At 46.1% G+C, this 288,358-nt stretch overlaps 3 protein-coding genes and 1 long non-coding RNA gene across 13 annotated transcripts; 2 read left to right on the forward strand and 2 right to left on the reverse strand.

Moving 5' to 3' along the window:
- Positions 1 to 63,423: 63,423 nt before the first annotated feature.
- On the forward strand, positions 63,424 to 141,902 carry LOC129404880 (uncharacterized). Of its 3 annotated transcripts, none has more exons than XR_008630216.1 (3): positions 63,424 to 63,621; positions 139,591 to 139,720; positions 141,809 to 141,902. It is a non-coding gene; the product is annotated as an uncharacterized LOC129404880 (long non-coding RNA). The 3 variants fall into 3 exon arrangements; XR_008630215.1 differs by lacking the exon at positions 63,424 to 63,621 and adding an exon at positions 135,900 to 136,038; XR_008630217.1 differs by lacking the exon at positions 63,424 to 63,621 and adding an exon at positions 136,432 to 137,331.
- Positions 141,903 to 148,108: 6,206 nt separating this feature from the next.
- Positions 148,109 to 161,482, forward strand: BCL9 (BCL9 transcription coactivator). 5 transcript variants are annotated; one of them, XM_004619230.2, is made up of 7 exons: positions 148,109 to 148,300; positions 148,893 to 149,209; positions 150,550 to 150,739; positions 151,659 to 151,758; positions 154,538 to 156,773; positions 158,107 to 158,367; positions 159,755 to 161,482. In XM_004619230.2, the coding sequence occupies exons 1-7, from the start codon at positions 148,248 to 148,250 to the stop codon at positions 160,870 to 160,872; spliced, it is 4,275 nt and encodes a 1,424-aa protein (XP_004619287.2). In that variant the 5' UTR covers positions 148,109 to 148,247; the 3' UTR covers positions 160,873 to 161,482. The 5 variants fall into 5 exon arrangements, with proteins under 5 accessions (XP_004619287.2, XP_054994646.1, XP_054994647.1 ...); XM_055138671.1 differs by having other exon boundaries at positions 159,791 to 161,482; XM_055138672.1 differs by having other exon boundaries at positions 148,893 to 148,987.
- Positions 161,483 to 179,542: 18,060 nt separating this feature from the next.
- ACP6 (acid phosphatase 6, lysophosphatidic) lies at positions 179,543 to 196,161 on the reverse strand. Of its 4 annotated transcripts, none has more exons than XM_055140421.1 (10): positions 195,693 to 196,161; positions 190,294 to 190,431; positions 190,056 to 190,186; positions 189,613 to 189,689; positions 186,675 to 186,762; positions 185,851 to 185,983; positions 184,593 to 184,693; positions 182,738 to 182,833; positions 180,217 to 180,354; positions 179,543 to 179,756 (listed from the first exon to the last, which is right to left on the reverse strand). In XM_055140421.1, exons 1-10 carry the CDS (start codon positions 195,888 to 195,890, stop codon positions 179,678 to 179,680), a joined length of 1,179 nt encoding a protein of 392 aa, XP_054996396.1. In that variant the 5' UTR covers positions 195,891 to 196,161; the 3' UTR covers positions 179,543 to 179,677. The 4 variants fall into 4 exon arrangements, with proteins under 4 accessions (XP_054996396.1, XP_054996394.1, XP_054996395.1 ...); XM_055140419.1 differs by having other exon boundaries at positions 180,189 to 180,354; XM_055140418.1 differs by lacking the exon at positions 179,543 to 179,756 and having other exon boundaries at positions 179,766 to 180,354.
- Positions 196,162 to 276,462: 80,301 nt separating this feature from the next.
- GJA5 (gap junction protein alpha 5) lies at positions 276,463 to 279,356 on the reverse strand. Its single transcript, XM_004619229.2, has one exon. The coding sequence runs from the start codon at positions 279,342 to 279,344 to the stop codon at positions 278,292 to 278,294; it is 1,053 nt and encodes a 350-aa protein (XP_004619286.1). The 5' UTR covers positions 279,345 to 279,356; the 3' UTR covers positions 276,463 to 278,291.
- Positions 279,357 to 288,358: the final 9,002 nt, after the last annotated feature.

The following is a 288,358-nucleotide window of genomic DNA, read 5'->3' on the forward strand; positions in this document are numbered from 1 at the left end:
GGTTTCTGAAATGACTTAGATATCATTATCACACATGACATTATTTAATGGAATGGGACCTTAATAGCGAAATAAGTGCAGCCAAAGGGCTCTTACCATGTATGTTATCACCTATAGGCAAATAGCCTTATGGAATACTGAGATAACTATTTAAAGATTCAAATAAACTACCAAATGACAAATGAGCTTTTAGAAATTTTAGAGAGTCACATATGATTTAAGTCAGTGAACAATATATAGCATAGCTTTTTTTTGTAGTGAGAAAACTTGAGTTTGGAGCCAAACAGTGAAAGGAGGGATTGCTTTGTTTGTTTTTATCACTATTTTTTACCGTTCTTTATTTATTTTTATTTTATGTAAACACCATGGTTTACAAAGTTGTTCATAATACAGTTGTTTTGGGCATTCAGTGTTCCATCACCAGTGTGATCTTCCTTCCACCATTGTCTCATTGTCCCAACCACCCTCCAAGTTTTCCCCCTTAGCAGACACAAAATAATTTATTTTTTATATTGTTGTTGCAACAAATTGGCTAATGGAATTATCAAAAAATACTTCAGTAAAAGAAAATTTGTGAAAATTGTTATATCTCACCATAGGGTCATTAAGGCCTTGTTTGAAGGTTTACTAAGCAGTTTGTTGCTAGTTGAGCCTTCTGTGTTACTGTTGTTTATTGAGTTTAGTAGGTTTCTATGTTACTTTTCCATCTAATTTGGTGTGTTTCTACTGGGAGTCAGTACTGTAGAATTTGGAGGTGTCATGCAGTTGGAAGACCAGTGTACATGTGAATTTTAGTGGCGTGGCTTGCATCTCTTCCAAGATTACCTGTGAATCTGTAGAGCTGATCCAATGAGTTTCCGTGGGCATAGCTGTGGGACGTGGGTGTGCTGTGGGATATAGGGGTGGCTTCCAGAAGTTCAGGAGAGTGGGTGGAGGCTGTCCACCCCCACCCTGAAAAAACCCCATAGTTTTCAGCCAGAAAACCAGTGTACCTGGAATTTTTTGTTGGTTTAGTGTCTCTGCAGAGATTAGTCACGAAGCAGCGGATTTGGGCCATTGGTCTGGTGGCAGTTGTGGGGTGTGAATATGGCTGCCAGGCCTTGGGCAGGGTGGGGACACAGTTCATCTTCATTCCCAAGTTGTCCCAGAATTTTCAGCTGGGAAAGACCAGCGTACCGGGGATTGTGGTGGCTTGGCTTACATCTATTCCAAGATTTAGTCGTGTATCTGTAAAGCTGGGTAGATGAATGAATTTACATGGCCGTGGCTGTGGGGTGTGGGCATATCCTTTTTGCACAATTTTAAATGAGATGTTTTTTTAAAAGAATTGTTTTATTGACTCACCATGTGAAAAGTTACAAAGCTTTCAGGCTTAAGTCTCAGTCATACAATGATCAAACACCCATTCCTTCACCAGTGCACATGTTCCACCACCAAGAACCCCAGTATACCTCCCACCCCACCCCCACCCCCCGCCTGTGTGTCTGATGATTTTCACTTTACTTTCTCTTTACTTTAATTACATTTGGTGTGTTTCTACTGGGAGTCAGTACTGTAGAATTTGGAGGTGTCATGCAGTTGGAAGACCAGTGTACATGTGAATTTTAGTGGCGTGGCTTGCATCTCTTCCAAGATTACCTGTGAATCTGTAGAGCTGATCCAATGAGTTTCCGTGGGCATAGCTGTGGGACGTGGGTGTGCTGTGGGATATAGGGGTGGCTTCCAGAAGTTCAATATTTCAACAGAAAACTCAGACCTGCCAAAAAGGCGTCATTTGATAATTTGTTTTCCATTGCTAAGAATGAAGAGCATATGAGGTTTTGGATTTCCGGTATTTTAGTAATTAAGTCCAGAGAAATTTCTGCCAGAAATCGCATCATTGCAAGTTTGTACCTCTGTTCAGTGGGCCTTATAAGATGGCGGTTGCCACGCCGCCGCCGCTGGGGAAAGGAAAGACCAAGAAAGAAAAACCTTTCCCCTCCCGGGGCAGCATGGGGCCCGTAGCTTAGTTCACAATCTAGAGGCATTTCTGCAAGAAGCCGCCGGGTGCTGAAAGTAGTTATTTTGCCTCTGGGATCATGGTCGTTCAGGAATGGAAGAAAATGAGATATTTTTTTATCTTGATCTCTTCCACAACAAATTTTGTGTATTTAATTTTTATTCTGCTACTTTACTATATTGATTTATCTTTTCTAAATTTTTAATTTTGGTTTTGGGCACACTCAGCTGTGCTCAGCTCAGGGTTTATTCATGGTTCTGCACTCAGGGATCACTCCTAGTGGGCAAGGGGGACCATATGAGGTATGAGGGATCAAACCCCAGTTGGCCGCATGCAAGGCAAGAGTACAACCTACCGTACTATTGCTTCAGCCCCCTCTTCCTTCCTTTCTTCTTTCCCTTTTTTCCCTCCTTCCTTCCCTTCCTTCCTTCCTTCCTTCCTTCCTTCCTTCCTTCCTTCCTTCCTTCCTTCCTTCCTTCCTTCCTTCCTTCCTCTTTCTTTCCTTCTTTCTTCCTTCCTTCCTTTCTTTCCTTCTTTCTTTCCTTCTTCCTTTCTTCCTTCCTTCCTTCCTTCCTTCCTTCCTTCCTTCCTTCCTTCCTTCCTTCCTTCCTTCCTTTCTTTCTTTTTCTTTCTTTCTTTCTTTCTTTCTTTCTTCTTTCTTTCTTTCTTTCTTTCTTTCTTTCTTTCTTTCTTTCTTTTCTTTCTTTCTTTCTTTCTTTCTTTCTTTCTTTCTTTCTTCTTTCTTCTTTCTTTCTTTCTTTCTTTCTTTCTTTCTTTCTTCCCTTTCTCCTCTTTCTTTCTCTCTTTCTTTCTCTCTTTCTCTCTTTCTCTCTTCCTTTCTCTCTTTCTTTCTTTCTTTCCTTTCTTTCTTTCTTTCTTTCTTTCTTTCTTTCTTTCTTTCTTTCTTTCTCTCTCTCTCTCTCTCTCTTTCTTTCTTTCTTTCTTTCTTTCTTTCTTTCTTTCTTTCTTTCTTTCTTTCTTTCTCTCTCTCTCTCTTTCTTTCTTTCTTTCTTTCTTTCTTTCTTTCTTTCTTTCTTTCTTTCTTTCTTTCTTTCTTTCTTTCTTTCTTTCTTTCTCTCTCTCTACTTCTCTTTCTTTCTTTCTTTCTTTCTTTCTTTCTTTCTTTCTCTCTCTCTACTTCTCTTTCTTTCTTTCTTTCTTTCTTTCTTTCTTTCTTTCTTTCTTTCTTTCTTTCTTTCTCTCTCTCTACTTCTCTTTCTTTCTTTCTTTCTTTCTTTCTTTCTTTCTTTCTTTCCTTTCTGTGATGAATTTCTACATGATTTAGTACAATATTGTATACTTCCTATGATCATTTACATAGCTAAATTTTCCACTCTGACATCTAAAATATATAAGATTCAATTTTATTTTGTACTTGGATCTTAATGTGCTAATCATCATATATATTTTCCTGTCATAAATGAGGTTTTTTATTTTTCAGTTTTTCATCATTTAGTATAATGTTAGCTATGGAATTGTTATGTATGGCCTTACTATTATAAAGTAGATTTTGTCCATTCATCTATGTGTCTCTCCTTATGCCAGTACTACTGTTTGATTATTCTAATTAAGCAGGCCTTTTAATTAGACAATTTGATTTGTTCTTATTTTCAAGATTGAGTTGCCTACTCTGAGTCCCTTTCATTTCCATACTAGTTTTAGGATTTGTTTATCAGCATGGTGCCAAAAAAAGAGAAAAAGCCAGAGTTATTTTAATAGAAATTGTGTTGAATATGTAGATCAACATAGAAAGTACTACCATTTTTTTAAATGTTAGAAAGTATTTATTTGTAATTTCTTCTGAAAAAAATTTATTGATTGAGATTCTGTGGCTACAATACTATTAATATTGTTTTCAATACCATTGTCAAAGCACCCCACCTCCCTCTCCTCAGGCCCCCAAGCTTCTCCCTCTCTATCCTGTCCCCTCAGGTCAGTTCTCCCATACATTGCCTTGGGCCTTGGTTGCCCCCTTGCTATGTCTCTTTAAGTCCCACCTAGGAGAGAGATCATTCTGTGTCTGTCCCTTTCCTTCTGACTGACTTCACGAGGCATGATATCCTCCAGTTTTGTCCATGTCCTTGCAATTGCATGATTTAATTTTTTTCTTAGGAAATTCTGCTATCCTAACCAAATTTTTTGACCTTTGAATATGGACTATCTTCTTATTGATTTAGGACTCTTAATTTCTTTCAGTTCTGCTGTTTTCCAAGTATTATGTGTTGTACTTATTTTTAAAATGTATTCCCACATACTTTATTCTTTGAGATGCTATTAAAATGGAATTGTTTTTATTTTATATTCTGATTATTTACTGCCAGTATATAGAAATACAATACTTTTTAAAAAGTTAATCTTATGCTCTACAGCTGCCTTGGATGTGTTTATTAGTCCTAAAAGCTTTTAGCAAATTTCTTAGGATTTTATACACACAAGATTAATGACATATGAAAATAAGATAGTTTTGCACTTTGGTTTTTGTTATGTATGCCTCCTATTTCATTTTCTTGCCTAATTGTCCTGGCTAGAACTTTTAATGTAATGTTAAAAATAAGAGGTGAGAGCAGACATCCTTGTCCTGTTTCTTATCTTAAGTGGAAACATTCAGTCTTCCGTCATTAAGTCTGATGTTAGTTATAGGTTTTTCATTGATGCTCTTTATCAAGTTGAGAAAATTCCATCCTATTTCTACTTCACTGAGTGTTTTCATCATTAAGAGTCATTGGATTTTGTCAAGCTTTACTGTATATGATGATCATGTCATTTTCCCCCCTTATTTTATTCACATAATTTATTATATTAATTGATTTTTAGATGTTCAACAAACCATGCATTCCTGGAATAAATCCCACCTAGTAACTGCAGAAAAGAATGAGAATAGAAAAAATACAATAAAACTGAGCATCAATCTTGCAAAAATTAGGCATCTTTTTTTATATTGCTTTTATCTATAACAATTTTATTCACAATAATAAAAATGCACGTACATAGATAATTTAAATAATGTGACGAAAGCAATGCTAGGTGGGAAATGTTTGCAGAGTTAGTGGAAACAGGTGAAATCTAACATAGACTTACACAAGTTTGGACTAAGTTAGCACCCATCTACACTTTGTCTAAAACTCCACAGACATAAAATTTGATAGTTGTAGACATAAGTGTTTTAAAGTTATGGAGTCAGATAAAGTCAATCTATGGGGGTGAGGGAAAATATGCTGGAACTTCATATACTCTTAGTTACAGCATTTGTCAAATTACTTAGTTTTGTTTTTCAATATCCAATTAGGGAAGACGAGAGAAAGTCAGACAAGCATAGGTATGGGATTGGTGTTGGAACATTATATGTCTGAAACTCAACTATGAATATGAAAATCACAGTGTCTTCATATTTAATAAATAATTTTAAGGGGCTGAAGAAAAACTCTAACTCTAATCCTTATTCTAACCCTAAAGCATACTAAGTCTGGCCTTATCTGATGCCAAAAATGACCAAATATATTCTAAATTTAAAGAACTTCCTATATTAAACTTTGGTACATCTATACAATGGAATACTATGCAGCTGTTAGAAAAAAGGAGGTCAAGAATTTTGTAGTTAAGTGGATGGGCATGAAAAGTTTCATGCTGAGTGAAATGAGTCAGAAAGAGAGAGACAGACATAGAAAGATTGCACTCATCTATGGTATATAGAATAACAGAGTGGGAGACTAACACCCAAGAACTGTAGAAATAAGTACCAGGAGGTTGACTCCATGGCTTCGAGGCTGGCCTCACGTTCCGGGGAAAGGTCAACTCAGAGAAGCGATCACCAACTACATTGTAGTCGAAGGCCATGTGGGGGAAGGGAGTTTCGGGCTGAATGAGGGCTAGAGACTGAGCACAGTGGCCACTCAACACCTTTATTGCAAACCACAACAGCTAATTAGAGAGAGAAAACAGAAGGGAATGCCTTGCCACAGTGGCAGGGTGGGGTGGGGGGGAGATGGGATTGGGGAGGGTGGGAGGGACACTGGGTTTACGGGTGGTGGAGAATGGGCACTGGTGAAGGGATGGGTTCCCAAACTTTGTATGAGGGAAGTATAAGCACAAATTAGAAAAAAATAAAAATCTAAAAAAAAAAAAAAAAAAAAAGAACTTCCTATATTTAACTTTTATTTTCAAGAATCAACAGAGAAAAAGCTAACATTTAAAGCTGCCACAAACCTAACCATATCCTAGTCCTAGGTGAATCCAAATGCTAATTCTATCATTATATTTACCCTGACCCAAGCATAGGCATAAATTAGCTCCAACTGAATAGTTGTCCACTACTTTGCTTGCCACTCTCTTTCTGAATGCAGTGACAGTTACCGTCTAAACTCCCACAAATTCCCTAACCCTAGTCTTAATCATATCCTAACTGTAACCCATCCCTAACCCTAACCATAGCACTATCTGAATCGTTACCTGCACCCATACCAAGCCTGACCTGCACCCAAAGCTATCATTTCCCTAAATGGAAATACTTCTAAACTTAACATTGACTTTAAGTCTAAACACATAAAAAGATACCATGTAAAACCACCAATGACCTAACCGTAATTCTTGCCCTAGACTAATCCTTTTGCCAATCCCCTAATTGTACCACTCCTGACACAAGCAGAGGCATAAATGTACTAACTAGCCAAAATTTAACAATCATTCAATTGTTCACTTGCCTTTTAAACTTTTGACACTGCAAAACTTAATACTAAACCATACAATCTTTGACCCTAGTCTTTGTCCTAATTTTAATCCTAACCCTAAACCTACTAAGCCTGATTTTAATTAAGGCCCCAAACAACCAATAATCTTACCACTAAAGATCTCTCTATACTTAATATTCATTTTCAAGAATGAACACAGAAAAAGTAAACAATTACATCCTCCACAAACCTAACTTTCACCCCCGCAATAGAAAAATCCTATTGCTAATCCTATCATCACACTAATGCTGACCCAAGTAGAGGCATAAACCTGCGGAGTAGCCCACATTTAATAATCTCTCAATACTTCACTTGTCTTTTTAACTTTCAACACAGCAATACCTAAACCGTATAAAATCTTAACCATAACCATAGCCCTAATCTTAATCCTAACCCTAACCCAAACTAAACCTGACTTTAACTGATACCAAAAATGACCAATTACTCTACATTTAAAGATCTCCCTATACTTGTGTGCTGAAAGTAGATAAAGGACCAAACATGATAAACTCTCAGTATCTGCACTGCAAACCATACTGCCCAAAAGTAGAGAGAGAGTATGGGGAAATTGTCTGCCACGGAGGCAGTCGGAGGGTAGGAAAGGTGGGGGTATACTGGGGATATTGACAGTGGGGAATATGCACTGGTGGAGGGTTGGGCGTTTGATTATTGTGTGATTGTAACTCAGGCATGAAAGCTTATAACTATATCTCACATTGTATCACTGTATCACTGTCATCCTGTTGCTCATGGATTTGCTCGAGCGGGCACCAATAACGTCTCCATTGTCAGACTTGTTGCTACTGTTTTTGGCATATCAAATATGCCACGGGTAGCTTGCCAGGCTCTGCTGTGCGGACAAGATACTCTCGATAGCTTGCAGGGCTATCCAAGAGGGACGGAGGAATGGAACCTGGGTCGGCCGCATGCAAGGCAAATGCCCTACCCGCTGTGCTATCGCTCTAGCCCATCTCACGGCAAAACAATAATATTTTAAATAAATAAATAAATAAAGAGCTCCCTATACTTAGATTACTTTTCAGTATCACTTTCACTTTCATCCTGTTGTTCATTGATTTGCTTGAGTGGGAGCCAGTAATTTCTCCATTCCTCCCTGTGGTGTGCTAGTGTAGCCTGTTGGCGTATTAAGGGCTCTTTCAGGATCAGGGGAATGAGGACCATTGTTGTTACTGTTTTTGGCATATTGGGTATGCCACGGGTAGCTTGCCAGGCTCTGCCATATGGGCAGAATACTCTCAGTAGCTTGCCGGGCTCTCCGAGAGGGACGGAGGCTTTTGGGGCAGCCTCTAATCGCCTTTACAGGTGTTCCCAGTCTACCAAATGTAAGCTTTTAGTTGACTGGCATGTTGTAACGATCTGCACACTGACAAACAGCACCTGCCTATGTCTCTGGGCAGCATCTGGGACATCTGTGGCCTCAGGTTGATCTTGCGGTTGATGGAGTGTGCCTGGAGGTTGAGCTGGCAGAACAGAACCCTATCACGGAGGGTCTGTGCCAGGTCGAACACCTGCTCCAAGTCCTAGTTCACCCAGTGGTTGACTGACAGCACCCCACAGTGGATGAGCCACTGCACGCACTGCTACCACGGCTCTATGTCCGATGGCACTGCGACTCAGCTCGGCCAGGGCAGATGGCGACACTGTGGGCGCTACCGCGGTTTCTCCATGCCCCGCCATGCCATTCTGTCCGAATCTTGCAAAACAGCCGGTAATGTCCATCAGGAATCACGTGTAGAGTTCCAGCAGGGATCACGCATAGAGTTCCATGCCAGGCATGCTGAGTCGCGCGTTGTCTAAGGTGAGATGGTGAGCCGGGTTTGGGAGAGCGCAAGGGGTTTAGGCAGTATTGTTGTCATCCTGCCTCCAAACAAATATGGTGTAATTATGGACTCACGGCTGCTTCTCCTGGAAGGGAGCATAAAATGAGGCCCCCAGAACCATGCCACTGGACTCCATGCCAGGCTGTTTTCACTCGGGATGCCCCAGAGGGGGGCAGGTGAGAGCCCTCCTTGCCCCAAGGGACTCAACCCCGGCAGCTGACCTCCAGTACCCAACTGCCTCCACACTCCAGGCCGCTTTCCACACGCTCAGGCAGAACATCACATAGATGTGAACATATTCCTAAACATCATAAGGCACTCCCTTCTCATTTTCCATAATGACCATACTTTTCAGTATAAATAGAGAAAAAGATAACGCCTAAATCCTACCCAAAATTAGCCTTACCCCTAGTCCTGGGTTTATCTTAATGCTAATCTTATCATTACACTAACTCTGACCCAAGCATAAGCATAAATCCACCCATTAGCCCAAATTTAATAATCACCCAATATGTCTCTTGCCTTTTTAACTTGAACACAGCAATACTTACCACATAAACCCTCCACAATCCCTAACCCTAACTGTATCCTGATCCTAATCCTAACCCTAACCCAAACTGAACCTGACTTTTACTGATGCCCCAAACTACCAATGCCTAAAGCCACCACAAACCCAACCCTAAACATAACCATAGGTTAATCCTATTGCTAATCCTATCATTATACTATGCCTAACCCAAACAGAGGCATAGACCTTCTAATTAGCCCAAATTGAACAATCTCTGAATTTTTCCCTCCTTTAAAACATTCATGATCACGATCATGATAGCCCGTTAAACACCGATTTCTCGGGCGGGCCCAGTAACATCTCATTTCGTCCTTTCCCTGAGATCTTAGAAGTCCATCTGGACTTGGCCCTCCCACGATGTTGCACTGGGGGCTCTTCAGGGTCATGGGAATGAGATCCAGCTTGTTACTGGATTTTGCATATAAATACACCATGGGAAGCTTGCAAGGCTGTCCCATGTGGGCAGGAAACTCTCAGAAGACTGCCAGTTTCTCCCAAGGGAGAAGCAAGTGGCTGCATGCTTCTGAGAGCTTGCTTTTAAGTCTCTGGATGTTGACCGTTGATGGGATTACACACACCTGGGTTCCTCTGCCGGTACCTTCATGCATGAGGCCTGTCCGAACGTGTAGAGAGGAGCCTCCAGCATGACTGCAGCTAGGTTCCGGTGGTCTTCGGCTGCCGGGAGCTCTGCTTGGGGTGGGGAGGGAAGCTGGAGCCCATCCCCTCCGAGGGGCCTGGACCAGCCCACACGGACGGTGGTGATGCACTGCGCCGAGCCCACTGCTCAGCAGAACCTGGCTCTGCAGCTGGCCGAGAAGCTGGGCATCCTGGTGGAGAATAACGAGCGGGTGTTTGTCCTTTAAAACATTGAATACAACAAATCTTAACACATAAACATAACACATAAACATCACATAGTCACTAATCCCATACCATCTGCTAATTCTAATACTACTCCTAAACCACACTAAACATGACTTATATTGTTGCCAAAACAAGAAATTTCCCCAAATTTAAAGATCTGCTGAACTGAACTTTCATTTTTAATTATGAACACAGGAAAAGCTAATACCTACACCCTCCACAACCCTTACTCTTAACCTAGACCAAAGGCTAATCTTAATGTTATCCCTAGCCTTTCAGTTACTGTACCCAAGTTAGGTAGACACCAATTAGCCCAAATTTAACAATCACTATTCTTTTTAACTTTGAAAACAACAGTACTTAACACCGGAACACTACATAATTCCTAACTCTAACACTTGCCCAAAACTTAACTTAACCCTAACAGATACTAAGCCTGACTTTATGCATGCCAAACACTTTTCATTTTCCTAAATTTAAATTTCTCCCAAGACTTTCACTTTTATATATGAACACAGAAGAAGCTAACACCTAAGCACTCCAAATCAAATTTTAGCCCTAAGATTCACTAAGATTCATCATCATGCTAATTCTATCATTATTGCAACTCTGACCCAAGCAGAGACATAAACCTACCAGTTAGCCCAAAGTTAGAAGTCACCCAATACTACACTTGTCTTTAACTTTGAACATAGCAATACATATCGCCTACAACCTATATAATCTCTAACCCAAACTATATATGTTTGCTGATGACAAAAATGACCAATTATCATAAATGTAAGGCTCTCTCCTTAGAGCCAGGTTCCTGGCCTACTGTGCTTAGGAGGACCATGAAGGCCGCTTCCTCCCAGTGCCCAGCAAGTCCAGATTCCTGGACTAGTGAGGGATACTGCACGGAGAGATGGAGAGGAAATACAGGAGTTCCTCCGGAGAGTTTCAGCTAACTTGAGGGTAAAATCTAAAACAAGACAAACCAAAGAGCTGACCAGCATCTGCAGTATAAGCAACGTGACCTGAACAAAGCCCATCCCTGCAGGAGTCTGCCTCAAGACACCCCCAATTCTCTTCTGTACAGCCCCCTCCTCTGACCTGGGACTTCCTGCCTTTCCTCAGTCTTCTCTCCCACCCACCCATCTCCACTAAGGATGCTGAAGTCTCGCCTGCAGCAGGGAAGCACAGGTTGGCACTGGCAAGGAGTGAAGGGTGCCAGCGGTGGAGAGGGCTAAAGGACAAACTGCAGGCAGGCTTTGCACACTCATAACCCAGGCTTCATCCCTGGCACGGTGTGGCCTTCAGGCACCACTGGAAGCTACCCTGAGTGAACCTGGAGCAACCCTGAGCACTGCAGGACACACACACACACACACACACACACACACACACACACACATAAAAAAAGAAAGAAAAGGAATCTATCTTAAGAAAAGCTCAAGTGCTGAGAAGTAAGACCATGACTTCTTTCTGTGTCTGGACAATACTGAGGATAGAAGATGTGAAAGGACATCAAACTCAGACCCACAGTGAACTATATTTGCTAATAAAATGGTGAGAAACTTTTACCAAATTGCTAAAAAGCACAGTAGAAATGACATCTGCAACTGTATGTTCATTGCAGCACTGTTCACAATAGCCAGAATCTGGAAACAACCTGAGTGCCCAAGAACAGATGACTGGTTAAAGAAACTTTGGTACATCTACACAGTGGAATACTGTGCAGCAGTTAGAAAAGATGAAGTCATAAAATTTGCTTATAAATGGATGGTCATGGAGAGTACCATGCTAAGTGAAATGAGTTAGAAAGAAAGGGAAAGACATAGAATATATGTGGAATATAAAATAACATAATATGAGACTGACACCCAAGGACAGTAGACACAAGGACCAGGAATATTGCTCCATAGTTGGAAACCTGCCAAATGAGATAGGGAGAAGGCAGCTGGAATAGAGAAGGGATCCCTAAGACAATGCTCTATCCTAAAATGAAATGAATTAGAATGACAAAAACAAACACTGATGATCTCATATGTGGCATTTAAAGAAGGAAGGCAAGAAAATAAACACTGTCCAAATTCTTAGTCTCTAACAACAGAACTAAGGTTATCAATGGAAGCGAAGAGCTGGGAGGAAGAGGGTGGAGGAGAAGGTCAGTGGTTGAGGGACAATCTCACTATGGTGGTGGGTATGGTACAGTAATAGTATATACATCAAGTATTAGCACTGTTGCAAAGCATGCTCCCTCAGAATTTTTAAAGAAATTACCCTTCAGCAGCTGAAATAAAGAAGGGATCACTAAATTGGTGGTGGTTGGAAGGATTGCTCGGGATGGGAGATGTGTGCTGAAAGTAGATAAAGGACCAAACGTGAAAGCCTCTCAGTATCTATACTGTAAACCATAATGCCCAAAAGTAGAGAGAGAGTATGGGGGAAATTGTCTGCCATAGAGGCAGAAAGAGGGTTGCAAAGGGGATGATATATTGAGGATGGTGGTGGAGAATGTGCACTGGTGGAGGGATGGGTGTTCGATCATCCTATGACAAACTCAAACATGAAATTTTTGTAACTCTATCTCACAGTGATTCAACCAAAAAAAAAAAAGAGAGAGAAAGAAAAGAAAAGAAAAAGAAAGTTCTACCAATTAATTGGGAATTTGGTTTTTTTGGGGGAGGGGCCACATGGCATGGTGCCTAGGGCTCACTTCTGGTTCTGCCATCAGAGATTCCTCCTGGCAGGGCTCAGGGGACTCTACGTAGTACCCAGGATGGAACTGGGATCATCCACCTAAGGTGAGTGTCTTTCCGTAGCACTATATCTCTCCCCCCACAAATATGGGATTGTCTTAAGGGTCTTTTCTAGGTATTACTCATTCAGTCGGATTTCCTGTCTGAAGAGCTCTAAATGGCCTGTGGCTTTTATCCTACTAACAGCAGGCAGGGAAGGAATCTTGACTTTTTGTGAAGAGAAAAAGGACAGAAAGGTGAGCCAGATGAGAAACTGGAATTAAAGACATGCAAATGAGACCTTTCACACATGGGAGCTCCTTGGCGCTTTCTGAATAGTAAAGTACATTGTTTTCCTTTTTCCTCTCCTCCTTTATATTTCAATATTTCTCCTAATTCTTTCAACAAACATTTGCGAATCCCCTTGTACATGATGGGACATCTGCTAATTGTTTTAGAGTTCAAAGATGAGCATTTGTTCCCTCCTCTTAGCCTACACAGGAGGAAACAGAGGCAGACAGAGCCCATGAAGAACAGTCACAAATCACTAGAATACAGGATCCTTCCTGGAAGGGGCAAACACAGCAAACACTCTGCAATCCTGACCTAATGTCTTGCAAAGAATGACGCCCCACCCTCTTATTTGGTGGTGGGAAGTGTTTGGCCACACCCAGCAGTGTCCAGGGGCTACCTGGTTATGGCAGGAGTGACCCCTGGTGGCTCTGGGATCATATGTGGTGCCAGGTCTTCAAACCAAGGTCTGTGTGTGGAAAACAAGGCAAATGCCTTAACCCCCTACTGTCTCTCCAGCTCTAGCATTTATATTTTTGAAAATGAAGATCCAGACATTTATTGCCAAACTGTGGGTTGTAGATCTTTGCATGGGGTGTGCCTCCTTACCCATTGCAGTTGGGAAGGCCACTTCAGGGTAGCTAAGAAAGGGAGGCCTGACTTTCTGCTGCTATCTGGTGCTTTACAGACAACACAAGGTGATCCTCAGAAGTAGATGATGTAACTGGAGCATTTGCCACTAGAACATGACCCCCCACAACACACATGAAGGTGTGCATAAACACACTACATCCATATGTCTACACCCTTCCTTCTTATTTTCATTTATTAGCCCAAGTAGATGCCAATTGTGCTTTGTTTCTTTATGCTCCACCCACTACCGTGATAGCCCTAAAGGGGTCAGACCTGCATACTGCATATTTTCTTGAGAAACATGTTCAGTTAAGACCAATGAATAAGGCCAAAGCACTCTGACCAGAAACTTTTCTTCAGTAGCCATCATGTGTCTCAACTCTGCCATGAACCCAAATGGGCAGACTCGACCTAACAAAGCAGAACAGAGTCATTAACTTGTTGGTTAATTCTTCATCCATTTCTGGGCCCCCCAATAACCCAATCCACAGTGTGTCAGGTATAGCTCAAGGCTCTGGGAAATTACTGGTGAACAAGAGAAATTCTTCCTGGGTCTAAAGAAGGCTCTCTTCTGAAGTGGAGAGTCCTGCTAACTTACAGCATAAAATTGGCCTGAATAAGGGCAAGGATATGTAATACATAACTACATATAACACATGGAGGATATATAATATATAACAATATATAACACGTGGGAGTGTGGCTAAGGGACTCTTTCTGTGAGGTGTAGCCAGGGAGCCTCTCCTCCTGTTGGAGACATGAGACAATATTATTAAAGATGAAGAGATGAGGCCAAGGAAATAGCACTGCAGGTAGGACATTTGCTTTGCATGCAGAGGACTGAGGCTAGATACCATCACTACATACAGTTTCCCAAGCCCTGCCAAAAGTGATCCCTGAACGAAGAGCCAAGAGTAAGCTCAGAGCACTGCTAGGTGTGGTCTCAAAACAATAACGACAATAACAATCCAAAAAATATGATCAAAAAACAGAGAGGCCGCCATGCTAAGATTTAAGGGAAGAACATTCTAAGCAGAAAAGCCTGGACAGGCTCTCAGAGGAGACTTCGCTGTGTCCAGAGACAGAGAGAAAGCGAGAGTGGTCAGAGAAACATGAAGCAAGTGAGGAAGAAGGGTAGGCATAGAGCTGCTGAGGGCGTTGGGGAGAAGCAGGAGCCTGAACTGGACCCTGCAGTAGGGCTGGGAGTGGATTCCATGTGCAAGGACTGTGGAAGGGGCTAGGGCAGGGGGTGAAAGTCTTCTCTGCTCTGATTACTAGAGAAAGGGGTAATCTAGGACCAGGTAAGAGGCGGTGCTATGGTGAAGAGAGTGTGCCACTGCTCAGAGCAGAGATGAAAGAAGAGCCAGCTTAGAGGTACATTCTTTACACTGAAGCAAAGAATGTATTGAAGACTTGGGACTGGAAATAGGAAAGTGAGATTCAGGGAAATCGACATTCCAGGTACCTGGGCAGATGTTGATACCATTTGCTGAGACAAGGGAGGTAGGCTAGGGGATAGGCTTGGAAGGTGTGGGGAATCAGCAGCATTATTTGGCCACTCAAAGTATGAGGTATGTGTTAGATTTCCCAAGAGAACAGACAGGGGGATTCTTAGTCTGGATCTCAGGCAAGAAATGGGTTGGCAATGTGAGTTGTCAGCATATAGATGGTGCACGTGGCTATGTTAATTCACTTGCTGTCACATCTCTGTAGCTTCAGATAACATACTTCAGATAACTTCAGATAACCATCTACCCCAGGTTTCATGGAAGCCTGTTTGCTTTAGCAAGGATAGCAAGTAAAAAGGATGGGAATCAATGAGAGGATATGGTCATTCTAAAGAAAAGCAAATTCTGGGCATGTTTTATGGTGTCAGGCTTTGCAAGGGTTCTCTCTAAACCCTTCATCATAGTGCTGAGTAGCTTGTTGAAGAACAGAAGTGCCCAGTAGATATCACATAGCCCATACACACAGAGCAGAACCAACCCTTGGATCCACATGTCTGCTTCCAGTGCGTGCCCCTGAGCTCTGCCTCCAGCAGGTAGGAAGGCCCATTGGCTGGTCACTCAGAGTCAGGGGAGAGGTGGGCAGGGGGCATGAAGAATACAAACCAGGTCAGCTTCGCATGCTCACATACTACAGATAATCTCAACTCTGTTTATGACCTTCATTCATTGTTGTTCAAGAATGAGCAGAAGTCTAGGTACAGCTTAGAATAAAAAATGTTTTGTATCTTTACACCCCACTTAGTTTCCTAGAACAAACAGCATCAAACTTTTAAAAAATTGAATAGCTGCTGAGAGGTCATGGGTATATTCCACGGATGCTCAAGGACTACAGTCAGATCCCAGCCCCCAGAGCCCAAGCACCTTTCTAGGCTGAACACTTGACTGTTCATCCCGGATTGCCAAAGGCTGTCAACTACCCCAGAGCAAAACATTAATGCTTTCAGGAAACTTGTTCAAGCTTCTCTAAGCTCCGTGGGGAAGGCCTGGTGCGATGCGTCTCTCGGCCCTTTGTCAACACGGTTGAGGAAAGGGAAGGTCCCGCGCCGGTCCTCAAACAACCACTAGAGGGCAGCAGAGACTAGGCGTGACGGGCGCTGCGGGCCGCGGAGCGAGGACCAGGGGAAGCCCTAGGTCCAGGCCTCCAGGTGGACCCGCGGATCCAGGCCTCTAGGGGAACCCGCGGGTTTAGGTCTCGGCTTGTGAAAAAGAAACGGGAATCAGGAAGTGTCGGGATTCGCAAAGCTACCAGTGGATAGGTGGCAATGTCCCAGTTCCGTCACAGGGGCTCAGATCCAAAATTCAGTGACGCGGGTCGGGATGCTTTTTCCTGCACGTGGTTGACCGGGATTGCATTCCCGGCACTGCCTATGCCCACCTGAGCCGCCAGGAGAGATCCCTGAGCACGGAGGCGCAAGCAGGTCCTGAGTACCGCCCGGGGTGGACCCCTCCAAACCGAAAACAAAACCCCCAATTCCACTGCACAATGGCAGGCGCAGACGTTCTGAAGCTCAGAATCTGTTTTATTTATTTATTTTTTTCTGTCTTATTTTCCGAGGTTTTTTTTCCTGCCTAGTCTGAATCCCAGCGTTCCCCTCTGTCTGGGGCTGGGATGCGATGCGGGTACACAAGCTCACAACAGCCAAAGCACTTCCTCTCCCCTGTCTCTGTGAGGTCCCAGTTGCTCCCAGGGCTCCGGTCCCACAGCCTAGTCTCAACGCAAGAGTCAGTTGCAAAGAGGGGAGTTTTGTCACTCTCCAAAGATCAGAGAACATGTGCCTCTTCAGTACAACTGGGACATGGGGTCGGGTGCTCCTTCGTGGAACTTGCGGCCCCTGTATCGCAGGACACCACACACACACACACACACATACACATATGCGTGTACATGTACACGCCTATGTACACACAGGCATGCACAAATGAATAGATATACACATAATGCACATGCATACACATGAGCATGCTCATACATGGACACACATGTGCACACACATATACACATATTTAAGCTATAAAAAATTCTTGGCAGGAAACAGAGCTAAGAGCTAACATGGAAAATGCAAACCTGGAATCAGAATACCAGTGTACCTCATCACCAGATCACCCAGAAAATTAATATCATGTTGAATTCTTTTGCTAAAAAGCTGAGTGAAGGGTACCTATGCGGAAAGTGGGTGGGAGAGGGAGGGAAGCTCCAAGGGACTTCTGAAGCATTTTGCATAGTCAGAGACTGCCCGGACCTCACTGGCACCGGGACACATTCCCAGACCTGACCTGAGCACACCTGGTCGTGGCTTATCCGGGTCTGCCTTCCACCCAGCAGCACATGAATGCACACAGATGTCCAGGCGCTGTTGCAAAGTGATTCTAGAAACAGCAGCACCTGCACCTGCGTGTAACCTGACCCAGGAAACATCCTTCCATCCCCAGCAGTTCTGAGGGCAGCAGCAAGAGGAAGTCATGATTAGACTCATCCTGCGTCTAGCAACGCAGAGGCCCCAGCTATGAGCCACACGAAGCTCTCGGCCCTGGCTGTGCATCAACCATCACCAGGGAACTTTTAAAAACACCAACTCCGGCTCCACCCAAGCCCAATTACCTCAGAATTTGTAGGAGTGGAGCCCAGACCTTAGTATTCTTTTAAAGCTCTCTTGGTGATTCTTCTGTGGTTGAGGAAGCATTGCATTAGAAATTCATTCAACAAATAAAGCAAAATCACCTGCTGGGCCTCAAGGAATGGCTGGTGCCATAGAATTTTTTAGTTTGCAATCCTGTTTCCCTACTGACAACCTTGGCTGCTCTTCACCCCTGCCTGGGAGGGCGAGGCTGGTGCCCACTTTGCAGATAAAGCAGATTAGTTCAGTGCTACCCTAGGTCGTGGTTGCACAGCAGGCGAAACAGCAGCTGGCCAGGGATCCAGGCTTTCTGATTTTAGAAAATCACCTTCCTGAGCAGCATGCAGAGAAGTCAGACTGGAGAAGAGGCTCCAAGCGCTTTCTATCTACTCGCTGGCAAGGATCAAGAGCTGAAGGCACCAATCGGAGGTGAAGGGGACATTGTTAAGAGTCCTCAGTCCTATTGCCATCATATGTGTCCACCAACCACCTGGTGCCTACATGGATCAACTGCTTGTTTGTTTAACGGTTTTCATTAAGGACTTTTCTAGGCAACAGTGCCTTGTGGCCAGAATAGTAAGTAGATACTTAAAAGATCACCTTGCCAGACACAACAATTGGCTTTGGGATATGCTAACAACCCTTAAGAAAAAGACAATTTATTGCAGATTCTTAGGGTGTAAATAGCAGGGCCAGCCTGATTTGCTGGCCATTAATTAACAGTCAATAGATGTCCGAGGGGCAGCCTGCATTAATGGAAAGAGAGAGACAGGTGCAGTGTGTGCTCAGCGTTGGACCCAAACCCTGGGCTTTGGAATCCGATTCTCACTCCGGGTGGCCGCTTGGCCTTGTGAAGCTCTTGCCTCTCCACAGCATGGGCAGTGCGGCCTGTGCAGGAGTGGGCGGGACCGTTCCTCAAGAGACTAGAGACACTGAGTGTTCTCTCTAGTGCGGGGCCTTCTGGAAGGAGGAACTATCCTACGTATCCAGATGTGCTAGCCATGCATTTCTCCCCGTCAGTTGCTGCAATTCGGGACTCAGCCTTGCTCCCCTTCTACACACCTGTGTCTGTCACCAGCTCCATGTGACCCTCAGGCTCAGGGACGCCTGCCTGGCAAGTGCTAGGCTGGATTCCAGCCCCACCACAGGGAGGCTCCAGAGCATCACTGCGCTCCACACCCAGCTCACCCTGGCTTTGCTCCACCAAGCATTGTCACCCCCAACGTGGATTTTTCCCTGAGCTCATGAATTCTTGAGAATTGTCTGAGAGATTTGCAGACAAAACTCAGATGCTTAAGAAGTTATACTTTACTACACAGTTCAAAGAGATGGGTCTGGGTTCCCGGGGTAGGACATCTCTCATTTGGTCTCATTGTCTCTCTCTGGCCCAGATCCTGGCTACCTCCAGGTCTGACGGTGTGGCCTGGCTCCTGCCCCATTCTACCGTCCTCCACTGCAGGGTGGGCTGCTCTTGGTCCTAAGATATTCTCTATTCAGTATAAGTATTTCTGGTCTGGAATCTTGTGACTGGGTGTCTTTAAGACTGTACTAGTAACATGTACTAGTGACATGTTCATGTACCAAATGTTCCCTGTACTAGTAACATGACCCAGCATGTTACTTGGGTCTCCTGGGTCGTCTGGGATGGAACCTGGACCTCCCACAGGCAAAGCATATGTGCCCTGTCTTGCCCATTAAACCATCTCTCTGGCTCTTACATTACTATTTTTGTATATGAGTTACATTTATCCTACTACATTGTGTCCTATTAGCATGATGATGAGGACAATGACAATGACAGTGACCACTGAGATGATGAAAAAGACTTCTGTTCTTCCCCAGAAACAGAGAGCTGCCTGGCTGATCCTGAGAGGTTTGCTTCTTCAGGTGACTGTGTCTCTTCTGTCTGGTTGGAGGGACTAGAGAGAAAGTCACCACAAGTCTCTGTGATCACAGATGTGGGGAAAGGGACACTGGTGTTCTCAGGACAGATCCTGCAGCCTACGGAGCCAGACTGTTACCGCTGAAATTATTCGGGCCTCTCAATGCCCGTCACTGGACATAAATAACCCCGGTTTTTGCAGGAGCCCTGGGAGAAAGGCACCAGTTATCACCCCTTTTCCTGGAGTTTAGAGACCTCAGGGAATTTATTCAGTTCAGTTGGGCTCATTCCAAAGCTAAGCTCTGCTCTCAACCACCCTCCCTGGATGGTCCTTGGTTTTAGGGCTCCAGCAAGAACTGGCACTTGTCAGCACATGCTCAGACCCCTTCTCCTTCCACCATGTTGAAAACTTCACATCCTTTTGGTTTTCATGTTCCTTTTCCCATTCTCTCTGGGAGTCACCTGACTGGCTACCTTTAAGAGCTTATTTATGTATATTATACTTAATTACTCTCAAAGGTTGGGGATGGTGGAAGAAGGAAGGAAAGGAAAGGAAGAACTGAAATCTTCAGGTGCTACAGTCATTCATTCATTCATTCAATATCAGGTCTGAGCTGAATACCTGCTACCTTCCAGCTACTGGGTGCTTCGGGCTGGCAACCAAGTGATGGGCAGGATGTGGGATGCCTCTGAGCTTCCTACAGTAGAGTAGGGGTGGTTGGAGAGTGCCTCACCTGATGCTTGGGCATTTTGGAACCAAAGAAAAATACCTGATCTGACCTTGCTGAATTTTCTGGGCAGGGAAGTGAAGCTGGAAGTCTTCATGGTGCTCTTACATTTATTTGCATAATTTCTTCTTTCATGGCTAGCAGCTTGAGAGAAAGTGAAGAAATGCATTTATAAGTCCAGGCTTGTTTAAAAGCATCTTAATATGACAAGCGACTAGAAATATTGCCATGTAGATGAGCAATAACATATATTGAAGTAAAATAGTTTTTAATAATGTAATAGAATATTAATAAATTAATACTTTAACTCAAGTACATATGTAAACTCTTTGAACATATTAACTTATAAGCTCTCATCAGAACTTGACTACGTAAATACTAATGCTTTTCTCATATTACAGTCTGAAAAATTGAATCACAGATTGTACAGATGGCCAAAGAATATTCATTATCTATGAAGTGCCAGGTATTGTGATGGGAGCAGGAACAGTGGAAAGAAAACACACTTTAACTGGAATACACATTCAGTGAGCTCTATCAATGTGGGTTATCATAAGCAAAGTGAGTGAACTGTTAGATGATATCTGAGATCTTTTCAATGACAATCCCCCAAATATTCCTTAGCTTTGTTATTATTGCTGTTATGATGATGATGATGATGATGACGATGATGACAATGATGATGATAATGATGATGATGAGGGAAGAATGAGAGAGAATAAAGGAAGGGAAGCAGATCAAGGCTGTTGAAGATGCCCCGAGAATGCCCATTATTAGTACCAGAAAATGTAGGAGAGAACCAAGAAGTACTTGTTGAGCAAAATGAATGCATGAAGGCAGTAACTGGTGGAGGAACATCAGCTGCTGGATGGGAGACAGACAAGACTGATGCCCTAGAATCTAGCAGCAAGGGAGAGAAGTTGTAGTTCTGAAAGAGGTCAGGAGACCCTGCCGAAGGGAGGCAGGTCACAGAGGCATAGAACCAGGCTTCATGGTGGGGTATCTGGGAGGCAACGCTGACCCTGGACAGCTTCAGCTTCAAATCCAGGCTCTGTTTCTCTGTTATGTGACCGCAGGCGTGTCCTGCCAGCTCTGCCTCCTTTTCCCTAGCTGCAATTTGGTGGTGTATCCATTGTGAATGGCTAACTTAGCCATTGTTGGCAATCCTAGTTGTGCCAGGAGTGAAATGGGCAGTAATCCAGTCGTCCCATTGTACCCAGCCTGGTTACTTCCAGGCAGAAAGAGTGCCAGAAGATGTAAACAGTACACAAAGGCTGCCTGACACACTCAAAGGGATGGGAGGCCAACCTTGAAGGAGGACGCAGGTCACAGGGCAAGGAGCACAGGCATCCAGCAGTGGCCCCTTTTAAAAGAGCCAGCAAGGGCTGGAGAGATGTACAGCAGGAAAGGTACTTGCCTTGCACATGGTCTACCTGAGTTCTATCCCTGAGGTATTAAAATTTTTAAAAAGTTAACAAGGGGATACCTCTGTCTCATTTGAGAGCAGAACCTGAGGAAATGAGCTTGCTTGTAACATTTGTATCACTTGTATCACTTGTCAGCCAGTTGCTCATGGATTTGCTTGAGCAGGCTCCAGTAACATCTCCATTCGTCCTTGTTGCGTGGTAGTGTAGCCCAATGGTGTCTTCTTGCTCCAGGAACATGAAGAGCCTCAAACCCATTCATTCAGGATTTTGACGAAGAAGTCTGACCATATCATAGGTGGGTGGCCATGCTTTGTTTTGACATCCCATGGAATCCATTCGGTAACAGCTCTAGTTCAACAGTCATTTCCAAATCACATTATGTGTCTGGCCCATGTGATTTTCGATGCTCTGACAAATGAGGCAGCGTCCCTGATCCTCGATCGTCGACAGAGGTCAGAGCTGTGGAGTCCTTCTCTCACTTGAGTGAAACGTGATATTCCAAGCAGAGCTCTTTTGATTCCTCTTTGGGAGACCTGAATAATGTTTTTATCCTGTTTTCATAGGGCCCAGGTTTCAGAGGCGTATGCTAGTGCAGGAATAATGGTGGAGTCAAAAATATGTGCCCAAAGTGGAGGTTCTTCGTCCTCTCAACAACTTCTTTGACGCTCTTGAAGGCATTCCACGCCTCTCTTTTCCTCCTGTGCTGCAGGTGCCAGGTCGTTCATCATGCTGAGTTCTCGACCCAGGTACACATAACTGCTGCCTTTGGAGATGTTCGTTCCATTGAGAGCAAATGGAATGTCGGGAACTAGTCTGTTTCTCATGAATATTGTCTTTGTGAGATTCAGTTGAAGTCCGACCTTTCCACACTCATGGTCTAAGTTGGCCAACATTTGTGCCACTTGGCTGATGTTTGGTGTTATTAGAATGATGTCATCAGAGAAGCGGGTGGTGTAGTTGCCGATAGTCTATCTTCACTCCCACTCCTTCCCATTCCAGTTGTCATATGATGTTCTTGAGTCTGGCACTGAAGAGTTTTGGTGAAATGGTGTTGCCCTGCCAAACCCCTTGCTTTACATCGATGATCACTGCCTTGTAGAATGGTGAGATTCTGGTGGTGAATCCGTAATACAGCTCACAGAGGATCTTGATGTACTGAGTTTGAATGCCCTGTTTGGCTAGGGCTTCAATGACCACTTCAATATCAACAGAATCAAAGGCCTTCTTCAAATTGATGAACGTTAGACAGACAGGCATCTTGAACTCTGGCAAAACCTCAATGAGCTTGGTCACCATGTGAATATGGTTGATTGTGCTGAATCCTTTTCAGAACCCAGCTTGCTTGCATGATTATCTTTCATCTAGTGTTCTGCCAATCCTATTTAGGATGTCTCGAGTGAACAACTTGCAGACGATGGACAAAAGGCAGATCGGGCGATAGTTGCCGATGTTGTGGATGTTACCCTTCTTGTACAACAGAATGGTCTTGCTGGTTTTCCATTAGGACAGAACCTTGCATTCAGACAGGTAGCATGTGAAGCTGAGCCAGTGTATTGATGAGTACTGACGGCAAATCCTTCAGGTCTGACCTTGTCTGGAGCGGGTGCTATATGCTTCTTTACCGACAAAATGGCATGTCAGATTTCGGAAGGGAGAACACTGGGAATAACATAGCCATCCTGCAGAATTTGGTATGTGGGCAGGTAGACATTTCTATCAAAGAGATCCGAGTAGAACTCATGGATAACCTTTTCCATTGCCCTTCTGGAAGATGTGGTAGATCCACTAGGATGTTGGAGGGCAGTCATATTGGTCTTGTAGTTGGCAAAGAATAGGTGGGCTTTGCAAATATTTTTCCTGGCTTCTGCCGCATCAGCCAGCACTGCTGCTCTTCTCTCTTTGAGGTCTTCCTTTGCTTGTAACAAAAGAGTAAATTTCCCTAATAAGAGATTAAGCACTGACTTCCAAGGGGACTGGAAGTAGGAGAGATGGGAAGTAGGAGTTGCCTATTCCTCATTGCTTGGATCAGTCCTTAACTCTGTGCTAGTGGGGATTAACCCAAACCCCCAAATGACTGGATGAGCCTCATCCTAGTCTCCACCTCACAAGCATATGCTCTCGGTGCCCAGGTTCTCTTTGGTTCACATTTTCACTCACTGCTGAGCCCCTGTGGTGGCACCAGGCAGCCTTGGTCTCACGTCAGCCTGATGCAGAAGGTGCTGTGATCCTCATCTCTCTGGCAAGGAAACAGAAGTCCCCATGTTAACCAAATCTGGTCACTTATCCAGATAGAAAGGGTCAGAACGGAGTCTGCCTCTGAAGTTTCCCTCATGTATGGATACACCTTTCCCATTTACATTGGATTGGGTCTCTCCTTGGATTTTCTTTAAATTTACCCCAATGGGTACATAGCTTACATATAATATCCAGATATTCTGAATTCTTTCCCTGCTAGCGTACTCTTCTTTAAATCCTTGCTCTTGTGTCTGTCTTTCTGTCTTTGTCTGTTCTCTGTCTCTGTTCTTAGTCTCATTCTGATACACACACACACACACAGACACACACATGGAAACTGAGTCTGATGAGAATACACCCATCCTGCAGCTAGTTCTGAGGTAGCCTATAGTTCTGAACTCTGCTCTCTTGCCCACCCCTACCCCTGCCACCCCCAGTACTTGTTCCCCAGCCTGGTTCTTGTCAGAGCTCCCATGCCGCTCAGTCCCTGTCCTCCTCACTGGCCCAGTCCAGCCCCCTGGCACATGTAGTGTGGGGTTCTGCCTTTCTCAGGGGGAGACTCCCTTGGCAGGGGCTGAAGAAGCTTGCCCCTTCATTGCACGCTACAATTCCTTTGTCAATAAATCATCTATTGCTTTGTGACCATTGTTGCCTTTCATGAAGGTGTAGCCTTGGATTGTGGGCATGTTTGTCTTGTTCCTGGAGGTGGGAGTTGTAGCTTACCTTTGTTTTACCAATGACCTGTGTTTGACTCTGGACTTTTATGTCCATTTTCTTCCCTTCCTGGGAATGGGGCAGCCTAGTTAGCCCTCTCAACACGTTCTGAAAGAAACAATCAGCACACCACATTCTGTCCCACCCTCTCCCCACATCCCCTTCAATTTTCTCCTTCCTTCCCCTCCTCAGTCAACTCAACACCAGTTGAGCAGTTGCTTCCTTGACCTACCCTTCTCAGGACCTGCAGATGAAGAGTGAATGGGCGTGAGAGGGCATCCGTTTGGGTCTCCACATGGTGGCATGCTTTGCTGACTGAATGACCCTGGGTCAAGCCTCAGGGTTCTTCTGATCATCTATTTCTCCCACACTATTATCTCCGGGGTTTCGCCTCTGGGGCCATGCAATTAAACACAGCATACAAGTTGTCCATGTCTTCTTGAATGTTTTTCCCTAAACATGCATCCCTCAACTTTTTTGTCCTCACCTCCATCTGATCCTCGTCTGACTTCTCTGAGTGCCGAGTCCTTGCCTTATTATCACGTACTCATCTTATTACACTGATTGGCAGTTGCTCATATTCACTGACACTGACAGTGTGCTAGGGTCATGCTCCTGTTTGCTAGTGTGACAGGTTCTATCATTGCCCCTATTTGAAAAGAGAGAGAGATTCAAAGAGTGACGTGACTTGCCCAGAGACACAGTGCTGTTGGATTCCAACCTATGTCCTTTCTCCTCTTCCATGAATGTTCCTCACTATCCTTTGACATTCCCACACTCTGCTTTACTTGTTACTTTTAGCTCCTTGGAATTCTTTCCTGGGCGTTTCTCCTCTTTCAGTCTAAATCCTCTCACTGAGCAATCTCACCAATTCTTTCCCTCCACATAGAAATGTTTGTTCTCAAAGATTCCAGAAACCTCAACAGGGGCTACTCACATCTACAACCTCTCAGATAAACAATTCAGAGAGGAAATCTGGAGGAGAGTCGACCTACTACAAGCAACCATGGAACAGACATCCAATAAGTTAAGGGAGGAGATGAATGAAGCACTGCAACGGTCTACCAAGAAAATGCAGGAAGAAATGAGAGCAGAAATTTCAAACCTACGAACGGAAGTTACACAAATAAAGGAATCGGTAGATGAACTAAAAATCTCAGTAGATGCCCTCAACAGTAGAATGACTACAGCCGAAGACAGAATCAGCGACCTAGAAGATGAGCTACAGAAAGCTTAAAGAATCATTGGAGTACCAGAACCAAAGGGAAGTAACCCCAATGAAAAAAACACAGTCAAAGACATCATTGCTAAGAAATTCCCAGAACTGGAGAAGGCAGGCATCCAGATCCAAGGAGTCCGAAGAGTACCAGCAAAAAAGAGACCCAAATAAAAAGACTCCAAGGCATATCATCGTCAGAATGACGGATGCTGTTGATAGAGACACAATCCTGCAAGCAGCAAGGTCAAAGAAGGAAATCACACAAAAAGGAGCACCCCTCAGATTTACAGCAGACCTGTCAGAAGAAACCCTCCGAGCCCGAAGACAATGGTGGGACATAGTGAAAAAAACTCAACGAAATGAACGCCTCACCAAGAATACTTTATCTGGCTAAACTCTCACTCAAACTCAAAGGAACCATATACTATTTCTTGGATAAACAACATCTCAGGAACTTCATAGACTCAAAACCAAACTTAAAAGAAGGTCTAAAGGGGCTACTGTAGACAAGGAGGAACCCCATAAGAACAACAAACCCCACAGAAAGATGACGCAAAATCCCATCACAGTAATCTCTCTCAATGTCAAAGGCCTACATGCACCTATCATGAGACACAGAGTGGCAAAATGGATCCGGAAACTAGACCCAACATTCTGCTGCCTGCAAGAAACACACCTGAACAATCAGAGTAAACAGAGACTCAAAGTCAAAGTTGGAAAACAATCCTGCAAGCAAACAACTCCCTTAAAAAAGCTGGAGTGGCCATCCTAGTATCCGACAACATATATTTCAGGTTGAAAAAGATTAGAAGGGACAGTGAAGGTCATTTTCTATTTATCAAGGGATATGTACAACAGGAGGAAATCACACTCCTAAACGTATACGTACCTAATGAACGACCGGCTACATATTTAAAACAACTCCTAACAGACTTTATAGAGGACATCACTAACAGCACAATAGTAGTTGGAGACTTCAATACCACCTTATCACCTCTGGATAGATCGACAAGAACAAAACTCAGCAAGGAAACACTGACTCTGAAAGAAGAAATTGAAGAGAGAGGCCTAATAGACCTATACAGGGCTTTACACCCCCAAAAGAAAGAATCCACATTCTTTTCCAGTGCACATGGAACTTTATCTAAAATAGACGATGTACTGGGCCCCAGAACATACCTCAATAGAATCGGAAAAATAGAAATTGTATCAACCATCTTTTCAGACCATGATGCGCTGAAGATAGACACACAGACACGGAGAACCAAATCAAACACCTGGAAATTAAACAACTCAATGTTGAACAATGAGTGGGTCAGGAAGGAAATCAAGGAAGAAATCAAAAGATACTTAGAAACAAATGAGAATGAAGACACGAGCTACCAAAACATATGGGACGCAGCTAAAGCTGTGTTAAGGGGAAAATTTATAGCTCTCCAAGCATTCCTCAGGAAAGAAAAAAGGGCCCACATAGATAGCTTAACTTCACGGCTCAAGACCTTAGAAAAGGACCAGAAAAAGGAACCCAAACCAGACCGAAGGAAAGAAATAATAAAAATTAGAGCAGAAATTAATGACGTGGAAACCAAAAAAACAATCCAAAAGATCAATGAAACAAAGAGCTGGTTCTTCGAGAAAATAAATAAGATTGATAAACTGCTAGCAAGACTCACAAAGAAAGAGAGAGAGAGAACCCTAATAAATCGAATCAGAAATGAAAAGGGGGACATCATAACAGAAACCAGTGATATTCAAAAGATCATCAGAGACTACTTTGAAGATCTATATGCCACAAAACAAGAGAACCTAAAAGAAATGGATGAATTCGTTGATTCCTACAATCTCCCAAGACTGAACAAAGAAGACCTGGAATACCTGAATAGACCCATTGATACTAAGGAAATTGAAACTGTAATCAAAAATCTCCCCAAAAACAAAAGCCCAGGTCCAGATGGATTCACTGGCGAATTCTTCCAAACATTTAAAGAAGACCTGCTGCCAGTTCTCCTCAAGCTCTTCCAGGAAATTGAAAAAACAGGAACTCTCCCAAACAGTTTCTAAGAAGCACACATCTCCCTAATACCAAAAGCAAATAAAGACACCACTAAGAAAGAAAATTATAGACCAATATCCCTGATGAACACCGATGCGAAGATCCTCAACAAAATATTAGCAAATAGGATCCAACAACTCATCAAAAAGATCATACACCATGACCAAGTGGGATTCAACCCAGGGATGCAAGGATGGTTTAACATTCAGAAATCAATCAACATAATCCATCATATCAACAAAAGTAAAGATAAAAACCATATGATCATATCAATAGATGCATAGAAAGCATTTGACAAGATCCAACATCCCTTCATGATGAAAACCCTCACCAAAATGGGTTTTGGAGGAACTTTCCTCAAGATAGTCAAAGCCATCTACCACAAGCCTATGGAAAGCATTATCCTCAATGGGGAAAAACTAAGGGCTTTTCCTCTGAGATAGGGCACAAGACAAGGATGCCCACTCTCACCACTTCTCTTCAATATAGTACTGGAAGTACTTGTGATAGCTGTTAGACAAGAAAAAGAGATTAAGGGCATCCTGATAGGAAAGGAAGAAATCAAACTCTCACTATTTGCAGACGATATGATACTATATCAGAGAAGCCTAAAGCCTCTACCAAGAAACTCTTAGAAACAATAGACTTATACAGTCAAGTTGCAGGCTACAAAATCAATACCCAAAAATCCATGGCCTTCCTATATACAAACAATGAGGCAGAGGAAAGGGACATGAAAAAAGCAATCCCATTCACAATTGTGCCCCAGAAAATCAAGTACCTCAAAATCAGCTTAACCAAGGAAGTAAAAGACCTCTACAAAGAAAACTATTAAACGCTACTCCATGAAATAAAAGAGGACATGAGGAAATGGAAACATATACCCTGTTCATGGATAGGGAGAATCAATATTGTCAAAATGGCAATACTCCCCAAAGCATTATACAGATTCAACGCGATCCCTATAAGGATACCCATGACATCCTTCAAAGAAACGGATCAAGCAATCCTAAAATTCATATGGAACAACAAACGCCCACGGATAGCTAAAACAATTCTTGGAAAAAAGACGATGGGAGGCATCACCCTCCCCAAGCTCAAACTTTACTACAAAGCGGTAACAATTAAAACAGCATGGTATTGGAACAAAGGCAGAGCCGCAGACCCATGGAACAGGGTGAAATATCCCAACATACAACCCAAAATGTATGATCATCTAATCTTTGATAGGGGAGCAAGAGATGTGAAGTGGAGCAGGAAAGCCTCTTTAACAAATGGTGCTGGCACAACTAGACAACCACATGCAAAAGAATGGGCTTAGACCTTGACCTGACACCATGCACAAAAGTCAGATCAAAATGGATTAAAGACCTCAACATCAGACCACAAACCATAAGGTACATAGAAGACAAGGTCGGCAAAACCCTTCACAATATTGAAGATAAAGGTATCTTCAAAGATGACATGCAACTGGCCAACCAAGTAGAAATAGAGATAAACAAATGGGACTACATTAAACTAAAAAGCTTCTGCACCACAAAAGATACAGTGACTAGAATACAAAGACAATCTACAGAATGGGAAAGGATATTTACCCAATACCCATCAGATAAGGGGTTGATATCAAGGGTATATAAAGCACTGGTTGAACACTGCAAGAAGAAAACATCCAACCCCATCAGAAAATGGGGCGAAGAAATGAACATAAACTTTCCCAAGGAAGAGATACGAATGGCCAAAAGGCACACGAAAAAGTGCTCTACATCACTAATCATCAGGGAGATGCAGATCAAAACAACCATGAGATACCACCTCACACCACAGACTAGCACACATCCAAAAGAACAAAAGCAACCACTGTTGGAGAGGATGTGGGGAGAAAGGGACCCTTCTACACTGCTGGTGGGAATGCCGATTGGTTCAGCCCTTTTGGAAAACAATATGGACGATCTCAAAAAATTAGAAATTGAGCTCCCATTTGACCCAGCAATACCACTGCTGGGAATATATCTTGGAGAAACAAAAATGTATAGTCGAATGAGATCTGCACTTATAGGTTCATGGCAGCACTATTTACAATAGCCAGAATCTGGAAAAAACCCGAGTGCCCTAGAACAGATGACTGGTTGAAGAAACTTTGGTACATCTATACAATGGAATACTATGCAGCTATTAGAAAAAATGAGGTCATGAAGTTTGCATATAAGTGGATCAGCATGGAAAGTATTATGCTAAGTGAAATGAGTCAGAGAGAGACTGGGGGCTGGAGTGATAGCATAGAGGGTAGGGCGTTTGCCTTGCACGCGGCCGACCCGGGTTCAAATCCCAGCATCCCATATGGTCCCCTGAGCACTGCCAGGAGTAATTCCTGAGTGCAGAGCCAGGAGTAACCCCTGTGCATCGCCATGTGTGACCCAAAAACCAAATAAAAAAACCACAGAAAGAGAGAGACAGACATAGAAAGATTGCACTCATCTGTGGAATATAGAATAACAGAATAGGAAACTAACACCCTAGAATAGTAGAAATAAGTACCAGGAGGTTGACTCCATGGCTTGGAAGCTGGCCTCACATGCTGGGGAGAGGGCAACTCAGATAGAGAAGGGAACACCAAGTAAAATGTGGTTGGAGGCCATGCGGGGGAAGGGTGATACGTGCTGAATGTAGACTAGAGACTGAACACAATGGCCACTCAACACCTTTATTGCAAACCACAACACCTAATTAGAGAGAGAGAACAAAAGGGAATACCCGGCCACAGTGGCAGGGTGGGGTGGGGGGAGATGGGATGGGGGGGTGGGAGGGGTGCTGGGTTTATTTGTGGTGGAGAATGGGCACTGGTGAAGGGATGGGTTCTCGAACTTTGTATGAGGGAAACATGAATGCAAAAATGTATAAATCTGTAACTGTACCCTCACGGTGATTCACTAATTAAAAAATAAATAAATTAAAAAAAAAAGAAATGTTTGTTCTCCTGAGCTCATGTTCTCCTGAATTCCATCTACTATATTGGGGACAGATACAGGGTGTCTCAAACATGACAGGTCTATTTTTTCTGCAAAACTTTCTCTTCCTTCCAAGTTCCCCATCTCAGTAGAATGGCATGATTATCTAACTAATTGCCAAGACAGAAAATTTGGTTCAGCTCTCTCATCTCCCATCCATTCCCCTCACCCAGCTCCCAGGACCCTTGAAGACTTGACTCTGCCTCTTTCTCTTTCCAATCTCATTTCCTTGTTTTTCAATTCCCTGCCTTGACCCTCCCCTTCCTTGATGCTCATATTGTGGTGATCAGGGGTGGCACATTGGCCTGGCTAGGGGGTTAGCACATGTTGAGCTGTGATGCTCACTGGCATCACACATCAGGCAGTGGTGCCCTCATGCATGCACACAGCCACCAGCTCACTGAGGCTCTCTCTAATTGTGGTCCTCACTCGCATGCCTGCCAGAGTTCATACTTCCTGGCTATTCTGCTCACACATCTTTTTAGTTGAGTTGCACACCAGGGTTGATACCTTTTTGTGATTGACACAAACCAGATATCCCTTGCGGCACTGGGGAGTGCAGATAGCAGAGCTGCTGGCTCACAGCAGCAGAGCACTCAGTACGTGTGGGACAGCAGGGATTGGAACTCATGACCATATGTTTGCAAAACAGGCACTTAAAGCCACTGTACCATTCCTCTGGACTCAGCCGCACTTCTTTTGATTCCTCTTCTGACATTCATTCAGCAGGAGTAGAATGCTAAAGTGATCCCCCACTATCCCTGGATCTTCTATAAATGTTCCTCTAACTCTACATTCTTCTGCTTCTTACCCTTCACCTAACTCAACCTTATCAGCCATTTGATTCTCATCTTAATCTTCACTTCTTTGAGACTGCTTCCCTAGAATAAATGGAATCTCCCTATTGGCACTCTTGCTCTGTTTCCTCCCAGTTTAGCTTATTTCATTGCAATTGCTTTTCAACGATTGATATGGCTCCTGCTATAGTACCTTGAACATCTAAGTAGCACCAAATACATAAGCAGCCTCAAAATATATTGAATAAATGAATGAGCTGCCAAGTAGAGTTAATTATGATTACTGCTCTAGGAAGTAATTGTGAAAATGATGTGAGATGGTATATATGATTGTTTTTTCTAAACTGCAAGCTTATAGAACCCCAAAACCAATTTTTTTTTTGCTTTTTGGGTCACACCCAGCAATGCACAGGAGTTACTCCTGGCTCTGAACTCAGGAATTACTCCTGGCAGTGCTCAGGGGACCATATGGGATGCTGGGAATCGAACCCCGATCGGCCGCATGAAAAGCCCTACCCGCTGTGCTATTGCTATTGCTATTGCTGCAGTCCCCCCCCCCTCCCCAAGACAAATTTTTAAAATTACATGATTGATCTCCCCTTCTCTTTCCAGAGTCTTGTCTGGACCTACTATATCCTCAACCACCGAGACATCATCATGAGTCAAAGTTCCCTTGGGTGACTCTAGCTGAGCCTAGCTCCATGCTCTTTCCTTTGAAGGCTACTTTCTGGTCCAGGAACTGTGCAGGATGTGCTCCATATTATCTCTCAGTTCCAGTCATGGCCTGGCTTCATTAATAAGCAAAGCCTTTTATTTGCCCTCCCTATTACAGCATGAATCTTGTTCAATGCAATTCAGTTATTCAAACTAACTTTTCCTATGCTAGAAGCTCTTAGGGACTACTTGTGCACTAGAAATTAACACCTCAATTTCCAACTGTCCTAACAGGCCATCTTCACTCACTCCAGAAAATTTGGGAGACAGTAACCAGACCTAAGTTTCTCTTAACAGAAGCTGGTTAATGATGGAATCAAATATGGAAAGAATAGGTCATGGGGAAGAAATATTGAAATGGACAGAAAAGAGAAATAAGGAACATATGTGGGATAGAGGTTGCTGGGTGGACCAGAAAGTGAGTGAATCCTTCCTGAACAACCTCTGTTTTCCTGACAATGGTCCATTCATTGAAGCCGGAAAGTGTCTCTCCCTAGTTCTGGAGGTGACTGTTACATTCTTATCTAGGTTTACCCCACTAGGGACACACATTCGATGGTTTTTAATGATTCTGTTTGGAAATAGAGTCATAAGAACCATGCCTGAGCTCAGATGCTTAGGGTTAATCTAGAGATTTTTTTTCTTTTTTAGCACCACCAGGGATGTGTTGCAGGAAAGCCAATCATTTTATCAACTGGCAGTTTCAAATGAAAAATGAAAAAATAAAAAAAAACAGTAGCAACAATTAAAGTCCATTGGCTCATTCAGACAAGGAAAGGGTGCAGGCATGCCTCCCTCTCCATTTCAATTCCCCTTCCTTTGATTAACATGCTTTGTGACTTCTTGAAAACTGCCCTGGATGATTATTAACCTATTAGCAACTTTCACTCCCTTAAGCCCCTGTGCTGGAGGTGTGTGGGGGGGTCTCCTCCTCAATGCCCCAACTCCTCTGATCCTGGTCCCTGGAGTGCAATGGACCCACCTGACACTCAGGGTGTGAAGCTTACCTGCACCTTTCTCTGTTTCCACTGTACAGTTTGGGGAAATGACAGAACTGTCATAATGTGTATGTTTAAGTCTCTGAGTTTTTGATTCAACAGAGAATAAAAGGAGGGGCTCGTGAAGAGCAGGGGGAGCAGATGCATTTTAGAATTTTTGTAGATATTAGTCTGAGAGCCTCTGTTTTGCACTCCCCCGCCCCTCCCCAAATCCCTGCATAATAACTAGATCGAGTGATGAGCAAGACAGCCAGCACCACAGCATTTGTGGGATAATATCATTTTTAGAGCAGACCCCCCAGACCCAATTCAGTCCACTGCACTCCTGTGGTGATAAGGAATCATGGGCAGGGCTCAAGGTCATGTAGGGAGTTTGATCTAGAACTGATTTGGGGCACCCTAGCCCAAACCACCCAGACTGGGGCTGCTACTGAGGCGGCAGCAGCAGAGTCTGTGAGAGGGCTGTGGGGGAGGTGATGGCCAAGGAAGGCAGGGTGTGGGGCGCTGGGAGAAAAGGAGCCAGTCAGGGCTGCGGAGGAAGATGCTTAGAAGCACAATTGCACAGCGACTGGTCAAACTGGAGACATCTGGGGCCCACGAGGACCAGATGGGCATGGAATTGGGCAGCAATCAAGCCCTGGCAGATTCACTGGGAGTCAAGGCAACCGGAAGAAGCTGAGTCAAAGACGCTGATTTGCAAACAGTGCAGGGCTCTGCATACAGAAGCTGCAGCTGCAGACTCAAGGACAGCATTTAGATTTATGGGATAAGGAGAGGACTTTTGGTCAGCATCAGTCACCTTAGCCTGGCGTGGGAACCACAGCCAAGTCTAGATGAGCTACATTATTCACCCTGATGATGCCAGGACGAACGTGGTTGCGATCGTGCTGACTGAAATCCATTGGGTATTTTTTCATTTTTTAGAAATTTGCTGGTGGTGGAGGGGAAATTGGAACACACCTAGCAGTAATGAGGGGTCACTCCTGGTGATACTGGGGAATCCAACCAGAGCTGGCCACTTGCAGGAGAAGAGCCTTACAGCCTGGACTATTTCTCCAGCCTTACGTGGTCTAGGAGTTTTGATCTGCTTCTTGGTCCGAATAACATTGTGCAGGCATAACTCAGTCAATGTGAGCAGAGGCAGCTTCAGAGACAGGGACTGTGGTGCCCAGCCCTGTGAAGAAGCCCAGGTAGACATGGTTTCTGGGGGGTGAGGGGAATGTAGGAAGTGAGAACAGTAAGGAACTGGAGAAGGTTGGGAACTGCAGACAGTCTTCGACTCCTGCTCTCAGTGAGGCAGTGACAGAATGTGGGTTGTTGGCACAAAAATGGCCAACCTTGGGGCTGGAGTGATAGCACAGCGGGTAGGGCGTTTGCCTTGCACGCGGCCGACCCGGGTTCGAATCCCAGCATCCCATATGGTCCCCTGAGCACCGCCAGGGGTGATTCCTGAGTGCATGAGCCAGGAGTGACCCCTGTGCATCGCCGGGTGTGACCCAAAAAAAAAAAAAGCAAAAAAAAAAAAATGGCCAACCTTGAAGCAGTCTCATTGCCAGTGAACTCGGAAGATGTGTTCACTACTCCTGAGCAAGTCTCTTAATTTACCATGTGTCAGGCTCGATCCACACACTGTAAAAACATCTGGTTGAACGGGAGCTGCCTCTGTCCGTCATCAGCATGTTCTACCTGACATCCAGCAGCTGGATTCCAGCAAACATTTCGATGACGCATGGGACTTTTCATTTTTCATTCTGATCACAGAATCGTAGTCTCTCCAACTTGGCAGGAACTTAAAGGTCATCTAATCTCTGATATTTGGCATTCCCTCAAATGACCTATTTAGTATTATCGTGCAAATCAAACATGCAGATATGGCTACGTGTTCTGTCTAATTATACATATTTTTTCTATTTAAACACATGTTTATTTTAACATTTTGTTCTCCTTGCTGTTTAATTGAATTGTAAATGAATCGTTTACAGGGTAAACTAGATTATTATATGTATGAAAATACAATGAAATCCTGTAATTAGCCCAGGCTTGATTTGAAACACACACACACACACACACACACACGTGCACACACACACACACAGAAATTGCAGGTGCATGAGGATGTTTGAACCTTAGAGCTGTGTACAGAAAGCAGCCAGGAGGCAGTGTCCCCTTTGCTTCTGTAGCCACCTGCTTAGGTGGGTTGGAAAAGAGCTTTGCAGAAAAGCTCGATTTCTAGTCTGTCCCCTTCCTTAGACCTGCCATTTCACAGCTCAAGCCAGGTATCTGTTCTGAAGCTGAGACCAAAACAAGGCAAGGACAAAGGACTGGAATTCATTCCCTCTGGAGGTCCCTCTCAGCATCTGAGTCCTTCCCACCCAGATGGCCAAGGCTTCCTCTCCCCCACCCCCTTCCTATGCAGAGAATTCCTTTAAAGACACCCAGCCTGATCCAACTTCACTGAAGAGATGAGCTAAGGAAGCTTTCTGGCCCATAGATTCAGCTTCTGGTCTAATGCATGTGTTTGATCTCCCTGACAGTCTGCATGGAGCTCTTCATTTTTAACCAGTTGCTCTTTGAGCCATTGTCTCATTTATACTGGTTGGCGCCTTAGAAATGGGTATGGCCAAATTAAGATATAGGAGCAAATGGGTAACATTTTCCAATGCTGAATAATAAGCGCACTGAGTTAAAATGATGGTTTGGGGAGAAAAACGAAGTTAGAAGGTCCAGGAAAAGGGCCGGGGAGGGGGGTGCTGCGGGGAGGGCGAAATGAGATGGTGAATCAATGAGGCAGAGAGATCAAGGAAGACTGTTCTGGATGGCGGGAGATGCAGATAAGAAGGTTCTTAGGTTTGCAGTGATGAAAGCTTATAATGGGATGGAGGAGAGGTGCTAGTCAATCAATCAGTCAGCCAGCCAGAAGCATTTGCTTGGTGCCTACAGTGCACAAAGAATTCTTGGCACTAAGAAGCGCGGGAGTTAGCCAGGCTGTAAAAGACCTTCTTGCGAACGAGTGCAGGGGACCTCCATGGAAAAAACAGCCTCTCAGTGAGCTGGAGAGGAAACAGAATCAGACTGAATCAGGAGAGAAGGAGCCCCCAAACAGGTAGCAAGGCAACCACATGCACCACAGCGAACTCAAGCAGTCTAGAGAGCTCGAGTCCAGTTAACACATTGAGTTCTCACACAACCACCGGCATTATGCTGAGCACTTTATACATACTCTATGTTTCATATGGGAAACATGGGCGAACCCAGGGAGATGGAACGTTTGGGGATATGTCCTTTGATTTTGACATGAACTGAAGTCAGTCAACAGGCATGGAGAAGAGCTGTCTGGACAGACTTTAGTATTGAAGAATTTGGCATAACTAACTGTGACTGCCTGAACAGACCTCAAAGTATAGGATGTGGATTAATTGGCCATATGCTCTGATAAAGAAAAGACTTTCGATGGACGATGATGGTTGTGTGCTGGGTCTGTATCTCAATACAGCATCATAGAGTTGGATGAGTCATTGAATTTGTCACCGTTCAGTTGAAATTAGGCTTTCCTAAATCTTACAGTGGAGAATTTAAGATGTTGTTCAGATTTTGAGCGTGTGCGAAAACCATAAGAGGAAACATGCTTCCTTCACAAAGGCTGGGTTTTAGATCAGCTTGCTCCCAACTTGTGAAGTTCTTCTAATATCAGAGTTTCCAAGTACCTTGCTGGGTATAAGTAAATTTTCAAATATCTCTGTTCTGTTTTCAGACAATATCTGGCAGTACTTAGGGTTTACTCCTGACTCTGTGCTCAAGGAATCACTCCTAGCAGAACTAGAGGGACCCTATGTGATGCTGGGGATTGAACCCAGAGTCAGCTGCATGCAAGGTGAGTGCTTTACATCTCTGCGATGTCTTCAACCCCAAATGTCTCTCTTTTACAGGGTAGGCGAGTGTGGCATCAGAGGGTCTATATCTACATTTTCACTAAAGTTAGAGCTTTAAAGTTAAAGTTAAAGGTGTCCCCTTATATCTCCTGGGGACAAACACTCAGGGTTTTAGTGTGGAGAGAGGGGAAATGTATTTTGGACAGGCCAATCTTTTCTTCAGAGGACAAATAGCCTCCCTACTCCTGACTGAGGAAAGAGACACGGGGCTGTTCCTCTTTAGGGGGTGGGGGGTGGGGAGACACACCTGGCAGTGCTCAGGGCTTATTCATGACTCTGTGCTCAGGGATCATTTCTGACAGTGCTCGGGGGACCATATGTGGTGCTGGGTATTGAACCTGAGTTGGCTGCATACAAGGCCAGACCCCTCCCTACTGTCCTATTACTCCAGCCCTGAATTGTTCCTTCAATGAGCGAAGCCACATCTATGCAACCAGAGTCTGTTCTGTTGCTGAGCAGATGTTTTGCTCATCCTGATGTCAGCGGGGTTTGAATGTTGACTGGTAACCCCGGTCATGCACATAGTTCCTTAGAAGTAATGTTTAAATAAGATAATAAGGTAATTTGAGGAATCAAAATTTGGGAATGGGGGTCCCAAGCAGTATTCAAGGGGCTTGAGGATGACTTGTGATGATTCTTGGTCAAGTGGGCTCGACATTTAAATGTGAGATACTTCTCTGCTCTCAGTGCCAAGGAAGCCCTTCCAGGCCACACCTGGTGGGTGTTCAGGGGCCACTCAATGCCAGGAACCTGAATAAGGCACAGCTGCCCTAACCTGTCCTAGATTCCTGGTCCCTGGAAAGATTTCATTTTTAACTGCAAAGAAGACCCAACTGACACAATGCGGAGCACTGGGAAGCTGGGTATCGAAGAACAGCTTAGAGGACAGTCCTGTCTTGTGGATAGTCACTGGACGAGATAGGGTCAGCTCTGTATTCAGGACACTTGCTCCCCACAGAGACAGTCTGTACACCCAGTGACTGAGGGAACCCCCGGGGGCGTAGCGTACCTGGGAAGCACCAACTCCCAGGACTCTCGGGCCTGGCTAGGGGTCATCTGGTTAGTGCCACTGATCTAGCTATAGATTGTCTAGTTAGTGTCACTCAAAGTGTGGTGCACACACCACAGAACCTGCCACTGCTCCACTGTTCCAGAATCAATCACTGTTCCTGTGTCTGGAAGGCCAGACAGAAGCTCAGGAGAAGCATCCAGAAAATCTAATAGGGACTCAACTTTTCCCCCACTTTATGTTTGTTGAACCTAATAATAAAAGATTGATGTTTGTATCTTGTAAATCTAAGACTGAGGGTGGTGCTGGGGGTAGGTGCGGTATCCACTTCCTTTTTTTGGGTAATTAACTTGTGTTCTCAAAAGAATCAGTATGTGGCACAGTATTAAAGGTAGTGCACAGACCTCACAAGTGTGAGAACCCGAGTTTGATCCCTGACACCGGCACAGCCACAAACGCGCACCTGAACACACACACACACACACACACACACACACACACACACACACACACACACGCATGCATGCACAGACACCAGTAAAAGATTCAAAATTGTATAAAATTTAAAGCTAGTCTTTTACAACAGATAGTTTGAGGAGCACTGATTTAGTCCCCGCTTTTCATATGTGAATTCTTGATCCTTTTTGTGGGTGGCAACACATTAGTGATTTGAGAAATTAATTTGTGTGGGTATGAGCACTCAAAAAAAATCGAATACCAAATATCAGTGTGCATGGGTGGTAGTAGCATAAAAGCGGTTTTGTGAAATGTTTACTTCTTTTCTTTTAAAAATACTTATTTATTTGAAGGATCTGTGATCTACAAAGTTATTCATACAAGAGCTTTGGGTAGGGGCTGGAGCAATAGTACAGCAGGTAGGGCATTTGCCTTGCACGCAGCTGACCCGGGTTCAATTTCCAGCATCCCATATGGTCCCCTGAGCACTGCCAGGAGTAATTACTGAATGCAAAACCAGGAGTGACCCCTGTGCATCGCCGGGTATGACCCAAAAAGCAAAAAAAAAAAAAAAAGAGAGAGAGAGAGAGAGAGTTTTGGGTAAAAGTGCCTGGCATAGAGGCAGGCTGGGGGTGGGGGTGAGGGATGATGGGAGGGAAACTGGGGACATTGATGCTGGGGAATGTACACTAGTGGAGGCATGGGGTATTGGAACACTGACTAAAATCTAACCATAAGCAGCTTTGTAAGGATCTATCTCACAGTGATTCAACAAAATTTTTTAATTAATTAATTAATTTAAAAAGTTTTAGGAGCACATTTTTTCCAACCTCAGTCCAACACCAGTATGACCTTTCCTCCATCAATGTCCCCAGGTTCCCTCCCTCTCCCCAGCCTGCCTTGATGACCAACTAATTTTCATCAAAGGAACTGGGTCCATGAAGTGGAATAGACTGTCTCTCCAACAAATGGTGCTGGGAAGATTGGATAACTCCATTTTACAGCGGAGAGCGTTGAGGCTTGCTGAGAATAAGCCTTAGCTAAGGAAATTGGGAAGCACTGCGGTTGGAACTTGAGCCCTAATCCTGTGGCCATGAACTATTGGTGCCATGTCCCTGTCACCCGCCTGGCCCCATTGTCCTTCCTCATTCTACAGCTGAGGACTTTAAAAAAAAAGCAAAAACCAGAAACTTTTATCGTTACTCCTTCCCACAAAACCCTGCTTGGCTTTTCCTTTACCCTCGGTACAGTCCAGACTTGTTACTAGCTCCTAGTTCTTTCCTGAGCTGAACCTCTTTGGGCTCTTTGCTGGCCACATTGCCCTTGGCTTCCATCAGACTAAATTGTGGGCAAGTCTGAGGGCAACTTTGTAGCATTGCCCACAAGAACTTCCATCCCTCCTGTTTCTCCTCTGTCCCACACCTCCTCTGCACATTCAGCTTCTCAGCTCAGAGCTGTTCCTCTGAGAGCTGTCTGTGGGCACAGCCAAGGCCAGAGCAGACGCCAGCCTGCTCTTCTGCATTAGCCGGGTCTGTGCACTCATGCCAAGCCGCTGCACTGACACAAGCCTGCGAGGAATCTATTTCTGACTTTCTAGGGTGCACTTTGCCTTCAGGTCGGGTCGTTAGAGCAGAGCTTGGGATGAAAACTCTTAAACCGGTGACTTATTGAGGACACACTTTCAGGGCTGACACACAGGCTTGAGGGAAACAGGTCAGATGAGGGAGATGAGCTGTGGGCTCCGGGGAAGCCCAGTTGCTCCCTAACTGACCCCAAAGGAGTGCTGGGTCTTGGCGATAGTCCCACTAAAGGCAGGGCACTAAGCTTCTCCCACCAGTTGGTCAGAGGCTGCCCTGAGTGTGGAGTGGGGAAGGCACAAGTTCCTGGCATCCTTGGGGGAGCTCCTGGCTTCCTCCTACAAGTGTCCAGGGAGGGTCACAGGTGCCTTAGGAGCTGACAGAGGGTGACACCCCCAGGTGGCAGGAATTCCCTATACACCTGGCACCTGCTAGGCATCCCACTATCATATGCTCAGCGTCAATGACTCGATTTTTTCCATCATTGCTTGACTTCTCACTTATTTCTGGCTTTGTGAGTTTTCTAGGGAATGAAATCTACCCAATCTTCCTGATCTTGATATTTTAAAAGCTCTCCAATGTTTTTTCCCCAACTCTGTCTGTCTGTCTGTCTGTCTGTCTGACTCTCTCACCACTTTCCAAGGCCAGATACTCAGGGGATGTTTTGTTAAGTACTCCATGCACACCCTCCTGACCATCAGACTCTCTACAACTTAATTCATTCCAAAGGTCTGCCTAGTCCCCTGAGTGCACACATCTTTTCAAGCCAAGTAGGATTCTCAAGAAGGTGTCAGTCATACCAGCAATCATGGGCAAGATGCTAAACCATTTGTCAAGGACAATTTGCTCCAGAATTCTTACCTATATTTGTCCTGTTCTGGAGGGCATGGGGATTCAAATATATACCTGTAACTTCTCCATACCCCGCATGCATAACATTTATGCTGAGGCTCCTGCCTACCAGTAGCTGTTGGGCATTTAGATGGCCAGGACTCTGCTTTGCCAAAAGCTGCCTTGCCTGCAGAGGAAAGGAGAGTAATTCCTAAAAGATTTCCTTGCACTCAAATGGTCTGCTGCAAAGTCCCCTCTTTCTCTCGGGGAGAGATTCAGCCTAGTCAGACTCAGTCTTGAAGCTGGAGACTGGGTCTTACTTATTTTTATGTAAAACTCATCATCATTTTTACTTAAAACTCAATAATACTTCAGACTCAGATGTGTAAACGTGCTTTCACACATTTTTTTTGGCAGCCTGCTTTATACCTACCACCCCACATGGCCCTCGAGTGGGATGTGTGTTACCCACCTTTAGTTATCATCTAAGGAATGAAACCATTGCAGGAGCTATCACAAGTCAGGAAAACCAAGTGTTTATTAGTGAAGGCTTTCTGGAAAATGAAGGGGGAATGCAAACTTTGACCTGATTCTTTTGGGAAAAATACTTCATAGGAGGGGATGGAACTGGACATAGGAGGGTCAATGGGATCCGGATCTGAAAGGAGTGGAAAGGGATTCCTGTACTGACTCTATTGACAGCTGGACTGTGTTCTCAGCCTGGCGGCCTTTCTGTTTCAGACTTTGCAGCTGTGACCAGCTGTGAGTCTCTGAACTTCCGGTCACTGGTGTCTCTGCTCTCTGGTTCCAGGAAAGCCTGGAAGTGATTGGAAGCTCACACTGAACACAGCACAAGAAGCAGAAGCTGGAGGACGATGCTCTCTCTGGCTCCGCATGCTGCCCTGGGGATCTTCCCCCAAAGATGCTTCAGAGGCCTGCAGAGGCCTGCTGAGCTCCTCTCGCCTGAAGCAGTGTTCAGAGAGACTCTCCATGGTGTAGTGCCTTCGTGCCCCACTTTAAGTTTCACAAGTCCTGAACTCAATCCTCACCCTTTCCTCACTTTCCCACCTCACATCCCTGCTTGGGCTGGGGCTGGGGGGCTCTAGACTCATGTTGAGGAGTGAGGCCCATGGGGTTCACCATGCACGTGTGAAGAATCCAGTCCTGGCACCCACTCACATCCCCAACACCATCCTGGCATGTGGGCATAATCACAGGGATCACAACAAGTGCAAATCCTGGCACCCTAATACAACAATGCACATCAACACACAGACACATGTACATATGCACATACATGCACAGATACACATTAGACATACATATATACATACACACAGAGGCACATGGGCTGCAGTGGCAAGAAGAAAACAGACAAAACACTTGGGGAGGGTGCAGAGGGATGGGGCAGCACTTTCCTTGCACTTTTCTTGCATACAGCCAATCTGGGTTTGCTGGTTCTCCTGAGCCCTGCCAGGAGTGATCGCTGAGCACAAAGCCAGGAATAAGCAGAGTCAATTGTGGCCCCCAAACAACCCACAAACCAAAAACAAACACTTGGAAACTTGAGTACTGCTCATCCTCATGGGGACGCACAAGCCTTGCCTGGGCCCTGGGTTTGATCCCAGCAACCAAAAACAAACAAAGAAGAATGAGCTTGTAGCTTTTTCCTTACCTGCTGCTCTGGGGACAGGAGAAAGTCCAGCAGCCTGACACAATGGGTCATGGGGATTCTCCCTCTCCTGCCACCCAGACTGACCCCCTCCAGGGCTGTAGTCTAATGGGTCAGTGCCACAGGTCTTTGCAGAGTTTCTTTGCAAGGAGGGAGGAAGTGAGGGAGGGAGGAGAGAAGGAGGAGTGGAGGGAGGAAGGGAAGGAGGAGGGAGAGAAAAAGAAGAAAGAAAGCGAAAAAGGGAGAAAGGAAAGAAAGGAGGAAAGAAGGAAAAAGAGAGGGAGAGAGGGAGGGAGAGAGAGAGAGAGAGAGAGAGAGAGAGAGAGAGAGAGAGAGAGAGAGAGATAGCCACCAGGACCCCCAGCTCACCCCTAGACCTGTGCTGGCCGTGGCTGCAGCCAGCAACCAGACCCTGCTGCCGGCAGGCGAGTGCGCCAGGCAGAGAGCAGGCTGGGAGTGGCTCCAGGCGGGTTTGCTTTGATCTTGGCACTAGGCCCGACCCTGGCTGAATGTGGACCGTGTTCAGTTTTGTGCCTCGCAAGTGAAGCGTGATAACGAGAGCTGGGAGAGGATCTAAAGCCGGCGCAGCGATCCTGTGGGCTGGAGAAACAGATCGAGGCTTTGTTTAGAGAAGCAGGGGAGGGGGTTAAACTTGGTGAAAAGGAAAAGAGGTGCTGGGCGTCAACAACCCTGTGACTGTGACTTGGGTGACTGACTCAGACCAGGAGCGGCACGTGGTAGGAGACCGGGGCCCAGAACGCCCCTGGTGGGGACTGTGTCCGCCTTGAATTCAGGGGGAGGTCAATGGCGCTCATGAGGCCTGCCCAGAGATTCACATGCAAGTGGTACTTTTTTTTTCTTTTGGTGTTTGGGCCACACCCTGTGGTTCTCAGGGCTTACTCCTGGCGGTGAGCTCAGGGATCATTCCTGGAGGGGTCAGGGAACCATATGGGGGGTCGGGCTGCGTGCAAGGCCAACAGCCTACCCACTGTATTATTGTCCCTGCATGCGAGTGGTTCTGACAAAGCAATGCCTGGAGCCAGTGGACACGATGGGCCTGTCCTCCTTGACTTCCTGGACCCTGAGTGCCCCCAGCACAGCAAAATTCTACCCTGGTGCCCTTAAAGATGCAGTCACAGCCTGAGAAAAATGAGGAAGTGTGCCCACAGAAGAAGGAAGGGGGGCAAATGCCGTTCTCTTGTGAGGTCGAGTGGATCCCTTCATTGTCACTTTGGGGGTGTGCTTTTCCCCTAGAGTCTTTCCTACAAGGGATCCTGGGCCCTGAAAAGTGGGATTCAGAGCACTGGCCTGGAGCTGGGGCTAAGAGCCTGGGCCTGAATTCAGACCTGTGCCAGTGTGCTTCTGACAGGTGAGTGCCACAGCTCCTCTGGAATGGAGCCTCCGAGAACAGGATGTGGCCTGGCTCTACGTGACTGCCCTGGAGCCTCGGAGACACCTGCCAGCACCTCCCAGCTGGATGAACAAACTCACCTGTACAATGGGGAGAACGTCAGCTGCGCTCCCTAGCAGAGAAATTCAGTCATGAACTGGGGAACGGTGGAGCCAGACTCCTGCACTAAAGCAGATCCCTGCCTCCTCCACCCCACCACTGCCACGACATAGGTCACAGACTCTGCTGCTCCTGTGCCTCATCTGTAACACTGGGGACAGTAAAAGCCCCCTCATGCCCGCCCGCCCCTCTACCTCAACAGACTATGGAGCAGCTTGAGAAATATAGGCGAAGCAAACAATATAGTGTCTGGCTATGCAGACTTCTTCACTATCATGGTCAGAGGGACTCACTGGCAAAATTCGGGAAAATACTCAGCACTTCAGATTTGATTTCACCTATCTCTTACCATTCAGCTCTCAGCTGAGGGAATGTACCAGATATTGTCATTGGACATTTTTTTTTCTTTTTGGGTCACACCTGGCAATGCACAGGGGTTACTCCTGGCTCTGCACTCAGGAATTACCCCTGGCCGTGCTCAGGGGACCATATGGGATGCTGGGATTTGAACCCGGGTCGGCCGCGTGCAAGGCAAACGCCCTACCCGCTGTGCTATTGCTCCAGCCCCAGTCATTGGACATTTTTAAAAGACAAAAACTGTGGGCAGGGAAGTCACTCAGCGGCCAGCAGAGCACAACCTTGCCTAGGCAAGACCCTGGATTCAATCTCTTGGCACTGCCAAACACAATTAATCAATTGATATAATCAATGAATTGATTAAACTGGATAAACAGTTTGGAAGCAGTCCCTGGCCTGCTGCACTGCAGGCTCTCCTTGCAGCTTGGCCGCCATAATTTTGCTGATGCTCTGAGAAATCATTCTGATCTCACGAACTCTTCAGCTGGAGGAAAACGCCTACGGTTTGTCTTCAGGATCAGCTTAGAAAAGGTGCCCACGGTGCAGGCCTTAGGGAAAGACGGAGCCTCAGGAGAACTGCCTTTGGTGTTGACTGGGAAAGTTGCGAAGCTGTCATCTGTAGCTGTGGGCTAGAGAGACGGGTTCAAACAAGAACGCAATAAGAGCGAAACAGCCCCGAAGAAGCGCACGCGGAGAACCTTTCCCGCACCACACCGGTTCCTTCCTCTCATTTGTTACTCCCATTCCTACTCAAAGATCCTGATATAATTCTTCAAGAAATACTGGGAAATCTCAATGATTTTTTTCTTTCAGCGATTGGGCTTCTAGGTACAGAAAAGCACTATAAGGCACCCTTTGCCCCAGGGTTTATAACTTCTTGCAGAGAGAAAACATTGCGGAAAAAAATTACAGAGGAGGAAATCCCAAAGTAAACAAGCTGGGGGATGACACCAGACAGTTAGAATGGGGGTAGGTGGGTGGGGATGGGGAATGGGGGTGGGAATCAATTTGTCTGTCCTTCCTTGCATATGTCCATTTGCTGACTCATTGAACAGACAAGACCGCATGAAGGAGATTGCAGGCCTGCCCCCGTGGATGCTGGGCTTTGGGAGAGAAGTGGCGGCGACCACCTGAGACCAGCTCCCATGCAGAGCAGAGGAGGGAGGAACCCAAAGGCTTGCTTGATGCTGCTTCCTCTGTTCGAGGTGCAGGGTACAGTGCCAGGTGAGCGCGTTAATTTAATCATTCCCTTTAAAATCTCTCCACCCAATGAGGTCTTCAATGAAAATAGTAAGAGAACGGCTGAGGGGGATATAGCAGGAGGTGAAAGGAAGCCTCCAGCCAGGCAGCCCCTCTTTGCCCCTCACCTCTGCCCAGCCAGACAGGAGGCCAGTGTTGATCTCTCCCATGCACACGTGGCTGTGGTTAGACACTAAGGAAAGCCGCTGAGGTACAGTTCTGGAGAGGCCCATCACAGGGTGACCGGGTACAGAGCAGCTGGGGACACAGGTGACAGGATACGGCTGCAGATCTCAGATCAGGAACAATTACCCTGGATAAAGAATGGAGCAGCGACAGGACCGGGCCATGGTACACTGGAGTTGAGCAGATGGAAAGAGATGGGACCAGGACTTTGTAATGTGGACCAGGCATTGAGGGGACAGGGGGAGCACTGTGGTCCATAGGTAAAAGGAGAGGCCTGGACATTGGGGAGGTACTCAGACTCTGGCCACTGATAACTGTGTCACAGACTCTAACTTTTTAAGCAGCTGAGTTTGTATGCAAATCTTCCAAACAGTTTTAAAGAATCCACAAGCTCAAGAGTAAATCCACTTTTCTCGCTCACAGTAGCACTTAACTCAATCTGACATTTGGGTGGAATGGAAAGATACAGGGTAGAGGATGGCAAGTCCGGCAGTAAGGTTCTGGGAAGCAGCTCACAGAAATGTGATGAACGGGACTTTTAAAAATTTTTTATTTTATTTTTATAAAGTGCAGAGAGTCTCTTGCCTGCGCACCTGGCTGTCTTCCCCAGGGCCCCTCGGAGGGGATGGGCTCCAACTTCCCTCCCCACCCTGAGCAGAGCTCCTGGCGGCCGAATGCCTCCTGAACCTAGCCACAGCCATGCTCAAGGCCCCTCTCCACACGTTCGGATGACCCTTATGCATGAAGGTACTGACAGAGGAACCCAGGTGTGTGGGACCCGGGGCTGAGACCTCCAAGGCTGCTCAGATTGGGACTGGGTCTGCTCCACCCAGATTTCCCATTTCCCAGTAGCTAGATAGTCACACCCAGGGACTGCCCCCAGTGCTGTGTAATCCTATCCACGGCCAGCATCCAGAGACTTAATAGCAAGCTCCCGGAACCTTATAGCCTACTTCTCCTCTGGAAGAACCTGGCAAACTACCGGGAGTTTCCTGCCCACATGGGAGAGCCTCAAAAGATCCCCACGGCGTATTAATATGCTAAAACCAATAACAAGCTGGGTCTCATTCTCCTGACCCTGAAAGAGCCTCCAATGCAGCATTGTTGGGAAGGACGAGTAAAAAGAGGCTTCTAAAATCTCAGGGCTAGGACAAATGGAGATGTTACTGAGCCCATTCGAGAAATTCGATGATCAATGGGATGATGATGATGATGATGATGATGATGATGATGATTTTTATAAAGTAGTTCACAGTATTTGATTACATTTAATATTCAAACACCAATCCCACCACCATTACACCTATCTACCACCATATTTCAGATGTTTCCATCTCGAACCCCAACACTTGCCCCAAAGCAGAACCGAAATATATCATTTGTATTGTTTGTTATGAATAAACCACTGAAAATGTTCCAAAAGAGTTTCCTTAAGGAAAGGATGTGAAGATTGTTGTATTTCATCCCGGGGTCATTAAGCCCTTCTATAAGAGATCACTACCATGTTGTTAAAGGTTGAGACTTGTGTGGTCATATGTGTGTGTGTATCTATATCTATTAAAATATATTTTCCTCTAATATTGGTTGCCTTCCACTTTAAACCCCATCAAATGTGGTCCACTACTCTTGGAATATGAGTGGTGTGAGCTGCAGCCACGCAGTCCAGGAATAGGTTCACTAATGGGTGAGGCTCCGCCCGAGCATGTGGAGAGCGGCCGTGAGCATGGTGGTGTGAACATGACTTTTATTTCATTAATTCTTGCGAGCATTGGAGCTAACATTTTAGGTGAAGTACCTGTTATGTGCTTGAAAGATGAAGAAGGTGTCACACCTTCCCTCGGTCCGTTTGTAGTATAAGAGGGGAAGCAGACACTGTATTTCCTGTGTGATCGGTGTCTGTGTGAAGTGGCTTGCAGAAGGTTGTCATTCTCCCCAGTAGGAAGTTGGGTTTTAGTGGGTGACAAAGGAGCCATGAGCCTGCAGGAATAAGGGACCATAACATACAGGAAATACTCTGAAGGTTGTGTGCCTAGGCAGAGGGTCAGTGATTGTTAGGAATCAGATCTGAGAGGCAGTTAGAGGTTCTTCTCTTCCAGTTGGAATCCACTCAGCACTGGAAACCAGTGCAGAGTTTCAGGGGAAACTACACACCACTCATATCTGGAAAGAGCGATAGCAAAATCTGACATTTTTTAGAGCCAACTGTGCTTGGTAATCTCAGCCTCACAGTAACCTTTCTCATCTCCAAAGAGGTAACTAAACTTGCCACTCAAGAACCAGGCTCAGAAAAAGAATTTCTGTCTCTAAGGTCAAACTATTAACCATAGACACTGCTGCTTCCTAGGCTGTGGTATGGGAGAGACACAGCATTCTTTGAACAAGGGACAGTGAGAGGACAACACAATGGGAGCCCAAAGAGAGAGTCTCAAAGCTGTACAGGAATTAGAACATCTGCTGGTGTTGGGATGGAACACCCAGGCTTTCATTCCTATAATGTACTTTTTTTTTCTAAATTGAAATGAATTATTTTTATAATAATTTTTATGATTTGTTAATTTTATTTTATTGTTTTTCAGGCCACATCCAGCAGTGCTCAAGGCTTACTCTTGGCTTTGTGCTCAGGGATCACTCCTTGCAGACTTTGGAATGCTGGGGATCAAACCCAGGTTGGCTGCTTGCAAGGCAAATGCTCTGCCCACTCTACTATCACTTCAGCCAAGATTGCTGAATTTTTAAAAAATTAAAAAAAATTTTTTTTTGCTTTTTGATTCACACCTGGCAATGCTCAGGGGTTACTCCTGGCTCTGCACTCAGGAATTACTCCTGACAGTGCCCAGGGGACCATATGGGATGCTGGGAATGGAACCCAGGTCGGCCGGGAGTAAGGCAAATGCCCTACCCGCTGTGCTATCGCTCCAGCCCCAACACTGTGTGTTCTTGAGATAGATGCCAAGCACTGGATTCTGGATCCTATGGTAGTTTCATTTACAATTTCTTGAGCTGTTTCCACACTGTTTACCACTGAAATTGAAACAATTTACAAACCTGTCCACCCTGAATGAGGACTTCCTTGATCTCACACCCTTGCAAAAACTTGAAACTGGACTTCTTTTTGAGAGGTGCCAGTCTCACTGGTCTGAGGTGATAACTCATTATTTCCTTGATTTGTACTTCTCCAATAATCAGTGATGGTTAACACTTTGTTATAGGCCCGTTGACCATCTGTCTGTCTTCTTTGGGGGAAGTGTCTGTTCAGCTCCTCTCCCCAGTCTTTGATTTTCATGTAGATCTCCATCTCTCTTGGAGACGGGGCAGCAGGAGGAAGGACCAAAGTAATGGAGTGTGGTACAGAGAAAAGGTTGAGGTAGTTTTGGGCTTTGTGATAGGGAGCTTAGAGGTGGAGGGATGAACCCAGTTGGAACTCAGGAGCCACATCTGAGCCAGAGAAGCCTAGAAAACCTGACTCTCGGGCTGGGATCAGGTGGCAGTGAAGGGGCTGCAGCGGATGGCAGTCTGGGTAGAGACAGAGGAGCACTGAGTTCCTCAGATGGAGAAAGCAGCGGGACCCGTGCATCTTTTTCAGTGTCAAGACTCTAACATGCCTAAGCACTAAGAAATTCCTTTCAAGGGGCTGGAGAGATAGTACAGTGGGTAGGACACTTGCTTTGCAAATGTGGCCAAGCCAGGTTTGATCCCCAGCATCCCCGATGGTTTCCCGAGCACCACCAGGAAAAATTCCTGAGTGCAGAGCCAGGAGTAACCCCTGAACATTGCTGGGTGTGGTCACCCCCTAACAAAAAGAAGTTCCTTTCAAGCCCTCTCTACATTCTGTGGTGATAGGGACACTTCCAGGAGACTGGGTCTGCTCCCCTGTGTGCTCTGAGAGCCTGGATTATTCTGTGAAGCTTTGCAAGCATCAGGAAAGGGAGCTGGCCCTAAACTATTGTCACTCTCTTTGCTCCTGGGATATCATCATTCCTGGGACCTGAAAGTCTGCTTCTCTAGGCTCTGGGGTCTCCGCCCATGTCAGGACCCCTAGGCCTTTGCTGGCCTCAAGTGGTGGAAGGCTGACACTCTGTCTCATCGCTTGGGCCACCTGGGAATGCCAGATGGGCAAAGGATGAAGAAATATGGAGACATGAAGTGGGTTGGGAGATGCTTATAACCGTTTGACATTGTATCCTGACACCTGATAAAAATAATAACTTGGAAACTCCAGTTCACACAACATGAGCCAGGGGCTAATGCAATGAGGAGGGTCAGAGGAACAGGAAGCTCAAGGAAGCACATTGTGGTCACGAGTGGGGTAGGGGGAGGCAATATCATTCAAATGCACATTTCCTGCTCATTGGACCCTCACTGTGGGTCTGACATTTGGCCTTCTTGTCCCTGTTTTACAAAAAGAAGCCAAGAGAAATGACACAAATCCAACCACATCCTTTGGTTAGCAAAGAGAAGAGCAAGGGTCTAAAACCTTGATTTTCAGATACAAACTTTTAAGAAACAGAAAGATTTCCCCTGGTGTATTCTTCACCCATGGCACATCTTTCCCCCCACTCTCACCGCCCCCTCCCCCCCATATCACATGTTCCCTCTGGGAATAAGGTGCTTTAAGCATCAGAGCCCAAAGGTGCTTTTGGAAGAGCTAGCTTGAGAAGATCCCGCTGGGAAAAAAGGTTTCTCTGTCTTAAAGCCTCCCTCTGGATCTGGGAAAGGACTTCCAACAGCAGCGCGCGTCAGCCTTCTCGGGTCCCTGTGCGCCGTCGCTGTCAAGGCTCCGTGGAAAGCGCCTCCGCCAACAGGCACGCGGCCTGTGATTCATGCTGAATGAATCCCTCTCCGCACTGTCAGCACCGCAGAGGCAGGTGTAGCTCCCCGCGCTTTAAATAGGCACTTGTTCACATCCTGTAGGCTCTCTGGGAACTGGGTTTCAAAGGAGCGGTTTATCATTTCGTCTCAGTAGCATGAGCGAGGGGGTGGGTTTGCAGGAGGGAGGAGGCAGCAGTGATGGGGGAGGCAGGGAAAGAGACTCCTCCTGGAGCTGAGCAGTGATGATCAAAGGAGAAGGGTGATGCTCGCCGTGGAGCTGAGATTTCCCTGAGAGGGACATCTCAGGAAGGGAAAGGATGCGAAGGAGCAGTGGTGGGTGAGCACTCTCTGGGGAGCACAAGAGGCGTCTATGGCCACTAGAGAGCTTCTCTTTAGGCTCCTGGTCCTGCCCTCCTCTGCAGAGGCCCCTCACCACCTCCCTACTCTGATTCCTCATTTTCTCCTTCCCTCCTTTTCCATCATACCTAAGCCGTGCAGCAAGATCCACCAGCCACTATGATCCCCTTTCCCAGAAATGTAAAATTAGGATCCACAAAAGTTTGTTGATCTGTATTTTCAACCAAACTGAGAACATTACTGAGGAAAAACTCATTCACGAAAAGAGGTAGTAGGAGAGGGGCAGGGAGAGGGAGAGAGAGAGGGCAAGAGAAAAAGAGAGGGGGAGGGGGGAGAGACAGGGAAAGAGGGAGGAGAGAGAGGGAAGGAAGAGAGATGGAGAGAGAAAGAGAGAGGAAGAGAGAGAAAAATAGAGGGAGAGAGGGGGAGGGAGAGAAAGGGAGAGAGGGAGGAGAGTGGGAGAGAGGGATAAATAGAGAAGGAGAGAGGAGGAGGAGGGAGAGAGAAAGGGAGAGAGAGGAAGAGAGGGAGAGAGAAAGGGAGAAAGAGAAGGAGGGGAGAGAGGGAGGGAGGGATGGAGATAGGGAGAGAGAGACGGGGGAGAGAGGGAGAGAGAAAGGGAAAGAGAAGGAGAAAGAGGGAAGAGAGGGGAGGAGGAGAGAGAGAAGAGAGAAGAGAGGAGAGAGGGAGAGAGGAAGAGAGAGGGTGAGACAGAGAGAGAGGGAGAGAAGAAGAGAGAGGGAAAGAGAGGGAGAGAGGGAGGGGAGAGAAAGGGAGAGAGAGGAAGAGAGGGAGAGAGAAAGGGAGAGGGAGAAGGAGGGGAGAGAGGGAGGGAGGGAGACAGGGAGAGAGAAAGGGAGAGAGAGGGAGACAGGGGGAGAGAGGGAGAGAGAAAGGGAAAGAGAAGGAGAAAGAGGGGAGAGAGGGGAGGAGGAGAGAGAGAAGAGAGAAGAGAGGAGAGAGAGGGAGAGAGAGGGTGAGAGGGAGAGAGAAAGAGAGAGGGAGAGAAGAAGAGAGAGGGAAAGAGAGGGAGAGAGGGAGGGGGAGAGAAAGGGAGAGAGGAAGATAGGCAGACAGAGGGGGGGAAGAGAGGGAGAGGGAGAGAACGCTTGCTGCTGGCTTTCCTAATCATAGTTCTAGCTCAGGTGGAGGCTTCCAGGACTATTTCCATCTCTGTTCTAGGGATGGCCCCTGGCATGGTTTGTGGTGCCAGAGATTTGCACTTGGGCAGGTGGGCAGCTAGGCAGGCACCCTGACCCCTGGAGAGCAGTATGCAGCTCAGGAGGTCTTCTGTTTCATTTGAGTATAGAGAGAGACTTGATCTTCTTGAAACCCTGAAGGAAAGAAGCCAGCAGAGGAGGGGCCATGATGTATGGCTGGTGGGTGCAGGTGGGGCGTCAGATTTAGTGAGAAGGTTTAGCTTAGAGGGGAGCAGGAGCACTTCCCCTGGGTATGGGAGAGGGAAAGAATGAGTTTGAATGCAAGAACAATGGGGTTTTTGACTCTAGGTGATTTATCTTCCAACATCTTAGGATTCCATAAAATCACCCTGGTGTCAGTAACATCACATGTCACCTGTTTTGTTTTGTTTTGATTTGTGCCATACTCGGTGATGCTCAAAGGTTACCCCTGGCTCCACACTTGGGAATTACTTCTGGTGGTGTTTTGGGGACCATATGGGATACTGGGGATCAAACCCAGGTCGACCACTTGTGAGGCATAATACCTGCTGTATTATCACTCCAGCCCTCCTTGACAAAGCTTTAACCCGAAGACGTGAGTCTTCATGAGTTTCTGAGGCTGCAGGAGGCCAGTAGCCTTGAACATCTATGGTCCTGCTACAAAAGTGGAATTGGGAAAATAGTAGCCTCTCATCCCAATCCTGGCAATGCAAGCTCTGTGGCAAGGCCATGGAGCTCATGTTTAAGTAGAGGAACCAGATGTAGAGTCTTTCTCCTTTCTATATAAGTAGCTATCCAGTCATTTCATCTACTTGTCCATACTTCATTCTCTTACCACCCACGAGGGCAAGAAATAGAAGTCACAGGTAGCACAATTACTTCCTCACCTTAGGATAGTGACTAGGAATGCCACGCTCCACCACCTGTATACACAGCCCCAACCCATTTCTGGAATTCTAGAAACACCGACAATGATGAGAATAATAACAGCAATAATAACACATTAGCAAATGCCTCCCCAATTAAGTCAGTATGTACAGTTCCTAGGACACTGAAAGCCTGGATTATAGATGGACTTCAATAAACATGGTTATCACCATTGTCTTCCTCCTTTCTCTTTTTCAACACCATTGTCATTGCTATGTGGTGAGGAATCATGCTATGTATTTTTATATTGATCTGTTATTAAATATATTTTATGATAATAAAAGTGATAATGTTGGTTATTTTTTAAGTTTATAGCAAGAAATGCATAAACTAAGAAAGATAAGTGTTATGTGGGGAAAGCACTGGATTCAAACTTCCTTGGTTCTAAGACCAGAGAGATAGTACAAGGGGTAGGGCATCAGCCTTGCATGCAGCTTACCTAGATTAGATCCCCAACACCACACACAACCCCTTGAGCTTGTCAGGAGTGACCTCTGAGAGTAGAGCCAGAAGTAAGCTCTGAGCACCACCGGGTGTGGCCCCCCAAACAAACAAAAAATATTTCTGGGTTTACATTATGGCTCTCCTAACTGTGAGCTGATAGTATTGGTAAATAATTAATAGTAACTGTGACTTCAGACAAGCTAGCAAACTCCTCTGTGCCTTTGCTTCAGCATTTTGTTAAATGGGGCCCCAAACTGTCCCCTTCCCTAAGGGTTCTTGGCAAATTTTTAATCAGATGATATGTGCATAAAGTATTAAACACAATGCTAAACACAAAATAAGTCATTGATAGAAGATGTGGTCATTGTTGAAATTATTACTGCCTCTTTAGAAAATTCCCTGTGATTTATATCTCAGAGATGTAATGCTGATAGCTCTTGACATACTTTTGTGTACATGTAAGACATGGGATCTCAAATGTTTATTTCACATCTTCTTGTTCACTTGACAAATATTGAACAAGTAAACTGAAGCAACCCTACAAATCACACAAAGGTGCTACATTTGCAGCCTCCCCAAAGGCCACATTTCCACACTTAGTGTTCAAAGACACCCTCCCAAGGCTGGAGCAAAAACCATGGGTCAGCAACGTTTTTTTTGCAGGACTCAATAGCAAAGAGTTTTAGAGAACCACACAGATGCTGTTGCAAACACCCAACTCCACCAGAGTAGTACAAAAGCAACTGTTGACAGCATGAGAAGGGATGGAATGACTGTGTTCCAATAAAACTTTATGCATGAAGACCAAACCTTGAATTTCAAATCACTTTTACATATCATGAATGAATTTTATTTTGCATTTTTCAAGCATGATTTTTAAAATGTGAAAACCATTCTTAACTTACAGACTGTATTGCTCAAAAAATGCAACAGGCGGGATCTGGTCTGCAGGCCGATGAGTGCCAGCTAGCTTGTCTTTCTGGAGCCTGGCTAAAAATTAGAGGGGCAATGAAGTGTAGAAGCAATATCTTAATCTAACCTTCCTGCCTTCTCAGTGGGAAGTACCTTCTCCTCTGTTTGAAGTGCATTATCCCACTAAATCTGTTGAAATTCTACCTAAGGTTTAGATCACATGCCATAGTCTCTGTGAAGCCAAATTCCCTTGAAGAAATAAATGCGCCTCCCTCCTTGAATTCTCTTCGAGCTTCCTTTATAGTACCACCTACTGTCCTTTTTCTCTCTACCACAATCCCTACTGGGCCCCAAACTCCGTGTGAGTTCCACTTATTTGTTATACATCTGGCACTAGTATAGCACTTGGCAACAGAGAAGCACTGAGCTGAGTAACTGAGTGCCTCTCTCACTCCATTGGGTACAAGGAAAGGAACCTACTAAAGCTAGTCAGGAGGATGGAGGAAGGGTTTATTCAGAAGCTGAAATATCTTGAGATGCCTAAATCAGGGGCCAGAGAGATAGGAACCAGGGTGCCTGCCTTACAGCCCACCAACCTGAGCTTAAATTTTTGACACTGTGTATGATTCCCCCAATCCCTCTCAGGGGTCATCCCTGAGCACAGAGTTGGAAATAGTTCTGGAATTTTCCACCTGAGCCATAATTATGTTTAGGAAAGCCAACAGCAGTGTTCTCTCTCTCTCTCTCTCCTTTCTCTCACTTACTACTTTTTTGTGGGTCAGTTTTATGATCTTTTCCCCCCTCAGTTTGGGAGAAAACACAGATCAACAAATGTTGTTGTGGATCTTAGTTTTACATTTCTGCGAGAGAGGTCTTAGTGGCTGGAGAATCTGGCTGCATGGCTTGACCTTAAGTGCCAAAGTTTATGATGGGCAGTCTTTGGAAATGGCGAGAATGTATCAGGCAGTCACTTTAAAGTGCTTCTGGTACCCTGAGCTTCATTTCTCTTCTAAGGGTTGGAGCAGGGCCACTTGGTTTAGCACTATCTCCCCCACTCTCTAGATGGTTGTTTCTTTAGAGCAGGAACAGAATCTTGCTTCTTTGGTTTCTCAGCCTTAACATTGAGTCTTGCACACAACAGGTGATAGCAAATGCTTATTGAACCCAGTTAGACCCCATCCCCCAATTTCAGTGAAAATTTCATTTTCACAAAAGGCACACATCCCATGGCTGGGCACCAAGATGTGGGGCATAGAAGATGATTTTCTTTTACCTGCTTTCATTTTTTTTCCCTGACAAAATTGTCTTTCATTCAGATAATTGCATTATTTCTATTTCAGGTGTACAGAGGCCAAGCAACCTTAGGTCCAGATGTACTTGAATGCAACAGTCATCATTTCGGTACAATTATCTTCTTCCAGCTCTGCAGGGCAAAACAACTCAAACTGTGGAGCAAGGCTAGCAAGGAAAATCTTATATATGTGTGTTTCTCTCTGAATTAGCCTGATGGGAACTTAAGGCCAGTCTGTGCCGAGATGACTTAGCTGTGGTTAGTGGCCTTGGTACCTGCTGCCTAGCTGGTTTTTATGCAGACCCTTTGCCCATGAGCCAGCTCCAAGGAAGTCCAGCCAAGAGCAGTTAGGAAAAAGTGCTTCCCTGGTTTCTCCTCTAAAGCTGGGGCCTTCCTCACATCGCTTATTACACCTTCTCTGACCTGTTCCCTTGGGGAAAAGGTTGGCTCATTGTTTACAAGAACCCTGGTCCCTCTGGTAGCTCTGCTGCTCTGCTGAGCTCCAAGCTTCTCTTGTAAGCAGCTCTCGGGGAAGGGCTGTTCCAAGCATGCCCCAAGCAAATGCAAAGCATTCTAGTTTGTGCCTTCTCTGTCTTGGCTGACACCAATGCTTTAGACCTTAGGTCAGTCAGCTCCATTCCCGCATTCCAATTCCAGGGCAGGGAAGCAAGCAAAGTGACTTTTCTGTCCCTGTAAAATGCCACTTGATTTTTTCATACCTATACTTAGTTCACTCCAAGACTTTCATAGTTGGGGAACTTACTAATGTAGATCAAGGCTGTGTGTGAGTGTGTATATACATGTCTCTTCATGAAATGCATAGAATTTCAATTTATCATTAGGTAACATAAATAACAATTATAAGGGTGAATCAAATATACCTGAACTCAGGCAAATTTCTTATTCTCCTTTGCCATTCAATCAGGATACTTTCAGAGCATTCATCTATTGGCTTTTTGCAACCATTACAGCTTTTTTAGATTACTTGGAGAAAGAAAAATAATAACTGGGCTTAGAGAGATGCCGCAAAAGACTGGGGTGCTTGCTTTGCATGTGGGGCCCTGATTCAATCCCCTATACTGTACAGTTGATCCTGATGTGGTCCAAACCTTCGTCCCCCCAAATAGAATAACTGGAATAAAAATTGTTAATACTTTGGGATCATTCAGCATAGTTATCCCTAAGTCTACCTGCATGAGTCTATTTTTTTGATTTATTGTAGTTGAAAAAAATGAAGAGATTCTATTTTGAAGGAAAAGGAGCTCCAATTCTTACTACATTAATGGTCTATTTTTATCTGCCACCTCTCACTTGAGTCCAACAATGTAAGTCTCTTGTTACTATATATTTTTAAGTTAGTTAAGGTGGTTTTAGTTTTTGCCATCAATGTCGAGTCCTCAATTGTCTGCCCATATCTCCCCATCCAGGGAGGAGCACAATTTGAGTTATAGTCACTGTGTACTCACCGCTTATAAACCTCATTCTTCTGAATAAACTCAATCTTTGGGGCTCCTTCATGTTCTGAAATGACCCTAAAAGAGAAAAAAAGAGAAACTTTCAAAGAGGAGTGTTTGGATCCTAAAACATGAGCTTAGCCCAATGCTTTTCTGAGAAGGTGGAATTCCAGCCTGGATTTTGGGGGAGGTCATTTCAAAGAGGATGTTGATAAAATCATATCAGTTCTCTGAGAAGTCAGGTATGGCAAACTGTGTATTGGAGGGCTGTGTTTACAATAGACCCATTCAAATTAGGAGTCAATAAACATAAGACAAATAATGATACAATTAGTATGCCCTTTCAATGACCGGAAAAACTGATACCAAGAGAGATAATATAAAACAGCAAGAAAGAGCAGGGTTTGGGGCCAAACTGAAGTAAGTTTGGGTCTCTTAAATCTGTGAATTGTGTAGCTATTTGTTGAATACTTGGTCTTATCAAGATGGTATGATGAGGGGGCTGGAGCAATAGCACAGCGGGTAGGGCATTTGCCTTGCACGCGGCCAACCCAGGTTCGATTCCCAGCATCCCATATGGTCTCCCGAGCACAGCCGGGAGTAATTCCTGAGTGCATGAACCAGGAGTGACCCCTGTGCATCGCCGGGTGTGACCCAAAAAGAAAAAAAAAAGATGGTATGATGAGAGAAAACACACCATCTGACATCAGTTGATCATTTTCTCGTTTCTTTCGGTGTCACTGATACCAACATATGTGAGCACACGGTACTGTTGAGTACAACTCCATCATGTCACCCACCCTCTGTGTGCTCTGAGCTGTGCCAATGGCATCATATTAGCATTTGCTATTTCTGTCCATCTTCAAGGGTATCCTCAGAAGAGGGGACTAGTAATGGCCTTGTTTTACAAATGAAGAAAGGGAATCTTGAGGGGGCTGGAGAGATAGTACAGTGGATAGTGTGCTTGCTTTGCACATGGTCGACCCGGATTCGATTCCCAGCATCTCACAGAGTTCTCTGATCCTCCACCAGGAATGATATTTCAGTGCAGAGCCAGGATTAAGCCCTGAGCACCACTGGGTGCAGCCCTCTCCCTTTCCTGAAGAAAGGGAAACTCAGAAAGCTTGAGAGTCTGAACTAGATCAGAGTGACAGAGCCAGTAAGTAGATGAGGCTGTGTCTGCCTGACTCATAGCATGAGTGCAAATCCACACCTAACACTGTCTCTGGATTGAGACAATCCAATGAGACTGTGAATGGAAAGAACATGCCTGACACCCAGTTAATGCTGTTACTCTTTTTAGTTTGTTTGTTTTGGTGCTGGGACCACATCGGTGGTGCTCAGAGCTTACTTCTGGCTCTGTGCTCAGGGATCACTCCTGGTGAGGCTCAGAGGACCATCTTTGGTGCTGAAGATGGAACCAGGTTTGCTGTGTGCAAAGCAAGTGCCCTAACTGCTGTACTATCTCTGACTTCAGCATTGTTAATTTTCCTACTTGTTTGTCCTATTGCATATCACCAGTTAAAATGTATATAGCACTTTACTCTTGATAAACTCTTGATAAACTTAGTAATAATTTCATAACAACTTGTGAAGTATTACAGAACTGTGGTTCTGAAAGATTTAAAAAGTGGGTTAAGGATGTTTGGCTTATAAACATGCCAGAGAGGAACTCAGATCTTCTTCACTCTAGAACCCAACAACTTACCTTTGCCTTATAATCACGAAGTGGAGGTGGTAATATTGTGATACGATTCATGATTCATTTAATTTATAATAGAAGAGGTGGCTTTAGATAAGGTGAGTTCTAATCTTGCCTGCCTCTAAATTGCTGCTTTTATTTGGGTAAATTTGGAAATGTGTTTCTTGCTGCTCGATTCTCTTCCTTGTCTCAGACAATTCATCTTCCAAAATGTGGAAGAGAGAGAAGCCCCTTTTGTCCGATTGCCCTAGCCCACCCTGTCAATTAAATATATATATATCGGAATAAAGATGTCACACTAGGAATGGGCTAGATTTTCTAGGGTCCACCTGTAACTTGGGTCTTTGGAAAGCTGAATGTTTTCCCTTCACTGAAACCATACTTTAAATGAAACACAAGCCTGTACACCCCATAGGTACCTGTTGCTAGTAGATGCCATATGAGGGCAAGGGAAGGGTATGCAAGAAGAAATAGGGCCCTTTTCCTGCCTTTAGTCCCAGACTGCCCTGAATGAGACACGAAGTAGCCTGTGTTCCTTCAGTATCTTCCTATCTTTAATGGCCATTACTGTGTGTTCCCTTAGCTTTCTCTTACCCCAAATTAGGCCTCACATGCCCAAGAATCTTCTAAATTCTAGAACCATCTCCATATCCCACCCCATATTTCCTTTCCAATTCAATCTGAATTCAGTGCTCTCAAGATATAAGTTTAATGAAATGATTCACGTAAAAGCAAGAAAGACTGAATTTCTCTTCCCCTTTAGCCCTGTTTGCGTTTTTTGAGTTCTTGGTAACATAAGTGAATTTGCAATCTGTGGGAATTCCAGCAGCCAAATAACAAAAAGTGGAAAATAGTTATGACAGAGAAGGTGTTCTGGAAGTACTCGGCCATAACAGGAGTGGACCAGCCCAGGAAGGGGCTTCCTGGCACCCTCCCTTGATACCAACTCTTTCATGAGAAGATACCACCTATATGTACCCAAACATACATCTAGTTAGTGACCTTGGCTTTCAAGCTCCTTGTTAATGGAGCTCTCTTAGAATGAGAGTATTTCAGGGATGTGGAGGATTCTAGAACAAATTCCATCAGCTCCCTTTAAAGTTGAGAAACAGGGCTTGGCTGGCAGGTATATTCCCACACTGGAAACACACTATAAATTCAGGTCTTCACTCTACCAAAGGCAGTAGTTCCCTCTAACTCTGTGCTGATTATTCAGAACCCTTGTCAAATAAGTGTAGACATAGCACCAGGACTTTCCCTTACTATCTTTTCCACTTGAATCTTATTATTTTTCTTTGGAGTTGAATCCAGCAGTACTGGAAGTAAGAGCATTTGGGACTGGAGACTTCTGTGTCCGGTCCCAGAGACAGAGGCTTCTCTGCTATACCAAGGAAGGCTGTGAAACCCTAGAAAATGAGGCAACCAGGGGTGAGGGGACCCTCAGACATGTTTTCCTCTTCATTAGCTTTTTATTGGCAAATCGGGATTGGAGACTGTGTGTGGAAATATGAGAATTATTACTGCCGTTCTCTTCTTTCTCTCCTGAACTGGAGCCTTTAACTTGGAAATTGGAGCCACTATTCTTGAAACAATCCAGTGGTGAGAGTTCGACTCAGGGAGATGAATGGCTGGGACCCTGTTTAACCAGAACTTGCAGCCAAGTGTGCCCAGCACAGACCTGAGACTCTGTGCCTCAGCTTCTTCATCTGGAAAATGGGACTGTCAGGGTTGAAACCTTCTGGGGTTGTCTGATATTGGCAATGTGTAATAAGCACCATTACTGCCATCACAGTGTGAGTACTCTGCGGGTGTTTTAGAGACTTTTGTATAGACGCAAAGTGCAGGCCTGGTCCTGGGCCTCCTCCCCTACCTGGTGCCTCCAGGTTAAGCTGACCCAGGAAATAAAATAGTTCTGGCCCGGGAGACCTCATTGTGCAGGTGAGTGGCCACCTTCAGATGAGGATGCTGAGTCAGCGCCCTGTCCAGGGAGGTCAGATAGTCCCCCTGCTCAGAGTGGGAAGGTCGCGCTTAGTCCTGGGGTTACAGAAACAGTGCACTTGTACTGCTGATGGCTTGGGGCATCATGGGGGAATTTGGGTGAGGACAAACATGGGATGATGAGTCACACAGATCAGAGTTCTTACTGGGTGACCTCACACAAGTACTTCAGCCTCTCTATCCCCTCACCTCAGCCAGCAGTGATTGGAGAGGATCTTTATAAAAAAATGTCTGAAGCACAAAGGCTTAAGGAAAGGCTGAAAATCCAGTAAATACTGCTTCCAAAGTAATTTTTACTGTCGTTTTTCACCATGACCATCATCATGAAGACAGAACTGTCCTAAGGGAGATCCTGGAGAGAGACTCTGACCTGGAAGCGGTTGAGCTGGAACCCAGATGGACCTTGATGTGGTGAGTCTCAGGGCCTGACAAGCCACTGGCTAGTACTGGAAGGAAAAAGCCAGCATCTATTTTTTACCTCAGCCCTACGAAGGAATGAGTGGCATGTGTCTACCTCATTTCTGATTTGTCGGGGATGATTCTGAGGAATTGAGTGGAAGCAGCATTATGGGGAAAAAAGCCACACAGGTGAGACCTCTACTTCCATTCGTTCTAGTGCTGTCCAGAGAGCCTCACTGTAGCCTCTGGAGTCTGTGTCCCCACAGCTTGCTAAAAGGATGACTGTCACATAAACCTTCTGTCCTTCCCCCATTGCCACTGGCCCTGCTGATTTCATGCTCCCTGCACCTTTGCATACCCTAGTGCTCCTTCTGGCTAATATTTTATGCCTTTCTTTGCCATCTCATTTACTTCACATGTTTCAGTCTCTGAGCTTCCATCTTTCTTCTGCCCTTTTAATGCAGAGGCTTTTTCCCCTCCCTCCTCCCTCCCTCCTCGGAGCCCCCACCTTCCTCCTCCTTCCACACCAATCAAATTCCTGCTTGTTTCTTGCCATATTCATGATCCTACCTCATTCCTAGAAAACAGCTCACAGTCACCCCCCAGCCCCAAAGACGCCCACCCTCCCTCCATAAATTCCAGCTGCCTGGCAATCAGTAACTTTAGCATCACACTTCACAGCTCTCAGAGTTTACACTACTTGTTACTACTCTCTGTGCTACTGCTCTCTAGGGTTTCTATTTAAAAACAAAACCGAAAAAGCAAAAGCTCCACTTTAAAAATAGCTTGGGTACAAGTTGAACCCACAGTTAAGTTTACTTGCACATTTGCACATCTCGAGGGTTTATTTGAACAAGTAGCCCAGGTCTGTGCGCCATTATGCAGTCAAGAAAGACTGGATCCTTCGGGAAATAAATTTCTCTCTACCCAAACCTTGAACATAAGCCTACGCTAGGTCTACCCACTCGCTCACCTCCCGCTCATGAGACTTGGCTTTCCCCTTTGTGAAGTCATTGCTTTTTCTCTCCCTAGAGCTCCATCTCCCTGAATGTATGTGAGCACGTGTGTGTGTGTGTGTGTGTGTGTGTGTGTGTGGCACCCCTGTTTTTCAAAAAGGCTCAGCTCTCTTCTTCCATTTTACTAGGACATAGAAGGCATCTCTCTCTCCCTCTCCCTCTCTCTCTCTCTCTCTCTCTCTCTCTCTCTCTCTCTCTCTCTCTCTCTCTCTCTCTGTCTCTCTCTCTCCCTGCCCCCCACTCAGCCTAGGATTTTTCCTGTCTCTTAACTCTCCCAGTGCAGCAGCAGCAACTAGCTGAGCTGCTTGTGTGCCTGTGTGTGCGTGCGCACGTGTGTGTTTGTATGTGTGTGTGTGTGTGTGTGTGTGTGTGTGTGTGTCTGCGTGCGCAGCTAGGCCAAGCCTGCAAGCCTGCCTGTCACTGGAGAGTTTGAGTTTGCATTCAGAAGAAAGGAGGAGGGGAGATGTGGGGGGGAGGAGGGAAAGGTGGAGGGGGAGGAGTGGGGGGGCAAGGAGAAGGGAGGGAGAATGTCTTGTTTGTGGCTTGTCAGCAATTGCTTGAGACAAGCTTCCATGTGTGAAAGCTACTTGGCATGAATGCCTGGGCCGTACCAAGTGTCACAGCAGCGAGAGGGGGAGTCAGAAGGAAAACAGATCAGACCAGAGCAGACAATAGGCCCCTAAAGTGTTCCCCCTAAGTTGCTTTGATGTTGTCCTGGTGTCTTGATACCGGGAGGCCAGGGATTGCAGGAAAAGGGTCTTTTTTGTCTTCAGTCACTTTCCCCCCTTCGTGTCTGAAATGATTTTCCAGAATTTCTGCTCATAAAAAAGGTAAGAGCCCCAACAATTGCTTCTTCGGTGGCAGGCTTGCTCGCCGAGCCTGGAAGCGGGGGTCTCATTCCTGCGCTGCCCTGGACGGGCGCAGGGCTCCTGCGCCGGGCGCTGTGCCGTGGCCCCTGGAAGTCTTTCGAGGAGCTCCGGGCTGGGCATGGCCCCTCTTTCGAGGGAACCCCAGTAACACGATCTGTGCTTCTGGGTGGGTGGGGGAGAAGGGGTGGATGGCGAGGGGCGGGCGGAGGGTGTGAGGGGGGAGGGCGCGAGGGGGAGGCCCGGGGAGCCGAGCGGGGCCAGCCAGGCCGGGGGTGGGCGCGGGGCCGGCCCCCGCCGAGCCCGGCGGGCTGCAGAGTGCGGGCAGCTTTGTGCGTGGCCGCGTGTGCCGGTGCGTGTGCGCCCCACGCTCCCCGGCGCGCCCCGCGTCCCCATCACCCGCTCCCCGAGCAGGCGCGAAGGGAGCACAACTCCGCCGCGAGACCCTCCAGAAACTTTTCCCGTCGCGGGGATTTCTCTGGGAGATCCTGGGAGGGAGCCGCGGGCCGGCGGTGCCTCGGTCTCCCCCCGGTCTTAACGTGCAGAGAGCCGTTCGGGGGATGCTGCGTGCCTCCTCGGGGTCTGGCCAAACCCTGCAGATCACTGTGTGTAACGGGTGCGGAGAACCTTCCAGTTCTCCGAGGCTGTGAAAGCACCAAGTGCAAGTGTTATCATTCTTCTAGCTCCTTCCCATCGTGATAATAAAACCGTCATTAAAGACACCCCGAGACAAATAGACGAGGATACAGACCAAGTGCCTCTGCATTTCTAAGGAAACAAAAAGCCTTTTTCCACCTGTTGGCTTCTGTCCTTTCCCCTTGTGTCTTTGCATGAGATTTATTGGCCGATTTGTACAGAGAATGGGGTGGGAGGGGTAGGGTTTTCCCCTTTCCTCCTCCCTATACATATTTTTTAAAAAGAAGGTCAGTGGAAGATGCTTGAGAGAGAAAATGTGCCTCCTGCTAGAGTTTATTCAAGACCTTGTGTTTTCCGGCCCTGGCTGAGCAAGCAGACACTACTGTAAGCCCTACGTTGCAGGTGAAAGATTTTTATTGTGGCTTTTAGAGATTAAATGAGATTTATTTACAATTGGTGTTTATCAGAGAGTAGAGAGCTGACTGTGTTGGAGGGTGTGGGGCACAAAATGGGGTACTGGTGGGTTTGTGGCTCAAGCCCTGGGCTTTTTCAAGTAACATCTTGAGAGATGGGAAGAGAGCGAACACCCGCGCCGAATATTTCTCTTTTCTAAAGCAGATGAAGGCAACCATGTCTGCTCATGCTCTTGAATTGTGGAGTTCGCTGCTTCTCATCTAACGCAGCAACTCCAAGGCTGGGCCGAGGAGTGTCTGTGGCCGTGCTCTTTGAATTCTCAGGGGGAAATTTGGCTTTCTGACCTAATTCAAGGTTTTCTGTGACTCTGCCACTGGTCCAACAAAATCTGTACAAGTCTGGGCGGCGGCGCCTCCTTCCACTGAGCTGCAAATGCTGTGATAAGCTGGATGTGGGAGCCAGGTGGGTCCGGGCTGGGAAGAGTTTTCTCTTTGCCATGGGGGCTGGAGACCCTGACTTCTGCATGTGGGGGAGGATGGCAGAAAGATACTGATCAGTCTGGACCAGGTTCTGACAAGAACCTCCCCCTCCCCCTTATAATGTTTCACTGGAATAGGACCATCTTGATATTTTAAAACTTAATTGTGTTCTACTTTCCAAGCAGAGTTTGTCTCTGGCAAAATTTCTGGACCCACCATAGTGCCTAAATGTTAGAATTTCAGGACACCAAGGGAACGGTCACGCATCAAGTTTTGAAGGAGGCTGAAGTCCAGGAAAGATCAACCCCGTCCTGAGTGGGGTGGGGGTGGGGGCCTAGAACCCCATCCATTCAAACCCTGGGGTTCAGAGACACAACCCCATCCCCAGACTTTGGCTTTGCACAACCCAGCATTGGGTGGGACACACACAGGCGCCTCTGAAGTTGCCCTGCTGAATTCCAGCAGTATCTCAGGCCTGTGCAAAGGCGCATGCGCAGAGCTGGCAAACACATGTCGCACCTGGATTTGCGTGACTTCTTTTGGTTATTTGATTCCTACTTCAGGGGCATTTCTCTGTGCCAGGCACCTGACCCGTCACTGCGGATGGAGGAAAGAAGAGTAGGCGTGCCCCTGCTCTCAGGCCCTGGCAATCAACATGAACCACGTAGTCAGGCAGACTCGCAATTATTGTATCCATAGTCTGGATGGAACAACCTGCAGATGTTAGAGGACCCAGCATAAAGCTGTATGTGTGAATGACCTAAAGTTTGTAACTAGGCATAAGTTCACTGTCCTTTCATTTTTCTGGAAGAGTTCTTGCCCCAGCCAATTTCAAGGCTACCAGTGGCTTTCCCATTCACACAGAATCCACCATTTCTAGAGACAGTAGGAAATCCCCCTCTTGTTTTTTCCTTTCTTTCTGTTTGTTTGTCGTTTTAGGGCTCTACCCAGCAGTGCTCAGGGGCACACCAGGCTCTGTGCTCAGGGGACCATGTGATGCTACCACTAGGACATGTGCGTGCTTTGTATCTCCCTGGTCCCAGAATTCTCTCTTTCTCTCCACACAGTGCAACAGAGACACAAATAATAAGTGCTGAATATACTGTTGACTAACTTCATAATCCTTGTGAACTGGCCTTTGTAAGTCTTCCTCTGAGTGACTCACGTTGGCTGCAGTCCCTGTTTAACCCTGTTGGGCATGGGAGGAGACCCGTTGAGATTCTAGTCTCACTTGATCCATTCTGCAGTTCTTCCAATTGATATTGAACACTTGGCTGCAGAGAACACCACTAATACCACTGTCATTTGAGATCCCAAAGACAATAGCATAATGAAATAGTTTTTCCCATCCCTCCTAGGACACATAAAAGGAAAAATAAATGTTAAACCTCTTCCCTGGTCCGGTTTTAGTTGGTTGTTAAAATCTTAGTGATTTGACGAGACCAAAGATAGGAGTATTTCTGCCCCTTGCACCCTTAGTGGTCTTCCTTGGAGAGAATATTTGGGTCCAATGCCAATCATTTTCACAGGCCTTTCATTGGCATTAATTCTCAGATCCCCATTTTTCACAGTATTTTTCTTGCTAGTATGCAGAGGAGTACTGTCTTCAGTGTTGTCAATCCAACTTTTTTCTTTTCTAGATTAATTTAGTAGTTGAAAATGAAGACAGACATGCCCACCCACATAGAAATCATAGGTTTGATGCTAATACTTTGTGAACCCACACAGGTTGTGTAGTTAAGTCGTGTGATGAGCAAAACAAGAGTCATTTCAATCCACCCAGTTCTGTTCCCAGGCACGCAGTAAGCAGCACAGCCCACAGCGTAGTGACAACTCTCTCCTGAGCTCCCTGCATTTGGCACCTGTGGCCCCTGCTTTCCCCTGGGAGCTGTACCACTTTATTTGCATGTCTTTGATCACTTCCTACACATCTCCACCATGTGTTACTCACTGGGGTGCTGCCTCTGGGGGAGGTGCTCTGAGTGGGCCTTGGAAGAGGAATCCAAAGAGAAGAGTAATCTTGCGGGGCGGGGGGGGGGGGGGGGGCAGGCGGGATATGTTAAGAACTAAACAAAACCAGAATCTGGTTGGAGGGACATTCAACGTTCAACAGACTGGGAGCAGTGACTCCTTTTATGCCTGTCTTGCCGGGAATACGTATAAAGACTTTAGTTTCTGTTCACGAAGAAAATGATGTCATTTAGAAAGATGTGATGACATTTGAAAAGATGCAGCTTGTGGATACTATATATGGATTAAAAGTCTAGTACCTTTAGGATCTGAGAGATAGCTCAAGGGAATGAGTGCATGCTTTTCAGGCAGGAGTCCTGGGTTCGATCTCTGGCACCCCTTGCTCTCCTGAGCACTGAGCTGGGAGTAGCCCAGAGCATGACTGGATGTGGCCCCAAAATTTACAAGTGCAAAAGAGGCTATCAGCTTTAATCCTACAAAAGGTAAAATCAACACAATATTCAAGCACACCCTAACTCATTGGTTATAAATTCTGCCTTTGTAGAAAGTTTTATGGAAAGGAATTTTGGGAGAACCCCCCTATAAAAGACAAATGTAAAATGTAAAATCAAAATTTTCTCCATTTATCCTTGACATTTCAGTGAACTTCAAAGTGATACCCGCTCAATCCTCTCTTACAACAGCCATGTGAATTAAGTGTCTCTGTTGTCCTTCTGTTATATTTGAGTGACGTTACGTGGTTCACAAGAAAATCCAAGGTAAGACAGTGAATTTTCTGGAGAAACAAAGGAAGGCAAGATTGTGTTCAGGGCAAAGACATTGTGTTAACATGTTATTAAAATAATGGCTTTAGTTTTGACCCCTTTTTTTAAAGACTCAGATTTAATGTTGGAAAAAGTGGGAGTCCCAGTTCTCATTTTAAGATGGCAGTGTGTGTGTTGTGTGTGTTGTGTGTGTGTGTGTGTTGCCCAAGATTAAGCCCAGGACTTTACACATGCAAGGAAGTATTCTACCACAGAGCTACACCCCCAGCCCAAACTAATATTAATCTTATCAAAGTGCCATAGAGCAGGTTGTGGTTTGGGTTTTGCCTGTCCATGACCCGGGACTCCCCGTCTGGCCCTCTTTGAACATGGAGAGGGAATGGCTCCTCCATCTGTCTAAGGCTCCTTCTGGCTCTGTTATTCAATATTTCCCTGATGCCATAAATCTGATCTTTAGGTTAGCTTAGACCAGGCCCAACACAAGAACATCAGTAAACACAGGGGGATTGTTAGAAGTTTTGTGGCTATTTAGGATCCATACCTTCATCTGTACAAACTATGTTGATATTTTGAAGTGAAAAGGCACAATAGGAAAATGTGGGATTTTAATTTATGGATTTGAAGAGAATTTGCCAGTCAGCATGCAGGCACATGTGCAAGGAGACTAAAGAACCATTCTCAAAAGAATAGCCTGTTTTGAATGCATGTCTTTACTAGATAATAAGTATAAATTTAAAATGGACAGGCATTGGGTACATCTCTTAGCTTCAATGTTCTTGTGTGTTTTTTCATAAAAATCGTGATGTTGTGATGTTCCTTTTTGTATTAATGTTGTAATAAATGTTGTTATGAGATTGCAAGAGACCAGTTTAAGCAACTCTAGGACCAGTGATATGATACAGCCTATATGTTTAAAACGATTCCTCTGGGAATGATGGAACGATTGATATGAACTTCTAAAAGATATTGCTGAAGACTTGCTGATACGGTGCTGCATGTATATAATATGTAAATGTACGTGGAACATTTTAGTCCGTTTGTTTGTGAGCCATAAAAAGTGGTACACAGGGCTTACTTCTGACTCTCTAACCAAGGATCACTCCTGGTGGTGCTCCAGAGACCCTATGAGGTGCCAGGGTTGAACTCGGGTCAGCTGTATGCAAGGGAAACGCCCTACTCACTGTACTCTCTCCAGACCATGTGATACACTTTTAAAGCATGAGTAATAAACTGCTTCTGGAATATGGCCAATGTGGGATAGAGTATAGAGAGTGAATGATATCTTCATTAATCGTGTCCTCTATGAATAATCCCAAACACCATTCATTTTGAAATTGGTTAAACCTTTGAAAATATATAATTTTAAAACTTTATATGAGTTTCTTTTTTTCTTTCTGTCTTCCTTCCTTCCTTCCTTCCTTCCTTCCTTCCTTCCTTCCTTCCTTCCTTCCTTCCTTCCTTCCTTCCTCCCTCCCTCCCTCCCTTCCTCTCTCCCTTTCTTTCTTTCTTTCTTTCTTTCTTTCTTTCTTTCTTTCTTTCTTTCTTTCTTTCTTTAGTTCTTTCTTTCTTTCTTTCTTTCTTTCTTTCTTTCTTTCTTTCTTTCTTTCTTTCTTTCTTTCTTTCTTTCTTTCTTTCTTTCTTTCTCTTCTCTTCTCTCTCCTTCCTTCCTTCCTTCCTTCCTTCCTTCCTTCCTTCCTTCCTTCCTTCCTTCCTTCCTTCCTTCCTTCCTTCCTTCCTTCCTTTCTCTCTCTCTTTCTTTCTCTCTCTCTCTCTCTTTCTTTCTTTCTTTCTTTCTTTCTTTCTTTCTTTCTTTCTTTCTTTCTTTCTTTCTTTCTTTCTTTCTTTCTTTCTTTCTTTCTTTCTTTCTTTCTTTCTTTCTTTCTTTCTTTCTTTCTTTCTCTCTTCTTTCTCTCTTTCTCCGTACCTGATGGTGTTCAGGGCTTACACCTGGCTCTGCTCTCAGGGATCACAAATGGTAGGCTCTGTGCACTTTATGGAGTATTGGGGATCTAAATTAGGTCAGATGCATACCAGGAAAGTGCCCTACCCATTGTACTGTCTCTCCAGCTCCTGTATGGCAGTCTTCTTTTTTTTTTTTACAACCTAACAATTGCCTTTTGACTTTTTTATTGAATCACTATGAGATAGTCCCTTACAAAGCTGTTCATGATTAAGTTTCAGCCACGCAGTCTTCCAACACCCATCCTTCCACCAGTGTACATTACCCAGCACCAGTGTCCCCAGTTTCTCCCCCCATCACCCCTTTCCTCTTCCTGCAGTCTGCCTCTATGTCAGGCACTTTTCTCTTCTCCTTTTGGGCATTGTGATTTGTAATACAGATACTGAAAGGTTATGATGTATATCCCTTTACCTACTTTTAACCTACTCAGTTCTTGTCTACTGTGATCATTTCCAAATATTATTGTCATATTGGTCATATTGTCTTATTCCTTATCTTACCTACCCTCTGCCCTGAACATACATGTGACAGATTCCAACCATGACCAGTTCTCCTGGTCCCTGTTTTTTCCTGGTATATGGAGTTCTTAAGGAGGTTTTTAGAACCCCAAAGTAAGTTCTTCCATCAAATTTTAGAGACATCCTCTTGCTTGTAGCAAGGAATACCAGTTAAAGACTGTTTTGAAGATCAGTAAACCACTAACTTTCTTTGAATTGGTTGTAGTTCTATCTGAAGAAAAGTATGATGAAAAGCATTTTCTAACTTTTTAACTGAGTGAGAGAATTTTGAAAAAGTATAAGTTTTAAAAATTGTTTCTTTATTCTTAAATTTGTAGCATTGATAACTGGTTTAATTTCACAATAGTCCCTAAGAAATAGACACAGAAGAGAAATGTATTATTGACTTTAAAGATGGGAAACTGGGAATAGGTTACTGAAATGGTGTTATCAGCAAGCTTTTTGGAATGCAAAATATATACTCTGCAGAAAACATCAACTGTCTAGTCAATGATAAATTACAAAGAAATAAACCATATATTTTTCTTTCTAATTTGTAATGAACTATTAATTATCAAAGATCTTTTTATGTTATCCACTTAAAACCTCAAAATGTCTCTAATCTACACTTTTGGGAGCTTGAGTAACTTCCACACACTCTTTTCATTAAAAGAAAACTTCCATAATTACTCTTTTTTCTTAAAAAATGCCCGGGGGCCAGAGTGATATTACAGCAGGTAGGATGCTTACCTTACTCACAGCCAATTTGAGTATTCTGTCCCCAGAACCCCCATATGGTCCACTGAGCCCACAGTAATGATTCCTGAGAGCAGATCTAGGAGTAAGCCCTGAGCACAGATAGGTGTGTCCCCAAAACCAAAACAAATAAATACATGAAGCCCAATCTCAGAAATTAACAAAACTAAGCAAAGATAGCCACACTCACTTGCTCAGGAGAGAAACTTATGGATATTGAGGTAGTTTTATCTTGGCTAATTCTGGATATATTGAACTTTCTACTACCCTTGTAGCTTGTGCAGTTAGCATATTTTTGAGAAGAAAAATATTGCGTGGATTTGTAGCTAACAGACATTTTGGATATGGGTCAAGGGTACATTTGTGAGTACACTTGCTTTTCAAATACCTAGATTGGCAGTTTACTGTAGAAGTCCATGGTTTTTGGGGTGGTTGGGATGACCATAACCTAGAGAATGCAGGATCTGGTGCCTATATAATACTGTCATGTGTGGAATATCCTCTGTCCCAACTTTTTTGTTTGTTTTTCTGTCTTTGGTTTGAGGTCACACCTGGCAGTGCTCATGTTTTACTCATGGCTGTGCACCAGGAAGGTTTACTCCTGGCTGGCTCAGGGGACCATATGGATGCCAGGGATTCGACCCGGGCTGGCCATGAACATGGCAAGCACCTTACCCACTATACTATTACTTTGGCTCCCATCTTCTGTCCCATCTTTTCCAAGTTCACTCCCCTATTCCTTTAAATCTCATCATGAGCATTTCTCTTGAGATGCTTCTTAGATATAAATAAGACTATGCTCCCACCTCCTGGGCAAGTGGCCCACTATGCTGGAATTGGCTGCCTCCTGCTATAGGCTGTGACTCCTGCATACCTCCCAACAGCCTTGCACGTGGAGGCATGTATGCATGGATTCGCATATGTATTTTGGCTTTGGGACCATATTTAGCAGTGCTCAGAGATTACTTCTGGCTCTGATCAGGGATCACTTCTGGTGGTGCTCAGGGACCATATGCCATGCTGAGTTGACTACATCTAAGCCAGGAGTCTTGTTTCCTGTACTTTCTCTGGCCCTACAGAGGAAACAAGACTTTCCTTATATTTGGGTAGGGTGTTTGCCTTGCACGTGGCCGACCCAGGTTCTATTCCTCCGCCCCTCTCGGAGAGCCTGGCAAGCTACCAAGAGTATCTCGCCTTCATGACAGAGCCTGGCAAGCTACCCCTGGTGTATTCGACATGCCAAAAACAGTAACAACAAGTCTCACAATGGAAACATTACTGGTGTCCGCTTGAGCAAATCGATGAGCAACAGGATGAGAGTGATACAGTGATACTCTTTACACCCAAGGACAGGGTAAAACAGTCAGTGGTTAATAAATGTTATTGGATGATGTTCACAATGAAATATAGCTTATTAATAAACTAACCTAAATATTAAAAAGAATGAGTTATAAATATTAACTAATACATTTATTTCCCACACATAAAAGGCCATTTCTGAGTCTATTCACTCTTTTCTTCATTTGCAAAGATTACTCATCATAATGGGCTGGAGCGGTAGCACAGTGATTGGGCGTTCACCTTTCACTGGGCCGACTGGAGTTTGATTCCTCCACCCCTCTCGGAGAGCCCGTGCGGCAGAGCCTGGCAAGCTACCCGTGGCGTATTAGATATGCCAAAAACAGTAACAATAAGTCTCTCAATGAGAGATGTTACTGGTGCCCGCTCGAACAAATCGATGAGCAATGGGATGACAGTGGTGACCCATTATAATGAAGTATGTTGTATTTCCCCACATCCTCCCCTTTTCTTTCTTATCTCCAGATTTTCTCTTCTATAACTTATTTGTTATGTTTATCATTTGGAGAACTTGTGGTTCTTTTATCCAAGAATTGTTGTTTCTGTTGTCTTGGGTATAAAACCCAGGTTCTTCCATGTGTGAGACCTGCATTCTATCACTGAGCTACAACCTCAACCCCTTAAGAATTTATTTTCTATATCAAGAATCACAGATAAAAAATGAATTCGTGAACTTCATCTTGATATTGAAGTAGTTGCTGAAAAGAACTTTTCTCTGTCTCAAACAAAAAGGTGGAAATAAAGGGATTCTTGGAGAAGTCTAGACAAAGGGTAGAGATATTTGTCTTCTAAGAACCTGGAATTGTGACCCATGTGGTCACTCGACCTCATACCTCTTCATCCTCAGCATTGGAAAACAAATTATCTAATGCTTCCTTTTCAGCAGGTCTGACTTTAGGGGAGAGACTCTCCAAACAATAATAGTGAGTTTTGTTGAAATATTGTATGCAATCAAAGTGAAAGTAAAGTGAAATTTATTAGTTACACAGGCGGGGGGGGGCTAAGGGTGGGGGGGCTAGGGGCGTGGGGGGGTTAGGGGTGTGGGGGGGGCGGGGTGGAGCTATACTGGGATTCTTGGTGGTGGAATATGAGCACTGGTGAAGGGATGGGTATTCGAGCATTGTATAACTGAGATTTAAACCTGAAAACTTTGTAACTTTCCACATGGTGGTGACTCAATAAAAAATTTTTTAAAAAATGGAAAAAAAAAGAATTAAAAATAAAATAAAATAAAATAAAACAAAATGAGGGGTCATAGAGATAGTACAGCCAATAGGGCATTTTCCTTGCACGAGGCCGACCAGGGTTCAATCGCTGGCATCCCAAATGATCCCCCAAGCACTGCCAAGAGTAATTCCTGAGTTAAGAGTCAGGAATAACCCCTGAGCATCGCTGGGTGTGACCCCCCCAAAAAAGCAAAAAAATGAGAATGGTATCATTTAATTTTCACTTTTAAAAAAGACTTAGGTATTTAATACTCTAGAAACAGACTTTTGGTTGCAAAAACAAACATGCAGACTCACTGAAGTTTCCTCAAGAAAAACATTCACTTGAGAATGTTCAAAGATAGAACCTGAAATCAGAATTGGAAATCTTGCAGGCGCTAAGGCAACTGTAGGAACAATCTCCTCTGTTGGAGTAATTGCGTTATCTCACAGGGTCTTTGCTTTATTTGGGTTACTTTTACTACGGGTTAGTTTAGTCTCTTCCCTGTATTCTCAGTCACCTCCCACGGTCTTGTAGCAATTGCTTATATTTAGATTTTGCTTCTTTCACTTTCTACCACCCTCATGATCTCTCTCCATCCTTCCTCCTTGTGTTATGATAGCTTCTTTCTCATGACCTTTTCCTTATATTTTTTACTTTAAAATTTCCTCCATAATTTCTTCTTTTCCTCAAAATTCCATAATTAATATTCCCAAGAAAGAAACTGATTAATCAAACATATCTTTCCGCAATCATGTTTTATAGATTTTTGATTAGCCTCTGGTTGGAGTCGTCCAAGGTTGGAAATAGACCTATATTTTGTGATGCTGGGACAAAAAGATATGGGGGTGAGGCAGGGGGCAGGCTGTTGCCACTTGGCATGGAACTGGGTTACCTTTTAGTGGGAAGTATGAGAAAGATTTTCTTTGTTTTGGTTTGGTTTGTTAGTGATGGTTGGAATGGAACCCAGGGATATACTCTTTGGAATACATGCCAGGCATGGGCTCTTTAGTGGGGATTTTGGAAGGGCTGTCTTTCCTTCTGTATAGCTGACAACAAAGATATTTGACATCTAATGTAAATCCATAATGGAAACCTAGGAAGGTTATGAAAAATTAAAATGTTTCATGGGTTACACTTAGTGTAACCATGATAAGAAGATCAAGAGAGAATAAATAGCAAGTTTATAATCAGAAAAGAAATTAGGAGAAGGAAACATCTTAGAGTTAGTTCTTAGATGAGTAATATCATTTCATACATTTTTTAAAGAGCAAGAGTTGGTGTGTAGTGAAAGTGAGAATATGTTGACAGGAATCACAAAAGCTAGTTTAAAAGCAAGCATAATCCCAGGATTGGGGACAGGAGTGCATAATCAGGAAGGCTAAGCTCCTGGGGACTTTCCTGGGGTGCTTTCTTTATTTCCTTCCTCTACTTCCCTCTTTTAGACTTGATTCCTTTTATATTTATTTTCTAAAAAAATATTAGTCACCGTGTATTGATAAGGCCTCGGACTGGTTATTTATTTTCTGTGAACTCAGTGTATTCATCTGTAAAATATGAATAATGATTATTACTTCAATAACTTATTGTAAGAATTAAATTAGATGGCATCATATTTTTAAGTGACTGGTACACATTACCAATAGAGCATTACTGATATAGATGCTCTGTTGATTATGGGAATTATTCTAGCATATAGGAAGAAAAGAAACACTACAAAGTGTTGAGTAAAATTTTGCTTTTGTATCATTTATTCATTATAACAATCCTGAAGTATCTGCATTTTATTTCTACTTCATAAATGAGTAAAATGCTACAATAATTTCTACAATTACTATAGATTTCTATAATAATAATAATAATAATAGTAATTCCGTGTTTGTAAAATACTGTATTTAAACCCTTTCAGGTGTTTCAAAGGACACTATTAAGACCAAATAGATATAATTTATGTCTTCATCTCAGACTGGGAGAAACTGAGGTATAGAGATTTTCAGTTGCCCAAAGTTGTACAACTCAAAGTTGTACAACTAACCAGAGCTTACATGTGAATGTATTTGAGCATGGATCATTCTGACTCCAGAGTTTTCTAAAATCATGTAATTGATGAACATGAGTGAACAAGAATCAGATTGTTTTTAGGTCAGTATTTCTGTAGTTCACTATCTGAGATTTGTATGGATTAAGGATAATGGCATGTTCCTGCACATGTGTGTTCAGCTACATATGAATCTTGGTACCATTATTCACATATACACACATACACATTTCAGTTACATATGAATCTTGGTGCTATTATTCAATAGATATGGGTATAGAATAGAATATACAATAGATTTAGGAAAGGGTATAAAAGAAAAGCATTACTAATTAAAATAGTTCCAGTAAGGTGTCTTTGTCAAGACAAAATGATTTGACAAACATGTACTGAACATCTGCTGTGTATTGAGCAATGAAAATTGAGCTTAACATTATAGTGAATACAAGATGCATGAGACCAAATCTTTGCCTTTAAAGTAAAGGTAAAGATGCATAAGACCAAATCTTTACCTTTAAAGAGTAAAGATTCTGGTGGAGGGAGATAGATGCACTCAAGGATTATAAAGCAAACAGAAATGGATCAAAGAACTGTGGGAGTTGAGAGAGAGAGAGAGAGAGTGAACAATTAATTTGGTGCTAAAGGGAATGGTAGTGGAAGAAAATGGGGGAGACTTCTCGAAGGAAAGGACACCTGCAGTGGTCTCTCAGGGAACAGATATAAAAGCACTCCAAATCTTCTACCACACTTACTTTTTCTTCGCACCAATAGTTTTATGAAATTCTACTGTGTAACCTATTGACAGTGCTTTCAAAGATCAGGTTCTTTTTTTGTGGGGAAGAGACATCCAGCAGTACTCAGGGCATGCTGGCTCTGTGCTCAAGAATCCCCCCTGGCAGGGGTGAGGGGACCATATGTGGTGCAAGGGATCAAACCTGAGTAAGTAACATGAAAAGTAAGCACCTTACTCACTGTACTATCTCTCTGACCAAAGATTAGATTCTTATAATCGTAAAAAAAAGTTGGGGTTTTCCTGCTCCATATTTCTTTTGAAGGAGTCAGAAAATGGAATTCTCTATTCTCTGCAGCGAAGGTTGGGGATCCAGCAGTACAACATATGACTAAATAGTTCAGTGCCAGTTTGGGATTTTGTGTGGCTATATAGTCCAGTTTAGATATACAAGCTAAGTTACTATCTCCATCAAAATTACAATGATAGAATGGCAATAGTAGGGAAACAGTAAACTTTCTTGTACAGGCCTGTCACTCCTTGCATTTGTATGTATAATATTTTGTACCTCAGATATGAAAAAAAACAATGTGGAATTCTTTTGTGTAAATTAAGAGTTTGGTTTTTTTCCCCAAATGAACTATACCCATAATAATGCAGGCAGAGATTGAGAAATTGAACTGTGATCTTAAATATCTTTATTCAAGGGGGCTGGAGTGATAGTACAGTGGGTAGGGTGTTTGCCTTGCACGCGGCTGACCTGGGTTCGATTCCCAGCATCCCATATGGTCCCCCAGCACCGCCAGGAGTAATCCCTGAGTGCAGAGCCAGGAGTAACCCCTGTGCAACTCTGGGTGTGACTGAAAAAGCAAAAAATAAAAATAAATTAAAAAAATTTTAAAAAATCTTTATTCAAGTATTGGGAGAATCACACCATTTGTCCTTAGCCAATATCCTCATTTATCCACTGGTTGGAGATTTTAGTCTATAGTTGGAAATGCCCACTTGTTCTTAACATATAGTATTAAGTTTTCTGAAAAAGTTTTAAGACAGTCCTAATTTAGAGCATCTTGTCCTGACCTCCTAAGTATATTCTGATGAATCTAGTCTATGTGATATGACTGCTGTTTCAGTTTGTGCATTGAATTGAGTTTCTACATCCTACTCCTGTTTAAAGAGCCCAAGTAGATGTCTTCTGTATATAGACATTATTTCCTTGCAGCAAGAATACTCATACTCATCATTACAAGGCAGAAACCCGAGGAAGACAATATTGCATTTTTCAGTTTGCTTTTTTTGCACAAGTCCTCTTTCCCCAGATCTGTCGATAAACACTGATGTCACCCCTACTTCGAAACTTAGCTTAAATGTCACTTTTGAAACAAAGTCTCCTTCAATTCCTAGAGCCTGGGGAAATCCTTCAAGCCCCCACAGTGTTCATGTTACCATGCAATTTTCTTAAAGTGATCATAATTGCTATGTGTTCACTATCACAAATCCCCTAATAGGTGATAAACAAGAGGGTAGAGCTTTAGGGTCTATTTATCTTCACATACCCAGAACACCCAACAGGTCCACTGTTCATAGTGATCTGTACTCAGAGATGTTTATTAAATGAAACTGAGCTAAATTATTGGCTTCAGGGAATGAAGTGATAGTACAGTGGGCAGGCTGCTTGCCATACCCATGACTGACCCAGGTTCAATCCCTAGCACTCCATATGGTCCCCCAAACACTTCCTGCAGTGATCCCAGAGTGCAGAGCCCCAGGAGTAAATCCTGAGCACCACCAGGTGTGGCCCAAACACCAAAAAACAAATTAAAATAAAATGTTGACTTAATTGACTTGTCTTTGTAAATAATAATGTTGATATCTGATTCCCTTTCCCTTCTAGATAAGGATTATTGCTTTTTTTAAAAAAAATAACATGGCATCTTAACTGATTTTAGGATAAAAGAAACCATATAATATAAACAGTAATTGTAATTATTATTAATAAGTATCATTAAAATAGCATGAACTGATAGAATTATTTCCTTTGCTTGGCTTTTGCTGGCAGAGCCGACAGGCTTGATAAACTAACTGGTCTTTTCCATCCCTAATATCTATGATTCTTTGAAATTTTATGTAGACAAGTGCAAGCTAATGTACACTGGGAGGAACAATTGAAATAGCTCATACTCACTGATGGGCTCTGAATTACTCTACTTGTAAGTGCTCAGGAAAAAGATCTTGGATTCATTGTGGATTGCTCAATGGAGACATCTGCTCACTGCGCAGCGGCAGTCAGAATGAATGAGATATAATAGGCTGCATTAACTTTGAGAATGGGATAAAGAATAATGCAGAAAATAACATAGCACACATAATTTGGCATTGACTATTTCTGTAATTACAATAAAACATTTTAATGATATACATTGATGTTATGACTTCACCTTAAAATCAGAATTCGGCATAGGGTTCTTTCATTTCAAAGAAAACAAAGCAGAAATACAAAAGATCCAGAGAAAAACAACAGACTGTCTCTGAGACATTCAAGGGATTTGCCTGTAATGAGAAACTGAGAAGACAAGGACATTTTAATTGGGGGTGGGGGTGGGGATGACATCTTATAAGTTTATTTGAAATTAATGAAAGTTTTAGAAAATTGCTAGAGCTAGCTTCTGATTGTCCTTGGTAATGGAGGTCAGTGATAGGCAGCATAATTGAAATTCCTAATAATCTTCAAGCCTCATTTTAGCTATTAGTTGCAGTATCCTGTCCTGAAAAAAGTTGTGTTTTATTTTTTAAATTTTGTTTTTGGGTCACCCCCAGCAATGATCAGGATTACTGCTGGTTCTGTACTCAGGAATCACCCCTGGCGGTACTCAGTGGTTGGGGTGGTGGTTGGTTGGGGGCTTGGGGGATCTTATCTGTTGTACAATCTCTCTGCCTCCTTGTGAAAAGTTTTAAGAGATGAACAAATACAAGGCACCTCCGTCTGGGATTTGGAGACTAAATGGCCTGTGGAAATGACAACCTGTATGTAAGAGAGCACAGAGGACTTGGAATCAAGACTAGGTTCTAACTCCTACTCTCTAAACTTCTGTGAGATCTAGTTCCCCCCTCTGGAAAGAATGATACTAAGGATGTGTATTTAATGCATTTATTGGGAGAATTCAGTGAGCTCATTGGAAGCAGTCAACAGGTTGTAGTGTCTGATGTTGATGGCTTGTCCTTAAGAGCACCCACTCTCCCATTTGGCTTCTCCATCTCAAGAGCAGAGGCCTTTAGTACCCAGTGCTTTTGGCCAAACTTTGCCTTCTCTGGAATCTTTTACTGCTTATGTTCATGGCAGGAGATTTTAGAAGAGGTCGAAAATATCTTCTTTCTTCCAGAATTATGTGCTGCCTGCCTACTTCTTTGCTTCCAGAAAAACCTTAAGATTACTTTCCATGTTTTTATTAAAGTACGGTTATTTAAAAGTCATCTTCCACGATTTTCACACTGAAATGAAACACATACACGCATTTATCTTCATTTTGCAGTTATAAGCACCGAAACCCATCCAGCTTGCATCAGGATGAAATGTGAGGGCGGGATAGTCAAACCTCAGGTGTCTGCTCCTGGGTGGACACTGACTTATGTCATTATATTGACCATCTCCGGGGAAGTAACTGGCCTTTCCTTATTTCCCTAGGAACTCCTGCTCCATTCTTTGGCACGTAGTTTAGGACTCACCCCTCCATGGAGCCTGTGCTGAGCCCTCCAGGAAGAAGTATTTTGTCTGCCTGTGTTATAGCTCATAATGTATTATTATGTTAACAGTGGTAGACACCCTTAGCTCCCAGTCAACTAATAGTTGGTGTATTAGTTGAACAAGTCAGTTAAAGTAGAAGCTATACAAAATGAAGTCATTCCTTAAGTCTTTATTTCAACTTAAAATTTTTTTTTGATGTGAGGCCAAGGCCCCTCTTTTGAGTTTAAAGCCCCCCTTTACCACCCTACAGTTTGGTCCTTTTGTGGGCCACACCCCCTAAGGCTTTCACAATCTTTTTTTCTTTTCCAATTTTTTTTGGGGGTCACACCTGGCAATGCATAGGGGTTACTTCTGACTCTGCACTCAGGAATTACTCTTGGAGATGCTTGGGGATCATATGGGATGCTGGGAACCGAACCCGGGCTGGCTGCGTGCAAGGCAAACGCCCTACTCACTGTGTATCACTCCAGCCCCCTGCACAATCATTTTGTCTTCTTTTTTAAAAAAAGTGGAATAAGATCTCAGAAACATTTGTGGAGCAATTCAATTTTCCAGATTTCCTGATACTACATAGCTGACAATCCCACATCTAAGCCGACAGCATGCCTTTTTGTTATTGTTTAGGGTTTTGGTTTTAGGGTCATACCCAGAAGCGTACAGGGGACCATGTGGCACCAGGATCCAATGGGTCCTTTTAACTGAATCCCCAGCCTGATAGCATATGTTCCTAGCAAGTGTCTTCTTAATGTGCCTTTCCCAAATATTCAACTTACTCCTATAGGAAAATACTTGTCTCTTTTGCACTCCTGTCTCATTCCTTTAAGTCTGTATGATGATGCTAGAAGAACCAACCAGCGTAAATAGGTTTGAAAGGTTCATGTGGGCCTGAGGTGAGCAGATAAACAATGTGGGCCTCCCACATCCTCCTAACTGGGACTGTGAGGCATGCTGAGGACCTTCTGCCTTCCCGAGAGGAACAAGACTGTGGATTAACCAGTTAAGGGGAGGTCACGCATGCGAGTCTCAGCTCAGTTTGACTTCCGATCCACATCTGTGGCCTAGCAGACGACCAGGTGAAGGCCCTACTCTCTCTTTCTAGTAAGCCCATAACTGACTGCAGGGATAGGAATGCAGCAAGCCTTCAGTACAAGTTCACAACTACCTAACTGACCACACCAGTGAAAACTCAGCTGGGCCACTATACACCTTTCAGTAGAGACGCAGAGCGGATATCCACTATTCAGACATCAGATTAAAAAGTGAGAGAAAAGCTAGCAAATTAATTTTGAATATTTCTGTATGATAATAAGGAATATCAAATAGCAAAGTGGAATTCAGTTATAAAGATGTGGCTTCTGTGCATTACAAAATTCACCTAGACCATTCACTCATGCAAAATAATGAGACAAGACAACATGATTGATAATATTTTCTACAGAATCAGATATGTTCTTATGTGATGAAAAAAACCTGCACTTATAACCATGGTATCTGACTACAAAAAGCCACTCAGATAATTATGTTCAGAGCTAGCCAGGTCAAGAAAAAATTTCCCTTACTAATATATCCTTGCAGTTCTGAGACTATTATATTCATTTTTGTGACAAAGTAAAGCATCTTGACTTGAGCTCCAGAAAAGGAAAAAAGTCATCTCTGAAGGATATTAGACTTGTCAAAGACATTCTGTGGTAGGAAGCTGGTTTGGGAGATGTAAGTGGGTGATGGCTGGGATAGTCTCTTCCCTAAAGTAAAGCCAGAAAACCCATTTAGCCTTGTGCTTGATAAACATATGAAGCAAAAATATAACAAGAAAGCAGAGTAGGAGGATTTCAGAAAATTTTCATGACCACAGGAAATGGGATGAAACTCTGTGTGTGTGAGGGGGATATATAGTCTAGAAATAATTCTCCAAAGTTCTAATATGATCCAAAGTTTCTATTTATATAGAAAATCTATAGGCCAGTTCCAATTATTAAGTCTTGTTCCTGTTCTTCGGTTTGTAAATTAAAGCTCTAGCCTAGAAAAGAAAGAATGGAATTGCATTGTATTGAACACTCATTGTATGCCAGTCAGTATGCTAAGTGTTTAATATATATTAACATTTGCTTTTGATTATAAGTTGCCATTGATTTTTGTAAGGCCCACATTACTTTAGGTGCCACTAAGAAAGAAAGAAAATAAACCACTCCCAATTAAACTATAGTATACCATCAATGTGAAACTACATCTTGATTTCAGAGCTATTAAAATGTGAAAAAAAAAAGAAAAGAAAACTGCATCATAGAATCAATGAGATATGGGATTTTATTTAATCCTCCACACAGCCTTCACCTGAGTATTAGCATTGCCACAAGAAGGAAGCATGATCAGAGAGATCAAGTGAGTTGTCTTAATTCGAATAGTACGCAAATGTCAACATTGGGGTTTGGCCCAAGTCTATCTGTCTCTCAACTCAGTGCCGTTGCTATAGCACAAGGCTGCTGACTGAAATCAGCCCTTTCTCTGAATGCAGAGATTTTGCAAACTATATAATTTTTGTATTCTACTAAAAGCATTTGCCTTAGACCTGTCTCCCAGAGATCTTTCCTAGAACTAAGTGATCAGAGCTGGAACCAGTGACTGTCATGGATTGTAGAAGGAAATGTCAGTAGTGTCTCGGGGCCTGTATTCTACGTGGGACTTGAGCCCTGATGATAGCACTCTCCAGAGGAGTTTGCGTCTCTAGAGACCAACAGGGTAAGCCCACTTTGTAGTTCAGGACATCTTCTGTGAGTTCTGTTTGGATTCAGAAGCCCTTGGGTCTGTGCAAACTGAGAAAATTGGCTTCCCTGTCTTAACACTATATGCTCCTCCCCATATTTGAGAACAGCTATGAGAGTCCTCTAAGTCTTCTTTCCTCCAAGTTGAGAATTCTGGGTTTCCTACTAACATGGCATGGAAATCTCTCTCTCTTTCTTTCTGTCTTTCTCTCTCTCACACACTCTCTCTCTGCAAATAAAATTCTAATCTGTGCCCCCTTTTAGAGAGAAGCATTTAGAAGTCATTATTCGGCTCCATATGGAATAAAAAACATCCTCTTTCTTGTTTTAGATATTGTACTTCTTGTGGTACCACTGTGAGTACATCTGATCTCCCAGCACCCATCACCGAAGTATAAACTCCTTACTGCTATGAAGGCAACCTGGACTTTAGTCATGTACACTTTAATCACTTAAAAAATTGATTTTGCTAGATAGGATTGACATTTTGAGGATGTTTCAAGTTTGGAGGTTATTATTGTTATTTGTTTTTGGTTTTATTAGGCATCTCTCCCAATATTATAATCTACAAATGGGATTTTAAAAGTGTGCTCTGTTGCTTTAACTAAATAATTGCTATTGAAATTAAGTAAGACAAGGCCTAAGACTGAGCCCTCTGGGTATAGGAAATCTCTTGGTTGCTAAACTCCCAATACACCAGACTTCTCCATTGTGCTCCACTCTTCCTCTATCTTACTTATAAAAATATCAGGTGCTTCAAAATTAGAGAGAGACAAAGAAGAAAGGTGCCTGCCATAGAGGTAGGCTGGGGAGTAGCGGGGTGGCAGGAAGGATACAGGGGATATTGGTGGTGGGAAATGCATATTGGTGAAGGGATGGGTGTTGGAACATTGCATAACCCGATCACAAAAACTTTGTAACTATATCTCACGGTTATTCAATTAAAAAAATTTAAAAATATCAGGTGCTTATTCCATTTCATTTAACCCATGCAAAACTTCTCTATGTAGCATCATTTTTTCCCGTTTGACAGAGAGACTGAGCCTTAGACAGGTGAAGTAGGTAGCCCAGAATTGCCTGTTAAGGTCAGAACAAGATTTGTATCTGCTTTGTTTCCTACTACCCTGCCATGGCTGGACCTTAGGGAGTGATAACGAAAATATACCCTCTTTCTCCTTACCCTGGAGAAGCCCAGTCTAGAGAGAAGATGGGATTCACACCCTTATCATCCTAACGACATTTCTTAGAAACAGGAACAAAAATAATGTGAAAAAGTAGATTCTTTCCTTCACTCTCGTCTATTGAATGGTGGTTGACTCTCGAAGTTAGACTTAGAGACTGTAGAGATCTTGAGAAGCTGGTTATCTAACCTTTTGCTAATAGAGTCTCTCTGTTTCTCTATCTTTGCTCTCTCTCTCTGTGTTCTCTCTCTGCCTCTGTCCATCTCTCTGTATCTCTGTGTCTTTCTCTCCTCCTTTTCTCCCCTAACCCTTCACCACATATGCATGTGCCCACACTTAAAACCAGAGTTAGAAAGCCTTGCCTTTATTTCCTTTCATAGAACATGCTGTGAGGATTTCCTATCTCAGAATAAGGCCCTGTTGAAAATTGGAAAATTTAAAAAAAAAAAAAAAGGTGATGCAGGGAATTACCCCTGATGCTCCAGTCACAATTGGCATCCATCTTGCTGGCAGGCAAGAGAATATGATGGCATTGATGGGACTTGTGAGGGACACAGTCCTGGGTGAAATAAACATCACTTAGGAAGTGATGACATTCATGTTTCTTTAGACTTTAGTGGATCAGTTAATCTTCCGAGAGCAATCTTTTTTTTTTTCTTTTTGGGTCACACCCAGCGATGCTCAGGGGTTACTCCTGGCTTTGCACTCAAGAATTACTCCTGGCAGTGCTTGGGGGACCATATGGGATGCCGGGGATCGAACCCGGGTCGGCTGCGTGCAAGGCAAACGCCCTACCCGCTGTGCTATCGCTCCGGCCCCTCGAGAGGAATCTTTTTGACCAACTTTTTAACTTCTAAGAAGTAATAAAAACAAGGCATCATGACTTCCTAGTGACTTCATGATTCTCAGACATAGTTAATAACAGAGGACTTGCAACTCAGTAATGGACTAAGAATACAAATAATTCAAACAGCAGCAGGGAAGTGGGTTGAGTTCTAGTGATCCTCTTTCACAAATAGAGTCTAGGTTGAGGCCAGAGCAATAGTACAGTGGGTAGGACATTTGCCTTGCATGTGGCCTACCTGGGGTCATCATGGGCTTCCCATAGGATCTCTCCCCCACCCCCAAGCCCACCCACCAAGAACGATTCCTGAACGAAGAGGCAGGAGTAAGGTTTCAGCATCACCAGGTATGGCTCAAACAAACAAACAAAAAACCAAAACAAAAAATAAAGATAGTCAAGGTCAGAACTTGAAACAGGAGAGCAGAAGGTACTGTGACCTCCTCAATTCAGCTTCCCAGGCAAGAGTTTCTGTTTTCTCCAGATGCAGAAGTATTTGTTGGCTGGGGTGAGTCGTTCCAATACCTTTCTTCCAAAACAAAGTCACTGAAGATAAATGAACTCACCAACACAATTGATTGAGGTAAACCCCAACACACTAATTCAGTCTTTCTGGAATGCTAAAATAGTACAGCGAAGAATTAGGGAATTAGCTGAAACTTTTATCTTTTTTTTCTGAAAAGGAATTGCTCAACTCAAAATTAATTGCTAAGGGAAATGGTTCTACATGATTTCCCATAAACCCACCTTGGGGAGAAGGACTGTGGGTCGTGGAGAACCACAGACACGGAATCTATGTCCTAGGGCACTGTTAACACAGTGCATAATTTTCAGCAATTCCCAAGTGACTTTTTTCTGACATCTATTCCATGTAAAACAATGGAAACCTATTTCCATGCTTATTTGTGTTTCCTGGGAGCTCTTGTGAAGATTAAAGGTCTAGGCCCTCTGCATTCCCTCTTAGGAGTATTCATAATTTTCTAAAATCATTCTATTGAGTAACCAGGTCTAAAGATGAATTTCAGTTTATTTATTCATTTGCCATTCATTCATTCACTGAACAAATACTTACCAAGCACCCCCTGTTTGCCATGTCTTCTGATACTGAAATGCAAAAAAATAAATAAATAAAAGAAACAAGACTCAGTCATTATCCTGAATGTGCTAGTATGCTGAGAGACATGTCCACAGATATCTGTAATACCATGTCATAAACCATATAATAAATGCTTAATTTTAATGAATTTATTTATTTTGTGCCACCCATGGTTATACTCAGGGATCACTCCTGGCAGTGCTCAGGGGTTCCTATCTGGTGCTAGGGATCAAACCCAAGTCAGTCACATATAAAGGCTAATGTTTTATGTGTTGTACTCTCTCTTAGCCCCAATAATAAATGCTTTAAAAGGTCCAGACAAAATTCTGGGTAAGGGTCCCATCTCATCAGAGAGTGCAGAGAAAGCCTCATGGATATCTTATGATTTGACTTCAGGGATTGGGCAGTAGAAGAACCCAACAGAATTGGAGAAACATCACTAGACCCAGGCAATGGCTTACAAAATACAGCATGTTATTAGTCTTATCAAAATAGAGCATGTTCTGAGAAAACCAAGTAGACCAGAGGCCAGAGCATAGGAGGAATCCAGGCAAGTAGGAAGAGAGAAGAACCACTCAGGATATATGGTGGAGGGTTTTCAACATTGGGTTAGAAAATTACAATGTAATTATAGTTGTAGTGTGGTTTCTTGGGCAGTGGGAGAATCCTGAAGGCTCTTGAGCAGAAAAATGACATAAGCAGAACTTCTGGAAGATTCACGTCTATGAGGCAGACTGTGAAGGAGTAAGTCAAGAGAATGGAAGATCAATTTTAGAGTTGCTGAAGTCGTTCTGGTGAGAAGCAGTGAGACTTGAACTTGAGCAATGGCAGTGAAAATATAGAGGCAGCCTAGTTGGATGTAGATACCAATGGAATGGAGGTGGAAGGTGACTCACACATGATAGATAACTGGTAAAATGTTGATACTCTCCAAAGAAGCTGGTGCCTGCACTTATGCACTTGCGTATATGGGTTTGGGCCAGGGATGACAGGATTAGGAGTAATCTTTTTAAAAGGAAAATCAAATCTCATTGATCCCCTGTTTCATAATGCCCAAATGGCCTCCCATTGCATTTAGAATACAATCCAAACTCTACATAAGTTCTCTGGGATTGACTCCTGATCCCCTCTAGCTTCCCTTCTGAATAGTCAGCTTCTGCTTTAGCCGTATCAACTTTTTTTGGTCCAGGTTTATTCCTACCTCAGGGTCTTTGCATAGTCTCTCCCCTCTCCCCAGCACACTGTGCTCGGTCATTTGTGCTCGTTATCAATTTGATGCATGATTGCATCAAGTCTTCTCCCAGAGACAGTTTCCTAACCAATCAGTACAAGGTCCATACCTACTTTCCAACACACCTGCCTATTCTCCCTACCCTCAATGGAAATAACCTTAGTTGTTTACTTGGAGTCTGTTTCCCTGTATCAAGAGTAAGTTCTAGGTTTTTTTTTTGTTGTTGTTGTTGTTTGTTTGTTTGTTTCTTTTTGGGCCACACCCGGCGATGCACAGGGGTTACTTCTAGCTCATGCACTCAGGAATTATTCCTGGCAGTGCTTGGGGGACCTTATGGGACACTGGGAATCAAACCCGGGTCGGCCGCGTGCAAGGCGAACACCCTACCCACTGTACTATCGCTCCAGCCCCGTTGTTTTTCTTTTTGTTTTGGATCACACCTTGTCGTACTCAGGGGGATACTCCTAGTTTAGGGATCACTCCTGATGTTATTCAGGACACTATGTGGTACCAGGGATTAAATCTGGGTTAGGCACATGTGAGGCAAATGCCCTCTCTGCTGCACTCTCTCCATTCACTATTTCTTGATTATTAAAACAAAAACAAGTATGTATGAGGTAATTTTGTAAATAGTTGTCCAATGAATTCATGAATGAAAGGGTTCTTTATCAAAAATGTTGTGTTTTGATGTAGGCATAACATTTAAGTATCACTGTATCATTGTCGTCCTGTTATTCGTCGATTTACTCGAGCGGGCACCAGTAACGTCTCTATTACACTCACCCCTGAGATTTTAGCAGCCTCCTTTACTCGTCTTTCCCAATTATTGGAGGCTCTTTCAGGATCAGGGGAATGAGACCTATCGTTACTGTTTTGGGTATATTGAATATGCCATGGGTAGCTTACCAGGCTCTGCCGTGTGGGTAGGATACTCTCGGTAGATCGCTGGGCTCTCAGAGAGATATGTATATATCTTTAACTGTATTTGGGATATGAATACACCATGAGGAGCTTGTCAGGCTCTCCCGTGCAGGCAATAGATGATTGGTAGCTTGTCAGGTTCTCCAAGAGGAAGAACTATGCTGTTAGATGTCCTAACTAGGCTGCGATGCGGCCGCTTCTTCCAGGAGTTTGGTTTTATAGTCTCTGGATGTTGGCCGTTGATGGGATTACATGGCGCTGGGGCCAGTTTTCTGGGTGTGACTGCCTAGCTACTGGAAAATGGGGGATCTGGGTGGAAGAAGCCCTGTCCCGATCCGAGCAGCCTTGGAGATCTTGGCCCCGGGTCCCGCCACACGTGAGGCTCATCAGAATATGTGGAGAGTGACCCTGAGCATGGCCGTGGCTGGGTTTCAGAGGTCCTCAACTGTTGAGGCTCTGCTGGGGGTGGGGTAGGAAATGCAACCCGTCCCCTCCAAGGGGCCCCGGTGAAGACAGCCAGGTGATGGGGGCAAGAGACTCTGCATTGCTCTCTTCCAGGAGCTTGGTTTTATAGTCTCTGGATGTTGGCTGTTGATGGGATTACACGGCACCAGGGGCAGTTTTCTGGGTGTGACTGCCTAGCTACTGGAAAATGGGGGATCTGGGTGGAAGAGGCCCAATCCCAATCCAAGTGGCCTTGGAGATCTCGGCCCCGGGTCCTGCACACCTGGGTTCCTCTGCCAGTTCGTTCCTTCATTCTTGAGGCTCGTCCAAACGTGTGGCGAGTGGCCTTGAGCATGACTGTGGCTCATCATTTAGGTAAAGGACAAAAAAGGCTTGAATATGAAAGGACTAAATTTTGACATCTGGCTCATGGGAAATGAAAAGTCAAGTAAAGTATTCCAGTTCCTGAGCCTTTTTGAGCAAAGGCATTGCTTGACAGCATCTGCCTCAATCAATCATAATGATTAAGTCATTTTTGGGATTTCTGTTTGAGAATTGCTCATGGGATAGACAACATCTTAGTAATAGGTAAATATATGAGGAGACCAGAGAGTGATAGTATAGCGGGCAGGTGTTTTCTTGCATACGGTTGACACTTTTGGATCCCAGGCACCCAATGTGGTCCCCCAAACTCCTCCTAGACCTGAGCACAGAGCCAGGAGTAAGCCCTGAGCACTTTGGATATGCACCCCCCCCCCACACACATACACAAAAGGAGAAAAGAAAAGAAAAAGAATAACCATTATTCATTAGGCTCTTATTTTCACACTTTATCTCACTTTATCCACCTTGCATAGTGGGTAAAGTTTTTTTCCTTAATTTTGCAGTTGAGAAAACTGAGGCTCAGAAGCATTAAATCCCTTAAATAGTGTCAGATCTGAGTTCCAGCTCATTCTGAGTAACTCCAAAGCTCCTGGGCTTAACTGCTTCACAGCATCCTCTGTGATAAAATGAGAGCTTGGGAGAGTTGTGGGGAAGAGTGGAGCATGGAGGGTCAGAATCTGTCTTTTTCTTTGACTGTGAATATAATTTTTGGAAGCATCTAGAAGTTGTAGAACAGTATAGTGATTGCATCATTAGACAGGTGTGTGACCTCAGAGCAGTAACTTTCTCAACGGAATGCTGTCTCCAGGCTGGAGAACTAGTATAGTGGGCAGGGCACTGACCTTGTATGGGCTGACCTGGTTCGATCTCTGGTACCCCATTGTAAAAAACTAAAGCACACCGAGGGGCGTGTGCACTCTCGGCTCTCTGGGCAGCTCTGTCTCACCGCCCACATTTGGTGCTCTGGAACCGCTGTGTATGGACAGGATCGGGACAGCTGTTGGCCAAGGACAGGCGAAGGAGAAACGAGGACCAAGCTGGTTGCTGATTAGTTACCGTTTAATCAATCTTCCATCTTTCTCATCTCTCGCACTCCTAGCTCCGTCCTCTCTCTGGATCTACTGCGGCCCCTCTGGATTCTCTCCCTTCACTCTCTCTCCCCCTACTTGTCTCTCTTCACCTTGCCCTCTAGGCTACACACAGCCAGGTAGCAAAATCAACATAAGAAAGCCCTTCCTGAGGGCCGCCAGGTTCAAAGGCAACACTACCTAAGGGCATTCCAAAGCCCTTCCTGACTCTTAAGGTGTTTTTCTCCTTTCCTTAGTCCAAACACTTATTCACATCTTAATACTAATTGTTTTTGGATGGACATAGCAAGAGAAACATTGAGGCTTGCAAGGCAGCTCTCCTGGCAACATTTTGCCACAGACACAGACTATAGCACTCAGGCCAGATTAATCATTCCTAACCCTAGCAGGGTCCAAATCTAGTTATCACTATTTGGATCATGACAGCATTTGTCCATGACCAAGTTCTTAACTTATAGTTAAGCATTAGGCACTTTGGGCAGGTCCATCTCGATGCCAGGGTAGCACACAACTCACCGTCCTGTCCCTTGTCGGGACCCTGCTTTTGAGGGTGCTAGGAAGTAAGGGCAGTTGAAGCTTACGTCTAGAGAACAGATGCCCAGGGAGAAAATATCATGTAGAGTCAAATGACTCCCAGGTTACAAAAGCATAGCATTTGCTAAGTCTTCCTGTGTCCATACAAAAAGGACATTGCTCTGAATAAACTATGCAGAGGACTCAAGGAGAAGAGAAAAACAATAAAATAATATTTATAAGTCAACAGAACACTAAGAAAGAAGCTACAAATAAACACAGAGGAATGGGAGCACTGTGATGGGAGTAACCCAATAAACTAAACTACCTGAGGCTATGTTATCCTACACCCCATATGGTCCTAAGCCCAACACAATGATCCCTTAGCACAGAGCTAAGAGTAAGAACTGAATACTACTGGGTGTGCCTCATCTGCGGATGAATGCTGTCCCCTGGAGCTGTTCAGTCAAGTCCAATCTGTGAAACTCATGGCACATGGTAGGACTTAGCTTTTCTTTTCTTTCCTTTCTCATAGTGAAAAAACATTGGCCAGAGAGTGAGCTCAAAGAACTGAGGGCTTTGAGTTCAAAGGACTAAGGATGGATTGCTCCCTGGCACCCAGACATCTCCAGGAAAGCCCTGACAAATGTGGTCCAAACACAAGCAAATAAACAGAGACACAACTACTTCTGGGTTCAGAATTGAGGATCTACATGTATTATTGAATCTCTTGCCTTTCTTCACTTTTTCCTACTTTTATCTTCTGTAGGAGTATTATCTAGTTTGTCACTTTGATGAGGAAGTTAGGCAAAAGGGGGTGAGTGGGACTGAAGTGACATAAAGACTTCACTGCTGTTGAAGTCTGTGACCCTGGGCAAACATCTGGATCTCCAATGTTACATCTGCAATCGGAGATAATCCATCTTTTACATCAAGAGTTGCTAAAGCTACAAAAAGATTTTATATACATTATACATAAAATGTTTTCATATAATGTTATACATGACATGTATAAGGTTATATATAACATTATAAAGTTTTATATATATATACAACATATACATAATATTATATAAAGTTATATGTGTGTTATTAGATACTACAACATCAACTACAAAATGCGGGTTGATTCTTTTTTTCCTATCTTTAGACCTAAAGTTCGACTTCAGTCATAGTGCTCTCTCCCTATTCAGCATATTAGGCAATAGCCACATAGGGCCATTTATATTTAAGTTAATTAAAAATTTAATAAATTTTAAAATCTGATTCTTTAGTCCTATTGGCTTCAATTGGAGTACTTTGTAATGGCTAATGACTGCATTGTGGAAAGTATAAATAGGGAGCCTCTTCATCTTTGCATTCAGTTTCGTTTAGTAACACTGTTGTTGATTTTCAAAAGTTCCATTTATCTGAGCTCTCCACCATCCTACATGCCTTGAGACCACGTTTGCTGTTCATAACCTAATATATTTACCAATGCCTATATAATAGAATATCAGAAATAGAAAGAATGTTTGCCATTGTTTCTCCTAACTTTCTCATTTTATACATGAAAAAATTTGAGCTCAAAGAAGGAGAATCACTTGCTTGAGGCTCTACAACCTTTTCACAGTGTAACTATGAACATGTGAGTAATGGAGTAGACTCAAGTTTCTCTCTTCATGGTGGCTAATACAATCGATCTCAGAAGGAACTATGCCTGGACCCAGATTTATAAGTTGCTTACTGTTGTCATGGGCTGTCCTTCCTTGGGCTTAGTCGGTGCTGCTGCTGAGTCCTATGTCACTGAAGATCACAGAAGATCACTGAAGATCACAGAGTTCTCCCTTCCATGTCACCTGTTCAGTTAAAAGTGCCAAAGAAGGCTGGTGGCCGGGGCTGGAGCAATAGTACAATGGGTAGGGCATTTGCCTTGCACACATCTGACCGGGGTTCAATCCTCAGCAACCCATATGGTCCCCCAAGCACCACCAGGAATAATTTCTGAGTGCAGAGCCTTGAGTACCCTGAACATCGCTGAGTGTGACCCCCCCCCAAAAAAAAAAGAAAGGAAAAGAAAAAGATAGCTGGTGGCCTTGAGAACGAGACTAGTCCATCATTCCGAATTGAAATGAATTTCCCCACAAGCTGAATTCCCTGGATTTGCCTTACTTCCTCTTTCTACTTGTTGAAGTCATGACTTGACTGTAAATTCTGTATGGAATTTTGATTGTAGATTGTTGTTCCACAGACTTACATGTAGTATGGATGTAAAAGGCTGACCAGTTTGAGGTGCATAGTAGGGGCTCTGCAAACGTTGAATTTCTTTCCAGTTCTACCCACTCATGCACCATCCTTTCACCAGCTGCCAGTTCTTTCCTAAATAATCAACAAAGCACTTGCAAGTTTCATCTTCTAACTAGAACAAAAATGAACTTTGATCTTTTCATTCTTTTGTTTTGTTTGGATTTGGGGCCACACCTGGTGGTGCTCAGCTCTTACTCCTGGCTATGTACTCAGGGATCACTTCTGGTTGGAGGTTGGAGGTAGGGGTGGGCTTGGGAGATCAAATGGGGTGCTGGGAATCATCAAACCCTGGATGGCCATATGCAAGGTGAGCACATTACCCACTGTACTACCTCTCCAGTCCTGGCTTTTTTTTTTTGGAAGGGAGGTTACATTAACTCCTGGTGATGCACAGGAGTTACTCCTGGCTTATGCACTCAGGAATTACTCCTGGCGGTGCTCAGGGGACCATATGGGATGCTGGGATTCAAACCCGGGTCAGCCACGTTCAAGGCAAACGCCTTTGTGCTATTACTCCAGCCCCTGGCTTTTCATTTTTATCCCTTAGTTTATTCTTCACCGAGTTTTAGAATTAAGGACCTAGTGTATGAACAGTTATATTAGTGTATAGGAGGAGACACATTTAAAAAAATTTTTTCACCAAGACCACAAATCTGGTTGACATAAACCCATTTCTAGAGAGCATAGGGTATGTTTGAGGTAGGCAGTCTGCCTGAAGGTTGCACTGGGAGTTTGCTGTCTCTTTTCACATGTGTGTGGCACTGAGCACTACAGGTTTCCTAGTAAGTGAAATGGCCATTGGGACTTTTCTGGGAAAATGTTTTTTGGCCTAGAATAAAATATATGTACGGGCAGAAGTGGGCTCAGATTTTGGGGAACATAAAGCTTTTTCAACTTGGGACATCCTTATGATGAAAATAACCTCCATTTCCTCCTTCACCTCCTCCTCCTCTCCCTCCTTTTTCTTCTTCTCCTCCTCCTTTTCTTCTTCCTCCTCCTCCCCTTCTTTTTGTTTTTTCGCCATATTTGGTGGTCCTTCACTCAGGGATCACTCCTGACGAGCTTAGGGGACTATATGGGATGCCAGGGATCCAACCCAAGTTGGCTGCGTGCAAGGCAGATGACCTACCTGCAGTTCTCTCTCTTTCTTTCTCTCTGTCTGTCTCTGTCTGTCTCTTTCTGTCTCTGTCTCTGTCTCTCTCTCTCTCTGGCCCTGAAGAAAATCATCTTCAAGGGGCTGGAGAAATAGCACAGCGGGTAGGGCATTTGCCTTGCATGTGGCTGACCCTGGTTCGATTCCCAGCATCCCATATGGTCCCCCAAGCACCGCCAGGAGTAATTCCTGAGTGCATGAGCCAGGAGTGACCCCTGTGCATCGCCAGGTGTGACCCAAAAAAGCAAAAAAAAAAAATTCATCTTCAAGGTCACTTTCTTAGGTAAGGGATGGTGCAGGGTGAATGTGAGAGGAAGTCCTGAAGCTTGCGCTCCCCATGACTTCTGTCTTTTGCACGTGGCTAGTGGGAGGCCTCACCATGACATCCTCTGTGTAAGGTTCTCCCCACGGAGCAGAGAGGGGGGCTAGGTAGAAGCAAATTATGAAAGGATTTAGAATTTGCTAGCTTATTGCGTTAAGTCTTTATTAAATAACCTGGTGTGAAAGTTAAAGAGGTTGAGTCAAGTTCTGTGGAAATAAGCCCAGGTGATGGGAAAGCAGAAGAGGGATGAAGGTGTTGGAAGACCGATCTTCCATGCAACCACTATCTGCATTTTTGTTTGGTCTTATTTTGTTTTGCTTTGATTTTCTTTGGTTTGGTTTTGTTGGGGATTGGTTTCAGTTTGGGGGCCATAGTTGGCACTACGAAGCTAATAAGCTCCGAAGCTTATTCCTGGCTCTGTGCTCACAGACCACTCCTGGCAGGGCTTGCCAGGGATCAAACCTGGTCAGTCATGTGCAAGTTCAAGCACTCCACTCACTATATCTCTCTGGTCTTTGTAATTTTAGTGACTTGATGAAATAATATAATGATATTTTTATATCCCATTTTTCTTTAAAAAGATGTAACCCCTTCCAAATCTATACATACGTACAATTCTATACATACAATTCCAACAAAGATTTTACAAATCCATTGGCTTTGATAATGATTTTTTAAGTAGACTAATTTTATTTTGATAATGATTTCTTATATGAGTGAGCTTATTGACTGCACGAGCTATGAAATCAAGCTTTACTATTCAGAAGTTTTGTTTTATTTTTAGTCTCCTTAACAGGTTGCTTTATAATAACAATAGTAATCTTAGAAAAAAATTATCTATTATAGATTTTTCAATCATAGACTACTTTTTCTACCCAAAACTTTCTAATTGAATTGACACTTCACATATACTTTGTGTATGCCAAAGGGACATTTAGGAGGGACTATCAAAATGGATTCTATTCATTTATTTTTTAACCAAGTGAAGCAAGAGGAAAATACTTCATTTCTAAGAACCACATATACTCAACAATGGATGGTACTTAAAATCAGCATTTTTTAAAAACATCAAACAGCATGTAACTGGTAACTGGCCCTCAGTCACGAATGATGCCTAACTATGTTGAAAGAAAGTATGTGAGGAAATAATGTGACCATAAGAAATGAAAGCAAGTAGTGTTTCTGTATAATAAAGCCTAAATCCCTCTTGTCCTAGGACCTGTAATGCACCCCAATTTAGAAGCTATCTCTTCCTCCTCCTAATACAGAGATCCCTTATCTAGGTCCAGGGTGGTGTTGCTAGTGACCCAGCAGGTCTGACTGCCTTTCTGCTCAGGGGCTGGCTGTCTGTTTCCAATTTTATGTCCCATTTCAGCTCCAATAACCACATTTTCAAGTTGCATGCATACTGCTCTGTAGTTCACTCACACAAACACCAGCAGAGCCCGCGTCCTCTCCTGGACAAAGCAAGGCATCTCTTTTCTCCTGGAAGTCCTGCATATGGAACTTAGAGAGGTAAATGAAGCCTCCTATCCTAAGAGCCAAGACCATTTTTAGCCATGTCCAAGTTACCTTTTCACACTAAGAAGTTCTAGTCCTATTACTTCTTCTTCTGTCATTGAATTGAGGATCCTTTTTTCTTTAAGGCAAAACTGGTCAAATTATTTCCTCAGAGATGTAGTTTCATAATAGTGTGAAGGTATAACCCAACAGAATAAATTCTTCTTTATAAATGCCCTGACATCTGATCCTGCCAAGGATGCTGGATTTCATGGAATCACAATAAATAAATAAATAAATAAATAAATAAAACCCCAGCCAGGTTCTGAATCATTTTACTTGGAACCAAACAATAAAAATGAACAGTTTGTGCTTTCTACACACCACCTGAGGGGGACCCTTTGACTTTCTCAAATATAGAAAAGGATCAGATGAAATAGAGGTCTATTTCTGACAGGTTATGAGCAATCTTTTCTCACCTGCTTCCCTCTTTCCCTCAGATCTGGAATTATTATACTTTAGGACAACTTTGCAGAAGGAGTACTTTCTGTCTAGACTGAAGCAGAGGGAATTCCAGGAGAAAATGCATTTTTTATGTGTATGTGTGTACGTTCTTCCACTTCTCCGAGACTGTTCTATATGTCAGTCCTTTTTCTCCCGTGATTCCCATCCATTCATTTACTTATTCAGTCATTCTCTGAGCACTTCTCTCCATTCCAGGTGTTAAGGATCTCTAGATATCATAATATAAATGTCTTCCCTTCTGGGAGCAGACTGAACTATGTAGTGATGAATAAACAGTTCAATTAAAAAATGGGAAAATTATTAATAGGAGCCTAGAGAAGGTAAAGTAATGCCAGGCAGTGGGGGAAGGGGAGAGGGAGAAAACTCAGTGTGGATTTGCAGATTTGGAGGGGCCTTTTGGGCAAACAAACAAAGAGGGGTGCCATCTAAAAGGAATAGTGTATGCAAGAACTCACTGTTTCAGAACCAAATTTCTTAGCAAATAATTATCTTTTTTGAAATGAACTCTTCTTGAAGAGCATATGAGGATATGAGCAAGGGAGCAGAGAAGCAGGACTTGTATGATGACAAGAAATTAAAACTCTACCTTGTGAGTTTTTGGAGTTTCCTTTTTGTTTTGGGACCACACCCAGAGGTGCTCAGGGCTTACTACTGGCTCTGTGCTCAGAGATCACTCTTAGTGGGAGTTGAAGGTCCCGACGGGGTACAAGAGATAGGACCTACGCTGGGCATGTGCAAGGCAAGCGCCCTGCCTGCTGTACTTTCTCTGGCACTATCTGGTGAGTTTTGGACAGTGCTTGGGAATAGAGCAAGGCTGGAGGTGGTAGGCGGAGAGGGACACCTATTATGAGAATGAGGAAGAAGGAATATACTTAAAAACATTTTGGAATTGTAATCTGTAAGAATTTTAAATATGTTAAAGATAGAATCTCCACAACAATATGGGTATGAGAGAGTAGAGTTTGGAGCACAGATCCCACCACTAAGTGGGGAAGGTGGAAGCTTTGCCCTGGTAGGGATCCGGTTTTCAATATTTTTTTTTTGGTGTGTACTGGTTACTCAGCAGTACTCAGGGCTTACTCCCTGCTCTGTGCTCAAACCTCAGTTTTGGTGGTGCTCCGAAGACTGCCAGGAGTTGAACCAGGGTTAGGTGCGTGCAAGGCAAGCACCTTATCCACTGCATTGTCTCTCTGATCCCTCAAATTCTTACGTATTTATTTTCTCCACATTTTACTTTTCTCCATCATCCTATCCCTTTTGCCCCTATTTCGTGCTCTCACTTTCCCTAACAGCATTATTGACTGATTTCTCTCCTAAATTGCAGACACATTTTAAACAACTATGGACACTGCAATATTGATCTTCCATAACCACCTGGAGCAAAACAAAATACATTTACTTTCATCTTAAAAGCCTAAACCTGCACCCATGTTCTCTGTCCTAGTTAAGTAAGAAACACCTTTCATCCAGGGAGCCCCAGTAGAAAGTTTGAAGTCATTGAAATACTTCCTCTTACCTTCTAGATCCAAGAGCTCTGTTGCTTCCTCCGTTAAAATGAGCTGGAGGGCTGGAGCGATAGCACAGTGGGTAGGGCATTTGCCTTGCACGCAGCCGACCCGGGTTCAATTCCCAGCATCCCATATGGTCCCCTGAGCACCACCAGGAGAAATTCTTGAGTGCAGAGCCAGGAGTAACCCCTGTGAATCACCAGGTGTGACCCAAAAAGCAAAATAAGTAAATTAATTAATTAAATAAAACAAGCTGGAGTGATAGTGTGTTTGGGTTTTTGCCTTGCACAGATTCAATACCAGACATCAGATTCAATACCCAGCATTCCATATAGTCTCCTGAGTACTTCCAAGAGGGATCCCTGAGCGCAGATCCAGGAGTAAACCCTGAAAAAGATTGTATTTTTTCCAGGTGTGGACAAAATAATAATAATAATTAAATATTTCGAGTTATAGTATTTTATTTCTCTGGTACTTCTTGTAGCACTTTCTTCCATTTTCTCATAATTATGAGCATGCCTCTTCATAAAAATACTGAGATTCTTGAGACAATGATTCTCTTATTTTACCTTATAACGTCCTCTACTGCAGAACCTGGTGGATGTGCAACATGTATTTGTTGAATGAAATGAATTAACAAACAAGACATTTTCATATCTGACATTTGCTTCATTATCCAGAAGCTCAGGAAACCCATTTCTCTGCTGGTGATTGTGTCCTCTGTGTTCTTATTGCCTACTAACCTACCTCCTTCACTTTCACTCTTGTTGGGTGACATGTGACCTTTGTCTGAAGAAGATCATATGTATCAATCAGTCAATTATGGTACTGCCCCTGCCCCCCTTTTTTTCCTTTCTGGGTCACACCCAGCAATGCTCAGGGGTTACTCCTGGTTCTGCACTCAGGAATCACTCCTGGCAGTGCTTGGGGGACCATATGGGATGTTGGGGATTCAACCTGGGTCGGCCGAGTGCAATGCAAATGCCCTACCCGCTGTGCTATTGCTCTGGCCCCTCTCTCCCCTTCCAATGGAGAAAAGCATTTCTAAACTAAGGAGTGTGATAGGTGAATTAGTCTTCAGTGGTGTTAAAGGGGTAGATTTACTAGAGAATTACTAGAGAGTCCTTACTTTCATTGGAAGGTCCTACCTTTCCAAAGCTCCTCTAATATGTGACTCAGAATAGGAAACCATAAATGACACTTGAACAAATGAGTGAATGAGTAAATAAGAGCTTCAGTGCTGAGGAGAAATGGGAACCAGACCCCAACCCCCAATTTGAAAGAAAAGATGCTCTGATACCAATAGCGAAGATCATGGTAGACCTTAAGCTGAGGCTTTTCTTAGGGTATAACTCTTTGGTCACAAAATATGTGAAATATCCACTATACAATCGCTCAGCTCATTTTAAAGGAGGAAGCAACAGATCTCTTGACTTTTACAAGGTAAGAGGAAGTGTCTCACTGAACTCAAACTTTCTACTGGAGGGGGGTGGGAGACTGGATGAAAGGTGGCTCTTAACTAGGACAGGGAACACAGAAACAGGTTTAGGCTTCTAAGATGAAAGAAATGTGTTTTGTTTTGCTCCAGGTGGCTATAAGAGGTGTGGTCAGATTCTTTTTCATAGATACTTGAGGGAAGTGGTTACCATTTTCAGGGACCAGTGTATTCCTTAAGGGGAACTAGATGGATATGTACAGTCTTAAAGAAATGGGCCACATTTGAGGTTCATTGTGGCCTCATGGGGTGGGGGGATGAGAAGAAAAGATGGGACATGAGCTACCTGGCATCTTTACCTTTAATGACTTATTGGTTCCTCTGTCATTAGCAGTGTTGATCTTGGACCACTTAGAGTTTCACTTCAATGGAGCAATTTCTCACACACCTTTAAATAACAGGCCTTGGCTTTTGGCAACTTCATTGGTATCATCTCTCCTTCCCCTGCCTCCTGTGGGTAAAACAGCAAGTGTAAAACATTTTTGGTTTTCTCTTGCCTTGAATGAAACAAGCTTTGCTTCAGAGGGACATGGTTGAATGGGGATGCTTATTTATTTCCATTAGAAATGGGTATGACTGAGAGGAGAGACTCCCTAACGAGACCTGCGTTCAATTCCTGATTGTGCCTTCAATAGCTGGAAGGGATTTTTGTTTTGTTGAAAATTCCTGTTTATTGGACTCTAACCTTCTTCATATCTAAACTGGGAGATGTGCTATAAAGCCCAAAAATTTCATCTGAAACAGTTGACATGGTGAACATGAACACTGCTATCTTCTAGGAAGGAGAGAGTCTGTTTGCTAAGGTCATATCCCGAGTGAGAGACAAATCTGCAAATAGATACATTTCCTAACTTCCTTCCTCTCATGGGTTTCTTTTCACTGGCCATGGCCCTTTCCAAACAAAGAGACACAGCTCAAAAAAGATGGAGGTACAGTTCAGAAGCAGGGCTGAGGAGTGCGGGTGGGAGCGGAAAAAAAATACTGTGATTTACAGAGGGTTGATATATATACGCGCTCTCTTAAGGGCTGGAGAGATGGGGTAGTGGGTAGGGCATTTGCCTTGCACATGGCTTAATCTCTGGCATCTTATATGTTCCCCAAAGCCTGCCAGGAGTGATCCCTGAACGCAGAGCCAGGAGTAAGTCCTGAGCACAGCCAGGTGTGGACCCCAACACTCCCCCCGCAAAAAAAATCTCTCTTGCCTTTCATATGTTTTATTGTATTAATCTCTGAAATGCTATGGGGAATGGATGTGAACCCTGTGCTAGAGATGAAAAATTGAGTCAGAAGTAGAATGAATAATTCAGCCAATCCAGGTCTTAGCTGACTGACACCCCCTCTCCTGCACACACACACACACACACACACACACACACACACACACACACACAGAGGTTGGCTCCACCTGTGACGATGCTGTATGAAAGTGAGTTCAGGGTGAGTACAGGCTGCAGGAGCCCTAACAGCTGGTCCTGATTTGTGCAGAACACTAGCATCGCTTGGACAGCGCGTTTGCGCTCCTTGTTTCACTGATGGGCAGGATCTGTGGCGACAAATGAAGCCCACCGCCTCTGGGAGCAGAATTCCAGAGGCACGAGCTCCCCATGCACCTGGATGGTGTTTAATTTCCGGGGTTTGAGATGCCAGAAAAAAGTCCAGGAATGATAAAAATCACCCCGGTTTTTCTTATGAACTCCTAGAAGTCATCTTTGTTGGTATAAATGAGATCATTTAGCCTAATTAGTTCCAAGCTTAATTAGCAGTAATTATCCCAACATGGGAGTAATATCCGAGCAGGAAGTGCCGAGTCCTCGATTAGATGGATCTCTAATTGGTGTTACAATATTGTAATTAAAGCGTCTTTGGACGCCTCTGCCGCAGCACGCGATTTGTTTCATGTCTGATTAAACAGAGAGACCCAGCAGACTTTGAGGGGGCCTGGACTTGACATCTGACTCACATACATGTTAACCCTGTGACGAAAGAGATTTGGGGGCCTGCCTCCCAAGGTGTGGGGGCGCAAGGCTCTGCTGCTAGCCAGCTGAGTCCGTGGTCTGTCCAGCCTCCACCTCCAGCAGTGCGCACAGGGAACCCTGGCACTGGGTTGGGGAGCTGTTTTGTGAGTTTGCCATTTCTGTTTTGTAAGTTTGCTTTACATAGAACCCAGAAGGAATAAGCTCAAAGCTCAAAACAACTGTAGCTATGTTTATTGCGCACTTACTATGTGCCAGATATTGCGCTACAAGCGTATGATAACCAAATTCAAGAGATTCTCAGGGCAAACCTCTGAAGAAGCTTGATGAGCCACATTGTACAGATGAGACTCTGCAGAGAAGACAGCTGCTTCCCCAGGCTGACTCCAGAGCACCCTTTCAGTCTTGCATGGCTCCTGCACGGGGCACCATGACCCCAGAGCAGGTTTGCTCCCCAGCACCTCCTGGTTCCTATCTCTTTTGCACTTGACCCAATGATCTAGCCTGTTTCTGCCTTATTTGCTGCACTGCACAGCCGCCAGCAGCTCCCAAGGGAAGCAGCACCAGCAAGGGTTTAACAAATCAAAGCGAATGACTGGTCAGCAGTCACCCAGATAATAAGTTGGGTGATTCAAACTCAGCTTGGTGTGCTTCTGTGTTTGCCACGGTACTGCACCTCCTGGCTTCTTTGTGTTTAAAATCCAGTGCAGGTTCTCGGTTGTAAAAATATATGGTATATATATTTGGGGGAAAGGCTCCAGAGATGGACTTTTTCCCTCTTTTCATGTCATAATGCTGGATTACAATTTGCATTAGACCCTCGAGTGCTTTATCATATTCATCTATTTTTATATTTTAGTCTTATATTTCCATTTAGAGATTGTATATTTTTAAATTTTTTTATTAGTGAATCATTGTGAGGTACAGTTACAAACTTTTGTGTTTGCATTTCAGTCATACAGTGATCATTTACCAATCCCTCCACCAGTGCCCTTTCTCCTCCACCAATATTCCCAGTATCCCTCCCACCACTCCCACCCCATCACCCACCACCCCACCCTGCCTCTGTGACAAGGCATTCCCTTTTGTTCTCTCTCTCCTTTTGGGTATTGTAGTTTGAAATAGAGGTATTGAGTGGCCATCATGTTTGGTCTGTAGTCTACTTTTGGCATGCATCTTTTAACCCGAATGGGTCCTCCCAACATCCTCTACTTGATGTTCCCTTCTCTATCTCAGCTGCCTTTTCCCCCAGCATGTGAGGCCAGTTTCCAAGCTGTGGGGCGGACCTCCTTGTCCTTATCTCTACTACTCTTGGGTGTTAGTCTCCCACTCTGTTACTTTGTATTCCACAGATGAGTGCGATCTTTCTATGTCTGTCTCTCTCTGACTCATTTCACTTAACATGATACTTTCCATGTTGATCCACTTATATGCAAATTTCATGATTTCATCTTTTCTAATAGCTGTATAGTATTCCATTGTGTAGATGTACCAGAGTTTCTTTAACCAGTCATCTGTTTTTGGGCACTTAGATTTTTTCCACATTTTGACTATTGTAAACAGTGCTGCAACGAATATACAAATGCAGATGTCATTTCCACTATACCTTTTTGCCTCTCCAGGATATATTCCCAGGAGTGGTATTGCAGAGTCCAATGGGAGCTCAATTTCTAATTTTTTGAGAGTCATCCATATTGTTTTCCAAAAGGGCTGAACCAGTCGGCATTCCCACCAGCAGTGAAGGAGAGTCCTTTTCTCCCCACATCCGCACCAACACCAGTTGCTTTTGTTATTTTGGATGTGGGCCAGTCTCTATGGTGTGAGATGATATCTCATTGTTGTTTTAATCTGCATCTCCCTGATGATTAGTGATATAGAGCATTTTCTCATGTGTCTTTTAGCCATTCAGATTTCTTTGAGAAAATTTCTGTTCATTTCCACCCCCTATTTTCTGAGGGCTTGGATGTTTTCTTCTTGTAAAGTTCAACCAGTGCCTTGTATATCCTTGATATCAAGCCCTTATCAGATTGGGTATTGGGTGAATATCCTTTCCCATTTTGTAGGCTGTCTTTGTATTTTGGTCACTGTTTCTTTTGAGGTGCAGAAGCTTCTTAGTTTAAGATAGTCCCATTTGTTTAACTCTGTTTTCACTTGCTTGGCCAGTGGCGTGTCATCTTTGAAAATACCTTTAGCTTCAATATCATGGAGGTTTTTGCCAACCTTGTCTTCCATGTACCTTATGGATTCTGGTCTGATGTTGAGATCTTTAATTCACTTTGACCTGACTTTTGTACATGGTATTAGGTAGAGATCTGAGCCCAATTTTTTGCATGTAACTGTCCAGTTTTGCCAGCACCATTTGTTGAAAAGGTTTCCCTTGCTCCATTTCACATTTCTTGCTCCCTGCTCAAAGATTAGATGATCATATATTTGAGGGTATGTAGAGATTTTACATTTTTTGCCAATCATATTCAAATGGTTGGCATTTGACTCTCATAAGCCTTGGGAGAATTAGGTAAATCAAATAGAACTTTTTGTCCACTTGTTTAGTGCTTTTTAATTTTTTTTTTATTTTTAGATTATATCCCATAGTGCTCAGGCCTTACTCCTGGCTCTGTGCTCATAAATCCCTCCTGGGACTGTTCAAGGTACTATATAGGATGCTGGGGATCAAACCCTGGTTGACCGCATGCAAAGCAAGTGTCCTACCTACTGGAATATTGCTCTGGCTCCAACTTTGCTTAAAAAAATTATTATAGTTAGGTGACATGTTAATAATAGTGTCAACATTTATGGTTTTAATGTCCACAGTTACCAGACCTCAACCCCACCCCCCAAGTACCTAAAATTCTCCACCAATGTCATACATCTTTGGATTCTGAAAATAAATTTTTCACTTAACAAGCATTCTCAGAATTCTCATGAATTCTTACTATAGTTTGAGTACACCCCAAGAATGCCCTGTTATTTTGAATAGTTGCACAATTCTTTGTTGTTTGTTTGATTTGTTTTGCAGCTACACCCAGCAGTGCTCGGGGCTCACTCTCTGCTCTGTGCTCAGGGCTCACTCCCTGCTCTGTGCTCAAGGATCAATAGAGATCCAGCTAGAGTAGACTTCGTGCAAGGCAAACACCTTAACCTCTGTACTATCTTTCAGGTTCCTGTGACAAAGTCCTTAAGGGATTTTCATTCAAATTAACTTTGCTTAATGTTAAAAAGAAAAATAGGGGCCCACAGTGTGCAATGGAGGAACACTTGGAAATCTGGACCATAAGGAATCTCACACTTTTTGCTCTTTGATCTTTATCACTGCTGAAACCAAAAAAGGATGTAGAAGTTTAGGAAGATTTTTAAAAAAATTTTTTATTTTATTGAACCACCATGTGGAAAATTACAATGCTTTCAGGTTTAAGTCTCATTTATACAATGCTGAAACAACCATCCCTTCACCAGTGCCCATATTCCACCACCAAAAAAAAAAAAAAAAAAACCAAAAACCCAGTATACCTCCCATCCCACCCCCCGCCCCGAACTGATAAATTTCACTTTACTTTCTCTTTACTTTGGTTACATTCAATATTTCAACAAAAACCTCACTATTATTGTTAGGAGTTCCCCACTAGAGTCAGACCTGTTGTGAAGAGATATGAGGTTGCGTGGCTGCTATTGCGGCCGTGTGGTTTTGGATTTCTGTATTTTAGCAAATAAGTCCAGGGAAATTTCTTCCAGATATTAGATCATTGCAAGCTTGTAACTCTCATCTGTGGTCCTCATAATATGGCGGTCGCCACGCCCTTCACCCACGGCAAGGAAAAAGGTGAGAGAGAGAAATACCTTTCCCCTCCTGGGCAGGCATGGGGCCACGGCTTAGTTCTCAGTCTGGAGACATTCTGCAAGGAGCTGCCCATACCAAAAGTAGTTTAGCTGGCCTCTGGAGTCTCAGTGGCGAGCGGGCGGGAAGCCCTTTTGAATAAACTTATCATCATCATCATCATCATCATCATCATCCCGTTGATTGTTGAATTTCTCGAGCGGTCTCAGTAACGTCTCCATTCGTCCTAGCCCTGAGATTTTAGAAGCCTCTCTCTACTCGTCCTTCCCAACGATGTCGCATTGGAGGCTCTTTCAGGGTCAGGGGAATGAGACACAGCTTGTTACTGGTTTTGGCATATGAATACACCATGGGGAGTTTGTGAGGCTCTCCATGTGGGACAAAACTCTCAGTAGCTTGCCAGTTTCTCCCAGAGGGAGAAGTAGGTATAAGATATCGCAAGGCCGCAAAGAGCAAGTTTAGGAAGATTTTTATTTATTCACTTAATAGGTTTTGAATGGGGCTGGAGAGGTAGCACAAGAGTTAAGGTGCTTGTCTTACATCCTTCTGACTCCATTTGGAATCCTGGCATCACATATACTCCTGAGTCCCACCAAACGTCACACCCCTAAAACGAAGATTAAAACAAAAGATTTAAAAAGATTTAAAGATTAAAAAACTGGGGGGCCAGGAGCAAGAGTAGAGTGAGTAGGGCGTTGACTTGGGTACAATCCCTGGCATCCCAATGCCAAGAGTAATTCCTGAGTGCAGAGCCAGGAGTAACCCCTGAGCATTGCCAGGTGTAACCTCCAAAACCATAAAAAGAAATAAAAAATAAATTAAAAGTTTCTAAACATTTCTTAAACAAATAGATGTTTTGGCGGTGGCAAACATGCACCGATGCAGCAATGGGTGCTGGAAGATTGTATAACTGAAACCCAATCATGAACAACTGTTACTAATAACGCTTTCACAAAATACAGAATGCAGCAAAGGGCCTCTCCACTTTGTGTATCCCCCAGCTACATAAAAATGTTCAGGTAACTTGATTACAATAGTGTTAACTTTCATGGTGTTGGTGAACAAAGTTGTGGCACCTAAAAGATAGTATTTGTTGCATACTTTGCATTATCAAAGGGAACTAACTTATTTCCTAGTATCGGCAAGACTTAAGTAAGATGACACATTCACTACAAAGGGTCCAAGTCCGGTGCTCTGCAAGGTGATTTGTTTTTGCCTATTTGGGCCACACCTGGTGGTGCGTGGGGACTGTGTGGTATGGGGATTGAACCCACAGCTCTGGCGGGTGAAGTATATTCTCCAGCCCATGGAGCCTTTCCTCACCCCCAAGGAACAACTCTATTTTTTAATTTGCTGAGTTATTTTGTGTGGCTCTGGGACTTACACCTAGGGCCTCACACATACAAGGCAAGGGCGCTACCCCTGAGCCACACCTTGTCCTAGTTGCTGTTTTAATGACCAGGGGTCACATGCTTGATTGTGGTGCTCACCCAGGGTCGGACATTTGGTGGTAGGACTCCTCCCACATATGGTGCAGTGCTCTCAGCATGTCATACATGTGGCTGGGGTGCTCCCACATACTGGTCACAGTGCTTACAGGGGATCACAGTGGCATGTCATACATGCTCATCAGTGGGTGCCCTCTGGCCTTTGAACTGGCAACACTTTTGTCCTGGAGCTTAGAGGGACTGACACTCTTCACTGCAGTGCTCTTGCACACCTGGTTAGGGTCCAAGGGTTGCATACTCTTCCGCAATGCTGGCATCGCAGACAATCAGGTCACCAGGGATGATGCTCAGTTGCATATGGGCATCACTGGGCTTTGAACTCACATCTTCAGTGAAAACAGTGGATCTGTTTTCTTATAAAGCCATTAGTAACATTGTGATAAATACTGAATTTTGTTGGTTTGGGGGATGGAATCCCCAGCAGTGTTTGGGTGGTGCAAGGGTCAGAGGTATGGTGTTGCCAGGCCCATGTTGTTGGGGGGTCTCGCAGGCATACCCTGTAGCACTCAGTACCAGGGACCAAACTCGGGACCTAGTGCATTGCAGGCACATGCCTCTGAGCTCTTTCCCCAGCCCAATGTCCTGAAAATAGAATTTCAGCACTAAAGCAGTGCCAAACAGTGATTGACTCGTGACAATAATGGCCTTATCAAGTACAAGTCCCAGGTCTGCCCACTCATCTGTTCTGACTCACCCTTCGGATGATGCGCCCATATGCTCTGTACTAGCATATGTTTGCTCTGTACTAGCTCTGTACCATATGTTTGCTCTGTACTAGCATCCTGAGGCTAAGGTTTTACTCACTGTTGAGAGCTTAGAACAGTGCTGGCCTCTGTCAAGAGAGTAGTTAGCACAAAATTAAAGATGAATTATTCATGCAAATCTAGTACAAGTCATCAAAAGAAAAACATCTATTTATATAAAGAATAGCAATATGACATTCTTTGGGCTACAAAACCTATTTTAGTATGAGAATCGTACACAAAACTTCCCGCACTTAAAACACTGAAATCTGGGATTTTCAAATTCTGGTTTTAGTTTTGGCTTTTAAGTAGTCATAAATGACCTAATTATGATCTTAAAAAAATTGGGGCCTGGAGTGATAGTACAGTGGGTAGGGCACTTGCCTTGCATGAAATGGACCCAGATTCAATCCCTAACACCTAACACTTTTGAGCCAGCCAAAAGTGATCCCTAAGCACAGAACCAGGAGTAAATCCTGAGCATTGCCAAGGACTTATTGATTATTATTTTTTGGTGCAAATGCAAAAAAATTGGATTTGCATTAGGATAAGTATCAGGACAGGGTGGAAATTGTTGCCATCTGAGTATCTGGGATTCTGTGAGAGCATGAGCCAAGGTCATCATCAACTACTTGCAGTTTATATTTAGCTTCAATTGAGCCCTGTACATGTGAGGCTCTGTTGAAAATCTGGTGTCCTGGAGAGCTGTCTTGGGTTCTTTATCTCTTTCTGTTGTTCTGGCTTCTTTATCTCATTCTCTTTGTCTCCTTCTGTTTCTGAAAGATTTGCTGAAGTTCCAGAGACTTTTACTTTTTCAAGGACTCACCTGGCACAGAGAGAGGCTCTGATGTTTTTTATTATTCTTATTTTTTAATGTCCATGGATAGTCCTCGTGGTTCTTGATTATAGAGTGGGATTCTTCTCTGAGATGTGTCTCAGCAGAAAAAGGGACCGAAGCAGAGAAATTTTCTGGAAGCATCATTTATTACCGCTGTTAACTTTTATCTGAATTTTGAATGCTATGTTCCATGAAGTCTAGACATACCTGTGTGTTTTGTGTTCCGGTTTTTGGCTTAGAAAACAGAAGCTGTAGAGCTGGAGTTAGCGGCCCCAATTTGGGACTCTTTTTCTTTTCTTACCTTACTGGCAAGGTAATTTTTTGCTTTGTTTCTTCTTGATCCTTCTATTTGTAATAAGATGAGGGACAATTGATCTTTAAATGTCTCTGGCATTCTGCCACTCTCAGCATTGAAATTGTGTTCCCAGACTTATCTACCACTTCCATTTTTATTTGTTTACAAAAACTTTTTTTTTTACCTTGATAACAAGGTCTGAATGAACACAACTTATAATCAAGATGATGGCTCAAGCATGGCATTTTACCCTGTAAGGACAAACTGTGAATATTTTAAAAAATAATAAATAAGTCAATTGATTGCTTCCCCTTTTATACCAGTTTAAATTTAGAAAACTCTCCCCTCTATGAAATCATCCTACAGTTTGAATCTCTTGTTCAAGAAATATCTCAGGCTGGTTCCAGGCCAACTTTTCTTTAATCATCACAATATTTCTCCTCATCTACTGGCTGACAATGGTTTGTGTGACTTTCCCCCTTATTTTTCTTTCGCCACTAGTAAGTTTAAATCGTATGGCTGTCTTTGAGGGCAGGCCAGACAATATTCATTCTATTAGGTGCCTCCTCTCTGTGCTACATGGAACTCGGAAAATGATGGGTGAGTTTAACTGACTTTCTGGCAATTTCTACCTTTTATATCTTTCAGATCCTCCTCCAAAGAAATCTTCCTGAACCAACTCATTTCAGATTTAGCAATGCTCTGTATCTGGCACTCTCTGATAGTTCTGTCCAGGTGGTCTGTATTACATTGACTCGTTCTTGTCATTCTTCTTGAAGTCTCTTTAAGAGAGAGGTGCCTGTCCCAGAGTTAGGAAATTTGGGCTTTGTGTCTGCTGTTTTACTGGTGGAGTCTCCAAGGAAAATCATTCAACCTCCCTCAGTTTCAGTATTGTTGTTGAATTTGAAAGACCAGAGAGGAAAATACGGATCAAATGATTTTAACCTTAGAATTCTGAGTTGTGGTATTATAGTGCTGTATGCAAATTGCAGTCTTCTCAAAAGCAAAGGTTTCCTTTTCCAACAATATGGAATCAATATCCAACTTAACATAGAGGGTGCTTAATAAATATTCCCTTAGAAAGATGAACTGCTGTTCCACCCTCTGGCAAGGAAGCCCCTGAGTGCCCCTGGCATCGCCAATGCCTTGCCTCAGGTCCTTCATGGAGCAAGTTGGGAAAGGCTATTCTGGATTCTGCCATCAGCAGTCAAGCCTGGTACACAGCGTTAATCTCAGGTTGATGGGGATACCAGAATGCTTTGCCTTTTTAAGTAAATATATTTATAGGTTGTGTTGCTGCCCTCAGTAAGATCATTTTCTTGCAAGCAATGAGAGCTGTGTGTGATATGGCTGAAATCCCGGGGCTGGGCTGAGAGGCGGAGCTCACGTGACGCTGCGCGGGGCCCTTTATCCCGCGGCTCCCTCTGGAATGCTAAGTCTGGCAAATATTAACTCGGACCGCTGCGGCAGGCAGCGCAGACGGCGGTCTGTCCACCTTCCTAAGTTCACCATTCCAGGGGTCTTTTCTGATTTTCCTTTCCTTAGCTTGGGAATGATTTCTCGCCCCTTTCATTCATTCTTCATCCCTCCTTAAAAACTAACGGAGCCGGTTTAAAGAGCTGGAGTGGAGGCTTTGCATGTGGGTTTGATCCTGACACCCCATGGTCCCCAGAGCACTGTACAAAGAGTGCCCCTGAGCGTGACCAAAAAAATTTGTTTTAAAGAGCCAAACAGGGCCAGAGAGAGTCCAACAGGGAGGGTGCTTACCAGGTTTAATCCTCAGTACTGCAGGGGGTCACCCAGCCCCACCAGAAGTGGTCCCTCAGTGCAGAGCCAGGAATAAACCTTGACTACCTCCAGGTGTGTCCCAAGCAATTTTAAAATTATTTTTTAAAAGAACAAAACAAAACAAGGCATTCTATTTCCTCCCTTTGTATTCAATGAGAAACCCTGAACTTCTCATTCACTCCATCCTTCCCCCAAGTTAATGGCAGAACTCTGGCACTTTCCAGAAGCTTCTGGAAACAGACTCCTGCAGGCAGTTCTGGAAAGAATAGATGGTTGGAGCATCAATTTGGGAGCCTCCGCACGCTAGAAAGGCTTCCCTGCAGGGAGAGGAGCAGGCACTGTTTCTCCACGTGGCTGGGAGGGTGGAGCAAGTGGCTGGAAGAAGCTGCCGCATGCTCTGGAGTGTACGTAAAGAAGAGTCGCAGATCAGGGGGAGGGGCTGTGGTTTAGGTTAAAACCACAGAGGAAGTGGAGCACGTTACCACCTTCCTCTCTGTGGGCAGAAGAGTGTCCTCTGGCTCATCTCATGGGCTCTGGGAGGCCGGATCTCCTCCAGAAACAGGCTTCTGCTCTGCTAAGGAGAGCACACGCCCTGCGGTTTGTGGCCATGAAGCCCGCAGACTGGATCTTTAAAGAAGGGCTCTGCCCTCCAGTAGCTGTGCTTCCAAACCTGTTGTCCCAAGTAGGTTTCCCATACCTGAAACAGAAAAAGAGTGAAAGCCCTCTAGGAAAAGCCCAGAAATTTCCCGTCATTCTTGCTTTTCCTGGCATAGACTTTCTGATGCTCTGATTTAGCAAAGAGAATTGTTAGTCTCTGTGTTCTCATAGCTACCTTAGTGAGGACGAATTTAGAGCCAGGTATCTTCTTTTTGTTATCTCTAAACTTCTTAAGCTCTTGAGAGATGAATGTGGTTCTTCCCATTTTATAGGTGAGAAAGCTGAGGCTAAGGCAAACCTGTCCTTACTCTGATCTTCAGCCCCATCAGATGTATTGCCCAGCCTTGCTTGCACCTCGAGCCAGGCTTCCCCACAAGGTTTGGTTTTAGAATGTAGGCCACTGATGCTACAAACTTGGAAGTAAGATTTGAAGCCAGGCTCTGCCTGCTATTATCTCAGGTCTGTGGGCAAAGATTTTGGCCCCTCCAGACCTCATCTGGTGTGACAGTTGCTTACACAGTGTCTCAATTGTTGGTGAAAGTCTTCCTTACTGACATCTTATTAGGGTGAAATAAAACAACCCACAGCATTATAATATATTGTGGGGCATGCAGCGAACACTCCCACAAATAGCCACATACTCTGAGTGTAGGGCTTGGATTCTAGACCAATCTGTGAAGAGTTGAAGTGAGCCTGAGGGAACCCCCCAGTTTCCTTTAGGTCCCTCTAAGCTCATCACTCCCTGCCTCGTGAAAATGTCACTTTCAACACTTACAAGAAAAAAGCTGCTGCTCATCAGAAAGAAGCCCAGGTTAGAGGGAGTGTCTCCGTACAGCTGAGATAGGATTGCTTGGGGTACTTGTTATTTGGGGATGAGGGGATTGTCGGGTGGGGACATCATGGTGGCCTCTGCCTCTCCAGAGTCTTTTCCTGGCTAAGCTCAGGGAAGGTCAGTCGTTCCCCGTCTCAGCTGCTTTTGATCAGAACTGGTTTTATTCCCTCCTGTGGTGATCATGCATGATTTTAGACCTTGCCGACTTTAGTTGCCTGGGTCTGTTTTTCATTGCAGCTTTGGTCCGGATTTTATATCTAGGCTGCATTTGAAAGGCCTCCCCCCATTTCCTTCTCTTTCCTTGCATGAAGCTTAGATCTGGTGTTTCTTCCCCCCCTACCCAGTTTATTTACACATAACTGTATTTGCCTAATTACAAAATTAATAGTTACTACTGTAGAGAATTAAAAGATAAAGATAAAGACCTGTGGGGGCCTGAGAGATAGTACAGTGAATAGGGCCTTTGCCTTACATGTGGCCCACCAGGCTTCAATCCTTGGCATCCCATATGGTCCCCTAAGCCCACCTGGAGTTGTCCCTGAGCACCAAGCCAGGAGTAATCCCTGAGCATCACTAGGTGTGGCCCAAAAACAAAAATAAAAAAATAAATAAAGACATGTGGGTCCAGAGGGTAGAGTGGGTAGGGTGCTACCAGGTTTGATCCCCAGCACCCCATATGGTCTCCCAAGCCCACCAGGAGTGATCCCTGCGTTCAGAGCCAGTTGTGGCCCAAAAGCCCAAAACCAAACCAAAACAAAAAATAAATACGTACTTATCACGAACCTTATGTCTAGGGCGCCATCCACATTTACTGCATTTTCTTCAGTCTTTTCTCTATGCATATGTTTCTGGCTGTATAACTGGGACACAAATATATTTTGCAAAATCATACTATGCATATTTTGTATTTTGCATCACTTTTCACATCACAAAATATTTCTTGTGAAAGTTTTATGGCTGCATAATAGTTCACTGTATGAATTTGGCAGAGTTTGTTTAAAACCATCCTCACTCTACTGGCTGTTTAGATGATTCTTTGTATAAATATCTGAGTTCCACATTTCCTTTTACCTTTTAAGTAATTCCTATGAAAGGAATTATTAGGAGAGCCACAGAAAAGAGTAGAAATGTTTTCTTTAAAAAGCATTCATACTTCATGGTTTCAGTGCCTGTGAGTGTCCTTTGAAATGCTGCTCTTAGGACCAAAGAGATAACACAAGTTTAGTGGGGAGGGCGTTTACCTTGTAAGCAGCTGATCCGGGTTCAAGTCCCTGCCACTTCATGTCACATAGTCCCCTGGGCAGCACCCGGAGTAATTCCTGAGTGCAGACCAGAAGTAGCCTCTGAGCATTGCCAGATATGGCCCCCAAACAAAAAACAAAATAAAACCAAAAATATGCTGCTTGGTGTAGAGTAGCAAACTGATTTTCTAAAATGTTTCTCTATTATAGAGAAAACTTCTGCCCCTGCCAAATCTGTCCCATGCCCTGTATTTGTACAACTATGAGCTTAGAATGAGTGTTATATGTTTGAACAGTTGGAGGGGAAAAAAATCAAAGAATACACTTTTCATGATACCTTAACATGCTGGGGAACTTATGTTTCAGTCTCCATGAATACTTCTGGGAGAACAGAATCCTATTCTTTCATTTACACATTGTCTGAAGCGCCAACAGTGGCAGTACCAGTACTGAGTAGTTGTAAGAGAAACCGTATCACGAATGAAACCCCAAATCTGGTCTGTCAGCCCGTTGCAGATCTCTCCTTCCAGAGATGACCTTAAAGGTCACCTGTGAGAATAGTCACTTGCCCCTACAATGAATGTTGGGAATTTCTTAGTTTTTGAGCATGTTGATTTGGGCAAGTCAAAGAAGATTTCCAAATGTTTACCATGCATCAGGCTTCCTAGCAATTCACTCATTATTTCTTTACCAGTTAAAATGAATTTGTCCATTAATTTCAAATGTTTTTTTCACATTAATTTTCTGAGTATGAAGCATTAAGTTTTATTAAGCATTAAGCTGACCTGGGTTCAGTCTCTGGCACCAAATGTCACATAGTCCCTGAATAACACCAGGAGTAATTCCTGACTGCAGACCAGAAGTAATCTCTGAGCATTGCCAGATGCTTAATGCTTTAAACTGAGTATTTTTTTAATTCAGGCATTTATTTTTTCCTATTGCCTTGTATGAGATCTTTATATACTAAAAATGTTGATTTCTTTTTAGTTGAATTCATTTAAATCTTATTAGAAATACTTTTTTTTGCTTTTTGGGTCACACCCAGCAATGCACAGGGGTTACTCCTGGCTCTGCACTCAGGAATTACCCCTGGCAGTGCTCAGGGGTCCATATGGGATGCTGGGAATCGAACCTGGGTTGGCCGCGTGCAAGGCAAACAAACGCCCTACTGGCTATGCTATCGCTCCAGCCCCTAGAAATACTTTTTACTAGGCTATTTTACTAGTTTGTGGGGCTGGAGCGATAGCACAGCGGGTAGGGTGTTTGTCTTGCATGCAGCTGACCCGGGTTTGATTCCTCCGCTTCTCTTGGAGAGACTGGCAAGCCACCAAGAGTATCTCACCCACAAGGTAGTGCCTGGCAAGCTACCTGTGGCATATTCGATATGCCAAAAACAGTAACAAGTCTCACAATAGAGACATTGCTGGTGCCCACTCGAGCAAATCGATGAACAATGGGATGACAGTGATACAGTGATACGGTGATTTTACTAGTTTGTAGTTTTTTTATGTATGAAATTTTATAATTATTTGTACTCTAATTGAATATTAATTCTTAGAATATTTTTCTTCCAAAAAAGTCAAATATCCATCAATACTTTTTTATGGTTTTTCTTAAATCAAATTTGTTTTTGTACTTGCCATTTTAACTTCATCAGAAATTTTTATTATAGGATATGAGATAAGGATCTTCACTTTTTCTAAACAGTAACACAATTTTGCCAACTTTATTCATTGAATCAGATTTCCTTTCCTTACTTAACTATACTATCACCTTTACTAAATTATTATGTATCCTGGGATGTGTTCCATTTGAAAATTGTGTGTATATTGTGTATATGTGCATATATAAGTGTATATGTGTGTGTACGTGTTGCTGAATCCTCATCGAGGACCCTTCTGTTTCTCCTAATATATGTACATATATGAAAATATCCAAACTATATATATATATGTGTGTGTACATATATATAGTTTCTTTCTTCCATGTACTATATTTACAAATGCAATTTTCAGCAGCATTGCCCCTTCTCTGGATCTACATGTCAGGAATGCAGTTAGAAGTTTGTCTCCTAAAAGTGCACACAAATGGTCAGGAACCTTCCTACCAAACCAGAGACAAAGGGCAGGGCCAGCCTCACACATCCACACCCCATGAACTCTGCTACTCTTTTGTAATCACTCCAGGTGCCAAAGGCTTTAGCTTTCATAAACTGAGGAGGTTGGAGGGCTTCTGGCCAAATAGTATCAACCAGCATAAAAAGAGCAAATATCTGGAAGGGGTTCCCAGAAGAGCTATTACATGATGCGCAGCCCCTAACATTCTGTTAACAGCTCACCCCAACCGACCTTGGTTCACAGTGGAGCGATTTCATTTACCAGGTGTGAAAATTGGATTTCACCACCAAGGAGGGGAGTTCTCACTCACCAGATCTGCTCTTTTGGGGAGTGGGGATTGTGCTGGGCTCTATGAAGAGATTTGCTGTGCGTGGGATGGATAATTAGGGATGTGTGCCTTTCCAGCCGATTTGCAAACTTTGTCATTTTAGAAAGGCCGTTTTCTCCTTTCAGTTTTTTCTTTCTGGCAGCACTCTTTGCCATGGGGGTTGTGCGCATCGGATCTGAATATTTTATATGGCACCGCTCTGCCAAAGGAGGAACCTGAGGGGTCTGGCCAGAGTACGGCTCAGGGGAGGAGGAAGCACTGCAGTCTGGAGGCTGAGAAGGAGACGAAGACAGAGAAAAACACTGTCCTGTTGATTGCACTTGCTGTCTTGTGCTGGCCCAGCTAAACTAATGGAGGGACAAGGTCACTCTGGGACTTTCTAATGAGAGAATTCCTTTTTCTGTTTGTTTGTTTTGGGTCACCCCCGAAATATTCAGAGCTTACTCCCTGCTTTGCACTTAGGAATTACTCCTCCTGGTGCTGGGGTTGGGGGTAGGGACCATATTAGATTCTGGGGATCAAACCTGGGTTCCCTGGGTACAAGGCAAGTACTTGCTGTAATGAGAGAATTCTTGAAAATCAAGTATTTAGATTTCATAATCTGATTTTGAGGCCATCTAGATAGACAGCAAGGACTGCACCTGCTTTTTTTAAGGAGACACCTCATTTCTAATAAGCCTTGTTCTCCCTCTTGGAGAACCTGACAAGCTACCAAGAGTCTATTACCCACATGGGAGAGCCTTGCAAGCTCCCCATGACGTATTCATATCCCAGATACAGTAAAAGATATATACATACCTCTCGGAGAGCCCAGCAAGCTACTGAGTGTATCCTGCCCACAAGGCAGAGCCTGGCAAGCTACCCATGGCATATTCAATGTGCCAAAAACGGTGAAGATAGGTCTCATTCCCCTGACCCTGAAAAAGCCTCCAATCCTTGGGAAAGACGAGTAAGGAGAGGCTGCTAAAATCTCAGGGCTGAGTGTAATAGAGACATTACTGGTGCCCATTCGAGTAAATCGACAAACAAGGGGATGACAGTGATACAGTGAATCTGATTTTGAGGCCATTTAGATAGACAGCAAGTTAGTGACTGGTGAACTGCACCTGCTTTTTTAAGGCGACACTTCGTTTCCCACTGCTGTGAAGGAGGTACTGGGTTGATTAGTGTAGAGCTTTTGGAGAACACTTTGTTCTTGCAGGGTGCCTGGAACTTATTTATGTATGTACATGCTCTGCACTCCCCAGAGATTGGGGGAGGGGAGTGTGACACGTTTTATCATCACCTGCTTCCTCCAAGAGAACAGAGCTCCGGGGGAGAAGAGGCCTGTCCAGGTTCTCAGCTCAGCGCTCTGGCTGCCTTGTCAGGGGATCCTGGACAAAACAAGGATAAAAGCCAACAGGAAGCCAGGAAGCTCAAAATAAGTGATCCCAGTGCTCTGTGTTTGTGTCTGTGTGGCCCTTGGTCCTTCCCTGTCCCCAACTGCTCTGACCCCACTGTGTTTCCTACTGCCCAGTGAGAGCCGGGGTGTGTGTGTGTGTGTGTGTGTGTGTGTGTGTATGTGTGTTGGGGGGGGGGTTGGGGACGGTAACTTAGCCCCTCCACTCACTGCTGTGGTCCACTGTGGCTTGTCACCCAAAGGTCCCTGTCCCTGTGCCTCTCTCTCCTGTCCCTTGAGCCTCACCTTTCCAGCAGACTATTCCCTGACCCATGGGGCCTCCCATCCCCAACGTTGGTGCGGACCCTAATGCTGCACAGAGCCCACCTCCCTGCTGAGCCTGCGAGGTCAGTGCACTCAAAGAGGCCCCAGGTACCCTCCTCTACTCCCTGCAGCCCGCACACCTGGATTCCCTTACCTGGCCTGCCTCACTCAGGTGTGGGGTGGTACAGTTCCCTTACCTAGTGGGGTATCTTTCTCTCCCTGCCCTACCTCCACTTGCTGACAATTTTCAGGAGTTTTAAGGCCTGGCTCCAAAGTCACCTCCTCCAGGAAGCCTGTGTTGATTGCTCTAGATGGAAAGCCCGAGAAATATGGGAGGCCCGTGCAGTCCAGCTGTGCCCTACAATTCCAGGCTGTGCTATACAGTTTCCAGCACCTCCATGCTGTTCCAGGCACCGCCGTCCCATTTCAGGCTGTCCCGGCCACCTTGGGCAATTCCAGGCCTTATATCCAGTTCCAGGAACACTTGCCCACCTGCTTTTCAAAACTGTCCTTCCTGCAGGCCCCGCTCCCGTGTTGCTCCTCAGTGTCACACCCATAACACCCGCAGTCACAGGTCCTTTCCACCCCAGACCAGCACTGGAGGGACTGGCTTTATCAGAGCTGCTCAGCCCTAGCCAAACTGGCTGCTCAACCACAGAAAGGCCCGGCCTGGGGGCCGCTATCCCTCACCGTGGTCAGTACCCTTGCAAGGGTTCCCAGCATGTCCCCCCCACACCCCCTTTATGCTCTTATTCTTTCCACAGTGATGATGGAACACAGTCTTGGAAGATTTTGCCCCCTCTTCCCCAAGCCTGGTTCCTTTCCCTGTGGCAAGAGCTCAATAACTGTTTGTTTAATTGAACTGTAGGGCGTCGTGCTCAGCTAGCTGCTAAACAACCCCATTTAAGGGGTTAACTAATAACACCCAGTGAAGCTCTTCTCCTTTGGGGGTATTTGCATCTTAATGGGAATCTTAAAAACCCTCGGCCAGCCGCAGTCAGCAGCTGGATTGCTGGCGGCTGGGAGGCTCTTTAGAGGGGGATGGGGGTAGGGGATGAAGCCGAATGGGAGAAAGTTCTTCCAGCTTAGCCATCCCTCAGCTATTTGTGGCATGGACCCCACCTGGGGAAGTCTGGGGGAGCTTCCCAACAGAATAATGGTCTTAAACATATAATTGTAAAGAACATCAAAATGCTGAAAAGCATCACAGACATGATACATGCGCTGCTTTATGAGATCATCAGTTCAAGAAAAAGAAAGGTCTCCTGGCAAATGCTCAGGATCAGGGGTTTAGTTGTGGTGATGAGTACAGTGATACTGGGACCTCTGCGTAGCTGCAAGGTGAGAGGAAAACCTCCCAGTGCTCCCTGACTGGCCGCTCAGCCACTCTGTCCACCCGCTTCCACCACTGCCTGCTTCCCGGGCTTCTCTGCGAGCATTGTTTCCCCCATGGAAATCTAGCCTTGGTCTCTCCTCTGCATTCAGAGGCGGCTTCTCTGAGCCCCTGAAAGATGAGGGGCTGGAGGCCTAGTGTTGTTTTCTACTCCCTGTTTCCTCCATCTTGAGCCCCTGAATTATTATTTTTGGTTGGTTTTTAACCTTTTTATTTTCACAGCCAAGGACAGTAATATAAATATGCTTAATTTCACCGGAAATGTGAAAGGAGCTACATAAAGGACTAGAAAAGTCTGGGGGGTGGGGATGTGAATGGAAAAGGACCTGTAGTCTCTAGCCTGGGAGGGTCTCCCCCAATCTAACCCTGATCTTAGGGTGGGGTGGAGTGGGGTTGGGGAGAAGGAGGTGAAGAAAGAGGAGGGAGAAGAGAAGTAGGCAGAAAGGGAGGGGGAGGAGAGTGGGATTAGGGAGAGGAGAGGGAGGGTGGGGAGAAGAAGGGGAGGAGGGAGAGAGGGTGGGGGGAGGAAGAGAGAGGGCTGGGGGACTGAGGGGTAGGGAGGAACTGGAATTTCTGGGAACTCCTTTCAATTGTCTATATAGGGACCAAAGTGCCTATTCCAGGGACTTTAGGAGACACCCCACCTTCTTGGTGGTGGAGTCCCTGTCGAGGAGAGCTGGTATCTCTCCTGAAACACTCCCTAGCACTGATGCTTTCTCTGATTTGGGTCAAAATGTTTATGCCCTTCTCTGCTCTGCATCAAACACATTCAGCCTGTTCCTAGTTCCGTCCCGCCACATAGAGACCTTCTCCCCAGCGAGATGCCCGAGTTGTTTGCCCAGGCTGGGGGCACCAACCTCTGCTTCCAGTGGCTGTATGCTGAGAGCAAACAAGGGCATTTGAGCACGTGCTGCCATGGGAGCCCACGGGGCTGAGATGCTAAAGGTTCTGCCCTTCTCAACCTCCTCTCCTCTTCTATTTCTGGTCTCCAGTAAGCTCATTCCTGAGCTTCTGCAGCTACGTCTCTCCTCTATGTCCAGCGGTTGCCTTTAGTTCTCAAACCCAGCTCTCTCTTCCTTCAGAAATTAAATTTATTTTTCAAGAATAAGCATGAGTGAGGTGTAATGTAGGTACCTCACTCAGTCTCATGGATCACTCATTTCAAGTGCACGATTTTGTAAATGTATAGCCCCTACGCTATGACCAAAGGAGACTTTAGAATATGTCCTTTTAGAATTGAAGTTTATTATTTATAATATGTCCTTCACCCCCAAAAGATCCTTCTTGCCCATTTGCAGTTGATTCCCAAGCCCATTCCTGCCCATCTCTAATGTCCCCTCTATAGGTTAAGCCCATCTTTTGGACATTTCACATGAATAAAACCATCCAATATATTCTTTGTTTGTTTGGGGGCCATAGCACATTGGTTGGGCGTTCACCTTTCACGCAGCCGACCCGAGTTCAATTTCTCCGCCCCTCTTGGAGAGCCCGGCAAGCTACCAAGAGTATCGAGCCCGCGTGGCAGAGCCTGGCAAGCTACCCGTGCATATTGGATATGCCAAAAACAGTAACAATAAGTCTCTCAATGAGAGACGTTACTGGTGCCTGCTCGAACAAATCAATGAGCAACGGGATGACAGTGACAGTGACAGCTGATCTGGCGATGCTCAGGGGTTACTCTTGACCCTTCATTCAGGGCTCACACATGGTGGTGCTAGGGAGACCATATGGAATACTAGGGATTGAATCTGAGTTGGCCGCGTACAAAGTAAATGCCCTACCCATGTACTATCACTTCAGCCTCCAATAAGTTCTTTTTGTTTGTTTGTTTTTAGATCACACCCAGGGATGCTTAGTGGTTACTACTGGCTCTATGCTCAGAAATTACTCCTGGTGGTACTCAGGGATGTCGGGGATAAAACCTGGGTGGCCACATGCGAGGCAAGCACCCCACCCACTGTACTATCGCTCCGACCCCAATGTGTTCTTTTATATCTGGCACCTTATACTTAGCACAACAATGTCAATGTGCATCACATGGTAGCAGGCATCAGGACTCAGTCTTTGTGTTGCTGTGGCCCGTGGCCCGTGATATCTGTTTATAGGGTTTTACTTGTCGTCCATCTGTTGATAAACACTTGCATTATTTCAGCTTTCAGCTACTGGAAATCTGCTGCTTTCAAGTCACTGCCAGGCGTGCTTTTAGTTCTCCTTCTTGGAATGGAATTACTGGGTCATATGCTAAACTTGGGTTGAACTTTATAAGAAATAACCAAATTGATTTTGGAAAGTGGCTGTTTACATTCTTGCCAGTAGTGTATTCTCAGTATTCTCAGTTTCTCCTAGTTCTCACACTTGGTTAGTATCTAACTTGGGGGATGGGTGTGGGAGGTCTCCAAAACAGTGCTCACAGGTGCTGGAGGGCCACTCCCAAGGACACTCAGTTTAGCTGGCTGCACAGTCAGTTCTGGGACCACCAGGGGCTACCCAGCAGTTCTCAGAGGCTCATCAGACCTAGCTCTCTGCTAAGCTATCTCCCCCACCCCAGTGTTGGTCTTTTCTTTTCTTTTCTCCTTTTCTCCTCACTGCGAAGCACTGTCTCACCACAGGCCAGCACTGTAGAAGCTTTCCACTTTTGGCCCTTGTCCCCTTTCTATCCTTTGTTGTTTGTTTTGGGGATCACACCCGGCAGTGCTCAGGACTTACTCCTGGTTCTGTGCTCAAGGATCACTCCTGCTGGGGGTTGGAGGACCACACAGGGTTCCGGGGATCGAACCCTGGCCAGCTTTATGCAAGGCAAGTGCCTTCCCTGCTGTATGATGGTGCCTGCTCTCCATCTGTTTGATGGCGAGATGAAGCTGTGCTGTCCCTCCTTCCTCTTTGGTTCGCCTGCTGCTAGAGTGAGTTGCGATGGCCCTTCTTCACATCGTGACTGGATGGCCACTCTTCAGCACCCTGCACCTGGGTCTGCATCAGCCCCCACCTTCGTTTCTGCCCTCTCCATCTGCCTTCTTGCCCTTCTGTAGCTATCAGTAAACTGTTCAGAAAAGCAGGTGCAGGTCTGAACTCCCATTTAGGGACCCTTTGGATTTTCACGTGACCTGGAAGTAGTTCTGCCAGGATACTAGCACAGACTCTCTCATAAGCTGGTCCTAAGCCCACCAACAATCCACTCACAGTCTGTTTGGCACAGTGTCAGGTATGTAGGACAGGGCACTAAGTGTGGCTGGCATGATTATCTCGATGATCATTAGGACTATTATTGCTATTACTTGTGCTGCCGGTATTTGTCAGAAATCTTAGTGGTTATCTGAAAGGTCATCTCTGACTGTGAAGATGAAAATGCTTTGAAGAATCCTATGCAAATGCGGCAGTGTGGGTTTCTCTGATTGGAGGACAGACAGGCAGTGAGAGACAACAGCAAGAGTCTCGGCTTGGCCACCAGCGTAGCATCTGAATTCGGATGGTTGTTACATAGTTGTGAGCCTTGAGCCAATCATTTAATGAGCATTTTGGATTTTCTCATCTATAAGATGGGTGTCACCAGAAGTCACTGTTCCATAAATGGTATTGGGTAAATGAAAGTTTTTTCTTCTTTATGGTTTGGGGATCATAGCTTGTGATGCTCAGAAGCTACTTTGGTAGTTTGGGTTCAGTGCTGAGTAATCACTCTGTGCAGGTGATTGAATCTGGGCCTCGAGGCATGCACTCCTGCCCATTGAGCCATCTCTGCACCATCTATAGCTTAAAAAAAATCAGTGTGGCCTCAAGAGAGCACAGGAGTTAAGGTACTTCCCTTGCACAAGGCTAACCCAGGTTTGATTCCCAGCACCACATATCTCCCTGAGTGCAGAGCCAGGAGAAAACCCTAAGCACCGTGGGTGTGGCCAGAAATAAAGCAAACAAAAATCATAGTGTATCTTTTTTGATGCTTTCTCTAAATTGTATCTGGCACCATGCCTGAGCCCTGCACTGAGACCAAGTGATAATGTGTAGTAGTTAAAGGCTTTCACCAGAGTCTGACTTGGATTTTTTGTGTTTTTTAAAAATTAATTTGGGGGCTTCCTAAGAGTGCAGGAGCCCTCTGAGCAACTCTCTGCCAACTGGTAGGGTGACTGACTCAGTGTCCAGATCCAGTGGTGCTGGTGATATCAAAGTTATACTAGTGGTACTGGGGTGGGGGTGGGGGGTAGCCCTAGGGAAAAACTAGGGGAAGGGGCATCCACTTTCAGGGCTGGAACTCAGGTCCCTGTGCATGCTCCTTGACCACTGAGCCATCTCCCTGGCCCCTGGCTTGTGTTTTGATCTGAGTTCCCACACAACTGCACAACTACAAAAGAATTCCACTCTCCACGGTGAGCCCTCTGCTCTGCCGGGTGGGAGAGAACAGTTACTCATAGTGCTGGGTTGATCAGTGAGTTAAGCAGACCGCATCGGCTTGGCCCTCAGAGCCTTGCTGGCTCCTTATCCCCTCCTGGAGTTGCCCAATATATGCCAGCATCTAGATCAGCTGTGGATTCTTTGTGAATGTGTCACTCACCACTCCAGGCTCTACTCAGCACATGTTTCTGAAAGTTTAAGCTTAGTGCCATGTCTCTAATACAGTTTAGGAATTAGCTGTCATTAAACTTGACTTTTATTTCCTCAGTGGTACTCTGAATTCCTGAAACACTGTTTTGAAAGCCTTTGAGGAAATTTTCACCTTGCTGCTTTTGGCAGTAGACACATAGTAGGTACTTATTGACTCTTGATTGATGAATATTGATGATGACAATTAAGAAAGCAAAACCTTAAAAAACCATTATGAAATTCTAAAACCAGGTCCTTCTTCATGACTTTATAGTCCTCTTCCTCAACATGGCTCAGGACTACCAATAAGTAAATCACTAACTGCAAAACTCAGCAGAGAGGGCAGAAGAGCCCGGTAGATGGTGAGTCTCAAAATCAAGCTCAGGACTATTGAAGTCAGTGACTCTCATCTTTACTGACACAAGCGATCTTATTTTTGTTTTCTTCTTTACTTCTTGGCATCTCTCTCCAGCCTCACCCCCTCCTGCAATCCCAGAGGACTTGCTGCCCTCACAAACTCTCCAAGAAGTTCCTTCAAGTTTGAATTTCTGGGGAGAGTTCTCCCAGCTTCAGAATTAACCTTTTTTCATCACTCCATTCTTCACCTCACTAAAATTGACAATTAAGAATGACAGAGGTCTGGCCAGATTATTGTTAAAGTAAAGCAGAGCTGACTGGAGAGATAGGATAGGGAGAAGGGGCTTGTTTTGCACACAGCTGACCACAGTTTGAGCCCTGACACCACATTTGTTGCCCCTAGCTCACCAGGAGTGATTCCTGAGCACAGAGCCAGGAATGAGCTCTGAGAACTGCCTGGTGAGGCTCAGAAGACGAAACAAAAAAATAAAATCAGCACTGGAGCAACAGTCCAGCAGATATGGCACTTGCCTTCAACACAGCTGACTTAAATTTGATCCCCAGAACCCCACAGGGTTCCCTGAAATCTGCCATGGTGATCTCTGAGCATAGAGCCAAGAGGAAGCCCTGAGCTCCACCATGTGTGGCTCCAAACCCAAAATAAATAGATTAAATAGATTATATTTTAAAATAAAATAAAACAGGCTAACTCTTTATTGTGTTACTCTTCCCCAGGGCTCATGGAAGTGATGCTTTTAATCCAATCGCATAACTTTCTTTCTTGCTATTGTTGATTTATCAATTGGTTTGTAATAGCAAATACAATAGTGGCTTTTGAGCACATAGCAAGAGCACAGCAAACATAGTGGAGAAGTGGAGAAGCCCACCAAGTTCAGTGAGTAACAACAATGACCCAGAAGGCCTAACCAACACCAACCAGCTCTGTAAACCCTAGTGACACCACAGTGAAGATGTTAAATGAGCTCAAAGAAATAGTGGCATAAGTAGTCAGCAAAGTATAAGCAAGTATGAGAGCCAAAATGAGAAAAATACAATTAAAAATGACAGAAATGAAGAGCATGGAAGGTGATATAAAAAACACTCCACAGAATGTTTAAACAGCAGAATAGCAGCAGCTGAGGAAAAGACCAGGGGCTCCAAGATGTAGGGAACCTCTGGAAAACAACAAAAGATAGGCGAAAATTCTAAAAAGTAATGAACAGCACGTCAGAGAACTGTGGGATGAGGTGAAGAGGAAAAGTATAAGAATCATTAGAGTCTCTGAGGAATAGGAAGGCGAATTTGATGAAGAGCCAATAGTTAGAGAATTCATCGATAAGAATTTCCCAAAATTGAGGAGTATTGGCAACCAAATACAGGAGACTCTAAGGATCCCAGTCAAAAGGGGCTCAACTGGGAAGACTCCAAGACACATTATGTTCAGAATGACAAAGATCTAAGACAGGGACCGACTATTGGAAGCAGCAAAGTCAAAAAGGAATTTGCATAGAAAAGAAAGTCCATAGATTCACAGCAAATCTATCAAATGAGACTAAAATCAGAAGAGAATGGAAGAATATAGTACAAAAACTCAAGAAAATGAACACCTCATCAAGAATACTCTATCCAGGGGCTGGAGCAATAGCACAGCGGGTAGGGCGCATGCCTTGCACGCGGCCGACCCAGGCTGACCCAGGTTCAATTCCCAGCATCCCATATGGTCCCCTGAGCACCGCCAGGAGTAATTCCTGAGTGCAGAGCCAGGAGTAACCCCTGTGCATTGCCAGGTGTGACCCAAAAAGCAAAAAAAAAAAAAGAATACTCTATCCAGCTAGATTATCATTCAGTTTGAAGGAATGAAGCAGAGGGTCAGGGAAAGGCAACAGCTAAGGGAATTAATAATATATCAGTTTTACAAAAAGTGTTAAGGAGCTTCTTTAAAAGACACTACAAACTTCCCAGTATCTGGCATTGAGTATCACACTCACTCATGGTGCTTATGGATGACTTCTATTAGATTAAGGACTTTGTATTTACTCCTAACTTTCTAATGAATTTTAAACATTTTTAATAATAAATTAACTTTTCATTTATATTGAAAATTTAATTCCATGTTCTCTCTTGCACATGTATTTCTCTTTCTCCTCATGTCTTTCTAGGTAAATTTAATTTAATAAAAAAACTATCTTGCTTCACTAAAAAAGAGAAAAAGATAATAAAAATAAAAGATGGAGTTAGGAGATTTGAAGAGATAGTAGTGGATAATATTTTATCTGAGTCTAAGTGAAGTGTTGAGAAGAGGCAATTTCAGTGATCTTACTATTGCCCCTAAAATAAATCCCACAGTGGGATAATCCAGAGACAACCAGGTATGGTAGTAATCCCCAATGATTATTGAACACTAACTGTGTCAAGCAGAGTTTCTGTCACATAATCTGCACTGTTCCTGGCACATAATCAAATTATTTATTTATCATATTATCTTGTAAGATAGTACAATTATTCTACTTTATGGAACAAACTGGGCCCCCAAATATAGTAAGTAATGTTTCTTCCTAAATTTTATTTTATGTTTAGAAACAGTAACAAGTCTCACAATGGAGACATTACTAGTGCCCGCTCGACCAAATCGATGAACAATGGAATGACAGTGCTACAGTGCCTTATAAAGTTGTTCACAATAATTCATTATATTTAATATTCAAACACCAATCCCACCACCATTGCACCTTCCCACCACCATATTTCGACTGTTTCCACCCCAAATCCCAAATCATATCCCCCAAAGCTTGGTACATCGGTGGTGTAGAGTATGAGAGGTCCAGGAATAAAATCAGAATACGATTACACAGCAGATTCAGTAAGTGATATTTCTTAGGTTTCACAGCTCTGCAAGACTTGGGATTTGAGGGTCAGAGAAACAGTACAGCAGGCAAGGTGTTTGCATGCTTGGTTTGATCCCCAGCATCACCTGAGCACCACCATAACGATTCTTGAGTGCAGAGTCAGGAGTAACTCTTGAGTATCACCAGGTATGGCCCCCCCCCAAAAAAGATTTGGAATTTGAAACCAGGTGGTCTGAATAAAAGTCTGTGCACCCCAATATGTTTCTGTTGATTTGGGAATTCCCTCTTGTAAGCGTTTTGGGGACATGGAAGTGCCAACTTCATGAGAAAAGCCTAGGTGAAAGGAGCCTCCTCCCCTTCGCCCTTCCATCCCTCCCGCTCCTCCTCCTCCTCCTCCTCCTCCTCTTCCTTCTCCTCCTCCTCCTCCTCCTCTTCTGAAAACAGACAAGGTGTGGTGCTCAGTGGGTACAGGTCATGACACAAGATGCTGGGAAGAGGTTGCTAGCCCTAATAGTGTCTGACTTGACCTGACCCCTGACCTCCTTAGGTTGTTTCAAATACCTCTGCATCCAAGAAGTTGTTACCTTGCCAAGTCCCGAATAATGTATCTCTTCTGATTGCCCATTCACTTTCTGTCCCTGCTTTGCCACTTTGTTCTTTCTTTCTTGTGTTGTGCTTATTTATATCCCTTGTCACAGCTGAGCCTTTGCACATTGCTGAGTCCTTTCCTGCCTAACACCTACTCATTTGTTAAGATGCTGCTTGAGGTCGGTTGCATCTCCTGCTCCTGCATCAGCCTTCGATACCTCACCTCGGTGCACCCCGCACACCTGGTATTTACTCAGAGCATAGCACTTATGATTATTAATTATCCATGTTTACTTTCCTGTGTTCCTAACAACGTAGATTCCAGAGATGAACTTAGGGAGCAAGTATACTCATTTAATTCTTCAGTTCTTACTAAGACTTTCACTTACATTGAATTTGTGCCAGTTATTACACAAAGCATATTATTTGGTACACAGGTGATTGTTAATTTTAATCTCCATTTGAGACTTATTACTCTCTGACTACAAATTGGATACCTGATTCATTTTTGAATTTTCCCCAATGTCCTACACCTAGTTAGATTCTTAATAAATATAGCTATTGCCTATTGACAGTGAATTAAAAAGAGGGAAAAAATTCTGTTCTTAGAATAATGGGACACTCTGGGAACTACCTGAAAATGTAGATCATACTAACAGTTTGTCAAGTGAGGCTGTGTTTTAAAGTTAGTGATAAAAACATCCAGTACTGAAATGAAGGAGAAAGAAAGTGGCATGTTTTCACTTTTGTTTGATGATTAGCCAGATGCAAACCAATATCCAAACCTGGGTCCAAGTGACTCTGACCAGCAATTCTCCTGGCATGACATATTGTTGAGCTCTTAGGGAAGGGGATCCTGGTGGGAGCCATAAAAATCTGTAAGACTTCATCTATTAAAGAACTGACCATAGGGAATTATAATATATCTATACAGGTCTTTCAGGATGAACTGTCTGGAAAAACTCCCAGAACTGATAGAGGAGAGCCTAGAAGCAGGAATGTCTATCAGGAGGCGATTACAACATACCCAACTTGGGGGCAGAAAACAAGTTGACTTAAGGAGTAACTATGGACTCTGGTGTCTGAGAAACTCTGTATATAGGCTGAGATTTTGAGTCAGGATTACTTCAAAGTTGTTTATCTGTTTGCATAGAGAACTGAGACTTTTTTTGGTAAGATGGTGGATTTGGTTTGGGGGCAACTGGTTAGAGAGAAAAGCAGCATGTAGGGGCTGTAGTCATAGTACAGTGTGTAGGGCACTTGCTTTATATGCAGCCCACTCAGGTTCAATCCCAGCACCCCATATGATCGAGCCTGCCAGGAGTGATTCCTCACAGCAAATTCAGGTTTAAGCCCTAAGCACCACTGAATGTGGACCCCAAATTAAAAAATTTTTAAAAATACTTAGAAAAAAAGAAATGCAGCATGTATTCTACATAAGAGAGACCTGAGCTAGACCTGCAAAGAAGCAGAAGTTGGCTGAAGTTAGGAGAGAGCAAGCGAGTGAGCAAGCAAGCAGAGAGACAGAGAGAGAGAGAGAGAGAGAGAGAGAGAGAGAGAGAGAGAGAGAGAGAGAGAGAGAGTAGAGAGAAATCACCTAAGTACCTAGAATTTCAGGGAACATTTCACAATTAGAAGACAAAAGGAAGAATCTTAATCAACAATGAAGACAAACCTCTGGATGTATCCAAGGAAATGAAGTCACTATCTCAAATGGATGTCAACACCTATGTGTTCATTGCAACATTATTTACCGTAACCAAGAATGGTAACCAGAGTGTTCACTGACGAATGAAGGAGGAATAAAGCAATCAGATCTATGTGATTGATTACTTTTTGTCAGGGAAAAAAAAAGGAAATCCTGTTGCCTCTCAAATACACGGATGAAACCATATACCAAGTAAAGTCAGACAGGGAAAGACAAATTCTTTGTGATCTCATTTATATGTGAAATCATTTTACAAAAAGAAATAGGTGAGCACCAGAGCTGGGATGGCAGGTGAAGGGAAATAGATGGTACTCAACAGGTAAAATCTTCCAGTTATAAGATAAATGAATTCTGGTGACATAAAGTACAGCATGGCAACTATAGTCAACAATATTGCATTATATATTTAAAAGTTACCAAGAGAAGGGGCCAGAAAGATAGCACATTGAGTAAAGTGCTTTCCTTGCACACAATCAGCTTCTGTTTGATCCCAGGAACCTCATACTGTCTCCCAAATATTGCTAGGAGTGATCCCTGAGCACAGAGCCAGGAGTAATCACTGACACTGCCAGGTGGAGCCCTCCCCCGCTACAAACAAAAAAGTTGCCAAGAGAACAGATTTTAAAATCTGTTTAAAATCTCTGGTCACACACACACACACACACACACACACACACACACACACGGTAATTGTTGACTTAGGCTGGAAACCATTTTGCAATGTATACATGTGTTAATTCATGATTTTTTGTTTGTTTTGGCACCACACTCAGCTGTGCTCAGGACTTACTTTTATAGCATTGTGTGTCCGTTATCCTTCAGTGAAACTGAGATGAAGAAAGACAAATCATAATATCCTATCTTGAACTTTATAAGAGATTCAGAAAAGACAGTCATTGGATGGATGTGATAATTAGAAATACTGTAAATCAGCCTTCTTACACCTGTGAACTGGCATCTGTCCTGCATACAGGCCTACAGGCCAGCATGGTTAACCTTCCTACACATGCAGCCTAGTAGTTAAAGACCACTGTTGTAGGTTACTCTTTGGAATACAGGGGAAAGAAGGGGGGAAAGGAGTAATGGTGTAAGAAAGAAGCAGAGGGCCTGTAAATACCAGAGAGATCATCAAACCTTTCAGAGGGGAGATGTTTCCAACGTGAGGTATAGCAACAAAGAAATGAATAGGAGTATCAGAGGGTCAAGTATGAAGAGAAATTGCTAGAACAAAGAAATATGAATGACTAGAAATACACAAAATTACTAATGGGAAGGAAGAGGATAAGGTTAGTTCCATAGTGTAGATGTGGTAGATAAAAATCGGAATAAAATTGGAGGCAGTACCTCCAGACCCTGCACCAAGTTGTTTCATTTAGGGAAACCTGGAGGGGGGGGGCGGGTGAGGTCCTCTACCCGCCCCAAGAGAGCCAGACCTGGCAGTTGAAAACCTCCAGAACTCAACTGCCACCATGCTCACGACTGCTCTCCACATGCTCGATGAGCCTCACCCATGAGTGAATCTATTCCTGGACCACGTGGCCAGCCACATTTGCAGCAGCACAACATTTCATACTTCATACCACTAATATACTGAGAGTAATACACCACATTTGATGGGATTTAAAGTAGAAGGCAACAAATCTTAGGAGGAAATATATTTATACACACACACGTACACATATAAAAGCACACAAGGCCCAATCTTTAACAACATGTTACTAATCTCTTATAGAAGGGCTTAATGGCTCTTGGGTGAAGTACAACAATCTTCACACACTTTCCTCTAAGAAACCCTTTTTGGATAATTTTTAGTGGATTATTCATACTAAGCGATACAAAATAAATTATTTTGGTTCTGCTTTGGGGGCAGGGTTTGGGGTCTGGGATGGAAACATTTGAAATATGGGTAGGGAAGGTGTAATGGTGGTGGGATTGGTGTTCAAATATTAAATGCAATCAAATATTGTGAACAACTTTATAAAAATTAAATTAAAAATTTAAAAATCGGAGGCAGTGAGGATGCATGAAGTGCCAATCAAAAGTCCTTCCTTTGAAGTTTCATCACTTGCATTTTGCTTATGATCCATTTTCTTGGTTTAATATTTTTCTCTAGTTAATTTTTGGCAGGAGTGGAAATAGAAATGTGGGCATATCTCAGCATTATGAATTTCCATGGCTGGAATGATGGCTGGTCAGGAATTCCCAGATGGCCATGTGGCTTGAGAGAGGAAGGCAGACACAAACAACAGCACTGAAGTGACTGGGCAGCAATTCCAGAGAAGCTGAAGAAAGGTTGAATGTGTGTCATGGAGTTGGTGCAGCAACAAAGTCGGAACCTGGCAGAAATGAGATACGTGTATCAGAGGGTCAAAATATGAATAACGAATTGATCACTGTATCACTGTCATCCTGTTGCTCATCGATTTGTTCGAGCGGGCACCAGTAACGTCTCTCATTGAGAGACTTATTGTTACTGTTTTTGGCATATCCAATACACATGGGTAGCTTGCCAGGCTCTGCTGCTCGGGCTCGATACTCTCAGTAGCTTGCCGGGCTCTCTGAGAGGGGCAGAGGAATTGAACTCGGGTTGGCTGCGTGAAAGGGAATGCCCAACCACTGTGCTATCGCTCCAGCCCAACTAATTGATAGAGGAGGGAAATGAGATGAACAAATAGAAAGACATATAAATTACTGCTGGGAAAGAAGAGCAAGAAAAGAAACAATGAGTTAGGAGTGAAGAGGATAAGTGGGGTGGGGCTATAAGGACAGATGGGAAGACCTGGGCAGATATGAAGATCCAGAGGTTTTGGGAGAAAATATTCAGAGCACATAAAGCACTTAGGCTGTTTCCTGTTAGCCGTGATGTACTATGGTTGAGTCCAAAAACTGAAGAGGAAACTCGGCACTGATTTGTCAATCAATCAAGTCAGAAATCAGCAAGCCGGAAGTCACAAACTTGACTTTTAGAAGGAAAATGAAGGAGACATGACCACAGCCAGTCTGAGCATGAGCATAAGTGGGATGCACTGAGGTGTATTCTTAAAGGATCCAAGCATCACAGGGCAGAACTGACCATTTTCCTAAGATGGTGCCTCTGCTTTGCAGGCTGTGAAAAGCAGATATACTTGTGATGACTCAGGAGCTCCACGGGCACATCAGATGATGGTCTCAGGGGAAACTGCAGGATGGAAGGAGCTGGAAGCTCAGATTTCTTCCTTATGAAAGACACACTTGGCCCTAGAATTTCCCGGAAGTGATGAAGTTCTGGGATCCCTGCCCCACCCCACAGCGTGGGGTCCCCTCCCCCCATCTCAAAGGAATAGGCAGAAGGCAGGAGGAGAAATTTCTTTCTCCTTTACAAACAACCTAAAGAAAAGATCTCTTCCTGACTGTTTTATTCCATCAACATAGTGAAATCCCAGACTATATTCCCATCTAACCTTTCATCTCCAATCATACGTGACTCTGCAGAACTCTCCAGGGTTGAAATCTGCCCATTTTGGTTTGGACAGAGAGGTAGGTGGTTGGTGAGGAAGATAAGCAGCAGGAAATCTTGGACAAAGGGAGGATTTTAGCCAACGCAGGAGTCCTAGAGACTCTGGGAACCCCACCTGGCTGAATGGGCTCAGTCTTTCTGAGTTTATCCTTTCTAAACTATAGCTTCATGTTCTCTCCTGCAATAATGCTAGCGATGACACTCCTTGAGTGTTAGAACAGTGCAGTGGTATGTTGGATATAAATTTTAGTTCCTGAAAATAAGCATCTTCTGGGCAATTTTTTGGCTTTTTGGTGATGCTTAGGGGTTAGTCCTGGCTTTGCACTCAGGAATTACTTCTGGCATTGCTCAAGGGACCATATGGGATGTCTCGGATCAAACCTGGGTCAGCTGCATGCAAGGCAAATGCCCTACCGTACTATCACTATGGTCCAATCTGGGCAATTTTAGATTTCTAGCCATTGAATTCTCATTTGTAACATTGGCAGGGGTGCTTCCAATCCTATAGTTTAGGTATGGATTTATCAAGAACTGAAGGAACAAAAAGTGTTTTTAAAACCAGAGTTTATGGTTTTGAAAAAGCAGGGCTAAGTTAGGTCATTGATGTTGTGACTAGTTGAAGAATTAAGAAGCCAAACTTGGCTCGTCCATGTTTATATCACAGTGAGTGCTTGTCATCATTATGAGAAGAAAATTCCAGAAATAAAAAACAAAACAGCCGATCTCTTTTTGTGTCAAAGCCTTTATTTTTTTAAACAATTTTATCATTTGGATTTAACAGATCATTTATTTTAGGATTTCTAGAGTAGCAGAAATAATCTGAAGCTTTGTATATAGGATGTTTTTAGCACTGTTTTATTATTTTCCATTAGCATTTACCTATATACAGTGTGCTAGATCTTTATACAGAAAATAGGTGGAATTTTCCCTCAATTGAGATGGAAATGCATGAAAATTGGAAAATTCAGAGGTCAAAAATTATAGTAAACTATTTAATGGAATAAATATTTATATTTTAGTGAAGCAAGATAGTTTTTATTGAATTAAACTCACTTTAATTTAGAAAAAAAAGTGTTCAAGAGAGAACTTAAGCTTTTCCAGAGTGGAAAAAGCCACAAGTAAAGACACAGAGACAAGCAAGTGAGCTATGTGTCTTCAAGAGAAGACATGGGTTTGAAGAGCATGCCAATAAATAATATTTTAAATGCATATCTGTCTTGTGCAATGTAGCAAACTTAACACTGTGTAGATGCTAACCATTAGATTTCATGACTCAGTTTGCTTAAATTCTCAATATTACTGCTCTTTTACCATAGTATTGTGAATTAAATAATCATTTACATTATTCTTCTGGCTCAGTAAATTTAAACTTTGATACATGGTTGAGTGAGGGTGTAATGCCTAGTAAAACGGATATTTTTGCACATGTATTATTGTTATAATAAGCTTTATTTGGCAATTTCTTAGTAGAGGTGAATGGGACTGGAACATCCCAGATTAGTGCTTATTTTACTACTGGTGGTTTCCCTTTCAGATAAGGTCTGTCTGTGAATCTCTTCTTTCACCTCCATTAGCAATCCCAAATGTTTCTCATGTGTATGTGTGTGTGTGTGTTTCTTCTTGGGGTTAGGAGTCTTTTGCATGTTCATACTTGGCTTTATCCTGCCTTTCCCCACCCCACCAGATCTTAAACCTCTGTCAGATCTATCACTCTCCAGTCAAAATCTTACCCCAAAGCATTTTACTGTAATTATTTTCTATGTAGAACCCTCAGTTCACTTTAGATTTATGTTGTTTCGACCTACTTTTGTCTTTTTTTTTTCTTTAAATTTTATCTCCAGTCATAATGGAAGACAAAGAGAAAACATCTTGTGGTGGAGAGAACAGTTTTTCATAGGATCTGCTAGGGGGTGGGGTGAGGAGGTGGGGGCTGGGGGGGTGGAGGGGCCGCATGGTACCCAAACTCCTACTCTTGCCAAGAGTTCTAAAGGGTTTGGAAAGCAGACTATGCGGTATATCTTTGAGGACCCTCCTGTACCACCTTTGCACGGCCTCCTTTGTTAGGAGCTTGCCCCCAAGGAAGGATCCCAGTGTTCACAGACAGGGGAATGGACACAGAAATAAGTGTCCTGCCTAAGAAGAGCATAGGTGAGAGAAACAAAAGCAGGAGAGGTAGTCACTTCTTTGGGCCAAGCTGCCTACACCCATCATTTCCAAGGAGAATGAATACACAGTACCTATAGCACCAGAGTTGCACAAACCTTAGATCCAGGCTCTGCCAAGCACAGAGGTGTAACCACCGCGTGTTTGTGAGCGGCGGGATTTTGCCTCCGGGGCCGGGGAGGGGGGGGCGCGGTGGGTGGGTGGTTGGGGTTGCAGGAGTCTGGAGCAGTCGGCTCTGCAACCGCAGCTGGTTAGGGCAGCAACCTGGGCCTCAAAGATAAACCTGGAGTAGAGGGGAACTGGGCTTCCTTCAGCAACACGCGCTCGCCACGATGCAGTCATTTTCCTCACGGGGGGTGGGGGGGGAGTGTGGTTTAATGGTCCGCCCTGTGGCTCCGCGGGGGCGAGCGCCGGGGTGCCGGGGTGCAGGGGCTCTGAGCCCCGCAAAGCCGTGGCCCCGCGGAACGCCGGGGGTCGCGCCGCCGCCGCGCGGTGGGGGGAAGTGTTGGCGAGACCTGGGCAGAAGGCGCTCCCGGGGCATGAAGCGCGACGCGTGCCCGGGACTGGCGGGCGGCCGCCGTGGACGGAGCCTGGGGGCCAGCAGCACGTCCGCAGGGCTCCGCAAGAAGCAGCTCCGCAGCGCGGGCAGGAGCGCGCAGTCCCGGGAGGGTCCGGCCCCGGGCAGGACGGCGGCGCCCGGGCGCGGGGGCGGCTGCGTCCTGGTGGGGCTGGGGTCGCCCTGAAGACTGGGGACTAGGCCCGGGCCGGGAAGGACGGACGCGGGAAGCGCAGGCAGCTCCCAACTGGTTTCCATCAAAGATGGCCAAAGACCACGCTGCCCTTCCCCCTTCCGCGCCTTTTCCAGCCCCTGCGGGGGACGCCCCGGTGCTGCCGGGGCGGCGGGGTGTGCGCGCAGCCCGGAAGGTGCGGAACCGAAGAGACTCTGGGGGCCGCACCTCCCGCCCAGCGCCCAGCCCTTCGGGGAGCCTCAGTTCAGAAAGGGGGCTCTGCCTCTTTAAGGCGGGGAGTAGGTGTCCCCCTCCGGCCCGGTGACGAACCTCGGAGGGCCGCCGGTGGGCGTGTCCATGCAAAGCAGGGGGCGGGCCTCAGGGGCGGCCCCGTAGTAAGAGGTCAGCGGGAGGGGCGGGGTCTGGGCGGGGAGATGGGCGGGTCAGGGGCGGGGCCTCGTCGGGGCGGCCGGGGAGGGGGAGGAGGAAGCGGCCGGGTTGGTACCATCGCGCGCCTTCCGGGAGGGGGACGGGGACGTGCCCGGGGAGGGGGCGGGTCCGGCGGGCGGCGGCGGCGGCGGCGGCCCGGGCGCGGGGCGGGCCGCGGGGGAGGGGCCGTCTCCGCCCGCGTCCGAGGCGGGGCGGGCGGCCCCTTCCGCGGCGCGGCGCGGCGCGGCGGGGGCAGGGCCGGGGAGGGCAGGGGCGGGGCCGGGAGGGGGCCGGAAAGGGGGAGGCGCCGGCGGACAATGGAGCCTATGTGGGCCTGCGGGAGTGGGACGGCGCCGCCGCCGCCGCCGCTGGCCCGGGCCCCGGCCCCCCGGGGCTGAGCGCCGCCGGCACCGCGCCGCCCTCCGCGCGCCTCCCGCCCCGCCGGCCCGGGGTGAGCGCTCGGGGCGGGGAGCAGCGGGTGGGGGGCGCCCGCGTGCCGGGAGCGGGCTGGGGCCGGGGAGCCGTGCGCGGTGGGGGGCGCGGGTCGAGGTCGCGGATGGGGGGGTGGGGGCGCGGGGTCGTCCTTGCGCCGGGCGCGGGGAGGGGAGCGGCTCCGGGCTGAGGGTTGCAGGCGCCGTGTCCCGAGCCCTGCTTGCAGAGGTTCAAGGAGAAGATGGGACGGTCTCAGGGCCGTGGGGTGCCGGGGCGCGAGGCGGGGGGCTCGAAAAGGCGAGGGGCCCTAGCCTCGCGGAGATGCGGAGGAGAAGGAGACTTTGCAGGCCGGTGACTTGTTGAAGGCGGGGGTGGGGGGGTTGAAGCTGTGGGGAAGGTCTGAGTTGTAAAAGGCTCCAGCAGGTGAGCTGCTGAGGTCCAGGTCCTGAACCAGGAAGGGAGGGGTGGTCCTGGGCACGCCAGGGGTCGCCCGGGGCTTCGCAGTTGCAGCCCAGGCTCTGGCCTTTGAAAGTTGCAGACTATTAAGATGTCACTGGAGAGTGTGGGGCGAGGCTGGTGGAATGGAGATGTCCCGAGCCAGCAGCAGACTCGTGGATCGGTTGAGAGGGAAGGGCCAGAGGCCTGTGGATGCTGCCTGCAGGCTCAGAGGCCAGGCCTGAAGTGTCCAGTAGCGTTGGTCTGCAATAGGGGCCGCACCCATGAACCTTAGGAGACAGGGAAATGATCTAGAGCCTAAACGGGGGCCCCGTTTTTGGGACTGGTAAGTTACTAGAGCCAGTTGGGCAAATGGGCGTGATGGTCTCCTGGTAGACTGAGTGGGCTAGGGCCGGAGCAGAGTTGGACTTTGTGGAAGGCACACATGGGCGGATACCATGCTGTGGTGCATAGTTACATGTCTGTGTAAGACTTGTGTTTGGGTCGTGGCATGGGAGTGTTTGTGATTAGCCATTGATAGGTTCAGGAATCAAGTTCTCTCTTAGGCCACCGATTGGGAGGATTGGGGCTCCCGCATATGCTCCCAGTGGGTTTCAGGAGTTAGGAGGGAGCATCAGGAGTTAGGGGTAGGGGTAGGGCTCTTGGTGGTTGAGAGTGTGAGAGTTAAGAGATTTGATTGATCATGGAGATGGTGCCACCGGATTGTCCTGTTGATCTTGTTTCTTGACCGGATGCTAGTGATTTGGGAAGTTTTAGCCAAGGTGAAATGTTAGCGTGAAATGGTGTTATGCTCCGATGTGCAGATATAAGAAAGACCTCCTTACTCTTCAAAGGTCCCAAGCTATTAAAGGCAGAGGTAGGTTAATAAAAAGAGAAGTTAGATGGCATAGGAAGGTTGGAAGAATAAGGGTTCCATTAGAGCTTCCCAAAAGCTATTTGGCCTACTGCCCCCTTTTCAGAAAAAGAGAAAGGAAAAAGAAAAAGATCACCCATTGGGCCCTGAAAATCTATGTTTTCTAGTGAAATTCACCCCCTCTACATTGCACATCTCTGCTGCCCCTCACCCCACAATCATTCCTGTAGAGTGGGGTGTGATTGCCCACTTAGGAAATAACGCCCCAGAATGCTATTTTGTCATCACAGCATTGGATGTACAATGGTGACAGTTCCAAAGGATGTTTCTCTCTGTGGCCCACCGCTCTCTATGGTAGATAAGGAGGTCATGAACTAAAAAATAAATCATTTCCATTCTGTTCGCTTAAAAGGCAACTTGTGTGTAACTTGGCTCTTGAGCTCAGGATTTCTGACCTGTATTCCTAGGTGACTTAGCACAAGTGAAAAAGTACTTTCACGTGTAGGAATTTTCTCTATGGGCTATTTCCCCTACAGCCTTTGAAAGAGTCAGTACCTGTGAATCAATAGAAAATGCTCTCTGACATGTGGGGGGTAGGGGGCATTGTAGTCTCAACTAAATATTTGATCATGGTGCCTCAGTACAATAGTGGTCCAAGCCTTGAACTAAGAATCAGGAAGTTGGTTCTCTCGTTAACTTCTGTCTGATTTTGGCCAAATCTCTCTTATCCTCCACTTTACTCCTTCATGAAGTGGTAGTACAACTGCCCTAACCACTCATAATGCTCTGCAGTTCTTAAGAATGCCTCTCTGCACTGTGCTTTGAGCGCCACTGAGAAGGAGGTGATGGAGTCCAGGGTTTTCCCTTGCTTCTCCAAAACTGTGTCCTGGGAGCATACCCACGCAGCTTTTGGTGACAGAGCCGCACACCTTGTAGGGGAGCAGAAGGGAGGACTTGCTGCATCTGTATTGTTCTCTTGTCAAGGTTTGGGTTTTCTGTAACTTTTGAAAGACGATATGTCCTCCCCATTTAGTGGCAAGACTAATAGTGATGACAGTTATGGAAATGCAAGCATAGGTCCCCATGGGAGCAGACTGTGTGTGCCTGTGTGGTGAGTGCTAAGCCAGGCTGATGCCCACGCAAAGTTCGTGTGACCTTGAACATGGTCATTGGCTTCCTGGTGGCTTAGTTTTCTTGAGGGGGTGGGAGGCGTGTATGACTTTGGGGTCTGCAAAAAACTGCCTGTGCTCTGGGTCAGAGGTTCTTGATCCTTGGAGTTCCATGTGCCCTGTAGCAGGCAGATGTGGCACCATCACCCTTTAAAGTTATCTGTGTTTTAGAGTACGTGCCTTAAAATGTATAGAATCACAAACAACATGGAAGCAGATATCAGGATGTAGCTTCGGAGGGGAGATAAGTGTATTGTAAAGTAGGGAAGCTGTTTTGTGGCCACTCTCAGGACATGGTCACAGTGTGGCTAACACATCTGTTAGTGGCACTCACGTTCTTGGGTGAAGGCAGCAGTTACTTTGCCTAGAGGTTATTGAGTCTGAAGGTCCAAGTTTTCCCTGACAAGTTCAATTGTTCCCTGCCTGCTCCCTTAGGCGTCTCTGCAGAGGCTGTGAACTCCAGGCTAAGAACCTTTGCTCTAGCACAGGCAGTAAGGTGCTTGCCTAGCACATTGCGGGCCAGGGTTCAATCTCTGGCACCCCATAGGGGCCCCCAGCACAACTAGGTATGATTCTTGAGCCCAGAGCAGAAATAAGCCCTCAACACCATCAGGTATGTCCCAAAAGCCAAAAATTAAGGGAAAAAAAAAAACCCAACTATCTTTGACTACCTGGTTTCTCAGAGTTAAACTCTATTTTGGCCTCTTGCATTTTAGGCTTTGCAATTTATTTTCCACTTCTCTGTTATTCTAAAAGCAGGGGCATAGAGAAGATAAGAGATAAATGTATCTTTGGCAACTGGGGGTGACTATTCTTAGCTACAAAGAAAGATAAAAACTGATTCCAGTGAGAGTTTTATGCTTTCCTAACCGCATCCCTTCCCCCAGGCTTCACAGAAGAGCTCTGGGTAGTGCCACAGCTCCTCCTATCTTGGGTTGTAGTACTCTAACTCCTATACCTTTGCCATCTTCCTGTCTTACTACTATTCTTTCTTCAAGCCCTCTTGCCTACACAGCACCGGGGGAGCGGAAGGCTTTCTTTGCATTCAGCATAAATTGGAATGTGAACTGTTTTATTCTTCTCATCTCTGTAGGACTGAATGCAGGACTAGCTGGTGTTGCTCCTCTTTGACTCCAGAGTTCCCTCTGGGAGGACAGGGGTCATTCTGGAAAGTTCCTGTGTGTCCCAATGTAGAAGAGAGAGCGAATTTGACATCTCGAAAGGTAAAGAATGTCACAATGATCTCGTAACTCCTGTAGATCAGTTGGCATGTTAGATTTTTATTTCTGTATGTGGGATGCTTGTAAGTCCAGACCACTCTTGTTCTCTTGAAGGTGTAGACACCACTTATCCATTCTTGTAGCAGTTCCCAAACAAAGGCTGTCCAGTTAGATGCAAGTCACAGCTCAAAGTGCAACTGCCTTAGACTTCCCTGCACACTCGCTGTCTTCTTAGGAAAGGCCACTGGTGAGAACTCAGGTATTCTCCTTATCCTCATTGGAATAAGTCCCAGCTTCACTGTACCTTCTGGGTCCACAGCGTTCCTGTGGGGTAGTGGGTGCTCGTTCAGTGACCCTGTCCATATACTGGAGGGACAGGGTTTAATTAGCCTTGTAATAGGCTTGTTGTGTTTGGGGGCCACATCATTGGTTGGAAATTGAGGATTTTGTAGAGAAGGGGCATTTGTGCTGAAATTTTGCTTTGGGTAGCCATTATTTAAAATGGTGATGGTTAAAATTCATTTCAAGTACTTAAATGTTGACAGCTCCTTGGTCTGCTTGAAAAAAATTTTTATTTGTATGCCTAGAGTCTGTTAGGTTGGAAGACAATGGATGTATTTTCACCCTTTGAATATGAAAACGAGTGTTAGGATTTTGTTTAGACCAAGTTTTCTTACATACCCGGGGTATCTTTTTGTTTGCTCTCCGTGTCGGGGAATGATTGGTTCTTCCTGCTGAGCACTTTTCTTCTCAGAGGAAGCCTTTTAGTAGTTGGCATGAGAGAAGTTAAGAATGAGCTAGGAATGGAATCCTGAGGCCTTTTAGTTCCACATTCTAAGTTTGTTACTATGCCTTTTATGGAGTAGTGGTCATAGCATAGAAATGAAATTTGTTAAACATGACATAGTTGTAAGCTTGACGTCTTGCAGCTCAAAAGTGAAATGGAGCACCAGGAGAGTTGAAATCAAATTCTAGAGGTGATTCCCAGCCTGGTCAGATGAATTCCAGTGAAGAATTCATTTAAAACATCACAGCGATCTTATAGCCTCTTCTTGAAGATTCCTAAATAATCTGACCTTGTAGAGTCTGGGATTTGATTGTCCCTTGCAGTTTGAAAACTTTGTAAATTTTCGGTAGAGGGGGCGGCCCTGTGTCATAACTCAGGCTTCCAAGGGCCATGTGGGGGACTGCTCTGTTTGACTCATAGCTTGAGTACCAGTTAGTGTTCAGTTCAGGGCAGTGTTTGCCACACCTCGAGCACCAGTGTGATGACCTCAGGGGTCTCTGGCTGTGCTGATCAGCGTGGGCTCCTGTGCCACAGTGTAAAGGGGGTTTCCTGGCTGTGTGCTCACCATCCAGCATCATGGCAGAGACTAGGGAGGAAATCCGGGTGCACATCACGGGCCTGTGACCTCTTCAAGTGCATCCTGAGAGTCTCTGGCTCCCGTGATGGTCTGCTCCCAAGTCTGCAAGTCTGTCCTAATGAGGAGTGGACAGAAGCAAGACTGTGATGTAGTTTTTAAAGAGCCATTTGATTTATTTGGCCACACCCTGTACTGCCCAGGGGATCATGTGGTGCCGGGCCTGGGGCTCCTGCAGGTGAGCCTGGACCCCACTCTCTGTGTCCCAGCCCAGTGCTTCCAGGCCTCAAGGTAAAAAAGTTGGAACTTGTACTTAGTTTTCTTTAGTACACAATTGGGAAGGAAGGAAAGTCAGATGGGCCTGAAAAGATCTGCGACTTGAGTAACACAACTCATCATAAATGAAGTCAACCCCTTTCCAGGGGCGCTCACAGTAGCCCCTTAAATGCACAGTATTTATATGCATTTAAATGAACACCTCTTATTCTAAGGTACTTAGCAACAAGACGACACCACTGCAGGTAGGGCACTCTGCTGACCCTGGTTGATCCCCAGCATCCCATATGGTCCCCTGCGTCTGCCAAGAGTGATCCCTGAGGGCAGAGCTAGGAGTGAGCCCTGAGCACAGTCAGGTGTGGCCCCAAACCCTCCACCACCCCCAGCACCCCCAAATGGTACTGTTCGTTTTGTCAAAAACCCACTTGGAAATGTTTACTTTCTCCTCCCCCAGGTGAGGCCCTTCTGAGGAAGGGGCTCCTAGATGGACCCCCAGGCCGCTGCCTTTCCAGAATGAGCTCTGCAGAGTCCTGACCCGCGGGGTTTCGGTGAGTACCTGGTGGCGTCCATGCCCCGGGGCCTGCCCGACTTAGTTGGTGTCAGGGATGCTGTGGCATTTCTGTGGCAGATTCAGCACACCAGGCTCTCGAGTGAGCCCTGCAGTCCGAGGTGCACAGTTGGGACCTGGTGCGTGGGGAAAGCGAGGCTTGTCTTGCCAGTCAGGCCGACATGGTGTGCGGTTTTTGCGTCACGGGCACAGGAATGGAAGGTGCAGGGTGCTGTCATGCAGGATCACTGCCTGGAGTTGGGGTGTTTTTTCTTGCAGGACACCTCCCAACCCCACCCTGCCAAGGAGTTAGCCCTTCAGTGACAGTGCTCAGGCGCAGTGTGGTAGGAGGGGACATGGGTGGTCTTGTGGCAGAGGCTGTCCCCTTCATCAGAAGGGAGCAGGGAAGGAAGGTGTCAGCAGATGGGGGGATGCTGGGGGCCGAGGGTGGGGGTGGGGTGGTCAGGTGGCTCTTCTGTGCCCGGCTTGGCTGAGAGGCTCCGGGCAAGCATGGATTGGGAGCTGCAAATGTGGAGAGAGTTGCTGGGATGAGCCAGGCAGCGAGGGGCAGTGCAGGCATCTAGAGGCAACAGATGGCAGCACTGGGCAGAACAGGGTCAGCCGAGGGGGCAGAGAGGGCAGAGAGTGGGATCGGAGGGCCCAGAGCAGAGGTTTCCAGAAGGAGTTCGGTGCCTGGAGTAGGAGATGTGGAGGGCAGGGGCCAGCAGTGACCTTAGCAGAAACCCCCGGGGTTGGGGGTGCAGCAGGGTGCAGTGTTGAAGGGGTGAGCAACAGGCTTGAGAAGACTCACCTGACTGACCTGTGGAGGACCTTGGCTCAGAAGGGGAAAGAGGATCCAGAGCTGGATTTTGTTCTACACTTCTTTAATTTAAAAGTGGATGTGGGGGGGCTGGAGCAATAGCACAGCAGGTAGGGCATTTGACTTGCACGCGGCCAACCCGGGTTCGATTCCCAGCATCCCATATGGTCCCCTGAGAACCGCCAGGAGTAATTCTTGAGTGCAGAGCCAGGAGTAACCCCTGAGCATCGCCGGGTGTGACCCCCCCCCCAAAAAAAATGGATGCTGGTTAGAAGCATCCAGAAGGTTCGGAGATAAAAGGGATGCCCCAAGTGAAGCATGAGAATACACAGAAAGGCAGAGGGTGGGGTGAGACCCCTCAGGAGGGACTGACGGGGGTGAGGATCGGTTTGGGAGTTCTGAGGCCTCAGGCCTGCAACCGTGTTGGTGAGGATGTTCTCCTGTTAGGTTGGGCAAGGCCAGAGGCCGGGAGCGTAGGCAGGGGCAAGTGTGAGGATGTCAGTCAGGATGGGGAGTGGAGGAGAGCTTCTGTCTGAGTCACGCTGGTCCTGGTGCACACCAGCGCTGCTCCAGTGGAGCTGCTGGGTGTTTTGCTTCAGCCCGGCTCAGCCTCTGTCCATGACGGTGCTCCAGAGCACGGCCACAGGGCCTGGCTGGACTCCAGCTCTCCTGCTTCTGGGGGTCAGACAGACTTTCAGGGCTGTGGTTCTATGACCTCCACTGGGTGGAAGAGGTACTGGCCTTTTGGAACTGCCCTGGGTGGGTCACTTCACGGACAGTGCCTGGTGGAGTACCAGAGGAGGGGAGAACAGACTTCCTCCGATACTTCAGGAAAGCAGAGAAGGCTGGAGAGAGGGCGCCATGGGGAGAGCATAGGCTTGCATGCAGCCAACCCGAGTGTGAACACCGGCATCCCAAGAGTGATCCATCACCGTGTGCAGAACCAGGAGTCTAGCCCCAAGCACAGCCAGGTGTGGCCCCAAAACAACAGAGAGAAAAGCAAAGGGAAATGTTGTGTAAGTCCATCGAGGAGTTCGGGGACATAGTTATAAGGGGAAGTCCATCTCTTGTCTAGGTAATTAACCTTTTCATTGTTGTAGGGGGAGGTACTGTGGGCGGGGGTGGGGACAGGGGTCCCGGCCTCATGCAGCCTGGCAGGTGCTCTACCATGTGCTCAACCATTTGAGCCCCAATCCCTAACTAACCATTTGTGGGGGGTATTTTCTGATCCTTAAAGCTAAACAGTTGAGCACCAATTTAGAAATTTTTTTTTTTTTTGCTTTTTGGGTCACACTCAGCGATGCTCAGGGGTTACTCCTGGCTTTTGCACTCAGGAATTACTCCTGGCAGTGCTTGGGGGACCATATGGGATGCTGGGGATCGAACCTGGGTCGACCTCGTGCAAGGCAAACGCCCTACCCGCTGTGCTATCGCTCCGGCCCCAGAAAAAATTTTTTAATGAATCACCATAAATTTAAAAGTTGTTCATGGGAGGCTGGAGTGATAGCACAGCGGAGAGGGTGTTTGCCTTGCACGAGGCAGACCCGGGTTCGATTCCCAGCATCCCATATGGTCCCCCGAGCACCGCCAGGGGTAATTCCTGAGTGCAGAGCCAGGAGGAACCCCTGTGCATTGCTGGTGTGACCCAAAAACCAAAAGAAAATAAAAAGTTGTTCATGATTGAATTTCAGGTGTACAATGTTCCAACACCAATCCCTTCTTCACCAGTGTCCACGTCTCCATATATGTCCCCAGTTTCCCTCCAGGGCTCCACCCCTTGCCCCTTCCCAATGGCAAGTAATTTTTTCTCTTTTTTCCTGTTAGGCACTGTGGTTTGCACTATTGTTACTGATACAGTATCATGTATGTCGATTTCCTTCTTTTCAGCCAGTCCCTGTCCCAGGTCACCCCTTCCCTTTTTGTCCCTCCCTTCAGAGACACAAGATTCCTGCTAAGGGCCGGTTCTCCTGCTCTTCCTTTCCATTGCTTTTGGACATTAGTTATTCCCTACTATGGAGTGAGATCAGTGTGAGTCTCTCCCTCTCCCTCTGACTCATTTCACTCTGCATGATACTCTCCAGATTCATCCATCTTTTCTTCTGGCTGCGTAGTATTCTATTATGTAGATGTACTATAGCTTCTTTATCCAGTCATCTGTTCTTGGGCACTTGAGTTATTTCCAGATTTTGGCTAATTGAATAATGCTGCAATGAACATAGGAGTTCAGATGGCTTTTTTGCATTGGTGTTTAGGAACCTTGAGTCATTTTCTCAGAAGAGGAATAGCTGGGCTGTACAGAAGCTCTATTCCTAGTTTTTCTGATGAATTTCCATATTGTATTCCAAAAAGGACAGCCCCACCTGCAGTGAATGAGGATCCTTCCCCTCCGCCTCCCATCCATGCCAACACTGATTATTGTTGCTCTTTTTGATGAGTGCCAGTCTCTCCTGTGTGAGATGATATCTCATTGTTAATTTGATTTTGCATTTCCCTGATTATTAGTGATATAAAGCACTTTTTCATATGCCTTTGGGCTATTTGTATTTCTTCTTTGAGAAAGTTCCTATTCATCTCTTTTCCCCATATTTTGATGGGGTAAGAGTTTTGGTTTTTTTTTTTTAAGTTCTACCAATGCTGTATATATCTTGGGTATTAGCCCTTTATCAGATGAGTGGTGGTCGGTTATCTGTGTATTCTGGTCCTTGTTTCCATTGAGATGCAGAATCTTCTTAATATAATGTAGTCCCATTTGTGTATCCTTGCTCCCACTTGCTTGGTTAGTGGCTTTTAATCCTTAAAGATACCTCTAGCTTCAATGTCATGAAGAGTTCTATTTATGTTTACCTCTATATACCTTATAGATGCAGGTATGGTATCAAGGCCTTTAATCCATTTTGATTAGACTTTTATGCATGGTGTTAGAAAAGGATCTTGGTGGTTCTTCTTCTTTTATTTTTGCATGTGGCGCCAATTTTCCCAGCACCCTTGTTGAAGAAGCTTTCGTTTGAGCTCTAATCTTCAAATATGGGAACTAGTCTTCACCTTTGGAACTCCCTGGGAAGATATTTGGGCCAGATTTTTCCCCTGGTGATTCTGAGCATTTTTCTGTATTTAGAATCAGAAAGACAACAGCCAGGGTAACTTATTTCAACAGCTTCCGTTTATTGGGGATTGCAAGTCTGGATCTGATTCCCCATCATTCAGTGAGCCAACATGCTTCTTTCCATCTCTGCGGTCTCTCCACCTACGCAGTGATGCTAAGGAGACTGCTAAGAGAGGGAGCAGGGTCAGAGGGCACCAATTGGAAATCTGGGGACAGCTGTCCATACCCCCACGTGCCCACCATTCATCCATAAAATGCCTGTTGATCAGGGTTGGGTGAATTGTGAAAGTAAGAAACTGTAGATGCACTTTGAAAGTAAAAGTGTTTCATGTTCTCGGTGTTAAAATTAGAAATGGTCTTTGCTGCCAGCTCATCAGAGCAGCCTGGCAGATGAATGAGGTGACTGGATATTTGTCCTAGGTTATGTCCCCTTACAGGAATAAAACACACGTGGCAGGTGTCTGTCCCTGGAGAAGCTCAGGAAGGCAGGAAGGGTCCAGCTGCGTTCTTCGTGCAGCTGAGAGTCATAGATCACGTTGAATAACAGAAAAGCCCAAGGTCTTGTCTTCAAAGGACATGGTTTTCTCTGGGAGGCAGAACATAAGTGTTAGACTGTTCGATATGCTTGAGGTTGAGTGTCAAAATGTGTGGTGCAGACGGAAAGGACCAGAGCAGCTGCAGCAGCAGCGTGAGGAGGTGCCGACTGCCTGCCTTTTTCCTGAGGCACACGTTTTTCTGATGACTTGGGCTGTGTGAGAGTCATTTGCCACCTCGCTCTTGCCAGTGATTCCCAGAGTTTGGTACGAGGTTGCAAAAATGGTTTATGATTCTGTGTATTCAACTTGACAACCACAATCAGTTTTATAGTCTAAACTTGGGGGGTTCAGGGAGCTGAGGGCAATGGAGGATAAAAATACCATCTTAAAAATAATCAAGATTAAGATTTTTTTTTAGGATGCTTTCTCCTAAAATCATTATAGAAATACTCTACCAATTTTATTCTTATTCTTTTTTCTGTCTTCTCGATTTAGAGAGAGAAAAAAAGAAACAATGATGATGATGTAATTGTGTGTACTCAGACTTGACATAAATTCCTTGCAGTGTCTCAGACAAGATAGCAGGGATTATTGGAGATTCCTAAATGAAAAAATAAACATTTCACCACTGGCAGTGATCATAGCCTGGGCTAAAACTTAGAGTATAGTTGATTCCTAATTGCGGTCCCGTTTTCAAGTCTCAAAGTCTATGTAGGTGATAACCCGCAGACTACTTCTGCATTCCTTTGATCATTTGGTCTCTAATCCTGCTTATCATGGCCTTGTTGGTCCTGTAACTCCTTCAAGTAAGGTTGCAGTGGGCGGGCAAGGTTCTGTCTACAGGTGACCCATCCTGGGACAGCTTGGTGGAGGTGCCGGGGATGACAGGGTGTTGGTATCCCACACTAGTCTTGGCCTCCCTCCACAAAGGGCTTTCTCGTTTGTTTTTGGTCTAGGCTTGGGAATATTTTCTTGACCTTTATGTTTCACATTAGCCTTGCAGATTGATTCCAGAAAGTCTCTTAGCCTCTGAGGCTGTTCTTGGGCCTCCCCCGTCAGAGGCCGTTGCCATGCTTGCCCGTGCTGCCAGCCCCGTGTAAACAGCCAGCACAGGCGCCCTGCGCTCAGCATGATCCAGTCGAGAAATCGGTGTTCAGGTGGCAGAGCCGACTGTATTGGGTATGGGCTCAGTGGCTGCTTGTAGAAGGGCCTTCTTCCCACCCATGACCCTGCTAATACAAATGCAGATTAATCTGTGCCACTGTCTGAAATTGGAATGCGCTTGTTACATTGTGGGGCCACCATTTGCCATCAGAGGTGAGACATTATGTTTGTTGCCACGAATGTGGAGTACTGGGGGGTTTGGAGCATTATTTTGAAAAACGAAAAGTGGAGGTTTGGGGGCTCTTGCATTTGTAAGTAGGGAGCTGGAAGGAGCTGCCTCTGACAAGCTCACCACGGCGGGGCACAGGGCTGCCGGAGGTGAGGCTCCCACAGCAAGGCCCAGTCACACTTCCATTGCTGGAGCCCCCAGCCCCTTTGGGCAACATCTAAATGTCACGTCTCTTTCACTTCACGGGGGACCGAGAGTGAGAGGGTCACTGCTGCCCAGCCTGTCCCGGGGGCTCCAGTGTCCCTGACTCTCCTGGGCTCTCTCCCCTCAGCGCGCCCTGGAGATGCGAGAGTCTCCTTCGGAGGCAGGAGGCACACCCCCAGAGAATGCTGGAGCTGCCGCGGGGAAGGACCCACTTCCACAGCAGAGAAAAGCGACGAGGAAAAAGGAGCTAAGGGCCGCGCCCAGCCAGCGGTGGCCCCCACCCCTGCCCTCAGCAGCCACACTTGCTGCCGCTCGCCCCGTCCGTGACTGCCAGCTCAGGGCTTCGATCAATGCATCCCAGTAACCCTAAAGTGAGGAGCTCTCCGTCGGGAAACACACAGAGGTGAGGGTGTACCCGGCCCCCTGCCCCACGTGGCTCCCGAACAGGCTCCGTGCCCTTGGTCAGTCTGTGCCAGGTGTCCACTGATCACTTCTCCAGCCGGAACTCCGCCTGCCACCCTGTGGCCCAGGTGCCAGTGAGGAGATAGGCCTGGCCGCAGAGCCTTTCCTTCCACCCCACACATTCCACTTGAGTCCCCCCCTCTGGGGGTACACGCTTGTGTCCCTGGGGTTGGCATCCCAGAGACTTTCCCTCACTAGCCCATGGGTCGCCGGCACTTTCCATCCTGGCCAACAGCTGCTGCTCCTCGTGGCCGGCCAGGCGGGATTTTCATCCCAACGATGCCTGTTTGTTTACTCAGAGCTGGGCCCGGCCCAGAGTCGCTCCTCTCTGCACATAGAAACCACCGCTCTTTACTGACAGACGCCCTGGAGATGGGCCCCATGTGACGCCCGGGGCCCCTGCCGCCAGCTCGGAAGTGGGAGCCGGGCAGAGGGACAGGCAAGGGTGAGGTGGCCCACAGGGTGGTGACTCAGTCCCCAGCTGGGGTCGAGCTCCCGCCGTCTCACAGCCTCTGGTCTCTCTCTTCTTCCAGTAGCCCTAAGTCAAAGCAGGAGGTGATGGTCCGGCCCCCCACCGTGATGTCCCCATCCGGAAACCCCCAGCTGGACTCCAAATTCTCCAATCAGGGTAAACAGGGGGGCTCCGCCAGCCAGTCCCAGCCGTCCCCCTGTGAGTCCAAGAGTGGGGGCCTCACCCCCAAAGCACCCCCTGGCCCAGGTGGGAGCATGGGGCTGAAGAATGGGGCTGGAAATGGTGCCAAGGGCAAGGGGAAAAGGGAGCGAAGTATTTCCGCCGACTCCTTTGATCAGAGAGAGCCTGGGACCCCCAGCGATGACGGTGACCTGAAAGGTACGTCTACAAGCTCTGGGGACTCAGGGGCGCCGGGGCATGCCGGGAGCTGAGGCCTCCCTCCCGTGCACGACTCCCCCAGCTCGGGGGGGACAGAGCACACGGGGCCCTGGCGAGGAGCGCGGACTCTGGGGCAGGCCATTCGGACAGGGACCGTGGCTGCTTCATTGCGCTGGTGGCTGCCCCCCCCCCCAACACCCTAGGCAGTATCTCTGCCCTCTCCTCTTCTCCCTCTGAAGGACCCTCCGAGGCTCGGGTCTGTCTGGGCAGACAGGGAAGGTCCCTTGATGCTAGGTGGGTCCATCAAGATTTCAGGTTTTCCCTTCCAGTCTAAAACCCCAGATCTTGGACCGGACAGAGTCAGCAGGGAAGGGAAGGCACTAGTCTTGCACATGGCTGACCCAGGTTCAGTGCCCTGGGTCATAGCATCTCCTGAAACCCACCAACAATTAGCCCTGAACACTGTCGGATGTGGCCCAAGAAACAAAAATATAAGTAAATAAAACCCTACATGTCCTTGATCCTTGGTTAGATCCCGATGCTGGTATTCATGGAATGGAAATGCAACCCTTCCCAGCCTCCTATCCTGGTTAGCTGTGGGAATCCCGGGGGCTCTCCCCCTCTCTTTCCTTCCTCCCGTGTTTGTGCCCCCTTGCCAGGAGCACCCGTGCAGTGCTGGGTGCTGGGGCTTCAGTGCTAGCAAGACAGAGACGGCTGCAGCCCTCAAGGACCTGAGCGGCCTGGGCGGTCTGTCACTAGGCAGAACCATAGTTGAGCCTCCAAGCGCTGGGAGGAGAAACATTAGATGGACCATGGGGGCAGCGAGCAGGGTGGGCCCGGGAGGCAGGTGGGTTCAGGCACATGCAGGCCTTACCCCTGACCCAGTCCGGACCCAGCACCACGCACTTGCCCAGGCACCGCAGGGTGAAGCCCTTGACACTGAGCAGCTGTCACCAGTTGTGGCCCTGATGGCCCCATCACCCCATGCTCAAGCCCCTGACATTGAGCTCCCAACCTGGTCTGTCACCTGTCACCGGGATAGTCCCCCGGCCCCCTCACCACCATTTGTGAGGTTCCCCCAAAGGCAAAACCAAAGGAGCCAGAGGCATCTGGGCAGCCAGTCCTGGAGGTGCTAGGAGGGGTCGGGGAAGGAGGACGTGGGAGTCTGGGGAGTGAGTGGGGAGTCAGGAAGGCGAGAGGCGGAGACGCAGGGGGCTGGATGGAGCAGGCACTGGCGTGGTGCTCTCTCCTCGGGGTCTCTGGCGGGCTTGTGTCATGATGCTGTAAATGCTGGCAGCAGAGTTGTCACTCTTTCTAGAGCGAGAATCTTCTCCTCCTAGAATGTAACTCTGCTGAGCATATCAAGTCCCAGGACCCCCAGCCCACGCCACATCCGATGACCCCGTCCAGTGCTCCGGCCCCCAGGTCTTCCACCCCTTCTCATGGCCCGACCACTGCCCCTGAGCCCGCAGCTGCGCAGAAGACCCCTGCCAAGGTGGTCTATGTGTTTTCTACTGAGATGGCCAACAAGTAAGTGTATGGTGTGTCTCCTTGGGTGTGGTTGGGTCCCTATGATGGTATGGCTCTGTGGGTGCAGGTGGGTGCCTGCGATGGTGTGGCTCCCTGGGTGCAGGTCTGGACACCTGCTCTCTTCTGCTGTGAAGGGGCCCTTTCTTGCCCACTTCAATGATCACCACCCAGAGTATTGAGTCCAGGACGAGAGTACAGAAACTCGGGCTCCCCCTGCCCCAACCCCCAGAGGCCACAGGCCACGTTGCTTTCTTGATTTTTTTTTTTCCCGAGAATCTTGTTGTGCCTCTAGTTAGACACACAAGCTTTTAAAACCACGAGATGGGTGAAGGCACAGTGCACACGGATGGGGCACCTTGGTGGTCTAGCTCCGATGACCAAAGTTATCCGTGTCCATGTGAGAGTGAGGAGAGCATCGGGAGAGGAGCCTGTGGCACTCACAGGGTAACTGCTGCAGACATTTTTTTTGTAGAGTTGCTCCCAGTAGATGAGTGAATTGATGAAATTTGCTTTCTTGATCAGACCTATGGAAATGCCCTACATATTTCAGACTTTTCTTCCTCAGGGTGAGAGCTTTGGGCTGACCCTCAGGTGTTTCGAGAGCTCACATGCTGTCAGCCAGAGGTTGTGATGAGGCTTCTCTAAAACGCCCTCCACACGGACTGAGTTGAGGAAGAATATCTTGTTTTCTTTCAGGCGTGCTTAGGAACTTTGCTAACGGCTTGCTTTTGATTTTAGAAGCCTGATGGTAAATGATAGAACAAATAGCCTGTATCTCTTGGGTTTCCTCCCCATCCCATTTTCCTGGTGATTCTTTGCACTTGGCCTTTTTTCCGTTTTACATCTGGAGTTCAGGTGCTTTGGAATCATACTCAGCAGACTAGAACAAGCACATGTGTTCTCCCTCATGTCTCTGCAGAGCGGCAGAAGCTGTATTGAAGGGCCAGGTCGAAACTATCGTCTCTTTCCACATCCAGAACATCTCTGACAGCAAGACGGAGAGAAACACAGCCCCTGTGGTATGTGGCTAGCGACGGGGAACGGTATTCGGCGGCTTGGCAGTATCTATAAAGATGTGGGTAGGAACTTTCACTGATAGCGAAATCAGCTCAATGCCTGTAAGCTGTGTTCTGGACATTGAGCCTCATTCTGCAAGTGTGTCTTTGTTGTTTCCCAAGAGTGCTGGCAGAGAGATGAATTATTTGGGGGTGGGGGGTACGTGGAGGTCGGAGGTCAGGAGGCACAAAATGAAAACAGAGTCACCAGCCATCTTAGGAGGTACTGCTTGTCACCATCTCTGGTGCTTCCATGAAGGCACAAGGAGGGAAGGAAGGAGTTGAGAGGGTCAGCTCCCATCTCCCAACCTGAAATCCTCCTCTTTCTTCTCCAGTGCCTCCTTGGCACAGAGTTTGTGCCCAATAAACATGGACCCTGGCCAGCAAAACCACATACACAGTGGTATCAGAAGGGAAATGGCTGCCTCCATACTCCAGCCAGAAGCCTGGATGACCCTTGGCCCTGTAGAACCATCCAGGCTCCTTAGGGCTTATCCATCTCTCTGCAGACAGATGTTCAGAGACTGGGGGAAGTATCAATAGAGAGAGAATGTGGGTGCACGGGACTCCGTCTCTGAGTTCCCATGGCACGTGGTCCCAGCAAAGCTGCACAGGTCAGCCCTGTGCAGATGTGCACACAGGGCATCCTTCTCAAGGGTATCTGTGGCGGGCGGAGCCTTAGAGCCATGGAAACAGTCTGGGTTGGGGCATAGAATTGGAGCAAGTGGATGCTGAGCAGTGCTCTCTGATTTTTTGTTTTTTTGGGTGTTTTTTTGCTTTTTGGGTCACATCCGGCAATGCACAGGGGTTACCTCCTGGCTTTGCACTCAGGAATTACTCCTGGCGGTGCTCAGGGGACCATATGGGATGCTAGGAATTGAACCCAGGTTGGCCGAGTGCAAGGCAAACGCCCTACCCCCTGTGCTATCTCTCCAGCCCCTGAGCAGTGCTCTCTGGGCCGTGCTAGTTTAGCAGTGCTGAGGGTCTGGTCTAGGACCCCTGTGTTCTGCTCTGAAATACTGACTGCACCCGTAACACCCATCATGTGTGTGTGCTTTGCCCAGCACTCAGTCTGGCATTGGTCCTTCATAAATTATTTCAGGCCAGTCCACCGCCAGCACCAAGGGCGGCGGTCTGCAGCCAGCTGGCAGAAACAGAGCGGGGGATGCCACAAGCTACATTGCCTCTGTCGTCCCACAAACGTGTCCTGCCTACACATACTCTCATGACAATCTGTGTACAAATTTTTTATCGAATATGAAGTTGGTGATCACAGACTGAAAACAGAAATGAGATCTCTCAATCCCTGGAAACTCAAGGATCGCCCCCACACCCCAGTCCACCCCACCCTACCACCACCACCACCACCACACACACACACACACACACACACACACACACACACACACTCATGCACAGGAGCCCCACCCGGTGCCTGGGTGCCTGCTGTACAGTGTCCCTCACCCACAGAGACCTGTGATTGGCAGTGAGTCTGCCTGCCACTGGTTCTTTCAGGACCAACAGGAAGGGGTTAGGTGCAGCCTTCCACATAGAGAACTGAATCTCCCTGGGTCAGAAGTACACGGTAGGCATGTGGCACCACGCCTGCCTTCAAATGCATTCCCCCTAGTCCAGCTGCTCCCCTGGTTGCATATAGCATTGTGGAAACCTAGTGTTCTGCAGTGGGGGTGTCTGCCTGCCACCCAACAGAGAGGCATGGGAGGCAGAAGCCCAGCAGGTCCAGGTGCAGGGGTTTGTCCTTGAACTGAGATCTGTGAGCTGTGAACTGTGTCTCTGAGCTGTGTCTGAACCATGTCCGTGAACTGTGTCTGTGCCGTGACCATGAGTGTGTCTTTAAACTCCATCTGTGACCTGTGTCTATGATCTGTGTCTGTGAGCCGTGTCTGAGCCATGTGTAGGAATCATGTCTGTGAGCTGTGTCTGAGCCATATGTAGGAACCATGTTCGTGAGTTGTGCCTGTGAACTGTGTTCGTGAGCCATGTCTGTGAGCTGTGAAACATGTCATGAGCCATGTCTGTGAGCCCTGTCTGTGAACTGCTTCTGAGCCATGTCTGTGAGCAGTGTCTGTGAGCTGTGTCTGAGCCACATCTAGGAACTGTGTCTGTGTCATGCCCATGAGCCATGTCTGGGAGCCCTGTCTGAGCCATGTGTAGGAACCGTATTTGTGAACCGTGTCTGAGTGTTGTGTCGGTAAGCAGTGAGCTGTGACTTTGAGCGGTGTCTGAACCACATCTAGGAATTGTGTCTATGAGCTGTGTGTCTGTGAGCCGTGTGTAGGAACCGTGTCCATGGACCATGTCTGTAAGCCATGTGTGAGTCATATCTAGGATCTATGTCTGTGAACTGTGTCCATGAGCTGTATCTGTGAGCCATGTCCATGATCAGTGTCTGTGGGCTGTGTCTGAGCCACATGTAGGAACTGTGTGTGTGAACTGTATCCATGAGCTGTGTCCGTGAGCCATGTCTGAGCCATGTGTAGGAACAATATTTATGAACCGTGTCTGAGTGCCGTGTCTGTGAGCCATGTACTGTGAGCCATGTACTGTGAGCTGTGTCTGAGCCACATCTAGGAACTGTGTCCCCGAGCCGTGTCCATGAGCTGTAGCTATGGCAGTGTGTTCTGCGTGTGGGTTTCAGGACAGGGAATGGACCCTGTGACACTCCCTGTAGGGTTTCTGTCTGCTTATTCACTGGTGCTCTCTGAATCTCTTCTGTCTTCAGAACACTCAGTTGCCCACCCTCCGAAATGACCCGAAGCCTCTGCCGCAGCAGCCTCCAGCTCCAGCCAGCCAGGACCAGAACACCTCCCAGAACCCCAGGCTGCAGCCAGCACCGCCTGGGTCAGCCCCGGCCCCCAAGCCCACCACCGCCCCACGTCCCCTCGACCAGGACAGCCCCGGGCTGGAAACCAAGCTCCTGCCAAGCTCGGGCAGCCCTGCCGGCCCCACACCCCTGCCCCCTGAGAGCACGGGGCCCAGCTCGACCCCCAACAACCGTGCCGTGACCCCCGTCTCCCAGGGAAGCAGCAGCTCCTCAACAGACCCCAAAGCGCCCCCACCGCCCCCTGTGCCCGGTGGGGAGCCCCCAACTCTGGGCGAGAACCCCGACGGGCTGTCTCAGGAGCAGCTGGAGCACCGGGAGCGCTCCCTGCAGACGCTCCGGGACATCCAGCGCATGCTGTTCCCTGACGAGAGGGAGTTCCCCGGGGGCCCAGGTGGGGGCCCCCCGCAGAACCCTGGCGCACTGGACGGCCCGCAGAAGAAAGTGGAAGGGCCCATACAGGCCATGATGGCGCAATCCCAAAGCCTTGGCAAGGGTCCCGGGCCCCGGACGGACGTGGGAGCCCCCTTTGGCCCCCAGGGACACAGGGACGTGCCCTTCTCTCCCGATGAGATGGTTCCACCGCCCATGAATGCCCAGCCCGGGCCCCTGGGGCCTGAACACCTGGATCACATGAGCCCCGAGCAGATGGCCTGGCTGAAGCTGCAGCAGGAGTTCTACGAGGAGAAGCGGAGGAAGCAGGAGCAAGTGGCGGCACAGCAGTCCTCTCTGCAGGACATGCTGGTCCACCCGCACGGGCCCCGGGGTGTGGTCCGTGGGCCGCCCCCGCCCTACCAGATGCCCCCTAATGAGGGCTGGGGGCCCGGGGGTGCGGAGGCCTTCACTGATGGGCTGGGCGTGCCACACACGCTGCCCCCCAGGGCCATGGCGCCCCACCCTGGCGTGGCCGGGAGCCAAATGCGTCTCCCCAGCTTTGCGGGAATGATCAACTCTGACATGGATGGGCCAGGAGTCCCCAACCCCGCGTCACGGCCGGGCCTTCCCGGAGTCAGCTGGCCCGACGACGTGCCCAAACTCCCGGACGCCCGTAACTTCCCGCCCGGTCCCGGCGTATTCAGCGGCCCCGGGCGAGGGGATCGTTTCCCCAACCCCCAGGGACTGTCGGAGGAGATGTTCCAGCAACAGCTGGCTGAGAAGCAGCTGGGCCTGCCCCCGGGCATGGGCCTGGAGGGTGCCCGGCCCGGCCTGGAGCTGAACAGGATGATGCCAGGAGCCCAGCGGCACCTGGAGCCCGGGAACAACCCTATTTTCCCGAGGGTCCCGGTGGAAGGCCCTCTGAGCCCCTCCAGGGGCGACTTCCCAAAGGGGATGCCCGCCCAGCTGGGCCCCGGGAGGGAGCTGGAGTTTGGGATGGTCCCCGGCGGGATGAAGGGAGACGTGACACTCAATGTGGGCCTGGGCGCCAACCCTCCCATGATACCTCAGAAGCTGCGCGAACCTGGCCCGGGTCCCGAGGAGATGCTGAAGCCACGCCCTGGCGGCCCCGAGCTGCTGCCCGCTCAGCAGAAGATGGTGCCCTTGCCCTTCGGGGAGCACCCGCAGCAGGAGTACGGCTTGGGCCCCCGGCCCTTCCTCCCCGTGTCTCAGGGGCCCGGTGGGGGCTTGCGGAGTCTCAGAGAGCCCGCGGGGCCTGACCAAAGGACTAACAGCCGGCTCAGCCACATGCCACCTCTACCTCTCAACGCCCCCAGCAGCGCCCCCAGCCTCGGCGCTGCGCCCCCCGGCCCACGCGGCCTGGGCCGCAAGCCCCTGGACATCTCCGTGGCCGGCAGCCAGGTGCACTCCCCAGGCCTCAATCCTCTGAAGTCGCCCACCATGCGCCAGGTGCAGTCGCCCATGCTGGGCTCCCCCTCGGGGAACCTCAAGTCCCCCCAGACTCCGTCACAGCTGGCGGGCATGCTGGCGGGCCCCGCTGCTGCTGCCTCCATCAAGTCCCCCCCGGTCTTGGGGTCCGCTGCTGCTTCGCCTGTGCACCTCAAGTCTCCGTCGCTCCCTGCCCCGTCCCCTGGATGGACCTCCTCTCCGAAGCCTCCCCTGCAGAGCCCCGGGGTCCCCCCGAACCACAAAGCGCCCCTCCCCATGGCCTCCCCAGCCATGCTAGCGAATGTGGAATCAGGTCAGTGTGGGCGCTGAGGCCGCATTCAACAGCTTTCAGGAAACTGTCGGCCCCGGTGGATGTGCTTGCCAGAGCAGGGGGCCTCTGCCAGGGAGGGCGGCTTGGTGGCAAAGGGCAAAGGCGGTACCCCATGGAGTGAGGCACTGGTGTGACCCAGCCCCGAGGGCAGGAGCATTGAAAGGAGATGGGGGGCAGGGGCGGGTGCTGCGGGGAAACTGCAGGGGTGACCTGGGCTTGCCTTTCAGGCAGCCAGCCCCAGCCCCACCTCTGGCACCAGCACTGAGGCAGGAAGTAGCTCCCAAGTGCTGTTGGGTGTGGCACAATGACACGACCCTTCTCTGCACATTTCCCTCTTCGTTCCCCCAAGCAGGAAGGGGAAATGGCACATACAAGTCACTTGATGGGATACTTGATGTGGGCAAAGAAAGGTTCTTACCAGAGTAAACAAGACTCCTTATATACCAGGCTCACACACTAGGGGGCAGTATCGAGATTCTGAGGGTGAGCCTTAGGAGAGGAATCTGAATAAGGGGTAGTTCTTGTGTGTGCTGACCAGTCCCTTTTCATGGGCTGCTGTGCTCACAGACCCACCACCCCATTCAGGGCATTTTCTGCCCGGGGGTGGCGCCCGCCTACAGCTGTGGTTTGTGAGTTGGATGAGCGGTGGTCAGCAGCAGGTGGCTTCTGGGGGCTTACTACCAGGCCTGTGCGAGCCTGAGCTTGAGAAAGACTTAGGGTCCTTCCAAGCTGAGTTGTGTCTGCAGGGTAGCCATTCACTAAAGCACTTTGATGGGGCTGCCCCGGAGACCACAGTAGTTCAGCTGTCTCGGTGGAGGAAATCAGTCAAAATCGTGGGCGGGGGGAGGGAGGGCAGAGCACTATCACAGCAGGGTGGGTGCTTGCCTTGCACATTGCCTGGCCAGGAGGAATCCCTGAGCACCACCAGCTATGACCCAGCCCCCCTCACTCTCCCCCCACCCCTGCCTCTCCATACTGGCCAGCTTCGGGGCATCCTAAGACCTGGGTGGAATTCTGAGTTCTGACTGGCATGGGAAAGCCATGCATTTGTTTCACATCTTTGTGGAGAAATAGTTGTCAGTCTAGACTACATTTCACCTCCCCCTCTGCTGCTCCATCACCTCCTGAACCCACCACAGCCTCCCTGAGCGTACACAGAACTTGACTGGGAAGACTGATGTGTCATGTCCTAGGTCTCATTGTCTTCCTCTTATGTCTCCTTCCTGGCCTCGCCAGCTCATGAGCCTGGGCCCAGCGGCCTTCGAGAGGACTCTAATTCCCTGCCCGTTCTTGTATTTTTGCTCCCTTCTCCTAGGTGGCCCTCCCCCTCCCACCGCCAGCCAGCCTGCCTCTGTGAATCTCCCCGGAAGTCTTCCCTCCAGCACACCGTACTCCATGCCTCCCGAGCCAACCCTCTCCCAGAACCCGCTCTCGATTATGATGTCTCGGATGTCCAAGTTTGCGATGCCCAGTTCCACCCCATTGTACCACGATGCCATCAAGACCGTGGCCAGCTCCGATGACGACTCCCCTCCAGCGCGCTCCCCAAACTTGCCGTCTATGAATAACATGCCAGGTGAGCGGTTGCTAGCGCACGCTGGGTTGGGGGTGGCGGGGGGAGAAACTACTCACGCTTTTCCTGGAGGGCCGAAGTGCTGGCTGTGGGTTCAGTGAGTTGGAAGAGGGCACCATCTGAGACATCTACAAGAGAACTATAGTGTCCCCTAGAGCCAAGCTGCTCCAACCGGGGGTGGGGGGCAGTGTCACAGAGTACAGAGTTGTTGGCGCAGTTGTTGGCGGTGGGGTCACAAAACTTGGCAGCAGTGAAAGGTTTCCGGGCCCGAGACAACCAAAGCTTTGAATGCCGAACCTGAGCTATTTCTGCCAGCTCTCACTGCTTGGTGTTTCTTTTTCCTCTTTTTTTCTGGTGAAAACAGGGTTGCAGATGAAGGGAACCCTGAGCTAGAGGAACACAGGAGTGAAACTTTTTTATTAAGTTGATTCAGTATTTGAGAAGAAACAGGTTCCCTTGTAGCTCACAGACGTGCCATGGGCCTGCATGTGGGGTCTGGATCTCCCAGAGCGGTGCTCCATTTTGCTGATGGGGAGGAGAGTGGGGGTCTTTAGTGTCTCATGGGAGGGGCACCTCAGCCCACAAGCCACCGCAGGACTCTGGCCAGCAGGAAGCCTGTTTGCTAGGGAAATGCTTTCTCCAGTGTTTTCTCGCCTTCTTTCTCCTCTGCTCTCTTGTTCCTGCCTCCCCAACCCATCCCAGCTCCCTCACTTGAGGTTCCTCTCTGAGAGAAGCAGTTTGAGGTGGAGAAAGTGTGTGGCCAAAAGGTGCGCCCAGTGTTCTGTGCAAGTTCCGGTTTGCTTTCCCTGCCAATGGCAGCAGTGCTCAGGCGCCCCCTCCCCTGGCCCAGTGTTGCTCCGTGAGACCAGGTGCCGACATAACCCACCACAGCACTTTCCATTCCTATCGGCAGCTTCTGCCACGTCTCAAGAAGCTGGAATTTGACACGCTCATTCGGGGATGAGTGGGGATCCTGGCCAGATATCCCTTGGGACAGTCTCGCTTTGTTGCTTCAGTTCTTGGTCTTTATGACTTTGAGGTTAATACTCTTCTCCCAGAGAACCACTTCCAAGCCTCCCAGGCAGGAGGCTGCCCTCATTCAAGTGTTTATTGACTTGTCACTCCACGTTGGAGACTCCCCTGTCTTCTGTTACACTTCTGTCCAACAGCTCAAGATTGTGCAGTAGGTCACCAGCCATATACCCCAGGGTGTTGTATAACCTTATCTAAAACAGGGGTTGAGTGTTTCTATATGTTTTTCTCAGCATAGTGTCGGGCACATTTGATGCACCTTTGTTTGGTGGGGCTGGGGCAGGTGATGTGGAGTCTTGTAGGGTATTTTTCTCCAAGTTTCTTTTGGCTGATTCTTTTGATATCTTCATTTTTCTAGGAATGGGCATTAATACACAGAATCCTCGAATTTCAGGTCCAAACCCTGTGGTTCCGATGCCGACCCTCAGCCCGATGGGAATGACGCAGCCGCTGTCTCACTCCAACCAGATGCCCTCCCCGAATGCCATGGCCCCCAACATCCCCCCTCACGGGGTCCCCATGGGGCCAGGCCTGATGTCACACAACCCAATCATGGGGCACGGGTCCCAGGAGCCCCCGATGGTCCCTCAAGGACGGATGGCATTCCCCCAGGGCTTCCCCCCGGTGCAGTCTCCACCTCAGCAGGTGCCCTTCCCCCACAATGGCCCCAGCGGCGGCCAGGGCAACTTTGCGGGAGCCGTAGCTTTCCCTGGAGAAGGCCCCCTTGGTCGCCCTGGCACCCTGCCCCAGAGCTCGGCCGATGCAGCACTTTGCAAGCCTGGAGGCCCGGGGGGCCCCGACCCCTTCACTGTCCTGGGGAACAGCATGCCTTCCGTGTTCACAGACCCAGATCTGCAGGAGGTCATCAGGCCTGGAGCCACGGGCATACCTGAGTTCGACCTGTCTCGCATTATCCCGTCCGAGAAGCCCAGCCAGACACTGCAATATTTCCCACGAGGGGACGTACCCGGCCGCAAACAGCCACAGGCGCCAGGGCCTGGCTTTCCGCATATGCAGGGGATGATGGGGGAACAGGCCCCCAGAATGGGGCTGGCATTGCCTGGCATGGGGGGCCCTGGGCCAGTGGCTACCCCGGACATCCCTCTCGGTACAGCTCCGTCCATGCCCGGTCACAACCCCATGCGGCCGCCGGCCTTCCTCCAGCAGGGCATGATGGGCCCCCACCACCGGATGATGTCACCAGCACAATCCACCATGCCCGGCCAGCCCGGCCTGATGAGCAACCCCGCTGCACCCGTGGGCATGATCCCTGGCAAAGACCGGGGTCCGGCTGGGCTCTACAGCCACCCCGGGCCCGTGGGCTCCCCGGGCATGATGATGTCCGTGCAGGGCATGATGGGCCCCCAACAGAACATCATGATCCCCCCGCAGATGCGGCCCCGGGGCATGGCGGCTGACGTGGGCATGGGCGCCTTTAGCCAAGGACCTGGCAATCCAGGGAACATGATGTTTTAAGCTGCTACGGTCGGATGCGCCGGTCCTTGTGGAGACGAGATTGCGGGCCCCAAGCTGTGTCGAGGGCGTCCCAAGAGCACTGCTGGGTCCCCCCCCCCCCGCAGGAGGAGCAAGACCGGGGACTGCGGGGGGAGGGGGCACTCAAGAATGTATGGGTCTGCGGGAACAAACGATTCAGTTCATCACGAGGCGTGTTTTTTTTTAAGATTTATTTTCTAAAGATTATTTTTGTGAACTTGGGTATCCCGCGATGGCACCTGCTTTGGGGGCCACCACGCGTCGTGCTGCGCGTTCTCTGTCCGTTTGCGTCTTTGGACTGGCCTCTCGCAGGATTCTTGGCCAGTTTCGTCTTCCCCCCCCCCTTGCTTTGGGCTTTATTTTTGTGTGTACTGTACTATATTGTAAAAGGGATTTTAGCCGAGACGTTAGGCTTTGGGACAGGAGGAGAACAGGAATGCCGGGCTGTTTACTTTTAGGTGGAGAATCCATCTTCAGACCTTTGGACTATTTTCTTTTCGACTCCAGTGTATAGAAAAACCAAACTACAACCTCAGAGCAGAGTATTAATGAAAAGCACAAAAAAAAAAAAATCCTGAAAAAAAAAAAGGAACTAAGTTCAGAGAAGGCTTGGGGTGGGGGGACCTTTCTTTTGGAAAATGATGAACTTAGGACGTTTGTTTTCAATTCGACTGTCTGTCTCGCCCAGTCTCCTGCCTCTGCACATCTGTCCTCCGCCAGCCCCTCTCCTTCCTTGCCCCTTGGTGTGGGCTCCTCCCCCCCAACCCCCCCCACCGTCCCGTGACCCAGCCCTGCTCCCAGTTTTCCCTTCGGCAGCTGCAATACACGGTGTTCTTTGGGGGAAATCAAGCCTTGGCGTCACCTTCCCCACCGGGCCTCCCCGGCCTCAGGAGAGAGATGGTCTGTCCTTGGCTGGTCCATGACCCCCTTCACCCCCTTTTCTTCCCAGCTCACCTTCCCCAGCCCACCTAGTTTTTTCTCTCCTTTTCTTCAGAATTCCCAAGTGAATTTTTTTTTTTTAATGTGGGAGTGGAACAGATGCTAAAAGCTATCCAGGGTTTTGGTTTTGGTTTTCGATTTTAATTTTGTGGTTCTGGCCCTCCCCCGCTCCTCCCCTCTCCCCCTCCATCCCATGCGTAAAACGTTCTGTGTATCCTCCATTAAATTTGGTACAAAACCACTCACCAGAGCTGTGGTGTCAGAAAAATAAAATATATTGTTTCTTACAAAAATGAGCTGCCTCTTCCTGTGGGTTTCTGTCATTTTAATCCAGGGTGTTGTGGTTTGCGGGAAGTGGGGGATAAAGGGGGGCGATGCTGGTAGAACAGCGCCTGTATACCGAAGCTGATGGAGGAGAGAAGCGGGTGAAGCGTGTCAGGCTTGCTCCTGTGGCCCATCTCGGCCACCACAACATCCTTGCTCCTGAGCTTTTCTGGCCTCCCACCCCCTTGTCACTCTGGGACCCCTAGAAATCAACCTGCTCTAACATCTGGGTGCTGGCATGCACCAGCAGTGACTCATGCTTGGCTGTGGCTTAATTAGAACCAAATAGCAACATCATCTGCCTGATGAAAGCTGCCTCCACCCCGTGGGTCGCAGGGGAAGCACATCTCCCACTCTGCAAAGAGCAAGCCTGGTCCTGTTGCTGAACTTGGCCTCTACCAGCCATCCACAGTCTACATGAGGAAACGCTCTGGAGCCAATTCAATGGGGTGGAGGAGTGGGGAAGAGCAAAGGCAGGTTCCAGTCACCTGGAGAAGTTAGAGAACCTCACTGGACTGTAGGTGAAGCCTAATTAACCTTCTAGGCCTGGGTCTACACCTCAGCAGCCCACCTCCTGCACAGCTCGGTCCCACAGCTGTCACAGCTCAGTCCCCGCAGGTCAGTCCCCACAGCTCAGTCCCCTCAGCTCAGTGCTCACAGCTCAGTCCCCTCAGTTCAGTCCCTGCAGCTCAGTCCCCTCAGCTTAGTCCCCTCAGCTCAGTCCCCACAGTTCAGCCCCTCAGCTCAGTCCCCTCAGCTCAGTCCCCTCAGCTCAGTCCCCACAGTTCAGTCCCCATAGCTCAACATTTCCTGGATGGAGGGCAGGGTGGGTGTTCAAACAGGGTATGGGAACAGGAGAGATCAGCTGGAGCCTAGATGGGGTGTGCAGGAAGAAATGCACCCAGAGAGAGTTGGAGAGAGAGAGCACAGCAGGGATGTCGCTTTTTTTGCATGCAGCCAACCCAGGTTTGACCCCTAGCACCGCATAAGGTACCCGAGTACCAGGAGTGAGTGATCCCTGAGAGAAGAGTCAGGACACACCACAAACATCAGATTGGGGACTGGGATAGTAGTACAGCAGGCAGGGAGCTTGCCTTGCGCACAGCTGACCAGGTTCAATTCCCAGTATCCCATATGGTCGTCTGAGCCCCACCAGAGATAATCCCTGATCAGAGTCAGTAGAAAACAAAAACAAAAAACATCAACTTCTATCACATTTCCCTTGCTTCTTGAATGACCTGAGCATTTTTAAGACTTTCTTTTCTCTAATCCAGAATGGTCTCTTTTATTTAGTCACAAGTCCTTATCTTTGTTTGTTTGTTTGTTTTTGAGCCAAACCAGGGGTGCTCAGGGATTACTCCTGGCTTTGCTCTCAGGAATTACTCCTGGCAGTGCTTGGGGAATCATATGGGATGCTAAGGATGGAACCCAGGACTGCAGCATGCAAGGCAAGCGCCCTACCCACTATACTATCGATCCAGTCCCACAGAGCCTTATCTTTAAGAAAATTCATGAAATCTGAACTTGAGAACATGATGGTTAGATTTTAATGACACATTTATGACCTGCTGTGTATAAAGTACAGCCAGTCTGTACTCAAAGCGTTTCTGCCCGAGGGAGTTTAATAATAAGCTTAGTGAAAAGGACAGAGAGAAGGTTGGAATTCCTGTAAGCCAGAAATGCCATTCCCATTCCTCACTATTTCTTTCAGCTCCTTATGGGGGTCACTGGAACCTCAGTCTGTCTAGAGGTGGCTGCACACCTGACACCAGCTTTTGGACTCTGCCCTGAGCCAACACTGATATCAGAAATGCTGAGGGGAAGAAGAGTAAAGAGAAGGTGAAGACTGTTCACAACAGCCAGAATTTGGAAACAACTCAAGTACCCAAGAACAGATGACTGGTTAAAGAAACTTTGGTACATCTACACAATGGGATACTATGCAGCTGTTAGGAAAAATGAAGTCATGAAATTTGCTTATAAGTCGATGGACATGGAGAGTATCATGCTAAGTGAAATGAGTCAGAGAGAGAGGGACAGACATAGAACTACTGCACTCATTTGTGGAATATAAAAATAACATGAGACTGACACCCAAAGACAGTAGGGCCAGGAATTTTGCTCCATCGTTGGTAGCCTGCCTCATGAGCTAGGGGAGAAGGCAGCTGGTTGGAGGGATAAGTTCTGGATGGGAGATGTGTGCTGAAAGTAGATACTGGACTTAGATATCTGTATTGCAAACCATAATGCCCCAAAGTAGAGAGAGAGTATGGGAAAATTGTCTGCCATGGAGGCGGGGGAGAGGGGTAATATAGCAGGGGAGGGATACTGGGGACATTGGTGGTAGAAAATGTGCACTGGTGGAGGGATGTAGTGTTCAATTCATTGTATGACTGAAACTCAAACATGAAAGCTTTGTAACTGTATCTCACGGTGATTCAATAAAAAAGAAAACAGAGAGAAAGAGAGAGTGAGAGAGAGAGAGAGAGAGAGAGAGAGAAGGTGCAAAAAAATATCTCCTTACATGAAAGGAAGCTTGGAAGTATTTGGTTAACTCCCAAACACACAGGAACTCAGGCTTCTCTTGCCAAACACCCCCCAGAGTGGAGCAATTGTGAGAGGCCCAGAGGTTCCCAAGGTCAGGTCTTTGGGGTGGCCTGGAGAGAGGACAGGACATGTGGACGTGTGTCTCGGGGGAGAAAATCTACCCACAGTCTCTCCAGCCACCCGCTGCTTCTCCCACTGAGGCTGGAGCCAGGCTGGAAGGCAGAGAAATCGTACAAGCCACAGCTCTCCTTAGTGTTTCAGGACTGCGGGTGGAGTTAAGTCCTCAGATCTCCTTTTTATTTATTTGATCACACCTCAAGTTCAAGACCTCCTCGTGTGGGTTTCTCATTTCTGCCAGCTTCCAGGAGCTTCCATTGCCCCCCTTCCCTCATAGAAACCCGGCAATCTCTCTATGCGAACCTTCCCCAGGAGACTCCCACCCTGACTCGTATCACGTACAGAGATCTGGGCTGAGTGACTGAGCCACGCAATTACCAAGCCCAGGTGGCTTGGTTGAGCCCAGACCTTGCTCAAGCTCCAGTGCATAGAGCCACAAGCCATCAAAATGTATTTGACCAGGGGCTGGAGTGATAGTACAGCCAGTAGGGAATTTTGTCTTGCACGTAGTTGACCCTGGTTTGATGACTTGTGGTGGTGGTCCCCAGAGCCTGAGTGCAGAGCCAGGAGTAAGCCCTGAGCACTGCTATGTGTGGCCCCCAAAAAAACAAGCAAAACAAAGAAACAAACAAAATGGACACAATCCTGAGTCTCTATCTACTTTGCTCTCCAAACTGTAAAAGGTTTGAAATGATACGGTGAAGCTCCATCTTCTACTTGTCAGCAGCGGAGCTATTCAAAGTTATTACACACACATTCGCAGGGGATTTATTTCTACATGTGGAGACACACCTTTAGTATACTAAGATACTGAAGTAACCAAAGGCTGGCATCGGAAAGCCAACACACTGCAGTGCAGATGAGCTTGCTTTTTCCTCATCAGTGAGGCCAGAGCTTCTTACCGGCTTCTCTCCATTCCTGTTGGTTGGCCGTGCTGCCAACAGGTCCTTTAACACATAATTCTGACAATTTTGGAGTCTAATCATTCCCATAAGGAAACAGCTGCTTCACTTCTCTCGAAGATGTGACGCTGGCTGGTATCACTGGACCCCGGGGAGAAATGATCTAAAGCGGAATCTGGGCTCCAGCAAGGACCATGATGAGATCTTGCGTCCCTTTATCAAGCAGAGCTCACTGAGCAACTACATCACACGTGCCTCACGGTAGCTGCACAGGGTGAGAGCACAGCAGCTGCTCACAGAATGTCAAGACGTGGGCCAAGAGCAACAGGAAGCATCACTACATGCCCTCTTTGGTTCCATATTGAAATCCTAAATTGGCCTGTGGAGGCAGATAAGGAGGCCGGGGTCAGCATGGTGATGGACCTGAGGTCAAGCTTTCCATGCCCACCACCACCTCTGTGCTGAGTGGAAGCCCAGAGGCACTTGTCTGCCCCTGGATGCCACCTCAGAGTGCGTGAATGTCAACTCACTGAAGCCATGCCATGCACGAGGACAGGCAAGTGAGTGAGCACTGAAACCCAGGAGGAGGCCCCAGCCCTTACAACAAGGATAAGGACTTTGGGGGGGTCAGTAGCAGACAGACAGACCATGTCAGATGACATTGTTGACTGAGATCCCACCAAACCGCCTCCTTCCTTTCCAGTCCTGGTTCCCATGTACCCATCTGCAGGTGTGCCCGTTCCCGTCAGCACAGGGTGAGCCTCAGTCTCGTTCTAAGCCTTTAGCTTAGTCTGTCATTCACGGAGGCACATGTCACTCCACACCAGCTGAGTCTGAGGACTCTGTAATCTCTCCTCTCTCTCTCTACTGAGTTCTAGACTTCACACAAGTCTCTCAGCACCTACCTCCAAAGTGTCTTTGCAGGCGTCTAAATCTTAGTAGCACTGTAGCACTGTCGTCCCTTTGTTCATTGATTTGCTCGAGTAGGCACCAGTGGCATCTCCATTGTGAGACTTGTTGTTATTGTTTTTGGCATATCAAATATGCCACAAGTAGCTTGCCAGATTCTGCTGTGCAGGTGGGATACTCTCGGTAGCTTGCCGGGCTCTCTGAGAGGGACGGAGGAATCGGGTCAGCTGCATGCAAGGCAAACGCCCTACCCGCTGTGCTATAGTATGTCCTATATTTTATTTCTGAATTTCCCTCTAAGTCTAATTGCTAGAGTCACATCCCCGTCCCAGTCGGTGCTCTATCCAGTCAGTTTTCACATCAGGTGCACTGTCATTCTTAACTGTGACTCAAGTAAACACATGAGCAAATCCTCTCGTGTCTATTTCCAAAACATCCCCTTCCTCCATCTACTTCTCCCCATGGCAAGCTCAGTATGGCATCTTTCACCTGGCCTGTTGCTTCCCAGCTTCTGCTCGCACTTTTGCTCTCTTTCAACCCTGGTCTCCACCCAGTAGCTAGAGTTACATCTGCCTCAGGTTGGAGGGTGGGAGGGAACATGGGGTCATTGGTGCAGGACTGAGGTCACAGGGGAGGGTGGGAATCACATCACAATATCCCGTTAATCACCAATTTCTTGGGCGGGCTCAGTAATATCTCATTTCGTCCTTTCCCTGAGATCTTAGAAGTCCATATCGACTCGGCCCTCCTAATGATGTTGCACTGGGGGCTCTTCAGGGTCAGGGGAATGAGATCCAGCTTGTTACTGGATTTTGCATATGAATACACCATGGGAAGCTTGCAAGGCTGTCCCATGTGGGCAGGAAACTCTCAGAAGATTGCCAGTTTCTCCCAGAGGGAGAAGAAGGCTAAAGATATTGCTTCTGGGAGCTTGCTTTTAAGTCTCTCTCTGGATGTTGGCCATTGATGGGATTACACACACCTGGGTTCCTCTGCCGGTACCTTCATGCATGAGGCCTGTTCGAACATGTGGAGAGGGGCCTCTAGCATGGCTGTAGCTAGGTTCCGGTCGTCTTCGGCCACCAGGAGCTCTGCTCAGGGTGGGGAGGGAAGCTGGAGCCCATCCCCTCTGAGGGGCCCCGGGGAAGACAGCCAGGCGTGCGGGCAAGAGGGTGGGAATAGAGGTAGGAAAATGGTATGCCTGAAACCCTTCTGTCAAAAACTTTGCAGATCATGATGTCTAAATGTGTTTTGGTTTTGGGTTTTTTTGGGGGGGGCAGGGGGGTGTTGGGTATTTTTTGGCCACCCTTGGCTGTGCTCAGGGGTTACTCCTGGTTCTGTGCTCAGAGAACACTCCTGGCTGTGCTCAGGGAATCATATGGGATGTTGGGGATTGAATCCAGGTTAGCTGCAAGTGCCTTACTCGCTGTACTATTTTTCTGTCCCCTCTCCCCATGGTATCTAGATTTTGAAAATAAAATATAGAGTTTAGTTGGAACATTATATTCCTGAAACTCTATTATTAGCAGCTTTGTAAATCAGTGCCTAAATAAAAATTGGGGAAAATACAGATCATATACATAAATTTCTCCCTTAAACATTTTAAGGCTTGCCAATATAGTTAGTATAAAATCCAATGTTTTAGTCTGGCCTGCCAGATCCTAGAAACCTTTCCAGGGCTGCTTCATAGCTTTACCCCTCTGTTCCTACTAACCCTTTCTGGTCTCCAAGTTCCCAGTGGACCAGTCTTCCCCAGGCCCCCAAGACTCTGGACACAGATTCTTGCCTGGTGTCCTCTTGGTTCCACCCTTCCCAGTGGTGGCACCTTCACATCCTCAGGTCTCAGCTCTCTGCAACTTCCTCAGAGAGACCTTTTATGTTCACCCTTGTCAAAATAACATTTCATCATCTTATACCCCAAATATCTGTGTGTATTCCTTGCAGCAATGACATTCTGCTTACCAGGTTCATGAAGTCAAAATCCAAATTTTTCTTGCGGTTCCTTCTTCACTGGCACACAGCATAGCGCCCGAGTTCCCAGGAGGGCATAATTGTTTGCAAAATGAATGAAAGGAAGGATTCATACTTGCTTGTCAGGTGGTTGGGGAAGATATTTGTGGATCTCAGGAAATACAAGGTGATTCCAATGATCAACCTGGGTTTGGAGGACCATTTGTTTGTTGTTTTAGAATCTTAAAGTCCTTAAGACTTGTTCTAACACTTTTTGTATGAGTGCTAATTTTTCACTGAAGCAAAACTGTTCAGATTTTTACCCAAGGTTGAGTGCAGGAGAGAGGCCAGAATTTAGTCCCCAAGTGCCACTTGCAGTGACCCTCAAGCACAGCGTTAGCCCTGGAGTACTCCCAGGTATGATCCCCAACAACAAACACTCAAACAGATCAAAGTCCTGAGGTTCACATTTAAAGCTACTCTTCTCTCCTCACCCATTTCTTTTTTACTGCAGTGAACAAAAACACAGAAATGGTCATTTTAGGTATTTTTAATTCTACAATTCTGTGGCACAGAGGACATTCGTACTAGTGTGCCACCGCCACTAACATCTATCTCTAGGAGTTGCTTCATTCTGCAAATCTGAAATTTCACCCAGTAAACAATTCCAGCCCCTTCCCCATTCCAGCCCCTTCCTGACTCCCAGCAAGTACCATTCTAGGCTTGTTATGCAACAGGTAGCTCTGGATACCTGTAATGAGGACAGGATAGGATAGACTCAGTTATCTTTTTGTCTCCAGTTTTTCAGTTGATAAAACATCTTAAGTTTCGTCTATGTAATAGTATGTGTCCAAATGTCCTTCTGTCTTAAGGCTCAATAATAGATGTCCTTTGGTGTGTGTGTGCGTACGTGCGTGTGTGTGGGGGGTGTGCACGCGAGTGTGAGTGCTCCCATGCGGGCATGTTTCCACTGTGGTTTGTTTCTTCTCTGCAGGAAAGAGGATTTTGACCTTTTGACTGCTGTGAATAGTGGTATGCCTCTGGACTCACAGGTGTGCAGGCATCTGCCTGAGTCCCTGTTTTGATTTCTCGCCCTATCACTCCCTTCTGCTCTGACTTCTTTTAGCACATTTAACTTCTTTCACTTACTACAGGTGGAACTGATGGATCATGTGCTAGTTCTGAGTTTGTTTTTTTTTTCTTTTTGGGTCACACCCAGCAATGCACAGGGGTCACTCCCGGCTCGTGTACTCAGAAATCACCCCTGGCGGTGCTCAGGGGACCATATGGGATGCTGGGATTTGAACCCAGGTCAGCCGCGTGCAAGGCAAACGCCCTACCCGCTGTGCTATCACTCCAGCCCCTGAGTTTGGTTTTTATTATTATTATTATTTTAATCAAAGCCTTTTTGTTTCTTTGTTATTTTGTTTTGGGGGTCACACCCAGTTGGTGGTCACACCCAGTTGGTGGTCAGCTTACTCCTGGCTCTGCACTCAGAGATCACTCCTGGAGGGACAAGGGACCATATGGGGTGTCAGAGATGGAATCTGAGCCAGCTGCGTGCAAAGCGTCCTACCCACTGTACTATCACTACGGCATAATCAGGACTTTTTTTCTCATAACCTTTGCCCTTCATGGTCTTTAATGTTTTGTGAAGGCCAGAAATGGTGTGGGCACCGGGCTTTGGCTCTGCACATGGCATCGGTGCTTGCTAAGGTCGGGCATTGGGCCGGGTGTTCATGCAGCTCACCATAGTGCTCGCTGAGGGTCAAACTCCTCTCGCTGTGGATCTGGCTCTGTGGAGCTATGGTGCTCTTGCACGGTCTGGTTGTGACACCTGCTGCTGCACCCAAATATGTTCACCAGGGGGCGCACTCCTCTGCTGTGTTGCTTACACCCAGCTGTCACAGCAGGCATCATTGGGAATCATGAATAGTAGAGCTTCCAGGGTGCTCTACCAAGAGCTTCCAGGATGGCACTACCAAGCTGTCAGAATCTGTTGGTCACACTTGGCAGCACTGGAGATTGAGCATGCAGTCTTATGCCTGTCAAGCAGGAGTTCTGTGTCATATTGGTTATGTGTATCTAATTAGATGTGTTGATTCAAGCCTTCCCCCCAACTCTGCTCCTTTTGTTTGTTTTGGACCACACCTGGCTGTACTCTTGATTACTCTTGATTCTGTGCTCAGAGATAACTCCCTGGAGGGCTCCATGGACCCTCTGTGGTGCCAGGATCAAACTCAGGTCAACCACAAACATGCAAAGCAAATGCCTTTCTCGCTGTGCTATCTTTCTGGCCCCCTTACCTATTTTCAAACTTAATTGTTTGTGGTATGTGTTGAGTTGAAGGAATTCTTTATATATTCTGGATATCAATATCTTATCAGAGAGGTGATGTGTAAAAACATTTCTTTCATCCTATATGCTGCATTTTCACAAATTGATAACCTTCTGATGCACAAGTGTTTTAAGTTTTTTTATCATGTCAAATACTATTTTAATTTTCTTACCTGTATATATTAGTGTCATATCCAAGCTGTCAGTGACAAATTCATTGACATGAAGCTTTTCTCCTATTTTTTTGCATTAGAACTAAGCTTTTGATTAGCATCAATTTGGTAATTTATTATCTAAATTTCCTTTGGCAACAACCAGCTCACAATTCCATTTGGCAATGAGTTCTTTCTATCTATTCTTTAAGGCAGTGTCTGCTGATGCAGATGAATTGGTCAGGGTGGTCCTAACCTGCTCCTACCAAAGCCATCTCTCCCAGCCCGCTGCTGCTATGTGGAAGCCACAGGACTCAGGACAGACTCTGAGCCTGTGGAACATTTCTGAAATTCACCACGGGGCTGAGTATTCAACAGAAGATCTGAGGTGGTTGTTAGGGAGAAAAACCCAGATCTTAGGAGATCTGGGCCTGGATGATCTCAACTTTGGGAGCCATACCCGGAGATGCTTCCTCCTGGCTCTGTGCTCAGAAATTGCTCCTGGCAGAGATTATATGGGATGCCAGAGATTGAACCTGGGCTGGCTGCATGCAAGGCAAGCACCCTACCTACTGTTCTGTCACTCTAGCCTCTCTTTTTCCTCCTTTAAAGCTCAGAGTCACCTGATCAGAGGCTCAAACCCCAGTCTTGAGCAAGTGAAGAGCCAGATGGGGCCTGCTCTAAGGCAAGATGTTGACAGGACTTGAAAGAAGCAAATCATAGACTCCAGGGTGGCTGGAGATGGTCCAGAACACCTACCCTTGACCTCCCGCCCCCAGCGATGTGTACACCTCTGCAGCCTACAGGTCAAAGGCAAGTGTGAGAACAAAGTCCTCAGTGTCAGAAATGTCTGGGGTGATGAGTGCATCATCGAATTCTAAGGGCATCCTATTGACTTTAAGACCCCAAAGCTCCAGGGCCCGCATGCTGCTCTTGCAGCCACAGACAGGATTAGACAGGATTCTCTCACTGACATGTTGACTCTGCTCTGAGGTCTGGGTGCAGTTCTTTGGGTCTGCTCCAACCCTCAGCCCTTTACCTAGGTACCTGCACTGACAATGTATACTAAGAATTTTCGGAAATGGGTTAAGCTGTGGATTCATCAGGAACAAATCACCAGGTATGGCCCCTACTGTGTTTTTTTCTCCTAATTTTTGATCCAAAAACTATATCCACAGAGACATCTCTCATTCTGACACATCTCTCATTCAATTAATCACAAGTCTACTTCTCCCAGGTCAGAACACCCAGTCTGCACTCTGTGTCTTTATTAAACTGTATCTTTATGCCAACCACATGGAGACTGTGTCTGGAAAAGGCTGAAAACTACCACACCACACAAAACACTTCCAAGGAACTCTTGGCTGCTGGATTCATGTCTGGACTTGCTCAGCAAATTCATCCCATAAACGTGTCGAGCCCCTGCAACAGGTCGGCCATAGTCCACGTGTTCTTGCGTAGCAGTGAGCAGGCCAGATACGTTTCCTGCTGATTACAGGAGGAGACAGCAGCTAACACATACACAGAGACACGGGCCATGCATTTTACACAGACATTTCCCACATGCGAGACTTTGTTCTAAACACTTTACGTATTGAGTCTTCACAGAATTCACGAGGGTCAATACGATTTTTCTTCTGTTGTGTAGGTCAGGTGTGCAGTAGCATGAGAAGTTCAAACTTGCTCAAGTCCAAGGTCAGTGCTAAACTGAAGCAACGCGCATGGCACGGGGGCGTGGCGGGAGTGATAGTACAGTGATTTGGGGGTTTGGGGGTTTGCCTTGCACTCAGCTGACCCAGGTTTGAACCCTAGCTTCACATTTGTTCCCCAAGCCCTGCCAAGACTGATCCCTGAGCTCAGAGCCAGGAGTTAGGCCTGAGTACCACCCGGTGTGGCCCAATAAACAAAGAAAGACTGGAGCGCTGGCCTAGACAGCCCAGCCCTAGAGCCACTTAGCTCTGCAGTGTTACTGCTAACACAATAACGAAGCTAAACATGATGCCCCCACATGCGACAGTCCCATTCATGTGGGGTTGAATGACAGGAAGTGGCCAACACTTCAGGTTCTGAGTGGGCAAGCAAGAGGGAGTGTTGTGGGGAGGAGGTGGTGGCTGTGGGCAGGACCCCAGACACTGAGAGCTGCCAGCGCTGGGATTTGTGCCAGTCACTGAAGCGATTCTGAATGTGCTGATTGACTTACAAATGCCCATTTTGTCCACAAAGACACCATGAATAGTTCCCTGGTCTTATCCCTACCCGAGGTTATGGGTGGCCTCTCTACACTCTCATCAGTCATATCTGTGTTGTGACAAGGTTGGACCCCCCAATTCATTACCAGGATCCCAAATGCATTGGATCTCCATCATGCTATGTCCTTGGCCAAGCTATAACTTCTCTGATATTTCCAGGAATTTCTCTGTTGCCCCATGATGTTAGCTCATTCCTTGGATTGAGCCAGCCAGATAGTGAGCACTTGTGGGGATAGTGACATAGGGAGTTGCTGCTCATTCCCTCTCTACCCCTCTTGGTCTCCCACTTTCTCCCCAAGGGCCCAGGTAGGCTCAACTTGAGGCATCTGGCTTTGGTGTCTGGCTGCTCCAGGGACTGTTCCAGCAGCTTCCAGAAGCCCTGCTGGCTTGACCCCCTCGAGTTCTCCTTGCCCAAGTGCTACCCAGCCCTCCCCTTAATTACACACTCTATCACTTCCTCCAAGCTCAGCAATTTGTGGTCTCTGGGCATTCCTGGCTGCTGTTCCTGAGGGAGTTCCCGGGCAGGCCTGGGGAGGTGTCTGGAGGCCTCAGCGGTGTCTGAGGCTGCGGTGCCCAGCGCTGACAGCCTCTGTGCGAGGTCACACTCTGCTTCCTCCCGGATCAATTCTCTGATGAGCACTGTCCTTTGCCATGATTCAGCACAGGCCACTTCCTGACAGCTTTATCTGAGAGATGTTTTGTGTCCCTCATGTCCACACTTGCCTCAGAGCAGTGTCTTATTCCGCCCCACTTGGGTGACCCCTGTCTCCTGGTCCCCTGGCCCCCTGGACCTGGGCCACAGGAAGCTTTGACTTCAAAACACATACTCAGACTATGTGACACCAAAAATCAAAATCTTTGTTTGGTTTGGTTCGGGGGCCCCTCCTGGTAATGCTCAAAGCTTACTCCTGGCTTCGCATGCCAGGGTCACTCATGATGGGTTCCAGAGACTATGTGGGGTGCCAGTAATCAAACTCAGGTCAGACACATGCAAGACCAGGGCCCTACTTGCTGTACTATCTCTCCACTCCCTGAGAATCAATCTCTTGGATAGGGCAGCCCACTGAATCTGGTTTCTTGAAGTCCCACATACATACAAAAGCAAAGACAAACTCTGTGCTTGGGCACAGTTATGTTCCAGACCTTTCCTTAAAGGAGATTTTCTTTATAATTTTGCTGTTCCTGCCTGCAGGTATAGAAACACCCTCCTCAGCACAGGTAGGGGTGGGTGGAGGTGGGTGGGAGGAAGAGAGAGAGAGTGAGAAAGAGAGAGAAAGAGAGAGTGAGAGTAAGTAGGGTGAGAGAGAATGTGACAAAGAGTGAGAGAGAGAGGAGAGAGGGAGAGTAGGAGAGAGGGAGAGGGAGAGAGAGTGAAACTGTGAGAGAGAGAGGGTGAGACTGTGAGAGAGAGAGGGTGAGAGAGAAAAACAAGAGGGAGGGAGAGTGAGAGTGAGAGAAAGAGTGAGAGAGAGGAGGGAGGCAGAGAGAGAGTGAGACTGTGAGAGAGAGGGTGAGAAAGGAGGGAGGGAGAGTGAGAGAAAAAGGAGGGAGGGAGAGAGTGAGAGTGAAAGAGTGAGAGACAGAGAGGGAGGGAGAGCAAGAGAGAATGAGAGAGAGGGAGGAATGGAGGGACAGAGAGAGAGAAAGAGGGAGGGAGGGAAGGAGGGAAGGAGAAAAGCTGCAGGAGCGGTGGGTGGTGGAGACCCAGTCCTGGCTTCTGAGGTGGGCGCAGAAGGTTCTTTCACCATCTCACCAGCAGCCTAAGTACCTCCAAGACAGCTCAGCCTCCAGACACATGCCTGTCCCTGGCATCATCCGTGATTGGTGCCCCAAGCCCCACTGCTGAGGGCATACAGAGGGCCACCAAGAGGCAGGGAATGTGCATGCGGGTGTGGCTCTTCCTGTCGTTGATGCTTTATCACTGGACTGTGAGAGGCGCTGGTGGATGAGCCAGGCAGAGGGACACTCCCAACGTGGCCTTTCCACCGTTCCAAGGCTGAGTTTGCACCGTTCTCAGAAACGGCCACTGTGGACGACACAGCCCTTGGTTTCAAAGGTCAGAAGAGAAAAGGGTTTGGGAGGAGCCTTTGTGTTCGCTTATTTCTGGATCACACCCCAGGGAGATCAAGCCTCACTTCTGGCTCAATCCTAATGGGATGCCTGGGAGGGAACAGCTGTGCACAGGGCAGGCACCTTCCTCCCTGGGCTGTCTCTCCTCCCACAGGAAGTTCTTTCAATGATCCCGCACCAGGACTCACACCCCCGGCACACTATCGTGCCCCCAGATCCTCCCTCCATCTCCCAGTGTCTCGAACTGAGGTTGCTGCAGCCACAACGCAGAGTACTAACCACTATACGATCACGGCGGGCTACTGGGGAATCTCCCTACCAGTGTCGCAAGGTCCCAACACAACCCTGTCCTCCCAGTAAACTTTTTAAATTTTAATTTAACTATAAGGGCTTGGCTCTCATGTCAACAACTACCACCAAGTGCCCAAGATATCCGCCCCCCCCACCCCGCCCCGTGCCCCTGTGTCATGGCAGCCTGCCTCCAGCCTCCAGCACCCGCTCGGGCCTCCTTTGCTGCCACCGCTGGAAATCACTGGTTGTTCCAGTGCTGGCGCGGAGGCGGGGAGAAAGGGACTCCCATTCAGTGCTGGTGGGAAGACCGACTAGGTCCAGCCTTTTTGGAAAACAATATGGACTTTCCTCTAAAAACTTGAAACTGAGCTGCCATATGACCCAGAAATACCACTTCTAGGAATATATCCCAGGGATGCAAAAAAGCACAGTAGAAATGACATCTGCACTTGTTTATTGCAGCACTGTTCACAGTAGCCAGAACCTGGAAACAATCGAGTGCCTGAGAACAGACAACTGGTTATATAAACTTTGGTACATTTACACAATGGAATACTATGCAGCTGCTAGAAAAGATGAAGTCATGAGATCTGCTTATTAGTGGATGGGCATAGAGAGTATCATGCTAAGTGAAATGAGTCAGAAAGAGGGGACAGATATAGAATAACTGCACTCATTTGTGGAGTATAAAATAACATAATATGAGACAAACACCTAAGGACAGTAGAAACAAGGGCTAGGAGGATTGCTCCATGGTTGGAAGCCTGCCTCATGTGTCGGGGGAAAGGCAGTTGGGATAGAGAAGGGATCACTAAGTCAATGATAGTTGGCGGGATCGCTCGGGATGGGAGATGTGTGCTAAAAGGACCAAACATGATGGCCTCTCAGTATCTCATAATGCCCCAAAGTAGAGTAAGAAGGAATGTACCTGCCATAGAGGCAGGGGGTGGGATGGGATGGGATGGGGGTGGTGGGAAGGATACTGGGGACATTGGTGGTAGAAAACATGCACTGGTAGAGGGATGGGTGTTTGATTATTGTATGACTGAAACTCAATCATGAAAGCTTTGTAACTGTATCTCATGATGATTCAATTAGAAAATTAAAAAAAAAGAAGAAATCATGGTTGTTGGGGGAGGTATTTTCGCTTCTCTCCACCTGCCTCTGGGGCCAGGTGGGCTGAGGGTGGGGTCTGAGCTCCTCCTTTCCTCAGCACCCCAACATTGAGTCAACCCCAGCTGTGGCCCAAGCCTCCTCGACCCGGAGCAAACAGAGAAGACATGTCTGACCCCACCTCCACCTCCCTGGGCAGCAGTGAGGAGGGTGTAGGACACTCTGAAGACGCAGAGTGTCCCTGCTCCCTCACCCCTCCCCTCGCCCTTTCAGGAGCCCCTTCAGACGGACCCTCTTGTCCTTTTTCAGGGTCTTCACAAAACTCTTAAAAACAGAGAGACAAGGGCCTGATTGATAGTACAGCAGAGAGAGCATTTGCCTTGCATGCGGCCGACCCGGGTTTGATCCTGGCATCCTATTTGGTCAGTCCCGCGAGCACTGCCATGGCTGAGGCTCCACCTTCAGGAGCGGAAGGAAGGCCAGTGTCACACAGCATATGGGAGAACAGGGGAAGGCGAGGGTGTCCTGATATGTGAGAGCCACTGTGAAGTGGGAGGTGGGGGACGATCTGCAGGGGGGAAGCAAGGTCTCCTGTGAGGCCACAGCCCTGCGCACAGGAGCCCCACGGGCTGGGGGCGGGGGAGGACAGAGCAAGGAGGCTCATTAGTGGCTTTTCCCACAGTCCAGCAAGACACGATTCTGAGAGTGACAGGACAGCAGGGGGAGAGACTTGAGGAGTGGCAGTTCTGAGGCCAGTTTGAGGAGAAAGGGAGAGAGCCGGCTCAGATATATGACAGAGGAAAAGAGAAGTCAAGGGAAATCCCAACGTGTCGGCCCAAGCAGCTGTGAGAGGGCTAGACAGGAGAGGTATGAGATTCGAGTTTATTGTGGATATATTGCACAGTTGGTAAATATTACATGCACTTTGCTTATGTGTGGAGCCATGTATATTCTTAGTGCTTAAACATGCATGGAGAGATGTTCAGTAGACAATTGGAAATGACTTTCGATGGAAAGTGTCCTGTTTTAAACTATGAACTGCTAGAAACCATCGAGGGGGTGAGTGTAGGACCAAGGACTAAGCACTGAGACACTCCAATACATGAAAGGTTGATTCAGAAAAATAAAATAGAGCTAGAGGAGAACCAAGAGAATATCTGTAACAGAAGCCAAAAGAAAAACTCTCCTCAGGCTGCTAAGTAAGAATGCTGAGAAGCGGCCCTTCAATTCAGCACCTGGAGGTCACTGATGATTTTAACACAAACTTTTTCCAATCACAATTGGTTCAAGAAGTAACTAGATGGGAAGAATAAGAGATGGGAAGTAGAAATAACTTTTGAGAAGTTTCATGTAAAGGGAATAAGAGATGGGAAGTAGAAATAACTTTTGAGAAGTTTCATGTAAAGGGGAGAAGAAATATCTTAATAGTTCGAAATTATAGGAAAAATTTTCAAGACGATACCTGACAGTAGATTTGCATGCTTATCCGTATAAAAGCTAGAAAATTACCAACACAGGAAGACATAGTAGGAATGACTATAAATAGAGGAATCACTGTGAGACTAGCAGGCTGGGGGCTGGAGCAATAGTACAGGAGATAAGGCCCAGTTTTATCATTGGAGCTGCAAATCACATGATTTTATCTTTCTTTACAGCCAAGTAGTATTCCATTGTGTTTATATACCAATTTCCTTATCCATTCAGTTATTCTTAGACACTTGTGTTGTTTCCAGATTTAGATTTTTGGGGTCTTGTGTGTGTGTGTGTGTGTGTGTGTGTGTGTGTGTGTGTGTGTGTGTGTGTGCGTGTGCTACAATGGACATAGAAGTGCAAATGATTTTTCTTTCTTTAAATTTAAGTTGAAATGCCTTTTCTGGTTCAAGTTTTTGATTACATATTTAATTCCCACTCAACCTTTACACCCAGATCAGAACAGAACCTCCTGAAGAGGGCTAGGGATTCTTCATTGTGCCCAAAGCAGCCCTGATGGCACAGCATGAGCACGTGGCAGTCGGCGGACCGACCTGCCTGCCTTCCCTCTGGCCCGGGCACTGAGAGGACAAAACCTTTCCACCTATAAAATGACCACTTCTGGGACCAGAGAGGTATTGCAGCGGGTAGGGTGCTTACCTTGCACATGCCCAACCTGGGTTCCATCCCCCGTGCCCCGTATGGTCCCCTGAGCCCCGCCAGGAGTGAACCAAGCACAGAGCCAGGAGTAAGCCCCAAGCACTGCCAAGTGTGGCCTCAAACCCAAAAACAAATGAATAAAACAAATGACTGCTACCTGGCAGGAGCTCACCATGGTTTTAAATTTTTTAATTTAAAGAATTATGATTTACAAAGTTATTGATAGTTGAGTCTTCCAACAGTGTTCTCTTATTCCACCCTCACCCAAGCCCCCAGCCCACCCTTCATCTGTAGCTTGACAGGCACATTACAAAGTGTCAGCGGTTACTGCATAGGTCTCATGTTCTCAGTTCTGCTGAATCTTTTCTTTTGGGTAGACAGTTATACCGCTCACTCATATCACCGGGATAACTGAAGCCCTGATGCCTGTTCACCCATTACTTCTTGGTTCACTTCTTGTCCCCTGGATTTCGCCCCCCCCCAACATTGAGGTCAAAGGTGATTTATGCATGCCCCCTTACTACAAAACATCCACTCACCCTGTATTCTATATATCACAGAGAAGTGAGATCACCATGTTTTTTTGTGAAACAAAGAGAGAAAAAGCAAAAAACAGACAAGGCACTGTGTAAAGGCATTTTATTTAAAAAATAAAATAAAATAAAAGCACCACCTCCCATTTGCCCAAATCATCCGTCTCCGTTTTCCTGCTCCCTTGAATATGCCTGAGAGCAGAGCAGATGGTATTTGTCCGGGTTCAGGGTGTAAGCCGACATGGCGCCCAAGAACTTGTCCAGTGGACACAGCCCACGGGGGCACCCTCTGGGCACCTGCTCCTGAGAAAGACACATGTGTCAAGGACCCACAGAGCACTGGAGCTGTGCTCCCAGCTATGCCAGGACCCCGAGACATGGCACCCCAGGTGGCACCCAGGTGCAGGGAGGGCTGGTGGGGAGGACACGGCCACCTGGCAGCTAGATCTGGGGAGTGGCAGCACAGTGCCCCGCCCCCGGGCACCCTGAGGGAGTCACAAACCGACCTCCCCTTAGGGCGCCACACTTTGCATTGTGACAGTGACACGTGGGGACAGGATCCTACCTCACAGGGTCCTGAACTGAATGGGACACCGGCTCTGTCTTAGCCCTGGGCCACAACCCAGACTCACCCGCTGACTGGGCCCCCACAGAGCTGCCTGGGGCCAGAGACCTTTGCCCAGCCCAGGGCGGGTGCCCAGCCCGACACACTGTGTCTGCTCCCCAAGACCCTACCTCCCCGAGGTAATGCAGCTGCACAAACCACTCCTTGGACTCTCGGTGCTGGTAGAGCTCCAGCGTCAGGTCGGCTGCAAACGGGGGCCACTTGTTGTCATAGATGTCCAGGGCCATCAGGAGCGGGATGAGCGTCACATCATGAGTGGCATAGAGGTACAGCTTCCTGAAAGGCAGAGCCTACCTCATTAGGGAGCAGCATGTCCCCAGAGACTGGGTGACGCCTCAGTTGAGCCGGCCCAGAAAGCTTGTTTGTAGCAGATGGTGGGGAGAACCCTCGATCTCACACCCCAACCTTCATGACCAGAAAGGTCCACCAAGGCAGCTGCCCTGGCCTTTTCCTTCCTGCCCACTAGACACCCGCTCTCTTATTCCTGTCCTGCTAAGTTTCTTTTTAATTTTGGGACGACCCCTGGTGGTGCTCAGGGTTGACTCTTGGCTCTTTACTCAGGGATCAGTCTTGGTGGGGCTTGGGGGACCCGACACAGTGCTTCCCCCTGCAGTGCTTCTCCAGCCAGGGCCCCAGTGACACACAGGGAGCAGTGGGGAGGACTCAGGCCTGGGCCCTGTGTACTGATGGCAAGAGTTCATCCTACTCTTGGCTACGATAGTTTTCTTCTGATTACGAAAGCTTGCAGGTAGGCGGAATCCTTAAGCCTCCTTGGCTCAACACATTCTCCAAATGGCTTTTATCTGTAACAAAGGTGCATTTTACATGCCTGATCCCAAGCTCCTTCTCTTGGGAAAGACTGGGTCTATTTTCCTGACCCTAAGCCAGAGATGAGTATTGGATGTTGTATGTACAGATACAAGTGCCAGGGTGCTGGAAAAGAGACGTGGGAAAGGTCCAGCAGGAAATGGATTGTCACTGCAGGTGCCATGAAGGGCAGAAGTGGGTAATGTGCAGACTTTGTATGGTTTGTGTGAAGTTTGCTCAGATCAAATGGCTGATAATATAGCAACACACCTAGAATCAAAGATCACCCTGCCCCCAGCATGGACTTATGGCCCATCTGGCACCAGAAAGCCACCTGGCTGCATTCTGTGCTTCCTCACACCGACTCCCGTCAGATAACAGAAGGCCAGACCAAACGCACTGGTCCCACTGGTCTCTGTTCCCCTTGCCAGCCCAAGACAACTCAAAAGCCCGAGAGTAAGCCCACTCAGCACCCACTCTCTCATTCCTGCCCTGTTAAGTTTCTTTTTTTTTGTTTTGGGCCCAGGGTCTGGCTCTACCCCAGCCTCATCGGAGGTTTGCAGAGTTCCTCCCGGGAGCTCACCCCAGTAAGCTTCTCCTATTCCATCACTTTTACTCATCTCTGTCCCTCTGCCTGCGCCAGGTGAGGTCTCTGATCTTCAGTTTGCTACAGCGAGCCTGGGTCTAATGTTCAGGAACTTCGAACCACACATCATCTTTCTCGAAAGGTGGCCACGTTCATGCTTCTCCAGGATTAGGGCGTGTACATTAGGGGTTCTTGAAGAAATGCTGATTCTGAGAGAGTAGGTCAAGTTGCAGCCCAGAAACCCAACAAGCTCTTGGTGCACAGACCACATCTGGTATCAGCTAGGAGACATGACATTCCAAGTCTGGGATCCCCAACACAAGGCCCCAGGAGGAATGAGAGACAATGGAGGCTCCTAGTCAATTCCAACATTGCCGGGGGGATGCAGGGAGAGGCAAACCTGACAATTCTCAGGCTTACTCCTGGCTCAACACTCAGGAATTCCTCCTGGCAGTGCTTGGAGGATCATTGGGATGCCAGGGATCAAACCCAGTTCTGCCGTATACAAGGCAAGTGCCCTCCTTGCTGTACTATCACTCTGGTTTCCATTCCAACATTTTTTTTTTCCATTCCAACATTTTATTCTTTATTTCGGGACCACTCGCAGTGATGGTTGGGGATTGTTCCCAACAGCTCTTAGGGGGCCATACAGTGCCAGGGAATCAACCACATGCAAAGCCTGTGCCCCAGCCCTTGAAACCATCACTCGAACCCCAATTCCAACCTGTAAAAATGCTCAATGGACACTGCAGTCTGCTGGGAGCTACATGGAGGCATCCAAACTAAAGAGCTGAGCAGCTATGCATGGGACTATTCCTGACCAAATAAGTGTGACAGAATGAGTCTGCCTGGAGTTGTTGGTGTGTGTGGGGGAGGGGGGAGGTTGGGCAGATGCAATAGTACAGTGCGAGGGTGCTTGCCCTGCACACTGCCCACCTAGAGTCAATCCTGGCATCCCGTATGGTCCCCCAAGTACTGCCAAGAGTGATCCCTGGGTACAGAGCCAGGAGTTAGTCCCAAGCACAGCCAAGTGTGACCCAAAACCCAAAAATACAAAAGAAGAAAAAGAAAAAAGGAATGAGTCCATCTGACATATTGAACTAGCTGGTGGAGGAAGGAAAAATTAACTCAGGATTCTTTTGCTGAGAAAATAAATATTTGACACTGGGTTGGGTGGAAGCGACCAGAAGAAAGATAAAATGTTGGGAGTATCTTTGAAACTCATGGCCTCAGACCCTCCCTGTGGCCAACCACTGTCCCAGGTACCTGGTGTCGTCAGGTTGGGTGGCAGGATTGGTGCCCTTCAGCAGGTGGCTCTGGAGGAGGTGCAGGAACGGCCCCACAGCCATCTGAAGACCTTTCCTGGGCAAGGAGAGAACAAGGAGGTCCTAGGTGGTATTTGGCACCCACAGGATTTCACTGGTCCAACCAGGCAGGGCTGAGAAAGGACATATGGTATGCAGAGGCACCAGAGCAGGAAACACGGGCACAGCCTTGAATCTGTGGGTGCCCCATACAGAGACTTGTGGGCAGAGGCCCAGGCCAGGTACCTGGCACAAACACGTCAGCACCGGGAGGGCTGAGGCGCAGGCAGCAGCGGCTGTGGGGAGCAAGAGGGTGTCTGAGTTACAGCCTCCCTCCAAGGGCTGACCCAAAGCAAAGCCATCCTACACAAGGCGTCTGCGGTCAGGGCTCATCTCAGGAATTGGGCCTGGGAGGGTGGCTCAGCGCCAGCTGATGGCACTGTCACTGGGTGTCACCACTGCCCCTTGCTGGCTTGTGTGATGAAGATCACGCAGTGGCTGGAGTGGCCTGCCTGGCCTCCCTGACAGCAAACAAGGACAATGAGGGCCAGCACGGGGCAAGAAGAAATGGTTTGGCACCTTTCACTTTTTCTCAGAGGAACTCTCTCTCTCGTCGGACTCCCAATCCCAGACAGCATCTCAGGCCAGTCCTCAGCCAAGGGCACTGGGGGAAAGGGCCACCTTCAGAGACGACCTTGGGACAGTGGGCGAGGACTCCGGACCAACACAGCCTACAAGACACTTCCCAGAAGCGGGCGTGCAGGCAAGGCAAGCGGATAGCAGTATAAGCTGCAAACATCTGTCCTTGAAGGGGCAGTTTCATGCAACTAGGGATGATGGGAAAGAAATGGAAAATAGAGCAGGTCTGGTGTTGAAGGCCTAACAGCAGGATAAAGCCAACTATGGCCAAGGGCCAAATCCAACTGTCTGCTGGTTTTGTAAATAAAGTTTTATTGGAATACAGCCAAGCCCCTTTGTTCACAAGTCCTCTGTGGCCATGTCCAAGCTACAAGGAATGGAGAAGCCGCAACAAAGGCTGCATGGGCTACAAACCCTCAAGCACTCACTGTGTGTGTGTTTGTGTGTGTGTGTGTGTGTGTGTGTGTGTGTGTGTGTGTGGTGGTGGTGGTGGTGGTGCAGTGAGACAGCGCAGTGCATAACTGCGGGTGAAGAAGGCCTTTAGGAACAGATGAGGCAGAGTGGCAGGTCACAGGAGGGAGTGGGAGCCCGCTGAGCACTGTGGCTGGAGCCTTCGGGCTGTCTGAGGGGCCAACACCTGCAGGCGCAGGACTCTGCGGGTGGGGAGGCAGGGGAAAGCCACCAGAGGCTGAAACAATGGTGTGAAAACTCCTTCTCTGTGTATCTTCCCCCTCCACAACGTGACTTCATCCAGGTGCAATCTGAGTGCTCTAAAGGTGCCTTTTAAATTTTGCTGAGAGGAAAATGCTCCATTCTAGCTGTCAGGAAAGAGGCTTCGAAGCGCAGAGCCCTGCTGGGGAGGGCCAAGGGATGCCAAGAAAGCAAGACAGACCCGCACAGGCTGCCCCACACCCACGCACGCCAGCACACAGCACCCTGTCTCAGTGCCGTCCCCCAGGAAGCCAGGGTATGGGCCTGTCAGGAATAATGACACCTGCCCACAGTGACAACCTGGGAACGTGTCATGTGATGAGCAGCATGCAGGACAGGGCTGTCCCCAAACAGCCTCTGGACCCACAGGCATGAGCCCACGATGCAGAGGCCAGAGCGTCAGGCATCACCTGTCCAAGTTCAGAAAAGGGGGTGACAGACTCCACACAGCAGCTCAAGCCTCTCACCTGTCCTCGCTGTGCAGGATGTACAAAGCGGTGTCCACAGCTCTCTGCTCGATCAACCGCGCAAACCCTCTGAGCACAGAGCTGCTCGAGAAGTTGTGCGCCTGGAAGGACCACAGGGAAGGGTGAGAGAAATGCTCCTCGGACCCTGCGCTGGGCAGTGGTGAAGGACTCAGTGTGTCAACTCTGAGCAAAGCCCCACAACACCTTTCCGGAGCTCTTCCTGGGGCTCTTGAGAACCAGCAGCAACACTGACCATCCCCTCCCCCCACACACCTCATCTATACTCTGCTTAACCAAATGTTTGATGATTGTACGTTTTTGTTTGGGGGCCAGGTGATCAGGCCTTACTCCTGGCTCTGTGCTTAGGGGTCATTCCAGATGGGCTCAGGGAACCATATGGGATTCCAGGGACTGGACCCCAGTCAGCAACATGCAAGGCAAGTGCCCTACTTACACTACTATCTCTCCAGGCCCCTGTTTGTGCATGTTTAAAGCTACAAATAAAAAAACAAAAGGCAATGTGAGGAACTCATACACTTCTGCTTACTCATCTTCCCCAGAAGCACTTCTCAGAATCATGCCAGGTGAAGACTTTGTATAAAAACTCCCTTCTGATGCCCTAGATATTTATCTGCACATTTCGGTTTGGGGACCACACCCAGCAGTGCTAGGGGGGCACTCTGGTTCATGTTCAGGGGCTGAACCCATCCCAGAGCCATCTTCCACATCAGCCCCTAAGCTTGCCCACAAGGTGCTCTGGGCTTTCACAGAAGGGACAGTTTGATGGTCTTTAGGTGTCCAAGCTGGGAATCCAAGAAGCATTTCCTTGTGCATGATCATGAGTATTTGTTAGATAGAGAAAATAATGCTCAGATTAAGTTTAGGAAAAAACAAAAGGAGGAATCAATAACTCTCTTCCTTGTAGGGTGCTCAGATGCTTTATCTGTTGATGTGGACAGAGACTGCAAACATGACACAGACAGATCCCAAAGTGTCCCGATGCCCATCCCTCTTTCCCCGCCCCCACCCAACCACAGAACCGGGGGTGGGCATGCTGGAGACATGCTTCACACACTGTGGCTGCCCGTGAGATGCCACTCTCCTGGCTGGGGGTTTCCTTCTCGATCCTCCTCCTCCTTGCACTCTCTCGGCAAGTGTGACCACAGATACCTCCAACCTTCTCTCCGTGGGGCCCTCCGGGGCCCTGCCCTGCCCAGCCTCCTGCATCCCTGCCCCAGGCCCAGGAGGCGCCACCCACCTGCTCGGCAGCCACATTGTCCAGGAGGCTGAGAAAGTCCACGGTGTCACTCTGGGTGATGCCCAAACTGTTCTTCACCTTCTTCAAGTCCTCCAGGAGCCCTGGCAGCAGAGAGGCACTCCTCTTCCGGCTTCTGCCCAGAGGAACAAGGACTCATGTCTCTAGAGATCGCCAGTACAAAAGCCCCATCCTGGTCATTCCTCAACTGTGGGCTGGGCTTAGCGGGGATTAGCCCCACTTTCCAGACAAGGACATGAGATCCTACAAGGCCAGGTGACTTGTAAATCCAGCCAGTACAGGGCCTAGAATAAAACTATCCCCCCCGCCCCTCCCTGATTTCACTCTAGCATTTTCTTCTCTGACCCCTGAAAACGGCGGTAGGATGGCCAAGCTCTGCTGAAAACAGAGTGGTCTTTCTGTGGAAAGGTCTCAGCCAGCCAGAAATGCCCAGCACGGGAAGTGCCACAACCTGGAGCACCCTACCCACAGGGCAGCTGGTGGGCAGGGCTGTCTGCTAGCACAGCCACCCCTGGGACTTGAGGACTAGCCTTATCCCCCTTCACTGCACCTGCCAAGTCATCACCTGCCCAGGACTGGCAGACAATACTTTGGAGATGGCACAGTGGTACCCGTGGCTGCCTTAGCCTCCCTGGCCCTCCCCGGGTCTCCTGGCCCTTTGCTGTGGACAAAAGCTGTTCCGCTCCCTGGGGACAGGCACAGAGCAGGAGCTCTCGGTCCCAAGGCTGCAGCACAGTAAGCACAGTGGGCCTGGAGCGTTGGGTGAGCCGAGAGGAAGGGCTGTCTGTTCCGCACGGCCGGGTCACCTGGTTCTTTCCCGTAGGCTCTGGCAGTTTTCGTAATTGGGGTATAGGACCTCAGAGCTGGTGTCATCGGTGTGGATGATGGCGGGCCCTGGAAGGAGGCAGCAAGCACAGGCCAGAGAAGGCCTCAGTGGTTCATCCCCTCTGCTCTACCCCGCCTCCTGGCTGCTTACTGGGAGCTGCTGAGACGCACACGACTGACGCCAGCCTGGAGGACGATGCATCAAACACCTGGGGCCACTACAGGAGCCCTGGGGTGGTGAGGCAGCCTGGCTTGGGGGACACGAAACACTTCCCCAGACTAGTCCCTGCGTTCTGCCTCTGGATCCTCCCAGCATGGGTCATTCTGGCCGAGCAGGGGTGTCCGGGTTTGCTGGAACCAGGCGATGCTCTGGCTTCCCAAACATGACAGCGACTCACACTAGGTGAGTCCCTCGGTCCCACAGGCATGAGTCTGTTCAGACCCCACCACCTCCCCCAAAGGTAAGTCTGGCTACAAGAGAAAGCTCTGGAGACCATGGGGAAGATGCTGACAATCATCTCTCACAGCTGCACGGTCGCTCCCTCTGGTCGAGCACTTAGAAGCACCATGTGTTCAGACCTATAGCACCCCCACAGGCACCCAGGTCAGAAGACAGGGCCAGGGTCAGCGTCCCCCTCCACAGCACACCCCAAACCTTCTGTGCTGTCACGAGAAACAGCCCTCCCTGGCGTGGCCCTCTGCAATCCACCAAGTCAGTCGGTTTGACTTGTGACTCAGAATTCCGTGGAGCCCTGGCCATCGATACCATGGACATCACTGGGCTGGACACGAAGAGGAAAGCAGAGCTGCGCATTCAGTTTTGATTCCACAGCTCAGCCATACAATAGCCTGTGGCAGCCATGGTCTTTGGAGGGTCACTTTGAAGGGGTAGGAGAGACACTGATTTCCAACTGTCTCCAAAACAGCAACACCTCCCTCCTGCTGTCAGGGATGGTGGCTTTGCAGCGTGGCTCCAGAGCAGAGGCCACTCACATGCCCCATTGCCCTTCTTTTCCATATCCCTGCTCAAAAAAAATCATGGGGTTCTGCAGGACCCACTGCAAAAAAGAAGAGACAGAGTGACCAGTGAGCTCTCCACTCTTCGTGTCCTCTGCATGGATGCAGCAGGGCAGAAGGGGAAGCAGACACTGAAACTGAATGGCAGCGTTTGAGCCAGCTCCAATGTTTACCAGGTCTGTGTCCCTAGAAAGCCACCTTAGTGCCTTAGTCCTCTCAGTTGTAATATGGGACGACGCTACATTTTATAGGAATCATGGAGGCTCGCATGTGCAGACCTCAGAGAATAATGTTCCATGCATAAAGGTCCTTTGAATGTCAGAATAATAATGGTGATTTAAACCTTGAATATGGCACAAGGTTATTATTCCAGTCTGTGCCTGACACTGCTATCTGGATAGTGGACCTTGAAAACGCACCCTGAGCTGGCATTCAGACATCTACTGAATGACTGGCTGGTACAAACCAAATGGCTGGTACAGACCAAATCCCCCTTCACCACTGCCTGAAGCCCTGCAGCTAACATAGCACTTTGTTACACCTCTACCATAACAATAGTACCTCCTGGGGTCCTTTGGTCTATTCAGCCCAGGCGCTGGGCAAAAGGAGGCAGCAGTTCTGACTAAGTGACATTTGAGTCTCAGGACACCTGGCTGCTGCTTCCATGACACTTCTCAAAGCATAATGCTCAAGACAGGCTGTCTGCTGTTGCTTCCTCCCTGCTGGAAACCTGGGGTGGCCTCAGCTCTGACCTCCCAGCAAGAATCAGCTTTCCTACTTCCGCCATGGCCCTGGGAGTTCAGAGACAAGAACAACTGCTCGAGGGCATCAGGCGAGGGGCTCTCGGAAGTCAGGCACTGAGATGATTCTCAAGCCTGGGGATCCCCCCAGAACCACGGGCAGCTCAGCTGCTCAGCTGTTTGCTCTCTGTGACTCGGGCACACGCCCTTGCTGGCCAGCAGTTCAGTCGCGGCTGGCATCAGTACTCATCACAGCTGGGGACGAGGCCAGTCTCCTCTGGTAGCTACTCTTTCATGAATTTTTCAAAAGCCTGACAAAAAGTTTGAAAAAAAAACAAAAACCCAACAAAATCTAAAACACCCATTTGAAATACTGCTTAAAAAGCCAAATAAAATAATCAGGGTCTTTGTCTTGTTGGCACCATGGAACAGTGGGGAGGTCAGGATGATCTGAGACTCAAATATTACATGTACAATTCAAAGTGAAGGCAAATGTCGAAAGGCAATTTGCGCTGAGATCCATGAAGGAAATCAGCAAGTGCAGTCTCTGGGGGTGAAGAGGTTGGGGAGCAGGACATGGGATTATCCCCACTGAGAGGCGGCCGGCAGCCTCTAGGGGTCTCTGGGGGTCTCTGGAGGGCATCAACAGCAGCAGCTCAGATCGGCCACTCCCGGCTCCTTCCTTTCAAAGTGTCTTATCCAGGCTAAAAACCCTGGGGTTGCTGACAAGTGCCCACGAAGGCTGCCCAGAAACTGAGCAACATGAGACCCAGGAGCTAGCAGAGCAGGGGAAGATGGCAGAGGCGGGCAAAAGGGGGCTGGGGGAGGGCAGACGGGAAGGCAGGGAGGAGGCCCTGGGAGCAGCTGCCTGGTAGAAGTGACACACGCAGGGAACAGACCCAGAAAGTGAGAAGGAAAAGCATCGTGGTAGTGACACAGGGGCTGGTTGTTAGACTCCAAAGTTGCTTTGTCTGGTGGTGGTACAGGGGTGGGGGGTGGAGGGAGATTGGGGGGAAAGCAATTGTCTCCCATGCTCTGGGACTATTCCCAAAAGTTCTGGGGGTGAGCAGGGCTGGTCTGTGGGGTGTCCAGGGGATCAACCCTGGGACCCCTCTAGGCCTGGGCTGCCCTCCAACTCTCTGCCTCTCCCTGGCCCACAAACCTTTCTGGTGCTGAAAAAGCCCAGCCAGCAAACACCGGGTAGACTCCAGGTTCCGGTATATGTTCGTGGAACGAATGCTAGGAAGGAAAGAGAAAGAAGGTGTTCAAGGGGGCTTGAAAAACAGTTGAAGAATCACACAACTGGAGGCCATGATGCAAGACTAGGGGCCAACTGTGGGGGTAGCATCGGAAGGAATGAGGCCCGAGGAGCCCTGGTCAGAAATAAGGAAGAAAGGTCATCCTGGTGAAGGGTGGGGGCCGGGGAGCTGGCACTGCTGTGGTCAAGGGTGCTGTGGTCCAGGGAGCACCCATGCACAGGACCCCTCCCGCAGGCAACTGCCCCAAGCTTTCTGGATGAGCCAGGAGTGGGCACCTCCAGGTGACTGTATGGCAGAGAGCTGTCAAGTTTTAATGACTACGAGGACTAAAGTTTTAATAACTCACAAGACCTCCAGTGGGTTGAAGGCCGGCGAGAGGAAGGGGGTCTCCTCCACATACTTCTTCCGCAACCTCTTCCCCAGTGCAAACATTTGCTGCATGCCCACTTGGGTCAGCTGGCCAGCACACATGCCCCCCTGTGGTGAGCGACGAGGAGAGTAGAGCCAACTCTCAGCAGAGAAAACCACCAGAGCTGGGGAGGGGGCTGGGGGAAGGCACACCAGGCCAGGGGAGCACCACTCACCTTCAGGATGGTCTTATTGTACTCGCAGTCATAAGGCGAGGGTGGCTTGGGCCCACCGGCTAGGTTGGTAACTGTGTAATCGAACTGAGTCTGGGGAGGGACCTCTAGTAGCTGGGGCTTCCAATCCACCTGTTGTGACTAAACACACACATATACACTTTTTTTAAAAAAAGGTTCTTAAAGAGGGGTTGTAGTGCCACCAGCAGGTCAACCTGTACCCGCAGGGCAAGTGCATCAGCAACCTAATGGTGCCTTCAGGGTTTCTGATGCCCCCAAATTGCTGATATGCCTGTGGTTGGACCCCAACAACTCAGGATTGAGTTTCCTGAGAAATTAAACAACCAAAAGTTAGGTATGTGGGAGCCATGCCCACAAGCCACCTCCAGCTCAGCTATTCAAGCTCATTTATTGGCCTTGCTCCAGAGACCCACACATAAATCCTGAAAGAGATCAAAAGCTACAGTTAATCTCAGACCCAAGCAAGGCTGAACAGACTGGAGTAAATTGGAGGGGGCAGGAGTGGATCAGCCTGGTGCCCATCCAAGCAGAAACCTGGGCAGCCACTTGCTTCCACAATCCAAAGTTGCTGCCTTGCCTTCCATCCGTCTTGGGATGGAACTCACTGAGATATAATATGCTGAAAATTTGAGAATGCGGGTTTTGTGACTGAAATCTCCAGGCTTCCTCAGGGTTGGGATGGGCAACCCTCCTGCCCTATACTTCCTAAAGCCTTGACAGTCTTGTCCACAACCCAAAGCTGCCACCCGGTTAAAAAAGCTACTGCAGTCTTACCTTTCCGATAAAAATACTGAACGCCCTGCACAAACACGATGATCTCTTGTACCTATACTGCAAACCATAATGCATAAAAGCAGAGAGAGAGAAAGAAAAGTGCCTGCCATAGAGGCAGGCTGTGTGTGTGTGGGGGGGGGGGGTTTGGTTGGGGGATGGTGGGAGGGAAATGGGAGACCAGTGATGGTGGGAAATGTACACTGGTGAAGGGATGGGTATTGGATTACTGTATGACTGAAACCCAGTCATGAACAGCTTTGTAATGTCTATCATACAGATATTCAGTAGAAAATAAATAAATGAAACTTTTCACCACCCCTCTCCACACACACACAAAAGATTCTTAAAGGCCAGAGGGATAGGACAGTACAGTGAGTGGGGAGTTTGTCTTACATGGCAGTCAACTTGGGTTTAATCTCTAGCATTCCAAACTGTTCCCCTGAGTCCACCAGCAGTGAACCCTGGATGCAGAGCCAGGAGTAAGCCCTGAGCACTGCCAGGTATGCCCTTTTCCCCACCTTCCCCACAAAAACAAAACAAAACAAATCCAGCAGCATTTGGATTGTGATGGCAGGACCATAAGCCCTATTACTAGAACACCATCTTCATACTGGCTGTTGCTGCCATGCTAGTACTGGCTGTTACTACTATGCAAGTAGTGGTTATTACAGCTATACTAGTACTGGCTGTTAATACTATGCTATTACTGGTTATTACTATGCTAGTACCAGCTGTCATTACTATGCCAGAACTGGCTGTTAAGTGGTTGCTCTGCCACCAAGTCCTTGATTGCTGACACCAAGAGAGGGAAGTAGCCAAAATGCCAGACACACAGACACTTGGTGAATGAATGAATGAATGAATGAATGAATAAATAAATACACAATAACTCAGTGGCCCACTGCTGTAAGAATTTGTAAGCAATCCACCTCTAGTTTGTAATGCCCCCATTTAAGAGCTCTCTCAATGGCTCCTAAGACACAGCTCTCTCCTCCACTCATCCAATTTCAACAAACCTGCACTTAAGGTGGGAATGATAGGTCAGCAGATAAGATGCTTGCTTTGTACATGGCTAACCTGGATTCGGTTCCCGGCATCCTATATGGTCCCCCAAGCACCTCCAGGAATGATTCCTGTATGCAGAGCCAGGGGTAAGACATGAACACCACCAGGTTTGGCCCCCAAACAAAACAAAATAAAAACCTACACTTTACCCTTTTATTTTACGTTTAAAGAATATATCCACCTAGTGCAATATCAAATATAATAGTAATACCAAATAGCTATGAAACACCAGGCACCACTTTTTCAAAGCTAAAACTTTACTGAAGTAACTTAGCTTTACAACATCATACACAGCTGCAGTTACTCTTACTCCAGTGGGAGCTGAGAGTTCCAGTCACTTGGCCTCCTCTTGGCCCCAGATTCCACAGGTCTTGAAAGCCAACAGCCCAGCTCACAACTGGAATGGGAAGCTTAGATGCAGAAAAGCCTATTTCCATATGACTGCAGCCCTCTGGATAGAACCTAAAGCCTCATAGAAGACAGGAGGCATGGAAGGGATAAATGCAGGAAGGCTGGAACTATAATGTAGTCGAAAGCCAAGTGGGGGAAGGGTGTTTCGGGCTGAATGAGGGCTAGAGACTAAGCACAGTGGCCACTCAACACCTTTATTGCAAACCACAACAGCTAATTAGAGAGAGAGAACAGAAGGGAATGCCCTGCCACAGTGGCAGGGTGGGGTGGGTGGAGATGGGATTGGGGAGGGTGGGAGGGATGCTGGGTTTACTGGTGGTGGAGAATGGGCACTGGTGAAGGGATGGGTTCCCGAACTTTGTATGAGGGAAGCATAAGCACAAAAGTGTATAAATCTGTAACTGTACCCTCACGGTGATTCACTAATTAAAAATAAATAAATTAAAAAAAATACAGGAAGGCTGGGTCAGACTCGGAAGCTTTTGTTTAGGGTTGGTGTTGGTAAAGAGAAAAAGAAGAAGAAAGGAGCAGATCGCTTGGACTCCAGTCTGAGTAACAAGGATAATGGAGATGCCCCAAGACTAAACCAATGACCAAGACGGAGGAACATCTGGAAGCTGAGTGCAGTCTGGGACATTTGAGATTTGATGTTTCCTTTGCAACCCCAACACCTCACCATCTTTCCATAATTGAAATCTGCGTGAATTTGACCTACCACACTGTGCCCCGGTCTACAGCCACGAGTGAATTATCCACCTAGCTCTATACACAGTCTAGCATATTCACCCCAAAACGGATCTTTGGTATTTGCAGGGAGATGATTTCCACAAATCCAGGTCATGTCACACATGGTGATGTCTTGTCAGGCTTTCAGAAAAAATAACACCCAGGTCAGTCACACACACAGTGTTCATGTCCACGCCCTCCTACCCATGCACACACGTACGTGCATGCATGCGCACCCCCCCCATTACTGTTCTTCAGCTTCTGAGTCAGGGACCTAACTTTATCATTTCACTACTTTCTAATATTCTGTCTTCAAGAACTAACTTAAGGTGGTGACATCAAGACCCGAAATACATAGGGTGTAAGGCGGCCACTTCCAAGTAAGTAAAAATAACAATAATAAGAAGAAGACAAAAACAAATGAGTACAGGGACAAACAAATGGATGCTGCAATGTGACTCACCAATGCAAGCACCGTACCTATGGTAGGTGGGCCACAAAACTGGCACTGAGCCGGCAAGCTTCCAGGCAAAAGGAGGAACTTGATCAGCGAGAGCAGCCTGGAGAGGAAAGCACGCCAAGTGCTCAGGAGAAGCACACCATTTCTAATGCGAAGAGACAAATTCCTCCCCAGGGCCCCCATAAAGAGGACAGAGAATAGAAGGAACAGCTTCACAGGAGCCACAGCAGTGATTTCTGTGGGGTTGTTTCCCATCGTTTCCTCAACACGGAATCAGGGCATAATGCCAGAGCACACTTCTGTGAAGGTAGGACTGAACTGGGAAACAGACTCAATATTCCAAGTAAAACAAATAGAAATCTACATGAAAGGAAGCAGAGACCTCCCAGGTCTATAGCTGAGAGGAAAGCCATGGCTTTTGTTCTTGGTTTTTCTTTTCTTTGGTTGTTGGGCTATACTGGGCAGTACTCAGGGCTTACTCCTGGCTCTGTGCTCAGGATCACTCCTGGGAACCCTGTGGGGTGCCAGGGATCAAACGCCAGTCAGGAATGTACAAAGAAAGAACCCTACCCACTGTACTATCTCTCTAGTCTGAAAGCCAGGGTTGAAACTGTGTTTACACAGTGGCACCCTTGGGAATTTGTTTTTTTAAGTTACCAAAACCTGAGTGAATGACATTCAAATCTCTTGGGGGTAAAAGCTCTATTTTTTTTTTGTCTGCTTTTGAGCCGTACCTGGTGTTGTTCAGGACTTAATCCTGGCTCTCTGCTCAGGGATCTTACGAGGTACTGGGGATCCAAATTGGGTCTGTTGTGTGCAAGACAAGTGTCTTGGCCTGCTGTACTATCTGTTTAGTACCAAAGCCTCAACTTTTGAAATGTTATCCAATCCAGATCACTCTGAAGCTTCACCTGGACAGCTTTTATCATGACTGCATGCTCTGGGATTAGCATTGCTGGGAGGGCCCAGGAATCAGCAATTTTAAGCTTCCCAGCTGAGTAGAGTTGTAGCGTGGTTACCAGTCCAGACGAATGAGTGCACTGAATGGTTCGCTGTCAAGGACTGCTCTGCATGCACCCAGTGGATATTAAGCAACAGAGACGTACATGCTGAGGGACTTGTCTGTTCAAGCGTAAATACCCAGATGGCTTAATCCACCATGGGGCTGGGACAGTAACTACACTCTATTTTTATAAAAATAAAGGGAGGTTGCCAGAGCAGGTTGGGCACAAGGCCCACTCAGATTCAATCCCCAGCCCCCTTGAGCCCTCCAGGAGTGAACCCTGAGCACAGAGCCCGGAGTAAGCTGTGAGCATCAGTGGGCGTGCCCCCAACCTCCCGCGAAACAAAATAAAATAAATCAGGAAAATCTGAAGGCAGGGCTTATTTTAATGTTTTGTATTTGTAAAATGTCCAACTGAATTTAGTTTTCTTTCTAGAGCATTGCTACAATACTTTTCGGAAGACAGTGTAAGTCAAGTTATTCAAGAATAAGGAAAAAGAAAACAAAACTCGATCCGGATAGAAAGGCCAGGGGTTAAGGTGCTCGCCTTGCAAGAGGGACACCCGAGTTCAATATCCAGAACCACATTAGGGGTCCCCTGAGTCCCGCTGGAAGTGGCTCCTCAGCACAGCCGGAGTAGCCTCATCCCCCCACCCCCTTATTTCCCCCCATCGCTGCCTCGGGAGTCCCCGCACCCCCTGGATCAGAACCTGCATGTCACCAAGTTCCCACGAGAGTCACAAACCCTCTGAGAACATCGATCCCCTAATGCCACATCACCCCGTGGCTCGGCTGCACCTGCGGGGCTGGAACGACGGTGGGGGTGTCCCAGCGGGCGCTCCAAGCCAGGATCAGGGGGTCTCCAAGGCGGCCCTGCGCCTGCCGCGCTCTCCCCAGCAGTCGGGGTGCGGGAAAGCTGGGGCCCGCCCGGCCGCTGCTCACCTGCTCCGTGTGCGGAAGCAGCTTGAGCGGGCTCCGCGCCCCGTGTCGGTACACGACCTGCACCATCTTCAGCTCCAGTGGGCGCCGCTCCTCGGGCTGCGACTCGGCCCGGGCCTCGCGCCGCTGCTGGAGGCCGAGCGCCAGCGAGCCCAGGATGCCCAACGGGGCCCACGCGCGCCAGCGCGACGCCCCGGCCATCGCCGAAGCCCCGAGCGCCTGGACACGGGGGCGCACCGCGCATGCAGCCCTGCGCGGCGGCCGGGACGGGATCTCCCGGCGGGCGACGCCGCGTCCTGCTCAGCAGCGCCAGGGACAGCTCCGGGTCCCGTGTTTCTGCCCGCGTGAAACTTGGTCTCCAAGCCCGGCGTCCCCCGCGCTGGAAGGGACCGTGACCAGCCCCGGATGTCTCACTGGCGAAGACTTGGGTCACGCCGGGGACTGATCAAGGTCCCCACCTCTCCACCCGCCCTGGGACTTGTCCCGAGTGTGCTAGCGCAAGGGAGGACGGGAAAGCGAGTCCCGTGGCGACTCCCGTCCGTACCTTCTGGGCCGAGAGAACTACAACTCCCACAAGGCGCCGCTCGGTGGGCACCTCCCCGGGGGGATTTGTCCAGTCCTCGCCTTTGACCCCCGCTGCTCAAGTCTGGAGGTTCCAAAGGGCCGGGAGGGGTGGCTGAGAGGATGAAGGGTGAAATTGGCAAGACTAGCAAGCTGTTAGGCTGGAAAATGCGTGGCGGGGTTAGAATTAATTGGCAGGGAGGAATATTTTGAGTCTGGAGTGTATAGAAGACTGTACTCCTGCAGTCAAAGAAACTGGAATTACCAAGGCGACTTCGCACGGACCAGTAACTGCGTGTATTCTCCTTCGTGCACCTCCGCCCTCCTGCGTTCGAAGAGGCTGGTGGCAACCAGGCAGAACTTTAAGAACGTGTTTGCTCACTTTCAGCATCCTTCTCGTGAAAAGACGCAAAGCCGGGGTCCCGGTGACTCCGCCCCTTTGTTTACAAAAGATGCCCGCCGTGTGCAGTCACCTGCTAGCTTGGTTCCTCTGGACTCTGCGGTGGCCCCCATGCCACCCCCACACTTCAAGCTTGTAGCCTTGGTCTTTGCAACGGGGCGCGCACCTGGTGCTGGCAGCATTAGTGACGAGGTCAAGGTGAGGGGCGAGGTATTCTCCAACCGGTTCTTGGCTCACTCTCCGTTAGACCTTTGTATCTAGCTGGACCAAGAACTCCGGACCGAACACCAACTTGTTCTTCAGGCTCTTCAGGTCCTACTGTGGGGCATAGAGAATATTGGACTTAACAAGGTCACAATTGTCCTGCCCTACTTCTCAGATTCACTTTTCAGAGTCTTAATGTTTGCCCTGATGTGATTTAAATGAAAGCTGTACCTCCTCGGACCCCTACACCCCTAGTCTCAGCAGAGCAGAGCAGCAAGAATGCCAGACACCCCTGCGGGGGAACGTTTGTGTGATGAAATGTCACTCCAGTGTCTGGGTCCTGCTGTTCCAGACAGTTGTGCGGGGTGGGGGTGGGGGCCAGGATTTGGCTGGCACCTTGATGCCAATATCTGCTGCAATACAGACTGCCTGAATAAGACTTCAGGAAGTGAACACGTGACCTGTAAATATTTGGTGTGTGATATAAAATGGTGCCAGAGGTGGTAATAAACTGTATTTCCCTCCAATTTGTCTGAAGGCACTGCAGTTTACAATACTGTAAACTAGAGTCTTAGGCATACAGTGTTCCTCCACCACTAGTGTCAGCATCCCTTCACCATTATTTCTAGACACAGCCCCCTGCCTTTCCCCACCATCACCACCAGTGGTGAGCTCAGTTCTCTAGACCAGGTCTCATGTTTGTTGCCTTTGGCCATTTGTTGTTCCTTAACTGTGCTGAGTGCTGCTAATATTCCACATATGAAAGGTCATTCTGTATCTGTCCTTTTCCTGAATGATTTCAATCACATGTTCCCCTCTAGTTCCATCCTCGTAGCAGCACATTCCGTCTTTTCTTGGAGCTGAGTCATATTCCACTGTGTATTTACTCTGTTCTTGGGTACTTGGGTTGTGGCCAGATTTTGGCAATTGTGAATAGTGTGGTAGTGAAAATAGGAACACAAATACTTTTCAAAATGATGGTTTTGCCTCTGGGGTAGATGCTAAAAAGTGGAATTGCTTCGTCAAATGGGAGCTCAACTCTTAATTTTTTTGAGAAGTGTCCATACTGTTTTCCGTAGAGGCAGAACCAAACAGCATTCCCACCAGTACTGGATGAAGATTTTTCCCTACATTTGCATCTGCATTGATTGTTTTTATTCTTTTCGATATGTAGCAGACTCACTGGTGTGAGATGATATCTTCTTGTCATTTGGATTTGCATTTCCCTGCTGATCAGTGATGCAGAGCATTTTTTTCCATACACTTATTGTCCGTCTATCTATGTGTCTTTTTTAAGGAAGTAAGTGTCTGTTAAGTTCTTCCCATTTTGGGGGTGGGGTTGTTATGTTCTGGTTTTTGTTTATTTTAGATTAAGCTATGCAAATGGCTTATTTAGCTTATATAGTAGCCCTCTGTCAGATGAGTGAGCAAATATTTTCTCCAGCCAGTCTGTGTCTTTTTTTTTTGCTTTTTGGGTCACACATGGCTGGCGATGCACAGGGGTTAACTCCTAGCTCTGCAGTCAGGAATAACTCCTCGCAGTGCTTGGGGGACCATGTGGGATGCTAGGAATCGAACCTGAATCGGCCACGTGCAAGGCAAATGCCCTACCCGCTGTGTTATCGCTCCAGCCCCTGGAGTGTCTTTTTAGTCCTAATTATAGTTTCTCTTGCAGTGCAGAAACATTTTGGTTAAATGTAGTCCCATTTATTTATTTTTAAAGAGAGGCTAAAATGTTGGGATCTTACTCTGAGGATAACCCCAGAACTGGAAAGGTAGGAACCTTCAGGACCATCCTGAGACCCTGATTTCTCCTCAGCAGAGCTGGCCTGGGAATCAGGTCCTCCTCCCTCCACCAAATTATCTTCAGAGGCTTGCATTTAATCTAACGCAGAACTGATTGTCGTGGGATTAGATAAAACATAACCAAATTCACCATCCTATCTCCAATAGTGAGCACATTGCCTGACTCAGTATTTCATAAATACCAGCTGGATGAAACTGTAGACCATAGACTGCTGTTGAACATTGTCTTCTTATTGCTTCCTATATAAATATGCTCCTATGAGAATGTTTTAGAGCAAACTATTAGCTGGAGTCTTAATGTCTGGAGAAGAGTTCACTGGGCGAAGCACATTCTTTGCATACAGAAGACTGGAGTTTGAACCCTGACACCACAAGATCCCTTGAGGTCTGTCAGGAGTAACCCTGAGCACAGAGTCAGAAGGCCCTGAACACCACTCAGTGTGGACAACTGACCCCTCCCCCCACATTTCCATGGCCACTAAAATATGAAGATTACTTTTCCTTCATTTTTTTGTCTTGGTTGATAGGGCCCTTGAGGCCTCATTTCTTTTATGATTATTTTTCACTGAATCACTGTGAGATACAGTTACAAAGCTTTCATAATTGAGTTTCAGTCATACAATGATCAAACACCCATTCTTCCACTAGTGTGCATTTTCCACCACCAATGTCTCCAGTATCCTTCCTGCCGCCCCACCCCACACCCTCTGCCTCGTGGCAGGTTCCTTCCTTTTTACTCTCTCTCTCTACTTTGGGGCATCATAGTTTGCAATACAGATAATGAGATGAAGCCTCATTTCTAACTTAATGTGGTAAGTTATTGTGCTACATAGAACCAGTTTTCTCTAGCGTGTCACTCTGCATTGGGAGGGCGCAAAGCTAGAGAAAGGCCAGGTAGGAGGCTGATGCAGCCTTCAGGTGTGACATGTTGGGAAAGTAGAGTTGATGGTAGGGACAGGATGACCCCTAATTTCCTGGTGTGAATGACTTGTAGAGGAGGCCAATACAATGGGAGAAGACTGAGTAGAGTAAGTTACTGGGTTCATTTTGAGTGGGTGCATTAGGAGATACTGGTGAGGCCCCCAAGGAAAGATGCCCTACCCACAATCAATGATGTGATTCCAAAAGTCAGAGTGAGTTTGGGCTAAAAGTGGGACTCTGCACGCAGTTGTAAGCTGAAACAAAAGGAGTGAAGAAGTTTCTCATGATGTGTAGGTAGAATGGCAGGAGCTAAAGAAGGGGAGATAGAGCTGGGCTCTGAGGACGTCCACTGCTTAAAGGAAGGACGTGAGGAGTGAGAAAAGGAATGGCAGAGGGAGTAAAAGAAGAGACACAAGTATCAAGGAAGCCAGGAGAAAAAAAGGTTCAAAGAGAATGGGCAGCCATAAGAAGTGGAACCAAGAGATGCGTTCTTTAGAGACCTAGTGACCATTGGATTTAATGGCCACTTTGTTCATCTTTGTTCACTGCAGAGAGTACTTTGCGCAAAATCACGGGATGGAATGGAAGTGGGAGGTAAGTGGGAAGAGATTAAACTTCAAGAAGTTTAGCTGAGAAGATGAGGTGAAGTAGTGCTGAACCAGGAAGTGTTCAATCATGACAGGAAGAATTGCTTTTGAAGAGGGAGAAGCTTCTGTATGTGTTTAAATATAATAGAAAAGAGGTTGTTGATGGCACCAGAGCAATAGTAGTAGTAGAGTGGGTTGGGCATTTGCCTTGCATGCAGCTGACCCGGGGTTCTATCCCCAGCATTTCATATGGTCCCCTGAGCCCCACCAGGAATGATGCCTGAGCACAGAGCCAGGAGTAACTTCTGAGCATTGCTGACTGTGACCCCCAAACAAAACAAAACAAAAAAGAAAGCTGTTGAAAGTGAGGGATTGGAAAGATGTGTCAAGAGAGCTACAGCGGGGGCTGGATTGATAGCACAGCGGGTAGGGCGTTTGCATTGCACGCAGCCGACCCGGGTTCAATTACCAACATCCCATATGCTCCCCGAGCACCACCAAGAGTAATTCCTGAGTGCAGAGCCAGGAGTAATCCCTGTGCATTGCCAGGTGTGACCCAAAAAGAAAAAAGAAAAGAGGGTTCCAAGATGTGGCTGCTAGGTTCATCCCTGGTAACTCCCCACTGCACACTGCTGCAATGAGCATAGGGTCACAAATGTATTTTTAGTATAGAGTTTGGGGCCCTTGGCATATATGCTGAGAAGGGGAATGGCTGGGCCATAGAGAAGCTCAATTCTTAATATTTTGGCAGGTGTCCATATCTTTTCCCAAAGGGTTGACTCAGTGAAAAATTCCCATCAAAGGTGGATAAGGATTCCTTTTCCCCCGTGTCCATACCAACATTGTTTTCAATGTGTGCCCATCTCACTGACTAAGGTTACTTTTTAAATTAAATTAAGAGAACCACGAGAAAATAGTGGAAAGATTTTGAAACCCTGGTGGAGGGATTGATGTAGTCATCTGCAATTGTACAATAATGACTTCAATATTATTGTAAATTGTTACTACAATTAAAATATTAAATAAAAATTATCATTTTACTTCATTTTTAGATATAACTATATTATTTAATGGGATTCCCCCCTTTTACCAGGCCACATCTGGGGAACTACTCCCAACTCAGTGCTCAGGATAGCTCCTGCCAGTGCTCAGGGAACCATGTTGTGCCAGGGATCAAACACAGACCTCCCACATGCAATGCATTTATCCCATTTAACAATCTCTCTGGCCTAGTAGTGGTTTTTTTAAAAAAATTTTTAATAGTGACTCACCGTGGGGATACCGTTACAGACTTACAAACTTTTGTGCTTGCGTTTCAGTCATATAATGATCGAGTACCTATCCCTCAACCAGTGCCCATTTTCCACCACCAATGGTCCCTGCATCCCTCCCACCACTCCCACCCCATTCCCCCCGACCCCACCCTGACTCTGTGTCAGGGCATTCTCTTTTGCTCTCTCTCTCCTTTTGGGTGTTGTGGCATGCAGTAAAGGTATTAAGTGGCCATCATGTTCCGTCTATAGTCTACTTTCAGCCCACCTCTCCCATCCCGAGTGGGCCCTCCTAGCACCTTTTACTTGGTGGTCCCTTCTCTATCTGAGCTGCCTTATCCCCCAGCATTCAAGGCTGGCTTCTAAGCTGTGGAGTAATCCTTCTGGTACTTATTTCTGCTGTTGTTGTTTTTTTTAATAGTTGATTTATTTTTTTAGTTGAGTCACCGTGAGAACAGTTACACGGCTTTTAGGATCAAGTCTCAGTCATACTATGATCAAACACCCCTCCCTTCACCAGTGCACATGTTCCACCACCAAGAACCCCAGCATACCCCCCTCCCACTCCCCCTCAGCCTGTGTGGCACATGATTTTCACTTTACTCTCTCCTTACTTTGATTACATTCAATTTTCAACAGAAAACTCACTATTATTATTTGGAGTTTTACCCCCAACAGTCAGACCTGTCAGAATGGCATCATTAGATCGTATGTTTTCTATTGTTGATAACAAAGAGCATATGATGTTGCATGGTCGCGTAAGCGGCCGCCCAGTTTTGGGATTCTGGTATTAAGTCCAGAGGTATTTCTGCCAGCAGCCACTGCATTCCAAGATTGGTTTGTGTGCCTCTGGGATCATGACTGTTCAGGAGCGGAGGAGCTGTTCATGGGCAACCGCTCAGGGTCTCATTTGGGCAGGAGGCAGGGCCGGTTCTGCTCCCCCCCCCCCCCCATCGCGAGATTTCCCATGCAACCCATCACTGCAAGCTCCTACCTCTCTGTCCAATTGGTTTTGAATGGTGGCGGTCGCCATGCTGCTGCAAAGGGGAAAAGGCCAAGAGATGGAAACCCTTCCCCTCCCAGGGCTGCACAGGGTCATAGCTTAGTTCACAGTCCAGGAGTATATCTGCCAGCAGCCGCTGTGTTCCAAGATTGGTTTCTGTGCCTCTGGAATAACGGACGCTCAGGCGTGGCGTCCTTTCCTGATATACAAAACAATGTATGTTTTGTATATCAGGAAAGGTTGCGTGGCTGCATAAGTGGTTTGGAGAGATATCCCAGTCCCACATACCAGAGCCGTGTTAGTAGAAGCTCAGTGCAGCCAGGACTCCATCTGGAGAAGGCAGGTTGGCTGCACCTTCTCCATCTGGCTCCCCAGTGTTTTTGGCCCAGTCTGGGGTCTGGAGCATTCTCCGGCTTGCAGTGCCTGCTGGTCCGGATTCTTCACTGCTGGCTGCTGTGGCAAGATGGCGCCAAGGGCGGGTCGAGGGCGTGACTTCCGGTGGCAGGGGCATGTTGGAAACTGGGCTGGCGCTGCCCCATTCCAGTGCCCCCCCGCCGCAGTTTGGAGATGTCCCAGTCCCACATACCAGAGCCGTATTAGTAGAAGCTCATGTCACCAGGACTCCATCTGGAGAAGGCAGGATCTCTGCTGTTCTTAGATGTTAGTCTCCCATTCTGTTACTTTCACTGTATCACCGTATCACTGTCATCCCGTTGCTCATCGATTTGCTCCAGCGGGCACCAGTAACGTCTCCATGGTGAGACTTGTTGTTACTGTTTTTGGCATATTGAATACATCACGGGGAGCTTACCAGGCTCTGCTGTGTGGGCGAGATACTCTCAGTAGCTTGCCAGGCTCTCCAAGAGGGGTGAAGGAATCAAACCGGGGTCAGCTGCATGCAAGGCAAATGCCTTACCCGCTGTACTCCAGCCCTTCTGTTACTTTATATTGCACAAATGAGTGCAATCTTTCTGTGTCTGTCCCTCTCTTTTTGACTCATTTCTCTTAACATGATACTTTCCATGTTGCTTCACCTATATGCAAATTTCATGACCATCTTTTCTAAGAGCTGCATAGAATTCCATTGCATAGAATTACATCTACATCCATTGTGTAGATGTACCAAAGTTTCTTTAACTAGTCATCTGTTGTCGGCACTTGGGTTTTTTCCACATTCTGTCTATTGTAAGCAGTGCTGCAATGAACATGTAAGTGCAGATGTCATTTCTACTATACTTTTTTTCATCTCTGGGACACATTCCCAGGAGTGGTATTGCTGGGTCAATGGGAGCTCAATTTCTACTTTTTTGAGAAGCGTCCACACTATTTTCCAAAAGTGTTGAGCCATTCGGCATTCCCGCCAGCAGTCTGTGCGTGGGTGACTTATATCTTTGGTGCACCATGGTCTGCAAAGGTAGTTGATACAATTTCTATCTTCCTGATTCTGTTGAGGTATGTTTTGTAACCCAGCACATGGCCTGTTTTGGAAAATGTTCCGTGTGCACTGGGAAAATAAATGTGTATTCTTTCTTTTTGGGATGCAAAGCCCTGGTTAGATATATTAGCCCTCTTTCTTCTATCTCTTCCTTCAAAGCCATTGTTTCCTTGCTGAGTTTTAATCTTGTAGATCTATCTAGAAGTGATAGGGCAGTATTGAAGTCTCCAACAATTGTGTTGTTAGCAATGTCCTTGTTAAAATCTGTTAGCAGTTTTTTTTAGTATTTAAGTTGGTCCTTCATTAGGTACATACACGTTTAGGAGTGTGATTTCTTCCTGCTATACATATCCCTTGACTAGTAAAAATTGGCCTTCGCTGTCCCTTCTAATCTTTTTCAATCTGAAATCTATGTTGTTGGATACTAGTATGGCCACCCCAGCTTTTTTGAGGGAGTTGTTTGCTTGCAAGATTGTTTTCCATCCTTTGACTTTGAGTCTGTGTTTGCTCTGACTGTTCAGATATGTTTCTTGTAGGCAGCACAATGTTGGGTTTAGTTTCCAAATCCATTTTGCCACTCTGTGTCTCTTAATTAGTGCATTTAGACCATTGACATTGAGGGAGACTATTGTCATGGATTTTGTGTCATCTTTCTGTAGGGGGTTGTTGTGCTTGTAGGGTTTTTTCTTGTCTTACAGTAGCCGTTTAGGCCTTCCTTTAAGTTTTGTTTTGAGTCTATGAAGTTCCTGAGATGTTGTTTATCCACGAAATAGTGTATCGTTCCTTCAAGTTTGAGTGAAACTTTAGCCAGATAAAGTATTCTTGGTGAGGCATTCATTTCATTGAGTTTTTTTCACTGTATCCCCCATTGTCTTCGGGCTTGGAGAGTTTCCTCTGATAGGTCTGCTGTAAATCTAAGGGGTGCTCCTTTGTATATGATTTCCTTCATTGTCCTTGCTGCTTGCAGTATTGTGTCTCTATCTGTGGCATCCATCATTCTGACTATGATATGTCTTAGAGTCTTTTTACTACGGTCTCTTTTAGTTGGCGCTCTTCGGGCTCCTTGGATCTGGATGCCTGCATTTTCCAGCTCTGGGAACGTTTCAGCAATGATATTTTTAGCTGTGACTTTTTCATTAGGGTTGTCTCCCTGTCCTTCTGGTACTCCAATGATTCTAATGTTGTTCCTCTTAAAATCATCCCCTAGGTCTCTGATTTGCCTAAGAGCAAATTTGAGGTATTTTCCCATTGCTTGTTGTTGCCTGTAAGCTTCCTGCAGCTCATCTTCAATCCCACTGATTCTGTCTTTGACTGTGGCCATTCTACTATTGAGGGCACCCACTGAGTTTTTTTTTTTTTTTTTTTTTTTTTTTTTTTTAATTTTTATTAAATCACCATGTGGAAAGTTACAAAGTTCTCAGGTTTATATGTCAGTTATACAATATTCAAACACCCATCCCTTCACCAGTGCCCAAATTCCACCACCAGAAACCCCAGTTTACCCCCCCGCCCCCACCCCCTACCCCCTACTGTATAACTAATGAATTTCACTTCATTTTTTCTTTACCTTGATTACATTCCATAATTCAACACAAAACTCACTATAGTTGACATAACTCTCTCTCTCTCTTTTTTTTCTCTTTTTCCTTTTCCATTTTTTTTTTTTTTTAATTTTTCCCCCTCATCCCCCTTCCTGCGCCTCATAGTATGGTGTACTCCACGCCACGTTGGCCAGCGTGGGGCTTTTGCTTAGCTCATAGTCCAGAGGTGGCTGTTACAATAAGAACCTTCAATATTTCAACAAAAACTTACTGTTATTATTTGGAGTTTCCCCCCCAAGTCTGGCCTGTTCAAATGGAAAACTTTCACATTGATGACAATTATAAATGTTAAGTCGCGCGGACGCGGCAGCGTCCGCGCGGTTTTGGATTTCTGTATAAAGTCCTGGGAAAATTCTGCCAGAAACCAATTCCTAAAGCTGTCTCTGGTTCCCGCTTGTTCCACATCCACCGGCTCTGCAGGGGCATGGGCGCCCGGGCCGAAAACCCGGCCGGCCGGAGCCGAGCACGGGCCCGACTAGGGCTGGCTCTGTATCCTGCGGCTGTTTCAAGTTCAAAGCACACATTTTTTTTTTTTTTTTTTTCCGCGCCACCAAGTTCGTACCTTCTCAATGGACCCGCAAAATGTCGGACACCACGCCTTCTCCCGGAGGGGAGAGAGACCCAGAAGGGAGGTTCTTTCCTCCGTTAGCCGGCGTGGGGCAAAGGCTTAATTCACAGTCTCCATCCATGGGTGCAGGCACTTGCTGGAACCCCAATTCCTAAAGCTGTCTCTGGTTCCCGCTTGTTCCACATCCACCGGCTCTGCAGGGGCATGGGCGCCCGGGCCGAAAACCCGGCCGGCCGGAGCCGAGCACGGGCCCGACTAGGGCTGGCTCTGTATCCTGCGGCTGTTTCAAGTTCAAAGCACACATTTTTTTTTTTTTTTTTTTCCGCGCCACCAAGTTCGTACCTTCTCAATGGACCCGCAAAATGTCGGACACCACGCCTTCTCCCGGAGGGGAGAGAGACCCAGAAGGGAGGTTCTTTCCTCCGTTAGCCGGCGTGGGGCAAAGGCTTAATTCACAGTCTCCATCCATGGGTGCAGGCACTTGCTGGAACCCCAATTCCTAAAGCTGTCTCTGGTTCCCGCTTGTTCCACATCCACCGGCTCTGCAGGGGCATGGGCGCCCGGGCCGAAAACCCGGCCGGCCGGAGCCGAGCACGGGCCCGACTAGGGCTGGCTCTGTATCCTGCGGCTGTTTCAAGTTCAAAGCACACATTTTTTTTTTTTTTTTTTTTCCGCGCCACCAAGTTCGTACCTTCTCAATGGACCCGCAAAATGTCGGACACCACGCCTTCTCCCGGAGGGGAGAGAGACCCAGAAGGGAGGTTCTTTCCTCCGTTAGCCGGCGTGGGGCAAAGGCTTAATTCACAGTCTCCATCCATGGGTGCAGGCACTTGCTGGAACCCCAATTCCTAAAGCTGTCTCTGGTTCCCGCTTGTTCCACATCCACCGGCTCTGCAGGGGCATGGGCGCCCGGGCCGAAAACCCGGCCGGCCGGAGCCGAGCACGGGCCCGACTAGGGCTGGCTCTGTATCCTGCGGCTGTTTCAAGTTCAAAGCACACATTTTTTTTTTTTTTTTTTTTCCGCGCCACCAAGTTCGTACCTTCTCAATGGACCCGCAAAATGTCGGACACCACGCCTTCTCCCGGAGGGGAGAGAGACCCAGAAGGGAGGTTCTTTCCTCCGTTAGCCGGCGTGGGGCAAAGGCTTAATTCACAGTCTCCATCCATGGGTGCAGGCACTTGCTGGAACCCCAATTCCTAAAGCTGTCTCTGGTTCCCGCTTGTTCCACATCCACCGGCTCTGCAGGGGCATGGGCGCCCGGGCCGAAAACCCGGCCGGCCGGAGCCGAGCACGGGCCCGACTAGGGCTGGCTCTGTATCCTGCGGCTGTTTCAAGTTCAAAGCACACATTTTTTTTTTTTTTTTTTTTTTTCCGCGCCACCAAGTTCGTACCTTCTCAATGGACCCGCAAAATGTCGGACACCACGCCTTCTCCCGGAGGGGAGAGAGACCCAGAAGGGAGGTTCTTTCCTCCGTTAGCCGGCGTGGGGCAAAGGCTTAATTCACAGTCTCCATCCATGGGTGCAGGCACTTGCTGGAACCCCAATTCCTAAAGCTGTCTCTGGTTCCCGCTTGTTCCACATCCACCGGCTCTGCAGGGGCATGGGCGCCCGGGCCGAAAACCCGGCCGGCCGGAGCCGAGCACGGGCCCGACTAGGGCTGGCTCTGTATCCTGCGGCTGTTTCAAGTTCAAAGCACACATTTTTTTTTTTTTTTTTTTTCCGCGCCACCAAGTTCGTACCTTCTCAATGGACCCGCAAAATGTCGGACACCACGCCTTCTCCCGGAGGGGAGAGAGACCCAGAAGGGAGGTTCTTTCCTCCGTTAGCCGGCGTGGGGCAAAGGCTTAATTCACAGTCTCCATCCATGGGTGCAGGCACTTGCTGGAACCCCAATTCCTAAAGCTGTCTCTGGTTCCCGCTTGTTCCACATCCACCGGCTCTGCAGGGGCATGGGCGCCCGGGCCGAAAACCCGGCCGGCCGGAGCCGAGCACGGGCCCGACTAGGGCTGGCTCTGTATCCTGCGGCTGTTTCAAGTTCAAAGCACACATTTTTTTTTTTTTTTTTTTCCGCGCCACCAAGTTCGTACCTTCTCAATGGACCCGCAAAATGTCGGACACCACGCCTTCTCCCGGAGGGGAGAGAGACCCAGAAGGGAGGTTCTTTCCTCCGTTAGCCGGCGTGGGGCAAAGGCTTAATTCACAGTCTCCATCCATGGGTGCAGGCACTTGCTGGAACCCCAATTCCTAAAGCTGTCTCTGGTTCCCGCTTGTTCCACATCCACCGGCTCTGCAGGGGCATGGGCGCCCGGGCCGAAAACCCGGCCGGCCGGAGCCGAGCACGGGCCCGACTAGGGCTGGCTCTGTATCCTGCGGCTGTTTCAAGTTCAAAGCACACATTTTTTTTTTTTTTTTTTTCCGCGCCACCAAGTTCGTACCTTCTCAATGGACCCGCAAAATGTCGGACACCACGCCTTCTCCCGGAGGGGAGAGAGACCCAGAAGGGAGGTTCTTTCCTCCGTTAGCCGGCGTGGGGCAAAGGCTTAATTCACAGTCTCCATCCATGGGTGCAGGCACTTGCTGGAACCCCAATTCCTAAAGCTGTCTCTGGTTCCCGCTTGTTCCACATCCACCGGCTCTGCAGGGGCATGGGCGCCCGGGCCGAAAACCCGGCCGGCCGGAGCCGAGCACGGGCCCGACTAGGGCTGGCTCTGTATCCTGCGGCTGTTTCAAGTTCAAAGCACACATTTTTTTTTTTTTTTTTTTTCCGCGCCACCAAGTTCGTACCTTCTCAATGGACCCGCAAAATGTCGGACACCACGCCTTCTCCCGGAGGGGAGAGAGACCCAGAAGGGAGGTTCTTTCCTCCGTTAGCCGGCGTGGGGCAAAGGCTTAATTCACAGTCTCCATCCATGGGTGCAGGCACTTGCTGGAACCCCAATTCCTAAAGCTGTCTCTGGTTCCCGCTTGTTCCACATCCACCGGCTCTGCAGGGGCATGGGCGCCCGGGCCGAAAACCCGGCCGGCCGGAGCCGAGCACGGGCCCGACTAGGGCTGGCTCTGTATCCTGCGGCTGTTTCAAGTTCAAAGCACACATTTTTTTTTTTTTTTTTTTTCCGCGCCACCAAGTTCGTACCTTCTCAATGGACCCGCAAAATGTCGGACACCACGCCTTCTCCCGGAGGGGAGAGAGACCCAGAAGGGAGGTTCTTTCCTCCGTTAGCCGGCGTGGGGCAAAGGCTTAATTCACAGTCTCCATCCATGGGTGCAGGCACTTGCTGGAACCCCAATTCCTAAAGCTGTCTCTGGTTCCCGCTTGTTCCACATCCACCGGCTCTGCAGGGGCATGGGCGCCCGGGCCGAAAACCCGGCCGGCCGGAGCCGAGCACGGGCCCGACTAGGGCTGGCTCTGTATCCTGCGGCTGTTTCAAGTTCAAAGCACACATTTTTTTTTTTTTTTTTTTTTTCCGCGCCACCAAGTTCGTACCTTCTCAATGGACCCGCAAAATGTCGGACACCACGCCTTCTCCCGGAGGGGAGAGAGACCCAGAAGGGAGGTTCTTTCCTCCGTTAGCCGGCGTGGGGCAAAGGCTTAATTCACAGTCTCCATCCATGGGTGCAGGCACTTGCTGGAACCCCAATTCCTAAAGCTGTCTCTGGTTCCCGCTTGTTCCACATCCACCGGCTCTGCAGGGGCATGGGCGCCCGGGCCGAAAACCCGGCCGGCCGGAGCCGAGCACGGGCCCGACTAGGGCTGGCTCTGTATCCTGCGGCTGTTTCAAGTTCAAAGCACACATTTTTTTTTTTTTTTTTTTTTCCGCGCCACCAAGTTCGTACCTTCTCAATGGACCCGCAAAATGTCGGACACCACGCCTTCTCCCGGAGGGGAGAGAGACCCAGAAGGGAGGTTCTTTCCTCCGTTAGCCGGCGTGGGGCAAAGGCTTAATTCACAGTCTCCATCCATGGGTGCAGGCACTTGCTGGAACCCCAATTCCTAAAGCTGTCTCTGGTTCCCGCTTGTTCCACATCCACCGGCTCTGCAGGGGCATGGGCGCCCGGGCCGAAAACCCGGCCGGCCGGAGCCGAGCACGGGCCCGACTAGGGCTGGCTCTGTATCCTGCGGCTGTTTCAAGTTCAAAGCACACATTTTTTTTTTTTTTTTTTTTTTTTCCGCGCCACCAAGTTCGTACCTTCTCAATGGACCCGCAAAATGTCGGACACCACGCCTTCTCCCGGAGGGGAGAGAGACCCAGAAGGGAGGTTCTTTCCTCCGTTAGCCGGCGTGGGGCAAAGGCTTAATTCACAGTCTCCATCCATGGGTGCAGGCACTTGCTGGAACCCCAATTCCTAAAGCTGTCTCTGGTTCCCGCTTGTTCCACATCCACCGGCTCTGCAGGGGCATGGGCGCCCGGGCCGAAAACCCGGCCGGCCGGAGCCGAGCACGGGCCCGACTAGGGCTGGCTCTGTATCCTGCGGCTGTTTCAAGTTCAAAGCACACATTTTTTTTTTTTTTTTTTTTCCGCGCCACCAAGTTCGTACCTTCTCAATGGACCCGCAAAATGTCGGACACCACGCCTTCTCCCGGAGGGGAGAGAGACCCAGAAGGGAGGTTCTTTCCTCCGTTAGCCGGCGTGGGGCAAAGGCTTAATTCACAGTCTCCATCCATGGGTGCAGGCACTTGCTGGAACCCGACTCACCCACTGAGTTTTTAATTTCATCTACAGAATCCTTAATTCATGACACTTCATTTTGTAGCTTTTTTATTTCTGCTCTCATTTCTTCCTGTATTTTCTCAGCTGTCCGTTCCATTGTTTCTTTCATGTCCTTCAATTTCCTGGATGTCTGTTGAGCCATTTCTTTGAGTTCATAGAACATCTTCAATATTTCATCTCTGAATTCTTTATCAGAGAGATCGTATTTGTGGTAATGCTTGTTGAGGCACCTTGGCTCTTTTCATCATCTCCTTCTTGTGGAGGGGATTTTCATTGTTTCTTGATGTCTTTGTAGTAGTGTAGTGGTGGAACCTTCCAGTTCACTATCAGTATTGCCCCCTTTCTCTCAAGCGCTCCTCAGCGGCTTAGGTGAGGTTTCTAGTGAAGCTTCGGAGGATGTGTTCTTTTATATTGCACTTTTAGAGCTTCTAATGACACCAGTATTATGGTGCAATTGGAATATGCTACTGGACTATTGTCCCAATGTGTTTGAGATGGCCAGGATAATCTCCATAGAATTAGATGATAGAAATGAAGATGTGCCAGGAAAGGGGAAAATAACTGCGTCTCTGAGCAGCCGCCCTCCCCCAAATAGGCCACGCCCACCATCGCGATGGGGGGGGGGGTTGCCAGGTGGGAGGGGGCAGAAACCTGGGAAAGGGAGAAAACCGGGAGCGGCACTGGAGGGTGGCTCAGGGGCAGATGGGATGGTGCTGGGGGGAGGGGGGACGAGGAGATGCCTGAGGCGTGGGCCTGGCCTAGTAGTGTTGAAGCAATATTTTATATTAATATTAAGATGACATTCGCGACCACGCAACATTTTATAACGTAGTTCTCCCTCTCAGGGAACCTGGCAAACTACCAAGAGTTTCTTGCTCAAACAGGAGAGCCTGGCAAGCTCCTCATGGCGTATTCATATGCCAAAAACAGTAACAATGATGGGTCTCATTACCCTGACCTTGAAGAGCCTCTAATGTGGCACCATTGGGAAGGACGAGTAAAGTGATGCTGCTAAAATCTCAGGGCTGGGACAAATGGAGATGTTACTGGGCCTGCTCGAGCTGATCGATGATCAACAGGATGACAGTGATACAGTGATTAAGATGACATGCTAGATATAGTTCAGCACTTTGCACTTATACATTTTTATATTTGAACTATATTCAACATCTTCTCACCTATTAAGTATTAAACATTTAATTTTGTTGCTGTCAATTACTTAAAATATATTACATTAAATAATAAAATATATTAAAGTTGCCCCGATATTTAAATGACTCTTTGGTTTGGCTCCTGGAAGCCCTTTAGATCAGTTCCACCCACTGCTGCCTTCCCAGTTCCCTCCCACCATCCCCACCCCAAGGGTAGATCTCTTTATCATCTTTCCATTCCTAAATATATCTTGTTCCCTCTGTTTCTTTGCTCCAGTTCCCTTCTTCTAATATTTACATTGAACAAGCACCATGGATGTCACGTTGGACATCCACCACCTCTTTAAGTCTCCATTGAAGAACCACTTCTCCCTTGTACATAGAAAAGACAAAGATTGTGTCTCAGAGGCAATAAAAGTACTTTGTTTTAAAGTCACAAAGAGAAGTGGCAATTTATTTTTTTGTGGGGAGCACACCTTGCAGTGCTCAGGGAACTGTGCATTGCTGGGGCTTGAACCAAACCTCCTGTGGTCAACCCTTTGACTTTTCTCTGGCTCACATATAAGAACTATTAGAACTCAAACCTTAACCTAACTTAAATATGATAGAAAGGAGGTAACTTAAAGCTGGACTTCTCTCTTGTAGTCTGTAGTCTAAAGGTTTGGCATGGGGAAGACGGATTGTTCATGTATCTCTTTATTCCTCGCACATCCTTCTCATGAAGAAGAGAACATGTGTTTCTGGCCCTACATGGCCTGGACCTTGAAAAGGCCCAGCTTGGTAAAGATGGGTGAGGGAGGGGAATCAGCCAAACCCTTAGTTGATTGCTATTGTGGAGGTGCTCTCTTCCTACAGTGTATAAAGAAGACCCCTCTCTTGACCACTTTCATGGGTTCGCTTCTTAGAAGCTCAGAGACAGCCTTCCTTCCTGTCCCCTCACATACTCCACAGCCCTAGCTCTTGTTCTGCTCTCTCAATAGAATGTAATATTCTATTTGCTCTCTCAATTCTGGTTCATTTTAGCTCTCTTGAACCCAGCTCACTTCTAGCTCTCCTCTGTAGAGGTCCCTCATCTGCAAAGGGCTCATTTAGAGGGAAACCACACTGCCACCCCTCCTCTCTTGCCCTCACAGACACTATCTGGTCCCAGGAAACAGTGTCCCCCCTGCAAATGACACTGCCACTCCTTGTCTGCCTCTCAGTTCTCAGATTCTGATTTCTCAAGAATGGCCCAGTCAGCACAGCAGCTGAGTGTCTCAGGGTGTGGGATACACACATACACACCCACACACACACAAACACACTAAAAGCATACATTGGTCGTTCCCTCAATGCGTTTTGGTTTGAGACAAGGAGGGATTTTTGTTCCTCTTACTCTGTAGTCCTTGAGGAAGGTTGTTTGTGTCCACAGAAATCCCTTCCAAAATGTTTTCTGAATCCTAACTTGCATCCATATGATCTGTATATATAGGTGATGAAAAAGCAACTCCACCGTTGTCCATTTGCCCACCCCTTCCCCAACCTGCCTTCTTAGCAGGCACAAAATAATTTAGTTTAGGTTGCTTACTACAGCTAAATGACTAATAAAATTATTTTTAAAAATTCAGTATAAGCACTGTAGCACTGTTGTCGATTTGCTCTAACAGGCACCAGTAACATCTCCATTATGAGACTTGTTACTGTTTTTGGCATATCGAATATGCCACAAGTAGCTTGCCAGGCTCTGCCGTGCGGGCAGGATACTCTAGGTAGCTTGCCGGGCTCTCCAAGAGAGGAATCAAACGCCTATCCGCTGTGCTATCGAAAATTGTTACATTTCACCATAGGTTAAGCTATTGTTGCTAGTTGAGCCTTTTGCTATTGTTCTTGTTCGTGGAGCTTAGTTGGCTTTTATGCTACTTTCCCATCTAATTTGGTGTGACATTACTGGGATGTCAATATTGCAGAATTCATGGCCTTGTGCTCCAGGAACTCCAGAATATTTAACTTGGCCTTGAGTGTACATGGTGGCAGTTGTGCAATGTGAGTGTGGCTTCCTGGGCTTCCAGAAGTACTGGGGAGTATACAGGGTGTGTGGGGGAGGGAACTGGAAGTCTCCCCCACTCCAAGAAGACACCAGAGTTCTGAGTCTGAAGACCGGTGTACCTGGAATTTTTGGCATTTGGAGTCCCTGCAGATTCATGAAGCTGTGGGGTTGGGCCATTGGCATGGTGGCAGCTGTGGGATTTGAATTCAGGGACTCATCCCACTCCCAAGGGTGCCCCAGAATTTTCAGCTGGGAGGTGGGTGTATCCAAAGATACTCACACTTTACACATGAACTCCAGATGAAATGATGCCAGAAGTGTGGGCAACCTGATGGAGAGTGGTGTAAAGGTGGGAGGAGGATGTGACTATGAATAAGGAATTTTGCCAAATCAGAGCATAATTATCTGATAGATAAGAATGGAAGAGCTGCTGGGGCGGTTGGAAAGAGAAAGTACTCATGTGCCCTATTTCCCAATTTTCTGCCTCATAGAAGAAGGCAGTCTGCTGAAAGGTCGTGGCAGTGACCATCATGAGTGAATTTCTGTGTTTTTAAACTTATCAAACTTATCTCTGAGTCTCTCTCTCTCTCTCTCTCTCTCTCTCTCTCTCTCTCTCCCTCCCCCCCCCCTCTCTCTTCCTTTCTCTTTCTCTGTTGTTATTTTATTTTGGGGCCACACCTGGTGCACTCAGGGCTTATTCTCAGCTCTGCGTTCAGGAATCACTCCTGGTTGGTGCTTGGAAGCCCATATGTGGTGCTGGGGATCAAACCCAGGTCAGCAGGGTGCAAGGCAAGCACTCTCCCCTACCTATTGTACTATTGCTCCAGTCCTATGGGTCTTCCTCTTAATCCACTTCTGTGAATTAAGGAAGCATGTCAAAACACAGCATAGAATGTAATATTCTTATTTTATGTTCATTTAATAAATGAGTGCATCCAGATGGAGCCTAGGAATGTGGGCCTAGGAGGGAGATAGCAGAAATGGAAATGTACCACCTAGACCTCTCTCTTGGAAGAGATTTGCTGCCCAGCTGCAGAATTGTGTTATACAGAGAACCTCCTTGGGTGAACTCTGCTCCCACCTTAGCTAGAATTTCACTAATTCTGATTAAAAAAAAATCTTTTTCGGGGGAATTGTTGACTATGCACACAACTGTGCCCAGGGCTTGCTCCTGGCTCTGTATTCAGGGATCATTCTTGGCTATTCTGGAAGGACAGTATTTGGTGCCAGAGATCAAACTCAGATTGGCCACATGTGAGGCAAGTGCCTTAACCTGGTGCTGTCTTTCCAGATGTACTTTTAAGTAGAATAAATAAAGCTACTATAAACCTATCTGAACACAAACACAGGGTGTGGGGGCAAGGGGAGGCGGGGAGTTGTTGTGTTGATTTCATTTTTTCCCCTGGGTGGGCAGAGGGGGAGGAGGTACATGAGATGCTGAGGATCCAAGCTAAGCATAAAGAATTTTAATGTGACCTAAATTATTTCCTTAGGACAAATTTCCAGAATCACTGGGTTAAAGGGCAGGCTATTTAAAAGACCATTGTTGGGTGGTTTACGAAAGAGTTGAATCAGCTTTTACTATTATCCACAGAGTACAATAGGGTGCTGGGGTGCCCATTCTAGTGCATTTCTCTCATCATTTTACAGAAGAGATAATGACTGGTTAAATAGTCATTAGTGACAATGCTGAGTCTTCTGAATTTTAGATTTGATTAATTCTCTTTAGCCTAAATGTGTATGAAACCCGAAGGTATCTCTTCTCTTCAGCTCACCGGTGCTCATTCTCAGGCAGGGAATTCCAGTCCTCAGAGGATGCTCTTGCTGGGAAAGGGGTGAACAGTTCATGACTGCAGAGGTGCAGGGTCCTCCCTGAGGAATAGTGGAGCAAGGGGAGAGGTTGCTTTGGAAAGCATCAGCAGGGACCAGAGAGAGGGAGTTGAAAGTGTAGCACTTGCCTTGCATGCAGGAGGCTGATGTTCAATTCTGATCTTGGGAGTGACCCCAAGCACAAGCTAAGAGTAGCCCTCTAACACCATTGCATGTGGGCCAGAGCAATTATACAGCAAGTAGGTCACTTACCTTGCACTCAGACAACCCACGTTTGATTCCAGGCACTCCAGGCACTCTATATGGTCTCTCTAACCCAGCCAGGAATGAACCTGAGTACAGAGCTGTAAAAAATACAAACACATGCGGAAGGGTGATGTGTGTTCGTGGGCTCTTGGGGAAGCGCTCTCTCTCTCTCTCTCCCTCTCTCTCTCTTTCTCTCTCTCTCTCTCCCTCTCTCTCTCTCATTCTCTCTCTCTCTCCCTCTCTCTCTCTTGCCGCTTGTGTTTGGTGTTCTCAAGCCCCTGTGTATGGACCGGATCGGGATTGCTCCTCCTTTGTGCTCTGCTTCTGTGTGTGCCGCTGTGCTCTCTTCTGTCTGTCTCTCTATCTCTGTCTCTGTCTCTGTCTCTGTCTCTGTAGTCTCTCCTCTGGTCTCTTCCAACCTCTGTCTGTCTCTATGTCTTCTCTCCTGCTTCTGTGTCTTCTCTCCTTGCTTCTCTTACAGTCTTAGTTTATATAGCAATCATATAGGGTGGTGACACAAAGGTGGGTTGAACATTAACAAATCAACAAAGAGGGGTAAGACCACTCCTCCAGGAGATTAACAAAATCTCATCTAAAGAGATTACTCCAGATTACGAGGAGATCCGCTTAAGGGTGGGATCCCATCCAGGGTGTGTCACTTTCTTCTTTCCTCAGCCAGTAATCCACTTAAATAGTTATAGTAAATTTACTTCTAATATTTCTAACAATATCATTCTGTATGAGCACAGTAAGAGACATGTCAAACTTAAAGTTTGGTTCTTTCTGAGGACATTCACTATATATTCCAGACCACAGTCCTCAGGCCAGGTTAGTCTTCCTAACCCCAGCAGGGTCCTAGTCTCGTTGTTACTTTTGGATCATGACAGCATTTGTCTATGACCATGTACTCAACTTATAGTTGAGTATTGTGGCACTTTGGCCTGGCCCATTTCAATGCCAGGCTGGCTCACAGCTTGCCCTGGGTCCATTCCGTGCCTTGTCAGGACCCTGCTTTTGGGGTGCTAGGAACTAAGGGCAACTGAGTCGAGAAAGCAGATATCCAGGAGTAAATATTATTGGAATCAATCAAGTCCCAAGTTACAAAGCATAATATTAACTGTCTTCCTGTGTCCATACAGAAAGGACATTGCTTTAAGGTAAACTAAGTTCCCTGAGGCAAAGCTAAAAGGACAAACCCAATGTTATCCTGCACAGAGCCATGAATACTGCCAAGTGTGGGCCAAAAATAAGACATAAAAGAAAAAGAAGGGAGGAGGGGGAGGAGGAGGAGGAGGAGGAGGAAGAGGAGGTGAAGGAAGAAGAAGAAGAAGAAGAAGAAGAAGAAGAAGAAGAAGAAGAAGAAGAAGAAGAAGAAGAAGAAGAAGAAGAGGAGGAGGAGGAGGAGGAGGAGGGAGGAAAATAATAATAACAGTATAATAATAATAGTAATGATAATAATAATAATAATAATAATAATAATAATAATAAGAAGAAGAAGAAGAAGAAGAAGAAGAAGCAGGAGCAGCAGCAGCAGCAGCAACCATGCGACAGGAAACTCCTGGACCTATCTTTTCCCGACCTGAAGCCAAATATCAATGGTGTTATTTCATTTTATGAAACAGGGACAGACTCTACCACTGTCCATAACCATTTTTACTTAATATATTCTTTTCATGTCATCAATGATGTAGATCGGCATGATGTCAGTAGTTTACATTTAGATGAATAAAATGGATTTTGGACGAAGCACTAATATTTTTATTCTGAAGATGAACTAAAAAATAAATAAAGGACAGGTGTGCAGAAAATATCCATGGATTTCCTCAACTAGTAAGTGTAGGAGATCATCTTGTGATGTAGTCCCAAGTAACTCCCAAACCCAAGATTTTCCTATTTGACCACATTGACTCTCAGAGAATCAAACGTCCAGCATCAAACCTTCTCTTTGATATTTGGCAGAAGCAGGGGGTGCTGGGAGGTCTGTATAATTAATAAAGCAGAAGACCCCAATCACCGCTCTCCTAGATTTCTTCTGTTGCAGTTCACAAACTTGCAGCAATTTAAATTCAGTGCAGGCACATAGCTATTAGCACTGAGAACACCAAGATAAACAGGGATGCCAGTTTAAACAGCTGGATCTGCTTAAACACACTTCCAAAGCTAGGCGAAGGCGGGGAGGGGGCTGCTTCCGCCTGGAGACTCCCAGAGTCCAAGGCCGTGGGGCTCACCAAGCACTCGCCTCCCAGTCAGAGCGAGACAGCAAGGACTGCCCGCCAGGAAAAGCTGCCTAAAGAAGGCAGCCACATTGGCTTGGGGTGGTCAGGCTCCTCCTGATTCCATAGGAAGCCTTTCTGGTTTCTGCTGAAGGAGACGGCAATGGCCATCACAGCGTTTCTGTGTGGTATCAGATGCCAAGGCTATCTGAGTGCCCAATGCGGAGAGGACGCGAGAATTTGCCTCCATTGGAGGCTGCCACCGATTCCCACTAGAGGGCACTTGCTGCTGAATCTGGGCTGGGTGCCATTCTCTAGAGGTCTGGGCTCAGCCTCCGTGCTTCGCTGGTGGTCAGACTCATCCCCCGCTGAGTTGGAGAGACCGGTGCAGAGTGTTTGCTCAGCTCGCTGGGAGAGGAGGCCCCAGGTGGGAGGCTTTCCTGTGCACCTCAGTGGGCTCAACAGACCTCAGCTCCCTCAGCTTCCTTTCCTCCAGGGCGGCAGGCCCCCCAGAAGGAGGGGGGGAGAGTGGCCCCCTCCTTTGCCTTCCAAAGCAGCAACTGCGCTGCAGCAGTAGCCTTCTGAGCTGGTGGTGTTTGCAGGAGCAGATTAACCCTGGAGGGGTTGTAAGAACTCCCAGTTCAGAACACAAAGGAGGGAAAAACAGAACATTGAGATGCAGAGATTTATGAGGGAGAAAGACTGGAGTAAGAAAAGGAAATTAGAAAGCAAGCAAGCAGAATATTCAGAAGACAATCACACACCACGCATAATAATGAAGTTGCCACGACTCCCTCTGGTTCAGGTCTGTCTCCTTAATAATTTATCCCTGCAATCCACCTTCCCTCTGCACACAGGTGGCTGCGGGGGAGGGAGCGGGTGCTGTTGCAAATGTTTCCCTCCTTCCTCTGTCTGCAGAAGGAAGGTCAGGCGTCCAGAAGCCTTTCCCCCAGGTATCCAGATGGAGAACAGGCTCCGTGGGCCTGCCATTTGCATAAGGCATAAGGTAATGGAGTGAGACGCGGGCAGCCCTGGGACTGGCTCGGTGGGCAGGCAGCCTTCCTCATCAGTGCCAGGGAGCCGCGCTGCCCCTCTGGAACATCCGAGGATGAGGTATGAGCTGAGGTGTGTAGGCTCGTGTCAGCAGGTGAGCCTGGGAATGGAGCTGCACACAGACTGCACTGTGTTTGTTTGGCAAAAGATGCGGCAGTGACCTCATGCCTGGGGCAGTCTCATTCAGCAGATCAGCAGCTGCCCCAGTCAGCCACTTGTCCTCCATTACCATCTCTGGAGCCCAGGCCCTTTCCTCTCCAAACTTGGGTTTGCTAGGTTCTCGCTTTTATTTTTCTCTCTGTTGGGACTGTGCATAGCGTAGAAACATCCTCCTAAACACTCCCTCCATGTCCCATTGCACATGCTTCGATTCTGTTACTTCAGGAGTTTCTTTTGCAGGGACACACCCAGTGGTGCTCTGGAGCCCTGCCTCAGTACTGGGGATCATTTCTGGAGATGCCTGAGGGACCATATGGTGCTGGGATGGAACCTGGGCCTGCACATGCTGTCTCTCCATCCCTGCTTCGTTTCCTTGCGGGCCTGTTTGGAGGTTCTAGCCACAGTGTGCAGCTGCTCTAAAACCCTCAACCAAAAAAAGTCCCATCTCTATTCAAGGAAGGCTGCCCTCTGACTGAGTACACAACTTCAGGGGAGACACACATGGAGTGGTGAGGTAAAGAGGGGACACCGGCCCAGCCAGCCAGGCCAACCGGCTCAGCCCTGGGAATCAACGGGATGACATACAGTAGCCAGATTGCCCTCACATTCTGATTTGTTTCCTTATGTTCTACACTGTGTAAACTCAGCTGGTCTTTGTGTATCTTTGGAAATTACTTTGCTTAACATGAAACCTTCTAGTTCTATCCATGTTGGGGCAGATACGTAAGATTTCATCTTAGAGCTGAGTAGTCTTCCCTTCTGAGGTAGTTGATGAAGATGGGAAAGGAGGGGCCTGGCTCAGGGAGGGGAAATAGTCTCCAAGAATAGAACTGAGGCTCCAATCCCAAGGAGTGCCCTGGAGAAGCATCGGCTGTGCCCTGAGAAGAGACGATCAGGTGGCCTAGAGTATCAGACATAACTGGATCTCAGACCCAGGGGTAAGTGCTTAGAGCAGGGAATGGTTAGAGAGGATCTGAAAAGAAAATTCATTCAATTAGGAAATTGGGAGGTCAGTGTTTTGTTTTAAGAATCCCCCAAACCTGAGGGCTGTGCAGTGACACATGAGTGAGAGAAAAGTGGTAACACATGGTCTCCAACTGCTTCTGAGAAATGAACGGGCTGTAGAAACAGTAGAGGAGGGAAGGCACTTGCCTTGTTTGCAGCCACTTGGGCTGAGTTTCTGGTCCAACCCTGGCCCTGCCTATATCCCACGAACACCACCAGCAGCGACCACTTAAGCAATGCAGGTATAATCTCCAAATCAAAGTAATGCCAATGCTGATGAGAGAGATGGAGGTAAGCTGAATTGAAGGTTATAAAGAAATTGGAGGAGCTACAGAATTAGAGAAGGCATGTTGCAGAAGAGAGGCTGATTTTTAAAAAAATTTTATTATTGGGCTAGAGTGATAGCACAACGGGTAGGGCGTTTGCCTTGCATGTGGCCGACCTGGGTTTGATTCCCAGCATCCCATATGGTCCCCTGAGTACCACCAGGAGTGATTCCTGAGTGCAAAGCCAGGAGTCACCCCTGTGCATCGCCGGGTGTGACCCAAAAAGCAAAATAAAAAAGTTATAATTTTGGTTTTAGGGGCACACCTGGCAGTGCTCAGGGCATCCTCCTGACTCTGAGTTCAGGGATCACTCCTGGCAGGTTCAGACAATCAGGTGGAGTGCTGGGGATTGGACCCAGGCCAGCTGCTTGCAAGGTAAGTGCCTTCCCCTTGGTGCTATCTCTGACCTTATGTTTATTGTTTAATCAATTAATTATTTTTGTTTTGGGGGAGTCACACCTAGAAGTTTTCATGGGCTGCTTCTGACACAGAATTCCTGATGGTCTAGGGGGATAAAGGAGGCCTAATTAATGCCCCTTCCCTGCAGTCCAACCCTTTGAGCTATTTTCTTTGCCCAAGACAGACCTTTATAGATGAGGGGATGCAGAGTGCAGGAGGCCAAGGCTGAGGGTGGGGGGTGGGGGCTGGAGCCCACATGACCTTCTTGGAGTCTGGGAAAAGAGGAGAATGAATCACAGGATAAGTTAAAGGAGGTTGAAATTCATGTCTGATTGTTTGATGTTTTCTCCAAGTGGAGGCAAGGCAGGTGCCTGAGGGAGAGTATTGCTATCTGGATCCATGCTGTGGAGATCTTCTTTGAGACCCAGAAGGAGTAACCACTCCTTATATTGATCTTCTTCTGCTCTTTAGAGCTCTCTTTACTTCTTTCTTTTAAATTAGAACCAGAGAACTGGTCTACAGAACTCAGTTTACCCAGGCAGGAGTGGAGGCATCATCAGTGCCAGGGGGCAAAGGTGGAGGGAAGGGACACTCTGGTGGAGGTGTGGGGTCGAAAGATTGTATACATGAAACCCTACCATGAACAGTGCTATAAATCATGGTACTACATAGTTTTTTAAAAATTGTATTAAGTATTTTAAGTGTATAATTCATGTGTTTGTAGTACACTTACATAGCCATATCATCATCATCATATTCCAATTTGATTAACTTTTCCCTCACCCCATCAACATTTTTGGACAGTCCCCATTCTAACCACCTGCCCCAGGCAACCATCAATGAATTTTCTGCCTCTATAGATTTATCTATTCTTGGCTTTTCATATGAATGGAATCATGTAATACATATCCTACAATATGTGATACTCTCCCTTTCACTTTCTTTACTAGTGTTCTCAAGGTCAATCCATATTCTCATGTATCAGTCCTTCATTTATTTTTTTTTAATTTATTTTATTGAATCACCATGTGGAAAGTTACAAAGTTCTCAGGCTTATGTCTCAGTTATACAATACTCAAACACACATCCCTTCACCAGTGCCCATATTCCACCACCAAAACCTCCCACCCTCCGCCCTCCCACCCCTGCCTGCGTAACTGATAAATTTCACTGCATTTTCTCTTTACCTTGATTACATTCCATATTTCAACAAAAAACTCACTATTGTTGTTGGAGTTCCCATCCCAAAAAAAAAACCAGCCCTGCTGACAAGGAAGCATTTGATAATTACTTTTCCATTGCTGAGAATTGAAGAGATATGAAGCTGTTCCAAGTACATAACTCTTTTTATTTTTTTTCTCCTTCCCACGCCACCAAGTTTGTGCCTGCTTAATAATCTTCATAATATGGCTAACGCTATGCCACCCGACAAAGGAAAAAAAACTGAGAAAGAGGGATATTTCCCGTCCTCGGCTGGCATGGGGCTATGGCTTCGTTCACAGTCTAGAGACATGGCTGCAAGCAGTTTCTGGAACCAAAAGTAGTCTATTGGCCTCTGAATTCTGGTAGATCAGCAGTAAAGCGGCTGCACAAAAGTGTGGCCACCTGGGTGGAATCTCTGCGTTGCGTGCACTGGTATTGGCCCAGGCCCGAGACTGTCCAAGTGTCCCGCTGTTCCAAGTACATAATTTTTTCCCCTTTTTTCCCCCTTCCCGCGCCACCAAGTTCATGCCTGCCTAATAGACCTCATAATTTGACTGATGCCATGCCGTATTTCTCCCCGAAAATGGAAAAGAACCGAGAAAGAAGGATATTTCCTCTCCTATGCCGGCGTGGGGCTATGACTTAGTTCACAGTCTAGAGAAATGGCTGTTACTTTGATTACCTTCAATATTTCAACAAAAAACTCTCTATTATTGTTTGGAGTTTCACCCCAAAGTCAGACCTGCTAAAAAAGAACCGTTTACCATTGCTGACAATTAAGAGATACTAGGTCGTGTGGCCGCAATAGCCGGCCACAACAGAATTTCTGTAGAAAGTCCAGGGAAAATTCTACCAGAAATTGCATCACTACAAGCTTTTACTTCCCTTTTGTGGTGCTCATAAGATGGAAAAGCCTGGAGAGAGAAACCCTTCCCCGCTGACCCTGCATGGGGCAGAGGCTCAGTTCAGTCTGGAGGCATTTCTGTGAGCTGCTCGTGTCCAAAGTAGTTCAGTTGGCTTCCGGGATCGTGCTCGTGCAGCAGCAGCAGCAGAAAGGCCTCAGTCCTTCATTTATAATACAGTCACTTAATGCAGTACGATGATGTTTTATTTGTTTTTCTGCTTTTAATGCTGCTATGAAAACTCAAGTTTGTGTCATTATGTGGGCATATATTTTCATTTATCTGCATAAATATCTGAGAGTGGAATCTCTGGGTTATATAGTAAATTTTTATTTTATTTTTGAAAAATTTCAAAACTTCTTGCCAAGGTGATTGAACCATTTTACATTCCCAGCAGTTAAATATGAGTTACAGTTTTTTTGTTTTTTTAAATATTTATTTTTTTAATTAGTGAGTCACAGTGAGGGTACAGTTACAGATTCACACATTTTCGTGCTTGTTTTTCCCTCTTGCAATGTTTGAGAGCCCATCTCTCCACCAGTGTCCATTCTCCACCACCAATGAACCCAGTATCCCTCCCACCCCCCAATCCCATCCCCCCCACCCCACCCCGCCTCTGTGGCAGGGCATTCCAATTTGATATCTCTCTTTCCTTTTGGGTGTTGTGGTTTGCAATAGGGGCATTGAGTGGTTATCCTGTTCAGTCTCTAGTCTACTTTCAGCACGCATCTCCCTTCCCGCGCTGGATCTCCAATCACATATTACTTGGTGCTCCTTTCTCTATCTGGGATGACTTTCCCCCAGCGTGTGAGGCCAGCTTCCAAGCTATGAAACCAACCTCCTGGTATTATATACTACTATTCTTGGGTATTAGTCTCCTACTCTGTTATTTTATATTCCACAGATTAGTGCAATCTTTCTATGTCTGCCCCTCTTATAAGAGTTACAGTTTTGACACATCTTTGCCAACTATTACTATCATTTGTCCTTACAAACATCTCATAGGGAAGAGGTGGTATCTCACTGTGGTTTTAATTTACATTTACCTAATGACTAGTGGTGTTGAACATCTTTTCATGTGTTTATTTGTGATTTATACGTCTTCATCGATGAAGTATCTGTTTCAATCCTTTGCCCATTGAAAAATTAGTAGTTCATCTTCTTGTCAATAGATCTTAAGATTTCTTTACTTTACCAGCTAGTTCTCATCAAACCATCCTATTATAGTTAAAAATTCTTTTTTTTTTTGGCTTTTTTGGGTCACACCTGGCAGTGCACAGGGGCCACTCCTGGCTCTGCACTCAGGAATTACCCCTGGCGGTGCTCAGGGGACCATATGGGATGCTGGGAATCGAACCCAGGTCGGCCGCGTGCAAGGCAAACGCCCTACCCGCTGTGCTATCTCTCCAGCCCCATAGTTAAAAATTCTTAATTTTTAAATTAGGGTTTAGTTAATGCAGCTACCATAGTGTTAAAATTGTCACAGTAATGTACAAAGTTGCTGACCCCAAACCACCACCAAAGTGTCCATAACCCTTCAGCACTGCCCTTTTATCAACTCTGGTCCCATCTCCCATTTTCATTCCCTATCTCTCTCCCCACTGTTAGCTAGTAAGTTTTGAAATCAAAGACCAAGAGTTTGTCCTTGTTCAGTTCTTTGTATTTTCTTTTTTGTTTCTCTGTATTTCACAGATGAGTGAGATTATCTGGTGTTTGTTTTCCCTATGACTGATTTCGCTAAACATATCTTCCAGTTTCATTCACGTTGCAGAAAACTACATTATTTTATCTTTTTCTAATAGCTGCATAGTATTCCATGGTATGCAATCACCCCAACTTCTCAGCCATGCATCTGTTGGGGGCATTTAGGTTGTTTCCATATCCTGGATATTGTACTGAGTGCTACAATGAACACAAGTGGATACATGTCTTTTTATTTTTTTTTATTTTTTTTTAAATTAAATTTTATTGAATCACCATGTGGAGGGTTACAAAGTTCTCAGGATTATGTCAGTTATACACTACTCAAACACCCTTCCCTTCACCCGTGCCCACATTCCATCACCAACCACCCCATTATACCTCCCGCCCCCTCCCGCCCCCCCCAGTCCCCGCCCTTGTAAGTGATAAGTTTCACTTCGTTTACGCTTTATCTTGGTTACAGTCCATGTTTCAACACATAATTCACTATTGTTGCTAGGGTTTCCCCCCAAAAAAGAGAAGACAGTCCCACTGTCAAGGAAGCATTTGATGGCTCTCCATTGCTGAGAATGTAGAGATATTAAGTCCCGCTGTTTGTTACATAACTTTTCTATTTTTTTCCCCCCTCGTCCCGCGCCACCGAGATCACGCCTGTTTAGTAATCACCACGCTGCCTGACAAAGGGAAAACAAACCAAAAGAGATGGTTATTTCTCGTCATCAGCCAGCGTGGGGCTCTGGCTTAGTTGATAGTCTGGTAGAATGTCTGCAAGCAGTTTCTGGAACCAAAAGTAATACGCTGGTATCGGCCCCGGCTCAAGATTCCACCAGCGTCCCGCTGTTCCAAGTACATAATAATTTATTCCCTTGTATCCGATTCCCACGCCACCAGGTCTGTGTCAGCTTAATGGACATCATATTATGGTTAACGCCACGCCTTATTTCTTCCCGAGAAAGAAGGGTATTTCTTCTCAGCTGGCGTGGGGATATGGCTTAGTTCAGTCTATAGAGATGGCTACCACTTTGGTGGCCTTCAATATTTCAGCAAAAGACTTACTATTCTTGTTAGGATTTCCCACCAAAGTCCGACCCGTTAAAAGGGAACCATTTCATATTGGTGATGATTAAATGACAATAGGTTGCGCGGCCATGGCAGCAGCCTCGCGGCTTTGAATTTCTGTATAAAGTCCAGGGAAAGTACAGCCAGAAATTACACATCGCTACAAACTTTAACCCTATTATGGTCCCCCCCCCAACCCCTTACAAAGGGACCATTTCATATTGCTGATGATTAGATGACATTAGGCTGCCGCGGCCGCGCGGTTTTGGGTTTCTATATAAAGTCCAGGGAAAATTCTGCCTAAAATTCTATCGCTACAATCTTTTAACCTTTAACAAAAAACTTAGTACTATTGTTTGGAGTTTCCCCCCACGTTAAGCCCTGCCAAAAAGGAACATTTACACGTTGCTGACAATCAAGAGATATTAGGTCTATCGCAGCCGCGCGGTTTTGGATTTCTATATGAAGTCCAAGGAAAATTCTTTTGGTAATTGCATCACTCGCTGGCAGCGCCTGGGCCAGAAGCTCCCAGCACACAGTTTGGAGGCATTTTGGGGGCGCCGCTCCTGTCCAAAGTGGTTCAGTTGCCTCCGGGGTCGATCTTGCGCGGGGCCGCAAAGAAGCGTCCCCACATGGCTCTGTGCTTAAATGTCGGCCGGCACAGGGCGGATCCGGAAGTATACATGTCTTTTTAAATTAATGTTTTTCAGCGGGACTTGTGGGAGATCTCGTGCCGGCACGCTCTCTGCCGAGATGCGACCCTGGTGGCCACACATTTGTGCGGCCACTCTGCTGCTGATCGACCAAGATCCGGAGGCCAGCTAGACTACTTTTGTTACCAGCAGCTGCTTGCAGCAATGTCTCTAGACTGTGAACTAAGCCATAGCCCCATGCTACCCCAGGAAGGGAAATGATGCAATTTCTAACATAAATCTCCCTCGACTTAGTTACTAAAATACTAAAATCCAGAACTCCCACACTGTGCGGCCTCTATCGCCGACTTCATATCTCTTCATTCTCAGCAATAGAAAACTAATTATCAAATGCTTCCTTGTCAGCAGGGCTGTTTGGGGGAGGGAAACCCCAACAATAATAGTGAGTTTTGTGTTGAAATATGGAATGTAATCAAGGTAAAGAGAAAGTGAAGTGAAATTTATCAGCTACGCGGGGGGGGGTGGGGAGTGGGGCGGTGGGAGGTATATTGGGGTTTTTGGTGGTGGAATATGGGCACTGGTGAAGGAACAGGTGTTCGAGCATTGTATAACTGTGACATAAGCCTGAAAGCTTTGTAACTTTCCACATGGTGATTCAATAAAATAAATAAATAAAATTTAAGTAATTAATTAATGTTTTTGTGTTAAGAGGGTAGATGCCAAGAAGTGGGATCTCTGGGCTTATATGGGAGGTCTATGATAACTTTTTTTGAGAAGTCTTCCATTGGTGCTGAGCCAGACTGCATTCTCGCTAGCCATGGATAAACTTTTTTTCCTTTTTTTTTTCTTTTTTCTTTTAACCACATCCCTGCTAACATTGGCATATCCAGTATTTTTGTTATATGCCATTCTTATATCAGTTCACATCAGTGAGAATATATCAAAAAGACTGGAAGCAACTAGTTAATCGTTCTTTATATTCAGGTCTCTAGGTTCAGATTACTGTATAATATTTCTCTTTTTATTGCACTCTGATTGATACAGGTGACTACTAATATTTGTTTCCTCAAGGGGTAATATTTGTATCCTCATGATTGAACATCAGAAAATACCCAGGTATAAGAGAAAGAGAAAGCACTGGATTAGATTTGCATTTGGATCCTGGTTTTGCTACTTACTGCACTGTGTCTTTATACAAGGTATTTAGCATTTCTGAACTTGTATATAGTCTATAAAATAGAAAACAATGCCCATACAGGGGCCAGAGAGATAGTATAAGGGCTGTTACTGTCCTTGAATGTTGTCAATCTGCATTCTATTCCCATCACCGCATATGGTCAGTCCCCCAACCATTGCCAGGAGTGACTCCTGAGCACAGAGCCAGGAGAAAGCCCTGAGAACTCCTGGGTGTGACCCAAGCCCTCCCAAAATAATGACTATATCGTGGGATTGCCTTAATATTTGAGGCAATATATATAAAAATAATATTATAAGCTTGTACTTAGTAGCAACTCAATGATAACTATCACCAGCAACAAGTGATCAAGAGCTGAAAAGAACTCTTTAGAATTCTGAGACTACTAAGCCATGTGTTCTTGTTTTTCTTTAGTGAAAAGATTCTCTAACTGGCATTTAAATGCTGCTAATATTAAAAGGGGTATGTGGTGGTAGGAGTGGGCAGAGCAAGGTGGGGGCTAGAAGGTAGGCGGAAGCTGAAACAGGCTTTTTTTTTCTCCTCACTCAACTTCAGTAAATAACTCAAATACTTTAATAGATCTATTTTCTCAATTCTCTTGCAATTTAATTTGAGGGCTTTGGTAATATGCAATTGTTAGCACAAAGTATAGACTCTTTTTCTTAAAGAGAAGCTTTGTATTTGAATCAAAGTCACATACAGAAGGAATCTAATTTTTTAAAAATCCCTTTATTGTAGAACAATTCTCAAACATGAGTCAAACATTTCCCTGCCTCTTTTTCCACCAACCTTCCCCAGTGCTACCTGAGGAGACTCATTGTATTTCAGGGGAAACCAGCAGGCTATTTAACTTATTCTAGATGGGTCTTAATAGAAAGAATGATCCTCCCCTGCATTTATGGAACAAAGCAGTTGTAGGAGGGTCTGGGTGTAGTTGTCAGGTTGGTCTACAGGGTGAGGGAGCTCAAGCATATCAAAACATGTCAGAGTATTTCTGGAAGCTAGCAAGTTAGTTTAATGTACCTCGAGAGAGGGGGTTAAAACTGGCTGAAGCTATTGATTGACTCCCTTTCAATTTCAGCCAATAAAAGGGATTACTTTTACCTTTTAATGCCCGCCCAACTGAAACAATTTACTAGGGATAAAGTGCCAGGCAATTTTACAACTCGATCCAAGGGCATTGTTTGGAGTAAGTGGAGGGACAGTTCTGAAAGTCCATTGTGTGACCCTGTAGAGTGTGAACTATCCTATTGGTAAAACCTCAGCAGAGATAGAAAAGTCCCTATCTTTTCTGATTCTGACACTTTGAATACCTGCGAACAAACATCAAAAGTCAGGTAAGATCCATCCAATCAGATATTTCTCTGTAACAAGATTTCCAAATGTTTTTTCACCTTGGGGCTTTATGGAGACAGGAGAATCAAGAATAACTAAGTTCACATTCTGGAATTAGAACTTGATATGTTTTACTATATGGTTAATTCAACAATAAATGCATAAATAACCTATAAAAGATCCCAAGTAGACTCACCAAGGAAATGTCAAAAATCCTTAGGGGATGACCTGTACAATTTCCAAATTCATAATTCTCTTCCACTAGTTTTGTGTATTCTCTTCTGAGTGTAACACTGTTGTTTTTCTAAAGAAGTTGTGTTGAGCTGTGTTTTTTGTTGCTTTCCTATTCATCTATTACTCTGTCTTTATCCTATACTGGTTTGTCTTATGCAGTTGGTGCTGAAATCGGTGGCCCCCACAGGTGCTTATGTGAGGCAGAGAAGAGAGAGACAGTCACTTTCTCCTGATCCACTTCTGCTACCCCAGGACCAGCTGGATAGGCTAGGACTAATAAAGTTTAAGTCTGCTGATGACCCCCTGCACAGCATGAACTAGAGCCTCCAGCCCCACCAGGCAGTCATCAAGCCACACCTGACTTCCCTTTGTTTGTCTCTGTACAGGAGTTCATCCCCACCACCTGATTTCTAGGAGAGCCTCGAACTCAGGCCAGAGTGAGGAATTGCTCTTTGCAGGAAGTGAAAGCCAGTCCTAGGCTTTACCCAGGTCTCCCAGGTCTTTGTCCTATCTCACAGAAAAGAATTTCAGGAGGAGACAAGCAGTGAATTAAAAACAGACTTTATTTGGAGGTTTTTTATGAAGGGGAAGGAGGGAGAGAAAAGTGAGAGAGAGTAATGCACTCAAAAGAGAATGCGAGCCTTTCCAGAGACGGAGAGAGCCCAAGTATATATCTCAAGAGGGGAGATGAGGGCAGAACATGGACTTGGGCAACATATGCACATGCTTCCTTTGTTCAAGGTGGCTTATACAGGGTTTTCCCCAAAGTGCCCCGATGTTGGCTTTCTAGCTGGGTAAGAGTCCATTGCTAGGGTGGTTGCCAAGGGGGTAAAGTTGGGAATGGTCCTCTTTGAAATTGCTTTCCTTAGCCTTTGTTCTTACTGAAGCTTCTCTCAGAGGGGACATCCGGCCTTCTCTGGACCTGTTGTTGCCAGGTGAAGTTTTATCAGACCATGGTTCCTGTGTATGCAAGGTGGGCTCTTTATAGACTCAGGGCTATCAGTTTTATTACTTCCCAGGAATTCCATTGCCATGGGCCCTTTCCTGTCTACTTTCCTACCTCAGTGCCAGTGGAGAAAATAATTGGCATTCTCTATAAAGTAGGGAGAAATAAGGAGACAAGTTACCCCTGAGCCTTCTACAACCACATCTAGGTTCTGACCAGTCTCTGCTCTGAAGATGCTGCCTTCCTACTCAAATAAAGTATGCCCTGACTTCTCTCCAGCACTCACCCCTCAGCACAATGCTTCTGCATGCTCCCACTCTTGGTCTCCTGTTGTCACTAGAGCATTCTCATCAGCATGCCATGCACTATTATTTCTCCTATCTAAGAAAAAGCAATTTTTTCTTGACCCCAGTTCCTTCTGCAGCAACATCCTCTCTCTCTTCTTTTTATAGTCAAACTTCTTTTAGGAGTTGCCTCCTTCAATTCCTTTCTCTGGTTTCAACTTACTCCTTAACAGGTGCTCATTGCCATAACTTCACTGAATATACTCTTATCCAGGTCAACAATGGCTTCTATGGAGTCCAGTAGTCATTTCTCATTTCTCCTATCAGCCACTGTCTCACCTGTTTTTGCCTCTCAGCCTTCTCTCCAGCTTCTAGCCTACTTTCTCTCCACTCCAGCCTCATGGCCCTCACTGCTTCAAGTACTCCCCCCACCCACACTCTCTCCTCAGCCTTTGCATTGGCTGTTTGCTCTGCCTGGGATGCTCTTGACCAATATCTCTCTGTTTATCTCTTTAAAAATCTCTGCTCATATCACCATTCACATGATGCCTTTCCTGACCATTTGTTTCAAAATTGTGGTCTCCACTTTACCGCTTGTTATTCCTGGCTCTCCTGTGTATTTGATGACTCTGATTGGGTAACAAATTACCCCCAGATTAAAGGATACAATAGTTATCTCCAAGAGTGCTGAGTGGTTCTGCTGTGAGTCACAGGTCTCCCATGTGACTGTAGTTACATGTTCAGATGAATATCTGAAGGTTTTGTAGGGACTAGAGAATTTGTTTCTAGGATGGTGTATTCATGTGTCTGTTGGTAGGGAGCCTCAGTTTCTCCCTGCAGGAACTACCCTTGGGGCTGCTTGAGTCTTCCTCAAGAGTCCCCAGAACAAGCATCCAAGAAACAATCAGCAGAAGGTGCAATGTCTTCCCTAATCTGGCCCGGGAAATCATGCAGCACCACTTCCACAGGCCCTGTCGATCTCAGGCCAGTCCTGTTCAGTGTGAGAATAAGCATGAAGTGTCTTCCAGAAGGTAGAATCCCAAGGAGGTATCTGAAGTCTAACTCCCACATTTTCTATCTATTCCCACCTCTCCCTTGTGCTATTTATCACCTTCTACTATTTTATTGACATATTTTAGGTATTTATTTTGGGCCTCCCCATGCTAAAATGTAAGCTCCTCGAGGCTGGTAATTTTGATCTCTTTTGTTGAATATGAGCTCTCTAGGTCTAGCAATGTGTCGCATCTAGTGAGCACTCAAATATTTGTCAGATGAATAACGGAATATAAAGCTCTGTAAAATTCTGTCTGCCTGTCCTGATTATTATTCTGAAGCAGTTTCTCTTGAATTGCTGGAAGCTCCAGCTTCAGTCAGCTCTTTACACTTCTCTGAGCATTCAGTGACCCATCTTTGTTTTCTGACCCAATCTATTTAGTGCCTTTGCTAGAGTGAATAACTTCCTGATTGAGATCTGAGCTAAAAACAATCTCCCGGCCCATTGAAGACCCCTCCCTCCCATCACACACACACACACACACACACACACACACACACACACACACAGTGAAAAAGTTCTTCCTTTGACCATTTGATGCCCAGCACATATAAAACAGTAAAGGGGTCTCTCCAACAATGTCTTCTGACTCAGGCAGGCCTAAGTATTAATGAGGGAATGGTGCTAAGTGGATGAACCAAGTCAAAGGAAGGAAGGAGCTCTGGGTGCAGGGTGGCTCTAAGAGTACCAATGGTCCCTAGTTCATCTGTTCTATGTGGAAAAGTAACAGCATCTGGGACAATCGCGCAGCTCTCAGAGGTCAGGCTTACCAACAGGAGCAAAGGCTCTGACTCAGTCTTGGCAGTGCCCTCTTCTGAGGTAGACATGCTGGTATCTGAGGCATGGGAACTACAACCAGGAGATAAAAGAACATAGAAAACAAACAGTCAGTAGCTGGAAGAGCGGTGACCCAACTGCTGAGCAGAGCTCTCTGTTTGCTGCTCCTGCCACAGCTAATCCTGCCTCCAGTGCAGGGCCCATCCTACTGTCCTCCCAGCTTCCCTTCCAATAAATGCTCCACCCCCAGGCCTGGAGAGCTCTTTCTTTCACACAAACGTGAAAGCTCTCCCTTATCTTACAAAACTTTTCTCCTGGGACCACTTTGTCTCAGGTCTGAACCAGCTTTACAAATAAAATGAGCACACTCAGCTACGTATTTTTTACTATTTGGTTTCTAATCACTGTTGACTTTTTTTGTGCAAATCTATTTGAACTCTTTGTATACCTAGATTTTTTTTGTGTGTGTATACATTTAATTAGTGATTTGTATGTGTATGATAGAAGTTTTTGTCTTTAAGGAGCTTTCAGTCTAATAAAAGGCATAAATTAGGAAACTGATAATATCTTGTGATTAGTGCAATAAAGAGGACCTTGCAATATTCAGATGTCACAATAGAAAGAGATTCACTGACTAGTTTAGGAAAGAGGCAGGACTTGAGTTGACTAGAGATGTAGAATCTGAACTAGATTTTGAAAAACAAGATTTTGAAGTTCAAATTAATGATGGGTGGTTCCCCAGGTGACTGATGAGAAGTGGGGAGAAGAAAGGTAATAGCCTTGAGAAGGAAATCTACCACTTTCTCTCTGTCCACCTCTGTCACCCTAGGAATTGCCAGGAGATTCAGGCCACCACATGTACTGGAAACACATCTGCTCTTTCTTTGTTCAAGCTTACATACACTTTCCCCCTTCCCCCTCCCACCCCTATCTCATTCCATTGCTAGAGTGGTTGCCAATGAGTGTAGCTGGGAGCAGTTGATGGTTTCCTTTTGATATTCTTCACCTGGTCTCTGTTTCAGGGTGGAGCTTCTCTTCCCAGACCTCCAGCCACCTCTCCTCTGGCCTGGAATTCTGTAATCTAGTGATTTTTCCAGGCTCCTGAGATGGGTCCTTTGTGTCAAAGGCCTTCATGCCTTTGCGCTGCTTCAGATGCTGTTTTCCGCACAACACATTACCAGGCACCCCTATCTTCCTATCTGCAACAGTGAAAAGTGGGGAGGGAGGGAATAAAATCCAAGTAAGATAGATTGGTCAACCTAATCAAATGCAAAGGGTTGGGACTGGGAGAATAACTAGGAGTAGTTGTGTGAATACAGGAGGCTCCAAGGCTGAGCCCTCCACCCCTCACACAATGTCAACGCAAATGTGTGACTCAGGACAGACCATCACCAGTGGAAAGAAAGAAACATGATATTTAAAAACATTTTCTTGTTTTGCACCCACTGGCAGTGTTTGGGAAACCAGATGGTGCTGTGAATTAAACATGGGCCTCCTGTATGCAGACCCTGTACTGTCCACTTAAGTCATCCCCCTGCACCTCCTCCCCACACTCCACCACTGCTTAAAAAATACAACCACATTTTCTTAAAAATATACAGAGAGATGTATAAAAGCAAAGACAGTTTTATACATTTTGCACATGGGGGTTGGCAGCATGAAGATCATTGAGGGGCTTGGCTGATTAGATTGGAGTCAAGCAACATGAGATGTACAAAAAGATGGAGGGAGCTCAGATGGTTGGCCGAAGTTCTATCAAGCTGGGGAGCACTAGAGGAGAGCAGTTAGAGAGAAGCACATGTGAAGGCTGGAACAGCTGGAGGGGGAGGACTTCCCAGCCTTGTGCAGGGCTTACGTGAGTTAATACATGCAGAATGACAGTGCAGAATGACAAGCTTGGCCTGGGCTCAGCAAGGGGGAAAGCCAGAAGGCAAATTCTGGTCCTTTGATTCTAAGCTTTAGCTCTCTCTAATGTAACAGAAAGGCCTGAGGAAAGATTTTCACATCTTTCCTCAGTTCTGGGCAAGTGAGAAAGTGAGAAAAGCTGAGTGAGATAGCGCAGGGCTCTCTGCAGGCTCTCCAGTAAGGTCTCATTGCTCTTCAGAGCATCCTGAGTTCTCACAGGGTCAGACCTCTTACCAATTCTCCCCCCAGGCTACTTAGCTGGACTCCTTTAAAGCAGAGGAGACCATAAGACTTGGACTGAGGACTGAGTTGGGTTGTCTTAAACTACTTAGAGTCAGGCTAAGAACAGAGATTATCATTTGAGAGAATCTGAGAAGACCACAAACTCCTCTCAGCTCTATAATTAGTGTGTGTGTGTGTGTGTGTGTGTGTGTGTGTGTGTGTGTGTGTGGTGGGAGGGACTTTTTCTTCAGGAAGATGGTGACTTCTAGGGACATTGAGCTGTGGGACTGCGTTTTGCTGGTGCCATGAATGGGGTGGGGAGCCCTTTCAGGGACGATGCTGTGAGCAGCTCCAGACCCCAGTTGTGGAGACCAGGAGCTGCATCAACCAAATGAAGATGGCAGCAGATCCCTTCCAGTCTGCCCTCCACCACCTCAGACTGGAGGAGGCTTGATTGAAGCCAGATCACACACTTGTGCGGCAGGCCTTCATAAGGAGGGCATCATCATCATCCCACCATCGTCCTGCCCAGAGCCAATCAATGCTAACATTTGGAATAAAGCTTTCCAGACTTCTTCCTTCGTTGGCCTTTTCCACTTAAGATGCAAATGTCATTTAACATTCACAAATATATTTCCAAATACATAGCTGAAAACATGGTCTTGTATTCCTATGAATAAAGTAAAAGAGTGTTGGGTGCATAAGAAAGCATGGTTCTGTAATTGAGTATCTCCACTCGCAGCCCCTCCAGACAGAGCCCCCCACCCCCGCATCTACCCATCTACACACTTTGCTTTAATCAGATCATAATTTCATTCCCCTCCCCAACCTCCATTCTTACAGTCACTTACATTCAAATCTCTCAAGTAACTTTTCCTCCATTCCTTTAACATCTGCCAGTTATCATCTCTTGACAATTCTTCATCTGTAACACTTTCCCACCCACCCCATTCCCTCCTCTTTTCTGCTTTTAGAACCTGGGGCCAGAACATTATTAACTTAAGCCTAATTACAAGCTTCTCCAACTTACTGCAATTGCTTCCTAATTTATGTCCCTGCCTTCAGTCCCTTTTTTCTCTCTTTAATTCACTGTCAAACTAAATATTATTAAAAACCTTCAGTGACTTCTAATTTTCCTTTTAAAAAACCTGCATCTATAAAGAATATCTTAGGTCCCTCTCTCTCTCTCTCTCTCTCTCTCTCTCTCTCTCTCTCTCTCTCTTTCTCTTTCTCTCTCTTTGAAAATAAGATATGTTGGTAACATACAGGATGTCACATGGGTTTCCGTTAAAAAAGGTCTACCTATATCTCTAATTTAGAAATATCAGTCAACTTCAATGCCTAACCCAATGCTTGATAAATGCTCTCTATTCAATAGCTCGGAAATGATGAATAAATAAATGCACAAAGTGTGTTCAGCATTTTACCAATTTTCATCATAAAACTGTAGTTGCCTCTTCTCCAGGTTAAAATTAGAAAGTTAATTAATGGGCAGACTCGGAAATCTTGGCAAGGAAGGAATCAACATGGTGGGCAGGTGCTGAAAGTCTTGTTTGTAGGAAGTTTTTATCATTTTTTTAATAAAAGAGTTTTGCAGTAAAACTTGACAGTTTATCTAAAATCTACGGCCTCTGTTTCCCCTGGTTTCTCTTCCTCAAGTAACTGAAATAGCTGTTGTTAGTCACTCAGGTTTTCACTTTTGTCTATCATGAATGTGAGTGATTCAGAGAAGGGAGAGAAAAGTCCGGTTCAGTGAGGGTGACTCAGAGGCAAATGGGAATCTGAGAATCCCTCAGGACTGTGTAGTTGCAGAGGGTTCTCTCTCACTGAAGTACCTTGAACACACAAAGTCTAAGTTCTTACATATAGAAAGGAGATAATTCCCACCATGTGTAGTCAAGGAGAGAATTAACTGCAGTTAAGATATGTCTGTGCCTAGCAAATGGTAAAGCAAAGCAATAAATATTATTGTTGTTATGATATGAGTTTTCTTCGGGGAAACAGAATCAATGGGATAGATGAGATTTATGTAAGAAATTAGCTGACATGATTAAGCAGACAAAGAAGTTCAAAATCTGCCGTCACAGTTTTAGTTTAAGTCTCAATGCCATTTGTCTACAGTAGAATGAGGAAAAACTGTGTCCTAGCTTAAAAAACCATCAAGGTGCTGGAGAGATAGCACAGTGGGTAAGGCATTTGCCTTGCACGTGGCGACCCGGGTTCAATTCCCGCATCCTATATGGTCCCCTGAGCACCGCCAGGAGTAATTCCTTAGTGCATGAGCCAGGAGTAACCCCTGTGCATCACCAGGTGTGACCCAAAAAGCAAAAAACAAAAAAACAAAAATCAAACCATCAAGCAGAATCTCCCTTACCTCCCAGATATGGGATATGTGTGTGTGTTTGTGTGTATGTGTGTGTGCTCTTTTTTTTTTTTTGGTTTTTGGGTCACACCTGGCGATGCACAGGGGTTATTCCTGGCTCATATACTCAGACATTACTCCTGGCGGTGCTCAGGGGACCATATGGGATACTGGGAATCTAACCTGGGTCAGCCGTGTGCAAGGCAAATGCCCTACCCACTGTGCTATCACTCCAGCCCCATGTGTGTGCTCTTATACATGCACATATTTGAACCGTTTGTTGCATTCAGAAATTTCAGTGAGAGACGAGACCCCGAGCGGCCGCCCACAAATGTCTCCTCCGCCTCTGAATGGCCATGATCCCAGAGGCACAAAAACTAATCTCGGAAGGCAGCAGCAGAAATCCCTCGGGACTTAATTATTAAAATACCAGAAATCCAAAATTGCGTGGCTGCTATTGTGGCCACCCATCATCATATGCTCTTCATTCTCAGCAATAGAAAACAAATTATCTACTGATGCCTTTTGGCAGGTCTGATTGTTGGGGGGAAATTCCAAATAATAATAGTGGGTCTTTTGTCGAAAAATTGAATGTAATCAAAATAAAGAGAGAGTAAAGTGAAAATCATCTGCCACACAGGCAGAGTGGGGCATGGGATGGGAGGTATACTGGGGTTCTTAGTGGTGGAACATATGCACTGGTGAAGGGATGGGTGTTTGATCATTGTATCACTGAGACTTAAACCTGAAAGCTTTGTAACTGTTCTTACAGCGATTCAATTAAAAAATAAAAGAAATTTCAATGAGAGAGATTGGGCAGGGCCATCTGCAACTGCTCCAGTGAGGTTTCATTACTCCTCAGAAACATCTTTCATAAGAGAAAACAATCAAAGGAGAGACCAATCTGATGTAGGCAAGTAGACAGGGAAGAGCCCCCATGGCAATGGAATTCCTAGGATGTAATATAACCAATAGGGTCAAGGCTGCAAATACAGGAACAAAGGCCTGGAAGGAAGATCCTCATCTGGCACCAGTAACAGACCCAGAGAAGCCTAGATACCCTGCTCAGAGAAGCTCCAGCAGAAACAAAAGCCCAGGAAAGGAATTTCAAAGAGATTTATTGACCACTACCAACTCTATCCCTTTGGCAACCACCCTAACAGACTCTTACCTAACCAGAAAGCCCCACATGGTGGCAGGTTGGAAAAACCCTTTATATGCCACCTTCCACCAAGGAAGGACCCATAAGCTGCCCAAGCCCACGAGCTGCCTGTGCCCACACAGCTAAGCATATGTGGCACCCACCCGCATCTCCCCTCTTGAGACGTGTACTTTCATGCTTCCACATCTAATGCTGAGATGTGTGTAGGGACTCTCTCTCCGTCTTTAGAGAAGCCTGCACTCTCCCTTAAGTGAGACGTTATTCCCTCTCTTTCACTTTCTCTCCCTCCTTCTCCTTCCTAAAGCCCTCCAAATAAAATCTGTTCTATTTCACTGCTGTCTACTCCCAAAATTCCTATCTCTGAGAAAGACAAAGAACCTGTAAGCCCTGGGTAAGGCCTAGGACTGACTTTCCAGGCCTTATCAGTCCTGACCTTCCCAGCCAGTCTCAGGGCAGCAGAGGCAAATCAGGAGAAAGTGACAGTGATGGCTCTCTCCTCCCTGCCTCACTTAAGCCAGATCGTGTACAAGATAAAAAAAACCATGGAGGAAAGGGTGGATGAGATTTCCTGAAAGTTTCAGAGCCCAGTAGATTGTGGGTCATCTAGGTGAATGTCTAGAGGGCATTCAATACAGAGACTGGGCTCAGTGGACAGAACAGTGAGAAGGTAAGAATTTGGAAGTCAAGTTAGAAGTGAAAGTCATGCGAATGGATAAGACCAGTAAGGAAAAACATGTAAGTGAGAAGAGGATAATGAAGTCATGAAGAATGAGACATTTTACAGGTAGCCAACAGAGATTACCAGTTAAAAGAAAATTGCACCAAACTGGATTGTTCCCCTATCTCAAACATAAAACAAAATAATACCTTCTTCTTAATCAGTTCTGTCAATTCATAGATCTTTAAACAAGTTTGCAGAAAATTGATGCTACTTGTACCAAACAATAAGTACATATTAAGCAAGAGTTGAGGGGCTGGGGCCATAGCACAGTGGATAGGGCATTTACGGCCGACCCGGGTTTAATTCCCAGCATCCTGTATGGTCCCCCGAGCACCACCAGGAGTGATTCCTGAGTACATGAGCCAGGAGTAACCCCTGTGCATTGCCGGGTGTGACCCAAAAAGAAAAGAAAAAAAAAAGCAAACGTTGACTTTGATATCTTTATTACTTGCAGCCCCAAATCTCTGGCCCAGACTGTCCGAATCCATAATTAGGTACCCAAATCTGGGGGCAACCAATTTTTGATTTTCAAAGAGTTTTCAACCACAGTACAGCGCTGCTAATACCTACAATGAGTCTTTCATCATAAGCATATTGAAGAGAAAAACCATTTCCTACCCTTCAGTAAAAATTTAAGGGAGCTGACTCTGCTTCTGTCTGCTGTTGCATGAGAACAAGTTACTACTCCTTCCAAGACTCAGCTTTCTCCTTTGCAAAGTGAAGAGGTTGAAATTGGTGGGCTGTAAAGTTTTGTTTTGCTCTAACCTGTCACAAAAAAATGGACTGTATCAAATGATTGGCTTGACTGAATTCATGAATATTTTTCCATTTGGGTTAGGAAAATCCACCAATATAAGTAACATACTATGAGCTGTTAATATGAACTACAAATTAATATTTGTGATGGTTGCATGGAAGACCTTGCCCAAATGGGAGATCCTGGGGATGTAAGGGGATAGAAAAGAGAAACCCAAACTCTGAGCAGGGAATGTTGCCCATGAGAACAAGCCCATCATGTGAGTAGGGACTGAGATAGAGATGGAGAGGTGAAGACAATGTCAAGTACGGGGAGGAGGAGAGCCTGAGAATTTTAGAAATCTGGAAGATTTGAGGACAAAAACAAGGATTTTGGTGAGTTTAACAAGCATTTGTTGAGTACATATCAAATGCCATGCAGTTGACTAAAGAGAGTGGATACAAACAAGGAGGAAACTATCTTCCTGATCTTTAGGAATTAGTCAAACATTGAGAGACACAGAGATGCCAATAGAGAGCATTCCTTATACAGCCTGTAGTTAACACTGAGCTGCTTGGATGTTAATCCCAAGCCAGTCATTACTGTTTCTTGGTGACTCCTAGGGCAAGTTATTTTTTTTTCCTCAAGAAAATCACCAGATCTACCCCCTGCATTGCACAGAGGAACATGTGGCATAGGTAATGGATGGGATCAGGGCCTTGGGCATTCGAGGCATGCACTCCACACCCTTTGGAGCTATCTCCCAGACCTCTTGAATAAATTTCTTGTGCTCTCTGCTTTCATTTCTCACTATAAAATGGAAGTAATAATAGAATCTACTTACAGGGTTGTTGTGGAGAGTGAGTTCTTTGGAATAAACACTAGAAATGTGTCTGTTATTGCTAAGGGAGTTATGGCAGCAGCATAGAAGACACTGGAGAAAACCGAGGCAAATGTGTCTCTGACATCATCTGACAGTCAGTATGCATCTTTACTTTATCTCCCATCATCTGTCCTGGTTCTCCAAATTGCATGCTTCCTCACACTGTCTCAAACACCACCCACCTTCCCTGGGCCAGCGATTTCCATTAGAGCTAGAGGAGTAAGTGTCTCATATTCCTAATACCCGTTGGACACAGAAAGGGTTTTGCCTTCAGGAAACAGCAGTCATTTTTTTAAAATGTAGAAGTATTGCTATTTATTCAGCCATTGATTAAGCTGGTTCAAGTGGGCATGAACTCCACATTACTTTTATTTTTTAAAATGTTTTTATTGTAAAAACTTGAAAGTTTTGTCATAAATTTTGTCTGATTACTGAAAAAATGTTTTAATTGAATCTGTGAGATAGACCATTACAAAGCTGTTCATAATTGGGTTGCAGTCATATAATTATCTCTTTATAGTCATATGAAGAACCCATCCCTCCACCACTGTACATTTCCCACCACCAATGTCCCCTGTTTCCCTCCCACCATCCCCACTCTTCACCCCCAGTCTTCCTCTATGGGAGGCACTTTCCTTCTTGTTCTCTCTCTCCTTTTCCTTTTGTGCATTATGGCTTGCAATACCAGTACTAAGAGGTCATGGTATTTGTTCAGGGCATTCAGTATTTTTATCAGGATAGTAAGGCTGTAGTAGCTTTTTAACTGGGTGGCAGCTCTAGGGTGTGGATGTGACTGCAAGGATTCCAGAAGTACAAGGACTTGGGGGAGGTAGCCCATCCCAACCCTGAGAAAGCCTGGAGATTTCAGTCACAAAACCCAATAATAGTCTTTCTTAACACTTGTTTTTGTTCCATATAATTTGCTTTGTCACTTCTCTCAGTTCTTTATGGTCCACCTGAACTTTTGTCCTAAGATTCTTTGTCCATATCCCTGGTCTGGGCAGTGGTCTCTGGCTTTCCTGCTCTTGGGCTTCTATTTCTGTTCTCTTCCCTCCTGGTATAGTGTGTCACTGCATCTCTAGGCCATCTGGTGAAAACCAGGAAGCAAAGACAGGTGCAGAGCTGGGGGACTAAGGCTTTTTAAAGGGCATACCCCTAAGACCACTGGTTCAGCAGGTAGATGACAGATTGGTCCTGCTATTGCCACTCGCTTGCCTTCTGATGCAGGCACATTGGAAATCTTTTCCTTGATCTATAAAGTGAGGTGTTAGATGAGGTTTTGAATTATGAGGTTAGGTCATTTATTTGTATCTGTTCTTTCCTGGTGAATGATTATAGTGCTGTAAACTTCCCTCATAGTATAGCTTTTGCTATGTCCTATTAAGTTCTGACATCTTGTATCTTCCACCTTATTTATATCGAGGGATCTTTTATTTCTTTTTTTTAATTTCTTTTTTGACCCAATGGTTGTTGAGTGGTGTGCTTTCAACTTCCCTTGGTTTTATTTTTCCCCTGTCTTCTACTGTGCTGGGCATCATTGGGAAGGCTGCAGAAGTATCATATATAGCTTAGTTTCAGTTCTACAGAAACATTTTTAGTAAGTGAGCCTTTTCTAAAAGCATAAAATGCAGAAGTTGTATTCCTGCTCTCACTTCTGTGGAAACAGAAGAAAGATGGAATAGAAAGGAGACAATGAAAGAGAAGATTAGCCTCCTGACAGGTGCCAGGTGAGGGCTTTTTGTAACTGCACTATTTGGGTATCACTAAATAATAGAAATACAGAATGAACTGCTGCATACAGCCCAGAAATTATTGAATTAGACTATGTGACAAATATTCATTGCTTGTCTAATATTTGCCAAGCATTGTGGGGGAGAATTCTGCCAATCAGTCCTTGTTCTTGTCTCCCAGGAATTCCAAAGCCAAAAAAGCAATCACACAGGAAAATTTATCCCTTGGGTAAAAAAGTCTCCCAAGAGGATCAATCAGTGCAGAGCAGAGAATGATGAATTCTATCACAGATCGCGAAGACCACTTATAAATGAGTGACACTCATACTGAACTTGAGGTAATTTCAGTCGGGGGTACTCCAGGGACAGAGAGTCATATGGACAACACTGTGAACCTTTCAGTGGTGACTGGACTGAGATGTGGCACATGGGGTAGAGGTCACACTCAAGATCAGCTGGATGTATGTCTTAAAGTGCTTACCCACTGCAATGTTATGAGCTCAAACTCTGCTGTCCCATATTTCTGAGGTCATCCTGATAGTCTTCTGTTTGGAATCCCCCGGGAGTAAAATATAGATCTCACTCCCCCAGGACTCAGTGCATTAACACCTAGGTAATTATCCAAGTCAATGGCTAGAATTTAGTAATCATGAAAACCAGTTTTGCAATTTTATACTTCAACAGGTAACAAGAGGATGTACTTATTAGAATTTTGGGATGCAGGGGCTCAAACCCAGGTCATTCACATGAAAGGGAAGTGCCACTGTACTATTGCTCCAGCCCAACGCCCATTTTGTTGTTTTAGATCACACCAACTAGTGTTCAGGGTGGCTCTTTACTCAGGAATCTTGGCTCTCTACTCTTGGCTCTCTACTCAGGAATCACTCCTGGTGGGGCTCAGGGGACACTGTGGGTGCTGGGGATTGAATCTGAGTCAGCTGCTTGCAAGGCAAGAGCCCAACTTCCCAACAACTTCAAAGTACTATCTCTCCAGCCCAAAGCATCAGTAGGTTGGAGACTGGCTGGAATGGAGAGGTGCTCTGAGTTGAAATTCTTTTGACCTTATTTCACTAACAGTTTAGGAAAAGCAACACAGGAGGATAAGGTGAGTTGTGAGTTGCTCCATGTCCCCTGACTTATTCTTTTTGTGGTGACTTCTCTTCCAAGTTTAATTTGGTGGCCACAGCATCCCTAAAAAGATGAAGAACTTTTCAGATGACAAAATGCAGAAACCATATACTTACTGCCTTTGGGGGTCTTTCAGTCTGAAGGAGCATTACCGAGATAGATACCCCTGGCTTTAGATACTCTCAGTTATCCTTAACCACTAGGAAGAAAGTCAGAGCAGAGTGGCAGAGTGGGATGAGGGACAGAGGATGTAATTTCATCTTGAGGTGATATTTTATGGTTTAGTAATTGGCAATAGTCTTCTTTCCACATAACTTCCTGATTTTTATATCCTGCTCAAGCAGAGGAAGTGGATTTTTGTGGATAAATAGTTATCAAGACATAAAGTAGGGTGGAAGCCACATCATCACCTTCTGATGAGGGTGACATGTGACATGTCCTCCTGGGCTTCTCTGATTGTCTGCAGCATTTGTTTCCCAGGATCCTTTCAGACAAGTTCTGAAGGACTGACATGTCATTGTCACATCACGATGATGTTCTTTCTCTGCAGGTAAGGGCAGTTTGAACACAACCAGCATATAAGGTGGAACCTTGTCAAAGACAAGGGGAGGCAAAGGGAAGGTGTGGTTTGAAAACTTGGACCCAATCTATTTCCACCAACTCACTTTTCAGTCTGAGTTTTTGGCTCTACTGGCACCCAGGGGTCACTAGGACAGCAACTCTAGCTGTTGGAAGCTGAGCTGAGGGTGTGGGTGCAGTGGCAGCTGGCATTTGAGTGTGACTGGACAGGACCCAGGCACAGCTGTGCTTGTGGTGATAGAGGGATAGCAGGAGCTGCCACCCACTCCTCCAAACTGACTTATCCCTACCTGGGAACAGACCAACCCAAGATTTCCTACGAAGGCTCCTGGAGAAGACCAGAGTCTGGAGAGCCTAGAAGAAAAGGGCAAGAAGGTGGTTGGCATCAGCCTGGTCTCAGCACTGTTGTGACTCACATTGCCTTGAGCTTAGTTCCTGCATGACACACACAGGAGCAGAGGGGCACCCAAGCAAAAACTCAGGGGTGACATGGACAGGATGGCACCTCCTGGAGGTCTCACCTAATTCTTTTATATATATGTATATATATATAATTTTATGGCTGGAGCAATAGTGCAGCAGGTAGGGCATTTGCCTTGCACATAGCCAACCTGGGTTCGATTCCTCTGCCCCTCTCAGAGAGCCTGGCAAGCTACTGAGAGTATCTCGCCTGCACAGCAGAGCCTGGCAAGCTACCCGTGGCGTATTTGATATGCCAAAAACAGTAGCAACAAGTCTCACAATGGAGACTTTACTGGTGCCCGCTCGAGCAAATCGATGAGCAATGGGATGACAGTGACAGTGACAGTTATCGGCAGAGTCTCCTGCCCCCGTGCCTGGCTGTCTTCACCAGGGACCCTTGGAGGGGGGCAGGTTGAGTTTCTCTCCTCGCCCTGAGCAGAGCTCCTGCAGCTGAAGACTTCCAGAACCCAGCCACAGCCATGCTCAAGGCCCCTCTCCACACGCTCAGACGAGCCTCACGCATGAAGGAACCGGCAGAGGAACCCAGGTGTGCGGGACCCGGGGCTGAGATCTCCAAGCCTGCTTGGATCAGGACTGGGCCTCCTCCACCCAGATCCCCTTTTTTTCCAGTAGCTAGGCAGTCACACCCACAAACTTCCCCCTGCACTGTGTAATCCCATCAATGGCCAAGATCTAGAGACTAAAACAAAGCTCCCAGAAGACCTCTTATTTTCTAGTTCTCCTCTCGGAGAACCCAGCAAGCTACCAAGAGTATCCTGCTGGCATGGCAGAGCCTGGCAAGCTCCCATGGCATATTCGATATGCCAAAAGCAGTAATAATGATGGGTCTTATTCCCCTGACCCTGGAAGAGCCTCCAATGTGGCACTTTTGGGAAGGACGAGTAAAGAGAGGCTGCTAAAATCTCAGGGCTAGGATGAATGGAGACGTTCATACTGGTGCCCGCTCGAGAAAATCGATGAACAGGATGACAGTGGTACAGTGATACAGCGATAAAGTCATTCACAATATTTCATTACATTTAATATTCAAACACCAGCCCCACCACCATTACATCTTCCCACTACCATATGTCAGATGTTTTTATCCCAAACCCAAATCCCTGTCCCAAAGCAGAACCAAAATAACATATTTTATATTGTTTGTTATGAAAAACTGCTGAAAAGCTACAAAAAAGTATCTTTAGAGGAAAGAGTGTGGAGATTGTTGTATTTCATCCAGGCATCATTAAGTCCTTCTATAAGAGATCACTTACATGTTGTTAAAGGTTGAGCCTGTGTGCTCAACCTTTATCTATCTATCTATCTATCTATCTATCTATCTATCTATCTATCTATCTATCTATCTATGTACAGATATATATCTGTAAAAAATTGTATATTTCCCTCTAAGATTGTTTGCCTCCTGCTTTGAACCCTGTCAAATGTGACGTGGTAATCTTGGAGTATGGATAGGGGAAGTGGCTTGAAGCATTTGCAGCGGTGAGGTCCAGGAATAGATTCACTTGTGGGTGATGCTCTGTCTGAGTGTGTGGAGAGCGGCCATGGGTGTGGCAGCAACTGGGTTCTGGAGGTTTTCGGCTGCTGGGGCTGGGTCCCTTGGGGCGGGGAGGGGTCTCACCCACCCCCCTCCAGGGCGCCCCATGTGAAACAGCCTGGCATGGGGTCTGGTCTCACCTAATTCTTGACCAGAGCATGTAGGCAGACCTCGGATTTGCTTACAGAAGTGACTATACTCTTGGGCCGGAGAGACTGCACAGTGGGTAAGGACCTGACCTTGCATGCAGCTGACCTAAGTTTGATAACCAGAACCTTATGTGGTTCTCTGACCCTGTCAGTAGTGAGACCCTGAGTGCAGAGCCAGGAATAAGCCCTGAGCATCACCAGATGTGCCCCTTGCCTCACCTAAAAATAATGACTATTTTCATTAGACTTTGACTATCTGCAACCTGCCATACCCACAATCTTCTCTGAACCTCAGGACACTTGAACAACCACAGAAAACTCTCTCCTGTCTTAAAACCAGAGCTCATAAAAGTTAATAGATGAGAGACAAGGGGGATGGAATGATAGCACAGCAGGTAGGGCATTTCTCTTCATCTTAAAAACATGAGTAAAAATGGTCACTTAAACATAGAGAGTTGCCATGAGGATTAAATGGCATCTAAGTAACACACAAGTCATAGGGTTCATTGTATTCTCTGCTCAATAAATGTTCCCCTTGTTATGGATGTGACTTCCTGCTGCTCTGGTCTTTACCAGAAATCACACATTTGCCATGGCATGGCACAATCATCAAGTCACCATTCCCTGTCATCTTGTAAACTGGCTGTGCCAAGATTGTTGAAATCAACAGGGCAACAAAGAAAGTCAACTGGTCATAACTCAAAACATTTCCTTACAGGCCATCTCCACCCAGATATGAGAGCTCCCACCAACTATTGAAACCCCATAACTATTGAATAGAATTGGTGAATTGAGCATTCCTGAAAGTGGCTTACCTAATTACAAACTAGCAATTCTAAAAGAAAGCCAGAAAGATAGTATAGTGGGTAGGGCCCTTGCCTTACACGCAGTTGACCCAGGTTCAATCTCTGACACCATGAGGCCCTCCAGGAGTGACCTCTGAGCACAGATCTCCAGAAGTAAGTCCTGCACACTACCAGGTGTGGCCAAAATAAAGCAAAATAAAACATCTTACTCCCAGAACACCTGCAAGTGAAAGAGGATGGAGTGGGGACATAGAAATAAAATTAGTGTATTGAAATGAGCCAGGCAGGTGCTAGAGACAAGCAGCTTTTGGGACATGGACATTAGCTGAGAATTCCCTCCCTCTAGAGCTTCCACTAAAGCAGCGTTTTCCATCCTTTCCACCCTTTGAGACTGATGGTTGAAGTCGGCTGCTCTAGAACCTACTATTGAGAGGCCAAGAGGCTCCCAGCATCACTCAAACAGACTTTGAAGGTGCTTTTAGTTGTCCCTCACAAATACATCTTTTTTCCTTCCTTCCTTCCTTCCTTCCTTCCTTCCTTCCTTCCTTCCTTCCTTCCTTCCTTCCTTCCTTCCTACCTTCCTTCCTCCCTTCCTTCCTTCCTCTCTCTTTCTTCCTCTCTCTTTCTTCCTCTCTCTTTCTTCCTCTCTCTCTTCTTTCTTTCTTTCTTTCTTTCTTTCTTTCTTTCTTTCTTTCTTTCTTTCTTTCTTTCTTTCTTTCTTTCTTTCTTTCTTTCTTTCTTTCTTTCTTCCTTCCTTCCTCTTTCTTTCTTTCTTTCTTTCTTTCTTTCTTTCTTTCTTTCTTTCTTTCTTTCTTTCTTTCTTTCTTTCTTTCTTCCTTCCTTCCTCTTTCTTTCTTTCTTTCTTTCTTTCTTTCTTTCTTTCTTTCTTTCTTTCTTTCTTTCTTTCTTTCTTTCTTTCTTTCTTTCTCTCTCTTTCTTCCTTTCTTTCTTTCTTTCTTTCTTTCTTTCTTTCTTTCTTTCTTTCTTTCTTTCTTTCTTTCTTTCTTTCTTTCTTTCTTTCTTTCTTTCTTTCTTTCTTTCTATTGAATCACCATGAGATATAGTCGCAAAGATTTCATTTTCAAGATTCAGCTGTACAATTATCGAACACCCATCCCTCCACCATTGTATACACTTTCCACCACCAGTGTCCCCTATATATACCCCCACCCTATCTCAGTCCTTACTCTGTCTCCATGGCAGGCAATTACCCCAATACTCTCTCTCTACTTTGGGGCATTATGTTTTGCTCAAATTTTCCCACCACCATTCAAGTCTGCCTGCCAGGGGCAGAAGCTAGATCATTTATTGTCCATTGCTCAATTTGAATATTATGGGTGTCAAGGCTACATGCTTCTGGAATCCTAGATTGTAAATGGTTGGGTTCCAGAGACATTTCTGTAGGGCACTAATCCATTTTGGGATTCAACTGGCATCTCTGGACCAGGGCTGTTGGTACACTAAGTTGGTGCCTAGAGGCACATTGTGGGGGTGAGAACCAGGCTGACGAGCTTGCGGGGAGCCAGGAAGGGACAGCTTGGTGCCTCTGCCACCATAAAGCATGGAGATTTAGTCCTGGAACCCACATACCTGGGTCTTGCTTGTCGAAGCTCTTGGTCACCGGGATTCCATCTGGACTAGGTGGGGAGACTGCACCTTCTCCAACTGTGGTGTCCAGTGAAACTGGACCCTGAAATTATGGGACCCTAAGAGACCTCCGGCTCTGTGGTGTCTTCTGGGACTCTGATGCTGTGTCTCTGGCTTTTGATCTCTTTCAAGATTTATTTATGAGTCCCTAAAGTAAGTCCAGTAATAGAGTTTACAGGATGGCACTGGAATTAGTTCGTGGGGGTGGCTGCCAGTGCTTCCATGTGTATTGGGAAGTGGGGGGAAGTAGCCCACCCCAACTCCATGAAAGCCCGGAGCTTTCAGTCACAAAACCTTCATACCTGAATTTTTAGCAGATCATGTCTTGGTGAGATCTGTCCTGAGACGGTGGAGTCAGGCCAGGGGTGTGGTGATGATTGTGGAAGCAAGCAGCTGCTGGGGCTCTGTTTGGGCGGACACAGGCCAACCTGCCCTGCTCCAATTTACCCCAGTCTGTTCAGCCATGCACAGGTCCAAGATTAACTGGCTTTTGATCTTTTTCAAGATTTATCTATGGGTCTCAGAAATTAGGCCAATAAAAGCACTTGTATAACTGAGCCAGAGGTGGTTTGTGGGCATAGCTCCCATATACCTAACTTTTGGCCTTTTAATTTCTTGGTAAACTTGGTCCCAAGTTTTTGAGGTTCAGCCAAAGTCACAGTGGCAATTTTGGGTTGTCAGGAATCTTGAAGACAGCATCAGGCTGATGTACTTGCACCACAGGTACAGGTTGACCTGCTGGCGGCACCATACCCCAACAAATGCATGTTTCTTTGAAGTTCAGAAACCTTCAAAAAATTGAGGTCTCATAGAAAGATTGCACTCATCTATGGTATATAGAATAACAGAGTGGGAGACTAACACCCAAGAACTGTAGAAATAAGTACCAGGAGGTTGACTCCATGGCTTCGAGGCTGGCCTCACGTTCCGGGGAAAGGTCAACTCAGAGAAGCGATCACCAACTACATTGTAGTCGAAGGCCATGTGGGGGAAGGGAGTTGCGGGCTGAATGAGGGCTAGAGACTGAGCACAGCGGCCACTCAACACCTTTATTGCAAACCACAACAGCTAATTAGAGAGAGAAAACAGAAGGGAATGCCTTGCCACAGTGGCAGGGTGGGGTGGGGGGGAGATGGGTTTGGGGAGGGTGGGAGGGACACTGGGTTTACGGGTGGTGGAGAATGGGCACTGGTGAAGGGATGGGTTCCCAAACTTTGTATGAGGGAAGTATAAGCACAAAAGTGTATAAATCTGTAACTGTACCCTCACGGTGATTCTCTAATTAAAATAAATAAATTAAAAAAAAAAAGAATAATATTAGAAAAAAAAATTGAGGTCTCCATACTTGGGTCAGATATGGTTCAAGTGGTAGAGCACATGCCTAGCATGTGTGAGGCCCTGGGTTCAATTCCCAGCATCCTGTGGACTCCAAGCACGGTAGCAACAACAAGAGTTAGCATCTTGTTTTCTGCCAGTGGTACAGAGAAGTGATAGCTTTGGTGGCAAAGGGAAGAAAATCCAGGGTTAAGATTTAATAGGCCATATGGAGCTTCCTCTAAAGCAACATTCTTCATCCTCTCACCCTCAGGGACTGATGGTTGAAGTCGGCTACTCTAGAACCTACTACTGGGTGAGACCAAGAGGCTCCCAGCATCACCCAGACACCCTGGAGGTAATTTTAGTTGTACCTCACAAGTGCTTGTTTCTTTGAAGCTAGTGGCTCAGCAGAACCTTGGAAGCTTTTTTCTGGTGTATCCTTCAGTACACAACCTGGTTTCCCTATCACTTTCCTGTATCATGATGTTTGAACTGAGGAATAAGAGTCTGTTGAAACCAGAGGAAATAAAAGTAATGTCCATTTGCATGGTATTTTGCAGTTGATACAGATTTCATGTATGAACCTCCCAACCTTAGCAGTGAGGAGAAAACTATTTCTTAAGAACCACATATGGTTCCCTGAGACCCTCTAGGAGTGAGGGTCACATACTCAACTCAACTTTCTCCATGGAGACCTAGGAACACAATTTGCTTATGTCATTCACGTTCTATAAATAGAGACGAGTCATTAAACTTCTCTAAGGTCTGTGCCCTCTTTTAGGAAAAATAAGGGGAGGGGTTTGCATTAACTGGACTTAAATAATCTTTTCAGCTCCAATATTCTCCAATTCATCCAAGTACAGAGATTCTTCTTGTCTCCCCAATTGGACTCAGTGACCTGCCTTTCCTTCCACATGGCTATTCTTGGCAACAATTCCCATCTCCTTGCATGCCAAAAGTAGATAATGGACCAAACATGATGACTTCTCAGTGTCTGTGTTGCAAGCTATGATGCCCAAAAGTAGAGAGAGAGTGGGGCCGGAGTGATAGCACAGCAGGTAGGGCGTTTGCCTTGCACTCGGCCGACCCGGGTTCGATCCCCGGCATCCCATATGGTCCCCCAAGCACCGCCAGGAGTAGTTCCTGAGTGCAAAGCCAGGGTAACCCCTGAGCATCGCTGGGTGTGACCCAAAAAGCAAAAAAAAAAAAAAAGTAGAGAGAGAGTATGAGGAATATTGTCTTCCATAGAGGCAGGGGGAGGGTGGGAAAGGGGAGGTATACCTGGGATATTGGTGGTGGGGAATGTGCACTGGTGGAGGGATGGGTGTTTGATCATTGTGAGATTGCTACCCAAACATGAAAGCTTGTAACTATCTCACGGTGATTCAATAAAATTTTAAAAAATTTTAAAAAAAAACAATTCCCATCTCCCTAGGTAGCATTCCAATTCCCTTTACTTCTTGGCCATTTGGATCACTTAGGCATCCACGACAAACACTAGATGTTTCAGAGACTCTTTATCCCTGCCTTTCCTGCTCATCAAGGATGCATTAAATTTCTCCACTGCAGCAGCAGAGGCCTTTGAATCTGTGCTGGCAGAAGCAACATTCCATATTGTCCTTCACAGTGAATTCTCCCATAGGAATCAGATTGTAAAGGCTAATTGAGCTCTGTGGTATTAAGGTACTGGAGTTTGCTATCCTCTTAAAGTTAAACCGACTATAGAATAGTCTGAAAGTCTCCCTCTTCTGTGCTCTGGTTTCCCTTTGTGGGCATGTGAAGGTTCTCCAAAGGTGGTTCAGGAGCACAACCTGTCTGTCCACTGAGACTATCCTGACTGCACATCATGCTTCACCTTGCAAAGTTGTGTCTCCCAAAGTCTCTGGCCCAGACCCAGCATATGAATGTGCTCAATAGCTTGTCTAATATGGCTGCTGTGTCTCTGAAATCTCATTGCAAAGTGCCTGCCCTCCCCTCCACATCTTCATAGTCTAGGCAGCATGTCAGCCTCAGATGACAGATGCAGAGTGGGAACAAAGGGACAAAAGCCATGTAGTGGATGATAGCCTGATGTTCTTATACTGACGCCATGCCTGTCCCAAATTTGTAGCCTGGCTCCACTATTAGACACAACAGCGGATTGGGAGGGGTGTGGGAGATTCTTGGCCTACTCAGCGGCATTTCTTATCTCGTGCTGACCTCACCTCCTGTAGAACAAGACTAGGAACTGTGTAGGTCTTGAAAGTTCAGTGTGTGTTGGGCTCAGGGTGGCTGATCCTCATTTCTAAACATCTGTAGAACAATCCCCCCCCTAATTTTTAAAACTCTGCTAGCCAAGACAAGAAATTAAAGTATTTGTGTTGTATAACTATTTTTGTTTTCTAAGAGCATTCAGCCTAATAGAAGAAACATTTATGTATAAATAACTCTGATGGTAGGCAGACAGTTAAGTGCTAAACTCGATACACTAGATATATAAATGTAGTGCCTTGAGAGATGATTTCAGATAGAGGATCTTAAGAAGTGATTTTTGAGGGGCATGAATTGAACCAGGTTTGAAAGAATAACAGCTCTTCCACAGAAAGTTCTGAACAAGGCAAGAGAAGAAGAGAAGGAGAGAAGGTTAAGGATACAGTATTGGTCAATCTAAAAGTTGGGCAGAGTGCAGAGTGCAAGCCTGTGGGTAGATATTGTGAAAGGGGACACAAGGAGGGGAGATTAGTGAAATGAGGTGGGGGGCAGGAAAACAAGCCTTGGGGCTTACTCACAGGAGGCATTCGTGGCAGTGGGTGGCACGCTCTGTCATTGTAGAGAATGGACTGGGTGTTGAGTGATGGTACCAGCAGGAAGCCTGAGAAAAAGTTTAGGAGAAATATTTGGGCATCTAACCAGACAGGCGCAGAGATGTCAGGAAAGAATTCAACGGGCACGGGGAAGAGCTTACTAAAGGTTTTTATTAACCAACCAGACTGCCTCTTCAGAGCTGACTTGATGTGAGCGTAGCCACTGCTCTTCTGGGGGTTCTTTCATGAGCTTTTCTTGTGCTTCAAAGCTTACAGTGAGTCCCCATTGCCTTTTACCTGGATCAAATCCAGCCTTCCCATACTGACCTTCAAATTATCCCATTAACTGGATCCTCCATTATTTGCTCCCCTCCATGATTGTCATCTGTAAATGCTAATATTCCACAGTCAAGTGCTCCACCCCTAAGATATAACTCCTAATACCAATGCTGAGTTATCATTCTGTTTGGATTAAAACAGTCTGGTCATAGGCTGGAGCAATAGTACATAAGGTAAGGCATTTGCCTTGAATGTGGCTAACCCATGTTGGATCCCTGGGATTCCATATAGTCCTCCAAGCTTACCAGGAGTGATTCCTGAGCCCAGAGCCAGGAGTATGCCCTGAGCATCCCCAAGTGTGGCCCCCAAACAAAAACAACAAAGTATGTTCATGATCTCTGATCCTATCATACAATCAAGCATGTTCATGACTGTCCTCTCCACTGAGCCCTGATCCCCCACACCCTGAAAACCCACATATATGATAGCCTTGAAGGCTCGGTTAAGCCCAGCCTCTTGGTTAAGTACAGACATGAAGTAGGAAGACTGGCTTGAATGTGGGGTAGTTCTGTTCAGTGTACCTTCCCACTGGGGCATTTGGGCTCTCTCACTGATTGCTCCTGAGCTGTGACAGAGGAATTTTTATATCCACCCTAGCCCCACAGAGTGAAAGCAAAGCAGGTGAGGCTCAGCCTCTGAATTCAATCAGCGCTGCTCAGTTGGGCCAGTTCTCTGCAAGCTGTAAAAAAAAAAAAAAATACACGGAAAGTGTCATTCTACAAAAGGACCTTAAAAGCCTTGGCATGGATCTGATCAACCTCTTTTTATTTTTTTAAAATTAACCTCCTTCTGATGTAAAAATGGATTACATGCAAAATGTAAAATGTAAAAATGGAGTAAAACAATTTTTGCTCTGTCTCTTGAGCAGGCATTTGAAGGGGCAGAGGGGTAGGAACATAAGTGTGAGGGGGCAGAGCAGGAACCTTGTCCCAGGGCCTTGGAATTTCCACTCAGTTTTTTCTGGTACAGCAGTTGTTCAGTGGAACTTATTTTGAGAAACTTTCTAATCCTTGAGTCAGAAGGTGGAGACTTTGTGACTATATCTGGCAGGAGGTGGTTAAAGCGACGGGAAAGCCATGAGTGGGTGTGGTATGTAGTAGATTTAGGGTTGGATGGGAGTCTTGGACAGTTTTCTTTTTGGAGGGAGACAGTGTATGTGGGGGGCATGAGTGAGGGGTATCCAACTTCACTGTAACCACCAGGTGCCTTGTCTACCCTTGCACAGACCCTATGAAGTAGCTGCTATTTTCAGAAATCAAGCTCTCCTTTCCCAATACTCCTGCTCTTGACAGACAATGGCTATTTTCTGGTTTCTTATTAGCCCATTTTAACTCACCCCACCTTAGGCTACACTCTGCAAAGTTCCAAAGAAGTTATGGATTAAAGTGGAATCAGGGGGCTGGAGCGATAGTCCAGGGGGTAGGGTGTTTGCCTTGCATGCGGCCAACCCGGGTTCAATCTCCAGCATCCCATTTGGTCCTCTGAGCACTGCCAGGAGTAATTCCTGAGTGCATAGCCAGGAGTAACCCATGTGCATCGCTGGGTGTGACCCAAAAAGCAAAAAAAATTAAATAAAAAAAAATAAAATGGAATCAGGCGTAGGCCCTGGGCTTTATCTTATCAGAGGGAAACACCTAGAACTGCTCTATTCCCCTCTCGCCCACATCCCTACAAGGATAGCCTATCTTTTCCTTGACTGGCCCGAAGGAAATGGGCATGCTGGGAGAGTAGGGTGGGGGTGGCTTCAGATGCCCTCTGCACGCACCACCATGGTGGAGCTGCCCCAGCTGGACTGTACCTACTGAGTAGCCCCTGCTTGACCTCATTTCCCCTCATTGTGGGCCCTTGACTCTTCCATGTCCTAGGCACACACCATGTTCATTCATTCAGTAAGAGCTGGGCATGGGCCAGTCAGGCAGGTTTCCAAAAGGCCAATCAAGAGATGTTGAAATAGTACAGTGGGTGGGGCTGGAGCAATAGAACAGCAGGTAGGGATCTTGCCTTGCACAAGACTGATCAGATTCAATCCCAAGCACCCCATAGGGTTCTCCAAGTCCACCAGGAGTGAGCCCTGAGTCCAGAGCCAGGAGTAAGTTCTAAGAACCACTAGATGTGGCCAAAAACAAACAAACAAACAAACAAACAGCACAGTGGGTAAGGTGGTTGCTTTCACCCAGTGATCTTTGGCATCCCTTATGGTCCATAGAGCACCATCAGAGTGATCCCTGAACCCAGAACCAGGAGTAAGTCCTGAACATCAGTAGTATGCCTCAACTGCTACAGAAGGAGAAGGAGAAGGAGAAGGAGAAGGAGAAGGAGAAGGAGAAGGAGAAGGAGAAGGAGAAGGAGAAGGAGAAGGAGAAGGAGAAGGAGAAGGAGAAGGAGGAGAAGGAGGAGAAGGAGAAGGAGGAGGAGGAGGAGGAGGAGGAGGAGAAGGAGGAGAAGGAGGAGAAGGAGAAGGATAAGGAGGAGGAGAAGGAGAAGGAGAAGGAGAAGGAGAAGGAGAAGGAGAAGGAGAAGGAGAAGGAGAAGGAGAAGGAGAAGGAAAGGGAGAAGAATAACAACCACAAGTGCTATTATACATAGGGTTGCTAAAGTATTACTGGGCTGTAGAGCATCCTTAAATATCATGTAATGAAGAAAATATGTTTACAAGCATCTCTCAAAGAGAACACTAAATTTGTTTCATTCGTTCACTAAAGAAATATTTCAGTGTACCCATTCAATCATTCATTCAATCACTAGATGTTTATTTGACACCTTAAATTATGTTCAAGACAGTAGTCTAGTCCCTGGAATTCATCATGAGTATAAAAGACAAAGTATTTGCCAGGGTTGAATTTATACTCTAGAAGGGAGACAGACAATATACAATATATGGCTATCTTTGGTCAAGTTCTTCACAAACACGGAGATGGTTTGAGTTTAGTGGTCTGCTAATGAAGTGGAAATTAAAGATGATTGGGATAGTAAAGAGATATGGAACCTTGGGGGGATTAAAAAGTCAAGTCATTGGAATCTCAGACGATGAGAGTTAAGAAGTGAAATATATTTGTACAAGAAAGTCCATTAAGATCTCACAGTTAGAGTCAGCCTGCAAGAAAGATCAATTTTAAGTTATTACTTTGCACTCAAGCTTGTTGCTTCATATGACCTTGGATTTGCCTCCAGTGTGCTGAAGGAGGAATGAGAATAAGAAAGCAGGGAAATAAAGCAGTTTTGGGATTTTGGTTATGACTACAGGCCTATGGAATTGATTAGAAGCTAATAAGGTAGAAGTTACTATTTCTGAAAGAATTGTGTTGTAAGAGAATTCATAATTTTGACCAAAGGAAAACTATACTAAAATCCAAACAAATAAACAACTGTAATATCAAACAGTCCTCAGGCCCCCAAATTTTCAGTAGATGGAAAAGGGCTGTTAGAGCCAGATCATCTCAAGGATGGAAAATTCAGCAATACTCACTAAGAACATGAAGAAAATGAAGGTGAAAGAACCTTGCCCACATGGAGTGTGGTACCAGAAAAAAAATGAACAAGGAGTTCTCCCAGAGATCAGTATTAAGGCCTAATCAAGGAATTTCATCGTCATGCTGGAGTTAGCTGTTTTTCGTTTGTGTGTGTGTGTGTGTGTGTGTGTGTGTGTGTGTGTGTGTGTTTTCCTGTTAGGGCCACACCTGTCCCGCTCATAGGTTACTCCTGGTTCTGCACTCAGAAATCACTCTGGTAAGGATGCTAGAGTTTAAATCTGGATCAATTGCATATAAGGCAAATGCCCTACCCATTGTACTATCACTTGGTCCTGCAGCAGTTTTTTACTATGTCTATCCAGCAAGATTTTATCATTGTCATGGATTAGTCACTGTTCTGTTCCTCCCATTAAAATGGGGCTTTTTAATTGTGGCTGTCCTATTGATGCTTTACATGGTATATTATGTGGTGGTTAAAGTGAAGAGTGAATCAGTGAGACTCTGAACCTACAATGAGACACAATCAGACCTTCTAGAGAAAACTGTTTCACCTAGAAATCCTAGACTTTGGTTTTATTTTAATTAATTTTTAATTTTTTAAATATTTTTTAGTTTTGGGCTACACCAGTGATATTCAGAGCTCTCCCCTGGCTCTGTCTCAGGGGTCACTCCTGGCAGGGCTTGAGGAACTATATGGGATGCCGGAGATCTAACTTGGGTGAGTAATATGCAGGCTAGTGCCCTACCAGCTCCACTGTCTCTTCAACCAGATTCTGACTTTGAACTGGATAAAGTAAAGGGGAGAACATTTGGAGATGTGCTTACATATATGCATAACATGTATACACATACAGGCACACAGCCATATGTAAGTATGGGAAGAAAGTTGTGCCTGATATTTAAAAGTATCACTGTATCACTGTCGCCCATTGCTCATCGATTTGCTCAAGTGGGCACCAGTAACGTTTCATTTCTCTCTATTGCATTCAGGGCCAAGGGAATGAAGCCTGTTATTGTTACTGCTTTTGGCACATCGAATATGCCACGGGTAGCTTGCCCGTCTCTGCCATGCAAGATTCTGCATTGCTCTCTTGCAGAAACTTTGTTTTATTGTCTCTGGATCTTGGCCGTTGATGAGATTAAATGGTGCTGGGGGCAGTTTGTGGATGTGGCTGCCAAGCTACTGGAGAAGGTGGGACCTGGGTGGAGGAGGCCCAGTCCTGATCCGAGCAGGCTTGGAGATCTCAACCACAGGTCCCGCATACCTGGATTTCTCTGTCGGTTCCTTCATGGGTGAGGCTCATCTGAGCGTGTGGAGAATGGCCTTGAGCATGGCTCTGGCTGGGTTCTGGAGGTTTTTGGCTGCCGGGGATCTGCTTGGGGTAGAGAGGGAAACTCAATCCGCCCCCCTCCGAGGTGCCCTGGTGAAGACAGCCTGGCGCAGGGCAGGAGATTCTGCATCTTTACTGAATCTAAAGATGATAGTAAGGTTTCTTCTATGGATCTCATACATGGATTGAACCAGTTTGACTCTGCATCCTGCCAGAAGGTTTTACCTGTCTGAAAGGCGGACAACATGAGACCTAGATATCTAGCTGTCCACTAAATACATTCATATAATACAAACTTATCATTTGGATCAACTATTAGTAAAGAATTTCCCAGCATCCCTTTGTATGGAACAAGTAGAAATGTCAGTTCCAGACTGAGATTTTTAAGAGGATGGTAGAGATTTAGATTATCCATACTTCTCCCATGAGAAGAAGGTTGAGAATTCTGAGTTTCTAGGGAATGGTGATGCTACAAGATGAATCTTTAATCCTACATGAAGAAATGCTACAAAATATTGGTAAAAAATAGACATTGGACAATTACAGATAAAGAAATAAATTTATTTGGTGTTAAAATATGATTTTTGTTGTTGTTGCAAAATCTAAGGTAATGCTAGGAGCAACTTCATGTAAAATTCAATGACAGTGGAATCCAGAGACATACTCCAGGGATAAGGTACTTTCCTCACACACAGCTGACCTGTTCAATCTCTGGAACTGTGTATGGGTCTCTGAGCACTTCTAGAAGTATAGCCCGAACACCTCCCTTTCTGCTCCAAAAAAGTTTTTTTTAAAGCTTCATGACAGGAAAACAGGCATTCAATAAATAGTAAAGTGATAGACTCAGCAGTGAATCCCAGAAGACAGAAGCTTACCAGAGATTTCTCTGGACCTCATCCTGAGCACTAGGAGATGGAGATGTCTTCTCTTCGTCCACTCCAGGTGAACCCCTGGTGGCCACAAACTTCCAGAAGAAAAACCCAGGTACTCAGGACCAGGGAATGAAGATTCCAGGCCACAGGGCAGCGCAGGGTTGGGCTGTACTTCCCTTTTCCCCACCCCTTCGGGGTCCAGGCTGTCACGCCCACGAACTGCCTCCGGTGCCATTTAATCATGTCAATGGTCTTAATCCGGAGACTTACAAATGGATCTCAAAATGGATTACCTCCCTACAGAGATGTCTCGGAACCCCAATCATTTACAATTTTAGAATTCCAGGAGCATTTGGCTGCAAAAGCTGCCATGTGATGTCGCATATTTGTAACAAGCATTCACTGTATCACTGTCACTGTATCACTGTCATCCCGTTGATCATTGATTTTTTCGAACAGGCGCCAGTAACATCTCCATTCGTCCTAGCCCTGAGATTTTAGCAGCCTCTTACCCTGAAAGAATAAGCATTAGAAAATAAATTATCTAGCATCTGTCTGTGGCAGGCAGGCTTGAATGGTGGTGGGAAAATTCAAAATAATGATGGTAAGAAGGTGTAATGATGGTGGGATTGGTGTTGAAATATTGAATGTAATCAATGTGAACAAACTTATGAAAATAAAATTTAAAAAAATTTTAAACCATCAAAAATAAATAAACAATAAGTGATAATCCTGACAGAAAAGTAGTCTGAGATAGCAGATACATAACCATATAAGTGTTCTAGTGAGGACCAAGTTGCTGTCCTATCCATAATGAAAAGGGTACAATGTGGTCAGTCTTCCAAGAAAATAGTAGACTGGGACATCTAAGAGGTCCTGGAAACATATTGAAGATGTAAGTTTAAGTCATTGCTTTAGTGTTATTGGATACAAACTAGTGATGGTGACCTCATCATTTTCTGTGGCAAAAATGCTTGTTGTACTTATCTGTTATCATAATTCTGCCATAAAGTGAAGTTAATATTCTCATTGATCAAAAACTGGGATTAGGAACTTGAAAAGAGATGGATGAACATTTGTAGTACAGGGTGTCTTATACAATTTGAGAATCTCTGTACTGCGGATACACTTGGGAGAACATTCTCATGAAACAAATACATTTTTTTCATGCTGAACCCACTATGATTGGACCTTCTGGACCATTCACATATCTTTCTTTCAATATTTCTTGTCAAAAAACTTCCAATCGTATCCCTTCCAAGTTCCTGACTAATTTTCCAAACCATTAACTATTGTCCATGAATTGGCTTAGATTCAGATGTCAGGTCATTTCTCCTTGCAGACAAAGTACACCATGACAAGTACAACTCAAAGCTCTACACAATGGTAGGATATCCCTCCTCAGCAGTTCTTAAGAGCCACCCCCATAATACCATAGCAGTCCGTGTGATGCTGCTGTCAGAATAGTATGAAGATTCTCTAGACTGGGATTGACGGTGGAAAATAGTGTGATTGAAATGTGCTCCCTGATTTCATAAGAAGTGACAGAATCCTGCAGTGCAAGAATATCAGCACTTAGCCATCAGAAGCAGGAGAGATCTGACTCCATAAAGGAGATCAAGATCACAGTCATAATCAGCAAGTTTGATTTACAGAGATCATTAAAAGTATTAAGCTAAGGATGAGTTCCTAGGAGCAACATTGAGGAGATGTTCAATTAAGTCCTTCTTGAACTGTATTAACCAAAATAACTCTAGGTTTGGCAAATATAAGCCTAATTTAAATCACCACAGTAAGGAATTCAGATCAAGATCAATTCAAAGATCCAGAGCTCAGTAAGTGAAGGGAAGGGTGAAAATTCTTGAGAAGAACTCAGAGGTATGGCTACTAGTACCATGATTTTTCCTATCCTCTTCCAAGACTGTCTTCCTACAGTTATTTTTCATCTAACTAAACACTTGAGGGGAGGAAATACCCACGCCTTTTTAGAGATTTTAAACTAAACCCTGAGAACTCAAGATGCCACCAAAATATACCAGTCAGTGTGAATGCTTGGGAGAGGATGTCATGCTCTAAAGACTCTTTTGGAAGCAAGCTCTTGATTTGAGATATATTGCTTGGCAAGGTAATGAGGGAAATATGGTATTTTATGCAAAATTTATGTCACAGTGATCGTGCAAGTTCTATACAATACCCTACTTCCCCTCCCCCCAACTTTCTGAATGCACATTAGAAAGAAAGATTTTTAAAAACTAGCAATCCTCATGACTGCCATAGTAGGAGGGAAGTGAAATTCCTGGAGGTACCCTATTAAAACGGTAGGGCAAAGTGATGCATTACAGGTATTAGAAAAATCTTGAAAGAGGCAAGGCTTAAGCTCCCACCATATTCCCCATTTATTTGCCTACTCGGCTTATGTAGAAAATAAGTAGGTCTTGGAGAACAGTAGTAGACGCTAATAAATTAAATCAGGTGGAGCCTACATTTGAAGCACTATTCAAAATATAGTGGGGTAGGGATGTGGTGGTGGTTTTAAATTAATTAATTATAATTAATTTTAATTAATTAAAACAGTAAATCAACACAAAGCCTAGCACTAATATGTAATTTTTTAGTTGAAAACTGATTTTATTTCAATGGTAAGGAAAAATTATAATTAAGTAATTTTTTTTTATTTTTAAAAAAGGGCAAATTTCTCCATTTAACTGCAGAAAATTTCTCTCTAGAGCCATGCCATGTTTTTACTCCAAAAGGTGCCCATTTCTCAATGCATTGTGGTAGCTGGCATTTCTTTGATCCTGCTTAGGGTACAAAGTTAGAAGTTAAATGAGCAGGATTCCAGATGGTAAATACTTTTCAACATTCCTATTTCTTCAGATCTTTTAATTCCTTCCTCTACATTATAATAAATCATTTTTGTTGCTGCCGATTAGAAATCAGCTGAGTACTTTTGCAATTAGTCACTCTTTTCCATAAATTTTAGGATTTTTCATTGTTTGGGGGTTTTAGTTTACAGTAAGCAGCTTGAGATTAAAAATAGTTAATATGAGCTTTATTATACTCCATATTCATTTATTTCTTCAGTTATAGAAATATCATTATCATACTATCAATTACTATGTCTTTCTCATTCTTTTGTTCTCTCTAGAGAACAAATTCATGTGCTTAAACTGCAAGAAGTTTCATCAGAAAATTTCCCAACTTATTAATTCTCTCTTCAGCTCTTTCCATTCTATGACATTTTTCATTTTAATGCCATATTTTTATTTTTCAGTATGTACTGTAGTTTTTTGCCATTTGTATGTTTTTGCCTAATACATCTTAGGTTTTTCTTGTGGATACCATTCCATTATTTATTCCTTTGAGAGCTTAAAACTTACACGTTTTAAAGTACTTTTCATATTTCTTTGTTTCCATTTTCTCTGGTATAATTCTTCCAATGTGTTGAATATCCACTGTGGCTTTCCTAATTCTAGTTTGTGAAGAATTCTGAGCTTGTCTTCCACTCTCAACCACTTAAGTAAGATACAACTATGTCAAAGGGTTTGTCTATTTAAAGCATACAATTTAATGGACATTTTTTTATTAGTTTATTTTTAATTAGAGAATCATCGTGAGGGTACAGTTACAGATCCATACATCTTTGTGCTCATGTTTCCCCCATACAAAGTTCGATAACCCATCCCTTCACCAGTGCCCATTCTCCACCACCAGTAAACCCAACATCCCTCCCCACCTCCCCAGTCCCGTCTCCCCCCACCCCACCCTGCCACTATGGCAGGGAATTCCCTTTTGTTCTCTCTCTCTGATTAGGTGTTGTGGTTTAATGGACATTTTTTTTAACAATTAACACAATTGGGTATACACTGCCACAGTCTCTCTCTCTCTCTCTCTCTCTCTCTCTCTCTCTCTCTCTCTCTCTCTCTCTCTCTCTCTCTCTCTCTCTCGTCACCCATTGCACAGCACTTTGTCCTGGATGCCCTCTAGTTTCATGATGATCTGCCCCTGGAGTAGTTTGCATATTCAGTATAGAGCACTGAAGTGACTCTTTCATATAAGGTTTTTGCTGAACATTGATGCTCAGAGAAAATAGAATTGTGTTCAGCCTGAAGTCATCATAAGAGTGTATATTTAAATATTAACTCAGGTGACTTTTTTTCCAAAGACACATATAGGTCATTTGTTTTTGCATTCAATTCTATGAAGGAAGGTAGAGTTATTCCAACTTTGTGTTTTAGGCATTACTCTACTCAGAGATTTTTATTCAGGCCTGTTGGCAATGGCAATGATGGAGCTCCCGAAAGAATATAGGCCTCTGTCTGTTGTTGGATATTAAACTATGGCCTTGATGTTGTTGGTCATGGGGCTCCAAACTGCCTCTGACTAAAGGGTCTTTCCCTAGGTTTTCTTATATTAGGGTAATAAACTTATTTCAAGCCCATGAAGATTTCTCATTCTACTATTTTATGTATGGAAGGATTTTTTAATCTTCTACTTATCATGACTTATATGGAATAAAAATGTGAGGTTCAACCTGTGCTCAATCCACCCCACTGCTATAAAATTGTTAAATATTTTCCAAATAACCTTCCATCCATACCTTCAAGTAAGCAAGATACTTATCTTGTCTTCTAATCCCCCTGAATGCTCCCACTGGGATACCCCTGTTTGGGTTACTATTTCTACAGAATAGGCACTTGGGAAATAGAATGTGTTTATGGGTTTGGTGCAAAGCCCCCTGTAGAATAGAAAGACCAATCTTGTCTCTGCAGTATTCTTGCAGGCTAGAACTCTTCCTGCCCTTTACCCAACTCGAGACTGTGTTTGCTGGAAAAGGGCAGGACTGTCTCGGAAGGGCCCAGACATAGGAGCATGCCCTGTTTCTGCTCAGATGAGAAGGACTGAGCTGCTCTCAGGGAAGCTGCAGCTATTGAGAGACCGAGGTGCCAAGGAAGACATGCAAGTTTTACTTAGTTCTGTGACTCACTCATTCGGAAGCTAATGAGAATCATTTGTTATCTCAGCTTCTAAAATGGGAATCATAGCCACACGGTTTGTTACAGAAAACAGATAATTGCATTTGTTAATCAGTGTATTAAGATTTCTTTTTTTTTCATTTATGCAGCCCACGTTTCCGAGCTAGCATGGACTTTAGCAGTATGTGGATTTGCTTCCAGCTCTGCCGCTTACTCACTGCATGACAGTGGGCAACTCACACAAGATAGAAACTCCCGGAATAAAGACTTCAATGGAAAGAAAGTTTACAATTTCCAAGCAAAGGTCTTTGAAGGGAGATGGGAGTCTTGGAAAGTGACACAAGAGGAGTTAACATTTATTATGCTATCACTTAATACTAGATAGTATGCTGAGCACTGTACACAGAGTGCTTAACTGAATCTTTGTATCAGTCATATGAGTTAGAGCCTATTAGACCTCTTTCTAAATCAGGGAACAAGAGATCAAAGGGAGCCAGGGATGTGGCCCAGAGGTAAAGCACATACACATCTTGCATGTGTGAGACCCAAAGTTAAATTCCTGGCACCACAAAGCAAACATGACAATGATGGTTGGAGGATCACTCTGGGTGGGAGATGTGTGCCAAAAAGGGGTAAAGGACTAAACATGATGGCCTCTCAGTATCTGTATTGCAAATCCAATGTGCAAAAGGAGAGACAGAGAAAGAAGAAAAGTGCTTGCTGTATAGGCAGGTGGGGGTGGCAGGAGGGATACTGGGGACATTGGTGGTGGGAAATGTACACTGGTGCAGGGGTGGGGGTTGGAACATTGTCTGACAAAACTGGATCATTAAAGCTTTGTAATTGCGTGTCTCATGGTGATTCAATTAAAAAAAAGTAGAAGAGAGTCAAAGAGGCTATGTAGGTAGAAAGCAGGTCTCAGAGCCAGATCTACGAAACCAGACTGTGTAAACCCAGCCTCTCTGCTCTTTTGCCAGTGGATGTTCTCAGGAGAAGTTGGATGAGCAGAAATAATCACAGCAATTAGTAGGAGGTTGGGCTGGAAGACCGCACAGCACTGTGAATCCCTGATTCTCCTGGGCTGTTTCCTGAAAGTAAGGGCTGGACTTGATCGCTGGGGGCTGCTCCCCATTCTGAAATGCTCTGCTTTACATGCAAGGGACAGAGGATGACAGGGAGGAAAATTCAAACATACTCCCTGACTCAGGTTTTGTTGGGATGAGGAGTCACATGTGCAAGAATCCAGCTGCCTGGCATGGGTGCTTTGCTGTGGGGGATGGGAACATCCGCAGGTGAAAGTGTCAGAAGGATGAGCCGGGGCCGGGAATAGCAGCACCTAAGTGGGTGCCAGGAAAAGGAAGCAGAAAGGATGCGTTTGAAAACCAGAGGCGTCTCCCTTTGAAAGTTTAGCAGCTTTGCCTGTGCCCTGACGGCTCCCAGCCTAGCTGTCAGAGGGCACCTCTCACTCTCTTACCAGCTGAAGTGTCACCGTTACTCTCCTGCCTTGGGGGCCAGATGAAGACCAGCTGCACTTCAGCTGCCTTCCATGCCCAGAAGGTTCTTTGGGTTAAGACACTCCAGTGCTTGTGTGTGTGTGTGTCTCTGTGTGTGTCTTTGTGCCCGTGTGTGTCTGTGTGTCTGTGTATCTGTATGTGTGTCTCTGTAAATCTTATTTCCAAGGGTATTTCTGTGAGCTTTTGGGGCACACACCAGCTAGTTCTGGTTCTACACTCAGTAGTGACCCCTGGCAGTCTTCAGGGAACCATATGCAGGGTCAAGATTCAAACCAACTGCATGCATGACAAGCACCTTATGCACTATACTATTTCTCTATTTTCCAAACATTTTGAAGCTGTTTTTTATTAGTCTTTGTGAAATTACAGAGTTATTCATGATTGGGTTTCAGGCATACATTGTTTTAACACCAATCCTTTCACCAGTTCACCAGTGCCCACTTCCCTCCACCAATTTCCCCTCTCCCCACCCTTGCCACCCACCAGTCTGCCTCTAACAAAAGGCACTTTAAAAAAAAAATATATATATATATACAAAGTTTTGCATTGTGGTTTACTATACTGTTGCTGATAGATTTGATATAAAACACTTTGCTACCTTTCAGCATCACCTCCTCCCATTTGATCTTCCCTCCATATAGTTGCTGCTCCTCCCTGTCCTATCTCCAACCCCCTTAAGTGGTATGTTTCCTACTGGCTTCCAGTTCTCATGTTCTTTGTTTCCATTGTCCTTGGGCATTCATTATTCCCCCATTATATTGCCTTATACTTTGCATATGAGGGAGATTATTCTGTGTCAGTGTCTCTCCCTCTAGCTAATCTTTGAAACTATTTTGAAGATAGAGACTACATGAGACAAGCCAGGGAGAGTAACATCTTGATTAATTTGGGGCAGGGAGAATAATTCCTTGCTTCATTTTAACTTATTTTCCCAGTGAAACTGGGAGGAGAGCTACTGTGGCTTGTCAGTGGGGGAGATGGGATGCAGAGCTGGCCTGGAAGAGGAAGCAGAGGGTGGGACAGCAGCAAATGACTTGGCTATTTTCCAGGAAGAATCTCAGACCCTCTCCCTGGGGAAGGAGCTCTGGAGGAACCATTATAGAACCCTGCAGGAGCACACTCACACTTTCACACTCAGAGGAAGTTTCCATTTACTGTATTTAACTGTGAACAAGTACAAGGAGAGGAAGAAAAGGCCCTTGGAGAAATTACTTTGGAGGTAACAGGAGGTGAAGAAATCTTTGAAGTTCAGGAAAATGAAAGATAACCTCTCAGTTCCACTTGGTGGGTGCTCTCTTGTATCTTTTGCCTATTCATTGTTGTTTTAACTGTGTGTGTGTGTGTGTGTGTGTGTGTGTGTGTGTTTGTGAGGGACAGGGTCTTGGAAGGTTAAAATTCTACCGGGGCCAAAAGACTAACGAGAACTATGAGAATTTCTATTAATGCCAAGTTGGATACTAGAAAATACCAGAATTTTTTTTTATTTACAAACACATATAACGTCTAAAAGTGAATTGTTGCTACTAACTCTGATTTTCCAGGTGTGAGTGAATGCTATACAATGGCAGAGAGTAAGCATAGCTAGATTTCAAGTATACATTATTGGCTTCTCCTGGATTCTTCAAGAAGCTGAACCCAAGGCAGAGACTGATGTACTAATATTTTAAGAGTGTGTATGGTTCCCAGACGCAAGTGTGGAAGATGGGGAGAGAGGCAGAAAAGGAGGCAGATGTAAATAGTCAGAAAATAGTCAGATGTCTTAGGAGTACTGTATTATGGGTACTGCTAAATTGGACTGGTTCCTCAGTCCGAAGAACTGAACCTGGAAAGGTAGATCTCTAAAACAAAGAAGCTGTGAAGGAAGGCACGAAAGGGTTTCTGCCCCACACTGCTCAAAGGTTTTTCTGTGTGCACTGATCACTTTTTTTCCTTTTTGGGTCACACTCAGCAATGCTCAGGGGTTACTCCTGTCTCTGCACTTAGGAATTACTCCTGGTGACCATATGGGATGCCGGGGATCGAACCCTGGTCAGCTGCATGCAAGGCAAATGCCCTACCCCCTGTACTATCGCTCCGGCCCAAACACTGACCACTTTTTATTCTAGGTTGTCATGTATTGTTATCTTAAGTGCTAAGGAGAATTTTACTACTGTTTCAGTAGGAAATCCTGGAAGAAGGTTGATAGAGTCAGATACACCTGGCTGATGTCATTCTGTATGCTTGGCAGCTGAAACAAGAGGCAAGTTAGGTTAAAATATTGTTAAGGAAATCTTGGAAACCTGTACCCATAAGGTTTAGCATTACCAAAACCATGTTGTTACTCTTTGACTGAATCTAGACAGCCACAGTACTCCTGAACTTGTTAGCCTTTACCAAGTACAAGGTTAACCTCTGTATCAACATACTGAGGCCAGGTGATCTGAAGCACAATCTTCCTTCTCAACCTTGTTTCCAGAATTCAGAACTGATAACATCAGGGATTCAGCTGTCTACCAGTGAACCAAGGAAACTGGAAAGAGTCCTCAACCAAGCTGCTATCAAAACATGGACATTTTACTGTGTAGCATTCACAACCCTTAATGCTACATCAAAAAGAAAAAAACCAAGCTTGATGGCACAGATGTGGGGGGAAGGAACTCTCATCCACTGCTGGTGGGAATATCTACTGGTTCAGCTTTTTGAAAAAAAAAAAAAAGCAACCAATATGGATACACCTTTAAAAACTAAATGTATTGGGGCTAGAGCAATAGCACCAGCGGGTAGAGCGTTTGCCTTGCACACGACCTACCCAGGTTCAATTCCCAGCATCCCATATGGTCCTCTGAGCACCGGCAGGGGTGATTCCTGAGTGCAGAGCCAGGAGTAACCCCTGTGCATCGCCAGGTGTGACCCAAAAAGAAAAAACCCAAAAAACCAAACATAGAGCTTCCATATGATAGTACCAACAATTTCAATTCTTGGTATTATCCCCAAGGGCCAAAAAAACTCTACTCAGAAAAGACCTTTGTGCTCCTATGTTCATTGTGGCACTATTAACAGTAGCCAAAATCTGGAAACAACACAAATGTCCTAAAACAGGCAACTAGATAAAGAAGATACGGTAAATATATATATATATATATATATATATATATATATAGAGAGAGAGAGAGAGAGAGAGAGAGAGAGAGAGAGAGAGAGCGCAGATGTCGCAGGAAGGAACTCTCATCCACTGCTGGTGGGAATATCTACTAGTTCGGCTTTCTAAAATATATATATACATGCAGTGGAATACTACTTGGCTATAAGAAAAGATGAAATCATGCAATTTGGTACTATGGGAAAGGGTCTAGAGAATATCACACTGAAGAAGCAAGGCAAAAGGTGAGAGAAATATGAGAAAATATATTTCTCATATGTGAAATATAAAGAAGTATAATCAGGGAGTAACAAATGGCAAAAGGCAGCAGAACTTTAGAACTTATTTTTTTGCTTCTATCTTTTTTGTCTTTCTTTCTATCTTTCTTTTTCTTCATTCTTCCTACCCCCTAATGCTTATCCCTTAGTTAACTAACCACCAAGTCACCAACTAGGTTGAGACTCTGTATCCTCTCATTCTACCCCCAGTTTAAAACATAGCTTCATGGATGACCACCAGCTGCCGAACTCCTTGCAGCCCTGTGACTTGGTGTTGTCTTCAGCAACCTATAAATACATCTAAAGAAAGGCAATAGGTCCCACTCAGCTCCAATTGCAAGGAAAACTAAGGCACTAATAAACAAATGGATCCATATCAAATGAAAAAGCTTTTACAAAGTCAAAGAAATTATCACAATAATAAAAGGCATCCTAGAAATTGAAAGAAGCTATTTGTACATCATACAACCAATAAGGGGTTGACATCTGAAATCTATAAGAAACTCACATACCCCACACAATAGCAGCAGACACAACAACCACAACCACAACCACAAACCAATTTTTAAAAATGGATAGAAGACTTGAATAGATACTCCTCAAAAGAATGCATACAGATGGCCCACAGACACTGAAAAGAAAATATTCAACTTTACCTGTTTCTAAGGAAATACAAATTAAAGCAGCACTGTGAGAATGGCCTACACAGAAATTACTGGCAGCAATATGTACTGGTGATAGTGTGGAGAGAAGGGAACTCTGATGCTCTGCTGGTGAGAATGAGAATAGTGCAGCCTCTCAGGAGAACTGCATGGAGATTTCAGTGATATAAGGTCTTGGACATATTGGTGGTCGTGAAGGTATAGTAACTTGTACATTAAAACCATGAAAGCCAACTCTATCATAAAAACATTATCTAAGTCCCAATTTATTATATTTATCTTCTTGGTTTTGGGAACCACATGTGGCAGTGCTCAGCGATCACTCCTGCTTAGGCTTGGGGGGTCATATGTAGGGCTAGGAATAGAACTGAATCAGCTGCACACAAAGGAAGTACCCTATCTACCGCACTATTGCTCAGACTTAAACTTCAATTTAAAAATAAACAAACCTGAAATTCCATAGTATCCAGTAATATTAGTCATTTGACCAGAGGATGTGAAAACACAAAATTAAAAAATATTTGCACTTCTAGGCTCTAACCATCATTATTCATGAACAGCCCAAACCTGGAACCAACCTAAGTATACATCACATCTGACTGCATAAGGAAGTAGTATATTATGCACTCAGTGGAATGTTACTCTGCTACTAGATAACAAGGTGAAATTGTGCCCTTTAGGACAAAATACATGTGATTGAGGTGATAATGCTAAGTGGTACAAGTAAGGAAGTAAAAGCAATTATCAGGTGGTTTCACTCATATGTGGAATTTGAATTCCTAAAGTAAACAAACTAGTAGAAAACAACAAAACTAACTTTTCCACTGGTGAAAACTATGATGGTTTTCAACAGTGTAACTTCTCTCCTTTCCCTTTCATCATAGGGAAAGCAGAGGAGTTGTGGAGGGATGAGCTGAGGAGTCTTTTTGATGATGGGAAAGACCTGGAACTTTAGTGATGGGTGCAGTAGTGCTCAATTCATACGAAGATGTGACTATACTCCCTACTGAATTTCAATCACACTATAAATCAATGATGAGAGAGTGAGAGAAGGAAGGAAGGAAGGAAGGAAGGAAGGAAGGAAGGAAGGAAGGAAGGAAGGAAGGAAGGAAGGAAGGAAGGAAGGAAGGAAGGAAGGAAGGAAGGGAGGGAGGAAGGAAGGAAGAGAGGGAGAGAGGGAGGGACAGAAGGGAAGGTGGGAAGAGAGAGGAAATGAGGAAGGAAAAAAAGAAGGAAGGACAGAAGGAAGGGAGGCGGCAGTCCCCACAGCCTGCAGAGTGGAAAGAACACTTTCAAGCACTTTCACTCCAAAAGAGATCCTCGCAGCTCGTGGCTTCCCCTACCCTCAGAGTCCTTCTAGGGGCCCCTCTCAGTGCCGGATGCACCATGTTTCTATTACTCAAGCTTTTTTCTTCCTTTTAACTCGTGCTATTTCCTCCCACCAGAAGTCTTCTCTTCATCTAATAAAATTTGATTCATCTTTCATAGTCCATTTCAAGTGCCACCTATGAAGCTTCTCCTGAGCATTTCTCCTCCTGTGTCTGGTCCTCGTGGTTTGAACAGGCTCTGCCATTTTCCTCTCTTACTATACATTCTAGAGAGCTGACCACGTGCTCCTCTCAGGTGCAAGAGCACTGCGGCTGGCTTCCCTCTCCCTGATTTCCTCTCATCCCCTGTCCCCGTCTGCGCTAGGGCTGACCATCCCCATCGAAGTTGGCAGCTGTGTCCCTGCCCTGTACTCGGTGCCTTCTGCTGGTCTGACTCCATTTAAGGCAAGCAAAGCCCAAATAGAGAAAAATGTTCCCGGGCAAAATGTTCTGCAGAAAGGAAGAGAGGCAGCTCCTGGCAGTCACCCCAGGGAAACATTAAATTTGCCCAAAGGTTGAATATAAATACAGTTAAATGTTTTAATTACTAAAATAACTTGATAACATTAAAATCATTTTGAAAGGAGGATTGAGACTCCCACACAGATCCACCATACCGACTCCGCTGCTTTTATTTTTGCTTATTCCTTTCAGCATTTGGTTCTCATAAATACCTATTTTCACATACTGTGATCATCGCGCACATGCAATTTTGTGTCTTGCCTTTGTACTGAATATATGATAAGTACAGTAGAGAGGCATACTAAGACAGGAAATCAAACATTTAATCCCTATCCTCCCCCATCCCTACGCCCCAGCCCCCTCCCCTCCACCTACTGGCTCTGCAGTTTACTGGATCTTTCTCTACTGAATTTTTCTATTTTCATATTTGTCAAGTGAGGTCAAGAAACCTTGCATGATTATTGTAAGGATGAAATGATAATGTGTAACTTTTCTTAGCATAGCATCTGGAAAACAGCCCTTAATTGCAAACATGTTCTTGTAATTATTACCAAATTAAATGTTTTTTTTTTTAAAAAGGGTTTCCCTAATCATTTACACCCCACACAGACTTTCATATGTGCAATTTTTACTTCAAACATTGGTAAGTTTAAACCTTTCTAAATTGTTTCAGTTAATTTAAAGAGAAGTCCCAGAGGCGACGTATCTCAGAGATAGAACAGTTGACTTATATATGTGAGACCCTGAGTTCAATTCCAGAGAAAGAAAGAAAGAAAGAAAGAAAGAAAGAAAGAAAGAAAGAAAGAGAGAGAGAGGAAGGAAGGGAGGAAGGAAGAAAGAAAGAAAGAAAGAAAGAAAGAAAGAAAGAAAGAAAGAAAGAAAGAAAGAAAGAAAGAAAGAAAGAGAGAGAGAGAGAGAAAGAAAGAAAGAGAGAGAGAGAGAGAAAGGAAGGAAGGAAGGAAGGAAGGAAGGAAGGAAGGAAGAAAGGAAGGAAGGAAGGAAGGAAGGAAGGAAGGAAGGAAGGAAGGAAGGAAGGAAGGAAGGAAGGAAGGAAGGAAGGAAGGACGAGGAAGGAGGAAGGAAGGAGGGAAAGAAAGAGAAAGGGAGGGAGAGAGGGAGGAAGGCCTTTAGAAAGCATCATCAATTCTCCTCACTGCCCTGAAGAGCAGCCTGCCTAAGGGAAGTCACACAAGCCAGGAAGCAGAGGTTGGTTCCACCAGCTCTCCAGACCTCCTGAAGAGTTCTGACACAGTTCTGTTTCTCTCTGAAGAAAATGACCTACTGGCAAGTAAATGTCCCATCAGGACTCTAATGGGTGATCTGGAAAAGCCAGCCAGGCCAAAGGGCCAAGAGGGCTTCAGCCTTGTATTTCAGTCCTGACCCTCTGGGGCAGTGCTGGCCTCCATCCCAACACCATCTCCCATGCACTACTGATTACTGAGGTGCCTGGAAGTCTCACAATCAGCTCTGGAGGTTCCTTTGACTTAAAGCTTTGAAGGCATCTGTTAAAAGCATCTCTATCATTGCAGACGATACTACTCACCAGCATCTCACTGTCATTCTTGTCATGAACCCCACCTTGTGCTCTGTCCGAGCCTGCCCCTGTGGCCTGCCAGTAACCCAATTCCTAGGAGAGGCTCTGTTTCATTCATGGCTGGACCTTTCTCCCAGTCTGATGTCCAGCTCCAAGTCCAGTTCAGGGACTAGGCCCTGCTACCACCTGAGAAACTAGAGGCTAGAGGCTTGCACAGCTTCTGTAGCCTGCTTCCCTGTGGGTGGGCTCCCGCCCCTTCCTGCCCCACCTGATGCCCTCAGATCCTCATCCGTGGGACTCCTCTGGGCCACACTCTGTTAGCCTTTCCCAGCCCTTTCCAACAGTTTTCTGTCTACCAACCTGTGGTCCCTCTGGGACGTGAAGCCCTTCTCTCCCCAGCACCTTTCCTCTCTACCCTGGCCTAGTTTAGGAGACCAAGCATGTTATGAGTCAATACCAGAAGAATAGCAACTGCAACCCCAGACTGGATCTTTTAGAATATTTTAAATGACATTTAGTTGTTTTAGCTAAGACTGTCTAAACTCTCTTTTGGCTTTTTTTAAAATTTATTTATTTTTAATTAGTGAATCACCGTGAGGGTACAGTTACAGATTTATACACTTTTGTGCTTATGCTTCCTGCATACAAAGTTCGGGAACCCATCCCTTCACCATTGCCCATTCTCCACCACCAGTAAACCCAGAATCCCTCCCACCCTCCCCAATCCCATCTCCCCCCCACCCCACCCTGCCACTGTGGCAAGGCATTCCCTTCTGTTCTCTCTCTCTAATTAGCTGTTGTGGTTTGCAATAAAGGTGTTGAGTGGCCATTGTGCTCAGTCTCTAGCCCTCATTCAGCCTGCAACTCCCTTCCCCCACATGGCCTTCGACTATATTATAGTTGGTGATTCCTTCTCTGAGTTGCCATTTCCCCAGAATGTGAGGCCAGCCTCCAAGCCATGGAGTCAACCTCCTGGTACTTATTTCTACAATTCTTGGGTGTTAGTCTCCCACTCTGTTATTCTATATAACATAGATGAGTGCAATTTTTCTATGTCTGTCTCTCTCTTTCTGACTCATTTCACTCAGCATGAAACTTTTCATGCCGATCCACTTAAATACAAAATTCATGACCTCCTTTTTTCTAATAGCCGCATAGTATTCCATTGTATAGATGTACCAAAGTTTCCTCAACCAGTCATCCGTTCTAGGGCATTCGGGTTTTTTCCAGATTCTGGCTATTGTAAACAGTGCTGCAATGAACATACATGTGCAGATGTCGTTTTGGTTATACTTTTTTGCCTCTCTGGGATATATTCCCAGCAGTGGTATTGCTGGGTCAAATGGGAGCTCAATATCTAATTTTTTGAGAATTGTCCATATTGTTTTCCAGAAAGGCTGAACCAGTCGGCATTCCCACCAGCAGTGTAGAAGGGTCCCTTTCTCCCCACATCCTCTCCAACAGCGGTTGCTTTTGTTCTTTTGGATGTGTGCTAGTCTCTGTGGTGTGAGGTGGTATTGAGGCTCTAGCTGAAATAATGAAGTGTGTTTTACAACAGGTCGTAAACAGTGCTATTTAGGGTTCTTTTTTTTTGATGGGGTGGGGGCACACCTGGTGATAACCTCATCAGTTACTTCTGGCTCTGCACTCAGGAATTATTTGGTCCCTTGCCAGTGCTCAGGGGACCAAATGGGATGCCAGGGATCAAACTCAGGTAGGACATGCATTATCACTGATAATCCACTGTATTATCACTCCAGCCCAATAATGCAGTTTTGGGTGCCATCTCAGTGTCGTTTAACTTCTACATCTTTCAAAATTATTGTAGCAGATTAGATTCAGGGACAGTTATATATGGGGGTTTCCTGGAAGGAATTTTGGTTCCTCATCTGTGTTCTCATATTCACCAACATCTGTTTCTTCTAATCTTGAGTGTTAACTTCCAAAACACCTTTCCATTCATCCTTTCTAAAGAAGATCCCCCTGCCACTCCTCATTTGTGCGCTTCCTGCCTGCTTCTCTCCTGGCAGTTAGTATGATCACCTAGTATGAAATGAAATAAACCATTTAATTGATTTGTGTTAGGATATCTTCCCAACTGGCCTGTAAGCCATGAAAGGCAGGAACCACATCTGTTTTATAAAATTGTGTCCCTAAAACCCCACATGGTGCCCAGCTTTAAATTGGTGCTTGATAGTTGTTGAATAGAAGTTTTCTCTTTGCAACTGGAATGGAAATGAAAACTACAGATCGTACCCATCTCTGATGATCATGGGTGGTCAACAAGAAGAACAACCATAGATCCTATTCTATTTATATGTTTTTCTTTTGTAAGAGCAGGCACATGGGTCAATTAGGAAGTGGGTAGTCCAGCTGGCATCCAGTTACATCCTTGTCTTCATCTTCACATCCTTGAAATCAAGCCTTCAAGACACCACAGCTGTGAAACAGCCTTGTTCTGTTTTTTACTTTGGTACTCTTCTTTCTCTCTGCTACCAAAATTTGCTACTAAGAAGCAAACTCATTAATACTATGGTTCTTCATAGGGGTGTTACTTAGGAGGTAATCACTTCAACGTTTTTAGTCATAGACATGAAACACCACTGGTTGAAACTCTAGTTTTATTTGGCAGTGGAGGAAGAAAAGGGCCCTGCAGAGTCCTACAACTCAGACTGTGTTCACTACATTATTATCCGGCTTTCCTCTTTAGCGGTGAACATTTATAGGAAGGAAAAAAGAAGAGAAAATGAGAGTAGATGCATGAGGCTGAAATCTTACCCACTATAAAGTAAGTCCCTGGGTTTTTATAGTCTTTGTGTAAAATAAGGTGTTAACTGGTAATAGCTCTGTTCATAAAACCATGAGCTGCACTGCCTTTTTCCCCCCAGATGCTTCTTCCAGCTGTACCATGGAACCAAGCCCCTTACCTATGCACAGGTACCAACACACCTCTGAGTCTCAACACCCATGTCACATGTTCTGCAATCTCAGTGCAATCCCTCTGAAAGTTTTCCTGCCTCAATCAACAAGACTGACTAGGAATTCAGATCATCTTTCCATTTGTGTTTTCCAGCCCTTGTTTTCATCTCTAGGAAATTTGTTACACTAGCTTGGGTGTTCCCTTGACCTTTTTTTGAAAAAAAAGAATCATATTTTTCTGTTTCAAGGAGACATACCCAGTGAGAAACTGTGTCATGGACAGAGAGTTCTCCTCGACCTTGGTTACCATATCTGTAAGATGGTAACACCAAGTCCCATTTCATAGTCATCCTTGAGGTCTTCACTTCTCCAAAACTCTAAGTAGTCTTGAAGGCACAAACCAGGTCTCTCTTCTTCCTTCATGATATCTCTCCCCAGAGTCTTATCATTCTAAGAATTCTTAGAAATTAATTCCTATTCCATTCTATTCTAATTCTAGGAAATCTAATGTAATCACCTTGTGTAATTTGTGGGTACCATAACAAATTCTGAATCACAATACTAGTAAAAATAATAGTCACCACTTAATGTCAGACTCTTATTTCCCAGCCACTCTGCAGAACTGTCTTCCAGTTAGATCTCTAAGAGACTGATATCACTCAATTCAATTACAGTGGAAGATCAGAGATTTGCACCTTGCAGGACTCCATCTTTAAATCAGTGTCTTGGATCTTAACCCTTGCCTGTCTGGTTCCACAGCTCTCTGCTTTACTGACTGATGGGCTGGTGCTCCTCACTCCCACTCCTACTTCAAGCCTCTGTCCTTCCCATTTCAGTCAAACATGAAAGGAACACAAAGGAAAGATCAACGTAGAGCCAAATTTTATTAAGACAAACTACAAATATGATTTCCCTTTTCCTTCCTGAAATCCTATAATCATGGACTAATCTTACAGAATTTCTAATTCAATAAGACTCATTTCACAAAGCAAACACATTTCAGAGATAGAAGGAGAGGCCGTCTCTTCTGTTTTATTAAAGGAGAGTTTCAGTGACAGACAATGGACTGAAAGGTGTCTACCCTTCAGAAGCCTGCTGTGATTGCCATCAATCACTCTTCCCTAAGTGACATCTAGTGTTTCTTCTCCCTACCTTCATCTTTCTCTTCACCCACCAATAATTGTCAAATATTAGGAAGAGGGTGGAGATGAGCAGGTGGGGTCGAAGCTGGGCTCTCTCTTCTGTGTCCACCTCTCATGCCTTCTCTTCAGGCTAATCACATGGCAAACCAGAAAGCTCTGTCCCTGCGAGGTATAGAAGAGGGGGACAGGAAGAGACAGATTCCACTAAGGTTGTCTTTCCTGACTCCAGGCCTCCCCTCCACTTCCCTGACTTACCGTGCATACCTCGCATACATACTTACACACTCATGCACCTAAAAATGTAACACTCTCCCTATCATTTTCAGTATCTTTTATCTTCATCCAAAAATAGCAACTACCCACTATAGATGGATTAGATAGAGAAGCCAGGCCAGTCCCAAGCAAGGCGAGGCTTTGTTGCACCCCAACATGGCAGCCTCATTAGGAGCACTAAGGAGCCACAGGAAACTCTGTGCCCTGAGAACAGGGTTTTGCCAAAGAGACGGAGAAATCCCCTAATACTTTCCTGGTCCTGCTGCCAGGGCTTGAGAGAGAGAGAGAAAGAAAAAGAGAGAGAGATGCAAGGGGCTTCGTAGCTGTCATCAGGCCTTCTCCTGGTACTCAAGTTGACCGTCAGCAAGGATATAATAAATAGGACAGAAAAACAATCTTTTTTTCCAGTATTTACTCTCCATTTTCATCTTCACAGCAGAATTATTTCTTCCCAAGAGGAACCTGAGAAGCACAATGTACTCTTTGTGTTGGTAAGAGCTGGAGGAATTCTTGGGACTTCTGAGCTGGTGGTCAGGTCAGAATCCAAGTGAGCAAGGACAGTGGTTTCTTCAGCAGCCTGGTAAATAAGATCTTTAATGACAGGCTGACTGGGCAGTCAGGAGGAGGAAGGAAAGGCTGGTCTCTAGCATCAGATTCAAGTGTAAAGCCACAGCTTGGCAGGCAGTGAAAGGAGTCCCTGGGAATACGTGTGCACAATCACTCATTTAGGAACTTACACCTCCAGTGGCTGATTGCACACACATGCAGGAGAGGTGACATCCCCAGGGCCATGCTTCAGCCTGTGGTACATGTCAAGGCACTTGTCAAGTAGAGGCTGCTGGTCAAGTTCCCAAGACCTCTATCTAAAATAAAAACTGGGTAGAATGAGGAGCGGTCAAAGCATTACAAGGTGACTATACCTCTGCTCCAAGGTATAGTCCAGATCCCAGATCCATCAAATGCAAGTCACTTGGGTCATGCTGTGATGTTAAGTCCTTGCTTTTCGAGGAAGGATGATCAGATCAACGGAGCCACAGAGTCCTGGAAAACCCAACAGATATGTAGGTGGTGTCTAGTCATCTGTCCTTCTGGTCCTCCCTCACAGACTCTGTGGTTCCCTTCCCTTCCTGTTTAATGAATAATTTGAAAGTCTTCACCAAGTGCTTAGGGCTAAGCCAAGTGCTAATGGGGAAGAGTCAGCACCTGGGTAGGAAGCTGTGTCTCTGACTATGAGCATCGACCACACTTTTTAGAATAAATGAGCAATGCTCTTGAGAACTGGAGCCCCAGCAAAGCAGGTCTTGATGAGAATCAGAGAAAGCTGGGGGTCCAGAGGGATGCATCTGCCGTCTCCCAGCCGCCTTTGCTCCCCCTGGAAGTCACACAGACAAGTCGTCTGATCTGGCCTTGCTGCTGGCCTTGCTAAGACGGCGTTTGTCACTCGGGTACCCCTGGGGTAGGCGGTGACCTGGGGAGACTTCATTGGGGACCTCTGGCTTCTGGTCATAATGGATGTGAATAAAACCATCCCGGGAAAGGGGGTCCTGGCCTCGCACCTGCTCTGTTGCCAGGTTGTCTGTGTTCTGCTGGCTGGCCATCTTGTTACTGAAGGGGTTGAATAATTTGCCGCCAGAACCATTCTTCAGGCAGTGGTTGAAGTCAGGCGGTGGGGTGCAGTTCTGGACTATGCCGGCAGACGAGCTGCCCTGTGGTGACTTGCCACGTCGCTGCCTGAGCTTCTTCCAGCCCAGGTGATAGAGTTCAGCCAGGCTGAGGAAGAGGGACAGAGCAGCCACTGCCAGCATAAAGACGATGAAGACATTCTTCTCCGTGGGCCGGGACACGTAGCAGTTGACCGGGTGCGGGCAGGGACTCCTGCGGCACACGTGCAGGGGCGCCAGGAAGATCCCATAGAGGAGATACTGGCCCACGATGAATGCCACCTCCATGGTGGTGCGGATGAGGATGCTGCAAACATAGGTGTTCAGCAGAGTGCCCTGGAGGACGATCTTTCCATTTACTTCCTCCCAGCAGCTCAGTCCCGTCTTCTCTGCAGCCGGGTATTCGTAGCCAGCACCCTGCACCTCCTTGGCCCGCTCGGCTTCCCGCAGCCTGCGCTTCTCTTGCATGCGCACCGTGTGCATGGCGTGGCCCATGTACAGCAGAGATGGCGTGGACACGAAGATGATCTGCAGCACCCAAAATCGGATGTGTGAGATGGGGAAGGCTTGGTCATAGCAGACATTCTCACAACCTGGCTGCATGGTGTCGCACTGGAAATCTGCCTGTTCGTCGCCCCAGGAAGACTCGGCAGCCGTGCCCAGCACCAGCATACGGAATATGAAGAGGACGGTGAGCCAGACCTTGCCAATGACCGTGGAGTGCTTGTGCACCTCCTCCAGGAACTCTCCCAGGAAGCTCCAGTCACCCATCCTGGCTCAGCACAGGGCAGACTTCTGCAAATAGGGAAGAGAGAAATAGAAAAAGGAGGTGCTTATGCAAGAGTGTGCAAGTTTGCCCATGCTCTAAGATACCACTGATCTTACCCAGGGGTGACTGCTTGCTTATTTTATTGTTTCAAGGAAGTTCAATTTAGAAGTCTAATTCCCTTACAAGAGAAAAACTCACTTCCTTCTCCCAGCAAATATAAAGGAAAGAGCAGGCTCGGAGTGGTAATGTTGGTTGAAAATTAGAGCATGGTTTCTTCAACACCTCCCACCCACCATGAAGTGGGTCTAGAAATCAATGGTTGAGTGCATTGAGATACGGATTTTGTGCTCTTCCCCCTAGAGGGTTCTACTGCAGGAAACCTGGGGTGGCCTCCAGATTATGGAAGTACAACAGGAGGCCTTCTGATGCAGAAGGCCCAAGAATCGGCACCCAGAAAACCCTGGAGTAGTAGAAAGAGCACAGGACTGACTTTTGTGAATGGGCCTCTGCTCTCTAACTCATCTGTTGACCTTGTCTGTAAAACAGGCATGGAAATAGGAACAGCAGAAGATACTGAAGATTAAAGGAGATGAGATATGTGATGCGCTGAAAATCATACTGAAAATAAAAGCTATTCCTTCCCACCAAGGAATAGCTTTTATTATTTTTTTTATTTAAATGATTCCAGAGGAAAGAACTTGGTGGAAAAGGACAGAGTGAGGGTAAAAATGACCAAGCTGAGTCTTGGTCTCAGGAAGTGACTTGAACACTCAGAGCCTCCTCCACGGACTGGCTGTTGTGAAAAGGAGCCAACAGCACAGGCTGGGCCACACAAGCAAAAGAAATGTAGACCAATGCGTAGAGTCCCGCTGGGAAGCAGCTGGGTTCCTACCCAACTGCTCTGTCCCTGTCTCAGCTGCCCCAGAAGGCCCCACGCACAGACCCGCTGACCCTCTCCCAGAACGAAAGTCCCAAACTTTTCCATCCCTTAGAAAAGTCTGCCCTCAGCAAGTCCTTCAGCCTAATTGCTTGGTAGTACCCATTAGTTCATTTTGTCTGGCCCTTCCAAGTCCAGGAAGATCCCAAATACCTTCCTCTGACACCTCCCACAAGCCCTTCATACCTACCTGGAAACTTGACCCATCATGAGATAGTGTATCATTGCTTCCTCCAGCCTCTCCAGGTCCTTCCAGGGGGCCTCTTTAGCTCCCAAAGACCCAGGGATGCTCACTTTTGCTTTAGCCCTTGTCATCTTAGCTGTAATCCTCTGCCTCTCTGTGGTTCCAGCCTATGTGGTTGGAACCTGTGGTTCCTAGAGAACAGACCTTTGTCTTTCTTTTCTTTTTCTCTTATTTTTATGTGGATATTTTAAAAGTTTTTTCTATTTTAACTAGCCCAGTGCAGTGTGTGGAACCTGCTCAAGGTAATTCTTTCCATCCTTTTCTCCCAAAGTCAACACCATCTACAATGGTACACATTTGAAGTTAAATTGTCAATGACTTTTCCTCTTTAGCATCAGAGGCTGTGCCAGTGAGGTGCTCAGTACATCTTAGCTGAGGAAATGCGGGAGAGGGAGAGGCCCAGGGACTCCTACCCAGTGACAAGTACATTCCCTGCCCCTTGCCTTTGTCCCTTAGAAAGGTAAAAATTTACTGCCCAGTCTCCACTACAGTTAGTTCTGGTCAGTGAAGTAGGGAAAGACTCTAGTGTGATGGAATTTCTCTAGAAAACTATTTCCAGCCCCTAATAAATAAAGGAAATTTTGCTGAAAGTCCTCTCCACACCCATTATTCCTGCAAGCAAGCCAAGATGTCTGAAGCTACCCCTAGAAATCTCAGAAATGCCAACCAGTGTCCAGAGGCCTCTGAATCAAATCTTGAAACACCTACCTTCATAATCCCTACTTGATGAACAATAAATGTCCTTACCTCTTAAGCCTTTAACTAATCATAATCAACAGAAGGACTAAAAGGAGAAAAAAGGAGGTTGTGGTTGTGGGATGAACATAAATAATTACCTTCTCAGAATTAAAAAACCTCATGTTTGAGTGGACCTGACAAGCTGTAAAGTTCAAACCTTTGTGGCCAATGTGCCCCTGGTTCCTAGCCAAAAGGTCTTTAGACATATGAGGAAGTACAGAGCAGGGGGCCTGCATCTCCCAGTCCAGGCTTCCTTGGCTTCTGAGTGACAGGATAGTCCTCTCCCACCCCCTCGCTCCCCTCTCCTTCAGGGTTGCTGGGATGTAAGGCAGTCCAGAACTCATCTCTGCTCCCATTCCTATCAAAGACAGACACAGGTTCGCAGAACCTTCCTCTGTTGTGGAATCAGAGCTGTCCTCTTCCTCCCAGAATCTCCAAAATGTGGGAAATGATAATATGTTACATGATTTTGAACACTCTGTCAACCCTTTTGGGTAAGTGCACACTGTCCACCACCTGCAGTCTCAGTTACTTATAGGCAGGAACCAGAATATTTTCCTACTTTCCTTTCCTGAGAGAAGGAAAGGGGAGCCAGACAGGAACTAGAAAGAAGGAAAAAGAGCAAGAGTGGGTGAAAAAGAGGAAGTTGGAAACAGAGCACTCAGAAAAGTTTCTGGATCTGTGTCTCAATTTTTCCACCAGCAAATTTGGGATACCATTACTTTAATGGTAGCTATTTTTTTCCTTACCTGTTACTATGTGCAAGTTCTTCTAGCTACCAAAGATTGAAAGCAAGTGATAAAATGAAAATGGCTAGACCCAAGAAGATTGATTAGAAAACGAAGGAAAATTATCAAGTGAAAAGTGTTCAGGAGGATACTAGGGGAAGGAAGGCTCTAACGGAAATGGAGACCAAGCACTTTTTGTCTTCTCACTAAGCCTACATGTTGGTCAGTCTATTATCTCCAAGGTCTCTCAAACCTTGATGCTAAGACAAAGGTAAGCAGAAGATCAAGGTGGCCATTGTCTGGCTGGATATGCCATCAGGCCCAGGCTCAGAAAGTTCTAGTCATTTTTATTCTCAGGGCAAAATTATTTTCTCCTTACTGTTTCCCCTATGCCTAATTATTCGCTCTATCATTCTCCTCCCTTAGCAGGAGGCTCTACCAGCTATTGGGGAACAGAGGTAATAAATTTTCTGGCTGCTTCCTGCTGAGAGAGGGTCACTGAGTTGCAGGTGACCCTCTCTCAAGGGTCTGTTTAGGCTTCCTCTGTAGAGATTAGGAAGGATGTTCATTTCAGGCTGAATCTCAACAGACGCCTGTAGCTCAAAGAGAGACTTGAGAAGACAAGTTTTACTAGGAGGTACAGGACAAATATTATAGATAGAAGTAGAATGGGGTAAGAAAGGGAGGACCCAAAGCCATATTTGATGGCCCTCATCCCTGAAGCTGTCCTTGTAACCAAGTGGTCCTTGGCTGGCAGAAACAGACCCAGTAATCACAGTAATTATTTCTTTGAGCCATGCGCCTTAGAGTGGGGGACATAGGATGTTGATATCCTTCAGAGGGGATGAAGAATGAAGGACACAAAAAAGAGAAATATTAGGGAAATGGGGATAATCATTTCCGTTTAGAAGAAAAGTTTTTAGTGAGTTGAATGCAGATAAGCAAGATCTCTATTAAAAGACCTTAACTAAATCTGAAGACCTGGAGCCAAAATCCACTGCATATTTCAAAAGGGTTTAACTGATTTTATTTTTTTGAAACTAGAAATTTCATTTTCCATCTGTAGGACTATAGTCTTCCTTCCACAAAAAAGATCTGTTCCTGAAATAAAGCAGTTTTCTCTCTGCCTTCACCATTACAGTAACAGTGCATAAACAGTTGTTTTCCAACAGCCTAGTAAAGACCGAGGTAATAGTGCAGGTTTTATTTTTTTTAGCCAGTGATTTTTACATCTAGTCAATTGGGGCTAGGTGACCTTTTCCCAGGAAGTATCTTATTGTATTCCCCAAACTATAGGCCGCAGGCAGTCTGTGTTTGGTTCCTTAACCCTAGAGGGCTCTCTCAGGTTTTGGAAGAGAGAGAAACATCCTTTTTCCTCTCTGGTTAAAAGCTTCCTCTTTCAGACATTGCCCTTATAACAGTATATTTTGAGTACTGAGGCTCTCCCTGTGTCTTAGCTAAGCAGGCATAATCATCTGCTCCGAATGCATCCTAACCCCTAGGGCGACTCTGTCACTGTCACTGTCACTGTCATCCCCTTGCTCATCGATTTGCTGGAGCGGGCACCAGTAACGTCTCCAATTGTGAGACCTGTTACTGTTTTTGGCATATCGATTCAGAACAAAAATTAAGGAGTAAGGGAGAACAGAATTTTAGGGAAACTGAGGGCATGAGTTAATATGACAAATGTGTGGATGTCATGAGATCCTCTGCAGCATTCGTGTTTGGGGGCATATCACTCCATATGTGAAATTTTAAAGTATACAAGTGAATACTAACTTGTAAGCAAACTGAAACCCTTAACAAATTTTTTGTAACCTAACCAGCTTTTTTGGTATATCTTTGCAAATGAGATATTGCCATGAAATATATATTTTAAAAAACAGCTAAAGGTGTCAAGGAGAGAAAAGAGCATGCTTTACTATTACAATAAGATGTAATTTATCCATTTGCTGGAGGTCATAGGTTATTAAAATCTGTATAGGAAAAACATACAACTTAAATAATAAAACTTGTATTTTGTTAGTCCATTCAATCTTATGTTGAAAGCCTTGATTCATGCAATTTCTTATTCACTGTGACAAATTTGTACTCTGAAGTACTTGTTAATGTCTTTTTCTAACTCTGGGGCATTAGAATAAGCCTCTGAATGGCAAGAAGGCTTTATAATGTTTACAATTAAAGCTCCCCTTAGAGCAACAATAGGAAAGTTAGGATGTCTGTTAAGTTGTAACATACAATTTCCTGTAATGCCCAGAATTACCCAGAACATATAAGTGACCTTAGGACTTCTGGATACTTTTTGGAATACCAGTATTATTGATTATTGTTTACATATGTGATGAAGTTAGAGCTGAGGAGGGGGCAGGGCTGGGTAAGTTCCTAACCCAACTTACCTGCAAGGGGAATCCAAGTGACAGCAGCTACCTCGATGCTGCCTTCTCTTTCTCTCTGCACAGGTGAGGACATCCAGCTCTGGCCCCATGGGTTGCCATGGTTACCACTAACATCCCCCATAAACACATGCTGGGCTGTGGTGGGGGCAGCTCACACCAGAATCACAAGCAACATGACCACTCCCTATCCTTTTCCCTGTCCAGCAGGCCCTGGTGGTCACAAGAAAGTGGACAGGCATTGGGAGGTCCCTCTGAGGCACCAGCTCTCCTTCTCCGAGCAATGGTGGGCTCCGCCACTATGTCCCATCAGTCACTGCCACGTGTGAGTCCATGCACACACCTCACTGTGCACCAAACCCTGAAGGGTGAGGGTGCAAGTCAGCAGACAGCAGAAGGGGCCCAATGTCACTGGAGGCAGCTAGTGACAGGAATCTTGGTCCTCCAGGGGCTTACCCACACAGATAGGGATGGACCAGGCCACTCCAGGGGACACGAAGGCATCTAGTCTTGGCAACTGCTCTGTGACCCCATGGCAAAGAGAAGAAAAGGGGAGGGGAGGAATCCGAACTATAGCGTGGACAGTGAAGCCCCTGGACAACACCACAAGCATTTCAGGAATAACTTTGCTGAGCAACTGTGGGAATCTAAGAGCACTGGCTGCCCTTCTACTCTGACCTGGCTGCAAAGGCCCAGTGTTTGTGGCACAAAGACACCACAGCAAAAGAGCAGGAAAGAGCCAAAACAGGCAGTGAAGACTCGAGTGACCATGAGTGACCAGATTTAGAAGAGAGAGGGACAACACAGGAAGGGGCAAAGTGGGGGCTTGTGGTAATGTTCCTTGCTGGTGGGTTTCAGTCAACTAAAGGCGAGAGGGAGAGGCCTCCACGCCGCTGGGCTGCAGCTTCTTTAGGAAACACTCCTGGGGGCTCACACACTTGTTAGTTGGTCCTGAGGAAGCTGCACTTTACTCCCAGATACCCAGGAAACCTCCCAGAGAAAGAAGGATCAGAAACTCAGAGACAGGAGTGAGAAAAAGAGGGAGGGCTCACCCTACCTGTTGAAATCCCTCTACCGGGGAGGTGAGCAAGCACTTTCTTTTTTTTTTTTTTTTTTTTTTTTTTGCTTTTTTGGGTCACACCCGGCAATGCATAGAGGTCATTCCTGGCTCATGCACTCAGGAATTACCCCTGGCGGTGCTCAGGGGACCATATGGGATGCTGGGATTCGAACCCGGGTCGGCCGCGTGCAAGGCAAACGCCCTACCCACTGTGCTATCACTCCAGCCCGAGCAGGCACTTTCTAACCTTCCCATTCAGCCTAGGTGCAGCTACTCTGCAATTCCCATCCCCCCCACCCCCCACCCCCCCGCCACCCTTGAAATCAAGAACAAAGAGAGACCAAGAGGGTTAAGATGGCAGGCAGAAGATCAAGATGGCCATCACACGGCAGTTGTGCTGTCAGGTCTGGCCTCAGGACATTCCATATATCTTTATTCTTGAGGCAAGAATTTTTCTCTCCATAATCTCCCCCCTTCCTCTGTCCCTACTTACTGCCTATGCCATTATGTCATGATGTAAAATAGCAGTGCTCAGCATGTGAAAACAGAGTGAGAGGCAGTGGCAGTCGGGGAGAGAGCTCCAGCTGAAAGCACGTGTCAAGCCTGCATCAGGCCCTGGGTTCAGTTTTTGGGCTCTGCATACCATTTCACTCCCAGCACCGCTGGGTGTAGGACCTAAAAAAAGCAACTGTTCCTACTAAGGAATGTGTGAGGAAAGGACAGGAATAAGAGGGGGAGAAGGAGAGAAATGGGGAAGAATAGGAGGGAAGAGAAAAAGGAAGAGAGACAAGAAGAAAATGATGGATGGTGAGAGAAAGAAATGGCATCTTCTTCCAGGGCTAGGGGCAATTTTTCCCAACTCCCCTCAATCCTTCCCCTTGATCTGGACTCTGTCACTCATTCCTTGCAAGTCCCCAAGGAAGTATAAAAATAGTTCCAGGCGGAGAATGTGACGCGGAGGCCTGGCCTGTAAAGAGAGGGGTTTGTCTGCTGCCTCCCTCACTGTGGCCTTCATAGGAACAGGGACACGGGGGGCTGTTGGGAAGGATGTCTCATGGGGAGGGGAGAGGACAGGGATAACAGGGAGGAGACAAGAGAGCCTGGCTGGAGATTGGGGTGGTAAGTCAGGTGAAGGTCCTCTCTGTGATTTCCTGGATGACGTAGGCAAGGCCAGAGAAGCTGACAAGTGCTACGTGACTGTGCCAACTGTTCTTTCTATACCACAGAAGGCCTCAGTCCCACATGACTTCATGTGTGAGGCCCAGTATTTGATTCTTTTAAGGCACTCCTCACCCTCATCCCAAGAAACAAGTAGACCAGATTTTCATTGAGACTACTGGGTGTCGGCATATAAAAAGCTTTGTAGATTATAATCCATTTCTTGACAGGAAGTATGTTGGGCAGGGCAAAGGAAGCTGGTCATGCCATAAATAAATTATATGAAATACAATGGTCATAAATCTCATGGCTTCAGCTGTGATTTCCACTGACTTCCCACAGCTTGTAAATCCCAACAGACCCTCCACAGCAGAATTTCATTCTATCTTTTCTTATTTCCCTTACATCCTCCTTATATCCTTGAGGTAGCACAGTACCCCACACATAAATGCAGAACCCACAATTCTTCACCTCTTTGCCTTGACTCTTCCTGTTTTCTCTACAATGACCATTCCTTTTATGCATTCATTTAATAAGTTTAGTGAGTGACTACCAGGTATATAAGTTAAGGCTCTAGTGATACAACAGTTCAAAAGATAAACCAGATGCCTGTGGTCACAAGGCTTCACTGCCTTTATTTTCATCCCTCAAAAAAGTGGTAGACTGCGATAGCAATAAAGCATGGTGTATCCTAACATTGAGGAAGGACAGAGTTGGGCTGGGAAAGAGCTCAAAGGGCTGGAGTGAGTGCTTTGCATGAAGGAGCCATGGTTTAAATTCCCCACATTTCATGGACTCCTTGAAAATAGCCAGGAGTGACCATTTAACATGACCGTCTGGAGCCCCCAAACCCAAACCACTTCCACACCCCATCCTCCACTGCCCCACCAAGAAAAAAGGTATAGGGTAGAGAGTTATGGATGTGGCTTAATAGGAAAGCACTTGCTTTGTATGTTTGATTCCCAGTATCACTAAAATAAAACATGCTTCAAGAAAATACAGGGTGGAGAACTGTGGAGAGAACCTCAAGGAGTGGAGTCCATGACTTCCTGGATAAGGCCCTAATTTGGATTTAGAGTCATTTGTGACAGACCCTATCTTCTAGTGCTAAGTCCTGGGGCATCAGCTTTTATGTAATTAATCAAATGTTTAACCTGAGAGTATGATTGAAATGTGTCATTCAATTCAAGCTTATAAGTATTTATTGAGTATCTTCTTATGGCTTTAAGTTAGGGACCCAAAGGTCCATTAGACTGTATATTAAAGTAATTCCATCTCTGGTGTGCATACGAGTATAACCAAATGTGGTGAGCCGTCGAATCAATGTAAGAGCTGCTGGCTCTGCAACTCCAAAACAGAGGGTGAGGGCAAAGGTGAAGGGGCAGAGATGAGTTCTCTGGAGGGATCCCTGGAGTAGGGGGTAGGTATGACAATGTCTGTGGGGCAGAGGAGTGTGTGTGGGGAGAAGGGGGTGAGAATTTCTCCTCCTGATGAGATGAAAAATTTCAGGCAAAGGCAACTGCATGAACCAATTCACCAAACTAAAACCAAACTGATTTTAGGACAGTGAGGACAGAGAGAGCGAGCAGAGACAGGCAGAGGGTGGCAGGCTTTCGAACCTGCCGAGCTAGAGTCACTGTCAGTCCACATGCTCGACCACATTCAGTACATGACTTGCTCGGGAGGGCAGATCCGATTCTGGCACAGCACCCAGTGGGGTGTGAAATAGGAGGAACCATCAGTATCACCATACCCATA

This window comes from Sorex araneus, chromosome 5, assembly GCF_027595985.1.
Source record: "Sorex araneus isolate mSorAra2 chromosome 5, mSorAra2.pri, whole genome shotgun sequence".
Classification (NCBI taxonomy): domain Eukaryota; kingdom Metazoa; phylum Chordata; class Mammalia; order Eulipotyphla; family Soricidae; genus Sorex; species Sorex araneus.

Coding starts and splice junctions, on each gene's coding strand:
- BCL9 (XM_004619230.2), top strand. CDS start 148,248: ATGCATCCCAGTAACCCTAAAGTGAGGAGCTCTCCGTCGGGAAACACA. Junction 149,210..150,549: donor CGATGACGGTGACCTGAAAG/GTACGTCTACAA, acceptor TTCTCCTCCTAG/AATGTAACTCTGCTGAGCAT. Junction 150,740..151,658: donor TCTACTGAGATGGCCAACAA/GTAAGTGTATGG, acceptor ATGTCTCTGCAG/AGCGGCAGAAGCTGTATTGA.
- ACP6 (XM_055140418.1), bottom strand. CDS start 195,890: ATGGCCGGGGCGTCGCGCTGGCGCGCGTGGGCCCCGTTGGGCATCCTG. Junction 186,763..189,612: donor GCTTTTTCAGCACCAGAAAG/GTTTGTGGGCCA, acceptor GCCTCCTTCCAG/GGCCCGCCATCATCCACACC. Junction 185,984..186,674: donor AGCCTACGGGAAAGAACCAG/GTGACCCGGCCG, acceptor TCCTCTGGGCAG/AAGCCGGAAGAGGAGTGCCT.
- GJA5 (XM_004619229.2), bottom strand. CDS start 279,344: ATGGGTGACTGGAGCTTCCTGGGAGAGTTCCTGGAGGAGGTGCACAAG.